At 50.3% G+C, this 246,427-nt stretch overlaps 2 protein-coding genes, 1 non-coding gene and 2 pseudogenes across 4 annotated transcripts; 3 read left to right on the forward strand and 2 right to left on the reverse strand.

The window, feature by feature from the left end:
* Positions 1–27,907: 27,907 nt before the first annotated feature.
* On the reverse strand, positions 27,908–29,074 carry LOC143274510 (small ribosomal subunit protein uS5 pseudogene; annotated as a pseudogene).
* A 17,614-nt stretch (positions 29,075–46,688) lies between these two features.
* LOC102924870 (cytochrome c oxidase subunit 6C-2 pseudogene) lies at positions 46,689–47,130 on the forward strand (annotated as a pseudogene).
* Positions 47,131–62,905: 15,775 nt separating this feature from the next.
* Positions 62,906–99,092, forward strand: Litaf (lipopolysaccharide induced TNF factor). 2 transcript variants are annotated; one of them, XM_006983901.4, is made up of 4 exons: positions 62,906–63,031; positions 90,171–90,395; positions 93,919–94,075; positions 97,321–99,092. In XM_006983901.4, exons 2-4 carry the CDS (start codon positions 90,176–90,178, stop codon positions 97,427–97,429), a joined length of 486 nt encoding a protein of 161 aa, XP_006983963.1. In that variant the 5' UTR covers positions 62,906–63,031; positions 90,171–90,175; the 3' UTR covers positions 97,430–99,092. The 2 variants fall into 2 exon arrangements, with proteins under 2 accessions (XP_006983963.1, XP_076433967.1); XM_076577852.1 differs by lacking the exon at positions 62,906–63,031 and adding an exon at positions 65,568–65,590.
* A 13,056-nt stretch (positions 99,093–112,148) lies between these two features.
* On the forward strand, positions 112,149–242,352 carry LOC107402064 (uncharacterized). Its single transcript, XM_076577794.1, has 66 exons — positions 112,149–112,236; positions 117,218–117,271; positions 118,667–118,827; positions 121,842–121,912; positions 125,646–125,811; positions 125,889–126,020; positions 126,578–126,758; positions 129,975–130,105; positions 133,718–133,821; positions 135,643–135,808; positions 138,379–138,564; positions 138,689–138,841; positions 140,406–140,550; positions 143,178–143,336; positions 143,758–143,882; positions 146,958–147,140; positions 150,972–151,127; positions 152,212–152,396; positions 152,958–153,140; positions 153,333–153,421; positions 153,734–153,820; positions 157,754–157,917; positions 159,185–159,344; positions 159,522–159,601; positions 162,333–162,519; positions 163,463–163,618; positions 164,106–164,239; positions 171,290–171,448; positions 171,800–171,980; positions 174,624–174,835; positions 178,653–178,841; positions 179,240–179,379; positions 181,020–181,182; positions 181,258–181,344; positions 183,981–184,118; positions 184,613–184,717; positions 187,390–187,482; positions 192,377–192,594; positions 203,444–203,637; positions 207,536–207,841; positions 208,365–208,549; positions 209,789–209,854; positions 212,363–212,570; positions 215,756–215,922; positions 217,167–217,279; positions 218,275–218,356; positions 223,972–224,109; positions 224,794–224,956; positions 226,093–226,214; positions 227,443–227,556; positions 227,639–227,767; positions 228,313–228,474; positions 231,423–231,587; positions 232,512–232,677; positions 233,024–233,208; positions 233,314–233,406; positions 233,543–233,747; positions 234,660–234,844; positions 234,924–235,021; positions 237,108–237,289; positions 237,937–238,142; positions 238,246–238,420; positions 239,022–239,131; positions 239,312–239,428; positions 239,616–239,760; positions 240,502–242,352. The coding sequence occupies exons 1-66, from the start codon at positions 112,164–112,166 to the stop codon at positions 240,585–240,587; spliced, it is 9,723 nt and encodes a 3,240-aa protein (XP_076433909.1). The 5' UTR covers positions 112,149–112,163; the 3' UTR covers positions 240,588–242,352.
* Positions 191,356–191,487, reverse strand: LOC121831929 (small nucleolar RNA SNORA76). Its single transcript, XR_006075524.2, has one exon. It is a non-coding gene; the product is annotated as a small nucleolar RNA SNORA76 (small nucleolar RNA).
* Positions 242,353–246,427: the final 4,075 nt, after the last annotated feature.

Here is a 246,427-nt window from a genome sequence, read left to right on the forward strand (position 1 = left end):
TCATGTGACATAAAAATGTCACCCAGTTTTGCACCTCTGTCCTCAGGCAGACTCATGTAGAACCTGCGGAGCTAACTGATAACAGACATTGTCAAGGCTTCCACACGGGGTGATTGACTGTGTGTTGCGGACATGGTGACTCCATCGAGGAGAAGATTGCCAAACAATTCACCTTGCTCAGCTAGGTGACCGAGCTCAGCAGCCTCAGTGATGAGTCTTTGAAACTCAGTATCACAGGACAACGAGGACGCTTCCCTCTGGCGTCTTCCTCCCACAGCCTACCCCATCCACCACCAGTCTGCCCTTGACGCAAGCAGGAGGCAAACCCGCAGTGAGGAACACTTAGAGAGTGTTCTGGAGGCAGTCATCAGAACTGTGAAGAGAGTGAGGACAAGAAGAATCCGAGGACTGTCAGCCTAGAGGAGCCGGAGAGACAGGGCAGACAAATGTAGGAGAACACATGCAGAGCATACATGCCTTTGGGTTTGATCCCCAGTACCTCAAAAATAAACAGATAAACCAAAAATGTCTTCAGCGGGGTTGGAGATGGCTCAGCACTTGTCACACAAGCCTGACCACCTGAGTCTGATCCCTGAACCCACGTAAAAACACAATCAGTGGTTGGCATCGTTCATCCCCACACTGCTGAAGTGGGATGTGAGGTGGAGACAGGAGAAAGAGTCAGAGCGTCCTGGCAGCCACCTGTAACTCCAGCACCAAGGGATGTGACACCCTCTTCTGGAATCTGTAGGTACCAGTACTCACACAGACACACACACACACACACACACACACACACACACACACACACACACTCACATAGACACACACACACTCTCACACACACACTCACTCACACACACACACACTCACACACACTCACTCACACACACACACTCACACAGACACACACAGACACACACACACACACACACACACACACACACACACACACTCACAGAGGGAGAGGGAGAGAAAAAGAGGGAGGTAGAGATGCCATCCATCCTCCCTCTAGTCATAAACACCAAGGCAGACACTCTCCTAACAAAGACAGGCTTCCTTAAGGAAAACAGGCTCCACAAAGCAGGACAACGGTAGAAGCAGGAGGGGGCCAAAGTGGGTGGCCCGACAGGGATGCAGCAAGCCTGTGGATTCCCTCCCCTGGCAGGTGGTGCAGGGTCCCTGTGGTAGACAGGTCGTATCACTTGTGACCAGACAAGGAACGTGGAGGAGTTCCTCACAGCTGCTACAGGGTTCTCCAGAGCCTTGGGGGAAGAGTTCGAGTTCTTCCGGCCTTGGTGGGGGAAGGGAAGCAGGAGGTCCAGGGGCTGGCCAGAGGGACACTGCTTCTGAGGCCCAGCCCAGGGTCCCCTGCAGAGGCCCTAGCAGGCCCAGCACTATTTGGGATATTGTTTCTACATCCCAACATTGTTGATGTTGTAGAAGACAGTGATAAGCTGGGACACTGCACACAACTCTGCTAATTCTGCTACCTCCACAATGGGATGTGACCTTAAGGCTATAGTGAAAGTTCATTTAAAGCATTGAGGGAGGACACGGGCTGGCTAACTTGTGAAGAGCACACACCTCAGCAAGCTACTCCTCCAAGGCCCAATAAAGAGCTGTTGGGAATCACGGCTGCCTCTCCGGGAATAGAAGGCAGGAAGCAGGCCCGATCTAGCCAACGAGTCCCCGAGACTCCTCATATGTCTCGCCTAACAGAAATCAGGAGATGCTGGAGTTGGTGTGGGGAACCATGAACCCTGGAGAATGTGGGCCTGGGGAGAGATGGTTAAGGATGGAATGTGGCCCTCTAGATGGTCGAGAGATCTGGAGTGCCAGGTGTTGGGGGAGGTGGGGCTAATGGCAGGTGGGGACGCTGGAGACAAGAGGGTGACCAGTTTTTCTGGTGTGATTTTCAGTTTTGAAACTCAGCAGACCTGGACAGGCTAACCAAGCTGGGGGGCTCTGCTTAGCTTTTTGGTCATCTTGACATAAGCTGGAGTCATCTGGGAAGAGGGATCCCACAGCTGAGAAGATACTTTCTCAAGATGGCACATAGGCAAGAATGTGGGGTCATTTTCCTGATTAATGACTGATAAGTGCCCAGCCCACTGATGGTGGTGCCACCTTGGACAGGTGGTCCTGGGTTGTGTCAAAAAGCAGGCTGAGCAAGCTGTGAGGAGCAAGCCAGTAAACAGTGTTCATCCATGACCACCTGTAGAAAAAGCCATGTGCAGTAGCATACATCTGTGATCCTAATGCCGGAAAGGCAGAGACAGGAGGATCCCCAGGTTTTCTGTGAGCTCTAGGTTCAGTGAGAGACCCTGTCTCAAAACTATAGTGGAGAGAGTTATTACAGCCAATTATTATGTGGTTATTCTAGCAAGACACAAGATGTCAGCCTCTGGTCTCTGTGTGCACACATACAAGGAGAAAAACCACAAAGTCCCCCAAACAACTGCAAAATTCTTCTCAAGCCAAATCAAACCCGATAATTGCCATCTTGGCACCAGGCTGCCAGTTTGAGACGTTTGGAAGTAGGACTACATAATCCCTTTTCCATGACTGTGAAATGGAACCAGTCTTGCTTATTTTGTGGGCCATGTGGTCTGCCAGCATGTCAAGCCTATGTATAGGAAGCTGTCATTCAAAAGAAAATGGACCATTGGACCATGGAGCAGTGGATAAACTTGAATATTACTCAGCCATAAAAAAGAAAGAAGAGCCAGGTGGTGGCGGCGCAAACCTGTAATCCCAGCACTTGGGAGGCAGAGGCAGGCGGATCTCTGGGAGTTTGAGGCCAGTCTGGTCCACAGAGCGAGTTCCAGGACAATCAGGACTGTTATATAGAGAAACCATGTCTTAGAAAACCAAAAAAACAAACAAAAGGAGGAGAAGAGTTGTCCTGTTCTATTGCACTGTTCCCAGAGGAGGGTGGCTGACACGACAGACTGCACACCCTTCTGTTCCTCTCCTGAGAAATCCCAGGGACCATAAAGATAGCTCAGCAGGCGAGGGAGCCTGCTGCCTGCCAAGCCTACACACAACCTGAGTTTGATTCCCAGGTCCCCCATGTAGGAGAGAACCAGCTCCCACAAGTTGTCCTCTGAGCTCTACATACATATACACTATGCCATGTACATGTGTGTACATGTGCACGTGCACACACAATAAATAAATGTAGTAAGAAAAAAGATGTAAAGAAACCTTCAGAAAAGGTGATCCAAGGAGGAAGCAGTGACTTCAAAGCTGCTGGGAACTGGGAGGTTGGGGGAGTGGCGGCATGGAGATCCAGCTTTTGGGAGTGCTGGGTTTGTTTGTTTGTTTGTTCGAGGCAGGGTTTTTTTTTTTTTTTTTTTTTTTTTTTTTTTTTTTTTTTTTTTTTTTTTTTTTGTGTAGCCCTGGCTGCCCTGGAATTAGCTCTGTAGACCAGGCTGGCCTTGAGTTCAGCTCCCTGTGAAGCCAGGGTGAAGGACTGTACCTCTGTGGGCCTCAGTTTCCCATCTGGTGCCATAGAGGTTGACTCAGGAGTATCCAAGGGTATTCCAGCTTTAGTCTTGCTTGACGGATGTCTACATTGTTTGACCATGCCACCTGCTCAATGAGACCCAGAGAAATTCAGGCTAAGGTGCCCATCAGGTCCAAGCCCACTGTCTGCAAAACTGTGAGGGGTCAGGGCAGGGATAGGAGGGAACTCGTGGAATCCAGCAAGGCCACGTGATGTTTGCATGCAATTATAGACCTGTGGGTGGGAGCAGTTCGCTGCCTGCTTATTGTAATGCCTCCAGGGAAATCCAACTCAGCTCACAGAGAGGGTGGTTTGGAGTCAGGTGGCCTGGGTGGCCTGCCTATCGCATGTCTCTCGGGGAGATGGAGCCACTGCTTGCATGGTAGTGGTTAGGACTTGAAACTATACTGAGGAGCCCAAGATTTGGTCCTAGCTCAAGGCAGGCTCATAAGGATGCTGCACTGCTCCTCAGCAGTGCCTCCTGCTGGGGTTCGGGCAGGACTGCAGCCTGGGGCCATTTTACTCCCAGATCACGTTTACAATGTCTGTGGGCATTTTTAGTGGTCTGGCATTTTGGGTACTACCAGCGTTCAGTGTTGCAGGGAGAGGGGTCAGGATTACACATCCTACTGCGCACCGGCCAGCCAGACATCAACAAGAGCAATGCTGAGAGACAACGCTAGGAACATTGCTGAAGGTTCATCACACTGTCCCAGAGATGCGAGTTTATCGTGACCTTGGTTTAATAAGTTTCCCAAGACAGTTCCAGAAAGTTCTGTCCAGCAACTGCAGTTTCCCAGGGAGTAGCCCTCTGCAAACCTCTGCATGGCTCTCTGTTCCCACTCCATCACTCTGTTGTGTAACATTTCCTCCAAGATTGACATGTTCCATCCTTTAGGGAAGCTCAACAACTCGAGAAGCAGAAAGGTAAACAACTCAAAAGAGCTTCAGGAAGTCCCTGAAACCCACCAGATCCACTGGGCCCCTCCCTGCCAGAGTAACCAATAAAAGCTGAGAGTCCCTCTCAAGAGTAGAGCCAAGCTGCAAAGAAGATTCTCAGACAAAACCAGCTGCCTAGGGAAGCAGAAACCAACCCGGCTGCTCGAAGAGGTTTAGACCAACCGAGGCACCTGGAAAGGACATCTCCAGCCTGTGAGCTGCCTGCAGGCTGTGCCGTGTGTTAAGGTCCCCGGCCTTGTGGGCTGTCACCCACGCTGGGGTGGGCTTTGGTGATGCAGCTGTCTTTGAGTCATTCCTGCTCCTGTAAGTAACCCCTCACCCACATTCCTGTAAGTAATATGAATACAATTCATGGGTATACAATCTGTGAGTGTCCATCCACCTGCCCCTCGGTGTGCACTTTGGTGGGGAACAGGGCAGAAACCACTGTGACCCCATAGTTGCTTTCCTCTTTGGGTTATCTGCAGTCAGATGGACTGTATGTACTGGCATGTTATAGCCTGTGAGGTGATATGGCCCGTGGAAGGACTGGGGAGGCCACTGTCCAGATGGCAAGGAACAAGCAGGGTTGGCTGTGGCCTGGAGGGTTGAAAGGAGATGGCTTCCCATGTTCATGTATGTGTGTGTGTGTGAATGAGTGTGCAGTACCTCTGTTCTGTATCCTAAATAAGTGTTTGTGTACCTGTGTACATGTGTGATGATAAGGGTATGTTGTATTTTCTTTTTTTAATATTTATTTATTATGAATACAGTGTTCTGCCTACACACTAGAAGAGGGCACCAGATCTCATTATAGATGGTTGTGAGCCACCATGTGGGTGCTAGGAATTGAACTCAGGACCTCTGGAAGAGCAGCCAGTGTTCCTAACCTCTGAGTTATCTTTCCAGCCCTGGTATGTTGTATTTTCACGTGTGTAGCCATGTATCTGTTTATATGTGTGTGGGTGTGTTGTGTTTACATGTGTGTGTCTCTGCCTCGCCATAAGCATGCACCACTGTGCAGCTTTTTACATGAGTTCTAGGGATTGAACTCGGTCCTCTTGCTTCTGTGACAAGCATTTTACTGAGCCTGCTTTTGCTTATTTTTTGAGACAGGATCTCATGTAGCCCATGCTGGCCCCAAAACTCCCAAGGATGATCTTCAGCTCCTGATCTTTTGCCCCTACTTCCTGAGTGCTGGGATGACAGACATGTCACCATGCCCAGCTCTGCATGTCAGCCTTCTCCCCCCACCCCCATCCCCCACCCCACGTGTGTGTGTGTGTGTGTGTGTGTGTGTGTGTGTGTGTGTGTGTTACACATGTGTGCAGTTAGTTACTCCCATAGACCAGAAGAGGACGTCAGATTCCCCGGAGCTTGAGTTCTAGGCAGTCTTGGGAACGAAACTGTAGGTGCTCTTCACTGCTGAGCTTTCCAGGCCTGCACATGAGCCTTCACTGGAGTTTACACACATGCTGTTGGTAAGCAGCCTCACACAGGCCTGGTGTTCACACCACTATTCACAGCAGATGCCAGTGCTTCCTGTGTGTCAGCCCAGTGCTTTCCAAGGATCAGCTCGGTCTTCAGAGCAACACTGGCACCCAAGGCAAAGACAAAGCCTGCTCCTGTACAAGAAGCCCTGATTGCCTGGAGCCACGCCCAACTATATAAAATGTAGCGCCTATCTCCCAGTTACCCAGGGAGCCTCCCGCAAGTGACCAGTGTCGAGAGAGGCAGCTGGTGCTGTAAGATTCACTTCCTAATGGATGGTGAGAAGTCAGCCTGACCCCATGAATGGCCTGTACGACCGAGTAACCCCTCCACTGTTACAAAAGATTTCCACAGTCTCGAGGTCCCGCCTCCTGGAGCCACTGGTGGCTGCTGTTGCACCAAAATGTGTTTAATCAACGCTTTATTTCCACCTTTTTGGGTCTTTTTGATAATTTATTTGTATCACTGGCCTGCTGCCATCTTCCAATCCTTGCAGGTAAAGCTTGCAGATGAAGAAACTGAGGCACAGAGAGGCTGAGTAACTATCCTAAGGCTGCAGAGTGTGGATTTGAATTGACTTGCTGCTTTTCTATGCGGAGGCTCTGTGTGCCTTGTGTCCACTCTGGGAGCGTGACCCATATCACCCTCTGGAGTGATGTGTGCATGGGGCAGGAGTTTCCATGCTTACATGGTCAGAAATGTTGGGGCTTGACCATTGGCTCCTAGGTCTGTGTCTGTGTGTGTGTCCGTGTGTGTGTCCGTGTGTGTCCATGTGTGTCCGTGTGTCTGTGTGTGTGTGTCCCTGTGCGAGGAGTACACTTAGGATAGGGTCAGGACTTTCTCTTTCCTCTGGTCAATGGCAGAGGGCTGCAGAGGGATCATGGAACGCAGCCTGGGTGGCTCCTGGCGGCTCAGCCCAGCCCTCCTACGGCCCTGAGGGTGGCCTTTGTTTCCGTTACTAGGGGTCTAGAGTGGGCAGGCCTGTGGAATCCCAGGCATTCATCCTTTCAAGGAGGAGGAGAGGGCCATGCAGTCATGAAGACAGGGTCTGCTTTTCATTCTCAGAGCAAGTCGGGCTGGTGGTGTTTTTGGAACTCATGGACCTGCGGAGCTTGCATCTGCCTTGGGCCTGGAGCCTGACCCAGTGGGGCTTTCTTCAGACCAAGCCAAGGGTCCCACATGCTGGGGCTCCCAGTACGCAGGGCTACAGCTGGCTACAGGCAGCAAAGGGGTATCAGGCAGCGCTGTCTGTCTTCAGCTGGTGCTGAGGGGGGGGGCAGCTTCCTTCTCTGTGAGGTGGGGGACATCCTGCCTCTGCTCTCTCCAGCCTCTCACACTCTCCCTGGTGAAGAGTCCACCTGGAGCCAGCTACTCAGCAGCCCTGCTCCCAACTGCCCTGCTGCCCGGTGCCCTCAATCCTGTTACCTCGAAATGAGACTTGAATTTGAACAGGGCCTCGTCTGGTGGATGAAATGCCTCTCTAGCATGTAGTAAGCCCTGGTTTGACCCCTAAGCCACATAAATCAGTGCTCTGGAGGAGATCAGAAGTTCACGGTCAAATCTGAGCATGGTCTGAGGAGACCACGTTGAAACAAAACAAAAAATGGCCTTTGCCGAGGTAATCAAGCCGGGGGTCAGCTTCCCTTTTTTCACATCCCACTGTGTAGGCCACACTGGCTTCACACCTGGGGTCTCCTGTCTCTGCTTCCTGAGTGCTGGGATTGCGGGCATACACCTCCACACCCTGCTACATCATGGTTGCTCTAGGCCAGTGGTTCTCAACCTGTGGGTCGAGACCCCTTTGGGGAGGTCCAATGACCCTTTCACAGGGTCACCTAAGACCATAGGAAAACACAGATGTTTACATTATGATTCATAACAGTAGAAAAATTACAGTTAAGAAATAGCAAAGAAAATAATTTTATGGCTGGGGGCGGTCAGTCACCACACCATGAAGAACTGTATTAAAGGGTCACAGCATTGGGAAGGTTGAGAACCACTGCTCTAAAGCATTCTGCATTGGTCATTTATCATAGCAGCCTTAGGACCATAACATTACTGTCGCTGCCCCCGTCCCCCTTCATGAAACAGGGTTTCACTGTGTGACCCTGGCTGGCCTGAGGCACCTCCACTGGGCCCCCAAGGTCATGTTCTAGAGCAAGCGATTCCTGCTGTATAGGGAGATCACTTTGTCCTCCACACAAACCAGCCTGTATCGTAGTTTGTCAAATAGACCACATTACCCTGTACCCGGGCCTGCCAGAGCATAATCATCAGCCAGGCTATTTGTTTTCTGCAACCGTCCACTCAAATTCTGATTCTATCGTGTGCTATGGACTAGAGCCCTGACCATGTCCAAGTCCAGTTCCCAGAATGCAAAGCAGGGACAGGTCTTATTTAGGGTCTCTGCTGCTGTGATAAACGCCCTGACCAAAAGCACCTTGGGGAGGAAAGGGTTATCTCATCTCACGCCTCCACATTGCAGCCGTCACTGAAGGAAGTCAGGGTAGGAACTCAAGGCAGGAACCTGGAGGCGGGAGCCCACGGAAGCAGAGGCCATCGATGAACACTGTTTATTGACTTGCTCTTTGCGGCTGGCTTAGCTTGCTTTCTTATACAACCCAGGACCATCTGACCCGGGGGCACCCCCACCCCACTCCATGGGATCAACCCACCCACATCAGTCATCACTCAGCAAATGCTCCCCAGGCTTGCCCACAGGCCATTCCGGTGAGAGTGCTTTCTCAACTGATGGTCCCTCCTCCCGAATGACCCGTTTGTGTCATGTTGACGAAGAACTAACCAGCACAGATAGAAACATCACAAATTACTTGGACAGTACCCTGCCGAGCTGGGCTTTAGGAGAAATGGCTGTCAGGAGCCCAACTGTTGCTCCTCTGAGCCGGTGCCAGATCTGTGTACACCCAGCCCAAGGACTTCCTGGAAGAGTGTGCCATCTCAGTGAGGGTGTGTGGGTGGGGTCAGATAAACAGCAAAGAGTGCAGGGGGTGGGGAGATGTGCAGGGAATAGGAAGAGCCACCTAGAGGTGCTTGGGTCCGGAAGGCTTTCTCAGGTCAGAGGAGGCCTGAGGTCAAAAGAGAAGGGACAGGAGAGTCGGGCAGGCATTCTGGGCAGGAAAACAGTGTGCAAGGGCCGGGGACAGGGTAATGTGGTCTATTTGACAAGCTAGGATCCGGGGTGGTTTGTGCTGAGGACCGAGAGATCTCTTCACAGCAGGGATCCCTTGCTCTAGAACATGACCTTGGGTCTCAGGGCATCACTGGGTAATGAGGTGTTGGTAATGCTGTTGTCTTTTGAGACAGAATTTCATGTAGCCCAGGCTGTCATTGAACTCCCAGAGTGACTGGGGATATCCTTGAATTCAGATCCTCTGCCTTTACTTCCCAAGTGCTGGGGTCACAAGTGTGTGCCACCATGACCTCTGGGTGCTTTGAGCAAATTCATATTAGCACCCCCAATTAATGAGTTGCTCCTTAGACAGTGTCCCATTTTGTATTTTAGACCAGTAGACTCTTTATGCCACTTGGGGTGGGAGGAGAAGTAGAGGGCCAGGATTCTCCAGCTGGGAGCGTCTGGCATCCAGAGGCTTGTGTCTGGATGACACTTGCCTGACGCTGACCTCCCTGCTTCTGGAGTCCCATAGCCCTGGAAAGCAGAGCCAAGACTTGGCTTACATGGGAGCCTGTCAGACTCTGTGGATGCTGGTATGGACCAAGAAGACACCTTACTCTCCTCCAGAACTACTAATTGATATCAGAATTTCCCCTGGGGCTCAGGCCTTCGACACCTGAAGACAGGCAAAGCTGAAACATGCAGGTGCTTCCTGCATGAGCTCCGGCTAAAAAGCATTCACCCCATATTCCTCACCTTGATCCAGACGCTCCACACCGTCCCCCCAGCTCCAGAAGCAGGCAGCCCAGACATAGGATTAGAACCTACCTCCGTGCGCCCCAAAGCCTGGGCACACAGGCACTAGCTCCTCAGCCACACGTGCACCCTTCTTGACCAGCAAATTTCAAGGGTTTTGTCTGGAAGCAGGTGAGCAGGCTGAGAAGAGGGGGAACAGTCTGTGTGTTCGACTTTCCTCGGCTCCCTCACTCCTCATATTTCTGGCCCTGAACCCTTCCTCCAGTAGAGGGCTTGATGAAGTCTCTTGCAGAACCAACTGGGATCCGATCAAGTGAGACCCTGCTGGGCCTGGCCCCTGATGAGTTTCTGGCTCCCACCCTCATGCTCCTCTGAGACCCAGCCTAAAATGACATCATGTCTGATGTCCCTAGCCATGTGACTTCCTAAGAGTCTTCAGAGGCTTCCAGAAAGTGTCCCTTCTTGTCTGGCTCCTGCTGACTCTAGTGTTTCTGGGGTTTTGATGGGAGCCCAGTGCTTGGAAGGAAGAGCAAAGCCACCATGTGCCTGTTCTTTGGTACCAGAACCTCCAGTGGAAGCCAGGGCGGTCCTTCTGTACAGTGAAGGATGGTATGGGCCCCTTTGCCTTGCTAAACTCCTGAACACCGTGATGAGTCCCCTTCCACATGACGTGTTCTTGTGCTCATCTACCCCGCAGGCAGCCTTGAGCCCCGAGTCTCCACTCTTCTGTCCAGGTCCTAACAGCCAATTATCTCAGCAGTTATTCTATCAACCCTAACCCTTCCCCATAAAAGAGACCCCAAAAGCCAGTGAGGGGCTGCTCTCGGGAACCCCGACTCAGGGAGGCAGTCATCTGGCCGGTCCCTTGTGCACTCCTAAATACAGCTTGCTTTAATCTGACAGCTGTGGAAATCCCACGCCCCCAGGTCTAACATTCCCTCCTTGAATCTCTACTTCCCTCACTGATGAACTGTGATGTGGAAGTGTAACCCACATAATCCCTTTCCTTCCAAGGTTTGCTTTTGGTCGTGGTGTTTCATTACAGCAATGGAAACTTAACTAAGACAACACACAAGATGTTTTCTGGAAGCTTTAAACCTGCTACTGGGCTGGAGATGTAGCTGTCAGGAGAACACTCGCTTAGCATACACGAAGCACCAGACCTACGTTCCATCCCTAGTACCATGTAAACCAGGCATGATGGCACACATGTAACTCCAGTAAAGGAGAGATGGAGACAGGAGGGTCGGAAGTTCAAGGTCATCCTTGACTACATAGAGAGTTTGAAGTCAATCTGAGCTACATAAGGCCTTGTCTCAAAAACAAAGTAAAACACAAACAGAGAAACTAAAACATAACTCAGCTCCTGAGGCTGGGAGCTGAGTCCGGGGGAGCGGGGAGATGACACAGGCAGACCGTGGAAGCCCTGGGAAGGCTCTGAGTGTGCCGGCCTCTCAGCTCCTCCCCACTGCTGGGTGCTGATGTGAGTCACGGTTCTCAGGCAGGATGACCTGCTTGGGAAACCAGCAGGCTCTACTTTTATCTGCTGATTCATCCCAGAAGAACGGGAAACGTTTCCCCTCCCTCATCTCCTTTGAAAAGTACTATGTCTATTCTAAGCAGCTGTGTTTGCTTTGGGCCAGTGAAGCCTGTGTGTGTGTGTGTGTGTGTGTGTGTGTGTGTGTGTGTGTGTGTGTGTGTGTGTGTGTGTGTTAACTGTAGTACATTATTCAGGACTGGTAAATGTTGCAAAGGACAGAATCAGAACTAAATTGTCTTATATGAAAACAATGTATCTTGTATGTCATGGGAAGTTGGCGAGGGGTATCTTGAGGCATGGCTGGATCCAGGGTTCTGGCAGCAACGCTAAGATCTGTACTTCCTCCAGGGCCCTGTCTCCACCTGCTGGGCGAGTGAGTCCTTTGAGCTCCCAGACTGATTGCCTCCTACCAGCCTAAGAGAGAATGCCCTTGCTCAGAAGCTCAGGTAAGAGTCTCAGGGAACAGTTTACTAGCTGAATTTGGACTAGGTGATCCAGAAAGCCATGCCATCATCGGCCAGCTGTGGCTGCATGCAGGATGTGGCAGGAGAGCCTGGGTTGGGCCCAGGAAGGAGGAACACTTCACAACTAAGGTCAGTGACTCAGGGATCCCCAGGTTTCCAGAAGGGTAGAGGTGGGCTGGAAGGGGCTCATGGGAGGTATTGGGGGTGGAAAAAAAAGCTGGCCGAGGCCTGTCCCCTAGAAGAAGGTCTCAAATCCTAATTTCATCAGACTGGAAAAGTCATCTCTCTCCCAAATGCCAAGAAGCTAGCTCACACCATTTGTGGGGAAGAGTTCTACATCTGAGACTGTCCTCCATTGCCCTTGTCTCGGAAACCACTGGGGACTTGATTAGGAACCTGGCAGCTGATGGCAGCTCCTGAGTTTAAATCCCATCCTCTGCCCTGATGACCTGTGTCACTGAGGGCTTGTTTCTCAAACTCTCTGTGCCTGTGTTCTTTTATCTGGACGGACGGACGGACGGGGACACACACACACACACACACACACACACACACACACACACACACACACACGGATCCTGAGATTTCCTGCCTCCTATGTCCACAGCAAGGATTCAATGAGGCTCCCAGAGCTGGGTGACCTGTGTGTGTGGAGGCTGAGATCCAGCTCTGTGGGCTGACTCCCGGTTCTGGGCTTTGTTGTGGAATATTATTTTAAGATGTGTTACATTCATTTATGCTGTGGAACATTTGTTTAATGATGCAAAGTGTGTCGCATTCTTTTATGTTACATTTGTTTTACTCTGTGAAGCTGTGTTACTTTGCCTAACACCTGATTGGTCTAATAAAGAACTGAATGGCCAATAGCAAGGCAGGAAAGAGAAATAGGCAGGGCTGGAAGGCAGAGAGGATATAGAGAAGAAAAAAAACAAGAGCCATCAAGGAGCAAGAGAAAGAGGAGGACCCCAGGAGCCAGCCACCCAGTTACACAGCCAGCCACGGAGTAAGAAGTAAAGAAAAGGTATACAGAAACAGATAAAGATAAGAACCTAGAGGCAAAAGGTAGATGGGATAATTTAAGAAAAGCTGGCTAGAAATAATCCAAGCTAAGGCCAGGCATTTGTAAGTAAGACGAAGCCTCCATGTGTGATTTATTTGAGAGCTTGGTGGTGACCCCCAAAAGAGCTAGGAGCCATAAGAGTAAAGAGTAAAGAAAACAGCAGCGACAGGGCCCCTATTGGGGTGGCAGGGGCTTGCCGAGTGGATGCGGGAATGGTCAGAAGGGAGCCCACGCTGACTCTGAACCACTGAGGGGTCCCATCTACTCCCACATGGGGGAGCTCAGGCCTTCTGTCCTGGACTCAGTTCCCCAGGAGCAGATCTGGGTGACATTAGGCTGTGACACACCATTGTGACGCCCGGCCACTGTGACCTTCAAAGACTTGCACTGTTCCTGCTTCTCCTCTGTGCCCCAGGCTCCTTTCTCTTCTGGCCAGCTCTAGCTGGGAGCCACACAAGGACAATTTGGGAATACGATCTGCTCAGTTTATATGAAGCAGCACGGCACAGTTCACCCAGTTGTCTGCCCACTTCTGGGTCCTTTTGTCCACAGCTGGGCTGCTGTGCACCTTGGCTTCCGCTCCATGACTCTCATCCGCTACAGCTCTGTCCTCTGCATGCTGCTCTGAGCGTGCAGAGGGTCATGATGGGACTCAGGCTCCTGGTTTATTCGGAGCTGGGTTTTGAGCAAGGTCTTCCTATTAGTCCAGGCTGGCCCTAGATTCATGATTCTCCTGCTTCTTGTTCTGAGGGCTGGGATTACAGGCCTGTGGGGTCCTGCCTGGCTGAACCCAGCTGCTGCCTCCACCACTGTGCCTCTTTGACACCCCTTCCCTCCCCTCCTCCTCCCCCTCTCATTCCTCATCTCCCCTTCTTCTCTTCCCCCTCCCCACTCTTCCTCCCCTTCTACTCTCTCCCCTCCTTCTCTTTCCCACTCTCCTGCTTCTTCCTCTTCCTTCTTCTGAGGCAAGGGTCTCCTGTGGCCCAGGCTACTTTAGAACTCACTATGTAGCCATGAAAGACCTTGAGCTCTTGATCTTCCTGTCTCTACCTCCCAAGTACTGAATTACAGATGTGCACCACCATGCCTGATCTATATAGTGCTGGGATTACAGATGTGCACCACCATGCCTGGTCTATACAGTGTTGGGATTACAGATGTGCACCACCATGCGTGGTCTATACAGTGCTGGGATTACAGATGTGCACCACCATGCCTGGTCTATACAGTGCTGGGATTACAGATGTGCACTGCCATGCCTTGTCTATACAGTGTTGGGATTACAGATGTGCACCACCATGCCTTGACTATACAGTGCTGGGATTACAGATGTGCACCACCATGCCTTGACTATACAGTGTTGGGATTACAGATGTGCACCACCATGCCTTGACTATACAGTGTTGGGATTACAGATGTGCACTGCCATGCCTTGTCTATACAGTGTTGGGATTACAGATGTGCACCACCATGCCTTGACTATACAGTGCTGGGATTACAGATGTGCACCACCATGCCTGGTCTATAAGATGATGGGACTAAACCTAGGGTATTACTCATGCCTGACAAGCACTCTACCCATGGCCACACCCGTCTCTCTTTTGGCTTTCTGAGACAGCCTCACTGTTACTTAAACTAGTTTTGAACTCACACCAATCCTCCTGCTTCAGCTTTCTGAGTGCTCAGATGACCAGTGTCTGCCACCACTGGCTGCTTCAGGCTAATCTGCAGTGCCACAAGCACAGGTTTGCATGTGGGTCACTAGGCCAGCCCAGGTGAGGTGTGAGGAAATTGGCACTGGCCTTGATGGGAAGGGTTGCCAAATACTGTGGTTATGTTTTTCAATCTGTCATGTTTCCCTCCTTAAGAAAGATCCTGTCATATGAGGAACAGTTGTGATAAAGATGTAAGTGTTCAGTGGTAGTGAGAGAAAAAAAAAAGCCCTGGGTAAGTGCTATTTCCACCCGCTGTGGTGAATCCATCTGCTCTCAAATGCCCCACTGTAGCAGCCATCTATTATTATTATTATTATTATTATTATTAGTTTTTCAAGACAGGGTCTCACTACGTAGCTCTGGCTGTCCTGGAACTCACTCTGTAGACCAGGCTGGCCTTGAACTCAGAGATCCACCTGCCTCTGCCTCCTGGGTGCTGGGATTAAAGGCATAGGCCACTACCACTCTGTTGCAACCTCTTATTTTTGAATGTCCAGCATCCTTTCTGGGACAGTAGCTACCTGTGTCCCCTTGCATTATAGTGGGCTGCCCTTTCAAACTCAGGGGTGGCATGTGATCAGGAATCTGGTCCCTGTCTCTATAGCGACTGAGCAGGGATATAGGCACATGGCCACATAGGACCAATAAAACCTTTGCTGGGACAGTTGGGAAACAAAGGTTCTTCCCATGAGAATGCCCAGCTCAAGGGGCATACCTGGGGTTGCTGGGGACAGTCTTGGCAGTCACAGGGGAAAGGCGTGCCCAAGGATGAGACAGCCAAGAGATGGAGAGAGCTGGGAGTGCTGGTGTGTGCCGCCATAGAGGGTCCAACTTCTCCTTTGGATTAGGCATTCTGAAAAGCCCACAGGAAAGTGATGGTTTTAAGTAACCAATCCTGAAAGATGATCCTATTTTATTGTCTTTGGGAGAAGAGAGAAGGGAGGGGAGGGAAGGAGAGAGAGGAGAAGACAGGGATGGGAGTGGAGGAGGAGTGGGAGGGGAGGGGAGGGGAGAGAGGAGAAGACAGGGATGGGAGTAGAGGAGGAGTGGGGGAGGGGAGGAGAGAAGGGAGGGGAGGGGAGGGAGGAGAAGACAGGGATGGGAGTAGAGGAGGAGTGGGAGGGAAAAGGAGGGGAGAGAGGAGAAGACAGGGATGGGAGGGGAGGAGGAATGGGAGGGGAGGAGAGAAGGGAGGGGAGAGAGGAGAAGACAGGGATGGGAGGGGAAGAGGAATGGGAGGGGAGGAGAGAAGGGAGGGGAGAGAGGAGAAGACAGGGATGGGAGTGGAGGAGGAATGGGAGGGGAGGAGAGAAGGGAGGGGAGAGGAGAAGACAGGGATGGGAGGGGAGGAGGAATGGGAGGGGAGGAGAGAAGGGAGGGGAGAGGAGAAGACAGGGATGGGAGGGGAGGAGGAATGGGAGGGGAGGGGAGGGGAGTGGAAGGGAGGGGAGGAAGGGTTCAGTTTGAGCTAGGAGGATCAGACCACACTTCCCTGCAATCTTACAGCTACTAGAACATTCATTACTATGTGGCTAATAGATAATACAATCCAGAAATGTCTTCCTTAGTGGCTTTAGGTAACTATTTCTCTCTCCTGTGGGTCTACCTTCCTGATAGCTCAGCCTTTTTAGATTCAAGGATAAACTCCTAGTCACAGGGCACATTGGCCACCACAAAGCTCAGGCTTTGAATAAGAAGCCACATCTGTGCTGGACCTTCAGCAAGCTGTGCCTGCTTTGTTTGTTTCTGGGATGGATAGCATCAAGTGTGGAGAGTTAGAATGTTGCCAGTTCAAAGTGAAATTATAGTGGGCTATTATAGCTTTTCGAATACCATCCTCTGGGTACTGCACAACATGATTGTAACTAGTACTCAAAACAATGGAGTTACTTTAAAAAGATCTATCTAGGCAACCCAACTAAGATACATCTTTATTCTCTGCCTTCCCCATAAACCTCGAAAGTCAAAAACTTTAATCTTCCAGGGCATCCCTCCTCCAGTGGGTACTAGTACCTGTAGTACTGCAGGGAGGGGCGTCTGATTGGTCTCTAGGTCAAATTTAACAGGAGAGGAGATGGTGTGCTAAAGAAGTGGGGGGGGGGGGGCGCGGCGGCGGCGGCGGCGGCGGCGGCGCACACCTTTAATCCCAGCACTCGGGAGGCAGAGGCAGGAGGATCTCTGTGAGTTCAAGGCCAGCCTGGTCTACAGAGCGAGAGCTAGGACAGGCACCAAAACAACACAGAGAAACCCTGTCTCGAAAAACAAACAAACAAACAGAAACCCCAAACAACAACAACAACGAAAAGAAGTGGGGACAGTCATGTCCATCCTCACAGGAGGCGGGACAGCGCGGCAGTGACTCTCATGCCTTGTACTCCCCTGGAGCCCTGGCTGTCCAAGTTTGTTTTTCCTGGGCTTAAGCTTGGAAGTCAGATGAACCAGGGCCTCCCACCCAGGAAGCAGGCTTGGCATCCCAGCCTGGAGTGTGCGTGTGTGGAAAGCTTTGCAGCTGACTGTTTATTGTAGGTCTCCAGGGGCCAGTGAGCAGGCAGTGGTCTGCCCAGTGTCTCCTGTGGCTGAAAGTGCTTGCTGCCAAGCCCGTGCTTCCTGCTGATTTTGGGGTGAAGTGAGGGGGGGAGTTGGGAGTCGGAGTCACGCATGTCAGGAGGTGTGAGTGAAGAAGCATTATCACGGAGACCTCAGACATCTGTTCCCTGAGGGGGCTGAGGAGACAGGTTTCAGCAGTGGTGTTCCAGGAGCTTGGGGAACAGCACACCAAATCAGGAGTACAGGAGCCATCTCATCTGCTGTTCCTCTGGAGGTGGAAATGCCTCTATTCACCCTGTAAAAGTGTCAATGAATTAGGAGATAACAGGTTTTATGAGTGGGCATGTGGGTGAAGTTAACCTGTCAGTATTCACCTGGTTGGCATCCTTGGCTGGTGGTTAGGATCCTCAGAGCTGGTGCAGGGGCTGGTGGTGTATCTGAAGAGCCCCTGAGGGTTGGTCTTGGCACAAGTCTGGCGGGAGGGGTGGACCTGTGCAGGAACCTGTAAGTGTGTAAAACAGAAACAGACCTACATCTTGGTGACACAGCAAAAGGCTATGGCTTTGGGTTAAAAGGCATGAAATTGTTTTAGAGCCTGGCTTCAGCCCAGCGAAACATGTCTTTAAATCTGTAACCAGAGGAAATTTACTGAATGAAAGTGGTTGAGTGAGTGAAGGAGGAGGAAGACTTCCCTAAACATCATCAGATCTGAGGAGGATATGTAAGTGACAGAAGTGAGACAGCTTTTTCTATACTCATATAAACAAACCTTAAAACTGTTTCTTTTATCTAATTCTCCAGGAGATACTGAGAGCAGTCAATAGTAAAAAGTTACATTGAATTCTGTTCTGTGAGTTTATCCGATCTGGTAACAAGGTAAGTTGTGTCTAGTAGTAGCCCTAGGAGAGGGAGGCATGTGAGTTTTACATAGAGAACTGAGAAGGCAACTGAAGCAAAGCCTGGTCATCAAATGGAATCAGAGATTGAGAAGGATAAATTATATCTGAGTGCAGACCAAGCAGCTTTAGAATCTGTTAAAAATGACAGGGACCAGTTCATACCCAGTTAGCCATACCCAGGTTTCCATATTGTTGGAGGCAGAAGTATCAGAACAGCATCAATCTTTTGCCACCAGGCCCATAAGGTGGGAGTTTTTTCTGTGGAAGAGGGACATAGAGAAGACTGATCTTACTTTGTCTAGGCAAAAGGGGTGCAATCAGTTCTCTGATGTCCTGCTGTTTGTCCAGTCTGCCCTGGGTGTTGGTGGCAGGTGTCACATTGGGGCATCTTGCCCAGAGGTCAGCATTGCCATCATCCAGGTGGAAACAGCGTGGTGCCTTACAATCTTCTTCAGAGACCTTGAGTCACTGCTAGGATCTGGGAGTCTCTGTCTGATATAATAAGCTTTTTGATCAACATTTTAAATGCCATATTCTGCAGCTCTCTGAGCATCTGAGGACTGTCTGTCTATTAGGTAGGAATGGCTGACTATCAGCTTGTGGTCTCCAATATTTCAGCAGCTTCCATAAGACTTGCTGTCTCCTGAGAAGGCAAAGAAGAGTGACAGGGGAAAGATCCCAGGGCCGAATGGGAACAGGAGAAAAGGAGCTTATGAGTCAGGGTGTGGCCCAATTCTGAGAAAGGGACTCTCTCTGGGTGGAGGGGGCAGAAACTCCATCATAGGATATATATCTTGTTTATCAAATATCTTATCAAGCACATGCCATCATTTATTTAAATTCTCTAGAGGTATAAATCTCTAAGTTAGCTTTTGTTAATCTAAACAGATAAATTTGGCAAGGACAAGAAAGCTTACATTCTTATGCCTGAATAGACCTTGAGTAAGGAGAGACACTTTTAAGCCATTGGCAGAGATATCTGCATCTATTACCATTTTTAAGGCCCTGAGTTCTGATCTTTGAGTATAGCCAGATTATAATCCTGAATGATTTATATAGAAATAATAATTTCTTAAGGTCATATAATACCTTTTTGGTTCTGCATAGAGAAGGTCAAGTGTCTTATTCTATTGCAGAACCATTTTAGTTAATAAATCTATTAATTGACAATATTGGGTCCAGTTTCCTGGTATATCAATCAGTGGGCATTGGGTAGCCAATTAGTCCCCTATGCCAGGTTTTTTTGTATCTTTAACTTGGCCTTCAGCCTATTTGAGGCAGGGGCAGGGGGCGGCGATATACTCTCTTCTGTAGCTACTTCAAGCTAAAATGGGGTGCAGGTGGTCAGAGCCCAGGGAGGCTAAAAGGCCAGTCAAAGGCATGGAGGGAACCCAGGCAACAGGGTATTTATCAGAAACATATGGTCATCTGTCCTGGTTGTAGAGAGAGGGAACAATTACATTTGGCTGGACTGGTCCACATCATATCATCCTTCAGCACATCTAGAGCTTGTGGTCCTTTGGAGCAGGTTGCAGCCATTGATGTTTGGATGTGCCTGCCAGCAAGTGGAAACCTGCTGAAGCAGGTAGACTAGAGACAGAAGTTAAAATTTATGAACCTGTTTGGAGCCTTTAGTCCCATGGTCTTAAGTAACTGGAAAAGGGAGACAAGGAGAGAGAGAAATACCATCCTCAGGAATAGAGAGCCAAGGAAAACTCCTTTATCTGGAGCAGGGGTGGGTCATCTGAAAAACAACAGTAGACTCATACCTACATGTTTATATTTGGAAGACAACCAAAGAAAGTCCAAAATCCTGAGTTTGTGATCCAAACTGCATCAGAACTCTATTAAAGGAGCCACTGTGGGGGTCACTGGGCCCCACACATAGGAGCTCGAGAGCAGTAGCAGAGGAAAGCAGGCCTTGACTGGAGGCTCGAGTCAATTCGTGGCCTCAAGGTGGAGCTTTCCTGACCTCCTCTGTACAGATGACCTGAGCACTGGGTGCCCCAGCCATGCCTGAGCCATTGACAGGAAGTGACCTTTTGCCACACTTAGTAAAGATGGCCTCTGACCACGTGATTGCCCTTATCAAATATGGCAACTGATCACATGGTCATGTGGGTTTTTTTTTTTTCCCAAGACAAAATGAACAGATAAGGAATAGAGAACCTCAATCATTTAAAAATCACGTAGAAATACAGCCAAATACATTTCTGTGGCTCATCCACCACCCCTTCTGCTCAGCAGCTGGAGGGGCCTGGGACCCCCAATTCACCGGCTCCCAGCTCACTTGCTGGCCTGGGGCTGGGCTCAGGGCCGTGTGCCATCATGCCATCATTCACCAAGGAGAGCTCGAGTGCTCCAAGGTGGGACATTCCTGGCCCCCACACTGGTCCGGCAAGAGGGACAGGCAGCTGCAGGAGAGATTTTTTCTCAGTTTCCCCACTGTCTGACCTAAGAAATACTGAGGCCAGTTTCACATCCAGGGGGACGGTCAGAGGCTGGTATCTCCACCAGAGACCCGAGTGGTGGTGTTGAATGGAAGGTGAAGCAGCCAGTGACCAAGAAAGCAGGCTTGTTACAGGCAGGAGGGAGCAGATCTGCCGCAGGTGGAGGCAAGTAAGTGGGTATCTTCTGGCAGGCCCTGCCAAGGTATGCCACCAAACAGACATGCCACATGCAGCAGTTAGTGGAAGAGGTTTGAGGGAGGAAAGGGAGAGTGAAAGACCCGGGTCAGAGTGAGGGCTTGGGAGGGGCAAGCCCTGATCACTTACCTTAGCCGTAAATGTAAAAATACAGTACGGTTCCCATGGATGGTGGGGGGGGGGAGTCACTACAGCCATGGGCGTCCCCAGGGCTGGCGGGGAACAGACCGAGGACCAAGCCTTCGAAGAGGGCCATCGCCACACTCAAAGGCGGTCGGCTTAGCCTGGCTAAGCAGGAGTCTCAGCACCTAGTACTAGGATTTTTGAGCAGGCGAGAACAAGAATCGAGCTCCGAGAGAGAATCTCAACCACAGGAAAAGGTCAGCAAAAGCTGAAAAGCCTAAAGGAGCTGTGGGCAGCTCCAGAGGAGGTGTGACAACCCACCTGAAACTTGCGCGATTGCCACCAGTGAATGGGGTAGTGAGCGATCGGGTGAGCCGGAGCCTGTTGTGAGTAGACTGGTCCCGGATCCTGGCATGCCAGGGGCTGCCGGGAGGGCCTATCCAAGTCACGGAACCAATGTAATGATACAGCGCTGGAGGCCTAGGTGGGTTTTGGAGCCAAGGTGCCCCATGGCGGGTGAGACTCACTATACTGCACGGATGGTGGAAAGTTACTCACAGGGTAAGTTCATCTGGGGGGAGGGTAGAGGGAATGGAAGGAAGGGAAAAGGGGGGAGAGAGAGAGAAGAAAGAGAAGAAGGAGAAGGAGGAGGAGGAGGAGGAGGAGGAGAAGGAGAAGGAGAAGGAGAAGGAGAAGGAGAAGGAGAAGGAGAAGGAGAAGGAGAAGGAGAAGGAGAAGGAGAAGGAGAAGGAGAAGGAGAAGGAGAAGGAGAAGGAGAAGGAGAAGAAGAAGAAGAAGAAGAAGAAGAAGAAGAAGAAGAAGAAGAAGAAGAAGAAGAAGAAGAAGAAGAGAAACAGAGAGGTTCGTGCTACCTCTGGCGAGAGGGGAGAAGGGAGGGGGGAGGGGTTTCCTCTTAAGGGGGCTTTAACGTAAGATGATGCTGGGCGGGTCTCCAAGGGGCGAGTCAGAATACTAACGGGAAAGAGGGAACTGACTCCTACAAGTTGTCCTCTGATCTCCTGATCGCCGCATGTACGCCATCAGAGAGAGAGAGAGAGACAGAAAGAGAGAGAGAGACAGAGAGGTGACCTACAAACATGCTAAAGGAATAAAATACTTTTGGGTCTGTTTGCTTGTTTTTTCTTTTTCTTTTATTTTTGTTTCTGTCTTTTTTTTTTTTTTTTGAGATAAGATCTCCCTTGGCTAGCCTGGAACTTACAGAGATCTACCTGCCTCTGCCGGTATTAAAAGTGGATACCACCACACCTAGTTCATAAAGATTTTAAAAATTAGAGGAAACCTCTCTCCACCTTTTGGTCTCTCTTGGAAAAAAAAATCAGAGGGACTCACCAACTTTCCTACCCAGAATAAATAGGCTATATCTGAAGCCACTGACTCTTCAGTTCCGCTTCTAAACCTGAGAGGAGGACATATCAGGATCTGGAACAGTTGGTTTATAGGGCTAGGGTCCTAGGAATCTCCAGGGAGGGCTGGGGAGAGACGCAGGGGAGGCAAGAGCGAGCCAGGCCTGGTGGCACACACCTGTCACCCCAGCACTCAAGGAGTGGGGGCAGGAGAATCGGGAGTCTACCTGCCTCTGCCTCCCATGTGCTGGGATTGCAGATGTGCACCACCACCTCTGCCTTTGACGGCTTTGGTTGTTTTCATTACTTTAAATCATGTGCAGGTGCTTGCTGGGCCTAGAGGCACCAAGTCCTGTGGAGCTGAAGTCACAAGGTGGCTATGAACTGCCTGACATGGTCCTCTGGAAGAGCACCAGCCTTTGGTTGCTGCATCCATGCACTGCTCCAGAGACTTGGCCTGCCTGGGCTCCATGAGAATATGAAGAAATGAAAAACACAGGCAGACACAAAGGAAAGCTGGGGATGGGTGAAGGGAGGCAGGGCTATCACACACAGGGAAACAGGAGGCAGGGCTATCACACACAGGGAAACAGGAGGCAGGGCTATCACACACAGGGAAACAGGAGGCAGGACTATCACACACAGGGAAACAGGAGGCAGGCTTTTTGCTATACAGCTGAATCAAGGAGAGGAGGAGCAGTCTCCAGGCTGTAAACATCTGGGGTGGTGCTATGGTGGTCATTTTCTTCACATAGTATCAACATTTGTATGTGGACTAGGAAGGAAAGCTTTGCCATTTTCCCATGAGTCAGTGTCATTTACTCAGGACTTCCTCTGCTCCGTCACTTCTCTGGATGGGCTTTTTCTGTCCTGCCTGCCAGCTCCTAAATAACCACATGAAGACTTCTTATTAATTATGAAAGCTTGGCCAATAGCTTAGGCTTGTTCCTAACTAGCTCTTATAACTTAAATTAAGCCATTTCTATTAATTTATTTTCTGCCACATGGCTTGTGGTCATCTTCTACATGTCCTGCTTCCTCTGCATCTAGCTATGACTCCTCCCTTCTTCCCAGCAACCTCTCTGCCCCGAAAATCTTGCCTAGCTATTGGCCGTTCAGCTTTTTATTAAACAAATCCAAGAGACACATCTTCACTGTGTACAAAAAGGATATTCCACAACATACTTTGTTTGTTTTGTTTTGAGAAAGGGCTTCATGTAGCACATGCTGGGCTTGAACTCTTGATCCTCTTGCCTCTTCCTCTGAAGTGGCACATCCGGCTTTTATTTTTTCAGTTATGGTTTTTGGTGTGTGTTTGTGTGGTGTATGCACATATGTGTGCAAGCGTGTGTGCCTGTGTATTCGTGGAGGTCAGGGGAGAGTGTCTGGGGTTCTCCTTGCCACCCTCCCTGCCCTGTTCCTTTGAGGCAGGGTCTCTGCCTGAATACCCAGCTCACCTCTTGGTTCTCCCTGGCTAGAATGGTAAGCAGCGAGCCCTAGCGATGCTCTCGTCTCTGCCTTCACAGCCCCGGGTTGCACGTGAGCAGGAGACACACCTGGCTTGTTAAGTGGCTGCTGGGATCCGAACCTGAGCTCTCATAGTTATGCAGCAAGCCCTAAGCCCTCCCTTCAGCCCTGGCCTGTGACTTTTGAGATAGGGTCTGTCTTAGTTAGAGTTTCTATTGCCGTGAAGAGACACCATGACCACAGCAACTCTTATAAAGGAAAACATTTAATTGAGGTTTAGTCCATTATCATCATGGCGGGACATGGTGGCGTGCAGGCACACTTGGTGCTGGAGGAGTTGAGAGCAGAGAAGAAGCTACATCTTGATCCCACAGGCAACAGGAAGTGAACTCAGATATTGGGTGTGGCTTGAGCATATATAAGACCTCAAAGCCCGCCCCCACAGTGACACACTTCCTCCAACAAGGCCATGCCTCCTAATAGTGCCACTCCCTATGGGGGCCATTTTCTTTCAAACCACCACAGGGTCTCACTTTGCAGCCCAGGCTGGCCCACACCTCACAGCCTCCAAGTGCTGGATGATGGGAGTGTCCCACCTCACACAGCCTGCCAGCAAGCTGACAGCCAGCGCTCAGCCCACTTGTCCCTGCAGCTGGGCCCGTGGGCGGTCCAGGGAGCAGCTGCTTGTCTCCTGGACAGGTGGGCAGCTGGCACCTTCACCAGGCAGGTTTCTGAACCTCTGCCCTTCTCATCAGTCTGTCCAATCAATCATCCCATCCACTTGCTAGTGGTGACAGTGAAGAAGATGAGGAGCTGAAGGTCAGGAAGTGGCTGCCTGTCGGGGCCAGCATGGGCAGGGCCAGCTCTGTTGGCAGATCTTGGCTTCTGAGAGCCTGTTCTGTCCCGTGGCCACCACTCTGTGACGGACCTCATAGACTGCTGCAGGGAATGTCACCTCAGATGCCGTGTCCCCAGTGGCAGCAACCTTGCTGTTCCTCAGCTGCTCACAAAGGTTGAAACTTCAACAGTAGCCTCCTCCAGACACGCTGACAGCCAGCCCCCAGGAGCTTCCGGAGCTCCACCTCAGGAGAGTGTGCCGGGGCCCACCCTACAGCTAGACTGCTCCTTCCCCAGGACTTGCTCTCTGCAGGGCTGATGCCTGGCCTGGAGAAGGCCCTGGGTTCCATCCCCTTAGCTGCAAAACCCCAAACAGCTAAGCCCTTGATCGGCTGCTGTAGGTATTGGGGTTGTCAGGGTCAGAGCCTGGGCCAGGGCATCCCTGACTGCTGGGCTACCCATCCTCAATTAAACAGACAAGTGACATTGAGGAGACAGGAGGAGATTTATCCAATGAGACCATGCCAGGAAGAGGGACAGAGAGGTCCGGTGACAATTTGGGGTCCTCAGTCCCCAAGTCCATCTTCAGGATCCTGATATAAAGTTCAGGTTTAAATACAGGGCCAGAGGCCTGCATGGCTGAGCGGCCTAATCAAGGTCCGGTCCCACCCATTTTCGTTGTCTGGGCCCCAGACCCTCCTGAAGGTGGCCTGACAAGTTCAGGACCATGTAAAATCTCTTCCTGCGAACAATTTCCTCTGGCTGCCCTTCCTTCCTCCAGCATGAGATCCTGGGGAACTGCAGTTTCTTGGGGACCACTGTTTCAACAGTCTGACAGCGAGAGGGAGGCTGGAGGGACACAGTGTCCTGCGAGGCTCCTGTGGGGACAGCACAGCATCTCCTGGAGGGAGCACCTTAGGCTTTGACAGTCGCTTTTGTTGCTACAAAGTGCCCCAGTGTGTCTCCAGAGATCAGAACTCTGGGGTGATAGGAAGCCACTAGGTCAGAGGTATCAGCTAAGTGCTCACTTGGGTCCAGCCTGGCCTCCAGTGGAATCCTGGAGCAGCTGACTCATGCCCTAAGCAGTCCTCTGTCCCTCTGTCCTCTCAGGGTCAAGCTCGGAGAGATGTGGGAGTGGTGCATAGGGAAGCCAGTCTGTGCTGGAGCTGGAGCAGGTGGGTGTTCCCCGGAGGCTGTGGGTGGGGGAGGGCAGGGCGGGGGTTATTTCCATCCAGGAAATAACCCTGTGTGTGGGTGCTGGGCTGGGCTACCTGGCCACAAGTATGCAGTGTCCTCTGAGCACTGGTGTCCCCACCTAAGTCAGCAGCCGTTGCCATGGAAACAGCCCCAGAGTTACCTGGGTGCTTTCCTCCTTTTCTATCCCACAAGTCCAGAGAGGGAGGAGCCTGCCCTCCCCAGTGGATCCTCATCGCCCTGTCACAGAGGCCCCAGAATGCTCCTGTCACTGTCCTGGAAGGTCACCTGACCTGACTTTCAGAAACAGCCCTGGGTGGAAGTCTGGGCAGGACTTACAGATTGGTTTGGGAACACAGTAGTCCCCATGAACCTGTTGGTGCCAGGCATCAACAACCTTTTGTGATACCAGGTGGTGATTCCACAGCTACCAGGGAGAGAAAGAGCCCACAGAGGTGTGTGTGTGTGTGTGTGTGTGTGTGTGAGAGAGAGAGAGAGAGAGAGAGAGAGAGTTGCTGTTCCCGAGGTAGGGGAGGTTTTGCTCTTAAGTAGTTGCAGGTTTACTGGTATTTCCCGGCAATGATAGGTGGTAGACTCCTCACAGGCCTGGCCCTGGTGGGTGCTGGATTAATAAAAACAGAGGACCTCCAGCTATGCCTGAATGTCTGATGAGCAGCAACTGGCATATATATATATATATATATGTGTGTGTGTGTGTGTGTGTGTGTGTGTGTGTGTAATTTATTTATTTATATTTTATATACATTGGTGTTTTATATGCATGTATGTCTGTGTGAGGGTGTCGGATCCCCCTGAAACAGGAATTACAGACAGTTGTGAGCTGCCATGTGGGTGCTGGGAATTGAACCTGGGTCCTCTGGGAGAGCAGCCAAGTGCTCCTAACTGCTGAGCCATCTCTTCAGCCCCATAAATGGCTTTTTAAGTGTATCATATGTCACAGTGAGGCAACCGTGGTACTAGAAATTGATCATTGTTTACCTGGCATTCAAATTGAGCTAGGTATCATATGTGAGACCCTGTTACATCCTGTAATCCAAGCACTTGGGAGGTCAAAGCAGGATTGTCATGAGTTCAAAGCCAGCCTTGGCTATATAGTGAGTTCCAGGCCAGTCTGGGCTATATAGCAGGGGGGCTTTGGGGTGCCTAGTCTCATTAATGAGAGAATTTAAGAATGGACTCAAAAGGAAGCTTGAGGAAGATTTTATTAGAGTATGAAGAAAAGCCTCCAGGGCACGCTCCGCAAACCTCAGCAGCTGCCAGAAGGGCGGAGGGGGGGGGGGCCTTCCTGTTTGAGTTACACTGGCAGGGGTCAGCCACAGACTCACATCGGGGAGGGAGCTTTCGAGAAAGACTGTATATTCCCGGTTAGCTTCCTGTTGCTGTGGTAAAGCACCGGCCTAAAGCAGCTCTGAAGGAACAGGTTTAGTTCTTCTTACAGCTCTCAGGTCACATCCCACCACCGAGGGCAGTCAGGGCAGGAAGCCCGGCAGGAACCTGGGGCCGGGAACTGACGCAGAGGCCACAGGACTTGCTCCCATGGCTCACTCCATCTGCTGCCCTGTAGTGGCTCACTCACATTGGGCTGGCCCTGCCCACATCTGTCATTATGAAAACGCCCCCAGACTCACTCGGCCACAGGCCAATCTAAGGGAGGCATTGCCTCAGTTGAGGTTCCTTTTCCCAGATCATCTGAACTTGTGTCAAGTTGACAAAACATGAGGAAGCCTGGAGTGCTAGGGAAGGCGTGCTTAGAGAGCAGACCGGAGAAGGAAATTACACTTTCCTGAATAATTCAGAAAAGCAAGTCGTTCCACAAAGCTGCATGGCTGTGCTGTGTAAGAGTGCTGGGAGGCAGGGGTTCTGGGAAGGGAAATTACCTTATCTCATTGAACTGATGATATTAAAGGGACAAAATAAAATTACCTTATCCCATTGAAGGATAATATTTCACCCCTTCTCTCTTTTTAGACTTAATTCACTTTGTTTTTCTAGTATAAAAACCCTACGCTGGGCGGTGGTGGCACACACGCACGCCTTTAATCCCAGCACTCGGGAGGCAGAGCCAGGCGGATCTCAGTGAGTTCGAGGCCAGCCTGGGCTACCAAGTGAGTCCCAGGAAAGGCACAAAGCTACACAGAGAAACCCTGTCTCAAAAAAACAAAAACAAAAACAAACAAACAACAACAACAACAACAAAACCCTTATGTGGTAGCCACAGCTGGAGCCTGGGTCTGTGAATAGAGATTCTGGTGTGGGTTTTCACAAAATGGTCACTGAATTCCTGATGGGGAGACTTTGTGAACACAGTCTCTTTCCAGAGGTCAGGGGTCAGGTAGCTGTAGGTTTTGGAGATGGCATCAAAGGTGGCCTTGGCAAAGGTGCCCAGGGTGGCAGTGCAGCCCCTGGCTGATAAGTAGCGGTCATCAATACCGGCCATCAGCAGCAGCTTCTTGGGAACAGGAGCAGAGACGATGCCAGTGCCCCTGGGGGCAGCGATGAGACCACCAACACAGAGCCACAGCGGCCTGTCACTTTGCACGGGACAGTGTGGGGCTGGCCAATCTTGTTTCCCCAGTAGCCTCTCCAGGGGGGTGATGGAAAACTTGGCCAAGATGATGGCCTCTTGGATGGTAGTGGCTACCTCCTTGGAGCACCTAACATGAAGACCAATGTGACCACTGTAGTCCCCAATAGTGACAAAAGCTTGAACCTGGTCCGCTGGCCAGCCCTGCTTCTGTACTGGCATGATCTTTAGAACTTCATCCTTCAGGGATGCACACAGGAAAAAAATCAATAATCTCTGATTCCTTAATGGGCAGGGAGAACAGGTAGGTCTCCTCCAGGGGTTGATCCTTGTGTCCTCAACCAGGTGGCCCAGCGTGGTGACAAGCTTCCACTCCTTGTCTTTGACTTTACCTCCATGAGCCCCATGGCCTTAACCATGGTCTCAGCCTCAACCATGCTGTGGAACAATCCTTTTCTATACTATGAATATGTCTTACTCTCATTGGTTAATAAAAAGCTAGCAGGCTGGTAGCTAGGCAGGAAGTTAGACGGGAAAACCAAACTGAGGATGATGGGAAGAAGGAGGGTGGAGTCAGGAGAGACACCAGCCAGCCACTGAGCTAGCAGGACATGTAAAAATGAAGTAGCAACCTATGAGCTAAGTAAGTGGCAAAACATAAATAGAAATATGGGTTAATTTAAGTGTAATTCATATTCAGCCTCTGAGTTGGTTATTTGGGACCAGGCAGTTGAGACAGGAAACACCCATCTACACAACCACAACCAAACTGCTGCCAACCTCCACAGAAGCCCAGGTCCCCAGGTCCTCTGGGCTCTCCCACTGCACTGGTATCATCTGCCATTTGGTGTTCTTCCAAAGAAGAAGAAAGCACACCTGTCTCTTCAGCATGGCTAAGGTGAGGAGTGAGTCCACCTTCCTGAGGGGTGGTTGTGAGAGCCAAAGTTACTTTTTAAGTTTTAGTTACTGTGCCTTAGAGACCCATGAAGCAAAAATGCCCCTGATCTGCAAGTCCCTTGCCCAAGGACAGTTAGTTCCTGAAATGCTGGAGGCTACTGTTTATGGGAGAGAACAAGCCACATGTTTTCACTCCCCTAAACAAGTGTGTTTGACCCACCTGCACCGATGTGCTTGATCACATGTGGGTGGGAGGTACATAAGCAGGAAATACGTCAGGATATACACTTGCCCCTGATTGGAACTGATGGGAAATGCAATGAATTATGGGTTTTCCTTCTTAAGCCCTTGCCATATTTGATTCTGGGCCATTTCCCAGGAACCTGGGTATGAATCTGGCCAGAGCCCATCCACCTGGCCAGTATTTAATTAGAGCTTGTATGGTGATATTTTATTTGTACTGAAATGTGATTTTATTTGTATGTTAATAAATAAAGTTGCCTAGGGCTTAGAGCTAATAGCAAGCCATAGCAGAAGCCGGGTGATGGTGGTGGTGGTGGTGGTGGTGGCGCACACCTTTAATCCTGATCACATGACAGACATATCTCTGTGTGTTCAAGGATACAGCCAGTATGGAGACACACGCCTTTAATCTCAATACCAACCATAGAAGACCTGGAGGTCTGTATAGACAGGCAGTGTTGAGGAGGTCATGTGGTTGGGTTTACAACCAATGAGAAGGCAGAACAGAAAGTCAATAAAAAGACAGATACACAGGAAGTAGTTCTCTTTCTGAGGGGAAGAATGACTGCAGCAGCAAAGGGTAAGAAAGGGTTTTTAGTATCAGCTCTTAGCTACTGCTCTGACCTCTTGAGCTTTTAACTCTGTATTTGGTTCCGTGTTTCTTATTTAATAAGACTTACATCTACAAGCTTGCTTCAAATTTGACTCTAAACTGTGGTAGTGGTCTTATTCAGTGGGATTAACATGGTCTCTTAGCCAAATGATTGACATGGCCCTGTTGGAATTTCTCCACTCAGGCCAGAGATTCTATTCTCTGACCAGAGCAGTTATTGGCCTTTATTGCTGCTCTAACAGGACTCTGTCTACACACACACACACACACACACACACACACACACACACACACACTCACACACCAGTGGGGGGTGGTACACAACCTCATGGCCTGCTGTACTTCTCCTGGGTGGATTCTGGAAGGACTGTACCAAAGAGATGCCCTCTTATCAATGTTTATGGCTACTCTATCCACAACTGTTAGGAGACAGAAGCAGCTAAGATACCCATCAACACAGGAATAAACAAACAACATGTGGCACATGCACACAATGGAATTTCGTGTTTCTGCAAAGAGAAATGAAATTACGGTATGTGCAGAAGGATGGATGGAGTTGGAAATCATAAGCCAGACTCAGAGTGACAAATACTCCTTGTTTTCTCTTATATACTGAACCTAAATTTTAAATTATATATGTATGCATGTATGCCTCTATTTGTATTTAGGTGTGTATATGCCTCTATTTATATATGTGTGCATATACATCTATCTATATATGAACATGCATATTTTTATATGTGTGCATGTATATCTATATATGTGTGTGTGTGCAAATTATACATGTATGTCTCTATTTGTATATGTGTGTATGTATATATCTATATATGTATGCATATATTTATCTATATATGAGTGTACATATGCCTATCTGTATATGTGCACGTATGTCTCTACATGTGTATTTGCTGACTGAGAAGTGGAAAAGAGGGTCTTGAGGGAGGAGGCGATCTCAGGAAGGAGGTGGCAGGGTAGCGGAACTCATTTTGCGGGAGGGTAGAGAAGGCACTAAGTGGGAGAAAGAAGGGCCTCGGCTGGGCAGTGAAGGAAGGGAACAAATGAGAGGAAACTGTGAAGACACTCAGACGTGAGCCATGATGGTGCAGCCCCTTGTTCCGAATGCACCCTAAAAATGAACTGAAGGAAAGAATGGTTGCATACACAGCAGCACCACCAGACAAACTGAATTGGGCAACATGCCCAAAGAGCAGGACTGCCCTGCATTTTGAGGACTCCCCTGAACTCACCCACCCCCACCTTAGATGCAGAGGGTCAGGGTACTTGATGAGGGCTCTTGTTTGTGATTAGGCTTTGTTCTGTCTTCCACATGCCTGTTGGCCACTGCTCACAGACCCATGGAAGAGTGAGGACCCAGCCACACAGGGCACCTGGTACCTTCTGGGATATTATGGGCCACCTTGAACAGGTCTGTAGGTTTTTACCCCATGGGACTCTATTTCAGAAGAGTGTCCCCACAGTGGTACAATATACAACCTGTACAAGCTAACACAGTGACCCTGGTTCCACTTGCTGGTTTGGACACTGAGTTTTCTCTTACAAATATTTCTTAAACAGAGCAGCCAAAGGTCACCATTCCATTCCTCTTTCATTCTATGGAAAGCCTAGTAACCTGAGACGACACAGTGGCAATGTCTGAACAGAGTTCAGCACCCAGGCAGCCATGCACAGAAGGGCTTTTGATTCTCTGTGCCTATGTGACATCTGCAGCCGGGTGCTCCCTGCCCACTACCCAGCTAACGCAGAGGGACTGGGCTGCAAACTTCCTGCCTGCCCACCCGTCCACTACATCCTCTTCCAACCCTCACCCGTGTCCACCCCCAGCCTAGGCATAATTTTAGAAACTTAATAGATGTTGGCTGCATTCTTGGCCCTGTGCCTGTGGGGGTGGGTCCCAAAAGGAGACAGACATTTCTTTCTTCAGCCTTGTTGATTGAGATCCTCTGTCTTCCCCAGGGACCGGCTTCTGAAGGGCCATTGTATGAGGACAGCTTTTTACACACTCGCCTCTTTGTGGGTCCCCACCACACTGCCCTGTCAGCCTGGATGACCATGCAGGATTAGTGGCAGTTGTTAGCGGTCCTCTCCCCAAAGCCAACAGTAGCAATGGAAATAGACTTGGAGGACCAAGATGTTGATGGCCATGGGACCACTTGCCACCATTCATTCATTCATTCATTCATTCATTCATTCAATTTATCTAGTCAGTTAATTAGGTAGTTTGTTAGAGACAAGGTCTGGCTTGGTAGCCCTGGCTGGCTTAGAACTCAGTTTGTAGCTCAAGCTACCCTCAAACTCACAGCAATCCTTCTGTCTCAGTTTCCTGAGTGCTGGATTTACAGGCATGCCTCACAATTCCTGAACACTTTGTTGTCTTAATACCAGAAATGGGAGGTCACACTCATATTTGGGGAGGGCAGATTGGGCATGGATCAGAGCATGGCACTTGGACAGGAAAGGCTTTAGTGTCCTTTCTAGTGGGGTCTGCTGATTTCAGGGGCTCGCCCCCTTCCTGGAGCCAATCTTGGCAGACTTCTGGCAAAGCGTGTAGTGGAAAGGAGACAAACTCAGAAGCTGGGTCTTAGTTCTAGCAACAGCATCTCAGGCTGGCTCTGGCAGGACATCTTTCTCTTTCCTCATTTCCTACCCCAGCCAGTGGGACCACTTCATGCCCATTTACAGACAGGAAAGTCAAGGCTCCATTAAAGTAACTCACCTATGACCACTCAGCCAGTGCTTTGAATGAATCTTTGCCCTCCCTACCTTATTTTAAAAATCTATAGCTTTATTGAGATACATTCATCCATTTAAAATGACAGCCAGCCTTTGAGTGTCCTCATTCAAATGGTCTGCTGTCAATCTTTCTTTAATCTGTACCATTATTGCTTTGCTCTAAATACAAATTGTCTTGCTTCTTTTGCAAAGATAAATAGGCAGCCAATAGTTTTTCTTATACTGAGGATAGCACAGCTAGCCCCCTGGTCCATTCCAAAAATTCCATCTCTCTAAAGACCCTTGATTCTCTTAGCTGACCCCCTCTGGCCCCTGTGGTCCTCCGTGGGTACTCTGCCCTAAGCCTTCTGGGTCTGTTCTTCCTTCCAAGGTGTGTGGTGTTCTAGGGTTTCAGAGATACATCAGTACTTCACGTCATGTGTCTCTGTGGCGACTGAAGCCGGGGCGTTTGGCGGTCAGGCTGCTGTGGGGAATGCACTCAGGAGCTCTGAGCACAGGTTCTCCAGTGAATGGCAGTGTCTTCACTATCTCTGGACTCTCCACTCCAGTGGGCTGCTCAGCTTCCTGTTCATGCTGCGCCATCCTATGCAGGATGCTCTAGGTAAATCTGGCTGCTGCTGGATGGGATCACACACGCCTACCATCCTAGGTAGCACTTGGAAGGTTGAAGCAGGACAAATCTGGCTTAGGTTACTGCCCTGAATCAACGTTTTCTTCCTTCCTTTGTGTTCTCTTCTTGCAGAGTGATGTTAGCCATCGGTTTGACCCCTGTGAACTCTACTGAAGAACAGTTAAGAAGCAAGGACCTGTTCTGTCCCCCGGAGTTGTAGTGAGAGTCATGACGGCAAGAGCTCTGCGACTGAGAAACCTGGAGGGGATGTGGCTTCAGCGGGAGGTCCCCTGCTCAGGATCCACCCGTGCTGGGCCCCACCGGTACAGTGGTTAAGTCCCTTAGCTCCAAGGAGCCTAGGCTTTTGCCTCCAGAGGTCCCTTGGCATCACCCAGAAACATCTCGGGTCACCATGGCAGTGTGTGCTGTGTATATTCATGGCAACTATTAGGTAGAGTTTTGTATAATATTATAGGTCCAGCCTTAATATTATACTGTCCCAGGGGCCCGGAAGTGACACCACCAGCGGCGTGGGAATGAATCTAGATACACGGAGCTCTTTCGTCCAGCTCGTTTATTCGTCCGCCGCCATCATTCTGCCATCATAACTCCTCCCGCTTCTCTCCAGACTGGTCCATATCTTTCCCAAGACAGCAACACCTTCATGTTTACAATGCAACATATGAATTGCAAGGTCCCCACCAGAAGCTTCCTGGCAACTTCTTTTGCAACCCCAGAAGGGGAAGAGAATAAAGGTGGAGTTAGGAGCTGGAATAAATCAGAGAAGGAATCTATCCTTACTGTGGTTAGGTGAAAACGTTATGGGTCTATCATAAATGTGCTCAAACTATAAACTCACAGGTGACAGGGTAAAGAAATCTGTAAGTCACTAAAAATAAAGCCGCCACTGTTGTTCTCTGCACCAGCTTTCTGACAGGGCGGGAGGAGGACTGAGAGCCAGTCAGTCTGCATCCCAGCTGGAAGCACCTGGGGAGAGGAAACCCCTTTGACCTAAGAAGTTGCTCTGGGGCAGTGGAAGATCTGAACTTGATTTTCACAAGAAACAAAGCTATGCACCTAGTGGCCTGTTAGTCTCCTCAGCTCAGCGGGGGAGTTAGTACCTAGTGGAACAGTTTCTGAGAAGCTTAGGTGTTTACCAAAATGGTTGGGAAGTATTTGGGCACACAAGAATTTTGTAGCAGAAGACGGCTGAAATATTAAAAACTAAATAACACCAAATATTCATACTAAATGGCTTGCCTTTTGACAGACCCTTGGCCGGTCAAAGTATAGCTTTAATACACAGCTGAATCTCTATAACATATTCTTGTGACCCGCAAGATTAGAGGCCAGGGCAAACACTCCACGTCACACAGGCCACCTGACAATGAGGAAGAACCTGACCCCAACCCGGAAGTGTGCCCGTGTGCAAGTGGAGAGCTTGCAATGTGTCCGTTACAAGGCATGTGCGTCTATACTCCTGCCACTTCCTGGCATGGATTTGAGGTACCAACAAAATCAATGGGAAATAGGAAATTGTGGTTAAAACACAAGGCAAGGACATTAAACCGAACACAGATGATACCCTGGTTAAGACACACTGGGATGTGCAGAAGTGAGATGTGCTGTGAGCGTCCTAGCAGCCAGAGCAAAAAGAACAGTGCAATCAATTTTGAGATTTGTTTTCATCAGCTTAATGTTAGAAACAGTCAGAGCTCTCAAGGGCTAAAGGACTCGGGCCTGAATTCTCCTGCGGGTCAGAATAACAGGCTGGAGCCGACGTCACCGTCCTCGTCAGCCGCTATGCAGGGGACATAGCAGGACGTGACAAGCTGAGCCTGCGGTGGCTAAGGGGGTTGTCCATGGATCACCTGCTCTAGGCAGGCCACTGTCCCAGCTGATTACAGGAAGCAGGTCACACTATGGGCAGCTCAGAAGAGTGACTGAGCAGGGGCTCTGGAGCCAGATGCCCAGGCCAAGACCTGGGCTTACTCTCTAGTAGCTGTGTGTTTGGGACTGTCCCAGAAACTTCTCTGAGCTCAGTTCCTTCATCCATATAATGTAACTGATCATGGTGCCCACCCATTGTGTATGTAAAGATTAACGGAGAGTCTAAGTGCTCAGCTGGTCGAGTGCTTGCCTAGCATGCACAAAGCTCTGGGTTCGGTCCTGAGCGCCACAGAGCTGTCACACCAGCACTAGGGAAGTAGAGGCTGGGGGATCAAGATCTTATCTCAAATGATGGGCTGACATCCCAAGTTCAGTCCCCGGATCTCACAATAGTAGGGAGAACTGACTCCTGAAAGCTGTCTCTAGCCTCTCCACATGCAGTGTGGCACCAGGGGACTGGGTTAGGATTCTCTGCTCTTCCAGCTGCATGACCACACATGCGCAGTTCAGTAGCCAAGTAAGGGGTCTTACGTCTTACGTCATCAGTGTGCTGCATGATTGGCAAATGCACAGGGTGGTCATGCAATCAGAGCATGTGTGGTGCAGCTCCGTAGGCCCACCTGCGCATGTACAGGGGAATCCTTAAAAAGCCGGACGCAGACTCCTCCTCTCTCCCCTCTGTTCGCTCCTCCCCCACTGTCTCTGCTCTCTGCTCGTGCTTCTTCCCTAGGCCTGGTTCCCCCCTTCCTCCCAATAAAGCTCTGATACTGGGTTTTCTCGTGTCTCATGACCTTTCCACCCAGTAACAGTAACACTTATCATTCTTTTTTTTTTTTTTTTTTTTTTTTGGTTTTTCCGAGACAGGGTTTCTCTGCGTAGCTTTGCGCCTTTCCTGGAGCTCACTTGGTAGCCCAGGCTGGCCTCGAACTCACAGAGATCCGCCTGGCTCTGCCTCCCGAGTGCTGGGATTAAAGGCGTGCGCCACCAACGCCCGGCATCACACTTATCATTCTTAAAAACAACACACACACACTCTCTCTCTCACACACACACTAATAATAATAATAATAATAGTAAATCAAGAGAAATTTAAAAACAGGGCTGGTGTGGTGGCACATCCCTGTAATTCCAGCACTTGCAGGCAGAGGCAGGTGGCTCTGTCTGTGAGTTAAAAGCCTGCCTGGTTTACATAGAAAGTTCCAAGCTAGTCAGGGCTAAATAGTGAGACCATGTCTCAAAAACAAAACAAATAAAAATAAACAAAACAAAACCAAGATCCATCCAGTGGCTGGGAGGTCCCTTGGCGTTAGGAACCAGGCGCCCTCCCGCCCCAGCCACCCTCTGCCCTGCCGGCACACCTTCACCAGCTGCACAGTGTGACACTCCTACCCTTTAAAAGCTCCCTGCCATCATGGCCACCCTCTCTCCCCCTCCCTCCCCTCCCTTTCTTTCCCTCTCTCCCTCTGTCCCTCCCCTCCTCTCATCCTTGCCCCCCCCAGTACCCCCAATAAATCTCTGGCGTGAGATCTGTTTTGGGGTGTGATTTCTGCTGCATTCCTTGGCTCTGATCCTCCAAAGTACTCTGCTCCCGACCACTTACTATGGCGCTGTGTGACCTGGATCAGACACCCTGGTGCCTGTGCTCCCCACTGGGGGTCTAAGCCACACTAGGACCCTATCCTTATCTCCAGTTCACCCACAAAAGATCCACCTGCCCATGGATCGCTTGGCCCTCCCTCCATCACCAGCAATCTGTGAGCGATCCCTCTCAGTGACGCGTAAATGCTTCCTTGAGTCTCTGGTACTCTTGGAGGAGAGGTAGCCACCTCTGACCTTTTCCCTTGAGTGAGGCTTTGTTTTTGAGCTTGGTTTTTGTCTTTTGGTTTCTTTCGAAAGTCCTGGTACCAGGTACCATGTCTCCTTGGGCTTTTAGCCCTGACCCCTGTCTAGTGAGGTGTTCACCCACTGAATGGCTTGTGTCTTCCTCTTTCCATCCCCTGAGTCCTGGGGATGCCTTGGACTTCAGGCCTTGGACTTTCCCCTCTTCCTCAACCATGGGAAATGGTTGCGGAAAACCTCCAGCCTCTCCTGACACCTGACCTGAAGGGCTCCAGATTTATTGGCTTAAGTTACTGATGATGGGTCTGTAAGTGTATTGCAAAGTGGGAGCCCAGAGCTAGCAGGAAGGGAAAAAGCAAGGAAGCAGGCCAGCTGCAACGCGCACACACCCAGCACACACCTGTTCTCCTCTGCAGTGTCGGCTCTGAAGCAAGCTGCTGGTCTAACTCTCCTAAGGTATGTACGGATCGTTTGCTTCTGAATTTGATTCCAAATTCTACAGTCTGGTTCTTCAGCTGATGCTTCCCTCTGGCCTGCTGCGCCCTCCATGTGGGCACCCATGTGCTCCTCTGGCTCCTGCAGCCTGCCGCACCTCTGGCCTGCAGCACCCACGTGGACATCTCCCTCCTCTCCTGCTCTCTCCCCTCCCCCAAGAGCTGCAGCCCACCTGTGGCAGCCTAGGACTCTTTCTTTCGCTTCTTCCCACTCAGAGCTACCTACTCTGTCTCTTTATGTGCTTTCCCGGGCCTTCATTCACAAATTTCCTAGCTCCCCTAGGAGCTGCCTGCTAAGTCCTGCAACTTCTCTGCACTCTCATGGCTTTTTACAATATTGGGAAGAAGTTCAATAAAAATTTAAGGTTATATTTGCTGTAACATATATATGTGATTCAACTCTGGTTTAGAATATACTGTATATGATGATAAAAATCTTAAGGTTATAGAGGTCTACTCAGATTAAGAAAAACTGATACACTTAATAGGTAGAAGGTCCCCAAACTCTTCAGAGATCTGCTGAATATGGCATTTAAAATGTTTAATAAAAAGGCTTTTGTGAATCTGTGATAGAGAGAAGTGCCAGCTCCTAGCAGCAGCTCTAAGATCTCCTCCAAAGATGATGGGGCACAGACGAACCCCACCTAGAGCCTGCCGTAAATGTGGCAAATCTGGCCACTAGGTGGAAAACTGCCCTTCATCTTGTCTGCTGTCAGAACCCTGTCCAGATTGTGGACAAGCAGGACACTAGGGAATGGATTGCCCCACTTTGCCTACACAAGGTAGGCTGGTCTCCCCAAATTCCTCCTCCACAGGAAAGTCTCTTGGATCTTCCGACCTGGCAGCCAAAGACTGATGCTGCCCTAGGACCTCTGCCCCCAACGGCCACAGGGGAGGCTAGGGTGATTGTCCAGGTAGGCGGTAAGTCTCTCATTTTTAATAGATTTGGAAGCTGCTTGGTCTGTGCTTCCCGCTCACTCAGGTGAAATTTAATCTTCTCGGGTCTCTGGTGGTGTGACGACAACTAGGTTAGTGACAGCTTTGTCAGGTTAACAGCAGCAACCAAGGCTCAGCTGCCTTCTTAGCTCTCTTCATATGTAAAAATCAGGCCACAGGCCCCACTCTCCTACAGCTACTGCTAGGTCTAGACACAGTTTACCTTGCTGTCAGACTCTAAAAAGAGATAAACACCCAAAACAGATTTCAATATAACTTTTTACTATTCCGTTATTTAAAGGAACTTGCTTTACAATGATTTTTCTCAGTAACCAGTCTTCTGTGTCTCATGGTAAATGATTGGATTAAAAAAAAAAAAGTGGCCGGGCGGTGGTGGCACATGCCTTTAATCCCAGCACTCGGGAGGCAGAGCCAGGCGGATCTCTGTGGGTTCGAGGCCAGCCTGGGCTACCAAGTGAGTTCCAGGAAAAGGCGCAAAGCTACACAGAGAAACCCTGTCTCGAAAAAAAAATAAATAAAAAATAAAAATAAAAAAAAGTGTAAAGTTTAAGGTGTGTAATGCTATTTCTAAAGACATAAGAAAGCGATTTAAGAACTATTGATCTAACTCTGGTTAAGTGCTGACTACTGCTATCATAGTCACAAGCTTAAGATTTTAAATTTCCTTTGGTCATCTTCTAAGTGCAGGCTTAAAAGTGCTTCTCATTATGCTAAAAACATCTGTCCAATCTGTATATACCCAGTCTTCTAGATAGAGGAAAGGGTGTTCATGTTTTTTAACCCCAAATCATTTGGGTCCCCAAGCTTCTCCCATGACTCAAAGGCATGAGTCTACTGCCTTTCTACAATGTGGATTTCAGTACAGATTACAAACAATGGCAGTGTTGACATATGTAAAACTTACCTCTTTTTGTAAACTTAAAAAAAATCTCACAAGCTTCAGGAAATTGGCTTGAATCCACCTCTTGTGGGTCAAACAAACTCCAGATAAGTATTGTCAATAAACAACCTGTTTCCCTAGTCTTGGGACCCCTTCCCCCAACTTTTAGGACTATGGGCCTGAAAGTTTCAAATGTACACCTAAGGAAAAAAAATTGCTAAACTCCTTCACTTTATCTTCTGTCCCTAGTCTGTCTGTCCCAGATTCAAATCAACTACAGACAGCTCCAGCACTAGCTCCAGGTAGTCCCTCAAAGTCTGCATCCCAGACAGCTCAATTCGACTAGCCCCAGGTGGTCCAGCTTCACACACTGTTCCAGCTGCTGCCTGTACATCCCTAGCCCTAGATGGTCCCACAGAGCCTGGACAGCAAGTTCAACAGCCTGCTCTTCCATGACTTGGCAAGTATCCCAGTTTTCTTGAGTCCCCACAGATGTCAATGCCCCCAGCAGTCTAAAGAGCATGATGCCCCCATTACCTCCTCCCCCTCACCCCTTCCTATTTCCTCACTTTTTATAATAAACAAAAGGGAGGAATGTTAGGAACCAGGCACCTGCTCCTAGCCCACCTTCAGCCACTCAGCACCTTCAGCCACTCAGCACCAGCAGCCGAATGCTCTCTCTCTCTCTCATCCTTGCCCAGAGGTGGCCTTTCACCCCACCCCCCATCACTGTTCTGTTGCATGGTATGATTTCTGCAGCATCCTTGGACCCATCAGCCAAGGTACCCTTCTGCCACTAAACCCTAATACTTGGGGTTTGTAACTGCATGGGATAAACTATGAGATGTTTGGGAAATGGACAGTGAGTAGAGGGCAGGTGCACTGTCCTCTATGTATCTGTGACACTCCACAGCAAACAAAACACAAGATTATCAACTAGGTGGATCCCATGTGATCAATGCCCTGGAAAGCTGGTGCCTGGGAAGGAGTGGGGCCACAGTCTATGACTTTATCCTTAAGGAGTGGCTGCTGGTGGCTTGCTGTGGGGACAAGGGCATCTGCTCGGTGAGCTGAGATGTGTTGGAAGCCCTCAGATCTGGGCATTCCACTGCCTACCCTCTGGGGTGCTCAGTGACGCCTGCAATGGCTTTCCTCTCTCTCAGCCTCCCCCTCTATCACGTCTGGCCCTCCTTGGTTCCCCTTTGTTCTGTCTGTCTGTCTGTCTCATCTCCCCTTCCTTCCTCAGCTGTCTCTCTCACTCTCTTTTAACTCCTGGACCTGCTTCCTGGCCCGCTGAACTGTAGGGACCCAGGGCTGAGAAGAAGTCAGGACACACTTTGGGCCGGGGACACAGGAAGTTGACGACTTCCCTCTCTTGCCCTCCTCCAGGAAATGGGCAAGGTCCTGCCTGCCAGTGGGAAGCAGTGCAATTGCCCAGGAACCTGGCCTGGGGTGGGGAGTGGGGTGGGGAGGGTGTCCCTAAGATCTCAGAGAGAAGAAAGACACCAGCCCAGCCCCACCCACCTTTAGAGCACATTCCAGAAGCTGTGGCTACGTTATTAAGGGAACATGGGCAGCCAGTGACGTTAACAGAATTCCTCCGAAGTTCACGGACCAGTCAGTACAGGAAGGAACACGGATCTTCCCACAAGCTGGGTGGCTGTGGAGGGCCAAGGTCAGGATCCGTGGCGCGCACGGTGGGGGTGGGGTGGGGTGGGGGTGGGGTGGGGGTGGGGTTCCTCCTCTCTAGGGGCCTTTGGCCAGCTCCAGCTGAGGTCCCACTGCAGTCCTTCATGTCTGGAGGCCAGTTCCTGGAGAGGGAGGGAAAGTCTCTCGGGTTTCCTGCTCCACTCCGGTTCCTGACACAGAGAACAGATGTCTTAGATCCCTGGACAGAGATCTTGTCCCTGCTGTGAGGGCGTGGCAGTCCCTTGGAAAGGCAAATGCCTGGCCCCTTTCCCAGCAGTCTGCCTGAGTTTCAGCTAGGAAACAAAGGCTTCTCAGCAGTTACATTTCTGGGAATTTGCCTAAATTTAGAAAGGGTCCTGAAAACAGTAAGTCAGGTATGAGGCACACTGCAGTCCTGGAAGCTGGGAGGCTGAGGCAGAGGATTGATATGAACTCTAGGCCAGCCTGGGATACAATCTGAATTTTGCACCATCTTGAGTTGCAGAATGAGACCTTGTCTGAACAAAACAAAAAACAAACACTACAAATGTAGAAAGAAAAGAAGAGAGGGAAGAAAAGGTGTGTGTGTGTGTGTGTGTGTGTGTGTGTGTGTGTGTGCGTGCGCGCACATGTGTGTGTGAGTGTGTGTTTGTGGTGGCACACACTTGTGAACCCAGCAGTTGGGAAGTTGAAGCAGGAGGATCTCAAATTCAAGGCCAGCCTGGGCTATACAATGAGATTTTCTCAAAAAAACAAAAAACAAAACAAAAACAAAAACAAAAAAACAAAAAACCCAAAACAACAACACACTTCTTTAAAAGTGGGGCTGAGGCTGGAGCTTGGTTAGGAGATCACTTGTCTCGTGTGCACAAAGCTCAGTGGAATCCCTAGTACCTCATAAAGCAGGTGTGGTATGGCATGCTACACCAACACTCATGAGGTGAAAGCAGGGGGATTAGGAGGTCACCTTTGCTATCCTCAGCTACATATGCAGTTTGAGGGTAGCCTGGGCTTCATGAGACCAAGTCTCAAAACCAACAAACCAAAGCAAAATAAGCAGAGAGAACAAAACCCAGCAGCCCACATGTGACTGCAGGACGGTGATGTTCAGGGCAATGCTGTGTGGATAACAGTTGCTCTGGTGCTGAGCCGCCTGTGAGCTGGGAGGTCTGTCCTGGGTTCAATTCCCAATACCATGTGAACCAGGCATGGTAGCACACCCCTATAATCCCAGCATTCAGAAGGATTCTGTCACATTGCTCCAGATGGTGGGGAAGGCCGGCTGGGACCCTGGTGGCACTTCCAGACCTGGTCTGTTTTTGGAAATGAAGGAGGATTTTCTCAGAGTGATTCCTGGAGAAGGAGCAGAGGATGTAGAGGAGAAGCCAGGAGACTGTGCAGCCCTTGGGGGCAGTGCTGGCTAGGGGTGCAGTCAGCCTTTCTCACAGCCCAGCACACAGTCCTTTCCAGAAATGAGGCGAGGAGGTTCATTTGTCCTAAAATCCTTAAAAACAGGCTTTCTCCCCTGCGCAAGCAATGCACGCTCATGGCTTGAAAACAAAGCTGTACACAATTCTGTGAAGTCCATGGGCCTGACACCTTCTTCCCATCCCAGGGAGCCAACCCTGGGCTATTTGTGTTTTCTCTTTTAGATATTTTGCATTCAAATTTTCCAAACTAAATTTGTTTTCTTTAGCTACACGCCACACAATAAAGAACAAATTTTACATTGTAATCCAGTACGCACACTTTGCATATAACTAAAGCAGAAGTTTTAGTCAGTGGTGATAGTCGGGGCGTCAGTGCCCAGCTCCCATTCTGTTGTTTTTTTTCCGTTTACAAAGAAGGGCGCTGCACCGGGCAGTGGTGGCACAGGCCCTTAATCACAAGGTGGCAGAGGCAGAAGGGTCTGTGAGTTCAAGGCTATCCTGGTCTATAGAGTGAGTTCCAGGGCGCTGACCTGGTGATGTCACGGCTCATCACTGTGTGCCTTGCAGAGATAGCTGCTGGATGCTGAGTCACCAGGTTGGCTCTGTTCCCTTTTCTGCAACTAGGCTTTGCATGTGGGACTTAGCAGGCAGCCACTTTTCCTAGCATTTCCATGGACGGCCTGGGCAGGCCCTTTCCTCCTCCCAAGGTGGTAGAGCATCTCATGGGGAGCAGGGCAGCAGGGGTGGGGGTGGGGAACTGAGGGTGGGGAGCAGCCTCCTTTCTCCACCTGTCTCTTCTCCCTCCACAAATTGTCTACGGACTTCCCCTTGATTTGACCTGTAACACACATACATACAAATATCCACATCGCACACAGGGCGATGGATGTGGCTCAGCTGGTAGAACAGTTGCCTAGCATGCACAAGGCCCTGGGTTCAATTCCCAATACCATGTGAACCAGGCATGGTAGCACACTCCTATAATCCCAGCATTCAGAAGAAGGAAGCTTGAGAGAAGGACAGAAGTTCAAGGTCATCCTTAGTTACACACCAAACTCAGGTCTTCAACCCACACACGCATAGCTCAAGGGAGCTCTGGCCCATCTCCAGTCAGCTGGGCCTCTTTAGCTCACAGATCCCAGGGCCTCCAGGCTGGCCCCAGGACCCTGCTATGGCGCCGAGACTCACCTACGCTGGTTTTGGACTGACAGAGGTCATTCCTCCCTTCCTCCTCTCATTTCCTCTTTTGTCCTTTAGGGCTTCGGGGAAGCGACCCTTGGTAATAGAACCTCCCCATCAGGGAGCGGAAGTGGCTTCTGATCCTCATGCACCACACCGGCAGGAGCCCAGAGGCTACAGGAAATGAGTGGACACCTCCCCTGGGGTCCTCAGCTCCAAAGCCTGTCCTTATATGTGAGCAGAATGTTTGTTTCCTGCTCAGGGAAGCCCATCTGGGCTCTGGCCTTGCCTTTGAACTACCAGCTGTGTGACTGTGGGCAAGCGCCTGACTTCTCTGAGTTTTCGTTGCCTCGGACAGGTAATGATAGCTGATGCCGCATGCTCTCTCCCAGGGACTAAGCAAGTTGGTAGGGCACGAGGATGACCATTGGCTTGTGTTTGTAGCCATTGTTATTTTAAACGTTTAATTTCTTTTTATTTATGTATATGAGTGTTTGCCTGCATGTGTGCATGTGCACCAAGGTGGGTCAGAAGATGCTATCAGATCCTCAGGAACTGGAGTTATAGATGGTTATTAGCCACCCTGTGAGTGTTGGGAGTCAAACCTAGGTCCTCTGCATGATCTGCTCTTAACTGCTCTTAACTGTCAAGCCCTCTCTCTAGCCCATAGCATTATTTTTAAAATAAGCATTTGGAGCAATATACAGCCCAAGGACCATTTATAAATAAAATTTTATTTATTAAAAATTTTTAACTTCTTCCTTCCTCTCCTCTCCTCTCCTCTCCTCTCCTCTCCTCTCCTCTCCTCTCCTCTCCTCTCCTCTCCTCTCCTCTCCTCTCCTCTCTCTCTCTCTCTCTCTCTCTCTCTCTCTCTCTCTCTCTCTCTCTCTCTCTCTCTGTCTCTCTTTCTTTCTTTCTTTCGGTTTATTTGAAACAGGGTTTCTCCGTGTAACAGCTCTGGCTGTCCTGGAACCCATTCTGCAGAGCAGGCTGGCCTTAAACTCACAGAGATCCACCTGCTTATGCCTCCCAAGTGCTGGGATTAAAGATGTGAGCCATCACCACCCAGCTACATTTTTTTAATGTGTATGAGTGTTTTGCCTGCATGCACATCTGTGTACCAGGTGTGTGCAGTGCCTATGCGGCCAGAAGAGGGCGTTAGATCCCCTGAGACTGGAGTTACAGATGGTATGAGCCACCATGTGCACCCTGGGAATTGAACCCTGGTCCTCTGGAAGACAGCCAGTGCTCTTAACCGCTGAGCCATCTCTCTGCCCCTTGTGTAATTATTTTTTTATTTTTTTCAGTGCTGAGGATGGAAATCAGGGCTCTGTGCATGTGGCAATCTCTCTGCCACTGTACTACACCTCAGCCCAAAGAGACCTCCCAAAGAGCCCACCCCATCAGGTTGAAGCACCTGCGAATGAGGCAGTGGAAGCCAGATGTGATGTGCACCTGTAATCCCAGCACTTGAGAGGCGGAGGCAGGGAGCCTGAGCTACATAGTGATACTTGCTTCAATAAAAACAAGGGGATACTGGGTGGTGATGGTGCATACCTTTAATCTCAGCACTTGGGAGACAGAGGCAGGTGGATCTCTGAATTTGAGGCTAGCCTGGTCTACACAGTGAGTTCCAGGACTGCCAGGATTACACAGAGAAATCCTGTCTCAAAAAACCAAACCAAACAAACGAAGCAAACCCCAAGGGGGTTAGAAGTTGCTTAGTGGGTAGATGCTCACCCAGCATGAACAAAACCAAATGTGGTGACACACATCTGTAGTCGGACTTTCCTTTGGGGGACCGCCAGCTCCCCAAGAAGGGCACAGAGCTTATTATTAATTATGAAAGCTTGGCCTTCAGCTTAGGCTTGTCCTACTTGCTCTGATAACTTAAATTAACCTGTTTCTATTCATCTATGTTCTGCCATGTGGCTTTTACTTCTCTCCAATTCTGTATATCTGGCATGTTCTGCATCTCACTGGTGTCCTTCCACTTCACTTCTTCCCAGAGTTCCTCTCTCTCCCCAGAAGTCCTACCTATTCTCTCCCATCTAGCTATTGGCCATTCAGCCTTTCATTAAACCAATCAAAATGACACATTTACATACAGTGTAAACAAATATCCTGTAACATGTAATCCTAGCAGTGAGAGGTAAAGCAGAGAATCAAATGTTCAAAATCACCCTCTGCTGTAAGCTTTACGCTAGCGTAGGCTACATAAGACCTTTTCTTAAATGAAGGAGGGAGGGGGAACAGCAAGAGTTTTGGAGAAAGGAGTGAGGTTTCACGCCCCTTACATTAATGCTCAGGCTGCTCTCCATCCACTCATGTGTGTGCCAGGCAAATGCCCGTCCTTGGGACTTATCAGTGAACCCATGTAGCCAGGGCTGCCGCTCTGGCTTACAATCAGCTGCAGGCAGGAATGAGAATTATGATGTGGTCTGTGAGCAGGTCGTTAGAGCAACAGAAAAAGGGGCAGCTCTCAGGAGGCCAAGAGTGGGCTGTAACTTCGGGTGAGATGCTTAGGGAGGGTCTGGGTGAGAAGGTGATGCTGAACCAATGCTTGAGGGAAGAACAAAGAGTGTGGCACCTGGATGCCAGCAGGCCGGGAAGCAGGAGCAAGGCGCAAAGGTCCTGTGGTAAGCCAAACTAGCACAAGGACTCTATGTGGCTGGAGTAGTGAAGCATTTATCTAATTATTCTTTATTGATAAAAACGCAGGAGTCACTGTGCGGTTGTGGTGCACGCCTTTAATCTCAGCATTTGGGAGGCAAAGCCAGGTGGATCTCTGTGAGTTTGAGGCCAGCCTGGTCTACAGAGAGAGATCCAAAACAGGCACCAAAACTACACAGAGAAGTCCAGTCTCAAAACAAAAACAAAAACAAAAAATAATAATAAATAAATAAAATAAAATACCGCCGCCCACCGCTCTGCGCCGTCGGGGCCTTGGAGGGGCTTTGCGGAGCCCCACAGCTTCCCTGGTGGCCGCTGGGCCTGTTTTCCATTGTATTTTGCCGAGGCCAGGGTGACCTTGACTGGGTCGTTTGACCTGTGCGGCCTGGTGCTGCACCTGGGACATCCGCCACCATGAGTTCCGGTACTTTGCCGAAACCTCAGATGCGTGGTCTTCTGGCCAAGCGCCTGCGGGTTCACATTGTTGGCGCGTTCGTTATGGCCCTGGGAGTTGCCGCTTCCTATAAGTTTGGCGTGGCTGAACCCAGAAAGAAGGCATATGCAGATTTCTACAGGCATTATGACTCCATGAAGGACTTTGATGAGGAGGGCTGGTATCTTCCAGAGTGCGAAGTGACTTCAGAATGTACAGAATATTTGGATTGCACTCGATAGAAGTTCACTGCTGACTGTGTTCCTGAACTATGAAACATGAATATGTGGGCTAAGGAGTGGGTTACCTCAATAAACAATTAACAATTTAAAAAAATAAAATAAAATAAATAAACTCAGGAGTCAGATATCTCCTTTGCTCAGTGTTTTCTGTGACCATGACCAGTAACAAGTTGCAATCAACCACCCTAAAATGATGACAAACATCCATTATCCAGTGAATGACCAAAAAACACCCACCCCATCTTTTGGGAATGTGGGCGTTTTGTTCTTAAAATTACTTCCTTTTGTGTGGGGCAACAGCATCTCTAGGGGACCCTGAGAAAACTGAGATCATGGTCAAGTCCCTGGAAAACTAGCTGTAACACTTGCTGTCCAGTCTCTGTGTAATGGGAAAGTGCAGGGCTTTTCTGAAGTCCTTGGCTGGAGTAGTCTGTGAGGCTGGACCCTCTCAGCGGGCAACTTTGAAGTTGTCCTGAGCAGTTGGTAGTCCAAAACTGATCTTTGGGTGGTGTTAGTCAGCTTAATGACATTACCACAATCAAGGTCACTGTTAGGAATGGTTACAGTTCACTGTAGAAAACTTAAACATTGTAAATATTATATGCAGCAGATCTCGGAGTGGTTAAAGGACCACAATTTGTTAAATACATCCGGGATACACAAACTTAATTCCTAGTTATCTGCTTCAGACTCAAGCCAGAAATCATGTACAGGAAGCTAGATGAAGCCTTTTTCTAGAAATAGTGCTCTATATGACCATTAATATAATGACAGAAAATGTATGTATATATACATTTATTAATCTTATACATTTTGAGATAATATTTATACCTTAAGAAAAGATTTAAGGAGTCAAAATAAAACCAAAGGATTATGAGATTAGTGGCAATAAAATAGTCCCTTAATTTTGGTTATTATTCTGTCCCATACTGAGTGGCTCTTCTGACATGAGACAGAGATTTTGGAAATATGCTGGAGCATTGTCAGTCTTAATTTGTACAGGTATTCCTATAATGGCCATAAGTTCTAATAAATGTGTAATTACAGAATCAGCCTTTTCAGAACTCAAAGCAGTTGCTCATTGAAATGCTGAATATGTATCTATGGTGTGATGCACATACTTTAATTTTCCAAACTCCACAAAATGAAACACATCCATTTGCCTAATTTTATTTCTTTGAGTACCTATTGGGTTATTTCCTGCAGGTGGTAGAGTCTGGTTACACAAAGAACAAGTAGGACAGTTCTGTATAATATCCTTGGCTTGTTGCCAAGTGATAGAAAAATCTTTCTTCAAAGCTTTTCTATTAATAAGGTGTTTCTTATGAAATTCTGAGGCTTCTAGCACATTTCCTACCCATAGCTGATCAATTTCATCCTAACCTTGTGCTAGAGGGCCTGGTAGACCTGTAAGGGATCTGATGTGTTATATACAAGGGATGATTTCTATTTCTGATTATTTCTTGTAATTGAATAAATAACAATGTTAATTCTGAATCATCTGGAATAACTTCAGTAGTTTCAATGTGTAAAACAAGTCTGCATATTGAAAGTTAGTTACTATATTAAGAGGTTCTGGAAAATGTAATACCATGAGAGTAGCATACAATCCTGATTTATGAACAGAATCATAAGGGTTTTGAGCCACTTTACTTAAATTTCCTGACTTACAACTTGCCTTTCTTAATTTATTTGCATCAATATAGAATGTAGGGTCTCCATTGTGCGTGCCCTGTACAATGTGAAGGAGGACCCAGTCAGTTCTCTTTATAAACTGAAATCTCTTGCTTTTGTAACACTTGTCACTAATCTCTCCAAATGAGAGATGTTCATTTCCTGTCCATAATGAAGCAATTTCCACATTAGTAAAAGGCACCATAATTTCTTCTGGGTCTTTTCCTGCTAATTGATGAAGTCTTAATTTTCCTTTCAGAATCAATTCAGAAACCTTTTCTACATAGGTCTTTACTTTTTTACTCTGTTTGTGTGGCAAAAATATCCATTCCAGATCATTATCTTCTCTCTACATAAGAATTACTGTGGGAGAATGCATAGAAGGTAAAATAACCAGAATACAGTCAGGCTCTGGATCCAAGTGATCCACATGTGCATCTTATAATTTCTTTTTTACCAAAGCCAATTCTCTCTCATCCTCAGCTGATAATTTTCTTGTACTATTTAAGTTCTTATCACTTTGTAAACTTTGAAATAAATTACTTAATTCTTGAGTAGCCAATCCAGTTGTGGACCATAACCAGTTAATATCTCCAAGCAATTTTTTAAAATCATTAAGAGTTCGTAATTGATCTCTCCTGATTTGTACTTTCTGTGGTTGAACTTTTTATAAGCCTATCTTACACCCTAGGTAATTAATAAAATCTCCTCTTTGTATCTTTTCAAAAGCAATTTGTAATCCCCAAACAAGGCAAAATTTTCCTTACCTCTTAAAACATCTTTTTCTAAGGTATCTGAGTCTGAATCAGCTAGTAAGATATCATCCATATAATGATAAATTATAGATTGAGGACATTATTTACAAATTATTTCCAATGGTGGTTGTACAAAATATTGACATAAGATGGGGCTGTTTAACTTTCCTTGTGAAAGAACTTTCCATTGATATTCTTTAACAGGCTGAGAATTATTATAAATGGGCACTGTGAAGGCAAATTTTTCTCTATACTATTCTTGTAAAGGTATAGTATAAAGCAGTCTTTTAAGTCAATCAGTATAACAGACCATTCTTTAGGTAACAGAGAAGGCAAGGGAATTCTAGGCTGTAAAGAGCCCATTGGCTGAATCACCTTATTAACAGCTCTTAAATCCGTTAACAGTCTCCATTTTCCTGACTTCTTTTTAATGATAAACATAGGAGAATTCCAAGGACTGGTTGATTCTTCAATATGTTGAGCATTTAGCTGCTTCTGTTCCAGCTGTTCTAATACCTGTAATTTTTCTGATGTCAAAGGCCATTGTTCCACCCAGACAGGTTTGTCAGTTAACAATTTTAAAGGTAGGGCAGTTGGTACCTCTGAAAGATCAGCAGCTGTTGTGCCCTGCTTATGTACAACCTGAATTGTTGTTGACTGTTCTTGACAATATCTTTTAATATTTCTCCCAGAGCATTCTTTATTTTACAATTTGTTTCTGAGATTGGAGGAATGTTAATCTGGGTTTTCCATCGTTGTAACTAATCATATCCCTATAAATTCATTGCTATGTTAGCCACATATGGCTTTAATTTTCCTCTCTGTCCTTCTGGTCCTATATACTCAACCCACCTTGTACTTTGTTTTACCTGAGATAAAAGTCCAATCCTTAGATGTTGAATATTTACCTCCTGAAGAGGCCAATTTGGATGACAAGATTCTGGTGAAATTATTGTTAATCTGCACTTGTGTCTACCAAGCCCTCAATTTCAATGCTATTTATTTTTATTTTTAGCCTTGATCTCTGATCATTCATAGCAGTTTGCCAAAATATTTGTTTTATGGTCTCTCCTGAAAATTTTGTTTTATGTAATGAAGCTGTTCTGTCATCCAGAACAGTATGGCTTTTAACAATAGGCATTAAGTCTTTCAATTGCTCTGTGGAGGAGTTAACTCAATGCTGACAGGGAATGATTGAACCAAATTTGACATGGAGGCCTACAAGAGACCCTATAAGGTGTTTTCCAATGGTAAAGGGTTACCTTGCTGTCTCACATTGATCTGCATGCATTGGTCCAATGCCGGCCTTTGCCACACCTTCAGCATATGCCAGAAGGCTGGGGTCTTCTGTTTGGATTATCTCTAGAAAAACATTATTCCTAGGAATGCCTTGCCTACAATCCCTTTTTAGACGACCTGGTTTATAACAATTAAAACATCTAACCTTTGATTTTTTTTCCTAAAATTTCTAGAAATCACTTCTTCTATCCAAGTATCATCATAAGTGTGAGATCCATTGTCAGCTATATTCTAATCCATTCATCTATGGGTACTTATCTTGTCTTTAAAGGCCTAATCACCCTTTTACATTCTGATTTAGCATTTTCAAAAGCCCAAGATTCAGTTAATATTTGTCTAACTTCTGAATCTGATAGCACTCTATTTACAGCTGAAGTCAATCTTGTAAAAAAAAAATCAGTGAAGGCTTCTTTTGGGTCTTGCATAATTTTAGTAAATGACTCAGTCCTCTTTCCTGATTCTTCTACCCTATCCCAGGCGTTCAAAGCTGCTATATGGCATAGGGCCAAGGTGTGCTCATCAAACCTAAACTGTCTTTACAAATCAGCATACTGGCTTTCATTGAGAAGCTGGTCTTGGGAACTTTCCATACCTATAGCCCTACTTCATTGTTCTATGGCCCTAGCTTCCTCTCTCCACCATGTCTTCCCTTGTAACTGAGGACCAGCTTCCAACACTTCTATATCTAAACCTTTCCAGTCCTATGAAATAATTGTGTTATGAATGGCCCATGAATTTAACAAGTGCTTTACAAAAGGTGAATGCAAACCATATAAAACTATTGCTTCCTTAAATCTCTTCAAATCTAATATTTCTGTAGGATCCCAGTCAACTTTCTGAATAGCCTATCATTTGGTGATCATTCTTGAATGGTAACTGGATAAATTAAGGCTGGTTTTTCTAATAACCTTGAGCCACTCCTCTTTAGTTTTGTAATGGTGTGGTAGGTTCTGCTCTAAATTTCTCTCTCTGTGTGTGAATATTTTTCTTAGTTTCATTAGTAGGTCTTTGATACTGGTATCAAACAACTTTATTGGTTTGTTTGCTTGTTTTTTTTTTTTTTTTTTTTTTTTTTTTCTTGAGACAGGGTTTCTCTGTGTTGTTTTGGTACCTGTCCTGGATCTTGCTCTATAGACCAGGTTGGCCTCAAACTCACAGACATCCACCTGCCTCTTCTTCCCAAGGGCTGGGATTAAAGGGGCATATCACCACCGCCTGGCTCAAACCACTTTTTAAAGGATAAAACATGAATTACCATATTGATAATGATATAATTGACATTATGTCAATCTCAACTAAATTGATTATCCCTTCATATAATTTTTCCAATTTTAAATCATCCATTGTGGAACCATACAAAGACCCAACTCTCTGCATTGTAATATTGTTCTCAATTCTTAACATGGGAAAAACTTTTTTTTTTTTTTAACTAATTCCCCTTAAGAATTCCCGGGTGTCTCATCAGATCTGCTGACAATGACAGTGAAGTGTGAGGCTGGCTGCCACTGTGCCTCACAAGTGGGCAGAGAACTCAGGTGGTGCATGGCCTGGCCGAGAGCTGTTGCAGCTGCTTGAGTGCAGCTGGGGGCTGAAAGTGCATGGCATGGCAGCAGCAGTGAAAGCCTGAGCCAGGGTCATGGCTGTAGATGTAACTGTCCTGTTAAATAAGAAACACAGAACCAATGCAGAGATGAAAGCCCAAGAGGCCAGAGGAATAGCTTAGTGCTAAAAACCTTATCCTTCACTGCTGCTGCTGTCCTCCTCAGCAAGAGACCTACTTCCTGTGTGTTTGTCCTTTTTATTGACTTTCTATTCTGCCTTCTCATTGGTTGTAAACCCAACCACATGACCTCCTCCTCACTGCCCATTTATACAGACCTCCAGGTCTTCTATGGTTGGCATTGAGATTAAAGGCTTGTGTCTCCATGTTGGTGGTGTTCTTGAACACACAGAGATCTGCTGTCATGTGATTGGGGTTAAAGGTGTGCTACCACTGCCAGACTTCTGCTATGGCTTGCTATTAGCTCTAACCCCCAGGTAACTTTATTTATTAACATACAAATAAAATCACATTTCAGTACAAGTAAAATATCACCATCCATGGCAGCCGACCTGGTGTGGCAGTGGTCTGAAGAGGGGTCCAGAGGAAGCCCACAACCCACAGGGAGAGGCAGCGAGCCACCTGAAAAACAGCCACAGGGGACATGCAGAAGCCCACATGGCAGGAAGCAAGGGCCCAGGGGCACCTGAATGACAAGCCCACCAGCAGTGAGCAGCTAACTCCAGTGACATTTGGGGCTGTAAAGCAGGCAGTGATTGATTAGGGAAGTGGCAGAGAAGCGACCAGTGACCTCTTTCTCTCTGTCCTCTATCCAAAAGGGCTGAGAATCTTTCTAAGCCCTTCCCTAAAACTTCCTATGTCTCTCTATATGTCCTTGGTCCTCCAAAACCTCTATGGCTAATTTGGGTCAGCTAGTAGCTAGCTCCACCCTCTGAGTCAAAGTAGACTTTATTGGTAGTCTTGGGAGTGTCAGAGTGCAATCACAATATCCCACAACAGAGTAGAGTGACTATGTCTAGGGTGATGACGGGAGTGAGGAAACAGGATACTGGTTCATAGCTCTCCCACTGTGGAAAAACTAGTGGGTGGGTGGGGTGGGTGGGTGGGTGGGTGAGTGGGTGAGTGGGTGGGTGACTTCCTTGCCTGGGATCATTTTCTTCTTTGAGGTGGGATTATAAAAGTCATTTAATAAGAAAATGTCCCTGGGGCCAAGGCTGTGCTTAGCTGGTAGATTCCTTCCTAAATCTGCATGAAGCCCTGGGATCTATCAGTACAGCTGGACATGGTGGCACATGCTTGTAATCCGAGGCTTTTGTTGTAGAAGGACATCTTCAAAGAGAAAGTCACAGAAGTGCCTTGGAGTGCAAGCTTTGTGCTGCCAGGACCCCCTGTCCCTTCACAGCAGAGATTCCAGGACCACTGAGAAACTGGCCTGCGGGGAGACTGGCCTGAGCAACAGCTAGGGACCATCTTCAGTGGCCCCCCACTGTTTCTTCTAGGCCACTTCCTAACTCCCCAGGACCCTGGCCTTGCCCTAGGAGACGGGACAACCTGAGGCTTCCCACTGCCTGTCCCCACCTGAGCTTCTCCTGGCCTCTGAAATAGAACCTGGTCTTGAACCTCCAGCTGCAGGTGCCCCAGGGTTAAAGGACATTCACTGACATTTAGGGTCAAATTCCAAGAAGCATGGCAGTGACATGGCCCAGCCAGTTATATCCCAGAGACAGCCCTAGAATGGATGTCCCTCTGTAAGCCTGGCTTGGGGATGCCAAGGCTGTGGAGAGACTGTGGGCCCATGAAGCCCCAAGGGTGCTGAGGTGTGCTCTCAACTCCTGCACTGGCCGTGGGGCACAAGACCTGCCATTTTCTGGGCCCCAGCTGTAAAGCAATGAAGCTGGGTTAGCTGGTTCTTATATGCCAAACTGCTCCCTTCTGCTCTGTAGGTTGGAACCATGGATGAGATGGTATTGCGGGGAAAGGTCCTAAGGTCACATGCCCCAACAGCCACAGGTCTGGACCACCCATAAGCTCTGATAAGCAAGCCCTCCACAAGCTGGTATCGGTGTGGAGACAGATAGCCTGGGTTCAAATCCCACTGCTAGCATGCAGTAGCTGTGTGGCCCTTGACAATTTGCCAGAACTCTCTGGGCTTCAACTGCTAACCCTGTAAAAGAGACCTATTTCCCTTGTAGGGCTGTTGAGACAGCAGTGTGTGGTGGAACATGTGACTGTTTATGAAATAAACATGGTTCCATGAGTCATGCTTCAGCCACCCCCACCCCCTCAAACTTGCTCCCCTCTAGATTGGAACTCAGAGGATGAAGTTCAGCTGGACCATGTGATGCATGGTTCCTGGAAGCTACAGGGGGAGCCAGCTGATGACCTCAAAGTCACACAGTACTCATTTACTTATTTGCTCATGTTTTGCTGTGTTGGAGGTGCAAGCCAGGGCCTCATACATGCAAGGCAAGTGGTCCCTGCTGAACTGCACCCCAGCCCTCCTTTGGGATTGTTGGGATTGTCCCCCCTCATGCAAACCAGAATATAAACTCGTTAGGTCAGTTGGACATTGTGTTGATTTTCAGTCAACTTGACACATTCCAGAGTCATCTGAAAAAGAGGGAATCTCCACTGAGAAAATGTTCCCATCAGATTGTCCCTATGGGGAAGCCTGTGGGGGCATTTTCTGGACTGATGTGGGACCCAGGCCACTGAGGGCAATGCTGTCCCTGGGCAGGTGGTCCTGGGCTGTATAGGAAAGCAGGCTGAGTCAACCATGAGAGCAAGTCAGTCTGCAGCAATTCTCCGCGGCCTTTGCTCCTGCCTCCAGGTTCCTGCCTCGAGTTCCTGCCTTGAGTTCCTGCCCTGACTCAAGCTGTAACAACCCTTTCCTCCCCAAGCTGCCTTTGGTCACGGTGCCTGTGACAGGTGTAGAAAGCTAACGGGGACAGAGGGATTTGTAGTGTGTGTGTGTGTGTGTGTCCCGCCAGTCCCTGACATAGAGCCCAGGGCCCGAGACACATAAGCAGTTGGGGGCGGGGTCAGGAGAGAGAGAGAGAGAGAGAGAGAGAGAGAGAGAGAATGAGAATCTGAAGAAGCAGCCCACCCAACCTGGCTCAAGCCTGATCTCCAGCCACCTCCTTGTTGTGAGTCCCAGGTATGGCACTTAACTTCCCTGGGCCTCCTTCTCCCTCCTCACTTGGATAAAGGGGGCTGTTGCCAGGAGAGCTCACACCTCCTTCCTCTTGTGCCCTCCCCACATTGCTTTTCCTCTTGTTTGGGGCTCACACTGTATCCTGTGCCATGGTGTGTGTGTGTGTGTGTGTGTGTGTGTGTGTGTGTGTGTGTGTTTTAAATACAAACAGAGGCACTCCCATAACCTCTGTGGCCAGGGAAGGACCCCTGGGTGCCGCTGCCTTCCTCTGGCCCTCCTACCTAGCTTCAGCCCTGTCTGCATTAGGGGCAGAGGCTGCCCAGGGCCTACGGCCAGAGGGTCCTTCTGCTCTCCTATGAAACCATAGATGGCTTCCCTAACCTCTAAGTGTCACAGGCTTCTCCATGGGCTTTCAAACACAGCGGCTTATAGCTCTAGGCCCTAAGGACGGACTGGAGCCTGTCTTTCAGAGCCAGGGTTCTGTGTGCATACAGTGGAGGAAGTGCTGCTCTTCCAGCCTGAGGCGTCTGCGTCTAGGCTCTGGGAAGGGAGGCTGCTCCAGGCTTGTGCCACAGCTCCAGGCGCTGGGTCTTGGTTCTCAGGGACTCTTGCCACTGAAATGCTGTGGCTCTAGGCCTCAGGGCCCTCCTTCCACTCCCCAGCCCCTCGGAACTCTTCAGCTGGCCTCTGCTTAGAGAAAGTTGCAGTTCACAGAAAGGAGCTGTCGTGGGATCACGCACCCTTCAGGATGACATATAGACGCGGGACCTGGAAGGGGCAGAGCAGGCTTCATTAGGACAGACCCAGCTTCCAGAATCGGCAGCCACAGTGGGTTCCCAGAGGAGAGAGGGCGCAGTCCCCTCAAATCTAGAGAACGAAGGGGGTTTCTGACTCTTGCATGTTTCAGAGGACTTGGCAAGCTTCATACCATTGGACCTAGCCTGGCCTACATGCCAAGGGCAGTGAGGCAAACAATGGGTAGGACCATAAACCTGTGAGTACAAGGCCACAGCATCTTCTGTTGTTGCTCTTAATCAATTCTCTGTCCCAGAGAGATGGACAGGGCTTCAGGGGCTTGGTCTGGCTTAGGTTGGAGGGAGAGAGAGAGGGAGAGGAGGAGAGAGAGAGGGGGAGGAGGAGAGGGAGGGAGAGGAATTTATGGTTTAATGTCTTGCTGATGCCGGGTGGGTCCGGGGCTAAAAGCCTCAAGAACTTTTCTGGGTTTTGTGCAACCAGCTCAGCCTCTTTGCCTGTGATAAAGGCCATGTGCAGTGGGGAGATGAGAATCTACTCACCTTTCACACCAGAGAGGTACAGGGCAGGGTTCAAAACGTCAGATGCACACCGGCTGCCCCTCCCCCGCTTCCAAAAATCAGGCCCACAAACCCCTGAAGTGCTCCCCCCCTCCGAGTCTCTCCCCCCCATGCTGTACTGTGGCCCTCAGCCCTCCCCCTTGAAGGTCCTATCCAGTGTCTGGCTTCTTGTCAGGCAGGTTTTGTTGGACTAAATCACATGGTACGGAATTTCCCACCAACCCCAGGAAACTTATAAAACTCAGAGATCCCTTTATTTGAGAGGTTTCTCTGGTCTGCTTTCCTCCCAGGTCCCCTGTGAGGCCGCCCATGATTGCTGTCTGTTTTCTCTTCCGCTTTAAGCTGTCACTCCTAATGCTCTTTAGACCCAACAGCTCTATTGTTTTGAATGTTTTAAGCAGGCGCTCATGTAGCCCAGGCTAGCCTCATACTTCTATGTAGTGGAGACTGAAGTGTGCAACATTATGCCAAGCTATTTTTAATTTAATTTATTTTTATCTATGTATGTGTTTGTGTACCCACATGTGGGTACCTGCAGGGTCAGAAGAGGGTGTCAGATCCCCTGCACCTGCCTGACACTGGTGCAGGGAACTGAACTTGGATTCTCTGGCAGAGTAAGTGCTTTTTACAACGGGGCCACCTTCCCAGCCCCCAGGCTATTACAAAACATTTCTCTTCATTACCATTCTTTCTCTTTCTCTCTCCAGAGCTGCACCCCCCATACACACACACACACACACACACACACACACACACACACACGCACGCACGCACGCACGCACGCACGCACGCACGCACGCGCACACACACACACATGCATTCATACACAGGGAAGTGAGAGGAGAACTTTCAGGAGCTGGTTCTCTTCCGGCTGGTGTGAGTCCCGGGCACTGAATTCAGGTTGTCAGGGTGGGGTAAGTGCCCTCTGGCTAGTCCTGCATGCTGTCCTCTGATGTGTTTTTGTCTTTCTTTCTGGCTCTTGAGGCCGGTGCTTAGAGATGGAAAGGTGTTATGGAAACATTGGTGCCCAGGCTTTGGTGGTGACACAGACCCCTTTGCAGATTGTTTCCGGAAGTTGTGTCCTCCCACGCCACCCTCACCCTGAGACAGAGTTTCTCTCTGTAGTCCTGGCTGTCCTGGAACCCACTCTGTGGACCAGGCTGGCTTCAAATCACAGAGACCCTCCTGCCTCTTGGGCCTGGGACTGAACTCACATCGTCAGGCTTGGCACAAGTCCTTTATCAATGAGTCATCTCATCAACCCTGCTTTTGTTATTTTTAGACAAACAATTTGGGTTTTCGTATAAAACATCCGAAAATAAAAAAAATTCTTTGATTCTATTACACAGATATCACTATTTGTAGTCTCCGTTATCCTTGGAAAGTTTGAGAACTTTCCAGATGTGTCTGTGTACTTCCCCCTCGCAGACACGTATACATGTAATTTTTATTTAGGCCACGAAAGGCAAGGCAGGATTGTTCCGCATTCTGTCAGTCGCCATGTTTCTCTCCCGACTGCCGCCATTTCTGCAGGCCCAGAGGAGACAGACGTGCCTCTTCCTCAGCCACGTGGATCTTGAGGCTCCGGCACCTGCTGTGTCTTGGCCTCTCCGGCTCTACCATGTGGGATCATGGGCCTGCTCTGTTAAGAGACTGGTCACTTGGCCGGGCAGCAGTGGTGCACGTCTTTAATTCCAGCACTTGGGAGGCAGAGGCAGGTAGATCTCTGTGTTCAAGGCCAGCCTGGTCTACAGAGCAAGTTCCAGGAAATCCAGGGCTACACAGAGAAATCCTGTCTCTCCACAGGCCAGGACAGAGTTAAGACATGCTCTGTGGCTTCACAGCCCCTAGTTTACGATCCTACCCAGGACCTGGTTTCTCTGTCTTTTTGTCACATGGCCTCTGCTATGTTGAAATAAACCATGTGGTGTGGGACTTCCTACCACCCCCTGAAAAGACGTAAGGGTCAGATGTTTCTTTGGTTTCCGCCCTCAGGAGGCTGAGGCCAGAGGATTGTCTTTGGTTTAGGGGATGTCTCAGTCACTGTTCTATTGCTGTGGAGAGAGACACCATGACCAAGGTAGCTCTTACAGTTCAGAGGTTTAGTCCGTCGTCATCACGGCAGGGAGCATGGCAGCATGCGGCAGGCATTGGAGCAGTAGCTGAGAGATTCATCGTGATCCATAGGTAGAGACAGAGACTGGGTCGGCCGTGGACTTTTGAAACTTTAAAGCCCACCCTCAGTGGCACACTTCCGCCAACAAGGCCACACCTCCTAATTCTTTTAATCCTTTCAAATAATGGCACTCCCTGGTGACTAAGCATTCAGATGTATGAGTTTCTGGGGGCCATTCTCAGTCACACCATGGCAGAGGATTTCTCTCTGAAGGCTCTCCTGTGTTCCCCTACCTTTTTCTCATCATCCTCTTCATCGACAGCTCCCTATGGCATGCCTTTCCGGGTTCTAAAGAGAAGCCTGTCTTCCTTTTACAGTTGGCGGGCTGTCACTGATAAGATGTGCTGTCCCTTTCCAGTGCTTGTCCACCCACACCAAGGTCTGACACGCTGTCATGACTTCTAGTCCCCGTCTCTTAATAAAACTCACTTCTGAAGGGCGTGGTTTGTGTCTTTCCCACATCAGCCAACTGCTCTGTTCTCTTGTCTAATCCCAGTTGGGGCCTGTCCAGAGGACCTGCTGTGTTTTTGTTTTCTTTTTTGGTTTTTCAAGACAGGGTTTCTCTGTGTAGTTTTGGTGCCTGTCCTGGATCTCAATCTGTAGACCAGGCTGGCCTCGAACTCACAGAGATCTGCCTGCCTCTGCCTCCTGAGTGCTGGGATTAAAGGCACTCGCTTGGCCTGATTGTGTTTTTTAAAGAATTGAGAGGCTGGGGACGAGGCCTAGTGGTAAAAGTGCCTGCTACTCAAGCTTGAGGACCTCTGTTTGGATGCCCAGCCCACATAAAAGCCAAATGCAGGGCTGGGAGAGGCAGAGATAGGTAGGTCCCTGACACTCATGGACCAGCCACCCTGGATGAGTCAGCGAGCTCCTGATCCAGTGAGAGAGCCTGCTAAAAACATCAGGTGTCTTCCTTGACTGTCCCCCACCTTAAGTCAGCCTCTGGCTTCTACACACACACACACACACACACACACACACACACACACACGCACGCACTTACTTTCATACACAGCCATACAGACAAATAAACACACGTATACACTCCACCAACACACAGTGAGATAAAGCCAGATGTGGTAGCAGATGCTCTGGGCATCTAAGGCAGAGGATTGCTGTGAGGTAGAAGCCAGCCTGGGCTACAAACCAATACCCTGTCTGGAGAAGAGAGGAAAGAAAGAAATAAGGAAGTTATTTCGCCTAACATAGAGTTTAACACTTGAACCACTTTTGAACTGTACACCGGTGTCACCTAAAGTATTCAGTACTGTGCGCCCATCACCACTACTTCCAGAACAATTTTATTATCATCCTGTCAGTGGTCTCATCCTCCCCGTCCTGATCTTTCCGGTCTGAGCAGCCACTAATCAGCTTTGTCCACCGATTTACCTGTTCTGGGCATATTTTATATAATGAGACCATAGGCTAGGTGATGATTTGTGTCTGCTTTCTTTCAGGTTACACAGTGTTTCGAGGTCTCTCTGGCTGTGGTGGGAACCCGTGCTTCATTCCCTTGTGAGGCCTGAGTAGTACTTCCTGGTGTGGCTACGCCACATTTGTTTATCCATTGATCGGTTGGCTGTTTTGGTTTTACCCACTTTGGCTTTGCACAGTGCTGCTCTCAACAATGTACAAGTTGTTTTCGGTTCTGTGTGCTACCTAGAAACAGGGCAGCAGCTGCACTCTCTCACCGTTCTGGACTGGCTGTTCTGGATCTCACTCTGTAGACCAGGCTGGCCTCAAACTCACAGAGATCCGTCTGCTTCTGCCTCCTGAGTGCTGGGATTAAAGGCATTCACCACTACTGCCTGACTTCAGCACACATTTATTTATTTACTGTGTGTGAGCACACATATGTACACATGCACAGATGCATGTAGATGCATTGGCCAGGAGCCAGTGTCACATGATTTCCTCAGTTGCCCTCCATCTTATTTTAAGGGAGAGCTTGAATATAGTCTGTATCCTCCCCACTAGCCCCACACCATAAATTAAACAGTTGCGGTCTCCATATTTGGGGAAATCCTATGATCAGCACATGGGGACTACAATGGACGAGCCTCCCCTTGGGAAAGCAGTCACATGACCATGGTATGCTATCTCCCCTTCCAGGAAAGTACACCCTACTTTTTTTTTTTTTGTAGAATGTCTCACTGAACCTGATGCTCTCTAGGTCTGCTAGGCTGGCTGCCAATGAACCCAGGCATCCTCCTGCCTCTGCAGTCCTAGCACTGAGGTTACAGACTCACTCTGCCTCACCCAGTTTTTAAGTGTGCTAAGGACTGAACTCAGGTCCTCATGCTCACACTCCCCGCCCCCCATTTATTTTCTCTTATCAGAACATTCTACAGCTCTCACAGGGTGATGTGGCTTCTCACTGTGGCTTCCATCACATTTCCTGATGACTGAGGAGCCTGTAGGCTTTTGCACACACACCTCGGTTTGCTTGTCTCTAGCTTATGATAAAACACTCTCCAAAATCGACTCGGGAGGAAAGGGTTTGTCTGTTTGTTTTTGTTTTCTGAGACAGGATTTCTCTGTGTAGCTTTGGAGCCTGTTCTGGAACTCACTCTGTAGACTACAACGCTGCCCTCAAACTCACAGAGATCCGCCTGCCCCCGCCTCCCTAGTACTGGGATTAAAGGTGTGCGTCACCACTGCCTGGTTTAAACTTATTTTTAAATATAATTTAAAATATGTATGTATTTGTGCGTGTGAGTTTGGGCATGTGAGAGTCATGGTATAGGTGAGTGTCACGGGAAAGGCACATGTGGAGGTCAGGGGACAGCTTTGGGTCCTTTTCTCACTGTCTGCCTTGTTGAGCAGAATCTCTCCTGGCTCTTCTGCTGCCTACTGTAAGGGGTGGCCTGAGAGCTCCCTGGCCGGGCTGTTCTGCCTCTCTCCTCTCATAGCATGAGTCCTAGGATACAGATGCATGCCCTGAATCCAGCCTATTTTTAAAAATATGAGTTGTGAGGATCTGAACTTTCACCCACTGAGACATCTCCTTGGTTCTAGGCCCCTACCCCAGCCCCTTTGGTTTCCTGAGATAGGGTCTTACTAGGCAGAACAGGCTGGCCTTGAACTCCAGGGCCCGCCTCATTTTCTCCATTGCTGAGATTACAAATGTCCACCAGTACACCAGATCCCACTGCCCATTTTAAAACTGAATTGTCTCTTGGGCTGGGTGGCGGTGGTGCATGCCTTTAAATCCAGCACTCTGGCAGATTCTAACACACACACACACACACACACACACACACACACACACACACACACACACACGAATTCAGACATGTATGTTGTAAGAGTAGTTTTCTTTGTGTGTGTGTGTGTCTCACTGTGTATCCTAGGCTGGCTTCAAACTTCCTGTCTCCCTGCTTAGCCTCAACTTCTGGATAAACTGTGTCTCAGCCTTCCCGAGTGTTGGGGTCACAGTATGTGTCACGATACTTTATGAGGCACTGGAGACGAACCGAGATTTTCACGCACGACATACCAGCCCCTTAACAGCTGGGCTGCAGCTCTGGCTGGTTTTTGGTGTCTTGAGACACTATGGAGCCTTAGCTTGCCTGGAACTCACTGTTGTAGATCAGGCTGACCTCAAACATATGCCTCTATCTCCTCTACAGTTTTTTATATAACTTGAATACTAGACCTTCATCAGCTACATGACCTACAAATATTGTCTCCCGTTCTGTAGTTGTCTTTATGCCTTTTTGAGGGCGGATGTGTAGTTGGGGTGTTAGAAACAAAGAGTAACCTCTTCGCTCCGCCCTCTCCCAGGCCTCGGCGGCTCCTCTAGTCCGCCTCGCGCCGGCCCCTCTGGGCCCCGCCTCCCCGCGCCCCGCCTTTTGTGAGCCCCTCTGGTCGCAGTTTTCTTCCCACCCCGCCTGCAACCAGGCTGCCGCCCCGCCCCTCCCAGGCCCCGCCCCAGGTGGCCTCCCGCCCCCTCCAAGCCACGCCCCGAAACATCCCCGCCCCGGGCTCGCCCTGCCTCCCTGGATCCCTCCCGGCCCGCGCGCGCGGCTAGTGCAGACCTCCCGGCTCGACAGGCGGCGCGGGCGGCGGTGAGTGTGGCGCTGCTGGGTGCTGCATGGGGAACGCCGGGCGCGGGGCGCGGGGCGGCTTCGGAGGCGGGGGCCGCGCTCTGGCACCTGCCTAGAGCCCCGGGACACCGCGCTCTCCGCGGGTGGCGATGTCGCGGGACCCGGGTGGCGCGCTCTGGGCGGGATTCAGGGTTAGGGGTTCCAGCCGTGCTCTGGTAGTCTTTGGTCCGCAGGCCCGGAGTGCTCAGCTCCCATCTGAATCTCTCCGGATGATGCCCCTGGAGGGCTTATAGGAAACGGCGCGGTTTTCTCTAGTAGCCTCTAGACTAGTTGCGATTTGGAGAACGATCGCTTGCGGAGTCTGAAACCAAAAGTGAACAGACAAAAAGTAGGACAACTTTCCAGATGCTCCGTAGCTGCTCCGGGTCCACGCGTCGGCATTTTTGCTCTTATCCCTGTGGGTTTCACGCGGGTTCCCCGCAGGGTGCGGGCGTGCCGGTGCGCAGGGGATCCGGTGTGATCGCGGGGCTCCTAGCCCAACGTCCACCGGTAATGACGGTGGACGTGGCCCTGACTGCCCAGCCGGCCCAGTTCTTGCTTCCCGAGGGGTTTCCAGTCAGCGTGGGTCAGGACGGTGCGCTCAATCGTCATTTGGTGTTGTGCCCATACCTTGCGTTCAAGCTTAAGAGGAAGGGGTTAGAGGGGCATGGGTGTGTTCTAGAAAGGCGGAGCTACAGTCATCAGGCCGCTTGGACCTTCCCTAATATTGTCGAGTTTTGTGCTTCCGGATAGTGGAGCTGATGTCATTCACTGTTGATTGAGCGGTAGTTGTTGGGAAATAATTTGTGGGAGTCACAGGCGTTCTGAACTCCCATCAGCTTTTTGTTGTTTTGAGTGAGACAGGGTCTTATGTAGTCCAGGCTGGAATCCCAACTCCATATGTAGCCGAGGTTGGTCTTGAACTCCTGGACTTTCTGCCTTCAGTGTGAGAGTACAGCGTTGTGCGATCCTGCCGGCTCCTCCAGCCTTTTCAAAATCTAACCGCCCTCCCCTTGGCATGGTGAGCGGGAGCTGGTTCAGGGACTCCTGGACTCCATATTGGAGTCCTTTGAAGGAAAATGATTTCCACCAGTAGGTGCTGGCCTGCCGTTCTGCTCTCCACTCCAGCCTTCCCAGATTGGCTCTTTAAAACCACTAATGTAGGTGGCTGTAAAGAAAGGCACTGGGTGGTGTCAGGAGTTCCTCCTGTGTTTGGCCTTGTCAGCCGGATCAGGATCCAGAGGATGTATCGCTTGCTCTGCCTGGCCTAGAGTGCACCCATACTTCACCTGGCTCTGGTCTCAGCCAGTCCTTGCTTTATACAAGTGTACAGGCCATCTAAGAAACATTTGCTGTTAGGTTTACTGTGGGAGAGGCCCATTGTTCTCTCTTTCCTGTTGCACTAAAAGCATTAATAATGAATAGTTTTATTCCTGCCTGGAAAAAAAAAAAAACAAAACAAACCCTGTGTGATGTTTTTCTGGATTAAGTGACCCAGTGATTGCTCTAAAATCTCTCATCAGTTTCTTGAGTCTCTAAAATACTAGATTGAAGTAGCTCTCATGTCTTTGGCACATACGTTCCCTTTGTCCTTCCTTATGGACTGGCCACGGGAGGGTGGAGGACTACACCTTGTCCTGTAAAGGTGCTGAAAAAAATGGCTCCTGGTCCTGAGTGGCTTATGCTATGGGTGGAAATCAGGCATGCTGTTGAAAGTGCAGAGCTCAGCTCCGAATCCACTAAAGTCGGGAGGCATTCCTAGACAGGGAAGGTTGTATGGAAAAGCTGAGGTCTGAGCACACTGCGCACAAGCAGAATCCCAGCTAAGCTGTGGTAGAGGTGCAGGTAAGTCCAGGGTCAGAGACGGAAGGAGTCGGCAGGCATTCCCAGCCTAAACTGAGAGGATAAGCTGTTCCTGCTTTTCTACCTTAATCTAATCCCGTCGTCCCCGCTGATGGGGCATGGCCCAGTGCCACTGTGAGAATGGGCAGGACCCCTTCCTTCCTCCACCTCTCTCCCGGATTTCCCTGAAGGGAACTGGGAAGAGGAAGCCCTGGAGTGCTGGCACCAGTCTCTCCTGTTCTGTTTGTTTTGGCTTTCTGCTGCCATGAAAATAGCCCGCGGAGCCAGGTGGCCTGTGTCCACAGGTAAACAGACTCTGCTCTCTGCTTCTGTCTTGCAGCCCATTGGCCACCGCGGCTGACTCTGAACATGACTGGTGTTTACTTACCGTGGAACTGGTGTGTGAGGTCAAGTGCTGCTTTCCAGGGGTCCTCATAACTTCATTTTATTGTTGAGCATTCATTGACATTCTGGATAGACACAGTAATGACAACGTTAGACCCGCTGAAGTTGTCACTTGGCTACAGGTCTTTGGAGATTTATGTGTCATTTCATTAGGTTTGCAGACACAGAAAGGTATGGCCCCTGTCTCAACAGTCTAAGAGTCACGTCCAAAATGCCTTCAACCAAAGAGAAATTAACTACAGAAAAGTATAACAAGTCCAAGAGTTTTCATGTATGAAGACCAAAGACCCTGAGGTAGATGTTTATTGCTACAGGGATGGTAGATGATGGGCTGAAGCAAGTCTGCTCAGTCCTTTCCGGTACTCTGTGGATTTCTTTCTCCTGGGGTAGGGTAGGACCTCACATTTTTAACAACTATCATCAGGCAAGAGAGGAGTTTTTTCTTCTTCCTTTTCCTCTTCTCTTTCTTTAAATTCATGTGCATGGGGTCTGGAGCAATAGCTTGCTGCTATTCCAGAAGACCTGAGTTCAGTTTCCACCATCCATGTTAGGCAGGTCACAACTGCCTGAAACTCTAGCTCCAGAGGATCTTGTGCCCTCTTCTGGCCTCTGCGGACACTGCACTCATATACACATACCCACATCTGGACACATAATATATACATAATTGAAAATAAAAAAAAAACCTTAAATACGTCTTTAAGTGCAGGTAGGTTCATGTAACCATGTGTACAGAGACTAGAGGACAACTTGGGGACTTTGAGTCATCTTCTGGAATACTGCCTGCCTCCTTTGAAACAGGATGTTTCATGGGCCTGGAGCTTACCATGTAGATTAGCTGAACTCACTGCCTGGTTAGTGAGTATCAGAGACTGTGAAGGCTGTCTCCCCAGTGCCTGTTTTTTTCTGTAGGTCCTGGATATTGAACCACATCTCCAGTCCAGCACAGCAGCATTGTAGCCAGGTGGCTCCTGCAGAGTTAGATTAATAGCCCCAGGTTCTATGACAGCCTCGGAGAGAAACCCTGGTTCCTTGCCCTGCCGGTGGGGAGGGAAGGCAGGTAGCACTCAGAGGGAGGCTGTGCTTCCAAGGCCCAGCCAGTTCCCTTTCTGGTCAGTCACCAACATGCTGTGTGTTATTCTTGACAACTTTGTTGTCTGCGCGTTGGCACATAGTGGGCAACAGCTCTCCACTCAGCCCTACGCCATGTAGAGCGCTAACTCCCCAGGGTCCAAAGCCTAGCAAGCGTGTCTGGCATCATTACAGATACCATCTACAGAGCTCACATGGGAGAACCCTGCAGTCAGGTTACAAAAGAGAATTATGTCAGGTCTTATTCTCCCTGGGGTGCAAATGGCCTACAGGACACAGGTTGGACACACCTGGAAGACTTGAGAAAAATGTAAGCCATTTGACCTATGGAGCCTCTTGAGTGTGTGATCTTGGAGTTTAAGATTTTAGTGTTAGTGGACACGAGGCTACACAGCGCTCATTCGCCCTCAGGAGGCTGAGGCCAGAGGATTGTTGCATGGCAAGTCTGGACTGCTGCACAGGGAGACCCTGTCTCCGGAAACCAAACTGGCAAAAATAAAAACAAAAGACAGAGCCAGGCGGATCTCTGTGAGTTTGAGGCCAGCCTGGTCTACAGAGTGAGCTCCAGGAAAGGCGCAAAGCTACGCAGAGAAACCCTGTCTTGAAAAACCAAAAAAAAAAAAAAAAAAAAAAAAAAAACCAGCAGTAGGACTGGCAAGATGTCCCAGCAGGTAAAGACACTTGCCACCCAGTCCTGTCCTCTGAGTCCCAGCCTCGCAGTCCGTGTAGTGGAAGGACAGAACTGACTTGCATAAGCTGTTTTTTGACCTCCACACTTGCACTGTGGCGCACATACGCACAAGCACGCATACACACAAACTAAAGAAATGCAATTTAAGAATTAAATAAATAACAAAACCCAGCAGGATTTCAGGAAATGTGGAAGATGAAATCAGACATAATTTGAGCGGCAGTTTGAGGCTGGTACCCGCTTTCTGTGTCGGTGGCCCCATCTTTTGTCATTGAGCCGTCCCCACCCCCCGCCCCGTCACTAATCAGGACACACAGGATCTGATAGCCTGGCGCAGGCTGATTGGTGCTTTTGGTACCATTTCATCAAAAGCTGGCATTCATGGGGGAGCCTGGGGTGCGGTTTCACCCGGGGTCCCCAGGGAAGTGGTCCACACTGATTGTAGGGTGCAGCTCTGCTTGCCGTGGAACATTCTTCCATTCCACAAATCAATGTAATTTGTAGTTATGCCGTATTTGAACCTGACTTTAAGCTTGTGGTAACTTTATCTTTGACTTGTGGGACATATGACCCTGTAGAAACCACTGAAATTCAGAAGATGGAATTTGAAAACATTTCTCTGAAATATTTTACTAAGAGCTTCTGAGTTCCTCTCCAAGGTGTATGGAATCAAGTTTGTCAGGGCGGTTAGACACCACCCTACAAAAGCTGTTTCTTCTTCCTTCCCCAAAGAGGCTTAGCCCTCTAAACCACAGAGGGTCCTGGGTCGCACCGCTGTCTCAGTCTGCTCCCCCTCATTCTGTGGCATGTGAGAAGCCCCGTTCATCCTCCTTGAATGGCCGGTGCTCTGCACGTGAGAATTGTTAAGCAATGTTTGCTCTCATGGACATACAGTCCCAGGTTTAGTTCAGTCCTGCTCTGTTACACACACACTGCCCTAAGGAATACTTTGTTCCTTCTTCCAAGATCTCGAAGACCAGACCGGTTGGCCCTCTCAGCTGGTTTCTGTCTTGTTTACAAACTATGCCCTTTTCTAAGGCTCACATACATCTGCGTGCCAGCTCCTTTCCCTTAATGCGGTCATTTCTGTGATCTCCATATTAATACCACCCAGCCTTGTGCATCCTTTCTAGGGCTGGGGCGGTGGGCAGTGGGCACGGCGTGGAGAGAAGAATTGTTTTTCTTTCTGGAAGAATTGGTTGTAGGGGATTACATTGGTAGTTGAAAGCCGATTCATCTCTGTGAAGGCCTTGCCCTTTGTGTGTTGATCTGATACCTAAATCTAGGAAGCCATTCTCTACCCGGGAGCCTGTATTTCCCACAGCATGTGCTACCCAAGCCTGGCTGAAAATGGAGAGCAGGAGGTTCAGGAGGCTGTTCAGCTTGGCAGGCCTTCCTTCTGCTAAATCCCTAGTCTCGTCTCTTTTAAATTTGTTTTAAACTTTTTTCCCCTCTCTCTCTTTGAGATGGTCTCATATAGCTCAGGTTGGCCACTAACTCCCCAGGTCTGGCTAAGTTTGAACTCCTGATCCTCCTGCCCCCATTTCCTAAGTTCTGAAATTACAGGGATATACCACTAGACATGGCTACTTTTCTTCTTTTAAGTGTGTGTATGTGTGGTGTATATTATACATACAAATATATATATATATATATACATATATATACATACATATATATTTATAATATGCATGTGCATATTTGTGTGTGTGTGTGTGTGTGGTGTGTGTGGTATGTGTGTGGTGTGTGTGGTGTGTATGTGTGTGTGGTGTGTGTGTGTGTGTGTGTGTGTGTGTGTGTGTGTACATCTGTGTGGGTGAGTGTGGACACCAAAAGTTGATGTCAGACTTCTTCCTCACTTGACTTCTACTTTAACTGTTTAGGCAGGGTCTTGTGCTGAACCTAGAGCTCCCCATTGACTAGCTAGCCAGCTGCTCCACCCCCACCCTCAACCCCTGTGTCTGACTCTGGAATGCTGGAATTACAGGCAGCTGCAATGCCTGCCTTTTTTACATGGGTTCCAGGATCTGAACTCTGGTCCTCACACTTGTAGGGCAAGTCTCTTTCCACTGAGACATCCCTCCAGTCCTTCTCTTCCTTTCCTTCTTTCTTCCTTTCTTTCTTTTGAAACAAGGTCTCTGTTATGTAGCTCTGTCTGTTCTAGAACTTACTCTGTAGCCCAGCCTGGCCTCAGCTCACAGAGATCCACCTGCCTCTGCCTCAGAAGTGCTGGGATTAAAGACATGCATTCATCAGTACACCTAGATTAAAAAAAAAAAGATGCATACAGTTTTAAAAATTTATATCTATTTGTTTGAGACAGGGTCTCTGTCTTAGTTAGAGTTTCTATTTCTGTGAAGAGACTCCATGACCACAGAAACTCTTATGAAGGAAAACATTTAACTGGGGTGGCTTACAGTTCAGAGGTTCAGTCCATTACCATCATGGACATGGCAGTGTGCAGGCAGACATGGTGCTGGAGAAGTAGCTGAGGGTCCTACATCTTGATCTGCAGTCAACAGGAAGTGAACTGAGTACCCTGAGTGTTTTGATTAAAGAAGACCTCAAAACCCACCCCCTATGACACACTTCCTTCAATAAGGCCACACCCACTCCAAAAAAGCCACAACTTCTAATAGTACCACTCCCTATGAACTATGGGGGCCAATTATATTCAGACTACTCCAGTCTCCCTGAATATCCCAGGTCAGATTTAAATTCATTAACCTCCTGCCTCAGTCTCCTAAGAGCTGTGATTATAGATCTTGGCCCTCCTGCTTGGCCTAAAGAAAATGGCTTTAAAAAATTAACTTAATTTTTATTTATTTATTTATTTATTTATTTATTTATTTATTTATTTATTTATTTATTTATTTTGAGACAGGGTTTCTCTGTGTAACAACAGCCCTGGCTATTCTGGAACTCACAGGGATACCCCTGCCTCTGCCTCTGAGTGCTGGGATTAAAGGTGTGCGCCGCCATGCCTGGCTTAATTTTATTTTTTGTGTATGAGTGATATGCTTGCGTGTTTGTCTCTGTGTTGCTTGCATGCCTGGTGCCCACACAAGTCAGAAGATGGGATCAGATCCCCTGGAAATGGAGTTACAGACTGTTGTGAGCGGCCATGTTGGTGCTGGGAATCCAATTCAAGTGGGCTCTTGCCCCAGAGGAGCATAGTATAGTCCAGTTACAGAAACAGAGCCTGCCTAGAGTAAGAAGCAGTTAGGGCCCAGGAGGCAGTCATGTGCCATCAGGACTGGTTGTGTGTGGGTGGCCCTGGGAAGCAGGGTGGGCCTGAAGAGAATGCTGGATGCATAGGTGTTTTCACATGATCCTAAGTCTTACTAAAGGCATCCTTCCCAAAGCCACCTAAGCTGGTCGCCTGCAGCCATTGGAGTCTGTCAACACTGGGCTAGGAAGTAGACGTCAGACTCCACAGCACCTCAAATATTAGGGAGCTGTTAGACGTTTACAGGCTTGTGGGACATTGTAGCTGGACCCCTCCCTCCCGGTGGAAGAATGGGCCTGAGTCCTATCTCTGGCCCTGGAAGGCCGTACTAGATAACTACCTAAACCCGGTCCCAGGACTCCAAACCCCTTGGATCACTAGCTGGCTTTCCTTCCTTCCTTTCTTTATTTCTTCCCCTCCCTCCCTTCCTCCCTCCCTCCCTCCCTCCCTCCCTCCCTCCCTCCCTCCCTCCCTCCCTCCCTCCTTCCCTCCCTCCTCCTTTCTTGACAAGGTCTAATGTATTCCAAGATGGCCTGATGCCTCCATCTACTGAGGTCTGGGGTTGAAGACTAGCTAGGGGGCTGAGAACTGAGCACTACATGATACTCCAAATGCGCCTGTCAGTCACCTGGACAGGACAGTGCCTCAGGAAAAGCCGCTGGTTCTCGGTCAGGTGAGGTGGCCCATCAGGTCAGTGTGTTTGTGTGCAAGCCTGTCGACCTGAATTCAATCCCTGACACCCACCTAAGGTGGAAGGAGAGAACTGACTCCAGAAAGTAGTCCTCTGACTTCCACACCAGCTCCTCCCCACCCCCATAATAATAAAAGATACATTTTAAAAACTGTTCTAGAGAGTTCAGAATAAGCTAGGTGTGGTGGTGCATACCTGTAATCCCAGTATTGGGAAGCAGAGGCAGGAGGATCACTGCAAGTTCAAGCCAGGCCTACTTAGCAAGACCATTTCAAAATAAAATATTTTTAAACAAGGAAAAAGTAAGGCCTGCAGAGGTGGGCGCGGATTCCCCTGGGCCGCTGTCAGCTCGTGCTTGTCCAGTTTACGCTGTCCGAGAGCTTCCGCTTGTCTGGGCTCCTTTTCATTTTTAAGGTATTTATCTCTCATGTATGTATGTGTGTGAGCACGCATGTGCCTCAGCCTTGAGTCATTGTGTAGCCCTTGATGGTCAGATTACCTGTGTGCGCCATCATGTTGGGCTCGCAGCTGAATGAGGTCAAGGGAGATCTTGGGACCCTGGGGGACTAGAGATCCCAGTGACAGAGCAGATGGCCATCTGGCTTCGTCACTCCCAGGAAGTACTACAGCGCAGGAACAGCTCTTCTCTGGCAGGAGGAAATGTTTACAGATAACTTACACTGTTGGGATATGCATCACAAGAAAGAGAAGCAGGCAACATCTAGCCACGCCCTCCAGACGTGACTGTGGGACAGTCTGTGTAACAGGTGACAGCTAGCCTGTGACAAAGTCCAGCCACACGTGGTATTGACTTTTGGTCATCTTTCCTAAGCTGTACGTATGAGCCTGTCTGGTGAGGAGCCTTCCTGGCAGAGGGCCAGATTGATGGAGTCTGTCAGATGATGGAGTTGGTCAGAACACTCCTGTTTTCATGGAAAAGGCTGAGTCCTGAAACTCCTGTAGGTCAAACAAAGAGCTGGGCTTTGGGGGTAATTTTTTCTGTAAGTGTGTGTGTGTGTGTGTGTGTGTGTGTGTGTGTGTGTGTGTGTGTGTGTGTGTGTTGCATACAGTGCTCTTAAGGGCTTCAAGAGGACTTGGAGTCCCCTGGAACTGGAATTACAGGGGTTTTGAGCTGCCAGATGTGTGCGGGGAACAGCAGTCAGGGTCTTTTCACAGGGGCAGCTGGTGTTCTAACAGCAGTCTTCTCTCCTGCCCCTTTGCCTTTGAGACAGGATCTATGTAGCCCAGAATGGACTCAAACCCTTTGTGTAGCTGAGAGTGACCTTGAACTTCTGATTCTCCTGGTTCCACCTCCTGAGTATTGGGATTGCAGACCTGCACCACTAGGGTTTGTGGGGATTGAACCCAGGGATTCATGCATGCAGGGCAATCACCCTACCAACCAAGTCACACCCTAGCCCCGACCCACCAGTGTTTTGAGTCACAACACTGGTAACTGTTTGTATGGAGTTCTTACACACTTGGTTCTGATGGGGTCCAAGTCCTCAAAACTTCACAGCAGCATGTTGAAGGTGGTGGTGGTGGTGTACTGCCATGGCCCCTGATGTAGCCAGGGATGAATCAGAACCAAAAAGTGTAGACAGACCCTCTCTCTCCCTTCTCCCCATCTTTTCATTTCCCATCTTCTCCCAGACTTAAAGAAAGCAGAGAGAAATATGGGGTCAATTTTAGAAGAAAAGTTAAGATACTGTTTCGGGGAGGGAGAGATGGCTCAGAGATTAAGAGCGCTGGCTACTCTTGCAGATGACCCACGTTTGATGTCTGTCTCTGTAGCCCCAGATCTAGGGTACCCAGTGCCGCCTTCTGGTCTCTGCAGGCACCAGGCGTACATCTGGTGTACATACATTACATGCGGGCAAAACATCCACACATAAAATAAAAATAAATGAGTGTTTTGAAAAGATACTGTTTCACTGGGCGGTGGTGGCACATGCCTTTAATCCCAGCACTCGGCGGGCAGAGGCAGGCAGATCTCTGTGAATTTGAGGCCAGCCTGGTCTACAGAGCGAGTTCCAGGATAGGCTCCAAAAGCTACACAGAGAAACCTTGTCTCAACACCGCCCCCCCCCCCCCCCCAAAGAAAAGATCCTGGTTCATGGAAACATTTGAAGAGCTTGAGGGCAGGACTGAAAGGGTGGTACAGAGTTCTGGAGCCTGGGACTCTTGCATTTGTGAGTGGCGCCCTTAGCTTTTGATATGTTTTGTGTTGTCGTGAGTTGCTGGGGGGCTCCTGACATTCTGGGGTTGGAGGGTTATTTTGAGGATCTGAACTCCCTTCTTGATAAGGGTTAAGTGACTTGGGGAACTGCTGGATCCTCCAGAGGCCCAGACTGGTACCTCCCTGATGCGAAGGCCCTGGAAACTGGCCTGTACCTGCCTGACGCACCTCCCTGCTGCCCCTCACCCCAGGACACAGATGTGCTGCCTCTGGGCAGATGTCACCCCTGCTTCTTGCCTTTGCCATCCCTGCCCCCTCCTCCTGTGTCTCCTGGGGCCTGCTGGTTGTCAGCGTTTGCCTCCCTGCAGACTCCGTAGGCCGGCAAGGAAGGGTCTCAGCTTCCCGTGCCTCACTCACCCTCGACCCTCTGAAGTCTCGGCATGAGAACGGGCCATAGCACAAAATACAGCAGAGGCAGTGGCGGAGCACACCTGTAATCCCAGCACTCGGGCGGCAGAGGCAGGCGGATCTCTGTGAGTTCGAGGCCAGCCTGGGCTACAGAGTGAGTTCTAGGACATGCTGGGCTACACAGAGAAACCCTGTCTCGAAAACAAACACAACAACAACAACAACAACAAAACCAGCAAAGAAACTACAAAGTAGGAGAATGATAGGATAAGAGTCCTCTTGCTGAATGATAAAACTGCTCTTTAATTGTACAACTCCTTGGACATCACAATTTATGGGTGCTCTGGCCTCTAACCAAAAAAAAAAAAAAAAAAAAAAAAGGTATGGTATTTGTGTTGAACCTACAGATTCTCACTACACACTGCTAATCACCCCAGAAACCTCTCTAATAACTACTTACAAGACCTAAAACAAAACCAGATGTGGTGTCACCTGCCCATAATCCCAGCACTTGGGGAGGCTGAGGCAAAAGGACCAGGTTCAAGGCTGTCTCAATCCAAAAGAAGGAGTTTGGAGAGGTGGCTCAGTGGTTAAGAGGCCTTACCACCTTGCCAAGGATCAAGGTTCAGTTCTCAGAAACCACATTAGGTGACTCATAAGTGTCTGTAACTCCAGCCTCCAGGGATCAATGGCCTTTTTCTGCCTTCTGTGGGCAACTATTCTCATGTGTGAATATATATGTATTTGTGTGTGTGTAAAAAATCCTTTTTTTTAAATCCAAAAGAAAAAATGCTAAAACAGTGTAACAGTAGGTAAATAATTACTCTACTGTATTGTCTCGGGAATAATAAGAAGTGTGTGCATACTTTTAGTGCAGCTGGTTTGGTTTTTTCCAAATGTCTTTAGTCCATGGTCGGTTGGCTGCGGATGTGGTCACCACAGATAGGTTCTTTCCTCAGCCTGTAATTAGAGCCTACGGCACTCTGCAAACAGGAGGGACCTGAGACACAGTTCACAGGACAAAGGGCTGTGGTCATGTTACTTTAGCCTAAGAGAGATGCCTGGGAGTGGGGGCAGGTAGAGACAGGTTGGCCGAGGACATTGTATTCGCCTAAGAAAAGGATTTATTTGTTGGATGTGATTCTGGCTGTGACAAAGGTTGGTCCCTCCCTCCTCTGCCCTCCTCTGCTTCATTCAGAATGACCCCGCAACATTCCTTGTGTCCCAGGTGTGTTATGCGTGTGCGAGAAGGACCTGTGGATGATGGAGGTGTTGGCACCTTGTTGCCGTTCTGGCTTGTTCACAACACAGCCTTTCTCAGAGATGTGTTTCTGCACACCAAATGTCCTGCTTCTTCTTTGAAGGCTGTATCCACGTCCTTGTGTGGCAGGGTGACTGGGCGGTCCACAGAGAGAGCTCTAGGTTCTGGTGGTCAGAGCCATGCCAGGTTCACCACACAGGTGGGGAAATCCATGGCCACAGACTCATGTACGTTCACTCTCAGCCATGAGCCTCAGTTTGCTGTCAGTGGAGGCCTGTGTATCTGCACCCCAGCCAGCTCCACATGAGATTTAACCAGCTGGGGTTTTTCCCTCCCAGATAAGCTTTTTATTTGTGTGTGTGTGTGTGTGTGTGTGTGTGTGTGTGTGTGTGTGTGTGTGTTCATGTTTGTGTATGCACAAGTGTGTGCATGTGAAGGCCAGAGGACAACCTGGATGTTATTCCTCAGGCACTGCTGACATCTTTCTTTTGCAATAGCGTCTTTCACTAGCCGGGGCTCACCAAATGGGTACCGCAGCTTGCCAGAGAGTCCAGTGCTGGGCTTACATGTGTGCGTTTGAGGCAGGGTCTCTCAGTGATCCGGGTTAACAGAACTACCCAGCAGCTCCAGGGACCCACCCGCTTCTGTCCCCCCAGCTCCGGAATTACAAGTGAATGTTGCCACACTTTATCTGTGCTTGTCTGCCCCCCCCTCCCCCCTCCCTTCCCCTCCCACCCTCCACCTCCACCCCCCACACCCGTTAAACTCAAGTCCCTACAGTTACAAGGCCATCGCTTTACCTGTTCAGCTGTCTCTCCAGCCCTAAATAAACATTTTACTTATAGTAGCTTCAGATTTACAGAAAAGCTGTCAAATTAGCCCAGAAAGTTCCTGTGCACCTCTAGTGCACTTCACTACAGTAAGAGGCTGAGTGAATTGGAACAATAGAAACATGTCTGCTTGGGTCAAGAGGCTGAACTACAAGATTCTGATTGGTACCCAGTGAGGGAGGGTTTTCTTTGCTGTGCCCTCTCAGGGTCCCTGTGGGGACTGGGGGGTTATAAAATACATTCAGAACACAGTGTTCTGCTCCTGGCCTCTCACATGTCCCTGTCACATGTGAAGTCCCATCGTGTCAAAGGCTTGTTCAGCCCAGCTCTAGTCCACGGTCCATATCTCCCTGAAGTCAGATATGGATGAGACTTCGGACACAAACTCGGCAATTTTCTCTCAGCTAAAAGCCTGTGAAAAAAGTTGTGGGTGGAGGACATTCCCTTAGAGAGGACCGGGTAAGAAGAAAGGAGCCAGCTCTGATAGGACAGAGTGTTAAACCTGCGGGTGTGCATTTGAGAAAGTGCCTCTCGCTTGAGCCTGCTCCTCATGATCCGAGGTAACTGAACTGTCCGCCGGCTCCACCACCCATCCCACTCCACCCTCCAGTTCTGACGTCACAGGGACTCGGGTCCCTGTGCTTGCAAGTTGAGCTCTGACGAACCTTCTCCCAAGCCAGAAGTTGTGGGTTTGTTTGTTTGTTTTTGCTTTTTTAAATGATTTATTTATTTTTAAATTTTGGGCACGTATGAGAATCCTAGTGCCAGAGCCTGTGGAAGCTAGAGGTGTTGGATCATCCAGAGCTAGTTACAGGCACCTGTGAGCTACTTAACGTGGGTGCTGGGACTTGAACTTGGGTCCTCTGCAAGAGCAGTAAGTGCTCGTAACCACTCTGCCGTCTTTCTAGCCCCCAACCCCCTTTTAGAGACAGGGTCTTGCTGTGTATCAAGATGACTTTGAACTTGTGATTTTTCTGCCTCTGCTCCTTGAAAATTAAGATATGAGCATAGGATCATACCCCCAGGTTTTTTTTTTTAAATATACATTTCTTTCTCTTTTTGAGACATGGTCTTATGTACCCCAGAATGGCCTTGGACTCCTGGTCCCCCAGCATTCATTCATTCATTCATTCATTCATTCATTCATTCATTCATTCATTCATTCGTCTGTTTGTTTATTGTTGTTGTTTTTGAGACTGGCTTTCTCTGTGTAACAGCTCTAGCTGTCCTGGAACTCGATTTGTAGACCAGGTCTTGAACTCACTCACAGAGATGCCCCCTACCTCTGCCTCCCAAAGGCATGCACCGCCACACCTGTTTTTGTTTTTGTTTTCTATAGGCAAGCCCTGCCACACCTGGCAGAACATTCTTTCCTTCCCTGTGCCAGCGCCTCAAGTCCTGGGCAGCCACGTCCCCTGCTTCTCCCACTGAGCAGCTCTCACAGGCTCACTGTCTGGTGGCTTCACCCTGTGGTTCCACCAGTTGTCAGCCTGATGGGGACTCACAGTGGTGTCTCCTGTGACACCTGGGAGCACCCAGCTTGCCTGTGTATCCTTGAGGTATAGGTAGGTGGAAGAAGCTGTGTGCCGACCCTACCCCTTATCTGCTTCAGCACCTGCTGGATTGAGGGTTCCTCACTAGAGTTGGGGTGAGGTTGTCTTGAGGTCTTCTAGGCTCTTCTGGAAAGCTGGCCTTGAGGTCCCAGCTTGCCTGGATCTCCAACATGCCTGCCTGCGGGCGGTCATTGTCCACAGACTCCCTCTAAGCTCTTCTCTTCAGAGGATGGTTCCCGGCCACACCCTCGTTCCTCTGGGGATGCCATGTGTTTATCTAGCCAGGCTGAGATTCCCAGGCTCCTCTCTGCCTGCGCTCCCCTTCCGCGAAGTCATTTCTTTCTTCATTTAGCTAGATGTGTTTAAAAGCAGTCCCATAGCGCTTCAACATCTTCTGCCGAATGTGGCTTTTCCACTCTGCCTCCCGTAGCTCCTCAGGGTATGCCCATGGTCCTGCCCAGCGTTTACTGCTTTAGGACAGGCGGGGCCTGCTCTCTAGTCTTCCTCTGAGGCCTCCTGGCTGTGACTGCTCTGGTGACTTAGGATGGTCTCACCCCCTGCAGTCTCCGCCTGAGGTCTCCGTCTGAGGTCTCACTCAGAAGTCCCCTTAAAGCCACTTTCCTCTCCCTGTTCCTGGCTGCTGGCCTCCCACCTCTGCCTGTCACTCAGTTCCAAAGATGTGTACATTGCAGCCATCCACTAGGGCAGCACCCACCCGCTCAGTCCTCATCCGGTGTTTACTACAGTAGGAGGATACCTGGAACTCCTGTCTTTGAAACGCTCCATCTCAGGGCTTTGTGCATGCCGGCCAAGCGTTCTACCAGCTGAGCTCTAGCCTACTTGATTTACTAATTGTTTTTGAGACAGGGTCCCTCTATATGTAGCTTTGGCTGGCCTGGAACTTGATGTGTAGACCAGGCTGGCCTTGAGCTCACAGAGATCCACCTGCCTCTGAGGACTGGTGTTAAAGGCGTGCGTCACCACCTGGCTTCTTCTATTCCTAGATTTAAAAAAAAGCTTTTTCTTCTCTCTATCTCTCTCTCCTTTCTTTTTCCCTTCTCTTTCCTCCTTCCATTCCTCTTCCCTCTTTCTCCGTCTTTCTCTTCGAGAAACCGTCTCACCATGACTCTCTGGCTGGCCTTGAGCTCCCTGTATAACTGAAAATGACCTTGAACTTCCCATTCTCCTGCCTCTTGTTTAGGTGCTGGGGATCAGACTCAAGGCTTACATGTACGCTAGGCAAGCACTACCCATTGAGCCCTGTCCTTCTCCTGGGACAGGGTACACTTATAACGAACAGACACTGGTTCACAGTTGTCCATTAGCAAATGGTATCTGGTGGGGGCCTTCTGCCTATCACGTGCCAGAGGCCTGAGGTAGGGGAAAGGGCACTAACCTAACTTGCCTTTTTAATGATCCCGCACACTAGAGTACATTGATCTGTTCGTTAGACCCAGATTCCCAGAACTGAAGTGTTGGGAGCAGGTTTTGAACACACTGTTTTGAGGACAGGTTGGACCCAGTGCTCAGCGTTGTCTGTTGTTCGGCCTTACCTCACCAGGGGACATCTCCTGACGGAGGAGCTCACATGGGCATTCCGTCCTTCAGCTGAACCCCATATTTCGTTTGAATGTCTCCAGTTCTGCTGTTCCGAGTCCTGTCCAGGACTCCACATTGTCTTCAGCTGTCATGTCTCGCTTCACAGCCACAGTGGTTGTTCTGGCTCATTGGCTGTGATCTGGACTGTTCTGAGGTGTGCTGACTGTGTTCCCCATGACGGGTTTTCTTATGATCCAAATGTGCCAGGAGTGTGGAGAATGGAGCTGTGGCATTCTCTCCCACTGTGATGACAGGTTCATGGAGCCCACCTGGCTTCTCCTGCCTGTGAACTCTGGTCTTCTGGAATCTCTCTGTTTTGAGAGGGATGGAGCCTGCTTAGAAGGTTGGAGAGGGATGCATGGGCCCAGAGAAGGACTGTGCTCCATTGGTGGGGTTTGAGGTTGAGCAGTGAAGGAACCCCAAGTCCTTGGAGACCCACTTTGAAAGGTCTGGGTCAGTGTGGCATTAAACTGGCATGCCACTGTGGCATTATCTTGCTAGGAGGATGTGGTCTCCAAGCCTGTGCTCAGAGCCTGAGGCAAACAGAAACCAGGAAGAGGATGTGGCCAGGGAAAGAAGAAGCCTTGTGGAAGGTGGACCTGTGAGAGAGGCAGGTGGCAGAGCCAAAGACTGGACTTTTCACTGTGACAGAGAAGAGGTGGGCCCCTGTGAGGCCTGAAGACCACAGCTCAAAATGGAGCTGGAGGGGCTAAGAACATAGCTCAGTTGGCAGCGTGCTTGCCTAGCATGTATGAAGACCTGAGTTCAAGCCCCAGTTGTGGTGGTGCAGGCCTGTTATTCCAGTACTAGAGAGGTAGAAGCAAGGAGGGCCAGAAGTTCAAGGTCATCCTCAGCTTCATAGTCAGTTTGATGCTAGCCTGGGATACATGAGACCCTGCCTAAAAACAACAATAAAAATAACTGACAGTTAGGGAATGGCCAGGGACAAGACACATCCTCGGGTGTGTCCTTGGGCCAAAGTTAGGTGCTCACTTGGCTCTAATCCGGTGGGAGTGTCTTTTGGGCTTCCCTGGCTTCTGGGGTGGGGGCTGGGAGCTCTCCCTTTGCCTATAACCTCTGACATACCTTCCCTTTATAAGGGCATTTGTGATGAGCTGCAGCCCTCCACACACTGCCTGCCGGAGTCTTTGGCGTGTAGCATCCTGGGGTACACCAAGCTAAAATTTCAGGATTTACTTACGTCCCAGGAAAAGGCAGGGTTGGTTCAGAATGGCAGGTACTTCTGAGCCAAGTAGGGAACTACCAGGAGGAGCCCACTCTTGAGTCTAGCTTTGAAGAGATCTCATTGTGGGGCTCAGAACAGGCTGCTTGTGGGGGTGACACTGCGGTGTGTTGAAAGGCTTTAGCCTAGGACATTGGGAGGCTCAGAAGCCCCTGTCTGCTCTCTGGTACCTTTGGACCGGTTTTGGCCCCTTGGACCCTCATGTAGAGAGGAAGGGTCAGGCCTTTCCACCCCTCCCTACATTCTTCCCATTCTTCCTAGAACCGAGGGTGGGTGGAGACAAAACCTAGGGAGAAGCCCCTTCCACAGAGCCGGAGACTTGTGTCGCTGCAACCTTTCATGAGGGATGACCAAGCCTGGAGGCTGGTAGACTGGCATTTTCCTTTTTCTTCCTCTGGTTTCAACTTGCTCCACCGCCTCCACACTTCCCTGTTCCACGTCTGTCCACCCACATCGTGACTTGACCTCCTACCTGGACATTCCAGGGCACCCTGTTGAGGCGAATTCCACCCTCCGGAATCTGGAGGATGCAAAGGGCTGGCTCAGTTCTGAAGGCTGCCAGCCTCACTGCGTGCTTGTAACTGGACCCTCGTGTCTGAACGGAAGTGTGAGGGTGCCTGTGTGAATGCACCCTCCCTCTTCTTAGATCCTAATGGCTTATGTGTCCAGATCATCCATGTGTCTGTGTGTGCTCGCATGTGGAGGCCAGATGTCAGCCTTGGCTGTAGTCCCCCGGGAGTCATCCACCTTGTTTCTTGAAACAGGGTCCCTCACTGACCTAGAAGTCACCAAGTAGGTTAGGCTGGCTGGCCAGTGACCCGGAGGGAGATCTGCCTGTCTCCACCTCCCCAGGGCTTTATCACAACTGTGCCTAGCTGTTTTGAAACATGGCTTCTGGGGATCAAACTCAAGACAGACATATCACCAACTGACCTATCTCCCCAATGTATGCCACCCCCTTTTTTGAAGAGAGTCTGTGTAACCCAGAATGGCCTTGATTCTCTTGCCCAGCCTCCTCAGGAATTACAGGCCTGTGCCACCACACCTTGCTCTCTGCTCCCAAATCTTGATGTTGATGGAGCTGGGTGATATTTAAACATGGCCACTGTTCTCTGCAAGTGTTAACTACCTACTGCCGGGAGACCCTCTTGTCCTGCATTGCTTGAGACTTTCCTGGATTTTGTACCCCAAATGTTCCCTCTTCAGGGAAGCCCTCTGCCCCAGGGAAGCTGGGGTATGGCTCACCTGTGCGTCACCGTGATGTTTGGCTGTGGTTCTAGCCAAACGTTTCTGTTGTTGCTCTTACAGAACCCACGGGGTAGTCAGGAAGACAGATGAAGAAAAAGTGCCCTGGACAGCTACAGAAGAAATGGGGACAGCGGCAGCTTAGGCAGGACGCCTGTCCCGTGTGCTGGGGTGCTTTCCTCAAATGGGCTCCTTCTGAGAGGAGAGGAAGCACCTCCATATGCCTCTTTTACGGCACCCTGCACTAACGTCCCGCACAGGGCACGGGAGCTGGGGTGGGAACTCTGCCCTTGCTGCGCTCTGAGGCGGCCAGAGCGGCTTCTCAGAAGGCACACAGTGCCGGCCTGGGCACAGGGAACGAGGAGGGGCTGGCCCAGCTATCCAGGGCGTCTGTGGAGGCGAAGTGAGAAAGCCTGCGTGGGGACATGGAAGCAAGGGTGCCAGTGCAGACATCTGCAGTGATGACCGATGGAACAAGAGGTCCAGTGGGCAGGAAGGGAAACCCTCTTGGTCTTTAAAAGCCAGGACATTGATCACCTAGTCAGGGCATGGTGGGGGTGGTCACTGGCTTGGTTTCAGATCTTCAGTCCTTGGAAGGCCTGAGGACCGATATGCAGGCTTGAATATTAAGCTGTGCCTGGAACATTCTGGCAATGTCTTCATGCTCCCGCTACCCCCAGGGGTGGAGATTTTAGTAAAGACATTTTAATATATGCTTAAGCACAAGGGCTAGGGGAAAACAGGAGTGCTCAGAAGAAAGGAAAACACACCCAAAAGACAGAGTCACAGCAAGTAAGACAGACACTGGGTACTGGCTCCTCAGGGGAGAGTCGCCTGATTTTTCCAAGACAAGACCTCTTTGTGTGTGTGGGGTGATGTTGGGAGTCCTCCTTCACCTCTCTCCACTTTATCTTTTGAGATAGGGTCTCACTGAATTCAGAGCTGCCCGCTGTCTAGACTGGCTGGCTGTGGTTCTCTGGGGCTCCGGTCTCCACCTCTGTGGTGACTCCCTGCAGGCTTTACAGCAGGCAGGGACAAAATGATCCTCGAAGAGACAAGAATGAAATTCAGCTTAGCCTGATTTTATTGTGACCAGTGCTGGACCAGGACTTCTAGCTGTGAAGGTGGCCAGCCTCACTGCCCGGTTGTAACTGGATCCTCCAGTTGGCAAAAAAAGATCATTTTGCTTAAGTCGTATTAAGCACAGCACAATTTTTGAAAAAAGTATTCAGATAACAATTAACTCAGTCCCGAGTGCACAACAATTTAAGACATGTTTACATTGAGATTCCTTACAAGGACATCTGGCTTCTTTCACAAGAATGGGCACTGTTGACTCAGATAGTGCCCAGGATTTAGGGTCTAGGGAGTTTGACTGAGGTAACACAATGCCTGTGGGTGTCAGGATTGGCCTGGCCCTCAGATGACACAGAAGTCACTTAGGCTGCTGTAAAGCACAAGTGACCTCACTCATAGGAGTGGGTTTATGGTCTAAAAGCATTTTAGATCTCAAGATTTAGGGGAAAGGTCTTGGATAAGTAAAAACCTAAATTCTGGGAGATACGGTCAGGGCCTGCCTCACTGGACTGCAGAGGATCACCAGGTTGTAAAAGGACATCATTCCCAGCCTTCCAGGAAGAGCAGGTGTGCGCCTCATTCTGTTGAGGAGGTGAGCTGTGTGTTAAACGGTGCAGGGCTTCTCCAGGGCACAAGGCTCTTTGTCCTCTCCACACCTCCTCAGTGCTGGGGTTGCAGATGTATGGGTGCTGGCGATCAGAACTCAGGTACTTACAGACAGCCATGGGTCCTGCTCCTAGCTAGTGCTTTTGCTACAGGGTCTCACTGTGTAGCCCAATCTGGCCTTGGAGTTAAGGTTCTCTTGTCTCTACCACCTGAATTTGAGGTTATAGGCATGTACTAGCACGCCTGGCAGAATTAACCATTTAAAGGCAACAGCGGCTTTTTATACCTCACCATGCTGTGTAACTATCACCTCCATCTATCACATCTCATCACCTCCAGAAGTGCCCCATTTCCCTCCCGTGCCACCCCCAGTCCCTGGCCCAGCCAACTTGCTTCCCGTGTCTGCGGACTTCCCTGTTCTGGGCGTTTGGCATCAATAGGACTGCGGGGTCAGAGCCTTTTGTGTCTGGACTCTTAACAGAATGATTTCGAGGGTCATTAGCAGCCAGGGCTGGGAACCCGAACCACTAGTGAGGAGCCTGGCAGCTTCTCAGCCTTTGGCAGCCTCATCTTTAGCTTTAAATTGGGGGCTCGGCTGACCTGTGTGGGGACAGCCAGTCTGGCTCAATCAACACGGAAGACATGTCTGCCGTGGGCACGGGCCCAGAAGGTCTGGGTTTACAGGCAGCGCCGGGAGTAACTGAGTCAGTTTCCTGAGCTGTTGAGGACAAATTCCTTAGAAACAAATCCGCGTGAACACGGGGTGTCTCTCCACACCCTGACGTTTGCTGAGCATAGTTGAGAACACTAACGATCACGGGGGCCGATAATGCAGCGTCTGCCCAGGATTTGGGGGTGTTTTCCTCTTCAGCAGCATTACCAGCTTGCTCTTGGGGAGGGTCCCCAGAGCCTTTGGCTTTTTGTCTCTGAAGCAGATGGAGAGGGACCAGCCCTGTGAATTTTGCATCTCCCCACCCCCAACCAATCCAGACCCCTGATTCGGAAGAAGCAGATAATTTTCAATTAAAAGTGCTTGGTGATAAAATAGTTGAAATTTATGCTTGGTGTATGGGTGTGTGGAAATCTTACTTTACCATACAAAAAAACTTTCTTTACTAAAAATATGTTGTGTGTTAGAATGGCGGAAAAAGCGGTGCCCTTGCTAGCCAGATTTGGGGCTGTCACCTAGGTGTGTGGTCAACTTGTACAAAGTAAGGCTGCCGTTTCTGATGTTCTCCCGGGCTGGGAGGGGCTTCGGTAAGGTGTAAAGAGCTCTGGAGTCTAATGGATGTGTGTCAAGCCCCAGCTTCTCACCTTCCTCCCTGTGTGACTTCCAATGAGCAGTTTAACCTTTCTGAGCCTGTTTGTTTAGGTACAAATTGGGATGATCGTAATCATGATAATATTCTGTCTCACCGACTCATGTAAAGGGCCAAATTAGTCTATTAGGTAACGCAAGAGGGAGGCGAGGTTCATCTTGGTGTTTTGTCTTGTTTTATGGTGTTAGAGGTGGAACCCAGGGCCTGCACACATGCATACTCTACCACTAAGTCACATCCCAAGCCCCCATCCTGGTGTGAATCCAGGAGAAGAATGGGTACCGAAAGAGATGAGTACTGTAATCGATTTGTCCAAGCCAGAATCTCAGCACACAAAGGAAATGCCTAGTAGGGCTCAGTTGGCAAAGTGCCTGCTGCGCAGAGAGTGAGGGCCTGAGTTCAGATCCCCAGTCCATATAAAAGCCAGGCACGCCTGTAGTCCACAGCACCAGGGAGGCGGCGACCGGAAGATCCAGGGCTCACCGGCCAGCCAGTTAGCCAACCTCACTGAGCATCGGCTTTGCTGAGAGTGACAAGGAAGAGACCCCTGACGTCTGATCTCCGTGGGCACAAGCACACACGTGTGTGTGCACACACATGCACACACAAAATCAATAGCAATGTTGGGAGCCACCTGGCACTGCCTTCCTCCTCCTGGCGCCAAGCACAGAGTGTTTTCAGTGATGAAGACTGGATGGTGACGCTGAGTGGTGACGTGGAGGTGGACACCAGCCAGCTCAGCTGTGCTTGGCCCCAGAGCAGTGGAGGGGCGTTCCCAGGTCCGTGTGTCTGTCACCACAAGTGTGCTGCGACTGTCCTGGAGGGCCCGGACTGGGCAGATGGAAGGAGAGCCAGGTTCAGTCAGTGGCGGAAGGCTTACATCCGTGACAGCTCTGTGACATCTCTCACCAGCTGAGGGACAGGCTGACCTTCTCAAGAGTGCACTCACTAGGGAGTGACAAAGGGTGAAGACAAAGTCATAATAAATATGACGGTGGTGTGAGGCCCTCAACTCTCCCCAACAAAATCTTATTTCCTAATTTTAGTTTCTCTTGTTAGGCAGAAATTAAATTATATCTAATTAATTAATTGAGTTAACCATAACTTAATTATTCTGCCTGGGATGGAGTGGCACTAAAGAAAACAGGCCTGAGTGAGAAGCCCTTCTCTGTAACAGGTTCACTTGAGTCTCCTAGACCCAGCCCTGCAGGCCAGAGATGACTGTCACCTGTGTGTCCCCGTCCTCCCCGGTGTCATTTAGGATGCCATCTGCCCCAAAGCGGATCACCGAGGCCCGGATACGAGGGATTTTAAGTGGTGGGTTTGGATAGGACAGGGGCATTCTCAAAACCGGCCCAGTCTCCAGTTCTCCTTGCTGCTGCAGGAGGTGGGGGTTGGTTTCCCGATTCTCGGGCCCTCTACAGCGTGTTAACACAGAGCCTGGCCGCAAAAGTGGCAAGAATTTTATTTAGGGTGGCCACACAGGGACATTGTGCCAAGCATGACTCTGGGCCACTGTTTCTCAGCCTTCCTAATGCTGCTGCTCTTGAATACAGTTCCTCATGTTGTGGTGACCCCCAATCTTAAAATTATTTTCATTGTTACCTCATAACTGTAATTTTGTTACTGTTATGAATTGTGAATATCTGTGTTTTCTGATGGTTTTAGGCGACCCCTGTGAAAGTGTCCTTAGATCCCACAGGTTGAGAACTGTTGCTCTGGGCCCTTCTAAAGCAGAACCTGGAATGTCTAGGCATCTGGCCTTGTCATCCCCCACGCCCCACATGCCACCCCTGAAGCCGGCCTCTCTATTCCACCTCTTGCCTTTACGAAGTAGATGTGGAGTTAGGCATAGTGGTATCCCCCCTTAACCTCAGCATTTGGGAGGTGGAGACAGGTGGATCTCTGAGTTTCAGGCCAGCCAGGGCTACAGAGTGAGACTGTCTTCAAAACAAAAAACAACCAAACAAGCAAGATTTGGACTTGACAGGTTTGTACAGGAATGCCTCCGTCCAAGTTTGGGACTTGGTAAGGACAGACGAGTCCTTCTGGACTTGGTGGGACAGCCGCTCCAGCTCCCTGTGATTTCTTGGTGAATGCTGGGAGAAGGTGAGTCTGAAAGATCTTAGTGACAGTTAAACAATGGGGAGGAAGGAAAGGTACAGCCGGATTTCCTCCACACAGCTCCCAGTAACTATGGCAACCAGATTCTGCCAGGATCACCTGACTTTACTAGTGTGGCCACTCGATGGCCCAGGGCCACCAAAGAGATGTTACAAGGCTGGACTCTCTTCAGACAAACAAAGTTAATTTATTTTGCGGGTGACGAGGCACACTTACGTCATGGCTAGCTTTGGTGTGGCGGTCAGAGGCCACTTGCAGGAATCGGCTCTTTTTCCCCACATGTGGGTGGAGGAACCAGCCTTGGGGCAAGTGCCCTTTCTGTCTCAGCCCTTTGCTGGCCTTTGCTTTTCTTTCTTTTGGTAGAATTATAAATGTGTTTATGCATCTGTTGGATCCAAAAGCAGTGCCCTGGAGAGACTGTTTGTCTGCATTTTCTGGAAGGTTCAGTCTGAGCACGTGAATGTGACTCAGTTCATGAGAGTGTGTGAGGGGTCGGGGAGGTCAAGGCCTTACTCTCCAGGCCAAGAAGTCCATCCCCTTTCTTCCTTTGAAGGTGATGGTGAGACCCCCACCCTCCTCATCCCAAACCTGGAGGTCAGTTCTTTTACAATGCAGTATAAAGCCAGGCATGGTGATCCAGGGCTGTAATCCCACCCCGGGGAGCTGAGGAAGTGGCAAGTCACGGTTCTAGACCAGCCTGGTCAACATACAAGTCTTGTCTCAGGATAATCAAAATCAAATGTGGGTACCAGGATGGCTCTCCAGCTGCGTGGAGTCAGCTCAGCTGGTGGTCCCAGGCCAGCTTCATAGCTGTATGCCCTTTCTTCCCCTCCTGGGGAAGCACATTGACCCCCATGCCTCACGCCCCTGCCAGGGGCAATTTTAGGATTTCTGAACACACCATCTTGTAATTTTTTACGTGTCCTAATTTTCATAGTGAGTCTGTGAAGCGGGTTTGCAGCTGGCTGTTCTTGAACCAGGGAAGGACAGCGCGTCCCTCACATCCGTCCCTCCCATGGCAGGATCATGTCTGCTGCTGCCAAGCAGGAACTGCATTGCCTCTCTGTCAGGAGTTTCTGCAGGCTGCGGCGTCAGTGCTAGAAGCAGATGGGGTGGGGTAGGTCATCTTCCAGATGATCAGCCTGTCGCCTTGCCTCTCTGCATTTCTTTTCCTGTCAGAGGAAACCCACAGAGCACCTCAAACTGCTTGTGGGCCCTGTCTCATTCTTTGTCTTTTTATTTCTAGCTCTGAAGTGGTTTTCACAGCATGCTGCTGTGATCTTCTGAATCCCCCTTCCTTCCCTCGTGGAGAACTTGGTGCCTCCGTCTCCCTGCCACCTACACGCGGGGCTTCTGGTTTGCTTCGTGTAAGACGTCATCTTGAACCATGTAGCTCACTTCAAGTTCTTCCAGAGCTTTGCTCTTGAAAAGACACCGATGGAGCTGAAATTAACTTAATCCCATATGTAACCAGCATTGAACATGTCACCAGTGTTTAAGTTCTGATGGGCTGTCTTGCATTAGTCTTGTGTAGTAAGTTTTTAAAATCTAGGCTGTACTTTACTTCGACATCCTACCTGATATTGGATGTTAATTTTTTTTTTTTTATTTTGTTTTTTGAGACAGGGTTTCTCTGTGTAACCTAGGCTGTCCTGGATCTCACTCTGTAGACCAGGCTGGCTTTGAACTCAGAGATCTTCCTGTCTCTGCCTCCCAAGTGCTGAGATTAAAGGCGTGTGCCACCACTGCCCAGCAGATGTTAATTTTTAAATGCATATTTATTTATTTATTGGGAGTGGACACACATCTATGTATGTATGTATGTATGTATGTATGTATGTATGTATGTATGTATGTACGTACGTACGTATCTATCTGTCTGTCCGGCACACGTGGCAGGACATGTCTGTGGAGGGAGGCAGGAGAGCACAGTTTGCAGGAACTGGGTCTTTTTCTTCACCGTGTGGGTCTTGAGGACTGAACTTGGATCGTCATGCTCAGCGTGAAGCACCTTTACCCACTGGGCCACCTTACTGCTGGCTGTTTTACCAAGCACCCCACCCCCAGTCCTTGCTTCTTGCCCACTTTGAAATGCCCTTTAGAACTTCTTCCTGTAGCATGGCTCATCTCTTTGCTTCCCACACATTCTGCAACAGGAACTGGTTTCTGTGGATGGAGGTGTCAGGACTGCCCAGCCCTGATGCCGCAGCACACCGCCCTCAGTCCCGGCTGCCCATGTCTCCTGAGACAGGCTTGAATAACAAAGCTGTAGAGCCTGTCCTGCCTGGTTGGGAAACAGCCACACAAAGGACGGCCCTGTGTCCCACCAAAGCTGCTCCATGATTGCCGAGCATCAGCAGGCCGGGGCACAGCCTGGGTCCCGGAATATGATTCTGGGCAGGCAGCAGTCCAGGCAGGTAACAGTTCTTCTGCCAGGGGCAGAAACCTTCTCCCTCACTGAAGGCACTGTATCCCTAGCTGCCCTGGGGTTCCACTTTCCAAACAAGAAGTAGTGATGGCGGTTACTCTGGGGCTGTTTTGAGACAGGATCTTGCTATGTATCCCAGGTTGCTATGTATACAGCCAATGATGGCCTTAAACTTCTGATCCTCCTGCCTGTCTCTCTGCCTCTCAAGTACCGAGATTACAAATATTTGCTGCCCTATCAGGTTTTTGAAATGTTGGGGGATCAAGCCCTGGCCTCATGCATGCCAGGCAAGTGCTTTACCAACAGAGCCCCAGCTAATATGCTAAATTTTAAGATAAAAAAATGATGTGTTTGTTTGTTTTGCCAGTACACATGTCTATGCATCACATATGTGCCCTGTCTGCAGAGGCCAGGAAGAAAACACCAGTCCCCTAGAACTGGAGTTTCCGGTGATTGTGAGCCTCATGTGGCTCCTGAAAGAGCAGTCCTCCTTTACAAGGAGGCAGCCTAGGACTGGAGTGATGGCTCAGTGGTTTGAAGAGCATACATTGCTCTCCCAGAGGACCTGAGTTCAGGCCCCAGCATCCATGGCAAGTGGCTGAAAACTGTCTGTCACTCCAGCTCCAGGGCGTCTGATGGCCTTTTCTGGTACTGCACTCACACATGTACAGAAACACGCACAATTAAAAAGAAAGATTTTTAAGAGTGAATAAAAAAGACACAGATTCATTGGGCACTTTGTTATGTCGCTGAGGCTGTCCTTGAACTTGCCTCTTCCTCCCCAATGCTGAGGTTACAGTGTGGACCTGCACACATTCACTTTGAAAACAAACACAACGACACAACATAAACGGTCAAGTCTCGGCTGCTGTCACTTCCGTCACTCATGACACGTTGGTTTAACAGAAGAAATACTGGTTTGGAGTGTGTGGCCTGAGGGAGCTCCTCAGAGGTGGCTTGTGAGGGTCCAGTCGTCCGGGCCAATAACTTACTTTTTGTCTATGCTTGAAAGGCCCTTGTGAAGGTGATAGCCTCCTTGGTTGTTCTGTTTGCCAGATCAGAGATTGAAAACTTGTTCTGTGGGGGATGGGCAGGGGGCACGGGAACACCTTCTTTCTCCCTGCTCCCTTTAGAGTTGGTTTTGAGACAGTCTTAAGTAGCCCAGGCTGGTCGCCAACACTTGTTGACAGTGGGGGATGATCTTGAATGTCTGCTGCACCTCCCCAGCACTGGGGTCTCGGGCATGCGCCACCCCCAGGTCAGGTGACCTCCTTACGGTGTCTTCTGCCTTTGCTTTAGGTAAAATGTCGGCTCCAGGACCTTACCAGGCGGCTGCAGGCCCTTCTGCAATGCCCACTGCACCCCCAACCTATGAAGAGACAGTGGGTGTCAACAGCTACTACCCAGTGCCCCCAGCACCTGTTCCGGGGCCAGCCACAGGGCTCATCACAGGCCCAGATGGGAAGGGCATGAATCCACCTTCGTACTACACCCAGCCCGTGCCTGTTCCCAATGCCAACGCAAGTACGTATGTCCCCCGTCCTCTTTGCAACTCCTTAGTCACCAAGCCTGTGGACCCTGAGAGGTAGAGGACCACAGTAAGGTGCCAAAGTGTCAAAGCCAAGTGACAAGCACTGTGACGTCCACCCCACCCTGGTTTCTCATGGATATTTCAGGCGTTCCGTTGTTGAGGCCTGAAATTCCCCTATCATAGAACACATTCAGTGGCCAGCAAGGTGGCTCAGTGGGTTAAAGGTGCTGGCTGCTAAGCCTGAGTTTGCTCCCCAGGACTCGAATGGTGGAAAGAATGGCTCCCCAAAGTTGCCCTTTGATCTCCACATTCACATGCACAGACATTAACAATAAATGTAATAAAAATAAACAACGATAACAAAAATCCCCAGCAAAATATGTGGGATCCTCCACATGCCGGCTGGGCTCCCAGCACCTCACCACCCAGAGAACTTGGGAGTGGGAGTTTATGAGTTCAGAGCCAGGGTGGACAGAGAACTCCTGTCCTGAGGCCAGCTGCGGTGGGGACAGGAGCAGGAAACAGTGCTGAGTGAGAAAAGGAGCCAAAGCTGCTGCCCCTCTGTTGGGCCAGGGTCTCACCCGGACCCTTGGAAGGTTTCCCCAGAGCTCTTGTCGGGAGAGTCCTCGAAGGCCAGGTGTGCGAGTGTGCACTCCTCAGCATCGTGAGCTGATGACAGCCACCTGAGAGAGCAAGCCTGTGTGTGACGCAGACCCGCAGAGCTGGTGCCCTGCCCTTCTGTTTTCAGTTTTGTTTGTGTGTGTACCTGTGGAGGCCAGAGGTCAACCCCAAGAGCTGTCCACCTTGTTCCGTAAAAATGCGCACACATGTATGTGCACAGTGTTGCGTGCCTTACACACAAGAGGGCCCGAAGGAGCCTTGTATCCGCTGGGAATGGACTTGCAGGTGCTTGTGAGCCATCATGTGGGTGTGGGAACAGAGCCCGAGCTCTGGAAGAGCAGCCAGTGCTCTTAATGGCTGACACATCTCTCCAGCCCCCTGACTCACCTTTCTAATGGCTCGGTTTCCTCATCAGCACGTCCCTGAGTTAGTGGGTCATTCTGTTAAAATTAACTTCCTGGGTCATCACCTGATAAGAAGAAACTGGTCATTGTGTCCAGTTCTGACTTCTTGGGGTGGAGAGTGAGCTAATAGCTTTTTTGAGACGGGGTATTACTATGTAGCCCTGGTTGGTCTGGAATTCAGTATGTAGACCAGGGTAGCCTCAGACTTCTGGTTTTATTATCTCTAACTCCTGAGTGTGTCACCATGCCCAGTTTTTGAAATCCTGGGGGTTGCACATCCTAGACAACCACTCAACCAACTGCCCATGTCAGTAGCCTGCTACTTTAGTCTCTTAGACCATCCTGTGGTCAAGAAATTACTTATTCTTGAACCAAAACAAAACTTCTGTATAACTGAGCCGGGCAGTGGTGGCGCACGCCTTTAATCCCAGCACTCGGGAGGCAGAGTCAGGCGGATCTCTGTGAGTTCGAGGCCAGCCTGGGCTACCAAGTGAGTCCCAGGAAAGGCGCAAAGCTGCACAGAGAAACCCTGTTTCGAAAAACCAAAAAAAAAAAAACTTCTGTATAACTGAAGTATGCTTCTTCCTGCTTCCTGGAAGCAGTCTTGGTGCTGGCGAGTGAATTCCCGGTAGGTAGTCTCTGGTCCCCCAGCTCCAGGTTGTGTAAATGACATCCCAAGGACCTAGCAGTGGAGGGGGGTCACTGACGGGGATACAGCTGAAGCGGCCTCAGCACCTCTGTCATGGAGATTGTCTCCTGACCTCCATGAGTGTCTTCTCCTTGGCTCATGGCTCTCTTAGCAGTGTTTGCTGGCTGTGGGCTTGTGTTTCCCAGTTGGCAAACTTCATACCTTTATCATCAGGTGTCCGAGGCCAACCAGGAGTCGTGGTGCGTGTCCCTCCCTCCTCTTAGCTTCTGGCAGCCGCGCTTGGCTCACACCCATCGTGTCCCTGCTTCTCTAACCCCTTCTGCCAACCACCTCAGCAGAGCCATCTGCAGAGCTCAAGAAGTAGTTTGGGGACCCTGCTGCTCACGCTTGAGTCCGACCCCGAGGCCCAGAGCCTGGGAACTGGTGTCTTCAGTAAGAACCCCACAGGACAGGTGCTGCAGGAGAGCCAGGGTCCGCCAGCAGGACACAAAGTCTTTCTATAGACTTTAAAAACTCTGAAAATCTGCCACTGTTTTCTATCTCCTTTTTTATTCTTTCTTTTCTCTGAGTGGGTGTTTTAAATGTGCATGATACTTAGGAGGCAGAGGCAGGAGAATTGCCACAGATTCAAGGTCAGCCTGGTCCATGTAGTAAGTTCCAGGCTAGCCAGGACTACATAGGGAGGCCATGTTCCACCCCACCCCTTCCTAAACAGTGTGTACACACAGATTCAACACGGCATAAAATCTACCGTTTGACTACATGGTAAGTCCAGAACTGAGGAGGCTGCTGAGGCAGGAGGATCACAAACTGAAAGATAGTATGGGCTATATGATGAGAGTCTTATGATCACAAAAAAATGGGAAAAAAAAATCAACCATTTTAAATATTTCATTTAAAAAATAATACTTGTGTTTAGAACATTTCATGCATATGTATGTATGTTTATAGTATATATATGTATATATTACACACATATATACTTATAGTCTTGATCATATCCACATCCATTCCTCTCTGCCTCCCTCCACCCTCCCCTCGCTGTCCTCTTCCCAACTTCAAGTCCTTCCTACCTCTTGAAACACCTGAGAGTGCAGCTCAGTGGTGTCAGGTAAACACACTGTCCACCTCCGCTCTTAGTCTCTGAACCTTCTGTCCGTCTTCCCACCCCCTCACCCCCTTCACCCCGCCCCCACCCCCTCACCCCCTTCACCCCGCCCCCACCCCCTCACCCCTTCACCCCGTCCCCACCCCCTTCACCCCGCCCCCCTCACCCCCTTCACCCCTCCCCCACCCCCTCACCCCCTTCACCCCTCCCCACCCCCTCACCCCCTTCACCCCTCCCCCACCCCCTTCACCCCGCCCCCACCCCCTTCACCCCGCCCCCACCCCCTCACCCCCTTCACCCCGCCCCCACGCCCCCACCCCCCTTCACCCCGCCCCCACCCCCTCACCCCTTCACCCCGTCCCCACCCCCTTCACCCCGCCCCCCTCACCCCCTCACCCCCTTCACCCCTCCCCCACCCCCTTCACCCCGCCCCCACCCCCTCACCCCCTTCACCCCGCCCCCACCCCCTCACCCCCAGGCGCTGACTGCAATGGGCTCCTGTAGGCATCTCTGGAGTAACCGGTGCTTGTCCTTTGGTGACTGGCTTATTTCACTCAGCACAGTGTCCCTTTAAGGCTGAGCTGTGGTTGTCCAGGCAACTACAGTTTACTTATCCTTTCATCCTTGGGAGCCACAGGTGATTTAGTGACAGCGTTATGAGCTTGGGTTCTGGTGTGTGGACAAGCGAGCGCTCCTGTCCCTGTTCACTGACCAGTCTTGTCTTCCACCGACAGTTGCCGTACAGACTGTGTATGTGCAGCAGCCCGTCTCCTTTTATGACCGCCCTGTCCAGATGTGCTGCCCGTCCTGCAGCAAGATGATCGTGACCCAGCTGTCCTACAACGCCGGCGCCCTCACCTGGCTGTCCTGTGGCAGTCTGTGTCTGCTGGGGTGAGTGTACCCCCTTAGCCTCTGGAGGGTTCCCACTATGCGGTGATTGATATTCAGTGTGTGTGTCTGAGCCTGGAGGCCGAGGTTAGCTCTTTGTCTTTTCTCTTGAGACAAGCGCTCACTGCTCTTAGTCCTGCCAAGTGGGTTAGGGTGGCTGAACAGTGAGCCCTGGAGAGCCCTCTGACTTCCAACCCCAGGATTACAAGCTGGTTCCATCATGTCTGGTTCCTTACTCTCTCACAGACAGTTTTAAAATGACTTCCCTTGTCCTTCTTTCTTGTGTGTTCATGGACATGTACCATGGTGCACATGTCAAGTCAGAGGACAACGTTCAGTGGTCAGTTCGCTTCCACCGTGTGGTTCAGGGGACTTGAACTCAGGTCCTCATGCCTGCAAGGCAAGCTCCTTACTGGCTGTGCTATGCCCCAGATTCCTGTAGGAATTGTTTTTCTTCTGTTTTATGCTACTGGGCCCAGCGGCACTCAGGACCTGCATGCTAGGCTAGCTCCCTGTCTATACACCCTCAGCCTGTGGAGGATGCTGACGGCTGAGCATGGTGGCATGCTCCTGTAATTTCAGCACTAACAGGAGGTGAAGGCAGGGGAGTGAAAATCGGAGGGCAGCCTGGGTTACAGAGTGAGACCTTGTCTCAATAAAACACAAAACAGCACTAGCAAGATGGCCCAGCAGCTAAGGGCGCTTGTCACCAAGCCTCACAATCTGGGTTTGATCCCCAGAACCCACACAGAGAGACCTGACTCCCAAAAGTTGTCCCCCAACTTCCACATTTGTGCTGTGACACATAGGTATTCACATCTACACAATGAATGAATGAATGAATGAATGAATGAATATGAAAATTAAAAATGAAAGTCTGGAGCAACACCCCTGGTCTTGGCTTTCTAGACGTTCATACGGCCCCCTCCCCACAGGGCAGCCACCAAAAACCACCCTGGATCTGCAGGGTGCCTCCAGGTGGGAACTCCGCTCAAACACATGTGGAAATCACTGGGCATGTTCATGTAGAGGCCCACGGAGCAGCTGTTCACATCTGCAGAGGGTGGGATCCTCGGGCTTCTTTTCCTTCTAGAATTTCATGACCTAAATAATAATTTTTGCATGACCCCGAGGGAAACTTCAAACACTCTGTACACTAACACACGTTATAGGCCTTTCCTCAGCCATGCTTCTCCCTTAAAACCCTGCTATTTTCCCGTTGCCTGTGCAGGGGATTACATAAATATTTATGTCTGCCCTGAAAGAGATGCTGTCTCCGCTCCGGGAGAGAAAGCTGAGCAAAAGCAATGGCATGTTTTTCCTAAAGCAGGTAATAGCAGGAGCCTCACCCTTTCTGGCCTGTGTCCACTTAGGAAGCCACTGCTGCGTGCATTTTCCTGGAAGAGCAGGTACCTCAGCTGCTAGGTGACTGGCCCACCTCACTGTCTGCTTGTGACTTTAGGTGGAGAAGAAAGCGTTGTTCTTTATTTCAAAGGGAGCCCTCAAGCGTACGCAGGCCTGTCCACCCATCCTTCTCTGTCTTGATTGTGCGGCTCCATTGTGGACTCTAACATCCACCCTCTGGGCAGACTAGGCTTAAATAAAAGTTCATCGATAACCAGCTCTGCCATCCCAGCACTTAGGTGTGAGGCAGGAGGATCACAAGCTCAGACTCTGCCTGGGCACCCGAGTGAGACTGTCCACAAAACAAAAAGAAAGCCGTGCATCGTGGCGCACACCTGCGCTCCCAGCATGCCGAGGCTGAGGCAGGAGGATCAGTAGTTTGAGGCCAGCCCCCAGCACATAGGGAGTTTGAGCCTAATGTGGGCTATATGAGACCCTGTTTTCACTGCTTTGAGATATTTGTATTAAAACTAACTTTTGTCTTTGAAACTGGGATGGGGCACAAGGTCAGCCTCACCTGAGCCAACTGCTGAAGTGGAAGCTGGCTCTCTGCCTCTTTTATTTCCCAACTTTTTAATTATTTGGAGACGTGGTCTCACTATGAATCAGATCCCCTCAAGACAGATGACTTCCCTTCTCTGTGTTTGAGTGCCCACATCTGTCTCCTGGGGGTGTGGTGAGGATGAGGTCAGTGTATCTGGGGTCACAGGGAGCTCACAGTGAGAGGAGTGAGCGGGCGGCAGCAGTCAGTGTCCCCACCATGGGTCGGGGCTGTAGGAAGTCCCATCTGCGTGCAGAAGGTGGCTCTTAGGAGGGGTCGTGTGGGGAAATAGATTCCCTGGTCACTGGGACCCTGAAGACAACTTTGTCCCCAGGCAAAACTCAGCCCACCCCTGTTTGGATGCTGCCAGCCTCGTTTGTTGGTTCTTCACGGTCATGCTACCAGGAGGGCTGCCGAGCAGGCGAAACACAGGCCATGTGGCCGTCTAACGTGTCCAATACGTGGACTGCGGCCCTTTACAAAGCAGTTTGCCAACCCTCCTCTCCCTCCTCCCCCTCTTCCTCTCCATCCTTCTCCTCCCTCTTTTATATAGGGTCTAGTGTACCTCAGGCTGGCCTTGAAGTCACAGTGTACCCAAGGATGTCCTTGAACTCCTGATCCTCCTGTTGGGATCACAGCCCTACACCACCACATCCGGTGTGATGCGGTGCGTGGGGTGGGACCCAGGGCTTTGTGCATGGCGGGCAAGCCCTCTACCCATTGAGCTACAGCCTTTTTTTAGTGCTGAGGCTAGAGCCCAGCCCTCCCACATGGTGGGCAAGTGTTCCACCACTGAGCTACCTTCTGAGTGCTGGTGCTCCGTTGCTTTTTGAGTCTCACTGTATAGCCCAGGCTGGCTTTGAACTCAAAATCTTCCTGCTTCTGTCTTTCTAGTGATAGGATGTACCACCATGCCTGGCTCTACCACATGTCATCTTTACTCTGTGTGGCATATCTTTTTGAGTTTCCAGCATGGTCCTGTGTCAAGATACTTAATTACTTTTGCAAAGACCCTCCCCCTTCCTTTTTAAGTCAGGGTCTCATGTACCCAACTCACCAGGGAGTCAACAATGACCTTGAACTCCTGCTTCTCCTCCTCTCTCCTGAGTGCTGGGGTTATAGGCTCACACACTTGATATTGGGGATCAGATGCTGGGCTTCGTTCATACAGGGACAAATTCTACCAGCTCAGGTGTTCAGCTCCACGCCAGCCCATCAAAGACCCTTCAGGAGGTTCCCGCACAAGGATGTGAACCCATGTTGTGGTGTTGGTGACGAGTTCCTTATGTCTCTGTTCTCCCAGGTGCATCGCTGGCTGCTGCTTCATCCCATTCTGTGTAGACGCCCTGCAAGACGTGGACCATTACTGTCCCAACTGCAAAGCGCTCCTGGGCACCTACAAGCGCTTGTAGGACTTGGCCAGCCAGCCATAGGGGAAATGGTAGATCCATGCTACCGGAAGTCACCTGACCCTTGCCCAGCTCACCCAGAAGAGGCTCCTTCCTTGATTTCATCTCTTCATGGGCTCCATCTTCGTGTCTTTTGGGGGATGGAAAAGGTCAAAAAAGTAACCAGCCTCCAAACCCCAGAAACTGCCGCTTGGAGTTGTGCCCTGCAAAGACATGGACCTTGATGTTTCAAGGGCTTACAGCCTGCCCAAGTCACCCCCACTAACTGTGATTGTTACCCCATTTACCTCACCACTGATTTGCCATTGGCTGGCTCCTCTTCCTCCTCAGCGGGCCTTCCTGGTGACAGTCTCAAACCCGGAAGCCAGTTTGCCTTATTCACTGTTGGCCTGATCTTGTCTGTCTCCCCATCCCTGATGGCAGAGACCCCGCCTTAAAGACTCTGTGGTTCTGTAATTGTAGACTTCTCTGGCACTCAGAATCACTTTAATTTCATAGGTTTTTGTTTTGTTTTCCAAGTGCACAGAAGGTCTGCCGACACCCCCCAGACACATACAGAGAAGGTCACAAAATAAAAACAGCAGTCAGGCTGGGTTTAATCACACCCGGCCTGTCTTAGCCTTGCTCCTGTGGGGAGGGGGGGGTCTTCTTCCTCACAGTTTCTGTGAGCGCCTTTTGTTCTTAAAGCACACGTGGAAGTCACTTGGCAGGGAGACATTTCTACAATAACTTTTGTGATCGTAATACAGCCTTCATTTTTTCATTTGCTGGTGTGATTTTAGTTGGTTTTGTTTTAGTTTTTGATATGCACTCTGGCTTTGTTGCCCTGCCCAGCCTTGAACTCCTGGGTTTAAGTCCATCCTTCAGTCTTCGCCTCTCAAGTGCCCAGGGCTCTGGGCTTGTGCCGCTGCACCTACTGGGCTTTTTTTTTTTTTCAACAAATAGGTAATTTTGTCTACTGCCTACATGGATTTGTGTGGTTTTGAAAACCTTGTTGCCGGGCGGTGGTGGCTCACGCCTTTAATCCCAGCACTTGGGAGGCAGAGCCAGGCGGATCTCTGTGAGTTCAAGGCCAGCCTGGGCTACCAAGTGAGTTCCAGGAAAAGGTGCAAAGCTACACAAAGAAACCCTGTCTCTCAAAAAACCAAAAAAAAAAAAAAAAAGAAAAAAAAAAAGAAAAGAAAACCTTGTCTGTGTGGGGTCTCTTTGAGGGATGAGGGGATCTCTATCTGAGCCCGTGTTACAGTGCTGAGAGCTTGGCCAGAGAACCTGAAGCATGACTTTGTTTTTTAGAGATGAGCTTGTTGTGTGGCACCAGCATGGTCTTCAATATCAGCGGACCAGGGGGGCGGATGCCAAAGACAAGTCAGGGCTCTTTCTAGGGTGACCACTCTGTCATCTTTAGCATTGACATAGCGCAGCCAGCTTTTCAGGAGACCCTGTCTCCATCTCAAACCCACACAGAACTCTGCAAACAATAGTGTATGGAGTCAGCCCGACCCTGAACTGCCTGTTGGTTAAGATACAGTCCTAACCATTGTCTGAGCTGTTCATGCAGTGATCCAGAGAAACTAGCCATCTTGTTTGCAGTGAATTATGGGTACCATATACGACTTTGATGTTATGTGCTTTTAAACAAATAAAATCTTTGGTCACTCTTGGTAAACGATTCACTTCACCTGCTGTGAAGAAAGGCCTTGTGTTGTGTTTCCAGGCGCTGCCCAAAGAATCTTAAGTTGCTCTGTTACACTAGAAAATCCTTCGTGACCCACACCTCAGGCTTGCTGAACATTCGGCCCCAGCAAGATGACGGTTGCTAACAGTGGCATTCGAAGGTTTGGCTGTTGGCATCCCACAGGCGTCATCGATGGCAGGAAGCCACAGCTTTCAAGTTTTAATAAAACGCCGAGGAGAAAGCTGTCCTCATTCATTCTCTGGACAAAACCCCCCTTGTTCATTGACTGGGGCGGTTGTGGGATGCTGGGAGAGGGGGTACCAAGCCAGGAGTGGGGGTGCCAGTTCTCCCTCTCTCCCACCTGTGGTGACAGCTTCATATTGGAAGGTGTGAGGAGAGTCGAGTCATTTAGTCGCGGCTTGCATTGCCACTGAAACCCTATTTACGTTCTTGTGAAATCACTGCTCATGGGAGCTCAGTGGGCTTTGCTTTTCCTTGGTCAAGTTCAAGGCTGTGCAGTTAGAAGTTTGGCTGTCACTGTGATGTGTAGCTGATCTCAGCTGGTACTAATTACACACGCAGAGTTTTCCAAACAAGGACCCTGTGTCAAGGACTGTAAAATATGTATTGTACGGAGTTCGATGCCAGATGGCCACATACTTTTGTGAATTTAGACCCTCCTGTCACTGTTTCTTGGGGGCTGGACAAGTAGTCTAGGCTAGCTGGCCCCCGAGATCCAGAGGTCCGCATAGGCAGCCTCTGCCTCTCAGCTGACAGTCACCATACATCCTAGGCTTCCTCTTACCACACCCCCAAACAGGATGGAAGCTGAATGAAAAGAAGGACACTGCTCCCGAGTGTGCCGGAGGAGGTTTACTACAGATCTGTGGGAGAGCATAGCCCGAGGCAGGGGCATCCGCGAGGGGGAAGGATGAGGGGGACCAGGTAACCTAAATGTCTGGACTATATAGGGAAGGACAGCCCAGCCCCTGGGTGGAGACTTCTGGGGTAGAGAGTGAGGTATCCCAGCATACCCTGTAACAGGTGGGGACCGTGGGATGCAGGGAGAAGCTGGCTGCTGGGCCTGGACCTGCTTTTATATGTTAAGTAGGCACCTCAGCTGTTTGTCCAGTTTGAGACCTAAGGGGCCCTGTGTGGGGATTCTGCACAGACTGTCCAAGAAGGGGCTTTGAACTTGGTTGTCCTCAGTGTTCACTGCCTTGCCTGCTTACACGGAGAGGTGGATGTTTCCTGGTAAGCCTATTGGAGAAGAGAGACCAAGTGAAGCCAGGGCCACAACCAGGTCGATGCAGGAAGTGTTGACCATGGCTTTCAGACATTTTCTGCTCTTAGGCCACCACCTTTGACATGCAAGGCTGGGTAGGTGTGACAGCATCTCTCTGAGGGTGCCATCATCTGATCTCCGCCATTTCCCCCTTGTTCATTATTGCCTATCACTCCCTTACTATTAGGGATTGAACCCAGGGCCTCGCTCACCCTAGGTAAGCGCTTTGTTGACTGTCTATCCCACACCCCATGGAGGGGTAGGGAGGGTCATAGACCTTCACCTGACCTCCAGCCACTCCTTGCCTCCCTCCCGTTGTTTGTGTGTAGCCTCAGAAGGTCTGGAGACCCCAAAAGACTAGGGGCGGGGTCTGTCATGTGCCTGTGGGGAAAGCCTGACTCTGGTGTGGTGTGGGAAAACCTGACTCTGGTTCCCTTTGCAACTTGATGGGGAGGAGAGTGCACACCTTGTCAGAGCCCCTCACCTGTGCTCAGAAGGAGCTCCGGAAGCTCATTATGTCCTCAGTGGACTTTGTTGGAATCCTGCCTTGATTTGTCATCTTGGGAGGAGAGGTAGACCTTGCTTTTGTCCTCACTGGAAGGAATTTCAGTAACGCTGTGATGTCTCGACACTTCGGTTTGGCTATTTATTCGTTTTTCTGTTTTGTTTTGTTTTGTTTTTGAACTGGATTGTGGCACGCAATTCAGGCAAGCAGGGAAGCTCTGGGAAGAGCTTTTCACCTCACCCCCTCCCACAACCCAGTGCTGGGATCTAAGATCCCCCCCACCTCACCCCACCCAGAGCATGCAACCACAACCCCAGTGCTGGGACCTCACCCCCTCCCACAACCCAGTGCTGGGATGAGACGCATCACCCACCACTCCTGGCTTCTTTGAAAGGTTCTAGAATGCAGAAGAGGGCACAGAGCAAGACTGTGGGGGTGGGGGAACTTGAGAATGCTTTCCTAAGCTGTAATTTGCATTTTGTGTTCGTGCCTGAAATTAAAGCAGTAGGAAGAATGCTGATCCCAGGCCAAATGGGAGGGGACTCAGCCTTCCATAGGCCTCGACCTAAGACAGCCATGGATGTGTGTCTGGCTGAGTGTCTCCATGTGTGCCTCGCTGGGTGAGTGAATGTGGGTATAGCGGGTGGGGTCTGTTATGTAAGCTTTTCTAAAATGGACAGTGTAGGCCTGTGCTGGGGAGCTTTGGGGGCGGCCGTGTATGTAGCAGTGGAGTTGTCTCTGATGACGGTAACATGGCCAGCTCACCAGCTGCACCCTAGGATCAGCTGCTGTGACCACTGGCGCGTAATGACAGGGTCCTTCCTGTGTCGCCGAGAGCCATCATGTGGTTGATTTGGCTTAGCATTCTCTGCTCTGCTGATGTTCTAACTTCATGTTCTTTTTTTTTTTTTTTTTTTTTTTTTTTTTACTTTTTCGAGACAGGGTATCTCTGAACTCACAGAGCTCCCTCCGCCTGGCTCTGCCTCCCAAGAGCTGGGATTAAAGGTGTGCCCCACCGCTGCCCGGCATGTTCTCTTGTTTTAAGTGCAGCTTGCCATGTGCCTGATAGTCATGAGTCGGTGCAGGCCTCAGACAGTTGGGAGTGTGTTTGTGTGTCTGTCTGTCTGTAGAGGGAGGGACAGAGCTGTTTGCTCTAGATCTGAAGACCAGTCCCCACGAGAGAAGTTGACAGGATGCCTTGCTGATGTGGGGACTAAAGTGTGCTTGTGCGTGCTCCTGGCTTTCCCTGCTTTCAACCACCCGGTGTAGCCCAGCTTCCCACCCAAGCCTGACATCGTTGCGGGATATTTGATCTTACTGTGACACCCTGAGACTGTGTTCATACAGTTCCTTGAATCAGGGGCAGAGCCAGAGACTAACTGACAAGGATTAGTCATAGAAACCATGGAGGACCCACATAGGAATAGAAAGACCCAAGAAGGAGTAGGGAAGGACTTGGAGATTCAAAGACATTTTGTTGGCCCCTTTTCGTCTGGGAAGTGTGGAGAGAAGGTCAGCTGGTCGATCCTCTGCCACTTCTGTGATCTATCAGGTTTTCATCCCAATATCTGACTCCTGAGTCTTTACTGGTAACAGAACAACTAACAACACAGCATGGCATAGTGGGAAAGACTTGCTGGGCCAGGTCAGTGCTCGTGGCCTCAGCTGGACACAGAGCCTGGGGGACCCCCACACTCCTCTAGTGGTATGACTGTTAGACCTGGTACCACAACCCAGTTCAAAAACAAAAGCCATTTCCACAGCTGTCAGATTAAAGCAAGCTGTATTTAGATGTGCACAAGGGACCGGCCAGATGACTGCCTCCCTGAGTCGGGGTTCCCGAGAGCAGCCCCTCACTGGCTTTTGGGGTCTCTTTTATGGGGAAGGGTTAGGGTTGATAGAATAACTGCTGAGATAATTGGCTGTTAGGACCTGGACAGAGAGTGGAGACTCGGGGCTCAAGGCTGCCTGCGGGGTAGATGAGCACAAGAAGACGTCATGTGGAAGGGGACTCATCACGGTGCTCAGGAGTTCAGCAAGGCTAGAAGGAGGGCATACATCATGGGGTCACCAGTTCAGCATAGGTTGAAAAACATTGCCAGATACATTAGGCTCAGGAAACAGAAACTCATTCTTGTAAGGTATGGAGACTTAGTAACAATGTATAACAATGTGGCTCCTTAACAACACCCGGGCTCCTGTCTTGGCTTCACATGGCCAGTGTGGGCTAGCTGCCACAGAAATTGCTTTCATTGTATTCTTTCTGTAATTGGAAGGGAAAATGCCTAAATGTGACCACAACAAGCCTTCCTGCCGGCTGAGGAGCTGAGCTATCTCCAGCCCTGTGTGGTGAAAACGAGTCCTGCTTGGGCTCGCTCACTTTACAGCAAACAGTCCTGAAGAATTAGCAATAATGCCCTGGTCAGTTTTGGTCACTTGTGCCCGCCCCTTCTTGTTTTCTTTGTCTTTCTTTTCTTTTTGAAACAGTCCTGTAGCCCATGCTGGCCACGAACTTCCCTGTGGCTATGTAACCAAGAACGGCCTTGAACTTCTCATCTTCCTGCCTCTGAGTTTCCCCAGCCTGGGATACAGGTGAGCACCCTTTGCCAGCTTTATGGGTGCTGGAGGTGGAACTAGAGCCTGGAACATGCTAGGCAAGCACTCAACTAGCAAACTGATGTGCAGCCCTTCATGGTTGACTTCTGTTTGGGACCGGACAGTGTTCACAGAGCATGGATCTTTCTGTGAGCACTGACTGGGTATATGCCATGTTGCAGGACGCAGCACTGAGCAGGAGGGAAGGCTCTTGTGCCGTCAAAACGATGCCATGGGCCTAAGAGATGCTCAGGGTTGCTGAGCTCGGCAACCTCAGTTCAGTCCCTGGACTCACAGGGTGGAAGGAGAGAATCGACTCCAGCTAGTTGTCCTTTGGCCTCTACACGTGCACCGTGGCACACACTCACAAATACAATAAATAGATGTAAGAAGAAGGTGTTTAAAAAAAGAATGCCATCACTTCCACCTCACTTTATGATGACAACAATCTCGATTGTAAATGCATACTGAGATGCCGTCAATCCTGCCAAGAACTCAGCTTCCAAAAAGAAAGGCAGTCTTCAGTGGCACTTATGAACAAAACAAGGGGACTTGAAGTAGCTGTGCATGCTGGGCATGTCGGAGCTGTTCACAGCAGAGAGACTGCAGACTCGAGAATTCACCCAGGGCTACTTAGAATACAGGTCGGCACCATGGCTGCATCATTCTGTGTTGTTGGGGTGACTGTGAGCTGTAGGATGGATGTTCAGCAGCCTCCTGAGTCTCTACCCAATAGTCTCCCATCAGCTGTGGTTAAAAAATATCTACCTTCAGACATTGCTCAGTGCCCCCGTATGGGACAAAATCACTCTGGAGCCCCAGCAAAGTACAGGACCCACAGCCAGCCCTTCCACATTTAGGACTGGGTATCCCTGCCTGGCGTGAGCTTGTGGTTAAACACATGGGAAGTCCCAAAAAAGGAAACAAGTGTCCACACCCCATGGTGTGGGTGAACCTCAAAAGGCCAGATGTAAGAGGCCGTGTACCTAAGACAACTTGAAATGCACAGAGCAGCGCTGGAGATGCATGTATGCTTACCCCGCATGCACAAAGCCCCGGGTTTCATTCTTAGCCCCACACAGTGCACACCTGTAACCTGCGCCCTCAGGAGCTGGAGGAAGGAAGATCATAAGTTCAAGGCTACCCGTGACTATATAGAAAACTTGGGGTCAGGCTGGGCTACATGGGACCGTGTCAAGAGAAAAAAGGAAGGAAGGCGCACACATAAGACAGGCAGTGCAGAGGCCATCACTGGGGAGGCGAGCAGGGCAACACTCCCTGGATAGGGGTATCCCTTGGCAGTGATAGCAATGTCTTGAGTTAGATGAGAGCGTGTGACTGACTGCATCCTGAGACCTCGGGTCCAACCCCCTGTGCTGAACACACCAAGTCCTATAATTTACTGTAACAATTAATACTAGGGGTAGAGTGAAGTGTGAATGCAGCAGAAATAAAAATAGGTATTTAAGCCAAACAACAGCCATTGACAAGTGTAAAGAGACTTCAACCTACACTTAAATAATGTGTGCAAGGAGTCCATGGCAGGAAGTTCAGCCCGGATCTCAGTACCCATTTTTTTTTTAAGTCATCCTGGTGGTGTGTGTTTATAACCTCAGGACTGACGAGGCAGAAGCAGGTGGATCCTGGGGATTGCTCATCAGCCAGCCTAGCCCACTCTAGGCTCCTGAGAGGCCCCGCCTCAAAAAAAAAAAAAAAGGTAGACAAAGCATGGGGAACAACACCGAAGGCTGTCTTTTGCCACCCTTTACACACACACACACACACACACACACACACACACACACACACACGCACACACGCACGCACGCACGCACACACACACACACACACACACACACACACACACAAATGCACAAACTGTATTCTCGTGCTCAGCAAGGAGAAGCAGGTGTGTCAGCTCACACCTGTAATCCCAGCATTTGGGGAGCTGAGGCAGGAGCATTACCACAAATTTGAAGCCAACATAGGGTACACATAAGTTCCAGGCCAGCCTGGGCTATGGAAGAAAATAAAAGTGGGATTTGGGAGTACCATTGTCACCTTTTGGGAACCTGGCATGTGGCTGGTTAGAGCAAGTGATGCTGGTTAAATTAAGAAGGGACCAGAGGGAGCTCATTAAGAGCAGTGACTGAGGGCTGGACATGGTGGCGCACGCCTTTAATCTCAGCACTTGGGAGGCAGAGGCAGGAGGATCTCTGTGAGTTTGAGGCCAGCCTGGTCTATAGTGAGTTCCAGGCTAGCCAGAACTATATATTGAGATCCTGTCTCAAAAAGAAGAAAGGAAGAAAGGAAGGGAGGGAGGGAGGAGGAAGGGAGGGAGGGAGGGAAGACTGTCAACAGCCACCTACTGGAGCTTTGAGGTAAGAATTCTTTTTTTGTGTGTGGGGGAGTAGGGTTCATCTTACAAAGACTGTGGAGTGTGATTCACCTGCAGCATTGATGCATTTTGTTTTTGAGTCTCATGTAGTTCAGGCTGCCCCCAAATTCCTGAATCTTCCGCCTCTACCTCCTAAGTGCTGGAATGGTGGGTACAAGGCACCAAGCCCTCAATGCAATGCATGGTTTTGAGTATATTCACAGTGTTGTTAACATTTTATCACCCCAGGAAGGAACTTTGAACCCTCAAGTCATGTGTGCCTCCACCCACAGTCAGTCTGTTTCCTGTCTCTGTAGATTTGCTTATTCAGGATAGTTCACGTAAACAATCACATGATACCTGGGCTTTTCTGTGTGTCTGGATTTCTTAACATTTTTGAGGTTCATGAGTGTTGTAGCTTGAACATTGTTCCCTTCCTTTTCACTGCTGTATAATATTCCACAGTCTAGGTGGACCTTATCTATTCACCTGTTGGTAGTTACCTCTTTATCTTTAACAAGCTTGTGCTTCTAGAACCTGCTGCTCTTTGTATCGGCTGCTCAAAAATAAATGAAATGCACATTTCAAATTTTATAGTAAATGATGGTTTCACAGTGTTTTGTTGGTTTTGAGAAGGTCTCATGTAGTTCCAGTCGTCCTCAGATTTCCTACATAGCAGATGATAACCCAAACCTTCTCCTCCCTGGTGCTGCAATTACAGGTATGTATTACCATGCTGTCTTTACTCAGTGCTGGGGAAAGAACCCAGAGCTTCATGCGTGCTAGGCAAGCATGCTATCTACTGAGCACTCTATCTCCTGAGCCACAGCCTGGCCCTACATAGTTTGGCAACCTCCTAATATTCTTCGGAAAGTCTGTGTGGGTGCGATTGCAGATGGAAAGTTATAATTAGCAGGCTAGGGAAGTGGGGCACACCTATGATTCTCGAACTTCAGAGGCAGAGACAGAAACATCAGGATTTCCAGGCTAGCCTGGGCTACAATGCAACCCTGTCTCAAAACGAAAACCAAAAGAGAGCCCGCCAAAAAATGAGCTCGCCAGACTGCTGTGTGGGGCTGTGCTGGCACACCTGCTGCTCACATGCTCTTCCCGGGCCGGGTGGCAGCCCTGGGTGGCAGCCTCACCCCGAGGAGCACAGCTGAAGAGTCCACTTCTGGGGAATGAGGGCCAGGCTTCGATAAAGACCGTGTGCTGCTTTCCTGAGCACACAGGGGTGCAGGTGGCCTCTTGCAGTCAGGGCGCACAGCCTGGGACAGTGAAAGGGATGGGGTCAAGGGTCAGCCCAGCAGCGTATGCTCTTACGAAAAACTACACCACTAGTCTGGTGCCTCCACCTCTGGGGTGTTTTCTCTGAGGTCTTGGGCAGCCCATTCTCTTCACATGTCCCTTCCTACTGAGACCTTCTTATTGGAGGAAGGAGGAGGGGTGTTTCTAGACCTTTCTCCTGGCTGGGACTCTGCACTTGGTGCTTGTCTGCGCCTAGGACCCTCCCCATATAACTGCTGAGAGCCCTCAACCTCCGGATGACTGGGCACCTAGGAGTGTCCTCCGGGAACCCCAGCCGGCTCTGGGTGCCCTCCCCCAGCCTGGCTGAGGTCCTGGTGGCAGCAGGACCAGGAACTTGGCCTCTGATTGGGAAATTGTATCAGCTGGCAATGAGTAAGGGTTCATTATCATGTTTGTGGGTGTCAGACTGTCATTAAGGGTCATTCCAACACCCCCACATCAGCAGTGAAGACAGTGTGAACAGGCTGCACTCTGCTGCTGTTTAGTGAGTGTCTCCTTCCCTAGTAGAGAAAAATACTGCAATGCTCAGAGTGAAGTTATTGATCCAGGTTCCAAGCGAGCCCTTCCTGAGATTGTGGACTATCATGTCAACCCTTAGACTCTGCACCTTTTTATCCTTGCATGGTGTTTCACTTCACGGACATACTCCAGCTGGTTCATCCGGTTACCTTTGGAGGGGTGTGTGTTTGTTTGCGCCGTTTCCAATTCCACGCAAAAGAAGCAGCTGTGAACATTGATGAAGAGTGAACCTGTGCATCCCCCATGTATTTATTGGGTGTGTGAACACGTAGGCACACGTGCACCACAGTGTACTTGTAGAGGTCAGAGCACATCTTTCAAGAGTCACTCCTCTCCCTCCACCGTGGGTCCTGGGGATTAACTCATCGCCAGGCTTGGCGGCTGGCGCCTTTACCAGCAGAGTCTTCTGACTGGCCCCCTGTGTGCTTCTCTTTTTGTGGGGAAATACTTGGGAGTGACCGGGCTGGGGCCCAAGGTAGATGTATGCTTGTGGAAAAACACACAGCCGCTAGCTTTGATCTGTATCGCTTTTGTGCCCCAGCGTGAGCAACTTCAGTCACACAAATCTCGGCCGCCTGCACCATCACACCATCTGTCTCCCGAGTCTGCCCTGCTGAGTTCATCACGTGACAGCTCTTGTGCATCTCTCTCTGCTCTGGCCTTCACTCTCCACCTAAACACAGGCGGAAACACTTTGTGAACGGTTTCCAGTCCTTTGATTTTCACCAGTGAGTTAATGAGTCCAGAGAGATGAAGAAACTGATTTTCAAAGGTCACACAGCTCATTGAACAATTCAACAGAAACGAGTCTCTTCCCCTTCCTCATCCCGGTCTTCTCAGCTCACTGTTGATGAACAGGGGACAGATTCCCCCTGGCCCCTTTCATTGCAAAGGTAACAGATGTGGCAACATTTCCACCGACAGCCCCATCAGGCTCCAGCAGCTTGAGGGCCCCCTACTGGTGAGTTTTTCTCTCCCATGGGGCATCCATGTCTGTCTCTGCAAAGGAATGCTAGGGATGCATGTAGTTCAGTGGGTAGAGCGCTTGCCTAGCAAGACGGGAGCCCTGAGTTCAATTCTCAGCTCCGTAAAGCAGTACATTGTGATACACAACTATAATCCTAGCACTTGGGAGCTGGAGGGCAGGAGGATCAGACCTTCTGGGTTAGCCTAGGCTACATAAGACCATGTCTTAATAAACACATACACACAACAACCCATCTCTTCTTTTGCTTGATTTTGCTTTTCTGAGACACAGTATCACCCAGGCAGGCACTGAACTTTTGATCCTCCTGCCTCAGCCTCTTGAGTTGCTGAGATAATAGGCCTGCACCATCACGCCCAGTTCAGAAGCAGCCCCCTTGTAAGTCACATGTTTTGGTGGAAGGTGTGCTGCGTGTCCATGGCTCTTAGCACCTGGGGCTCTGTGGTGTGGACTGTAGAGTGTGGAGATGCTAGAGACCTGAGGCAGGGTGGGTGAGAAACCCTGGTTTTTCGTGAACCTAAAATTGTGATAATATTGTCTTGGAAAAAATGAAAAGCAAACAACAAACCTGGGGTCTGGAGAGATGGTTCAGCAGTCTAGGGCAGTCTCACGGAGAGCCAGAGTTTGGACCAACTTTGGATGGCTCACAACTGCCCATAGCTGTAGCTCTGGGGGATTTGGCACTCTGGGGGATTCTGTGCTCTGTGGGTACCCACACATGGGCTGCACATACGGATACTCAGGAACACACACACACCCATAAAATAATAAACGCTCTTTAAAAAGAAACACAAAAGTTAAAAACAAGCCAAATAGTGTCAGCCTGGGGCTGCAGATGTGCAGGGGCACTTGCCTCACGTGGCCAAGGCCCTGGATTCTGTTCCCAGAACCAAGAAACTAAATCTCAGAAAGATGAGGGCTCCCGACCTCCAATAGTCCTGGCCCGTGTACAGGAGGCCTGTCAACCTCTGGTCATGTGCAGCAAGTGGAGGCAACATCACATCATCTCTAGTGTAGAGGAGGGAACATGGGGAGGCACTTGTCAGGGAGACCCGTGTGAATGCTGTCCCACACCCTGAGCCCCATGGGGTTTGGCCTGCAATCCTATAGACATGAAGAGGTGAGGCTGGGGGTGTAGAGCCCTGCCTGGCAGACCACAGTGGCCTGGGGTGACAGCAGACCCAGTGAGGCACCAGATGTCTGGGAGGAGGAAGGCAGGGCCACCGGGTGGTTCTGTGTCTGGTGTGGGGCCTGGGCATCAGTTGTTGGCTGCCCATTCTGTCAGCATTTCCGTGTGGCCTGGAGACCACACAACAGAGATGGCAAAGATTGGCTCAGTCTCCTGACCAAATGGGGGATCCAGGCCCCAAGCTGAGAAGCAGAATCCCAGGGAAGAAGGCAGGAAAGGGCTCAGAAATGCCACAGAGTTAAAAGAGCCAGACCACTGCAGCCAGAGTGGGTCAAAACCTCAGAGGCTGTGGGACGTTGGGGGAGTGACTTACCCTCTCTGAGACTTGCTCCACCTCAGAGTGGGGAACTGCTGGGGAGCTGATGGCATTAATCCATGTGAGGGCTTCGTTGATTCTAGACACAGCTTCCTGAAGGCAGTGCTATCATTTTTATTACTGTTGTGATCTGATCTTAGAGGTCACAAGAAACTCCTCATAAGTTGCCCCTAGAGAATTCGTTGCCCAGCATTGCTTCAGTGTGTGAATGTCATCTGCAGATGCATTCCATGCCCACATTGGGGCTGTCACCCCTCAGGCCAGTCTTCTGGGACTCAGCTTCCCACTCCTCCCTGAAGTCACCCTGGAAAGTACCACAGGTCCGCCAGAAGCTGTATCTTCAGCTCTGGACAGTAAGATGTTTGAGATGGGGACATCACCTGATTGAAAAAGAAGCCAAATGCCAAGACTATGTGCCAGGCTCTTCTGTGTGTGTGAACTCTCCGGGAGACACACCCACAAAAATAGAAAGTAGAGGTGAGGGCCAGAGACCAGCGGAGTGATGGATTAATGGCTGCAGGGTTTCCTTTCAAGGCAATGAGAATAGTTCACAATGTGATGGATGCACAGCTCTGTGAACACGCTAACGTGCAGCAGATTGTCCACTGAGTGTGCATATCCATGTATGCCTGCACACGTGTGAACATAGAGTGGGGGGGGGCATCAGATAAGCCTTTAGTCGCCTATTTTCTTTTTAAGATTTTATTTGGCTCGTGTGCCACATGTGTGTGGGTGACCACAGTGGCCAGAAGATCTCCTGATGCTGCAGGAGTTACAGGCAGTTGTGAGCTGCTCAAGATGGGTACAGGGATCTGGACTCTTTCCAGACCCCCACCTTAGTTTTTGAGGCTGAGTTTCTTATTAAATCTGGAACTCACTAATTTGGGCTAGAACAGCTGGCCAGCCAGATCCGGGACCCTCCTGTCTGGACCTCCCCAGGGGTTGTAGGTGTGACCCATGCGCCTGGCTTTTACAGGGGGCTGGGGCTGGAATGAAGTTCCTCAAGCTTATGCAGCAAACACTTTCCCCTCCAGGGCCTGGCCAGCCTTGGCTGCCAACTTTGAGTGGTGGGGCTCGACTGTAGATGTCCTACCTCAGCCAAGCAGCTCATGAAGACTGTCCTTGCCACAGGCTTGCCCTGAAGGCTGGACTTTGACACCTGGAGCTCAGCAAAAAAGCTGCAGTGGAGGGAACTCCGGGGTGAGGGAAACTGAGGCCAGCTTGGGGAGCACAAGGTAGATGTGAGCGGGCCTGCCTCCGCCTGTTCTCTGGAACTGAGCGCAAAGCTTGACAAACATTCTTCCCAGCACCAAGACAAGGCCCTGTAGATCTGCCTCACAGCCACCTGCCTCCTCAGCAGAGGAGACAGCAGCCAAGCTAACCAGCTGATCACAAGCCTATCCAGTGGTGACGGTGGTTCAGTAGTTTATATTTATGTCCCCAAGCCACTGAATTATATGCATTAAGAAAGTCAATTTTGTGTCTTATATATTAGGTTACAACAAAACAAACAAACAAACAAACAAACAAACAAACAAGAGCCACACAGGGCAGCGAGATGGCTCAGCAGGTAAAGGAGCTTGCCGCCAAGCTGGAGCTCAAACTCCTCATGGCAGAACTGACTCCTGCAAGTTGTCCTAGGACCTCCACATGCATGCTGTGACACACGTGTATACAGACACACGCGTATATGCAAATAAGTGTTAAAAACAGCAGCAAAGCCACACCGCTACATGGTACCACCTGCCCCGAGACCTCAAGGCTCCTAGTGCTTCCTCCAAGGCAAACAGGGCTTTCCCCTTAGTGATCACAAGCTCCCTCCTCCCTCTTCCCCCAGGGAGCTAATAGTGTCCCCACAGGCTTCTGATTGGCCAGCCTGTGCCCCACCACCTCACTCCCTCTCCCCTGGTCTGAAGGGAGCTCAGCCGGCTCCTCTAGGGATTGAGCTGAGGTTCTGGGCTCCCCTGTCCCTGTCCCTGGAGGATGCTGATGCTGGTGCCCATCGGGCTCCGAGCGCTGGTCCTGCTCTGGGCGCAGACAGGAGTGACCACAGGGAGTAAGTACACACGCAGCTTTCTGAGTCTGAGTGGCATGGAGAGGGCAGCCACCCTGATCTGCAGGAGTCAGGTTTGCCCCAAATGTCCTTTTGTGTGACCACCCCTCTTTGCTTTGCTGGGAGAGAGGAGCTAAATTTACAGGCAGATTCTTTCTCTCCTCTGCCTTTCTTTCCTTCCTGGAGCAGGTAAGGTAGGGTTTACAGAAGCTGCTGGGGGCTGGACCTGAGCCCCGAGGGAGGGGCATGGAGGCTGGTGTGCAGGGGTGTATAGTCGCTCTCCCCTGCTGGGGTGAAGGTCTGGAGGAGGCTGAGACAGACTTGCTTGTGTTACTTGACTGCTGGGGCACACAGAATGGTAGGAGAGTAGGAGACGAGGGGACCAAATGGGAGGCAACTTTCCCAGTTTAACGTTTTAAAATATGAACTTTAATAAGTTTTTTAAACTCAAGATGGGCAAAAATAAACATTGGAAAGCATCAAATGTCTGTATAGTTCCATCTTTTGAAATCTAATATACATTTTCTATTTGGTGCTTTTCCAACTTTTGGTTTTTGAGACAAGGTATCAGGTAGTCCAGGCTGACCTCAAACCCATCCCGTAGTCAGGTTCTGTGGCCTTGAACTCTTTTTTATTGTTGTTGTGTTTGCTTGTTTTGTTTTTTTGAAACAGGGTTTCTCTGTGTAGCCCTGGCTGTCCTGGAACTCTCTGTATACCAGGCTGTCCTGGAACTTACAGAGATCCACCTGCCTCTGTCTACAGAGTGCTGGGATTAAAGGTGTGTGCCACCATACCCGGATTTTCTTTCTTTTTTCTTTTTTTTCCCCTGGCGGTGTGTGTGTGTGTATGTGTGTGTGTGTATGTGTGTGTGTGTGGGGTGTGTGTGTGTGTGGTGTGTGGGGGTGTATGTGTGTGTGGTGGGGTGTGGGTGTGTGGGGATATATGTGGCTGTGGGGGGGAGTGTGGGGTGGGGTGGGGGCTTGAACTCTTGATTCTTCTGCCTCCACCTTCCAAGTGCTGGGATTACAGGTGTGCACCACCACACCTTCCTAGTTTTTTCAATTGGGACCCTAAAGTTTCATTGAAAATTTTTTATTTGTCTTTAGATTTAGGGAGGAGGCAGGCACTATTGTTTCCAACGTGCTCCACAATGTTCTAGTACCCGAATTGAATATCAGATTTTTGTTTCAATTAATTAGAAGTTTCTCATACACTAGTGAGGGGTCAAGTGCCCAGGAGCCAGAGATGACCCATCAGTGGGACACAGGATGCTGGCACTCTCCTCTGTCTTCATGGGGATTTAGTACGTCCTTGCTAAGTGAGTGAAGAGAGGTGGATCCACACAGACCCTGGAAGTGAGAAGCCATTCAGGCCGTAGTGCACACGTGGATTTCAGTCCATTTCAGACCTCTTCTCAGAGGTTAGTGAATGTGAACCAGGCATGCTGGAGCACACCAGTTGAGGCTGGAGGACCACAAGTTCTAGGCCAGCCTGGGCTACATAGCAAGACCTTGTTTCTAAATAAGTAAATGGGCTCAGTGAGATAGCTCAGAGGGTCAAGGCACTTGCCACCAAGCCAGAAGATCTGAGTTTGATCCCAGGACACACACACGGCAGATGGAGAGCTGGTTCTGAGTAGTTGTCCTCTGACCTCTGCATGTGTTGTAGAACCCGATGAAGACTTTGCCTTGTGTGTGCCTTTACTTCTTGATTACTTCTCATGGATTTGTTACCAATGAACTTCATTCGCAGAAACTCTTTTGTGAAGTAGCAGTGTGTTTTGCTTTTTAAGTGCTTGAGAGATGGGAAGGTTCTTGAAACATGCGCCCCTTCGGGAAGGTCAAGGCGTTCCTGTGCTGACTGCAGTGTAGGGAAGCAAATGGAGACAGTCGTCATGGCTCCCAGCAGGAGGCCGGGGCTGTGCGCAGGAGGGGTTGGATGTTTGTGCACAAGTGTGTTAGATGTTGTGCCACTGAAACCACGTCTTTAAAAGGGAGTTGGGGGTGTCCCTACAAACCCACTCCCCTGGCATCCAACGAAACCAACCAAAAACCAACCAAACAAAAACCAATCACTGGGTGTGGTGATGGACTCCTGCAATCTCAAAGCTTAGAAGGCTGAAGCAGGAGGACCAGCCTGGGCTACGTACTAGGCTGTGCCTCAAAACAGCAAAAACGAATTCTTATAACATGGTTGTTGATTGGGTGTGGTGACACACATCTGTGATCCCAGCCCTTGGGAGGTGGAGGCGGGAGGGTCCCTGTGGCTTCCCATGTTAGTTAGACCAGGCAGTTCAGACAGACCCCATCTCAAAAATAACATGGAGAGAATTGAGGAAGAAATCTGATGTTGACCTCTGACCTCCACATGTGTGTGTATACACAGCACACACATGCAAGAAGATACATACATGCACACACACACACACACACACACACACACACACACACAGCTTTCCCCTACTCCCTAAACAATTTCTCAGCTCCATATATCCAAGCTACCATTAACAAATACAATCAATACTGAGAAGTATTAAGATTTATTTTCATTCTGTAAAATCTGGGGTGAATTTTACACATGATTTAACATGGATGGGTCCTAGTTGTCAAAGACTTGAAGCAAGCAGGGAGGAAATCAGTTGGGCTAAATGTCTTTCAGGTGTGGGTTTTCCCCACCGATATTCTGCTTTGTTGGAAAGAGGGTTCTGGTAAATGAACTGAAATATCAGGGTGGGGCAACCCTTCCAGATAGTCTGTGATGTCGGGGTCTTTGTAAAGGTCTAAGTGATACGGTGAGAAATACACTTCCCATTGTGGGGATGTGGGGTATGTCCTGAGGGATCACACGGACTGGAACATGTGATGGCCAACAGTTGAGGTGCTGGGGCTGAGGATGGAAGTGGCATTCTGGAAAAGTCGCTGTGGTTTCGAAAGCTGCAGATGTGTTCTGACCACAGGGGACATGGATGGGGCCTGGAGGAGGTGGGACTGTGGGGGATAAGAAGGCTTGGGCCTTTCCTGGGGTCTTCAGCAGCTTGCAGGGCGGCTGCAGCTCGCTTGTGCTGTGTCTGATCACACTCAGCATGCCCTGTGTCATGGCATCGATTGTCTGACACAGATCCTTGGCTTTTCTTGGTTTGTCTGTCTACCCATTCATCCACCTACCCACCCAGTATCCATCCACCTGTCCACCTGTCCTTCAGTCCTTCCTTACTTCCTCCTTTCCATCCACCTACCCACCCATGTATCCATCCACCTGTCCATCTGTCCTTCAGTCCTTCCTTACTTCCTCCTTTCCATCCATCTGTCCACCACTTTCATGCGGCCACTCTTTCCTAAATTTAGCGTAACTGTTTAAAGAATTTTAAATGTCATTTATCTTGTGTGTGTATATATGTGTTAGCCTTGCATGCCCTGGGACACAAGTGAAGGTCAGATCACAACTTGCAAGAGTTGGGTTTTTTTCACCGTATCAGTCCTGGGTATCGAACTCAGGCCATAGGGCCTTGGGGGCAAGTATTCTCACTGAGCCATCTCGCTGGCCCCTACTTATCCTTATTTGTAGTAGAGAGGTGACAAGATTGTGGAATGGGCCCAGCTGTGTAGGAACTTGGTTCTTTTGCTAACAAGCCATGAGTTAGCAAAGGTCCCTGAAGTCTCAGCCTCTGTCTATAAATGATGGCAACCTTTGCTGGTTGTCAGGAAATATATAATTTAATTGGAGCTCATTTGTTCACTCAACCTTTTCATTCTCTACTGGGTGCTGAATTCTTCTTCTCCAGAAGCTGAAGGCTACAAAGTTAACTGAGTCAGGATAATTAAAACAGATTTTACAAGAGTTATGGATAAAGTGCTAAAGTAGAGAAGGACAAGCAAAGACCTTCTCTAGGCAGAAGGGGGCTGGGGAGAGGCATTTATTTCTTCTGGGATGGAAAGCCTCCTGAAGTTCAGAGAGCAGAAGGAACAGTGTTCAGACAGAACAGCTTGTGCAAAGGCCAGAGCAGCCCAGGGTGGCTAGAGGGTGAGAGCCAGTGGGCGTGGCCAGAGCAGCCCCAGGATGGCTAGAGGGTGAGAGCCAGTGGGCGTGGCCAGAGCAGCCCAGGGTGGCTAGAGGGTGAGAGCCAGTGGGCGTGGCCAGAGCAGCCCCAGGGTGGCTAGAGGGTGAGAGCCAGTGGGCGTGGCCAGAGGGGGCAGGTGGAGGCTGGCTTTGTGGTTGAGATTTTATAATGAGAAGGAGACCCCCCCCACACACACCCTATGTGAGTGTGTGTGTGTGTGTGTGTGTGTGAGAGAGAGAGAGAGAGAGAGAGAGAGAGAGAGAGAGAGAGAGAGAGAGAGAAAGAAAGAGAGAGAGAGAGAGACATGTATACCAGTATAAGTAGGGGGCAGAAGTCAACCTAGGGTGTCATCCTTCATCATCCATATTGTTTTTTCAGTTAGCTTTTTGCATTTGGCCTGCAGTTCACAAAGAAGGCTACACTGGCTGGCCACAGCCCAGGACTCTCTTTCCTCTGTCTGGGATTGTTGCAAGTGTGCACCACCGTACCTGACTTTGTGTGTGGTTCTGGGATCCAGACTCCAGTCTTCACACTTGTGCTTTACTGACTGCGCCGTCTCCCTGTGGCCGTGGGCTCTCCTGGTGTCTAGGCAAGAGAAGGTGTAGCTTGGCTGGAGCCACAGCCCTGTGGATGGGTGGGCAGGGGGGTAGAGAGAAGGGTGTAGGGGGGAGGGAACAGAGGAGGAAAGACTAGTGCAGCTGGTGGAGTTGACAGAACTCACGGTGCGGATGCCTCAGAGTCGGGATTACGGCAGAAAAAAGAAGCAGAGACGCACAGGACCTCCAGGCCACCTGCTTGAGCCATCGGGGGCATTGGTACTGGTGTCCGAACTGGGGAAGGGCGGGCTCCCCTGCGCTCCCCCCCCCCCCCCCCCGCCCTGAGCAGGTGGGTGGCCTCACCTTGTCCTTGTTCTGATTGTGCTTTCAGAAATTGCAGACTCGCAGACTGGACAGGAGGTGGCCTGCATGGTGGCCTGCGAAGGTGAGTGCGTCTCCCAGGGACACTGAGTCACGCCTCTAACCAGGAGTCTTAGGCCATTGAGGCAGAGCCAGAACAAGGGTGATGTAGAGCATGGCAGAGCTACAAGGTGGGGTGAAGGACAGTCCCATGGGGCCTTTGGCTGTGCTCCCAGAAACCAGCTGAGGAGAGCCACGCCACCCCAGCCCCAAGCCACGCTGTCCTTCTGCCTTAGAGTCCCCAAGTGGATCACTGTCTTTGGTCCTGCGTCCCTGTGTGTTTCGGGGTGGAATAGACTGGAAAACTCTGGGAGCAAATTGGTAAGAAAGAGAGACGCATCCTGGGGACCTGAGGCTGACAGAGTGACACTGGACAATGAAATGTTCATGTTTTTCCATCAGGTGGGCTTAAAAAATTCCAGTCACCTCGATTCCTTACACCACTCTTCCCGCTAGCAATTCCTCCTCATCCCCAGCAAGACGTCCCGGTCCAGGCTGGCCACCTGGATTGCTACTAAAATGGAGCTGACAGCCCATTCTTACTTTATATTCATCAAGGTAGCAGAGGAGGAGCCAGGCTGCCAGGGTTGTTCTGTTTGTTTATTTATACTACTTTAAATTGTGTGTGTGTGCGTGTGTGTGTGTGTGTGTGTGTGTGTGTGTGTGTGTGTGTGTGTGTTGGGGGTGGTGCATGCATGCTTATATATAGAGGTCAGAGGACAATTTCAGAGTCAGTTCTTCCCTTCTACCTTTGGGTCCCAAGGATCCAACTCAGGCTTGTTGGCAAGGACCTTTGCCCTCTAAGCCATCTCATTGGCGGGAGACGCCGAGGCTTGAATGTAGCATTTGCCAAACTGGTTAACCACATAAGTTTGAGTCTCACATCCACTTTCTGTAAAGTGGTGAAGGTAAGGAACACCCTCTTGAGGGGTGGGTGGCAGGGAGAAGTCTCAGTCAGTAAAATGCTTACCGACAAGTGTGAGGATCCAAGTCCAACCGCCAGAATCCACACAAAACCACCCAGGTATAGTGGTTCACACGGGAAGCCCATTGCCTGGGTCCTGGGGCTTCGATCTGCCAGCCCAGCTGAGTCAGGGAGCTCCAGGCCTGTGAGGGAGCCTGTCTAAAGACAAGATTAGGTGCCTGAGGAACAACAGCTAAGGTGTGCTCTGGCCTCCACACACATGTGCACATACACACACGCATGCACATGTGTGCACATCCTGAAAGAAGAGAGCCTAGCCAAGGCTAAGCACATTCTGTGAGTGTCTTTGTTTTCTTCTGAGCCCTTCAGGGGGTCTGCTGCTCCCTGGCTTCTCCAAGCCAGGCTAGCATCTTGGGGTCCACATGGAAAGAGGAGGTGGGAACAATGCTGGGTGGCATTTGCTAAGGTGACATTTTTCCTTCCATCTGGTTCCAGAGACAGCAGAGCCACACCTCCCTGTGGGCACCAGATACACCTACCTATTCTCCAGCAACACCAGCACCAGCCTGAAGGGGGAGCCACTGGAGGCGAGTGGCCTGGGCCTCCAAGGTTTGGCTGTCCTTGAAGTGCTAGGCCCATGCCAGATGACCTTATGGGTGAGTGTCTGCGTAGCTGAGAGGCTGTGATGGTACTAGGGAGTGGACACTGTCCCTGAATTTCCACTGTAGACTCAGGAGGTGAGGTTCCCAGGGAGGGGTGTATGGAAGGGACACCATTTTGGTTGCAGGTGATACCTCAGTGGCCTAGCAGGAAGAAACAGGTACACGGGATATGGAGACAGCTTGACTGAGGGTCAAGTGTGAAGGTCCAAGGTGTGGGTGAGTCAAACCAAGCCAAATCCTTTAGTCAGAGTTGGACCTGAGTTGGGGATTGACTCAGTCGGTAAAGTGCTTGCTACATCCCCAGCAACCATGACACAAGTCAGGTGTGGCTGTAACCTGTAACCGGGCCATGGGAAAGCAGAGACGGGAGGCTCACGAGCCAAATTCACAAGCTGCAGATTCAGTGACAGACGCAGTCTCAAAAAAAGTGTGTGTGTGTGTGTGTGTGTGTGTGTGTGTGTGTGTGTTAGGAAAACATTCAAAGTTGACCTCTGACTTACACACACACACACACACACACACACACACACACACACACACACACACACACACACACACGAACAGGCTGGTGGAAGCATGTCAGACAAGCCTCTAGGCCTGCCCTGTTATTCTTTCTGCTGGACGCTGGCCTTGCACTTCCTGGGCCCCAGGCTTCAGATAAGGTGAGTAGTCAGATGCAGTGTGGCCAGCCCTGGCAGAACAGTGAGTTCAGTTCACTGGGTGGCCAATGTTTGTTTTCCTTGTACCAAAAGCCGCTGTATCCGTGTAAGGGGAACTGCCCGCCCACTCCAGTATGTCCTTCTACGATGACTGTCCCGCTTCTTAGACAGACCTTCCCATGCGTGCACCTGACTGGGTTTCCTCTGAGGTCTTGACTGGACTTGTGCAGCATTCTTGAGCTGGCTGGAGCACTTGCTGATGAGAGTGTCTCAAAAACTGTCCTGGATGTGTTCATGAGGACCTCAGGATGGTGTGTTTTGTGATGGTTCTAAGTCAACTCCAAATTCTTTGTGGTGTTGTTGTTTTGTTTGTGTCTGAGATGGGGTGTCACATCCTGAGAGGTCCCTGGGCCCCTGCAGCCTGTGGTGCACCATCCCAACCCCCTGTTGCTCCTTGCACGACCTACCAGAAGGGCTCCTTTGACTCTCTCTTGCAGGCCTGTCCAGCATGTGCCCACGGGTAGCTGTGAGTGTGGCCCAACATAAAACTGCAAACTTACTTCAAACATTCTGAGATTGTTTTTGCATTTTTTTTTTGTGTATAACTTGACTCTGCTGTTTAAAAGTCTGAACTTCGTAAATAACAAATAACAAAATGTTGGACACATGTATAAGTTTAATGGTATTATGCATGCTTTTATATTTTATGTCTAGTTATTTTACTGTGGTAAAATATACACAATATGAAATCGTCTATATTAATGAGTTCCATGGCACTGATTACTTTTACACGTCCATTTCTAGAATGTTCTCAGACCCTTAAACAAGAACATCAGTCCTAGCTCCCTGAATCCTCCCTGGCCCCACCCATCTTCTCCTGAGTCTAGGGATTTTCCTACTTCTGGTGCTCCACTTAAGTGTAATCTGGTTGGCAAATCCTTTTCTGGCTTCTTTCACTGATTATGATGTGTTCAAAGCTAATTCTAAGATGTAATTCTAAGATGTACCAGAACTTCATTCCATTAGACAATGTCTTCTGGGGATCTTGTAAAATGTCTCAGTTGGTAAAACACTTGCTGCACAAACTTGAGGACCTGAGTTCAAATTCCCAGCACTGCAGGGGAAATCTGGGCTGGGCTCACCCCGTGATTCTAGCCCTGCAAACGTGGAGAACAGAGGATTCCTCAGGGCTCTCCAATAGCTTGTCTTGCCCATTTGGTAAGTCCCAGATTCAGTGAGATATTCTGTCTCAAAAAATAAGGTGGGAAAGATAGAAGAAAACACCTGATGTCAACCTCTGGCCCAGACACACACATGAACACTCCCCTCCCCCATAGACACACCTCTTCTGGGATTAAAGGTGTGTGGCACACCTGAAGAATAAATACTTTTTAAAAATTCCTTTTTATTTTCTCCCAGGGTTGGGGGTAGAGCTCATGACTTCATGCATTCTAAGCAGTCAACCACTGAGCTACATCCCCAGCCCAACTTTTAAAATTATTTCTCCCTGCTCCCCCAGGTACTATGTAGCCTAGGCTGGCCTGGAATTCAAATGTGGCCCAGTGTGGCCCTTGAACCCACATCTTCCTGCCTTAGTCATCCCCTGCCCCACCCACCCCAGGGCTAAGATTACAGGCATGAGCCATGCTTCCCAGCTTCACATGGGCGCTGGGATCTCAGGGGACACCTGATTCTCAAAAGCCAATTTTTTGTTAGAATAAACACACATATCACCCCCCCTCCGGGTGATGCCCAGCCACCCAGTGGCACACCACCACCCCCGGCGATGCCCGGCCACTCAGTGGCACACCGCCCCCCTCCCCCGTGATGCCCGGCCACCCAGTGGCACACCACCATGTTTGTCTTTGGTGAATGTTTGTGTATATTTATAACTGGTTATTTTCTGGGTTCGCCATTAGCCCTCTGCAGTAGCAGTTGACACTGTTGGTCACTTAAACTCGGGTCCTCGGCAGAATCTTTGTGAATTGTTCTCTGCGTGGCGCACATGTGGAGGTAGGGGCCAGTTCTCCCCTTCTACGTTGTGGGTCCCAGGGACCGAGCTCAGGTCGTCAGGCTTGGCTGGGACACCATTCCCTTCAACCACTCGGTCCCTGCTTACCTTAGGTTGTAGGTCCTCTTCCAGGAATCCTTCCGCCAGACTTAAGATCTTTCGGGGTAAAAGGAGAACAAACGTAGAGCAGGGAGCATCTGGCTGTTTCTATTACTTACAACTTGAGTCTCTGGGTCTCCAGCACCAGGATCCAGAACCTTCTCTCTGGGGAAGAAACCTTGGCCTCTAACCTCAGGGAGTGTCGCGAGGCCATCAACTCACAGTGTTTTGTGCTTCAGTTTCAAGACTTCCAGGTGACGTCTGTTCTGGGGCCCCAGGTGAAGGTTCTGAAGGAATCAGAGAGTTTGAGGTAAGACCCTGGCCTGGGAGTTCGTGTATGAGCCCATTACCCCTTCTCAGGACTAGGGCTTTGGAGACACTAAGCAAGCCAGAAAACCCAAGAAAGGGGACCTCGTGCTGAAGAGATGTCACTTGGGAGTGATGGTCAAATAAAGGTTTATCTTTTTTATCAGGTTTTGTTTGAAAACAGGGTTTTATTGTAGCCCAGGTTGGCCCCAAATTTGTTACATGGCTATGGTTGGCCTTGAACTCCTGACGGTCCCACCTCTGCCTTCTGAGTGCTGGGATCAGAACTGTGCACCACCACACTGGGCTATGCTCATGTTTAGACTCTGTCAAGAGATGGGGCTAGACTGCCAATGACACAGCAAGCGTTTTCATGATGCAGGGCCCTCAAGTGACTCCAGATAACATCATCAGATGGCTTCTTTTCTGATGGAGGGCCTGCCTCGCGTGCAGTAGAGAGTTCACGACTGCTAGTGATCCAATGGGCACAGCCCCTGTGTAGGGGTTGGATGGTTCTGATCTCTGTTCCCCGAGGCCAGCTGCTCTCCCTTCCCCATTGTCTGAGGAGGTAAAAGGCAATGTCCTGCCTGCCCCAAGCTAAGCTGCCCTTTTGTGACCCAGCGGAGCTGGATCTCCGCCTTGTGCTGCTTTCCCAGGGCTCCCTGATGCCGACTGAAAGCTGTAAGGGCAGCCAGCCTGAAGACAGCCCGCCTGACAGATTCCTCTTCCTTTTTATTGCAAATTCATTTGTTAAAAAAATAAAGCCTTTGTCCAGGAATACAGGGACAGGGGCTGGGAGATACTGGCCAGGGGCAGATGGGTGCCCTGAAAGGCTTAGGCTGTCTCCTCTAAGGGGCTATTGTCCCCCACTCCTCATCAGAAATGCTAAGTCAGGGGCCCTGGGGGTTGTCACTTTCCTGGGACCAGACTGACACTTGTATTCTGAGACAGGCAGCACCATTAGCATTTCTGAAAGCCCAGGGTCTGAGATCCCAGGCGCTGCCTTAGGACCCCCACCCCTGACACCAACCAGAGAAGGGGACAAGGGCCTCCCTGGGAGGTGGAAATGGGGACAATTTTGTTTGCTCAACGGCCTGCATTACTTACTGACTTGTGGGCTTGGAGTGTGGTCATTCCCCTTCGTCCTGGACCATCTTGGTCTCTTGTATCCACACGGGGATGCAGACCTCAGCATCCCTCCCCTCCTCTCCCCACTTCCTTCCAAGGACCAGCAGGCGAGAGCAGGGCCCAGAGGCACGGGCTCAGTCCCGCTCCCGGTGCCTCCCTGGTGCCTCCCTGGCTGCTGTGTGCAGCTGCATTCCTTCTTGCCTAGGCTGAATGATTGTTCGAGGGTAAAAGCCATAGCTCCGGCAGCCCACACAAGCTGGGCTAGGCCACCCGTCCTGATACACCGATTTGAGAACTGAGTAATTGTGGAACGCAGAGAGGCAGCCTGATCAATGCAGCATGCTGGGAAGAACAGATGCAGGGCCAGAGGACCCACATCCATCTTTTGGGTATTGACATGAGCTTTAGAGGAAGAATTGGGGTACAGAAGAGGTCTGTGTGACCAAGCTGTCCCAGGCAAGGTGTGGCCTCATCTCACTTCTGGTTCTGTGAGGTGGTCTGAAGAAGTCTTCACCGCGGTCAGCGCTTGAGGGGAATGCTTGGTCCCCACAAGACGACCATCCCTGCTCTGTCATGGCTAGTTGCCCTCTGCTGGGAGTGATGTGCCCTACTTGACGAGCTTATTGTTTTGTTCTTCTTGGAATCCAAGGTGAGCACAGGCTTGGCACTGACCTACTGCTGTGCCTCCAGACTGACAGGGACGACATGGGTTGTACAGTGTAGTATGCTCTTCCAGTCTGTGCCCTGTAGCTATGATCAGCACTGTGACCGTAGCCACTGGGGGAAGGAAAGATGGCACTCCTCAGGTCCATCACTGAGGGAAGTCAGAGCAGAAGCTCTGGAGGAACACTGCTTACTGGCTCACTCGGTAGCTCCCTGTAAGACGCTGTATAAGGTTCAGGCCCATCTGACTGGGGATGCAGCCATCTACGGGGGGCTGGGCCCTCCCGTATCAATCCTCAGTCAAGACAGTCTTTCAGGCCAGTCTGATCTGGGCAATCACTCAATTGCCCCCACTTCTAAGTTGTGTCAAGTTGACAGCAGAAACTGACCAGCTCACATGCTGCCCGGTAGAGCTAAGCGGGTGGTCCACGGCGAAGGAAACCGATAGGACAATCGTGCTTTGATACCACGCCTAGTTTCCTTTGGGCGCAAGTCTGGAGTCAACACTGATTTTCCAAGGCCTGTTACACAGTGACAGAATCTCAAGGCAATTCCCATGGTTCTGAGGCCCCTGACCTTGGAACCAGCTGTCTGGGTCCAGATCTTAGCCTCCACTCTGGCTCCATGCTGTTTTGTCTGTACTGAAGTGTATGTTTGGGGGTGAGTGACCCCCTGTGTATGACAGGAGACTTTGTCTCTGCTCTAGCCAACTTTATAGCTGAAATAATGTACGTAGGCAGATAACAGAAGAAACAGCCTATGCATTCAGAAGCCACATGAGCCCCAGGCACTGGAGTCTGGGAACAGGAGAGGGAGAGTTTGTAGGTTTTCAGGAAATGCAAATGGGCCTGCAGAAGAAGATGGGGACCAGGCAGTACAAGCCTGTCATCCTAGCTACCAGAGATGCTGGGGCAGGAAGGTTGCTAGTTCAAGGTCAGCCTGTGCTGTAGTAAAACTCTGTCTAAAAAAAGAAAGCTGGAGAGATGGTTCACTGGTTAAGAGCACTTGTTGCTCTTCCAGAGGACCCAGGTTCAGCTCCTAGCAAACACGAGTGCCTTACAACTGCCCTTGGTTCCAGCTGCAGGAGATCTGAAGTCCTCTTGTGGCCTCTGTGGGCACCAAGCGCGTACACAGGGCACAAACATGCAGGCAGGCGGAACGCTCAGACACATCCAAGTAAAAAGTAAATCTCTACAAAAAATAAAAATAAACATAAAAAGGAAGAAGGGAGGGAGAGGGTGCTGTTGTGGCTCAGTGGCAGGGCGCTTGCCCAGCAGGAGCGGCCCGGGCTCAGTCCTCAGCAAATCCACCCTGCTCCCCAGCCACAGTAACGTGGGTAGCTCAGCTGGTGGAGTGTTTGCCTAGCATGCGTCAAGTTCAGTCCCCAGCGCCGATAAGGCAGGTGTAGTGACACTTGGAAGTAGAGTCTGGAAGATTAGGAGTTCAAGGTCATTCTTGGCTACAGAGCAAGTTCAAGACCAGCTTGGTGTATGAAGCTCTGTCTAAACAAACAAACAAAAAAGAAAGAAAATAAAGGAGATTGGGGAGATACGGTTTAGGACAAAGTCTGTCTTTCTCCCCTGCTGGAGATGCTGTTCTCTGGTAGGTGATGCTGTAGTGGGGACTGGTAATAATCGGGCTCCTAGACACCTCGTGGGCTCAGGGAAAGCTTGTCTGACATGAGCGGATTTCTATGCTGGTCTGGGTGCCCTCGGGGTGTTGGTTGGGGCAACAGATTCTGAATTCAGTGGGAAGTTTCAGAGCTCAGACCGCTCTCGAGAACCTCTTTTATATGAACTCACCTACCTGTGGGTTTTCCCCCTCGCTGACAAGCCCAGGAGTCACCCTGGAGCAGAGATGTGGGAAGCAGTACCCAGGTATTCCGTATGGGGAAATCTGCAGGACAGAGTCACTGTGGCCCATGTGACCCATCCCTCCTTCCACAGTGCTGCTCTGGGCCGCAATCCTCTTGGCTTCATCTTCAGTGCCGGGCAAGTGGTCCACTTGTGTCCCCACCACTCTGAGCCACGCTGGGCCTTGAACGTGAAGCGATCAGTTCTGAGCCTTGTGCAGAGCTGTCCGGGGGTCCACGAGTCTAAGACCTTTGAGGAGGTGAGGCCAGAGCCAGAAGGGAAGGGCCGTGGAATGGAGGTTGTGCAGGGGGCTGACTGCTCTATTGGACATCCCAGGAAGACATCCTGGGCCGGTGTCCCACCACTTACCAGAGCCAAGGGGATCAGCTGCTCAAGACGAAGGACTTGGCTCTGTGCTCCCTGCCCACAGCCTACTCCTCCCTGTACAGTCAGCCCCTGCCTGGGATGGTGAGTCAGCCCCACAGTCCTTCCCTCGGTCCCTCCTCCCTTCCCTTCTCTCCCTCCTCTCCCCCTTCTTCCTCCTTCAATCACCTCTGCCTCCCAAGTGCTGGGACTAAAGGCTTGTGACTCAGTGCCTGCCTCCCCCTCCTCCCTCCTCCCCTCACCCAATCATATCCTCTTCCCTCCCCCTCTCCACATCTTTCTGTGATGATGGACATGTGCTCTGGACAATGACCACCTGAATAAGGAAGAAGGGGTTGTGTTCACACCAACCTTTGTTCCAGAGAGCCCTGGCCCCTCGGGGGTCGAGAGGCCAGGAGCCTTGTCCACCCTGCACCCGCCATTCCTAGCCCTTCGGATGCCACATCTTTCCTGTCCCTGAGCTCCTGTATGCTGGGCTTTCCCATTCTAACCTCCCTCTCGCCCCGCCTCTGCCGGGTCTACTGTGTCACAGTGAGGGTGGGGTCTCGAAGCGCCGCTGTGGCCCTTCGCCCTTCCGATTACTGCGGTTCCTGCCTGGGTGCCCAGGACATGGTCTGAGTATGTGTCTTGCCCTGGTCCAGTCCAGTCTAGCTTCCAGCTTCAACTGCCGGCAGAGCTTCCAGGCTGGTGTACTGCGCGAGGCTGCCTGTGAGGAGCGGCACGTGGCCGGACCCCTGTTCCAGAAGGCCAGCGCTGTGCACACACTGGTGTTCTCCTCCCTCACACTGCTGCGCGTGGTAGCCCAGGACCCAGCCACCACAGGTGACTCCACCCTTTCCAGACGGCTGTCACCCTGGCCACGGTGGGAAGGGGGATGTGAAGACTGGCGGAGTGCCCACATGGGCCTTCCCTGCCTGTATACCCCTGAGCTGCCCCACAAGTGGCCACTGTCAAGAGCTAGCCTCTTCCAGATGTTTCTCTGGGCTCTCTGCTGGCTCAGGGCACTGGCTCGTTCTTATCCCTTCTCTGAATTGTCTTCAGATGGAATCTCCTGGTGTGAGCTTTTGCAGGACAATTTGCTTTAAATTCAGCAACTCTTTTAGTCTGTCTATTTTTTTGGGCAAATTGACTCAAGATTCCTGATTTTCCAGAAAGCTCTTGCTAATATGAAACTTCCCGTGATGTGCCTTTCTGTGACAGCAGTACATGGAAAGAATTGATAAGACCTATGTCTGGGGCAAAGAGAAATGTTTTTGTTCTTGTTTGTTTTTTGTCTTTTTTAGGACCAATTATTCCTCTGAATAAGGAAATATGGATAGTATATTTTAAAGTTTTTACAATTGATTATTATTTTTTACCCTTTATTTTTATTTTATGTGTATGGGTGTTTTGCCTGCTTGTCTGTGCACCACGTGTGTGTGGTGCCCATGAAGATCAGAAGAAGGCATTGGCTCTCCTGGGATTGGAGTTACAGATGTCTGTGAACCACCAAGTGGTTGCTGGGAATTGAACCTGGGTCCTCTGGAAGAGCAGCCAGTGTCTTAACCACGGGGCCATCTCTCCAGCCCCAATAACAATATTTTTATTATCACTTTTTTGTTGTTTTTGATTTTTTGAGATAAAGTCTCATGTAATGAGCCCAGGCTATCCTTGAACTCACTGTGTAGCAGGAGATGGCCTTGAACTCCCTGGGATTGCAGGCATGTGCCACCATGCTTGGCTGTTGTCTTTGTTCTCCGGACAGGGTCTTGTTACAAGGCCTCGGTTGGCCCCAAACTCTCCATCTTTCTGTGAATTCTATCCCCTTATTTTTCCTTTTCCCTATGCTGAGGATTGAGAGCTAAGCAAGTGCTCTACCATTGAACCACATCCCCACCTCTGCTACAATTAATCCTTTTTGAAAAACACCTTAACCGAGGGTCTGGAGAGATGGCTTGTTAGGTAAGATGCTGCCATGAAGGCGTGAGCAAGGGAGTTCAGATCCCCAGAAACTGCATGAAAAGCTGGTGGGGCCGGAGAGATGCTCAGTGATTAAGATGCACCGTTCTGGCCGAGGATCTGAGTCTGGGTCCCAGCACCCATGTTGGGTGGCACACAGCCACCTGTAACTCCAGCTCCAGGGGATCTGACGCCCTCTTCTGCCCCCTGACGGTACTGCTTACACACCCCAGCACTCGGGAGGCAAAGGCAAGAGGATCTCTGAGTTCAAGTTCACTATAGCGTGAGTCCAGGACAGCCAAGGCCACACAGAGAAAACCTGTCCTGGAAAAAAAAAAATGCACATACCCACACATAGGCAAATACAGGTTATTAAGGATAAAAATAAATCTAAAAAAAAAAAAGCTGGGTGGGCATAGTAGCTCACCTGTAACTCAGTGCATAGGATTACAGCCAAGGGGGGTAAAATGTTTGGCTAGACTAGCCAAATTGGCAAGTTTTGGGTTCAAATGAGTGTTCCTGCTTCAATATATGTTAGAGAGCAATAAAAAAAAATCCGAATCTTGGATTCACATGAGCATATATGCATGCATACCAACACACATATGTACCTACATATATGTGAACATGCATGCACATACCACATACACACATACACATATAAAAACCACCTTTCTTGAGATGCTAGCCACCTGTTTGTTTGTTTGTTTGTTTGTTTATTTTGACATGGTTTCTTTGTGAGGTTTTAGAGCCTGTCCTGGATCTTGCTTTGTAGACCAGGCTGGCCTCAAATTCACAGAGATCCAACTGGCTCTGCCTCCCGAGTGCTGGGATTAAAAGCGTGAGCCACCACTGCCTGGCACTAGCCAGCTATTTAAAGTGTCCAGTCGAGCTGGGTGTGGTGGATCCCACTAGCTCTGAAGAGGCTGAGGCAGGAAGATTGGTGAGAATCTGATCCAGTATTGGTTCTGGCTTATCCAGAGGTGCACGCCCATCATGGTGATCACTTTCGAGTGCAGCACCCCCCAAGGCAACCCTACTTGTTACCTGTCAGCCCACTGTGCAGCATGGATCTGGCCTCCATTCCTTGTCTGTGCTGAATAGGACCTCATTGTCAGAGACATGTGACCTCAGCCATGGGCTTCTCTGCCCCGGTTCCTCAGCTGTGAATGTTTGTCTGTACTGATTCTTTCCTACAAGGGGTTAAGGAAATGTCAGCATCCTTTAGCTAAGGACCTGTGAATGGTATTTATGAATGATATCCATGCTTCTCCTCCCCTCTCCCACTCCCTTCGAGTCTGAATTCCCAAGAACACAAGTCAGAAGCCAGGCTTTAACCCTTCTTCAGATTCAGAGCCTGGCTTGGCCTCTCTGGCCGCCTTCACCATCTTTCCCTAGTGGTTGTCATGGAGATGAAATGGTCTGGACTCCAGCTTTGACATAGGGTCCTCCTAAGGTACAAGTGTGACTCTGTTCTTGCACCAGGCACCTGGTTCTGGGGATAGAGTTATGACATGGCCAGCTTGTTCCTGTCACCCTAAAGTTAACACTTCCCACAGAGAGGGGCATCATGGACAAAAACACATACAGACAAGGTAGCTTTGTTTTGTTTTTGGAAAGAGTCTCATGTAGTCCAGGTTGACCTCAAACTTGCTATGTAGCTGAAGATGACTTTGAACTTTTGTTCTGATGCTTTTCCCTCCTAAGTGCTGGGATTACAGATGTGTGCCACCATGTCTGGTTTATTCTGTGTCAGGGTATTGAACCCAGGACTTGGTGCATACTAGGCAAGCAGTTTCCAAACTGAGCCACATCCTCAGGCCTCTCAGAGAACTCACTTTCGCTGTGCGTTGTTGGGAATAGAACCCAGTGTTCTCCATCTGACAGATGGGTGCCTAGGTTACTTCCTGTCTTTGCTGTTAACGTTGCACGTCCCCCGACCTGCTGACCTGCCCATGCCCTGGGAACAGACACCTAGGTCTTTGCTATGACTTCATTCTTGCCTCTCTAACCTCTTGCCCGGAGCATGCGGAAGGACTCGTTTGCAGAATCTGAGGGACAGCTCTAGGCCCTCTGACTCTAACAGCCTTGCCATCTCAGATACAGACTACAAAGACGTGAGTCCCAGCAGCCTGCAGTACGAATGGGAGGAGACACCGTCCCCAGCCACAGTGGCCACGGCAGCTGCATTAGTGAGGAGGCTGTGTGTGGCTCAGCCTACCAGCTTTGAGGTAAGTGTTTTCCAGCCCCAGGCCAGACTCTGCCCTAAGCCTGAGTACCTCCCCATACTCTCCCCTTCTTGCCCAGCTTCACCAACACACCCAAGCATTTGCTCTGTGCTTAGGCCAGAAGCTCCGGACCTCATCCACGCTACCTACTTCCACCTTCAGGGAAATTCTTATCTGTGCCCATTTTGCAGGTGGGGAAACTGGGTTTGCAGAACTTAGGGACTATACTCCAAGCTGCCTAGCCAGGAAGTAGCAGAGCTGGGCATTTCACCCAGGCGGTCTGTTCCCACAGCAAGGCTTCTCATCCTGAGTGTTATTTGCTGTGGGGGAAGGGTGCCCTGTTCATTGTGGTGTACAGAAGAAGCACTCCTGGTCTCCACCAGCTGGATGCCAACATCTTCCCTGCCTGTCGTCATGACAACCAGATTGCTGTCTCTTGGGCACACAGTTGTCCAAGCTGAGAACTACTACACTTTTCTCATCATCTCACTGCCCAGCTCCAGGATGGGAACCGTGGGAAGCCATGGGGCAGACCTGCTTCTCCTCTCCAGCCCCAGGGCACTTCTGAACCCCAGACTGCCCATTTCCCTTGGTCCCATGACTCAGGGCAAGGTGCTCTATGGGGCCTGGGTCTCCCTGAGGCAGCAAGCCGTGCCTGTATCAGAGGGCCCCCATCTTCCCTAGGAGGTCCCTTGGGCCAAAAGATAAATTGTTAGGCCTTCAGGGACACACTAGCCCACATCCACCAGATCCCCAGCTCCCCCCCAACCCCCCGCACCCTGGGGAGGACCAAGCCCGGCCTGGGTTGCCAGGAGACCACAGTGTCTCACCTCCTTCCTAAGGCCACTGGCCCCAGACAAGGTTTGTTTTCAGCCCTGAAACAAAGCCAGGACTTGGTGCCCCATAGAGAGCAAACTCCCAGCGTGGCCCTCTCTGGGGGGCGGGTGTTGGTGATGTGGGGGGCAACGGTGGGAACGGGCTAGCCAAAGCTTTCACCCAGGAGCCAGGGGAGGGGAATGTGCCTGCCGGAGTGGCTGAGAGAGGAGCAGGGTGCACGTGTTCTGAAAGAAAACTCAAGCTGTGCACATTTATTAAATGCTGGCTGTAGAGCCAAGTGGGTTTTTTGTTTGTTTGTTTGTTTGTTTGTTTTTCTTTTCTTTCTCCTTTTTGATGGGGCTAGGAACAGAACCCAGGATCTCACATATGCTAGGTAAGCACTCCAACACAGATTTACATCTCAGCCAAATGCCCCAGAGACTGGGTTACATAGTATGGGCTTATTTATATGTTAGTGGTGGCTGTGGATAGTTAGGTGTCCCTAAGTCCTGCAGCCAGGCGTCAGAGAGGGAGAAGCAGGCCCAGGATTCCGAGGTCTCCAGATGGCATGGTGGGGTGACAGAGAGGCCTCTTGGTTGCTGGAGTTGGGGCCAGCTTCAGGGGCAGCGGTCAGTCTGCTGCCCGGGTGATGAGAAGGCCCATCCCAGGAAGGCTCCCTGCATTCTGGGGGGGACATGTTGGCCTCAAGGAGGCTGCTTTACACTCTGCAACTTTCTTTCTCTGTGTTTTTGAGACAGGGCCTCGTTCTGTAGCCCAGGATGTCTGGAGCTTGTGATGACCCCTGTTTGTGCTTCCCTATGAAATACAGCATGTGCCACCATGCTGGGTACATCCTGCGTTGTTCTGAGACCAAGCTGGTCTCGGCCATGCACAGGGGGTGGCATGTCCCTGCCTTGGGCAGGCTCGGTCCTGAACAGGCAGCAGGAGTGGGTCTAGTGCGGCTCCTCTGGGCTTAGGGTGCAGCAGGGACCTGGGACTAAAGGGAGGCGGAGATGGGAGGAGCGAAGTCAGTTTCCCCAAACCAAGCAGCCTAGGCATCAGGCTGTGCTTCAAAGGCAGCCCTCTGTCTGGTGGAGTGTTTGGACGCTCCCTGACTGGCCCTCGGGGAGGACTGGAAACTCGGACCTCGCTTTCTTTCCTGCCATCCCTGCTGACGGTCACTTTCCGACAGGAAAGGCTCAAGGGCTGCAGACATAGCAGGTAGATGGCTTGTCTTGTATGCACAAGGCCCGTGTTCCATCCTCAGCACCACAGACCAAAGTCCACAAACCACAGCAGGCAACAAAAACCAGTGTGCCGGGAAGGTGGCGTGGAGGTGCGCCTGAGAGGCTGAGGGTTGTTTGAGGCCAGCCAGGGCTAAAGAGTGAGGCCGAATCCAAGCAAACAAAGAAAGTAACAGCAGGGCATGATGGCGGCACTGGGCCTTCTATTCTAATGCAGAGGCAGGTGGATCTCTGAATTCAAGGTCAGCCTTGTCTATCTGTATAGGAATTCCAGGCCAGATGATGCTACATAGTGAGACCTTGTCTCAAAAAAACTAAAAACTAAAAACAAACAAATAATATAATAACATCTACAAATTGGAGATTATTCCTTAGTAAATATTCAAACTCTCTTTTTTTTTTTTTTTTTTTTTTTTGTGGCCATCGCTGGATCACAGCTGCGATCGGTGACTTCCGACTGCGGCAGGAACCACAAATGGCATTTCAATGCCCCTTCTCACATTTGGAGGAAGATCATGTCTTCCCCTCTTTCTGCAGGGTGGAGACAGAAGTATAATGATTGATCTATGCCCATTCGAAAGGATGACAAAGTTCAGGTTGTCTGAGGACACCCCAAAGGCTAGCAGATTAGCAAAGTGGTCCAGGTGTACAGAAGGAAATACGTCATTCACATTGAATGAGAGCAGCGAGAAAAGGATAATGACGGAACTGTCCGTGTGGGCATCCACCCCAGCAATGGGGTTATCACCAGGCTAAAGCTGGATAAAGTCTGGAAAACAGTCCTGGAAAGGAGATGGGCGAATACAGGGTGGAAGATTGAATCTCACACACACAACTTTTATTCAGAACTGCTTAGGTCAAAAAGAAAAAAAGTTCAAGCTAAGATTCACCAGGGAGCTAAGGATGTAAATACGTCTTTCCTGGCTTGCACGGAACTCCAGCACTAGATAGATGGGACATGGTGGTGGGTGCCTGCTGTCTCAGCACTCAGGAGACAGAGTCAGGACTATTGAGGTCATCCTCGGCTACTTAAGACTTGGTCTCAAAAAAAACCAAAAAACCCAAACAAACCAAACCAAAACAACCACCACAAAAACAAGGACCGCAAACGCTCAGTGCTGACCACGCAGGCCTGGGACCTACATACAATCCGTGGAGCCCGTGTGAAGTAGGAGAGAACCAGCTCCACACAGCTGCTCTTTGGCCTCCACGGGTGCACTGTGTCCCATGTGCAGATTCCACGGCACATTTTTCTTTCGGTTCTGACACTGAGTCTGTGGTCCAGGCTGGCCTTAACCTCGTGGCAGTCTTCCCTCCTCAGCCTCCCGAGCTCTGGGATGGCAGTGTGCACTGTCTTCCACCATCACATCCTAGTGTGGGATGCAGATCTGATTTGTTGATGGAGTACATGCAGCCACTGTGTGTTTTCCGGATGGGAAGCTGGATGTGTGGCCTCACCGTCCAGCTGTCTCTGCCTGGGAGTGGAGGCTGGGCTCCTGGCTGGACCAGGTGACCATGGGGTTCCCTTTGACATCCCGCACCCTCTGCACCCCAGGCCACAGAGACATTCCTGATGCTGGTGTCTGAGCTCCAAGGCCTTTCTGTGGATGAGCTGATTGCAGTCTGGCGCCATTCATCTTTTAAATGCCATGATGATCGGTAAGGGCGTCACTCTGGGTGTAGGCTGAACCACAGGTAGGCTGCCTTTGGGGATTCCTTGGTGGGGTGGGTGGCCCTGGTGCTCTCTGGGGTCCTCAGATAGGGTGTGACTCCAGCCTGCCTGTGTGGGGTCTGGAAATTCCCCCGAGACTCGAGCTTTTGTGGGGCTGAGATTGAAGGCTGCGGCTGGCAGATGAAGATGGAGTTCTTCCCCCTGGTACAGTATCTGTACGAACTCAGGGATTAGCAAGGGAAACCCCTTGGGTCCCCTCTTGTGGAGGCTTCCCAGGTGTCCAGTATGGGTGCTGCAGGCTGGAATCCCACCTCAACATCATTTCTACCCTCAGAGCTGGGGTCAGCAAAGGGTGTCGGGGACCCAGGGGTCTCTCTGAGGACCTCACTCCAGGGACTCCAGGCTGGGTCACCTCAGGGAAGCTCCCCACCCTTCATCAAATGACCACACAACATGAGAAGGAGCACATGACTTTTATGGCCGCTGTTGATACCCATTCACTGAGCCCTCAAAGTACTCCATGGCAAATGCTGCTGTATTTCTATTCTTTGGATTTGTAAATTGAGGCACAGAACATTTAGGACACTTGCCTGAAGTCACACAGCAGAGGAGGGTTATTTGTTTTACTGTTTAGCTCAGCCGGCCTGGAACTTACAGCAATCCTCCTGTCTCGTTCTCCTAAATGCTGAGATTACAGGCCTGTGCCACCATGCCAGCCTTAGGATGGAGACTTGAACCTAGGCGCTGTACTTCTTCCCATCACTATCCTCACGGGCATTGTTCATATGTCTACCTGAATCTCTGGGTCACGATGGTGGGGAGGCCTCTCTCAGGTATATATGTTTCAAGAGGGCAGATACTCTTTTGAGTATTTGTTGCCCTTGCCCCTACCCCAGGCTAGCCCCACAGATGAACAAGGAAAATGGTTTGGAGGATGGCCCTCAGCCCACAGCATGTCTCCCTGGGGAATTACTGCAGCCCTGGAGCAAGTCTTTGTCACCACATTCCCATCTCCCAGTTGAGCAAGCTGAGACTCACCCACAGAGTGGATGGTGTGGAGAATGTTGGGGGCACTGCTGTCTCCACCTGTGCACCCTACAGTCTCCTGCAGCTCCGAGCCCATGGGTGATGGCTATGACCTGAGAAACCCTCCATCCAGTCATTGTTCCCACTCCAGACACTGCCACCCCCATACAAGAGGACACCTCAACATCTTTCTGGAGACTTCTAACCTTTTTTCAGTCTTAATACAAGTAGATAAGGAAAATAAATCCTTTGCTTATAATAAATAAATAAACTCCTTATCCAGGCTTATAATCTCAGCTACATAGGAGGCTGAGGCAGGAGGATCATGAATCTAAGGCTGGCCTGGGTACAGAGTGAGTTCAAGGTCAGCCTAAACAACTTAGTGAGATTCTGTCTCAAAATGAAAAATCAAAACAATGCAGGGCAGTAGCCCAGGAGAGCGCTTATCTAGTGTGTGAGGCCCTGGGCTCCGTTCCCAGCTCTATGAAATAAGAGAATAAAATCAGTCAAGCCACCCATTGCTTGGTGTTGGGCTGAATACATTAGATGCTTAAATTGGAAAGCACTGGCCACCCAGGGCCTCATCATCCCCTTGGTGGGTCCTGGCAGAGGCTGAACAAGGCTTTACATTTGCCAGCTGGGCATAGCAAAAAGAACACAGGCCCAGCATGGCTCCTTCCTCAGAGAGTCTGGGTCTGTCCCTCCCTTGTCCCCAGCCTTGGCTTGTCCCCATGTGACCAAAGGCTGCAGTAAGATCAGTGACAGAGCACTGCTCTCCGCAGGCATCCACTGGTAGACGCTCTGCCTTCCTGTGGCACCCAGAACTGTGTGGGCCTCATGAAACAGCTCATCTTGGCGAGGGAGGTGGAGGCAGACCAGGCTGAGGCATGGCTGTGGTCGCTGGCCTTCATCCCAAAGCCCACAGATGCCATGGTGCTCACACTGTTGGTGAGTCCCCCATCACCCCACCACCCAGCCCCGACGTCCCTCCTTGGCTGGGTTGCTGGACACATGAGGGTGATCTGCTCTCACCCTGGAATTATGTTTTCCCTTCGTGGCCCAGGGATGCAGCTGAAACATGGTGCTATATTCAAGGCAGGATTTACTATCACAGCTCTGGTTTTCATATGAAGGGAGCAGAGTTTGATTTATATCCCAGGCTGGCCTGCAACTTGTTATGGAGCCCAGGCTACTGGCAAACTATGCATCATCCTGCCTCTGCCTCTGCCTCTGGTGTGCCACCATACCAGTGAGACCTGGATTTGAATTCCAACAATGGGTATCCCTGTTGTGTGATGTGGAGCAGAGACTCAACCCCTCTGGACCTTTCTTAAAAAATGTGCACATGGATGCATGTTGTTGGCATGCGTGCAGGTGTGGGTTTGCATGTGTGCGGGTGCATGTTCACAGAGGCAGCCCAGAACTCACTGGTGCAGGCTAGTCTCGATAGCCAGCTTGCTCTGAGTGTTCTCTGTTTCTTCCTTCCGAGTGCCACAATGATAGGAGGATCGCCATTCCATCATTGTTCATGTGGGGCTGTCTCTGAGCCGTCCCCTTAGCCTGCTGAGACTGGCTTTGGTATGGGAACTGAAGAGGGACCTAGTTCTTTTGATTTAGGTTTGTGGTGAGAAATGACATGATGTATGTAAAGCAATTCTAAGGGCCCCTGTAGAGCTGGAGAGATAGCTTAGTTATTAGGAGCACACTCATGTACATATACCTTTATACACACTAATACACATTCACATACACACATTACACAATTCACACATAGATATACATATACCAATATTCACACATACATTTACACATACAAGTTTCATATACACATCCTCTCTCTTTTACATGTACACACACACACACACACACACACACACACACACACACACACACACATGCATAAATATAAATGCTGAAATTCCGAAAACTCCTGCTGGTAGAGAGGTTGGTGGGCCCTCCCTGTGAACACCTCGTACCTTGCATGCTCTGTGGACCAGCGGGCAGTCTTGCATCCACAGCAGGACGGTGCCCACTACACTCTCTCCACTCTGCCAGCACTGGGTGTCTCAGGCTAATATTTACACCCAGGGCCCCAGGACCTGTTCCTTTTTTTCCAGGACTGAGCCCAGAGCTGTTTTGAAAAGCAGCAAGAGCTGAGCGTGGCAGCCCAACTCCAGGGTTAAGGCAGGGCTCCATCGCCTACAGGCTGGGCAGTGTGAGGCAGGTCCTTGGCCTCTCTGAGAGGCTTCCCCAGCGGCAAACAGAATTGATAAGAGAGTGTGTGGGAGACAGGTATGGCAGAAGAGGCTGGTGTGCAGTGAGCGCAGGGCGTGAGCTGGAGACTGGCCGTGTGTGCTGGAAGGCACACTCGGTGTGTGCTGGAAGGCACACTCGGTGTGGGAGCCTCTTACTAAACTCACAGGCAGCTTCCAAGCTGGTGATTAGACCAAGGTAGTCCACGAATCAAGAGACTCAAACTTGCTCTTAGAGAAATTACATCAGAACAAAGGTAGAGGGGTGGTCCATACTTCCAGAAGCCTTCTGAGAGAGCTAGTGGGCTGGTTGTCTTCATGACACACCTGAGCTGATTCCAGGCCCCAGCCTAGGCCTCTCAGTGTCCCAGGGGTGCCTCCCTGGGTACACAGAGGGACTCTGGCCTGCCCTTGGGGACCCCTGGTCTCTGGAAGAGGGCTTCTCTCTTGTGCAGCTCCCCAGGTCACTGGCTCATGTCTCCACTTGTGCAGAGAGAACTTTGGCTTGTTCTTGCTCAGGGGCTGTTCTGCCATGTGTGAGGTGGCCTGACCCTGTGAGCCACCTGAGAGATTCTCTACTCAGCTTCTGCTCAGGGCCCTTCACCCTGCTCATTCAAGCTGGCAGCTTGGACCACAGTCATTCAACTCAGGGCTGCGGGCGCAGGGTGGGACTGGGTAACTGTTGTGGGTTGTCTTGGCCATGAGAGGCATCCAGCAGGACCCCTGGCCTTGGATCAGGACAACAGCTCCTGCCTACCTTCTCCAGCTGCTGCTGTTCTTGGCTGTTGCTTTGCTTCATGTCTTTTGAAAGAGCGTCTGACTTGGTTTCAGCTGGTTTTGAACCCCTGCTTCTCCTGCCTCAGCTTCCCTACTGCTACAACTACAGGCCTACACCACCACATCCAGCAGTGACTTTCTCACTAATTTTTTTTTCTGATGCTGGGCATCGAATCGAGGACCTTGCACATGCTAGACAGGTGCTATGCCACTGAGCTACACCCCTAGCCCTCTTAACTATTGTGAGGCCCCAAATGCCCCTAGAATTACATGAACATAGCCTGAGAGTATAGATCTCTATCCTGGGCACACACCCGGGACCCCTGGGGTCTCTCTAGAAACTAGTTACTGCGGAGTCCCTCATCCACAGCAGGAGGTAGGGACCAGGCTGCTGTGAGCTTAGGGAGTGCCAGGTTGACTCAGGGTTGTGAGGACCTTCACACATCACTTACCAGCCTTCTGGGGGCGGGCGCTGTTGTGCATCCCTAGCCACTGTTGCAGTCTCCAGGGGCCAGCCCAGGGGCCTTCCTTGGCATCTCAGCTCTGGTACACAACCTCTGTGCTGCTCTGGATGGGCACTGCCAACAGCTACCTGGAGTTGGCTCCCTTGTGAAGATTCTGGGAGAGGCTTTGGGTGTGAACTGCAGCTTCCCGGAGCCTGTGGATGCTGGTCAGGTGAGCATGGCTGGTGTCCCAACACCAGGTTCAGGTCTTGCCTGGCAGGTCATCCTTGGACAAGTGGGTGGGGCGGGGGACCCTTCCAGGCCTCACGGTCCACCCCACGGCCACGATCTTGCAGCTTCAGCTTGTACTGAAGGCCATTGGCAATGCTGGTCTGGCAGCAGCAGATCTCGCCCCTGTGCTGAGCGCCTGCGCATCCCTGAGGGGCGTCTCTCCGGAGATCCGGCTGGCGGCTCTCCAGGCCTTCCGGAGGATCCCTTGCTCTGCAGACGTGAGTCCTGGTGTTTCTCCCTCTTGCTGCAGTTGGGCTGTCAATTCACCTCTTCCTTTGAAATCATTACATGTGTGCTGAGCCGGTCCTGTGTGCTGGGTGCCTGCCTAGGTACCTGTGTGAGGACATACTTTGCCTCTGTCCTCTAGAACCTGTGTTTAGTGTGGGAAGCAGATTATTCACCAAATAAATCCACAAATAAGTATTTGATTTCTGATACTGCCATGTGGTCCAAACCCACAGGTACCGGCACTGGAAGACTCTGTGGGCCACCTCCTGGCCTGCTATCTTCTCTTGTAAATAAGACTTTATCGGTATACAGATAGCTATGGGCTATCTGTGACTACTTTGTTGCTACAACTGCTGAGCGGAATCTTGGCAAGAGAAGCTGCAAGGGCCAAGACAATTATTGTCTGTGTCATTATGGGAAAAGCTGGCCCACCTGTGTGTCACTCAGTCAATGTTAGGTCCTCCTTCCCCACGAACTGCTGAGCTCTCTGTGGTCTGGTATCTGATCTGCTAGCACATTAGCCGCATCTACGACATTCTCTCCCAGATGTCCTCAGGCCTCACGCTGTGACTGTCCCTAGAGCACTGGTGGGGAGATAGGCTGGCTGGGGTGATGGCTCAGCTAGTGAGGTGCCTGTTGCACAGGCATGGGGACCTGGCTTTCATCCCTAGCACCCACATAAGAGCTGGGCATGGTGGGCCATGCCTGTCACCCCAGCTCTGGGCAGGGGACAAAGATGGGAGAATCCATGGGGTTTGCTGGCCAGCCAGTCCAGCTGAACTGCTGACTCCAAGCTTAGTGAGAGTCCTTAAGTAAACTTATGTAAATCTTAAAGATAAGCTGAGGACTTCTGGAGAAATGACTCTGCTGCCTTCACGGGGACCTGGGTTCAGGTCCCGGCACCCACATGGTGGTTCACAGCCACCTGTAACGCTAGTTCCGGGGAATCTGGCCTCCAGGGGCTCCTGCACACACATGCTGCACATAAACTCATGCAAGGAAACACACACAAATAAAATAATAAATCAGGCAGAGAGGGGCTGGAGAGACGTCTCAGAAGTTAAGAGCACTTGTTGCTCTTGCAGAAGACCTGGGTTCAGGTCCCGGCACCCACAAGGCAGCTCACAACCATCTGTAACTCCAGTTCTAGGGGATCCAATGCCCTCCTCTGGCCGTCACAGGCACCCAACACGTATTCGGTGTACAAGCATACAAGCAGGCAAAGCACTCATACAGATACAATTAAAAAACGAGAAGGAAAGTGACCGAGACAAGGTCTTCAGTGTTGACCTGTGGCATTTAAACATGCATGCATGTGTGTACACACGATGCACATAAATTCATATAAGCAAGCACACATAAATAACATAAAAGATCTTAAAAGATAAGGTGGAGAGGAGCTGTGCAGTTAACCCGGAACTTAAGAGCATTTGCTGTTCTTGCAGAAGCCCGGGTTGTGGCCCCACTACCTCTCACAGTAGGGTGCAGGGTCAACTGTAGGGACAAAGGCACTATGGGTGTGGGTGCTTAACGATGGGTATCTTCCCAAGCCAGAGGTCAGTGCTCTCTCACCTGTACCAAGCTCCCGAGGAGGACGCAGAGCTCCGAATCAATGCCTACCTGGCTCTGATGAGGTGCCCCAGTGAGGAGGTGTTTGCCCAGGTGCGGCACACACAGGCAACCGAGCGATCTACCCAGGGTGAGTAGGGCAGTATGGGGTGTTATGGAGGGGCTGTACCACGTGTCTCTTGGGGTGGGGCAGTGTGGTTAGGAGTCCCCTCACCCTCTATGTCTTTAGTTGAACTGGACAACTGACCAGTGTGTTCCCCCTGCCACGACAACTCCAGCCCATGGATAACAGGGAAAAGTCCTTTCTCTCAGGTCCTCAGCTCCCTTGAGCCTCACCAGGGTCTGCTCACTCTGACCGGATCACAGCAGTTCTGTACAGTCACCCAAGGCCAGCCTGGTCTACGGGAGACCCTGATATGAGAAAGAGAGATTTAAAGTTCCCTTTAAATGAGGGAACTCTGAACTTGGGGTGTGAATATAAAAGATAAATTTTGCTGACTAAACAAAAACACAAACCCAGCAACAACTGGCCAGATACGATGGTGCACATCTGTAATTCTTGCACTAGAGGTAATGAGGTAGAAGAATCATGAGTTCCAGGCCCTGTCTCCAAAGAACAAAGGCTGGTCTGGGGCTGGTCTGGGGCTGGGGTGAAGATGGGGGGCGGTCTGGGTCTGGGGTAGGGTGGGGTGGGCTGGGGCGGGGCTGGGGCAGGGCTGGGGTGGGGTGGGCTGAGGCTGGGGTGGGCTGGGGTTCAGTGGTAGACCACTTGCCTAACATATGAAAGGCCTGGCCTTCATCCTGCACTGAAATTAAAATTTAAAAACAATTTAAAAATGTATGCATTGCATAGCATGTTAACATCTGGGGTCCAACCCCAGCACAACTCTTCCTTGCCTGTGTGTCCCAGGAGAGGGACACATTGCTGTGAGCCTTTGATTCTGTCTGTGAAATGGGGAGAGCATGTGCCTCAGGGTATGCTGAGGGGGACGTGAGGATGTGGGTGGTGTGAGAGGACAGCCCTTCTTCCATTCTCTCTGCAGCTGCATTTGAAAGGGCAGGGCAGGAAGATGAATGAGTGGGTGGACAGTGAAGGCCTTCTCCCCAACCCAGGACCGTATTCCCTGAGAGCAGCTTTCTGGGGTGGCATCAAAACCTCAACACAGCACTAGAGAGTTTGCCTGGGAGATGTGAGGCCTTGGGTTCTGTCCCCAGCACTTCAGTCAAATAACCCGCCAGCCAATCACAAACATCTTTGTAACACAGGGACAAGCCCACGCAAATAGCACGGATGTGCACCCTCATCTGTTTTACCTGTCTCCACCGAGGGGTGGAGGCCGTTTCCAGTTTTGAGCCGTTAGCACCAATAACCCAGTGACCTGCCCGCACATCTGCCTAAGGTGATTTGACGTTTTCCTGAGACTAAACCACCTATGCAAGTGGTGTGTTCATTTCAAGTAAATGCAGGGCCAGGGATACAGTTCAGTGACAGGGCTCTCGCCTTCACATAGAATGCGGCCTTTGGCTCCGTCTTCCACACCGCAAAACTAAACGAAACAACAACCCAGTCCCATGTTCCAATGACCTTCTGTGGAAGTAGGGTCACTGGAAGATGTAGCCTAGTCTCAGGCTTGGGGATGAGGAAGGGGGTGATGTAGGGGCTTTGTCTTGAGTCATAGTAATCAGCCTGCTAAGCTTCCAAGGGATCAGCCAGGGGCTGTAGATACCAGGCTGTATGCTGGCCAGTGAGATAAATGGGTGCCCTGCCCCCCAAAGTCAGCCCTATCCCAAGGCCAGATGTTTGAGAAGCTTCCAGCTGTGCCTTCTGGGACATTATCTTATGCTAGGGTCCCCATTGGGCGATATCCCATACTGACACACCCATTTCATCCTGCCTCTGCAGGACCCTGGTGGGGTCTCCATCATGGACCACACATCACCTCTTTGTCTGCTCTGAGATAATTAGACTCTCAGGTTCTGGCTCTGGCCTTGACTGACCTTTGCCAACAGCCCCTTGAGAAATGTTACTTCATTTCACAGATGAGGAAGCTGAGGCTCAGAGAGCTAGTGTGAGCATCTCCAATGCACTTTAGAGTAATAGAAGTAAGGCCTGGGGGTGGCTCAGCCAGTCAAGTGCCTGCTGAGTAAGTGTGAGGACCTGGCTTCATTCTCCAGAGCCCATGCATCCAGGGCACGTGGGCACACTCTGTACCCCAGTGCTGTGGAGGGGCACAGGTGGATCTCTCAAGCGCACTGGCTGGCTAGCCCAGCAGAATCAGCAAGCTCCCGAGAAAAGTAAGAAACCTTGTCCCCAAACAAATGGATAGCGCCCAAGAAACATCTGCAGCTGTACCCTGGCCTCTACACACATGCACATACATGTATACCTACGTACACATAAGGCTTTAAAAGGCTCTGGGTTGAACGAGAATTTGAAATGCAGCCCAGAATCCCCACTTCACAGATGAGGTACAGAGAGGTGGTGGCACTATCTTGAGGTAACACAGCTTGTATCTGTGGAGCTGAACTGGGGTTCAGATGTGGGTCTGACTTCCAAGCCAAGGCGTCCCACTTCATACTTTTCCTTTACCTTCAGGAAAACTTGTTAGAATTTCGTACACAGGCCGGGTCCTACTCCTGTTAGCTTCAGGCTGCAGGGTCCTGAGCAGGCCTGGCATGGGGGTGTGGCAGGCCGGGGCTGAGTCCGAGAGTCTTGGCCAGTGGCTAACTGTGTCTGTTGCTGCCGCTCTGCCCCAGTGGGCTCCTTTGTGTGGAGCCACATCCTGCAGCTGCTGGAGACGGATGATCCCCTGAAACGTGACCTTCGGGACTCCCTCCCTGAGGACATCCTCAGTCAGCCGTTCCAGACGGAGACCTGGAAACACTCCACCTATTCTGATGTCACCTTCCGCTCAAGTACGGCTCACCTGGGGCCACAAGGCCTGGGGACCCAGAGCTCCAATCTCCAAGAACACAGGGCCTAAGGGCACTCTTTCCCTCACCTGGGTGACATAGAGCGCGTCCAGGGCCAGCCTGGACAGCTTAGTGAGACCCCGACTCAAAAAGTAGAGGCTTGAGCGTCGTGGGAGCGCAAACCCTGCTGCACAGGGCGGGGTTAGGTCTCCATACGGGCAGTCGGGGAGGCCACAGAAGTCTTTCCAGCTGAGGTCCCTGCACCACCTCAGCCATCCTGGGAAGTGGAGGGTGTGGAGGGGTGCTCTGGCTTCCCCATCAGCCTTCACTGGGTGGAGAAGGCGATGGAGAACCCTCTCCTGGGGCAGGACACACTGTGGGTGTAGCCTCTCTTTCTAGCTCCCAGGATCCTCTTTTCCCTTAGCATCTGGCAGCCTGGGAGGCAACCTGGAGAGGACCCTCCTCTTCTCCTCCGGCTCTTTCCTCCCTTGTTCTGCCGTGGTAAACCTCACTGTCCATGCTGCTGGCCGGGCCTTCAACCTGCTGGAGGTAAGAGTGTTACGCTTGCCATCTCCCTAGGGCCTGTCCTGGAGGCAGAGTAAGGAGTGATCCCATCTGTCCATCCGTCTGTCCACCTGTCCCTCACTTCTGTTGTTCTATATTCCATCTATCATTTTGTCCATCTAACCTGCCCATGGATAACAGCCATACATCTGTCCACACTGTTATCTAAGCATCTTTCCATCCAGCTCACCCCTTTCATTATCCACCCTCTCACTCATCCCTCTTCATCCATCATCCACCCACCCATCCATCCATCCATCCATCCATCCATCCATCCATCCATCCACCCACCCACCCACCCATCCACCCACCCACCCACCCACCCACCCACCCACCCATCCATCCACCCATCCATCCATCCATCCATCCATCCATCCATCCATCCATCTATCCCTCACCCATCTACCCATCCACCCATCTCTCTGATCCATCTGTCTATCCTTCTAATCCACCCACTCATCCATTCTTTTCTCCACCTATCACTCATATCCACTCATCCACAATTTGTATTCCCACCTTCCATCTGTCTCCATCAATTCATCGGTCCACATTCTACTCACCTACCCATCCACCTACATTTATCCATCTATCTACCTGCTGTCTGTCCATCGCAGAAATATTCCTCCTCTAGCTGACATGTACCAAGCAATGTGTCGGCTCTGGATACATGGTGATGAACAATTAAGGCGTGGTCCCTGCTCTCCTGGTACTTTGCATTCTGAGAGGCAATTATGGGTGTTTTCTCCCTGGGTGGGAGAGTACTAAACAACTTCTGCCTCCTCCATCGAAAGTCCTAAAGACAAACCAAAGTTTGAGTTCACCAGAGTTCACTCTGAGGAACCAACGAATTCATTAAGCTTACTTACAGAGCAGCCATGCTGGAAAGTCTGCACCTGGTGTGGATGATGGCTCCTCCATGACCGCATAGATGTCCTGTCCCCAGCCTTCCTTAGCCTGCACACTCTAGCCCCTCTCTAAGGCCAAGAGGCCACATGCGGTTGGGACAGAATTACATATAACTGACTGGGAGGAACAATGACTCTCCTCACCCCTTCCGTGAGGGGTCAACTGTCAACAAGCCCAGGAGTGAGCATTTGTGAGCAGACATAGCTGGTCTCATGAAGATGGCGGGCAGTGTTGTTCTGAAAATGTCTTACAAGAGAGGGAGATGGCTGAAAGTGACCACGGCAACTTTAAACTGTTCATCTGGGGACATGAGGTTTGAGCTGAGACCTGAAGGATGGACATTGTATTAAATTTCTTGTTGCTATGACGACGAGATCCATGGCAAGATGAAGTGAAGGAAAGGCTCGATTTGATAGTACAGTCCGTTATGGTGGGAAGTCGTGGTGGCGGCAGAAGTGTGGCTGGCTGGCCACATTGCACCCACAGTTGGGAAGCACATAATGTGTGTGCATGTGTACGGATGTGGGCACACACATATAAATGCGCACATATGCTGGCGCACAGCTTGCTTTCTCTTTTGTATCTTAAAATATTGATTTATTGTCAGGGGTAGAGCATATGGGCACCGCTTCATGCATGTGGAGGGTGGGAGTCCAGTATCTCCTTCCAATGGGTTTGAGGGATAGAACTCACGCCATCAGCCAAGGCTGCAAGCCCCTTTACCTGCTGGACCGTATCACTGGCTCGGACTGTCTCCCTTTTATTCAGACCAGATTTCAGCCCGTAGATCGGAGCTACTTTAGAGTGGGTCTTCCTTTCTCTCTTTAGCTCTTTGGAAACACCTGATGGAGGGTCCCGAGGTGTGTTTCCATGGATGGTGACTCTAGGCTTAGTCAAGGTGACCTGTGCAGAGCTGAGGTCAGAGAGTGCCTGCTGAGCAGGGTGCTAGTGAGTGCAAAGGTCCCAGGAGAGAAGGGAGAGTGGTGTTCTCAAGGACGGGGGGGGGGGGGGGGGGGGGGGGCGGCAGAGTGGAGGGGTGGGGGACAGGGGGGAGCAGAGTGGAGGGGTGGGGGACGGGGGGAGCAGAGTGGAGGGGTGGGGGACGGGGGGAGCAGAGTGGAGGGGTGGGTGGGGCACAGAGGGGAGCAGCATGTGTGAAACAGCCCTTACTTGTCACCATGAGGGATGCACGAATGTGCGGCAACAGTGGAAGACAGACAATTTCTTTCTTCTATCCATTCATCTGTTCATCCCTCCCTCCCTCCCTCCCTCCCTCCCTCCCTCCCTCCCTCCCTCCCTCCCTCTCTCCTTCCCTCCCTCCCCTCTTATGGTGCTGGAGCAGGAACCCTAGTGCATGCTAGGCAAGCTCTCCAACTTAGTGGGAGAGGAGAGGGAAGACCTCTGAGGTTGGTGTCCTGGGGGTTGTTGTGATGTCCTGACATTTGGCCCCAAGGCCCTGGAGTCTGTGTGCAGGTCGAGTCCTCTGTGCTCTCTCAGCCCTTCCTGGTTGAGAGAGACCAGAGCCTGTCACCCAGACACTGCTGGCTGGGGTAGCACCCCTGTGATTTTTCTCCAACACTATCAAGAGAGCTGGATGGCAGGAGAGAGGGAGAGGAGGTGAAAAGAAGGGAAACCAGGTGTCTGGGTGGGGGGCGGGAGGAAAGAAGATGGACAGGTGGGTGGACGGCTCATAAATGTGCAGAAGGAGGAGAGGTGAGGGAACAGGCATGAAGGATGCTCTATGGGAGGAGACCCAGAGGAAGGGCTCATCGTTCATCCACCAGCTTCTGAGAATCATCCGGACTAGTGGATGCCTCATGGATAATTCCTGAGTCCCCAGACCCCTCAAGGGCATTCCCATGACTGGGTCAGGGTGTTATCTTATTGTTGTGTGCTGGAAACCCAGGTGGGGGTGTGTGGCGTGGGATGGGGATATGAGGAGGGCTTCCCAGAGGAGGTGGTATTTGAAACCCCCAAAGAATCCATAAGAAATTTTGCCTGAAAATTTCAAGGTTGTGTCCTGTTTCCTGAGTCCCTAGGGAGCCCTGAGTGCTCCAGGCTAGCCTCCTGGGTCCCTGTTCCCAGTCTGTAGGAGTACCCTTGATTACCTGTATGACTGGGTTACTCATTCATGAACCTGGTTTCTCTCTCTAGCTGGGACTCCAGCTGGAAAATGCTGAAGACATCATCCACAGTCTACTGGGCCCCAAATCCTTCTGGAGGCAGGAAGAGAAGAGAGAGGCTGAGCCAGAGAATTCTTGGGGGCCAGAGCCAGACCTGGACAGCTCTGACTGTCCGGGAGAAAGATCCAGAAAGATGAAGGACCTCCAGGAGAAGGTAATAAGTCTGGTGTGCTCTGACCACACTGTCCCCCACCCAGTGACCCAGATGCCAGCATGGGCTCCTGGGAAGACTGTAGGTGTCCATGCATCCCTTGTGGACATCTGCTGCCCAGGTCTACCTGGTGCCAAAAGGTGTTTGTCTGAGTGTAACCTCTACACAGGAAAGTCCCAAAGCCCCACCAGGATGTGTCTCCACCTCTGTGCACCAGTGAGGCCAGTACCCCAGAGAACCTTCTCTTCTAGTCAGTACCCATCCCTAACCAAGGTGACCCCTGGTCTAACTTCTGATGGCACCAATCACTCCTGGTTTTTAAAATTAGTGTTTTAAAGCTGGTGCAGAGGCAGGCACCTGTAACCCCAGTGCTGGGGTGGTGAGACCAGCACTGAGTGGCTAGACGGCCTCGCCCAGTCAGGAAGCTCCAGCTTCAGTGAGAGGCTCTGCCTCAAAGAATAAAGTGGAGAGCAGTTGAAGAAGACATCTGATGTTGACCCCTGGCTTACAAGTGCATGTATGCATGCGCGCGCGCGCGCACACACACACACACACACACACACACACACACACACACACACACACTGACCTGAGAGTACTGGTGTCACCCTCACCAGAAAGCTGATGACTGTCATGCTCACAGGAGCCTTTTTGATTTTTTTCTTTGAGATAGTTTTTCTCTGTAGCCCAGGCTGGCCTCCAACTTGGAATCCTCCTGCCTCAGCCTCTTTGTTGATGGGCTCACAGTGGAGGCCTACCATGCCCATCTTACACACATCTTCATCTTCTACAATACTCTTCCCCCTGTCCTGCTCCCGCTCTGGGAGCTATTGAGCAGCTGTGTGCTGCTGTAGACTGTTGGCGTTTCCTCAGATGTCACATAAATTTCAACATGTATTTAAAGCTTGCACTCACTCTAGCTTGGTTTCATTCATCCAGGGCTGTGTGGCGCCCCCTGCCCCTGCCCAGGGCTGGGGGTAGAACCCAGGGCTGTGTGGTGCCCCCTGCCCCTGCCCAGGGCTGGGGGTAGAACCCAGGGCTGTGTGGTGCCCCCTGCCCCTGCACAGGGCTGGGGGTAGAACCCAGGGCCTTTCCCATGCTAGGAAAGCACTCTACCGCTGAACTACTCCAGCCTCCCCCCTTTCCTCCCTCCCTTCCTCCCTCCCTCCCTCCCTCCCTCCCTCCCTCCCTTCCTTCCTTCTTCCTTCCTTCTTCTCTTTTCCTTTTTTAAAGACAGGTCTGACTATGCAGCTTAGGTTGACTCCAAACCCTCTTGGGCTTGAGCTGGCCTGGAACTTACTTTTTAGCCCATGTGTGTGTATGTGTGCATGCTCACAAGCACATGGCACAAAATGTGTGTGGAGGTCAGAGGACCACTTGTAATTGTTGGTCCTCTCCTTCCACCACGTGGATGGGGTCATCAGCATGGCTGCAAGTGCCTGAGCCATCGGGCCAGCCTTGAGGACAGTTCTGCTAGCCAGGTGTCTTCTTTGGTGAAATGTATATACAGATATTAGATATATTTTATTTTATTGGCTTATTTTCTCCCCTTCCTTCCTTCCTTCCTTCCTTCCTTCCTTCCTTCCTTCCTTCCTTCCTTCCTTCCTTCCTTCCTTCTTTTTTTTGACAAGGTTTCTTTGTGTAGCCCTGGCTGTCCTGGAACTCACTCTGTAGACCAGGCTGGACTTGAACTCACAGAGATCTGCCTGCCTCTGCGTCCTGAGTGCTGGTGTGTGCCACCGCTGTCTGGTTGGGTTATTTTTTTTTTTACAGGGTTTTGGGAATTTTTTATTTTAGAAATAACTCCTGTTATCAGATATGTGACTTGGAAACACTATCTCACAGTTTATGGTGTGTCTTTTTATTCTCTTCTAGTGGGAATGGTTTTGTTGTTTAATTTGGGGTTTTCTTTCACTTTTCTGTATATGTGTGTGTGTGCATGCATGGGTATGTAGATGTATGTGCTTGCATGTGTGTGCATGTGTATTTGTGCATATGTGTGTGTGCATGTGGATGTGCATGTGTTTGTGTGTGCATGTGTTGACCCTGAGCATCTTCTTCCATCACGTGTCTACCTTATTTTTTAAATTAAGTTCATATTGGAGTGTTCACCTGTATGTATGTGTGTGCACCATATGTGCAGTAGCCATAAAGGTCAGAAGAAGGCATCAAATCCCCTGGAACTGGACTTCCAGAGAGTTCTTGGCCTCCATGTGGATGCTGGAACTAAACCTAGTGCTCTTAGCTGCCTAGCCATCTCTCCAGCCCTCTACCTTATTTTTGGGGACACAGCTTCTCTCTGACCCTGGAGCTCACCTGCTCCCCTAGGGCGGCTGGCCCAGGTGTTCTCCGGACTCTGCCTCCCCAGCACAGGGATTAAGGGGCACAACTGAATGCTGGGGACCCAGACTCAGGTCTTTCTTTTCGGCTCTGACAAGCACTTTCTTGACCGAGTCATCTCCCAGCCCCTGTGGTATTTTAAAATTTTTGTTTTATTTTATTTGAAATAAAATGTAACCCAGGCTGGCCTCACACTGACAACCCCTGCCCTCCACCTCTCCAGTGCATGCTGGACCCCTAGCACCACGTAAAGACAGACGTGGAGGTGATGCTAGCACTCGGTAGATGGAGGCAGGAGGATCAGAAGTTCAAGTTTGAGGGCAGCCTGGGTTACATGAGACCATATCAAAAGATAAAATGAAATGAAAAGTTGTGCTGTGAGGGACCTGGGTGTGCTTTTGTGGTATGTGTGTGCATGTCTGAGGGCATGTGCCTTGTAGTTGGAAGCCTGTCTTCAGTTGAGTGATCAGGTCCATTGCTAATTATTGTCCCAGCAGAGACTCTGGGCACAGGTTCTCATGTGTATTCTGGAGGGTGGGGACCATGGTGGGCATGCACTCTGCCTGCAGCATTTGCTCTTGTAAAATGCCATGTCTGTGTACATCTGAGAGCCAGCAGCGTGGGTGGCTTGGGTGTGTACTGACATGTTTATACATAGACCAGATATTAGCCCAAAGCCCAGGTGGGCTAGGAATAAACACTTCTTTCTAGCTGGGCATGGTGGCATATGCCTGTAACCCTAGCACTGAGAAGTCGGAGGAGTTTTCAAGCAAACCTCAGCCCACGATGGGTTGGAGCCTGTCTGGGCTACTTGGGACCCTCTTCAACAAAAACAAAACAAACATTTTTGTCTTCGAATGCACTCTCTGTAGTCTGTTTTCATTTCCTCATGTTTCATACTCACATGCCAAGATGTATTTTGCTAAGACAAAGAGAGTAACAACAGATACCTGATCTCCATGTTGGCAAGACCACAGGGCGGGCAGGGACGGTGGTGAACAGAAGAACAGCCACCCACACACCGGCAGCTGCCTCTTGGCTCTGGTCAGCCCTTACTGAGGGGTGGTAGACAAACCAATATTTCTGTTCTAAGAAGCCATGGGTTTGGATTCTATATAAAACCTCCTAACTTTCAGTGTTAGGAATAAAGTCTACATCATAGCCTGAGGAATGATGAGGGACTAGGCGACCATGTGGACCCGAGTGCCACTCAGGTGGCTGGGCTGGATCCTACAGGGGCTGAAGGGAAGCAGGGAAAAGCAGCTGCAGTTCCGAGCCGGCTCATCACAGCTCATTCATGCTGGCTTCATGTTCACACCTGCACTGGGCCATGGACACTACTGTGCATGTCGGAGAACATGCGTGGGAGAGAGTGTCTGGTGGGCTGGGCCCCACACACCCTTGGCCTTTCTAGCAGCCCACCCTTCCTCCTACTCCAGAAGCTTTGCCTGGCTCACCCTAAGTTTCTCCATCTTCATTCCGGTTCTTTCTCAGGTAGCCCGGTGGTACGGGGCAAGACCAGCACCAAGCTGCCGGCTGAGTGTCAAAGTGTTCGGGCACGAGCTGAGCTCCCTGGACTGTGGGCCTCTGGGGGACCACAGGAGACGCTGGTCTCTGCACCTGGCTGAACTTGCCATGACGTTCCTCAAGGTACTCCCTGTCCAACCCCTGTCCCTGACCCCTCTCCCGTGACTCCTGCCGCTACTCCCTGTCCTCAGCCCTGCACTGTAGTTGTTTTTTTATTTTTTATTTACTCTTTAGTTCTTTGGGGACCCACCACCCAGCTCCCAAATAAATCAGAGTCTTATTCTTTCTTATGTACGCTCGGCCTTAGCTTGGCTTGTTTCTAGGCAGCTTTTCTTAACTTAAATTATCCTGTCTACCCTTCGCCTCTGGGCTTTTACCTTTCTCTATTTCTGTAAGTCTTCTCTTTCTTTCTTATTCCGTGTCTGGCTGTGTAGCTGGGTGGCTGGCCCCTGGAGTCCTCCTCCTTCTCTCACTCCCAGATCTTCCCTCTCCCCAGATTTCTACTTCTATTTATCATAAAAGTATTCTACAGCACCGTGCCCTGCCTCGTGTCTCTGTCTCCATCCCCTTCCCTCTGCCTCTGCTTACAGTTCTCTGATCTGAGTCCTACCCCTGTTCCCCTACCCTTTGACCCTGGGACATGAAATTTAGGGTCATACCTGAGCACAAGGCCTTCCCCACACCACCTCCCACTTTGGGCCTGTTGTGGGTCTTGCCATGGTCTTGACAACTGATTCAGACATAGAGATATTCAGCTCTTTTTATCTTTTTAGTGCTGGGGGTGGGGTGCAGGGCTCATGCAGGCTAGCCAAGCTCTCTGCACAGAGCCATCCATACCCCAGTCTTGAGACAGAGATATTAAATAAAGCAGCATGTTTCCTTCAGAGGGCCCACGCTGACTAAGTTAGTGCCCAGGTCTGCTTAGGACACACTGAGTGCTGTGTCACTGGTTGTCCGAGACACCTGCTGTGCCCACCTTCCTTTCTGGCCTTTGATCAATAAGCAGACCTTTGCATTCCCAGGGTGGCTCTACTCCTGCGGGCTATGTGGCCTTGGGCCAACCATTCATGTCCATGGCCTCATTCCCCTCACCTGTATCTCTGGAATGACTTGTATTTGGAGGAAAAGTGGGTATCCTGTGCCCCATGCTAAGATCACCTGTCCCTAGCCATGGCTGTGGGTTGTCACTATGGTTCTCTGACCACAGGGGCAGGAGATGCAGGTGACCCGGAGGCTGAATCTGGCTGTGGGGGAGCTCTTCTTTCCCACAATGTCTGGCATTCCAGCCAGGCTCACCATACACGCCTTGGCCACTGTCAGCATCCATGTCCAAGGGGTGGCTGACTTTCAGCAACTCTCAGATTTCTCCCTGAGGGGTTACATCAAGCCCAGGTAACAGACTTCTCCAAGTTGGGGTGAGTAGGGGATTGAGGATGTGGGGTACTGGGCATCCATCATCCGGGCTGTGGGAAGTATCCATTCCACAGCCATCCTGTCAGCCTGGGGCTGCACAGGGGGTCGGGCCACACCGTCTCTAGTCACATCACCACATTCTGCCTCCCAAGGGAGGTGAGAGGAGCCAAACCCCAGTGACCACGGAGCAAGGAGGGCAGGTCCTTCTTTAACCCACTGTTAGTGAGGAAACAGATTCAAATGAGGTTGCCACAGGACCAGGCCGTGTGGTCTGGAAGCGGGTAACGGAATGCATGTAAGTCATGGTCTCATTTCTGGGCGGTCTGCCCCACCACCCAGCCAAGCAGTCTGTGGGTTCTGAGTATAACTGAGAACACGGACAACACATCCTCTACTGGGCGGGGGTGGCTGAAGCGTCCTGGCTGTGTCCTGAGCCCCTCGGAGGCTCAGCATCTCCATCTGTACAATGGGCTGGTGACAGCGAGGACTGGATGGTGGCCCAGAGGGTGCAGGCACCAGACCTTGTCCCTCCTCCCTCAGTGTCCTCCTTCAGGTCTCGGCTCAGATGGGCACCGCAGGGACCCTGGGGCAGGCCGGGCTCAGGTGGTTGACCCGTGTCCGTGGCACCGCCAGCCTAGACGGTGGGATCCAAGCGAGGAAGGGTCAGAACCTCAGAGTGCATCTGAATGCCCCAGAGGACTCAGTGGAGCTACTCAGCTTCAGGTGGGGGCCTTCACCACCGGGAGACCGGGAAGTGGGCGGAGTCTGCAAAGGGGGTGGGGGATGGGGGTAAGCTGCTTATGGGAAGAGATGAGGTAGGGGGCCTTCATGGAGGAGGGGCTGGGTGGGGCAGGTTGCCGGGGAGTGGCCTGCATGTGACAAGGACAATTTGTCAAACTCATCCTCTTCCACTAGCTCCAGGCTGTATCTTGTCACCGGGGACAGTGTGAAGAACCTAAGTGAAGGTCACGGCTTCTCTGAGTCCCGGTCCTGTTCCCATGAAGGTAGGCAGCGGGCCTCTGGTTCTCGGCCTGAGATGGGTGTCCTGGGTGTGGTGGACGACCTCCAAACTCCTCCCCAAAAGTATCTGTGTCACCGACATTTAGTCCCCTAACAACCTGGCCTCTAGTCTTGCACCCTGGGAAAAACCAAAGTCACTATGAAATGTACAGAGGTGTCTGATGAACTTTTGTTTATTTGTGATGAGGGCTTATGTAGCCCAGGCTGGTCTCAAAGTCATGAGCAGCAGAACTGAGCCTCCTGCCTCCAAAACTCGGCTTAAGGGGAAAATGGCCTATTCTGGCTCACATCTTCAGGGGATCACTTCACCATGGCGGGCAAGGCGCGGCCACAGGAGCGGGAGGCCACTGGCAGCGACACACCTGCAGTCAGGACACAGAGGGGTGAATGCTGCTGCTCGGTTCTCACTCTCCTTCTATTCAGTCCTGGGCCCACAATGAGGGTGGGGGTTCCTTCCTTCATTAACCTAATCTGGAAGACCCCTCACAGACTCGCCCAGAGGCTAACCTAATCTACACAGAGGCTAACCTAATCTACACAATACCTTATAGACCAGACTTGCCTCCCAAATGATCCTGATCCTGTCAAGTTGAAGCATTGACTATTACACAACTGAGCTACATCCCCAGTCACATTATAGATATATGTATACACACACACACACACACACACACACACATATGTATATATATTTTTTGAGACAGCCTGGGCTGGTCTCTAACTCTTTATGTAGCCAAGGATGACCTTGAACTCCTGGTCCAGATTTTGTTTTTGAGTAGCGTGGAGGAGGACTAAGAGATTAGAGACAGGATTAGCGACTAGAGACAGAGCATGTTTCTAGGCACTTTCTTTTCTTTTCTTTTTATCCTTTTAATTTTTTCCTTGGGTGCTTTTTTTTCCTTTGTTTAAAAAATTGTTACCTGTTTATTTATTTGTATGTGTGTGTGGCTACGACTTAGGGGAGTCTCTTCTCTCCTCCCATGTGAGTTCTGGGGACAGAACTGAGGTTGATGGGCTTGGCAGCAAGCACCTTTACCTACTGAGCTGTCCTGCCTGCTCTCCCTCCTCCCCTCCCTCCTCCTCTCCCGCCTCCCTTCCTTCCTCCCCTGCCTTCTTTTTAAAGCTAGTTATTTGAAGTGACATTATTGCTTGAATGTACAAGACAAATTTACGGCACTAGTGGAGACTCATTTTCCTGGGGGTGGAGAGGATGCACCTGACTCCAGTAACGAGCCAATCGGTTCCTCAGAGGCCGGGATCGGATGGGAGTCAGCTCCTCCTTCCTCTAAGAGGATCGGATGGGAATTAGCTCCTCCTTCCTCTAAGAGGATCGGATGGGAGTCAGCTCCTCCTTCCTCTAAGAGGATCGGATGGGAGTTAGCTCCTCCTTCCTCTAAGAGGATCGGATGAGAGTCAGCTCCTCCTTCCTCTAAGAGGCATGGGAGGAGCAGCTGCTTTTTGTTGTTGTTGTTTTGTTTTTCGAGACAAATTTTCTCTGTGTAGCCCTGGTTGTCCTGGAACTTGCTTTGTAGACCACTCTGGCCCCGAACTCACAGAGATCCATCTGCCTCTGCCTCCCAAGTGCTGGGGTTAAAGGCGTGCGCCACTCCATCCAGCTGTAGCTGCTTTCTTTATGACAGGAACCACCAGTCCAGGAGGGGGTCCGTCCTTTCTTGGCCAGTTTGTTAACCTCTGCTTCAGCCAAGTGGGGATGCTACCAGGACCACGGGCCAAGCAGACTGGGCTAGACCATTCTTAGGAGTGTGCATGGTTTAAAGGTCCTGGGGAGACTGAAGCCTTCAGAGCAGAGCCTCTCTTTAGATCCTTAGAAGAAGGGAAAGAAAAAGACATTTCTTTAAAATGGCAGTGACATCAGAATTCCTCTGGCAGGCCTAGTTTATTGGCCATCAAGAACAAGAATATATTCTGTGGTGGTTTAATGAGAATTGGCCCCCAGAGGCTCACACATTTGAGTGCATATTCCAGGTTAGCATAATTGTTTAGGAAGAATTAGGAGGTGTGGTCTTGTTAGAGGTGGTGTGTCACCAGGGGCTGACTTTGAGGTTTCAAAAGCCCCCCCCTCATTCTCACTTAGTGTTTTCCCTCCTCTCTCTCTCTCTCTCTCTCTCTCTCTCTCTCTCTCTCTCTCTCTCTCTCTCTCTCTCTCTCTCTCTCTCCTCTCTGCCCTCAACTTGTGGATCAGGATGGAAGCTCTTGGCTGCTGCTTTAGCACCATGCCTGTCCCCCTGCTATCATGATGATTGTGAACACTAACACTTGGACTCATGAAACCCCAAATTAAATGCTTTTTTAAATCAGTTGCCTTGGTAATGGTGTCTCTTCACAGTAATAGAAAAGTAACTAAGAGTCACTAAACCATGAACCATCCAGAGGTTCCCAAGTCAGCAGTGACTCCTGCCCTAGCTTTCATCCACCCTTGGATGTTGCTGTCTTGCACAAAGCTGTAACAGTTAAAGGTGTGGATGAAGTAATAATCATCACTGACCTTGGCACCAAGAGAACCAAAGTTCAGCAATGCAGGTCAAGACAGCACACCTCTGGGAACACACCCAGAGGAAGCTCAGAGGGAAGCCCTCACAGGTCACCTGGAGGAGGAGGCTCTCAGTGTGCTAAAACTCCAGCCCAGCTTGACACAAATGACCTGTGGGCTGTGAAGGGACTTGGAACAGGTGAAAACTCTCATTGTAAAAGAAACCAGAGAAATGAAGAGTCTACAGAGAAGGTCTGGAAAAAGATCTGGCCAAAGATACTGCCTCAGAGACATCTAGACTTGCAGAAAAAATAAAAAATGGCATTGTTTTCTCTTGCTCAGGGTGACCGTTGTGAGGATTTGAGTGGGAATCAAGATTTGGCTGATGCGGATGCCAGGGCTTCGCATGACGCTGGAGAAAGGAGGGGGATTGGTGTGCATTTGTTAGTGCAAGCCTGGGCTAGAGGCTATGCCGGTCTTTGCAGAGTATTTCAGAATTATGCTGACTCAGTGAGCACAGCATGAAGAGTTCTGGGTCTGGAATAGGGGCGCCTCACAGCCATCATGAAGTACGCCACAGCATCCTAGCTTTCTTTACCACGGAACCTCATTAACTCACCGTTGATCAAAATTATGAATCCTATTCTGAAATCAACACAAATTGTATCAAAGCGTTTTGCCAGAAGATGTATTGAATCTTTCTTTGCAAGCCATTCTGAGAGGAGACTGAGCAGATCCCCGTGGCTGTGTGTGGAGGAAGCTTGGCGTCCTCCAGAGCACAGAGGCATTCCAGTCAGAGCATCCATTCCATCACACAGGCTTCAACAGGAGAGTTCCTTCCACATATTACTGTCGAGTTACCTGCTTTCTGAAAAATACAGCCTATAAGTCATTTTTACATTACAGCTCTGTGCAATAGAGATGAAATTTTGTTTATTATGTTTATCCCAAGCTATAAACCCCATAAGCAAGTCATTTTGGTACATTCCAGAGAAAGATATTTATGTAGCTTAAAATAAAAAATAATTTTATAAGAAAAAAATGGTTCAGGGGCTGGATGTGGTGGCGAATGCCTTTAATCCCAGCACTCGGGAGGCAGAGGAAGGCAGAAATCTCTGAGTTTGAGGCCAGCCTGGTGTATAAAGTGAGTGAGTTCCAGGACAGTCAGGGCCACACAGTGAGATCCTATCTCACACAAAAGGAATCATCCTGGGGCTGGAGAGAGAGCTCTGTGGTTAAGAGCACTTGCTGTTGTTGCAGAGAACTGGAGTTTGGCTCCCAGCACCCACAGTGGGAAACTCACAACTGCCTGTAATTCCACCTCAAGGGGAACAGACGCCCTCTTCTGGCCTCTTTGGGTACCTGCACTCACATGTTCATACACACAGACAAAAAATTACACACACACACACACACACACACACACACACACACACACACATCATTAAAAATAATTAAAAGCTGCATTAGTGGTTCTAGTGTGCTTGTTTTTGCCTTCTACAGCACCCCTGAATTGAGGGGGAGGCATTAGGGAATGGCTAGTGAAACTTCAGGTTGCTATAACTGGCATTGGTGGTAGTTCCTGGCATTGGTAAAGGTCAGGAATGCTATAGAACATTGTGTAATATATATGATACTCTCAAGAGATTACTGGGCTTCATGTGTCAACAGTGTGCTGAGGCCGAGGAGCCCTGGCCTATGCAGTCCTGTCTCTCGGGATTAATGTCTATACAGCACTGGTCCTCAGAAGGATGCTAACATGGGTGGCTGGGACCACACCCTGCCCTCTCTGCTAACCACAGCTGTCACTCAACTGTCTTTGCAGCGTCCCAAGCCTGGGGTTTGCAGCTGTGTACTAATGTGGCCTGGCCAGGGCCCGGTCAGCCCTCCCTGCTCTCCGTACCTGTGTTCGCGAATTTGATTCTGAAGAAGCAGGACCCAGGACTTCAGCTGTACCTGCTGGAAGCTGCCTACACCCTCCATTTCCAGGTGGGCAGTGTGGAGTGGCCCCTTCCCTCCCATCTGGCTTGTGGATCCCCCATGCATATCAGCACCAAGAATTTGGCCACAAAGACCCAGGTTTGGACTCTGAGGCTTTGAGCTGGCTCCCTGCTGCTGCTGCAGGACCTTTGCACACACTGACTCTCTGCCTAGCACCATTTAACTCTGACTCGATGTGTCAAGCACATTCCTGTGCCCAGACCTTTGCACTGGCTCTCTCCTGTGCCTGAGACACTCTTTCTTCCAATGCCAGGTAACCTCATATTCTGTATTCTCTCAGGCATCCTCACAGGCCATTAAAGATAGTCCATCTCCACCACCTGACCTAAAACACATGTTCCTCCCAGGACCACTCAGGTACCCACATGACCAAGATTTCTGGCTGCTCTCTTACCTGGTTCTGTGTCTGGTTGTTGTGTGCCCCCAACTCTGGGGTGTCAGGCCCCAGGGGCAGGAGCTTTGCACACTTAGGGCTCTCCATGCTTCAGGCTAGCCTCACAAGAAGTGCCAAATGAGTGGACAGGGATGTGGTATTTTATTTGACTTGTTTGCAGTGTAGGGGGAGGAGCTGGGGCCTTGTACATGCACGCAAGGCCTGCAGGGTCCCTCTGAGCCTCACCCTGACCCTGGCTCTGGGTTCTAGAAGCAACTTAAGTCAAAGCTGCTTTTCTCAGAGCTTCATATGCAGTAGCTTGGGGTAGAGGAAGTTTGTTAAACAAAGGCCCTTGGGCCAAGAGAAGGCCAGGAAAGATAGATGCTGAACTTGGCTTCACCAACCCTCGCCCTCAGATTCTGGAGCAGAGTTGGTAGCAGCAAGCAAAAGATGGTAGAGTTTTGACTCCAGAACACAGGGTTGTGTCCTGGGGATTGCAGATGTCCCCTGTGCATAGCAAAGTGTGAGAAAGAGGAGGGACCCGAACAGGACTAGTCTAGGATGAGACAGCATTGATAGGATGCTGGAGTTGTGTACTGCAGAAGCCTCATCCTTGGTCATTTGCCCTGTCAATCAAGACCTGGAGAAGCTTGGGTGTAGCTCAGTGGGAGAGCATTTGCCTAGCATGCAACAAAGCCTTGGACTCCAACACTGAGGGAAAATCAAAAGTCCTGCGCCAGGCTGTCCTAAAACCCGCCCCTCCCGCGCTGCCGTTCAGAGCCCGGGAAACGCCTGCTGGGCTTGTTCCTGCAAGGGTAAGAGGCCCTGTTTCAGAAGAGGAGCGGTGGGCTTCTCTCCTCAGGACCCTCATTGTGTTTGCAGAAGGACAGTTGGCTCCCTGAAGAAGCCACAGCCCACCTCTTCATGGGTACACCCCAGTCAGGTGTGGCCAGGGACGTGGGCGTGGACATCAGCTACAGTGTGCCGCAGAGGACGTGTCGGCTCAAGCTGCTGCACCCCAAAAAGAAAATTCAGCTGGATGGTGAGGACAGCATTCTCCCTGGTCACCTGACCCCTTGGCGGCAGCAGCGTGGGCAATGTGCCTGCCACCCATTCACTCCTGGGTTCCAGAGCAAGAGCCGGTCCCTTTGATGGCTCAGGGGATAGAAGATGGGCTGGAAGGTGGAGCCCCAGCCCCTGAACTTGGCCTTGTCCCCAGGTAAGATGGAGGTTCTCAAGAGTACACGCATGGGCCATCTGGAGCTGGTACTCGACGACAAGGATGTCTATTACGTCAAGGTTTGCTCTGTGTTCTTGGCACACCTGCATCAGCCCCATTCCCGGGTCTCCCTGCCCCAGCCAGTGACCTGGTCCAACAAAGCCCCCATCCCACACTGATGTGAAAAAAATGAGTGGAATCAATAATAGAAAGTGTGGGGGCTGGGGATTGCTCAACAATTCAGAGGACCAGCACCCACATCCAGTGACTCACAGCTGCCCATAACTCCAGTTTCAGAGGATCTGACACCCTCTTTTGACTTCTTGGGAACCTACATACATGTGCACATACACGTAATAGATCCATGCACATAAACAGATAATAAATCTTTAAAAGAAGACTAATAGAAGTTTTCACAAGTTCAGAGTAGAGAAAGATATTAAAACAAGTTAAACAGCCCACACCCAGGTTTCCTGATGTCAGGCTGAGGTCCCCAGAACTGGGTGACTTAACACAGTGTATCGGCCATTAGCTCTGAAGGCCAGTTGGGAACGTGAGCAGGGCTTTTCTGGGGAGGCTGTGAAGGAAGGAGTCTGCGTTCCCAGACCTGTGGGTTCTACCTGTAGAATTCCTCAGCCCAGAGATGGCTTCCTCCCTTTTTGGTCAAACTGTCTCCCCTCTACAGGTCATTTCAAATTGCCTCTTTTTAGGGGACACCTGTCATACTGGATTCAGGCTAATAACCTCTTTTCATGCCACCAGATACAAAGACCCTGTTGCCAGATGAGGTACCCCTCACCTCTGACCTGCACCCTCATCACCACCTCTGACCTGCACCCTCATCACCAGCTCTGACCTGCACCCTCATCTCCACCTCTGACCCACACCCTCATCATCACCTCTGACCCGCACCCTCATCATCACCTCTGACCCACACCCTCATCACCTCTGATCTGTACCCTCTCCACCACCTCTGACCCGCACCCTCTCCACCACCTACCTCTATCTCCTGAGTGCCCAGGAAGATGACTTCAGGTGCCTAGGCTAAGACTCCTCATTCTCAGTCCTGGGGTCTCAGCCTTCCGTGCCAGTGTGGGAAAGCCCCATGTGCTCCCAGGGTGCCCTCTGCAGCTCTCACACCTCTGACCCACTGCAGTAACGCCAGCAGCTAGAGTTATGGAACTCATTAGAGCCTGTTCTCATAGCTCCTAGGTCCCCACTTCACTGATTTCAGGAAGCCCCAGAGCAGAGGAGGAAACCGAGGCAGGCAAGCTCCTGAATTCAGGCAGCTGTGCTGGGTTCAGCGAGTTGATGGGGTGTGACATGTTGGGGATCATACATAGTGACTGGACTGGAGAGACCCAGCTGCCTGTCCCTTGATGCAGGAACTATGACTGGAGTCTCCTTCTGTGGGTGCCAGGTCTGGGATGTGCTGCCTCCCACAGCCCCTGATATAGAGTTGAGATTGCCACCACTGGGACACACAGTGCATGGATTGCGTGTATTATTGTAAAATGGGAGTGTATGTATGCCTGAGTGAACACATGCACACACATGTATTCACATGCATGTACACATACTCACACATGTATAGACCTTGTTGTCTCTTATCTGTTTGTCTTGTGAAACAGGTCTCATTGTGTAGCCCAGGCTAACCTAGAACTTGTGATCCTCCTGTCTCTGCTTCTGGGACTACAGGCCTGTATCACTATGCCTGTCTGCTGCTACTTCCTCCTCTCCTTCATCTTCCTCCTCCTCCCCTCTCCATCCTCCTTCCCCCCTCCTCTTCTTTTTCAAAAAAAAAAAAATGCTTGAGTGTATGTATATGTAGAATGTTCATGTCTGGTGCCCTTGGCGACCAGAAGAAGGTATCGGATCCCCTGGAGCTGGAGTGACAGGCAGTTGTTAGCCACTCATGTGGGTGCTGGCACCAAACCCAGGTTCTCTGGAAGGGCAACAAGTCCTCTAACCACTGAGCAATCTCTCCTCAAACTCACTCTGTAGCCCAGGATGTTATCACGTTTACAATCCTGTTATCCACTGAGTTCCAGGACTGCAGTGCGCACCAGCACACCTGTCTCTGCTTTCCCAGCTCCTGTGGCCACTGACTACGAGTGGCCCCAGAGAGGCCCGTGGGACTACCCTTCAGCTGGGCACCTGCCATTGAGAGTGCTGGCCACCTCAAGGGTGGCCTCTGCTCCTGCCACGTTGTCCTTGTGCAGAGTCCTGATTCCTGTCCCTGATCTTAACATCTTAAAGAGGCCAGAATGGAGTCAGGAGGAGGACACTATAGGGACCCAGACTTCAAGACTGGGACAGAGGCCAGGGTGGCCAGAGGTCACAGAGGTACAAGATTCTAGGCACTGCCAGGGCAGCTGCTCTGTCCTCTAATGAGGTAAGGTGGGGCAGGGCAGGCGAGTCCCTCCTGCTTCCCCCTGACTATGGACTAGGGAACCTACTTCAAACAATTCAGGGTTTTAAAACCTAGGCCGAGGTCTGGGGATGTGGCTCAGGTGTAGCGTGCTTGCCTGCTGTGGGACAAGCTCTGGGCTTGATCCCCAGACCACATACACTGGCATGGTGGCACACACCTGTAATCCCGGCACTCAGAGGTTCAAGGCCATCCTCAGCTGCATAGGGAATTTGAGGCCAGCCTGGGCTACCTGAGACCCTGTATTAAAAAATGAGGCCAAAGTCAAAGCAGAAGGTCTTCAGTTAAGCTCCCTCCCACCCCCATCTGGTCAGAGCTCACAGGATCAGAGCCAGGACTGCTGGGCATGCTATCCCCAGGTGATGCTGGGACTTTTTCAGGGCCAGAGTGACCTGCAGCCAGAGTCAGGCAACAAGACCCAGCGGTTTGAGGCCCAGGTGGAGGCAAAGTTGGTGACAGCAGGCCGACCTATAGTCCTTGATGGGAGCATCACGTGGCAGGCAGGCAGCAGGCTGTCCATCTCTGCATCTCTGAGGCGCATGCTGAATGACCAGGCTCACTTAACAGGTAGTAGCCAGTACCCTTGTTCTGTGGTCAGGTTGGGGATGGACAGCCCAGTGTCCCTGTGTGACCCCCACCAGCTAAGCCTCCTTCACACTGATGTCCATCCAGGGGTACTGGCTCCTGTATGCTCCCGCCTACTTGCCTACTGACCTCCTTCTCCTTAGCCCACCCCAGGTACCCTAAAAAAGCAGCTTTCTAAGGCAACAGCTTTGGGACTGTTTTGACTCTAACCCACTGTGGGAAGCACATTTAGCTTCTGGACTTAGAACACGCATCATGTAGGTTTTGTTTTGTGATAGTCTGTTATGGCCCAGGCCGACTGCAGATCGCTGGGTAGCTGAGGAGGACCTTGAACTTCTGAGCCTCCTGTCTCTGTCTCCCAAGTGCTGGGATCACAGATGTGCACCACCACACTCAGGTTTCAGTGTGGAGAATCACACCCAGGGCTGAGTGCCACCTGAGCTAAGTCCCCAGGGTTCTGTCTGAGCACGTCCAGCCAGGTCTGATGAGAGTGTGGCCCTGGTGCTACTGTCAGCCTAGCCCTTGACGAGGCTCCTCGTGCTGTTCTGGAAGATTCCTGGGCTGGAGGAACTTGGGGCAGTGGCTGCAGGTTGCCTAGTGTAAGCATTTTGGGGTCCCATAGTATGGCTTAGCTCTGTGCACTTGGGCTGGTGGCAGACGTGCAGAGCTGAAAGTTCTAGAAAGTAGACATGCCCAGTCACCTGGACTGCACCGCTCTCTCCTCTCCTGGCCCGCTTAATGTCCACTTAGCAGGCTGCGACCTGCGGAGGAGGCACCGCGGCCCCGGATGGTGGAGATCACACTGTCTGGGCCTTACTGTCAATGCTCCGGAGGACAGGAGAGGCAGGGGTGGGGTCTCTGAGCCCCCAAGGTAGGGAGTGTGCTGGGGGACAGCCACCCATGCCTGTGGCCTACTGTCCCACAGTGTTGCTGGAGAAGAAGGCAGAGGCTGGGCTGCAGTCGGCCACCTTGGACATCCAGCTGCAGGTTCCAGGTGTGGCAGAACTCCACATGCAGGGCCTGCTGGAGCAGCATGGCCCTGTGGGAAGCAGCACCCTGAGGATCAAGTACGGCCTCCTGGGTACGGTACTGGGTGAGGTGGGAATGTGCCCTGCACTGTGACCTAAGATGCCACCTTCACCATGCTGCTGCCATTCTGCTGACCCTGCCCCAACCAGACACAGCTGTTAAACACAGACAACACAGTGTGCATTGGAGGGCTGCTCCCCTGTCCCTTTGAAAGCTGCATTAACAGGCTAGGGATCTAACTGGTAGAGTGCTTGCCCAGCTGCGTGGACCTCGGTTCCATCCCTAGCATTTAATAAACCATGTGTGGGGTCACAGGCCTGTAATCTGAGCACTTAGGAGGTGGAGACAGGAGAATCAGGAGTCCGAGGTCATCCTCAGTCACGTAGCCAGTCAGTGACCAGCTTAGTGCTTTTGTCTCCAAAAGCAGAATGGGGGTGGAGGCGGTGGTGTACTGCTTAGTCAGGCTGGAACTCACTCTCCTTGGAGCTTGGCAGAAATGCTGGGCAGAAGGAGGCAGGGCTCTGGGCTGACCCACACAGGTCAGACGAGGCGTGTTGCCCATGAGTGCAGTACCCACCAGAGGCTGAGGCTGGAGAATGGCCCCAAGGACACCCGTGAGTTGGAGCTGGCCCATGAGTTCCACTGCACACAGCTCCCGGTCATCAGTCACAAGGTTGGTGCCTGCGATTAAGGATTTCAAAGCCTGCCTTCATTCCTGGAGGGATGGGACAGCTCTAGGCTCTTTTCTGGGTTGCTTTTATTAAATACCTACTGTATACCCAGCCTGGAGCAGAGAGTCCTGGGGAGATAGCGTCGATCTTTGCATCTTGTCGATTGGCATAGGTAAAGTACCAGAGAAAACTAAAATCAAGGAAAGCATAATTGTTTGAATGGGGTGGGAGAGCTGAACACAGGCAAGCTTGCTTGTGATGGAGCTGGTGGGAAGGCTTCTCTGGTCAAGCAATGCTTCCACTGAAAATTAAAATATAAGGTCATTTTATCCCCACAGAAGTGTGTTCTGGGCAGAGGGGATGGTAAGTTCCAAGGTCCTGGGCAGGAGAGAGGGGAGAGGGGTCACGAAAGGTTGGCAGAGTAGCTAGATGGGAAACAGAAGGGGCATGGGGTGTTGCCTTTATTGTCTGGTGGTGGATATTTGTTTGTCTGGGGATTGAACCCAGGCCTCATACATGCTGGGTAAGTGCTTTTCCACTGAGCCACATTGCCAGATTGTCTTTATTAATTCACTTTCTTCTTCTTTATTTTTTATTTTTTAAGAGATTTTTTTTTCCTCTTCAATACAGGGTTTCTCTATGTAGCCCTGGCTGTCCTGGAACTCACTCTGTAGACCAGGCTGGTCTCAAATTCAAAGAGATCCTCCTGCCTCTGCCTCCCAAGTACAAGGCTTGCACCACCACCTGGATACTTTTATTAAAATTTTTAACCTTTATTTTTTATATGTATGAGTATTTTGCCTACATGTATGTCTGTGTACCACATGCATGCAGTGCCCATGGAAGCCAGAATCAAACATGGGTCCTGTGGAAGGGAAGCCAGTGCTTTTAACCAATAAGCCAGTTCTTCAGCCCCTATTTTTAATTATGTGTGCCCTTGTGTGGGTTTGTGCATGTGAGTGTAGTACCTGCATGGGCCAGAAGGGGGCGTTGGATCCTCTGGAGCTACGGTTGGTATGAGCTTCCAGATTTGGGTGCTGGGAACTGAACTAGGGTCCACTGGAGGGCAGCAAGTGCTCGCTCTTAACTGCTGAGCTGTCCCTGGACTACTACTTTCTATTTTGTTAAAATGTGACTGTGTATGTACACGTGTTTGCAGATGCTCAAGGGCCCCAGCAGAGGGTGTCAGGTCCCTCGGAGCTGGAATTACAGGTTTTAGGGAGCCACCTGATGAGGGTGCTAGGATTCTGGTCCTTGTAATCGAGCAGCAAGCACACTCATGGCCACCAAGCCATCTCTCCAGCCCCTGCCTGTAGACATTTTCCTGTGTCCTGTAGCCATTCCATCCCAAATAAACACACAGAGGCTTATATTAATTACAAGCGGCTTGGTCTATGGCCCAGACTTATTACTAACCATCTCACTCATCTTAAATTAACCCATTTCTGTTAATCTATGTATCATCATGTGTGGCTTTACCTGAGCTCCATTACATCTTGCTTCTCAGGTGGCAGCTTGTAGCGGCTCCTCTGACCCCACCTTCTTCTCCCTATATCTCTTGGATTTCCCACCTGGCTACCTCCTGTCTTGCCATAGATCAAAGCAGCTTCTTTATTAACCAATGGTAGCAACATATATTCACAGCGTACAGAAAGACCATCCCACAGAACTTCCCCTTTTCTATCTAATCAAAAAGGAAGGTTTTCATTTTAACATAGTAAAATTATATATAACAAAACAGCAATCAAGCAAGAATTATAGTTACAATAGCTAGTCCATTCGTATTTGGCAAAATTAAAGAAAATATTCTATCATCTATCCTATTTTTGTGAGTCTAAAGTTTTATATCTAATTTATCTTTTATCGTGACTAAGGAAAACTGTAATTATAACTATCTAGTCTTCAACTCCATCAAAGATCCCAGAAGGATATAAAATTCTGAGAAAAAAGGAAGTGCAGTGCAAGCAAATTCCATAACTCTAGAAATGACAGAGACATCTGGCTGTCTGGACAGTCACCCAAAGTTCCTCTGTAACATTGGGGCATCCATCTTCAGCCTACAGGCCTAGAGTATCTGGCAGACTTTTCAGCGAAGCAGGAAATTTGAAGGACTGTTCCACCTATTTTGGCAAAATTCATCAGTCGCTTTTCTCTGTGTCCTGCAGAATGTCTAGCAGTTTCTTCCATGAAGCAGGAACCTGAAGGACTATCCTGCCTTGTTTTGGAAAAGTTTAGTGGTCATTTTCTGATAGGTCCTGCATGTCCAGTTTACACAACATACTGCCAAGCAGTCTAGGCAAGAGCAATTTCTTGCTCAAATGGCTAGCTTTTTCCATATTGTAAGCAAACTCCATAACGAGTTTCTTCGATGCCCATTATCTTCTTTGAAGTAATTGGTGCTGCCAGGAGCAGATGTATCTCATTGTTCAGAAAAGTCTAAGTTCTTAAAACATTTTAAATGCCATATTCTGTATGTCTTTGAAATGTTTGAAGATTATCTACCTAATTAAACTATATCTTTTTATACCTAGAAAACAACTAACATGACTATAAGTTTGAATATCATAGATGACTAATTATTAATCTATATTTTTTAATTGTACATTGCAATTTTAAATGAGTTGCATAAACACAATACCTTAAACAAGAGTAGAAATATACAGACAGTATGACAAAATTGACCTTAAATTTGTATCAATAAACCAAATCCATATCAATGTAAAGTATTTTGAGATTAATAGTTGTTTTTTGATCAAAGTAGATTCAATAATCTATCTTTTTTATTAATTCTATATCATACCCCCTTTTTTCCTTAGAAAGAGATTGAATTTATAATCAATCCCCTTTAAATAAAAATGAACATTTATAAACAATATTTTGGGAATTTGGGTATAGCTTTTTATACTACTTCCTGCTGATTGAGAGCACTGGCAATCTTATGGGGGTCCTGAGAAAATTCAAAATTATGGTCAGGTCTTGACTGTAGCAGTCTGTGAAGCTGTTCTGGGTGTTGGATCATCTGGGCCATTGCTCCCATTGGAAACCTCTCAGGGGGTCTTCTTTGATAGAACCATATTAACCTGAAAGGAATCCACAGCTTCTCATCTTCTGTGGAAACAAAAGCAGAACTTCTTTTCCAAAGCAACATATCCTTAGACCCAAATTTTGAAGTCAAGATACCTTTAAAATATATATGTTGGAGGCCGGGTGGTGGTGGCGCATGCCTTTAATCCCAGCACTCGGGAGGCAGAGGCAGGCGGATCTCTGTGAGTTCGAGGCCAGCCTGATCTACAAAGCGAGTTCTAGGAAAGGCGCAAAGCTACACAGAGAAACTCTGTCTTGAAAAACATATATATATATATATATATATATATATATATATATATATATATACATATATATATGTTGGTTTAATTTAGCAGCCCCCACAATCAAATGTCTCTCTGTAGCTAAAAAAATTAAAAAATCCCAAAGACAGCACAATAATATACAGTATCCAGACTCTCTATGTATTTCCATCTTATGTGGCTATTTTATTACTCTATTTTTTTAAGGACTTTCTCTGCCCCTTTTTTTCCTCTCTCAAGCCTACATATATTTTTAAACACAGTGTAACCCTTTTAGAGATTTTTTTTCCCATCTGAATCTGTTTTATTGTGTATCTATAATCCTTTTTTGACCAGGAGAGTTTTTAAACTGCTAAGCTGAGCGGCTAGAACCAAGCAGCTTACAGCATGTTGACCACAAACGTTTACGTGCTCTGCAGCAGGATCTCTCAAAAGAGCCCTCCATGCAGCCAGCACAAACCAGGAATTCACCTCTCAAAGGAGCCTCTCATCTTTTAGCCACCAGCAAAGGAGCCTGTCTGAAAAATGCAGCTACCAAGAAGCTGCATTTGACTCATTTTTGTGGGTCTGTAATCCCTTTTTAAGCTTTTGTCGAGTTTTATGTCGAAATTCCGGCCCCACATTGGAACACCAGATGTAACTGGAAGTTTTCCTGTGTCCTACCCAGCTACAGCAGCTTATAAAATAATCACTCAGAGGCTTTAGTATTAATTACAAACTGTTTGGTTTATGACTCAGGCTTCTTGCTAGCTAGCTATTACATCTTAAATTAACCCATTTCTACTAATCCATGTTTTGCCACATGGCCATGGTGTTACCAGTCTGCTAGCATGTTGCTCCTCGGGCAGCAGGCTGGCAACTACCTAATTCCACCTTCTTCTCCCTGTATCTCTCTTGTATTGCCCACCTGGCTGTCTCCTGTCTTGTCACAGATCAAGCTCCTTTATTAACCAATGGTAGCAACATATATTCACAGTGTACAGAAAGACCATCCCACAGCACCTGCCTCACCTTCTTTTTTGTTTTTATTTTATTATTAAGAAATTTTCTATTCACTTTATGTACCAACCACAGATCCCCCTCTTCCATCCTCCCACCCCCTAGCCTTCCCCCAACCCACCCCCCATTTCCAGCTCCCCCAAGACAAGGTCTCCCATGGGGAGTCAGCAGAGTCTGGCACACTCAGCTGAGGCAGGTCCATACCCCTCTCCCCTGTATCAAGGCTGCACAAGGTGTCTCACCCTAGGCACTGGGCTCCAAAGTACCCATCTATGCACCAGGAATGGATCCTGATCCCCCTGCCTGGGGGCCCCCCAAACAGTTCAAGCTAAACAACTGTCTCGAGTATACAGAGAGCTTAGTCCAGTCCTATGGGGGCTCCACAGCTATTGGTCCACAGTTTATGCATTTCCACTAGTTTGGCTGGCCGTCTCTGCACATTTTCCCATGATGATCTCAACGGCCCCTGACCACAGAATCCCTCCTCTCTCTCATTGGTTGGATTCCTGGAGCTCAGCCTGGTGCTCAGCTGTGCATCTCTGCATCCGCTTCCATCAGTAACTGGATGAAGGCTCTATGATGACAGTTAGGGTATTCACTAATCCGATGTACTCACTCATAAGTGGATACTAGAAGTAAGGCAAAGGATAGCCAGACTGCAATCCACAGCTCCAGGGAGGCTAGCCAGCAGGGAGGACCCTAAGGGACACATGGATAGCCTAGCGAAGGAGAAAACAGATGAGATCTGCCTTACCTTTTTTTTTTTAATGTCAAATGCTGTTTATTGAAGGAGGGAAGAGGTCTTAAACACAGACTTACAGCACAATGGGAGAACCCCAGAGGGCAGAAGTTCGCTACTGATGTTTTACAATCTTGCATCTAAGCTGTTGACACCCATTATGCAGGATACACAGACAAGGAACTTCCCTTAAGCATTCAGGAGGGTGGAACCCGGGAGGGAATTAGCATAGGGAGGATATCAAGGTCAAGGTCAGCAAGCAAGGCAACAGTTACCCAAAACGGGGGCCAGGGCCCTACAGGTCCCCCTTTTACTAAAAAATGAGCTTCTGACTTAGGTTGCATGGGAAGTCAGCAGGTCACCTTACCCATCATGGAGACACCTGCCCAGGCCACACAGGCGCTCTGCCTTAGGTTGGTGAGCGCACCCTAGACACTGCCTTACCTTCTTAAAGCTGTCTTCTCCCACTGACGGTTGCCCCGCTGCTCTGATGAAGGTGTGGGGCTCATAACTCAGGCTTGTTTATTCCTAGGGTCCTGGTGTCTAGCAGCACACCCAGCCTCACGGGCCCCTCGGCAGCACTGCCCTGTGTGAGATGACTTGGTTAGTAAAGTGCTCATCACAGAGGCATAAGAACTCTGTCTCCAAAAAAAAGAAGTGTAAGAACCTGAGTTTGATTCCAAGAATTCACATTAAAAAAGGCAGGCATTAGGGCTGGAGAGATGGCTCAGCACTTAAGAACACTCACTGCTCTTTCTTTTCCTTCCTTCCTTCCTTCCTTCCTTCCTTCCTTCCTTCCTTCCTTCCTTCCTTCCTTCCTTCCTTCCTTCTTTCCTTCCTTCTTTTTGAGACATGTAGTCCTGGCTGTCCTGGAACTCACTCTATACCAGGCTGGCCTTGAACTCACCAAGATCTGCCTGCCTCTGCCTCTGGAATGCTGGAATTAAAGGCGTGCGCCACCACTGCCTGGGTGTAATTCCTTCCTTCCTTCCTTCCTTCCTTCCTTCCTTCCTTCCTTCCTTCCTTCCTTCCTTCCTTCCTCCCTTTCTTCCTTCCTTCTTTTCTTCCTTTCGAGACATGGTCTCTCTGTATAGCCCTGGCTGTTCTGGAACTCTCTATGTAGACCAGGCTGGCCTCAGACTTATGGAGATCTTCCTACTGTTACCTCCAGAGTGCTGAGACTAAAGGTATACACACCCAACAACTCACCATTTTTGAAGAAGACCCTGATTTGGTTCCCAGCACCCTCATGGTAGCTCACAACCATCTGTAACTCTAGTTATACCCTCTTCTGGGCTGCAAGGGCACCAGGCACATGAATGGTGCATGTGCATACATGTAGGCAAGACATTCATACACATAAAATATTAATTTTTAAAATAATAAAAAATTGTAAAGTTATATCCCAGTCCCAGGGAGATAAGCCAGTCAAATGTACTTGGTAAATTCCAGGTTCGGTGGGAGACCCTGTGTCAAAACAAGGTGAGGCTGGGTGTGGAATTTTGTATCTTTAATCCCAGCACTCAGTGGGCAGAAGCAGGTGCATCTCTGAGTTTCGGGCCAGCCTCGTCTACATAGTGAGTTTCAGGACAGCCGGGGCTATATAGTAAGACCCTATCTCAAAAAACAAACAAACAAAAGCAAAAAACAAACAAACAAACAAAAAAGGCAGATAGCACCTGAGGAATGGCAGTCTGAGAATGCCTTCTGACCCCTACATTGGAACAAACATATGTGCGTGCACGCGTGTGTGTGCGCGCGCACACACACACACACACACACACACACACACACACACACACATGTCTTGGGCATATCCCTAGCATCAAGAAACAATCCTGTGTGCAATGCCCCCTCTGCTTCCTGTGTCTTGGCAGAAAAGCAAGCTGGAATCCTGGGGAGGGTCAGGAGGGCTCTGGGCTGCGTGGCAAGCCTCCTCAGGGATCTCACTGTTGGTGTGTCCCCAGGTCCAGCTACAGTACACACAAGGCCTGGACCACCTCCGCTGGCTGCTGGAGGCCAGCTACGGGGAGCGGTGGGCTGAGAGCAGCAACAAGAGATTCTTGCGCATCAGCCAGACCTTCAAGAACGATTCCGGACCAGCACTCCGCAATTACTTCCTGGAGGTGGGCCTGCCACCAGAGCAGGGCCATGGCCTTGCCAACGAGCCTAGAAGGGTGCAGGACATGCCCCAGTGCCCCTTTGGGCTCTGGCTGCAGAGATGTTTGCAGACACCAGGCTTGGTGATGTCCCTCACCCATCTCCTCATCCATGTCCTCGGTGTGAGGCTTTGGCAGGGATGGCATGTGCCACCACACTGTGCTTAGCCCAGGCTTGCTCTAAATTTCCTCAGCTGCCTGAGGTGAAGCTCAGGGGGTAGTGGGCGAGAGCAGATCTGAGGCCTGTGAACCCTGGCTGGAGGGGAGAGTGGGGGTGCTCTGGGCTTGGCGTGGTGACTGATGGGGTGCATTCTCCAGTTTGCACTGCAGGTCCCGGAGAGGCGGGTGGCCTGCCTCACACAGCTGTTCCACTTGAGCCTCCGGCAGCCCCATGTTAAGAGCAGCACATACCTGAAGGTGCTGCTCAACGGGCAACTGCCCTTGGCCGGAGGCTTGCACTGGAAGGACACATCCAGGGCCGCTCTGTGGAGATGGGAAGGTGAGCACCCTGTGGAGATGGGAAGGTGAGGGCCCTGTGGAGATGGGAAGGTGAGGGCCCTGTGGAGATGGGAAGGTGAGCGCCCTGTGGAGATGGGAAGGTGAGGGCCCTGTGGAGATGGGAAGGTGAGGGCCCTGTGGAGACGGGAAGGTGAGCGCCCTGTGGAGACGGGAAGGTGAGCGCCCTGTGGAGACGGGAAGGTGAGCGCCCTGTGGAGATGGGAAGGTGAGCGCCCTGTGGAGATGGGAAGGTGAGCGCCCTGTGGAGACGGGAAGGTGAGCGCCCTGTGGAGATGGGAAGGTGAGCATTCTGTGGAGATGGGAAGGTGAGCGCCCTGTGGAGATGGGAAGGTGAGCACCCTGTGGAGATGGGAAGGTGAGCGCCCTGTGGAGATGGGAAGGTGAGCACCCTGTGGAGACGGGAAGGTGAGCGCCACCTCGGGAGCCTCCCGGGTTTTGACTCCCAGGCTTCTAGCTGCACCTTCTACCTGGAACACCCTCTCATTTATGTGCTGGCCTCACTCAAGGCAAACCTTTCTCGTGTCCTGTGGCACAAAGCTCCCCTAACAAGTTCCCTTGTTGTCTCCCCTCGTCACCTCCCTCATCTCTAAAGCCTGTTGGTTTGCAGCCCTCAGACCTCTTTTCTGTTCCCTAAACACACCCCAGGACCTGCACTCGTCCCTCTGCCTCACAAAGTACCCTTCCCCGGTTTTGAAACATGTTTTTGCTGTAGTTTGTTTCTAAACTAACCTTTTAGGATTAGCTTTTTTTTTTTTTTTTAATTAAAGCAATACAAAGTTTAACCAGAATTTAGACTATTCATTGGACATTTCTGAGTCTGGGTTAGTATTCCTGGGCTCACATTATGACCACAGAGGTAATTAAAGTGCTTCTCTTTTATGTATGTATGTATGTATGTATGTATGTATGTTTTGGCTCCCGGGAGTCAAAACCCGGGAGCCGTCAGCTCCATCCATCCATCCATCCATCCATCCATCCATCTATCTATCTTGAAATGAGGTCCTACACAGGCCAGTCAATCTGGCCTCAAACTTCCCATATAGCTGAGGATGACCTTGAACTTCTGATCCCCCTGCCTCTGCTTCCCAAGGGCCTGGATTACAGGTGTGCATAACCATGCCCCAGTTTTATACAGTGCTGGGGATGGAATGCGGAACCCATACTTTACATGTCAAGCATGCTGCCAGCTGAGCCCCAGCCCCAGCCCCTTCAGCATTTTCAACAGTAAAGCTTGTAGAAGGAACCCTCTGCCTGTCTGCCGACCCCAAGCCTTGCTCCCAACAGTAATTAGTATGAATCGTCTCAGCTATTTCTTTATATACACCTTTAAAAACAACACGGCTTCACTGCCATTACATTTCAGTAGGCATTCTTGGTAGACGTCTTACTTAAGAAGATGAGAATCCAATTCTCACAAGGGCCTTTTCCAAATAGCCACTACTCGTCCTCTAAAAAGAGCTATGTCTTGCTACCATTTTGTGTTTAAATAATGGGACTGTGTATACATATTCCTGGCAGAGATGTGTAGGTACGATGATTGCAATCACCTCTTCATGTTTGATAAGTTTTCTATTTTCTTCCTATTAATTATTCCCAGGGCTATTAGCAACTTTCCCAGACTGCTCTCCGATGCTCAGGCATGTCTGAGTGCTTGTGGGCTTTAGTTATTTCAGAGTTTCCTTGAAGAATCTTCCTGGCGCCATTGCCTTGGCCCCCTCCGCTGTCCCATTAGGATCTCCTGCCACTTGTGTGGGTCACGGTCCCCGTGGTTTGTGCCTTTGTAATCTTTTTACATGCTCCTTTGTTCAGATGGAATGCACCTTCCAGTAGCTTCCAGGCAGGTGCACTGTTTTCCAAAGGGTGCTATAACAAATGGTCACTCACAGAGGGGCTTCAAAAGCAGAAAGCCTTCTGTAGTCCTGAAGGTTGTGCATCTCAAGGGTCGTCAGAGCCCTGTTCTGCCCGGACCCCGAGAGCATTTCCTTGCCTCTTTACCACTTCTGGAGGAGGGCTGCCAATGCCCGTCCCTGGGCTTGAGGCTGTTTCAGGCCGGTCTCTCTGTCACCGTCCCTTGTCACTCTCTGTGTGTCTCTGGGCCCACGTCCCTGCTTTTTATAAGTACCCCAGTTATACTGCTTTAAGGGCCAGCCTCCAGGATGGCCTCATCTTAACTACAGCTGCCATGACCCCTTCTCAACCCTTTCTCATCCGACCTCTACGGGCCATAGCACCTCATAAACATTCCATATTAAGTGTTTGGTTTGTTTTTAACACACTCACAGCTCTCAGACATGAACTTTGTAGATGACAGTGTCATACTGCAATGTAAACGTCGGTCCCTCAGCCAAGCGTTGTGACCTGTGTTTCATTAACTAGAAGGGAACACAGCAGTCCCCAGGGTGCCACCAGGTGAGTTTTGACAGGTGTGAATGCACTAGTGTCCAAGTTCCTGCCAACATTCACATTCCTTTCATTCGGTAAAGGAATTCTTGTGCCCAGTTCTGGTACCCCCAGGTGCGCATGGCTGTGACGAGACCGTGAAGCGTGGCCTCTCGGTACCTGGCGATCACTCCTTTGTTGCCCCCCTCCACACACACACCAGCTTCTCTCTGTGCTCTTGCAGGAGCCTTGACCTTGGACAGTCCATGGCTCACAGTGTCTGCAGCTCACAGGCTCTACTGGCCACACTGGACCGAGTTCCAGGCTGTCTCAGAGCTGACGCTGGCCAAGGCCTGGACCCTCAAGGATCTGGTGGTCAGCATGACCTGCAGGAGCCAGGGCAATGACAGGGAAGTCAAGATCCAGGTGTACACTGAAGCCACCACCTATCTCTGGGTAAGCAGGACAGGTTGCAGCCCTGTCATCTCATGTACATGTCTGTATGCATGTCTGCATGTCTGCTCGTGCATATACATGTATGTACAGAGCTTGGTGTATTTGTCCTTTTTTTTTTTTAAAAATCAGCTTTACACAAATTAAACTTAATTGAGAAAATGCCTCCATCAAATTGCCAGTAGGTGAATCTGTGTGGTGCATTTTGTAATTAGTGATTGATGGGGGAGGTCCCAGCCCATTGTGAGTGATGCCACCCTTGGGCAGGTGGTCCTGAGTGATGTAAGAAAGCAGGCTGAGCAAGCCACAAGGAGCAAGCCAGCAAGAGCTCCCCTCTACAGCCCCTGTTCCAGTTCCTGTCTCCAGGTTCCTGCCTTGAGTTCCTGCCCTGACTTCCCTCGGTGATGGGGTGTGGCCTGAGACTCCTAAGATGAAACAAGCTCCTCCCCAAGTTACTTTGGGTCATGACACTTTATCACAGCAAGAGAAACCCTTTTGAGGCTCCAAGGATTCATAATTTTGCTCTGACAAAATTTACCACTGTTATATGGCTAACATGTCTAAGACTTTTGTCCATTAAGAAGTTTCTTATCAGCTTCAGGAGATCAAAATTTGCCAACGCTCACAAACCAAGAAGGACTGGGAGGAATGCAACCTAACTACAGTTCTTATCTCCCACTTACAAAATTTCTTTTTCTCCTCTGGGTAGGGGAGGGGCCTTCCCTCTCCCTGGCCTGGTATCCCCTTCTCTTATCTGCTAACCATGAATTTAATATCCCATAGGTACGCCTAAGAGAAAGAGTTTCCTCTTTAAAACTCCTCATCTTTAAAACTCCTCGGCTGCATGTTCTACCATTAATACACATATTTGTTCCCAGCAGAAATTCTAACCATTTAAAGAGTTACAGGTTGTCATTCTCTGGACCATGGACATGCTGTCTAGCTGCAGGTCTGCACCCCACCCTCCAGCCCACACCGATGTGCTGTCCAGGCCAGCCCTGCGTCACGCCCTCCAGCCCATGAGACAGAAAATTCTGCTACACTGCCTGTCTCACAGAGCCTGAAACAGCCTGCGCTTCCTGGGTTTCCACTGCATCCCAGGCCTCAAGACCCCCAGCTTCGCCCCCATATCCGCAGGAAGTAACCATGAGAGATTTCTACAGCCCCCTTTGTCATGTACCCCTTTTTCTGAACTGAACTCTCCAGCCCAGGGGCTGGACTGCCCTTAAAAATGCTCTATTGTTAATTGTATAAGTTTTGCCCATGATCCTGAATTGTATGTATGTAAGTCTTGCTATGTATACCCTGACACAGGTTATCACTGTTCTCTCATAGCTAATAGTTTAATATTGCATTGATTACAAATTTAAATTAGGTAAGCCTCAGCTGCAGCCTTGGTCCCACAGGTGTTCAGGACTAGCTCAGGTAACTCTTTAACTATGCCTCATTAAATTACAGGTTAACCAAATTAATACCACTAACCAAAGATTAATAGATAGAGTTAATGTTCCAAACTAACCATTTCTTTTTGATAAGTCACAATCATAGTATTCAGACACTTTTGACCATATTATGCCATACTAGGTAAGGATAGATTTTTATGATTAATCATCTGCTCCCTTTTGGAGACAGAGATATTCTAACTATATACAGATATACCTATTAGATGGTTAAACTAATCCTCAGCCTGCCATCTATATAGAGTATTGATTATAAATATATATCATAGGTACAATATTGATTAAATATCAGTGTTAATTAATCATTACTTATAATTTTTCAGAAATCTCCAAACTTAAGTTTATCTACATATTCAATGTCCTACAAAAATTTTTTTTTAACTAAATGAAAAAAGGGGAGCTGTTGCGGGCCGCAGGAATATATCATAAGAACTCAGCTGGTTATGGCAAAGTCACTACCTGGAGGGATCAGGGAATTCCTCCGGAGGAAGCCAAATCCCAAGGAGTTTTTGGTGTTACTTGGCTTGTTATATTTCAGCTGTATTCTGTTATGAAAATCATGTGTGCCTTCATAGCTTTCCCAATTGACTTTTCCCTAAGAAGGACTAACAGTGTAGACTGAGCAATCTCTGGACATACACATTCCAGGTAATTTGGAGAACAGCCTCAGGGAAAGGCTTTCTCTGGAATCAGATTATCTCCCTTGGCCACTTTCAAGGACGACAGGAAACACCACCCAGGTGGGCGCCCATTGTTAGTCCCAGGTGGACTAACAATGATAACAGCCCACATGCTAGTCTCCTGACTTACGGTAAATTCCACAAGGGGACACCGCCTAGGTCAGGTAGACATTAAGTAATAGCTTTACACAATTTAGCTCAGACCCCTCCTTTCTTACAGCCTTACTAACTTTATAGACCTCTAACTACTTACCTAACCACCTCTAGGAATATTTAGATAACCTTCTGTGCTAACAGCTGTGCTCAGCCAGAACTCCCAGTTCAAGCCTCCCTGTAATTATCATTATTGGTAGCATCCGGCCAGGTCCATCACTGGATGGAGGAAAGTACCTTATCAGAGATACCTTTGTACTCTCTAAGAACAGACTTAAGCATCCAGGCTACCTGTTTGAGAAGGCCTGGTGGATGTGCTAATTAAGCTTAGTTTCCTCCTTTCCCAAACCTTACCTCCAGTTCCAGATCTCCCTTTAACTATCACCAGAGGCATCTAGCTGTGCACAGGTTGCCTAGAGACTGAGCACACTTTCCCCCACCCTGCAGAAAAACGGCAGACAGCTTGGACAGATAGGAGCCACAGGAAAAAAGAAGACAGTTTTATTTTCTCTCATTGACCTAGCAACTTATAGATTTTTAACATCCTTTACCAAACACATTTAAGGTTATAGTTGTGCACATAAGATCCCTCTTCTTAGATATTACCCATATTTAGCCTTTAGTTAATTTATTAGTCACTTCCCCTTTGGGTCACAAATGGTAATTAACAACTAGTGCCCCTCTTTGTAATTCTTATCAACCCTCCATTTGATCCTGATAGCGGACAATCACTGCCTGAGGAAGTTCAGGCTGAGTGTCCAGGGTGGAGGGGAGGATTGTGATTTTGGGGAGATATATAACTGTAAAGCAGAGGACGGGAAGAGAGAAGAGAATGGAAGAACGAGATGGGTAAGAACTTGAGAGGAACAAGCTGAGATGGGGAAGAACTAGATTGAAGAGCTAAAAGAGAGGACTAGAGGAACGAGATGGAAGATGAGGAAGAGCCAGATGGGGAAGAACAAGATGAGGAAGAGCCAGATGAGAGAGAAGGAGACAGGAGAGGAGCTGATAGGGGAAAGAACTAGATAGATGAGAACCTAGAAGGGACAGAACTAGATGAAGGAATTAAGATAGAACATAGAGGGGACAGTAGATAAATATAGAGAGAAATCAGGCAAGAAAGGAGCTAGACATGAGAACAGAACTGAAGCTGTGTATAAAGGATGTTATGCCAGAGGAATTAAAGCGAATGGATCAAAGAACTCTGAGTGCGTAGACTGATTTACCGACCCTAAAGATTCTCTGCTGGTTGATAGAGCCTTCCGCGGACCCTGGGAGGGGACTATCGAGGGGCTGGACCCCCATAGTCCTCGTTAGACAGTGTTTGTGCATATTTGTGTGTGTGTGTGTGTATGCATATGTGCCTATGTGCGCACGCCCTCCTCCCACAGGGGCCTTGCACAGTCTTGACTGGAGGAGCTTTGAAGGATGAATAGGAGTTCACCAAGTAGAAAATACAATAAAGAGCACCTGTAGGAGGGGGTAAATGGCTCAAAGGCTCTGCTGATTCACCTGGCTTCCTTGCAGGTTTCCATGGTGACAACCTTGATGCCAGGCCTGTTCCACAGCAGGAGTGAGCTCCAGTCAGCCTGGAGTGCAACTGTGCAGAGTGAGGTCCGTGCAGAGAGCAGCCAGCACAGGAAGGTCCTGCACTGCTGGCTGAAGAGTCTCCAGCGGGAGCTGAACCTCACAGCAGCCTACAAGCACACAAGGAAGGTGAGTGCTAGGTGGTCCTTGCACTCGGGAGACCCTGGGTCCCTTTGCCCTCTCTGTTTGGCCTGTGACCTTGGGCCTCCTTGAGCATCGATTTCTTCAAGACACCAGGCATGTTAGGGCAGACCACAGATAGGGTCAAGGGTGGGGACTCAGCTTCCTCAGCCCGGAAGTTCCACATGCTGGTGGCGGGAGGGATCCCTGGGAGGTAGAGGTTTGGTGACTGGTCCTGAGGACCTGGTGGGCTGGACAGAGGCTGCAACCAGGCTCAGTAGCCATTCTGGCGGTCAATCCCAGGGCGGCGGTGGGAGGCAGCCTTTGTCTCCCTGTGGCTGAGGCTCAGCAGCTGACTTTCCCCCAGCAGTGGGTCCTTACTCCCCTTAGCCCTGTCCCCGTTACAGCCCCAAAAGACCTATGTGCTGCTGACAGTCCTGGGGACTGGTGTCCTGGGCCAGCCGGGAGGCCTGCAGCTGGAGGGAGAGCTGGAGCAGCTGCAGAGAGGCAAGACATTGTACCAGAAGCGGGGAACATTGCTCCTCAGGTATGTGCTTCCTCCTGAGGCCATCACCCCTAGGGAGCCCCCACAATCCCATCCCTCCTATACAGAGGATTTCTGGAGGCTTCTAAAGGGATTGTACTACAATTCAAAAAGATCACATGGTTCCAGCTGCTCCATCAGTGGGCGGAGGTCTGCAGCCCATGGCCTGACGCCGCTCCCAGAAATCTTGGTGCTTCACTGAAGAAAGGCTGGTTGAAAGCTGTTCAGGCTTGGGGTATGGCTCAGCTGATAGTGTTTGGCTGGCATGCAGGGGGTTCTCTGTTCAGTCCCCAACACTTTAAACCAGGTCTGTGGCACAGGCCTGTAATCCCAGCTCTCAGAGGCAGAAGAATCCAAAGTTCAAGGCTATTCAGGAAACAGGAAGTGTTAGAAGAAGCAGGCCCCTTCTAGAACCTAAGTTCTGCCACTCTGTGACCTTGGGAGAGCTGCCTCCCCTTCAGAACTGTGGTCATGAAAAAGCAGTGATGCTAAGCGTTGGCAGAGAGCACGTCCGTCCGTCCGTCCGTCCGTGTCAGCCGGTGTTCGCTGGCATGCGCTGTGTGCCAAGCCCTAATCCAGACTCAAGGGAAGTGGAAGAGGCCAAAAAGAAGAGAAGGGGAATGCTTGACTTAGTGCACAGAGGTCATCTCAAGTGACCAAGCCCTGCAGAGACAAGAATGGCTACCATTTTGCCCCATTTCAAAGGCAAGGAAACTGAGGCACAGGATATTTGGTCCTTTACCCAAGGTTATTCATCTAGCTGAAGACTGAGCCTGGATTCCAGATGTGGTCCTGGGCTTCCGTTCCAACTGCTGATCTCATTGGTGTGGTGTAGTGAGATGGCAGATGGCGTTGGTGGGCAAACTGTGTGTGTGTGTGTGTATGCTGAGACAAAGTTACAGTGTGTAGCCCAGGTTAGATGATGTATGATCGCCTGTCTCTGCCTTTCAGGTGCCAGGATTACAGGCATGTGCCACCATGGTAGGCTTTTTATCTCCATGTCTTTTTCTGTGTGTGTGTGTGTGTGTGTGTGTGTGTGTGTGTGTGTGTGTGTGGTGTGTGTTCACATGTGTTTGGGGGCACATGAGTGCATGTGCATACGGAAGCCCCAGGTTGATCTCAGGAATCATCCTCAACCCTTTTCCACCTTGTTCCGTGAGGCAGTCTCTCAATCAAAGCCAGAGCTCGCCATGTCTATTGCTCTTGGTGCCGCGCGGGACCCTTCCCAGGCTGGATTAGAAATGAGTCACCAGATGCCGGGCGGTAGTGACACACGCCTTTAATCCTAGCACTCGGGAGGCAGAGGCAGGCGGATCTCTGTGAGTTTGAGGCCAGCCTGGTCTCCAAAGCGAGTTCCAGAAAAGGCACAAAGCAACACAGAGAAACCCTGTCTCGAAAAACCAAAAAAAAAGAAAGAAAGAAAAGAAAAAGAAATGAGTCACCAGGCCCAGCTGGGATTTATGTGGGTTTGGGAATCTGAACTCTGGTCTTCTTGCTGGTGCCAGGTTTTGATGGGCTGCTGCATGCCCAGTGTCACTCACTCTCTGTGAGTTTAGGACAAGTCCCATCTGACTGGAGGACGCAGCTGTCCCCCGATCTTACCAGCTGTCTTAATGTCTGGGCCTGTCTCTTCTCCACACCAGGCACCCCTGGCACCTCCTGGTCCCTCGAAGCCTCCTCTTGCAGGGGACCTTCACGGTGGACAAACAGCGCCAGCGTCACTTCCTGGAGACCAAGGCTGTCCTGAATGGCCAGGAGGAGATCCTACACACTGTGGTGCTGGGCTGCCAGGCTGGACACCCCTATGTGAGTGGGCGGTAGGGAAAGCGGCCTCTGGAAGCGGGGCACCCACTTACTTCTGCACATGCATGTCTCTCCCAGATCTGCACAGGCCTGACCCACCCCTTCGATGATAAGGTTGTCCCCAGGAGCCTCGAGGGGTGCCTGGAGGCTTGGAATCTGAGCAATGTAAGTGACCTTTCCAACCCAATTGTCCCTGTTCAGTTTTATCACCTCTGACCCAGACCAGTGCGATGTTTCCCTGCCTGGATTCTCTGTCTCGCCCCGAGGCCCCACTACAGACTCTGGGCAGCCACAGAGGTCTTTACCAGATGCTCACAGAGTTTGTCTCACCCCTGCTCCTCACAGCTTATCTTAGGCTGGCCAGATGTCCCCTCACCTGCATTCGCAGTTCGGCTTTGAGCATCTACATGACAGACATGTCCACTTAGGTTTGCACGGCCATTCTGCCAGCCTTGGACGCTCTGCGGGTCTGTAATGTTCCCATGAGGTGTCACCCCCCCCCCCCCCCCCCGCCCCAGTCACCACTTCTCCACACCACAGGGGGTGGTGCTTGAGGAGTCACTGTATGTCAGTTAGCTTGATGCTATTTATAGTCTGTTAGCCAGCAAAGCTAACAATGTCTCCTTTAGGCTGTGGGTTCATGACTCTGGAACAGTGACTTCATGCTCCTGTTCAGTGTGAAAGCACAGTGAGATTGTTTAGTGAGTACATGTGACCGTGTCCCAATGCCACTCTGTGGGACTGGAGGGATGGCTCAGCAGTTGAGAACATTTGCTGCTCATTCAGAGGACCCTAGTTCAGTTCCCAGTACCCACAACCACCCTTAACTCCAGGCATGTGATGGCGCCTCTGCCTCCATAGACACCTGAACTTGTACATACAGCACACGATTAAAAACACAAATAGCACAAGGTAGAGGCAGGAGGACCTCTGGGAGTTTGAGGCCCACCTGGTCAAATTCCAGACCAGCCAGGACGATATGGTGAGACCCTGTGTCAAAATAAAATTAAAAAAAAAATTTAAAACCCTTTTTAAAACCCCTTGTGACTCACATACACTCTAGACTCACATTGCCGGTATATCATTACAAGTTCGTGTCCCTGGGCCCCAGTTCCCTTTCCTGTGAGGTGGGCAGCCTGTCCCTTTTCACACAGTGGGCACATCTTTGAATATAATTGATAACCTCCCAATTACATACGACATGTTTACCAGGTCTCCTTAGACTCTTCTTCCTGACCCTCTTGGGGGAGGGGGATCACCACAATCTCCAACGAGCATTTACTGAACACCTACTGTGTGCACAAGGAATAAAACAGTGCTTCTCTCCTCTAGGAAGGAAGAAGGAGCCAAGCAGGCAGTGGGGGCTGAGTGGATTCTAGGCTTGAGTTCCCATAAGTCAGCGGGGCTGTCAGTGGTTCCTCCGATGCTGGCCAGTGACATCCGAGGGGAAACAGTACAGAATGCCAAGTCAGACACTTTCAGGGGTGGCTCCCAGTGGCTTTTATGGGTTCCTCAGCCGGAGATGCTGAGTGACCTCCAGGCCAAACATAGCCACACATGTGTTTTTGTGGCCTGCCTGCCTTGAGAACTGGGAGATTTTAGACAAAGCCTGGATTTCTGCTGTTTATAAGAAAAGAAAAATAAGAAGGTCTGGCCCTGCTTAGACTCAAATCCCAGCTGACAACATCTGGCCAGGAGCAGAGGCTGGAGAGGCCTCTATTTACTGTCCTGCTGCTGTCTGCTCTGCTCAGAGCTGTGCCTTGGCTGGGAGGCAGCTCCACGGGAGAGTGATTGCCTAGGCTCTGGGTTCTAGCCCTGCACTCAAAAAAGAACAGAAAGGTTTTGTCGCATATGCTTTCCCCTGGCTGTTTCCTTTCCTGCCATCTTGGTTCCAAGATAAACCATGTGTGCTTATATAGAGTGAACAATCACACATGAGTCCTGGGCAGGCAGTCGGAGTTCTCCATCAGTACAGACAAGAAGAAATGACACCAACCAGCAATGGCATCACTGGCTTCTGGCACCTGCTGAACGGTTGTTGAGTGAATAATTGATAACTATGTGTTTCCCCTTGTTGGGTTACATATTGCCCCTAATATAGCAACTTAAAACGTCTTTCAGTCCCTGAGCTCAGACCTGCAAAAGAATCTTAAAACCGTGAGCCAGCACCACCGATTCCTTGCAGAGATGCTCTGGAAGAAGCCCCTGCCCCATTCTGCTTCAGAAGCTGCCTGCACTCCTTGGCCCTTCCAAAGACAGCAGAGGAGTTCACACTCTCTGTGTCTGACTGTGACTCTCCTGCTGTCCCTCATAAGGTCCTCATTTAGACAAAGATGGAAACTTGTCCCCATCTCCAGATCCCTGACTCACCTTTGTCCAGAGGCCATGTTGCCTCTGGCTCCAGGGTTAGGATGTGGGTCTTGCTGCTCCCTTCTCCCACTCCAGTTCAGCTTTGACCTTGACACCTCAGGTCAACTATCTAATTTGTGTGCTGATATCTAAGCTGTAGGAAGCTGGCAGTGAAGAAAACAGACTGACTGAGCCCCACTTTATGGGGAGGTTTTAACATTGCTTCATCAAGCCCACCCACCACCTCTAGCTAAGAGCACTGGTGTTGCCCTGCAGGAAGGTCCAGCATGCACCTGGCTCCACTTCCTTTTAAATGAATGCAGGAGACTAGAGTACACTTTGGACATCAATCTCTGGGCCGCTTGCTTTGTTCTCTGGCTTCTGACATGGCTTCTTTTGCATGTGGACATGATGGTGACCTCTCTCCATGCCTCTGGTTCTCACACACTCAGGCTAAGAACAGTGAGGTCAAGGCTACATTAAAAGTCAACCAGAAAGTCATTCTGCATCTGAAGGGTTTACACCAGGGCAGCTCTCAGCACAGAGGGATCCGGCACAGCGTGGCTTTGGATGCCACCCATTCCTCCCAGGTGAGTGTCCCCAGGCTGGGCAAATGTTAGCTAGTGTCTGCCAAGGGGAGCCTGAGAACCTGCTATGGGGTGCACGCCTGTAATCCCAGCACTCAGGAGGTGAATCGGGATGATCAGGGTTCGAGGTCATCCTTAGCTGAAGCCTGAGACTGTTTAACCTGGCTATGTAAATGCTTTTCTTTTAAACTTTTAATTTTTAAATTTTCATATATATGAATATGCCCATGCAGCCCTGTGAATGTGTAGCAGTCAGAGAACAACTTGAAGGAGTCAGTTTTCCGTCCACTATGTGGACCCTTGGACAGAGCTCAGGTCATCAGGTTTGGAGGGGGTGCCTTTACCTGCTGAGCCATCTTGCCAGCCTGAGACCTAAAACAAACAAAAAAACTAAATAAAGTAAAACAAGACAAAACAAAAAATGGAGTATGCGGGGGGAGCTGAGCAGGACCACTTGCAGGAGCGAAGGGCATGATTCCTCTTGGCTGTCTCCCTAGACCCTCCGCTTGAACGGTGGCTTTGACCTCACATGGCCTCGACAAGGAGCATTTGACTTCAGCGTACGTGTACAAGCTGCTACCAACCACAGTGCCACATCCCAGGTCAGAGGCGGGACTCTGCCCCCGTGGAAGGGAAAGGGTCTTAATGATCCACTGAAGGGAACTAGGGCTGTGGCTCAGTTGGTAGAACACTTGCCTGGTGTACACGAAGCCCTGGGATCTATCCCCAGCACAGCATAACCAAGGCATGATGGTTCATAACTGCAATTCCACAGGAAGGTCAGGGGTTCAAGTCCATCCTCAACTGCATAGAGTTTGGAGTCAGGCTGAGCTACATGAGACCTTTCTCCAAAAAATAAAAACAGCCAGTCTCTTTGTTAGGGTTTCTAATGCAGTGACAAAGCACCATAGCCAAGGAAACTTATAAAAGAAAGCATTTAATTTGGCTTACAGGTTCAGAGGTTAGAGTCCATGAAGGTGAAGCACAGGCATGGCACGGGAACACCTTGATCCTCAAGCAGGAAGCAGAGAGTGCATATCAGGGAGGCTTTAAAAAGTAATCACCCCACCCCTGCCACATGACAGACACGCCTCACCCCTGCCACATGGCAGACACACCTCACCCCTGCCACATGGCAGACACACCCCACCGCTGCCACATGGCAGACACACCCCACCCCTGCCACATGACAGACACACCCCACCCCTGCCACATGGCAGACACACCTCCTATTGCTTCCCAAACAGCCGCCTACAGGGAATCAAGCATTCCAAACACCACGTCCAGAGAAGGGGCCCTGTATGAGGTGATGGGAGATAAGAGGGTGGCAAGGTGGCCTGGGAAGCCAGCAGCCTGGTCCTTGTTTAGGTGGGAAGCATGGATGGGTCTCCTGAGTAGATGTTTGCCTTATCAGGACCACTCATTCTCTGACCACACCACGGCCCAGAGCATCTCAGCCCCACACACCCACACCGCAGCCCAGAGCAGCCCTGCCCCACACACCCACACTGCAGCCCAGAGCGGCCCTGCCCCACACACCCACACTGCAGCCCAGAGCGGCCCTGCCCCACACACCCACACTGCAGCCCAGAGCGGCCCTGCTTCACACACCCACACTGCAGCCCAGAGCGGGCCTGCTTCACACACCCACACTGCAGCCCAGAGTGGGCCTGCCCCACACACCCACACTGCAGCCCAGAGCGGCCCTGCCCCACACACCCACACTGCAGCCCAGAGCGGTCCTGCCCCCCCCACACACACTGCAGCCCAGAGCGGCCTTACCCCACACACCCACACTGCAGCCCAGAGCGGTCCTGCCCCACACACCCACACTGCAGCCCAGAGCAGCCTGCTTCACACACCCACACTGCAGCCCAGAGCGGGCCTGCCCCCCCCCACACACACTGCAGCCCAGAGCGGCCCTGCTTCACACACCCACACTGCAGCCCAGAGCAGCCTCCCCCCCCGCCCCGCCCCCCGCCCACTGCAGCCCAGAGCGGCCCTGCCCCACACACCCACACTGCAGCCCAGAGCGGCCCTGCCCCACACACCCACACTGCAGCCCAGAGTGGCCCTGCCCCCCACACACACTGCAGCCCAGAGCGGGCCTGCCCCACACACCCACACTGCAGCCCAGAGTGGCCCTGCCCCCCCCCCCACACTGCAGCCCAGAGCGGGCCTGCCCCACACACCCACACTGCAACCCAGAGCGGCCCTGCCCCACACACCCACACTGCAGCCCAGAGCGGGCCTGCCCCACACACCCACACTGCAGCCCAGAGCGGCCTTACCCCATGTACCTACTCAAGGATCCAAGCAGGTGCCAGTGAGAGGGCGGAGAATTCGTGGTGTCTCTGAGGGCCGGGCCTTTCAGTAGGACCATCACTCCAGCCAGAACTCAGGAAAACCCACCTGGCTGTGGGGAAGGCTGGGAAATGTAGTTTAGCTGTGCATCTAGGAGGAAACCCATGATTCAGTCCCCTAGAGAAGCTGCTGTGGGTGGATTTCTGCGTTCATTCATCCCATGTGCACACCATGTGTCTGCCTTATGCCAGCCTCCGCTGGGTGATGGGTGGTGTCTTAGGGTTTTATTGCTGACAAGAGACACCATGACCACAGAAAGTATTATAAAGAAAACATTTAATTGCGGTGGGCTTACAACTTCAGAGGTTCAGTCCATTATCATCATAGCGGGAAGCAGGGCAGCATGCTGGCAGACACGGTGCTGGAGAAGGAGCTGAGAGTTCTGGATCCACAGGCAGCAGAAGAGAAGACTCTGTACCACACTGGGCACAGCTTGAGCATGAGACCCGAAAGCCAACCCCACAGCGACACTTCCTCCAACAAGGCCACACCTCCTAATGGTGCCACTCACTATGGCCAAACATTCAAATATGAGAGTCTGTGGGGGCCATTCCTATTCTAACCACCACAGGTGGCTTAGACTTGTCTCCATCTCCAAGGAGTTCTGAAGCCAGTGAGTGCCCAGCTCATTCAAGTTCAGTTCCTAGCCCTATGCTCACTAGCTGTGTGACCTTAGGTAAGTCACTTAGTGCCTGTGGACTCAGTTTTGCCAGCTATAAAATGGGGTGGTAGAGCAGTGTGAGGTTCAACAAGGTGATGGTCAGGGAGCTAGGAGCACAGTGTGGGATTCATGGTCAGGGTCCAACAGGAGGCGGGGGCAACATGAAAGGAGCACCCCAACACCAGCTCTCCAGTGCCTTACTAAGGACAATGGAATCTCACCCCTATACCCTTTCCTATACCCCAATAGGTCTTGGTCCAGCTGAACAAATCAAGCTCCCACTTGGCATTTTTCTTGCAGCTCCATCCTCCAGACGGCCTTGCCTTCCCACCCAGCTTACAGGTATGGATATTGCTCGTGAGATGACCTTGAATTGCCTCCCAGGTGTCTCCTCATTGCTCACAGGAAGAGTGGGTAGGAGGAGGGGATGGAGACCTCTGAGCTCCAGCAGAATCAAGGCCAGATGGCAGGGGACCTTCAGTCATTGCCTAGGCCAAGCGGTCTTTAACTCTGGGGCATGAAGGCTTGGGCTTAGACATGGAGAGAACTCTAATTTTCCTCCTAACCCTGTCCTGTGTTGTTGTCTAGGCAAAGCCATGGTGTCTAAGTTAGGGTTTCTATTGCTGTGAATAGACATCATGACCATGGTAACTCTTATAGAGGAAACCCTTTAATTGGGGCTGGCTTACAGTTTCAAAGGTTTATTCCATTATCATTGTGGTGGGACATGGCGGCATGCAGGCAGACATGGTGCTGGAGGAGCTGAGAGTTCTACATCTGGATCCACAGACAACAGGAAGTGAACTCTGTACCACACTGAGCATAGCTTGAACATAGGAGACCGCAAAGGCCACTCCCACAGTGACACATTTCCTCCAATAAGGCCACACCTACTCCAACAAAGCCATACCTCCTAATAGTGCCACACCCTATGGGGGCCATTTTCTTTCAAACTACCATGAAGCATTAATCTAATTAATCTTTATCAATAAAAAAATTGGGAGTCAAATATTGGGGTAAGAACCTGAAGGGATTGGAGAACCAGGAGAAGCAGTGGTTGCTTTATACCTCTTCTGTTCCTCAGTCCACAGGGCAGAGATCCTCTCTGAGTGCTGCCTTACCACTTCCTGTCTCCTCTATAGCCCTACACAATCTATGGTCAGCTACTGACTAACTCCACCCTCTGACTCCAAGCAAGCTTTATTTGTCAGAACACAATCAATATCTCACAACATTTCCCCCTTTTTGTCTAAATAAAAAGCTAAGGTTTTAGCTAGCATACTAAAACTATATACAATAAATATAATAACTATATACAAATATATACAGGCAATAATTACATTAACAATGTCTAGTCCATTTGCATTTAACAGATTCAGAGAAAATACTCCATTATCTATCCTATCTTGGTGAATCCAAAGTGTTGTATCTAATTCACTATTTTAACTTGCATTGCCAACCACAAACTATTTCTTTCTGTCTCTCAACCTTATATACTTTACACCTCTTTTATGAGTGTCTTTTTCTGAATTTGTTAAAAAGGAAAACTATATCTATCTAGTCTTCAACTCCATCAGAGACCTGAGAAGGATATAATATTACCTAAGTAAATAGGAAGTGCAGAGCAAACAACTTCCAAAACTAAGAAATGATAGAGACAGCTGGCTGCCTGGACAGTCACCCAAAGTCCCTCTGCAATATTGGGGCATCCATCTTTGACCTATAGGCCTAGAATATCTGACAGACTTTTCTGTGAAGCAGGATTTTTGAAGGACTGTCCTATCTAGTCTTTGCAAGGTTCGGCAGTCACTTTCTTTTGTGTCCTGCTTGTCCATTTTGGACAGCATACTGTCAGCAGTTTCTTGCCCAGTAGCTAACTTTTGCCACAAAGAAAGTAAACTCCACATGGAGTTTCTTCAATGCTCATCATCTTCTCCGAAGTAGATTGGTGCTACCAGGAGCAGACATGTCTCACTGTCATAAAAAACAACAACAAAAAAACCCCCTTATATTATTAAAACACCTTAAATGCCATATTCTGTAGATCTCTGAATTGTTTAAAGACATCTGTCTATCTAAAATATATTTATTTGACCTTGAAAACATACCTAACATGACTACAAGTTTGATTGTAATAGGTGACTGACTATTACAAGTTTGACTGTAATAGGTGACTGACCTGCATTTTATTATTATCCTAAATAGTTTGTAATAATAATTTTCAAGGACTATAAATTTACATTACATTGTTAAATGAGTTGTATAAGTACAATACCTTGAACAAGAATAGAAATGTATGTATAATATGTTCTAACAAAAATAATCTTATAATTTGTATCAATATACAAAAATATCTTAAACAAGAGTAGAAACATATTCATGGTATTATAAAAATAACCTCAAATTTGTATTAATATACAAAAATCCATACCAATGTAAAATATTTAAGAGTAGTAGTTTTTTTGTTTAAAAGTAGATTCAATAATCTACTCTTTCATCCTATCATTTCTATATCCTCCCTTTTTTCTTTTCAGAACAAGATCCCTGAATCTAATCTCCTTTGTTCAGCTTTTTTCCTGACTGCTACCAATAACAACTTGTAACCAACCCCCCTAAACAATGACAATTATCCTTAACCCAATGAATGACCAAAATCCACCCACACCACCTCTTGGGAATGTGGGCATCGTGTTCTTAAAATTACTTTCTGCTGTCTGAGGGTGATGGCATCTTTAGGGGACCCTGAAAAATTGGGATAATTGTCCTGGGAGAGATAGCTGTATCATTTGCTGTCCAGTCTCTGTGTAATGGGAAAATGCAGCGCTTATCTCAAGTCCTGGATAGAGTAGTCTGTGAGGCTGGACCATCTCAGCTAACCACCTAGAAACTGTTCTGAGCAGTTTGTAGTCCAAAGTTGATCTTTGGGTGGTGTTTGTCAGCTTAGTGGTGTTATCATAGTCCAGGTGAATCGTTGTTGTGGAGCCCCATCCTCATTTTGGAGACTGCAAAGGTTGCTGTTAGGAATGGTCATAGTTCACTTCAGACTTAAACATTTTAATTATCATATGGCAGATTTCGAAGAGGTTAAAGGACCATAATTTGTTATGTACATCCAGAGTACCAAAACTTAATTCCTAGTTGCCTGATAGAAACTCAAACCTGAAATCATCCAGTATAGGGAACTAGATGAAACACTTTTCTAGAATTAGTTAGTACTCTATATGACCATTAATATCATGGCAAAAAGTTTAATATATATATATATATATATATATATATATATATATATATATATAAATCTTATAAATTTTGAGATGATATTTATATGTCTGTAGAGAACAGTAGAGACAAACATTTGAAAAGACTTATGAAATTTTATTTTGTTGGAAATGTGATATACTAATAGGCCAATTTACTCTTTTTCATTTTCTCTGGATGATTTGTCCTTTTTCTTTAGATGTCTCATTTGTTCAGTGGTCTTCAGATTCCTTAGCTGAATGTCTTCATTCTCCTGGAAAGACAAAAACAAAACCCTGCCCCAACCCTAACTTTGGGGAGGTTCTCTTTTGGCAAGTTATATCTAATCAAATGAAAAGCATTTGTTAGTCTTATAAGTTAGTTTAGATTGAATGGTCACACTGTTTGATGAACTATCACCTCTTCTAATAAAGAGGTCTCTCTTCGAATCTAATCTTTATCACCTTTGATGGTATCTTTAGCTTTTCTTCTTCTATGGAAAAAAAGCAAAACCTCTTCCCCAATGTAACACATATCTTGGTTTCCATTCTGAGGTCAACACATCTTTAAAGTATATAGGCTGATTTACTTTGGTAGTTTTTTCTATTATCCAATGTCTCTCTGCAGCTGTCCATCCTTTCTCATTAGCATTCAAAAAATTTAATAAATAATTATTAATAAATAATTCAAAAAAGTTAATAAAGCATTGTGCAATCTATCTCTGGAGGGTCTTTATTACCCCTTTCTGTTTCTTTTTTTCTTTTCTCTTTTTTCTTTCTTTTTTCTTCTTTTTCTTTCTTTTTTCTTTTTTTTCTTTTTTCTTTTTTTTCATTTTTTTCTTTTTTCTTTTTTTCCTTTTTTCTTTTCTTTTTCTTTTTTCTTTTTTTCATTTTTTCTTTTTTCTTTTTCTTTTTTTCTTTTTTCTTTTTTTCCTTTTCTTTTTCTTTTTTCTTTTTTTCTTCTTTTCTTTTTTTTTCAGCCTGTACCTAGCAGTTAAAAGGGCCGCCCATGATGGGCAGGCGGCCCCAGTTATGCGCTAGCAATTGCTATGGCGCCGCAGCTTAACCCCCGGCACCACGAGGAAGGACGCCGGGGGCTCAAAGGCAGCGCGTCGGGGACAGTGACACACGGACACCAGCCTTAGAGTCAAACACACTTTATTCAGAGGCTTGTGGGAAGGGTGGAGAGGTCCACGCTGTCTGTTGTCCTCCACTGGGCAGATCTTCGCCATCGGCCGGTCGCTAAGAGCCCCTTTCTGTTTCTTAAGCATATCTTTTTAGAGTTTGATTAGCAAGCTTTGAGCGTAGTGCAAGATAACCTTGAATTCTGGATCCTCCTGTGTCTACCTCCAGAGTGCTGGGATTACAGGCATGCACCACCAAACCCACCTTATGCATCTTCCCCACTTCTAAGGGCCTTGGTAGATAGCCCAGGCTGACTTGAAATAATAACTCCTATCTCAAGCCCCAGGTGCTGGGATGATAGGCGTGTACCATTTGGCTTAAGAACCAAATTTTGCCCATGTAGAGCCACACTGACTGGTCTGGGACTGTACAGCCTACTGGGCCCCTGAGGAGCAGGAGGCAGTCAGGGGACAATGGCATGTTCTAGAAGCTCTTGGCCACAGCTACACATGGGAGTTTAAGTCATCCTCCTTTCTCTCTACTTGTCTCTCTTTTTGAGGCAAGGTCTCCCTTTGTAGCCCTCAAACTCATGATCCTCCTGCCTCAGTGTCTTAAGTGCTGGGATGACAGGCATGTGCCAGCTTAGGTGTCCTCTGCTGCGTCAAATATTGATGTGAGCTCTGGAGCTAAGGATCAGTTAGGACCCAGACTCAGGGGCTGGGGTTGGGACGTTAGCCTGGTTTCTCCTATTTGTTATCAGGGAGCCCTTGGAGTTGCCCCGGGCTTGAGTGTCTCTTGGAGGGAGGCCATGCTCACCCAGGCCTCTGCCGACCCTTCATCCCTTCCAGCTTCCTGCCCTCTCTGCCTTCCTACAGGTGCAGGCTGCCACAGTACGTCACAAGGGACGCAGAGTGGACATGTCCCTGTCTGTGCATGTGTCCGGCCGTGAGCTGCTTCTGTTAGAGGTGGACACCAGCAAGCAACACATCAGGAGCCGCTGGGGCTGGGACTTGAGGGTCTCTCTCCACCAGGCTGTCTTCAGCACCCCCAGAACCCTTCAGCTACAGCTGGCCTTCATGGTCACCCCAGCAAGGTAGCGGCCCCTGGGTGCCCCAAAGCCTTAGGACCTCCAGGGACCGAGGCTAGTGTCCTGCTTGGGAGAAGCCATCCCCGCAGGCCCCTGATCCTTGAGACTGCCTGGATCAGCTCTGATGTAACGTTCTTGGCAGGAAGGCTCTGAGGGCAGGAGGCAGCATTAGTTTTTCACACACTCCTCTACTCATATACTCTGAAACCGAGGCAGGATTGTGAGTTTGAGTCCAGGCAGAGCCACAGAGGAGGACCTTATCTCAAATGGTTTCTTTCCCAGAAGAAGAAAACAAGTCACCACAGTCGCAGGGACTCCCCAGTTCCCGCCTTTCTGCTCTCTGACCTTTCAGTGGAGCACCCAGGATGCCACGTAGTTGAGAACCTGGGGCTGCGGGCTGGGTCGGACCCAGGACTGCTATTCCTTCCTCTGGATCCCAGGACTTCCATACCCTAGTTGCTCAGCCATCTGCCTGATTGTATCCTTATCCCCATCTATCAAGGCTTGAGGCAGATTATTATTATTATTATTATTATTAATTTGAAACAGGGTCTCACGGTGTAGCCCTGGCTGTCCAGGAACTCACTCTGTAGACCAGGCTGGCCTCAAACTCACAGAGATCTGCCTGCCTCTGCCTCCCGAGTGCTGGGACTAAAGGTGTGGTCGCCACGCTGATTTGAGGCAGATTATTAAACATGAGTACTCTTCTGTCGTCTGTCAGCATGACAGAGCCTAGGTCTGGTCTGGAAGGATCTCAGTAGAGGGCTGGAAGGTGAGTTCTCAAGCTCTGAGGCCATATGGTGAGGCGCTGAGAACAGGGCAGTGTGAGCTGCTCAGAAACTGAGCAGGACCATGCTCTAGTAAAACTTGGCTGTAAAAGTGGTTCTGGGAAGACTGATTACCAGCCTTGCTCTGGGTTAACCAATAAAGCGCATGAGGCAACTGGCAACTGGCAAATGAAAAGTAGGAAGAAGTGGGCGGTGCTTGAGGTGCTGCTGGCAGGACAGCGCGTGCCAAACCTGTTGGGGGCCACGACCCAGCTCAGCAGTCCCCAGTTCATCCAGCTGTAAACCACCTCACAGAGCAGACCTTAAACATGAGCGTAAACACAAACGTGAGCATCCGAGCTCCAATTACTGCCACATGTCTGTCTCCTCATCGGGATGGTGGGGATTGCGGCATGGTTAGCCCTCCCAGGGCTCCTGTGAGGAGTCTCATAAGGCACTTGGCAGTGACCGTGCGTGGGGCAGTGGTCATCAAGACTGATCTGTCACGGCACTGGGCAGTGGGGCAAAGGACAGAACCACTGGATTGTTTACCTGTAGCCTTCACACAATCAGCTCCCGTCTAACCTGTCACTCAGCCAGACGTGTGCCAGGCTGGGGGCCGGGGAGGGCAGGGGACCATCAAGCGGCAGCCTGTCCTCCAGTCAGTTTATCAATCAAAACCCACATCCCAAGGCCTGCCTTCTTTGTCTCTTAGTGGGGAAAGTGGTAAGACCCTTGAAAAGGAGGAGCATAGGGAGATGGCCTTCCGTGTGAAGCAGGGTCCCACAAGGGCTAGTCCCTGCCTGGGTTAGTATTTCCACCTGACTCCCTAGTGGACAGACAGAAGTCTCTGTGTCGAGGGCACACGGCTAGAGAATGGCACCACTGGTGTTTGAACCCAGGCTTGCCCGACTCCAAAGCCTGTGGTCTGGGTGCCCAACTTCCCTGCCTCCCTTTGCACGGAGCCCTGGTAGAGCTCCCTGCAATGGTTCTCAAGTGTTTACCATCTCTGTGTTTGTTGCTTTCCTGGTCTGGAAGAAAATAGCTGCAAGAAGCAGCTTGGGAGGCAGTTACTCTGGCTCACAGTTTGAGGGCTGTGGTGGTAATCTAATTGTATTGAAATATTATTTTGATTTGTACTGAAATATTAATTTGATTGTATGTTAATAAATAAAGTTGTCTGGGGGTCAGAGCTATTAGAGCCATAGCAAGAGTGTGGCGGTGGTGGCACACGCCTTTAATCCCATAGATATCTGTGTGTTCAGGGTCAGAGCTATTAGAGCCATAGCAAGAGTGTGGCGGTGGTGGCACACGCCTTTAATCCCATAAGATCTCTGTGTGTTCAGGGATACAGCCAGCATTGGAGACATATGCCTTTAAGACCTAGGGGGCTGTACATTCAGACAGTGACGAGGCAGTCATGTGTTTGGGTTTACAACCAATGAGAAGGCAGAACAACATACTTTAAAAATACGAACCGACAGGAGGTAGGTCTCTTTTCGCGAAGCTGGGACAGCAGGAGGAAGGGTGAGATTTTAGCTCTGAGCTCTGACCTCTCGGCTTTCTCTTTTACATTGTTTCTGTGTTTCTTATTTAATAAGACGGTTGGTTACATCTACATCTGGCGCCCAACGTGACAAGAATCCATTAAAAACTGCTTGGCTTGGCGGCAGGTCCGCTTTCCCGCAAGGGCGGCAGGCGGCCCGCGGCGGCGGCGGCAGCGGCGGCACACGGCGGCCGGCGGCGATCGGCTTGTTAGTCCGAGCTGCTGGCGTCCTAGTCCGGGTAGCAACTTCTAGCCCGGGCCTAGGTCTGTGAGCAGCTTGCCTAAAGCCGGTGCTACAAACAACTCAGACCTGCCCTGCCTGTAAAGCCAACGCACGTGGTCGGAGCTTAAGGAAGCCAGACCCAAGCCTTGACTCGGCACAAGAGGGAACACGTGGCTGCATTTAAGCTTTAGCCGGCTACGCTTTCTTGTGCGTTCTCTCTTCTCTCTCTCTCTCTCTCTCTCTCTCTCTCTCTCTCTCTCTCTCTCTCTGGATTTACACCTGGGACACTAGGTGGCTGCTTTGAAAATCCCCTCGGATTTCTACTGTTCTACGCAGATTTGGTAAGTCATAATATATCAGATATTTTAAAGGAAACTATCTAAAAGAGAATTTTTTTTCCACATTAAAAAACAAATGGGTTTTATGTGTGCATTGGAAGAAAATTGGTTTTTGTTCGAAATTTTAGGCAGTCTGGCAATGGAACAACTATATAATATTAGTATTGGTGGAATTATGCACCTCATCACTATAATAATCCACATTTTAATATTTAAAAAGATAGTCCATTTAAGTGCCAGGATAACAGCGTTAGAAGAACTTGTTAAACCTGTAAAAATTCAGACAGAAGAAATTAACAGTGAAGTTGTTTCAAGTCGGGATCATAAGGTTGCAGAAAGAAAGCCTGTTTTCACACAGTCACCCTTAATTTATCCTGTAACAGTACAGCAGATGCCTGATCAAATAGCTACACAAAATACTTGGGCTCCAATTGAAATGTTGGATTTAAAAAGGTTTAAGGAGGCAATAGTATCTTATGGCATGCATTCCCCATATGTAAAGCAAATGTTAAACACTTGGTCAACATATAATAGGATAGTACCACAGGACTGGCGGGACCTCGCACAAGGTGTTCTGGAACCCAGCCAGAGACTTCAATTTCTGACTTGGTTTAAGGAGGAGGCTAAAAACATAGAAAAACAGTGGAGGGATAAAGGAGTACAAGTTTGCCAGGATCAGCTTATGGGCGAAGGCCAATATGCTTCAGCACAAGCACAATGTTTATATGATGTCCAAACCCTAATTTTATGTCGAACGGCAGCCTTGAATGCATGGGACAAAGTTGAGGAACCAGGAAAAAAATCTGAGTCATTTACAAAGGTGAAGCAAGGCCCAAAAGAGTCTTTTACAGATTTTTTACAAAGACTGGCTTCAGCAGTAAAGAGAACGGTCTCGGATTCAGAAGCTGGTAAGGCAATAATTGAATCTTTGGCCTTTGAGAATTCGAATGCAGCATGCAAAAGAATAATCAGGCCATTAAGGGCAAGATCTGCACCTATGGAAGATTGGATTAGAGAAACAATTAATGTTGAAGCTGATGAGCATGATGATACATGGGTAGGAGAAGTAATTTCAAAAGGTTTGAGGAGTGTTAGATGTTTTGGATGTGGAAAGCAAGGACATTTGAAAAGGGACTGTAGACAGGTCATTTCCAGAAACAATGTTTCTTCAAGGAACAATGGCAACAGAATGCCCCTTCCTTCTGGAGTATGCAGAAGGTGTGGTAAGGGAAAACACTGGACCAACGAATGTAGATCAACAAAGGACAGACAGGGTAATCCTTTGCCTCAGTCTTCGGGAAACTCCCAGAGGGGCCTCAGGCAGGCCCCCAGTGCAAATCCAGTTCAAACCTTTCCGGCAGCCATAGAGGAAATGCCTGCTCTGGAGAGCGATTAAATAACCAAATGCCTATTGGAATAAATCATGCTGGTCAGAATGATGAAACAGAGAGAATAGAAAATTCAGGAGAAAACATAAAGAAAATTTTTTGGCAAACTTCTATTAATGAACAAAGACCAAAATTAACGATAAAAATAAATGGTGTTTTGTTGTCTGGTCTGGTAGACACAGGTGCGGACGTTACCATAATTGCACCAGAATTTTGGCATCCAACTTGGCCTCTTCAGGAGGTAAACGTTCAACTGTTAGGAATTGGGACATTATCTCAGGTGAAACAGAGTGCAAGATGGCTCGAATGTATAGGTCCAGAAGGACAGAGAGGAAAATTAAAACCATATGTGGCTAACATAACTATGAACCTGTGGGGTCGAGACTTGTTGCAACAATGGAATACTCAGATTAACATCCCTCCAATCTCAGAAACAAATCATAAACTAGCACATGTTACTGAGAGAAATATTAGAAGATATTGTTCTAATGAGTGGTCACCAGCCATCCATATTATACAAGAACAGGGCACAATAACTGATGATCTTCCAAAGACACCAACAGCTCTACCTTTAAAATGGTTAACAGACAAGCCTGTATGGGTCCAGCAATGGCCTTTAACAACAGAGAAACTCCAGGCTTTAGAAGAGCTGGTAGAAGAACAGTTAAATGCTCAGCATATTGAAGAATCAACCAGCCCTTGGAATTCTCCTGTATTTGTTATTAAAAAGAAATCTGGTAAATGGAGAATGGTAACAGACCTTAGGGCAATTAACAAAGTAATTCAGCCAATGGGTTCTCTACAATCTGGGATGCCTTTGCCTACTCTGTTACCAAAAGGATGGCCTCTCATAGTTATTGATTTAAAAGACTGTTTCTTTTCAATACCCTTACAAGAAAAAGACAGAGAAAGATTTGCTTTTACAGTGCCTACTTATAATAATTCTCAACCAGTTAAAAGATTTCAATGGAGGGTCCTCCCACAGGGAATGTTGAATAGCCCAACTCTGTGCCAATATTTTGTACAACAGCCATTGGAAGTGATACGTAAAAAATTTCCTAAATCTATAATTTATCATTATATGGACGATATTTTACTAGCTGACTCAAATGCAGATACTTTAGAAATAATGTTTGAAGAAGTAAAGAAAATTTTGCCTCGCTGGGGATTACAAATTGCTCCTGAAAAGATACAAAGAGGAGATTCTATTAATTATTTAGGATATAAAATAGAGCTACAAAAAATTAGACCCCAAAAGGTGCAAATTCGGAGAGATAGACTACAGACTCTTAATGACTTTCAAAGATTATTTGGAGATATTTCTCATCTACGAACTATTGTTGGGGTAAAAAATGATGAACTGACTAATTTGTTCAAAACCTTAGAAGGTGACAAGGACTTAAATAGTCCAAGAGAATTATCACCTGAAGCTGAGAAAGAATTAGCCTTGGTAGAAAAGAAAGTGCATGAAGGACACGTGAATCGTATTGATCCAAAGCTGGATTGCATTTTGGTTATCTTACCTTCTAGGCGTTCTCCTACTGGAATATTAATGCAGAGGGAAGATATTATATTGGAATGGATATTTTTACCAAATAAACCAAATAAAAAATTAAAAACTTATGTGGAAAAAATCTCTGACTTGATTTACAAAGGAAAAATGAGACTTCGTCAATTAGCAGGCATAGACCCAGCAGAAATTGTCGTACCATTAACTAAGGAGGACATTGAAAAATTATGGACAGAAAGTGAACCTTGGCAAAGAGCTTGCAGTAATTTTTTGGGAGAAATTAACAGCAAATATCCCAAAAGCAATAGAATTGATCTTATAAAGAGAGCTGAATGGATCTTGCCTCGAATTGTACGGCAAAAACCCATATCTGGAGTTCGTACATTTTATACAGATGCCAACAAAGAAGGAAAGGCAGGTTACAAATCAGAAAATTTAAGTAAAGTGGTTCAAAGTCCGTATAATTCAGTGCAAAAATCAGAATTGTATGCTATTCTGTTGGTATTAATGGATTTTTCAGAACCTCTCAACATAGTAACTGACTCTCAGTATGCTGAAAGAGTGGTGTTACATATTGAGACTGCAGAATTTATCCCTGATGCTTCAGAATTAACTTCACTATTTATTCAATTACAAGATACAATCAGGAAAAGGAATCATCCTTTATATATAACTCACATTCGATCCCATACTGGTCTGCCAGGCCCTCTAGCACAAGGCAATGAAGAGATTGATAAATTATTGATAGGAAATGTGCTGGAGGCCTCAGAATTTCATAAAAAACATCACGTTAATAGTAAAGGTTTAAAAAAGGATTTTTCCATAACCTGGCAACAAGCCAAAGAAATAATAAAGAAATGTCCTACTTGTTCCTTCTACAATCAGACGCCATTACCAGCAGGATGTAACCCAAAGGGTACTCAGAGAAATGAAATCTGGCAGATGGACGTGTTTCACTTTGCAGAATTTGGAAAATTGAAATATGTACACCACACTATCGATACTTATTCAGGATTTCAATGGGCAACTGCTTTGAGTTCTGAAAAAGCTGATTCTGTAATCACTCATTTGCTAGAAGTTATGGCCATCATGGGTATACCTGCACAAATCAAAACTGACAATGCTCCATCATATGTCTCTGTTAAAATGAAACAGTTTTTTGCTTATTACAATATAAAGCATATTACAGGCATACCACATAATCCTACAGGTCAAGCAGTTATAGAAAGATCAAACAGAACTCTAAAGGATATGCTAAATAAACAGAAATGGGTAACAAAAACCCCCAGAAATAGACTGCATAATGCTCTTCTAACTTTGAATTTTCTGAATGCCAATGAGAAAGGAACAACAGCTGCAGAGAGACATTGGATAATAGAAAAAACTACAGAATTAAATCAGCCTATATACTTTAAGGATGTGCTGACCTCAGAATGGAAACCAGGGTATGTATTACATTGGGGACGTGGTTTTGCTTTTATTTCTACAGGAGAAGATAAGCTGTGGGTACCATCAAAATTGATAAAGGTTCGATTTGAACAAGAGAGACCTCTTAATTAGAGGAGGTGATAGTTCATCAACCAGCATGAACATCCAATTTAAACTAACTTGTATCAATAACACATGCCTTTTCATTTAATCTGATAATAACTTGTCAAAAGGAAACATCCCCAAAATTAGTCTTGGGGAAAGGTTTTTGTTTTTGTCTTTTAGGAGAATGAAGGTTAAGGAATCTGAAGAACACTGGACAAATGAGACAACTGAAGAAAAGGGACAAATCATCTATCCCAAGAAACAGAGTGAAACGGTGTATGGGTATATATTATCTAAAAAAAATTTTATGTCTTCCTAAATGTTTGTTTCTGCTTTTCTCTAAAGATTTAACACTATTGGTCTTCTAACAGTCCCAGTTCAATTAAAATTTAAAGCTGACTTTGGAGTTGGAGAATGGCTCTCTCCTTCTTTAAAATCAAGCATGTTGTTAAAAGGAAAATGCAAACTCCCTGTATCATGCCAGAATAAGAGCCATTTTCTGCTATGGTACAGGACAAAAGCAAAATTAATTAAGGGACTATTCTATTACTAATCTCAACTCTTTGATTCTATTCTGATTCTTTAAACTGTTCTCAAAGTATAAATTTTATATCAAAATTTACAAGATTAATATATATTATATTAATATATATATACATTTTAAACTTTGTTAAGATATGAATGGTCACATAGAGTACTAACTAATTCTAGAAAAAAGGCTAGCTGCATATATATGTTTTTGTGTTCGAGTCTCTTATCAGTTTTCTGCAGGAAATCACGGCCTGGCCTAACATCAACTGAAGTCTCCAGAAAGAAGATGGGGCCCCACAACAACAACAATTCCACGTGGACAATAATAATATTAAGCTGACAAACATCATCCACAGATCAGCTATGAACTACAAGATGCTCAGAGCAATTTTGAGATGACTAGCTGAGATGATTCAGTCTCAAAGACTACTTGAATAAGGACTTGAGATAAACCCTAAACTTTGGCATTATACACAGACTGGATAATGAAGGATATAGTTACCTCTCCTAGAATTTGACAATTAACCTAAAATTTTTCTTTCAGGATAAAGAAAACTTCGCCCATACCCAGCAGGAAGCAATTTTAAGAATACGACGCCCACATTCCCAAAGAGGTGGTGTGGGGCGGGTGGTTTTTTGGTCTTTTTAATGGGTTTTGGGTCTGGGATAATTTTCAGTATTTAGGGGGGTTGGTTACAAGTTATTGTCAAGGGTTAGGAAAAAGGCTAAGCAAAGGAGATTAGATTTAAGGTTCTTGTTTAAAAAAAAAAAAAAAAGAAAGAAAGAAAGAAAGAAGGAAAAAAAAAAAAGAAAGAAAAGAGAAAGACAATTACTAGTTTTAAATACTTTACATTGGATTGAATTGTTTTATATTGTACACAAATTTGAAACTGATATTGTTAGAAAATGCTATATGTATATTTCTAATTGTATTTATTCCATCCATTTAACAATGTAATGCAAATTTCTGATCCTTGAATGTTATTATTATCAACTATCAGGATATAAAGAAATGAAAGCTAGTAGTTAGACATTATCATAGAACTTGTAGTCATATTAGATATGTTTTAAAAATTGAGCAGAGATGTTTTAGACAGGTCATCTTCAAACCCTTCAGAGATCTACAGAATATGGCATTTAAAATGTTTTAATAACTTAGAAAATTTTTCTTTTTTGAGACATGTCGGCTCCTGGCAGTACCAATCTACTTTAGAGAAAATATGGGCATTGAAGAAACTGCATATGGAGTCAACTTTCATTCTGGCAAAAGTTAGCCACTGGACAACAAAGTATCCTCGAATCAACAGGACAAAATGGACAGACAGATCACGAAACAAGGGACTACTGATTCTTGCCAAAACAAGTGTGGTTATGGCTTTATCAAAAGGCATCTTCTGAGGCCAGGACAATATGGCCCCATCCCTGAAGTGGCCTTCGCATCCGGAAAAGGTACGGTGCCCTTTTCTTCGAAGGCAGCTTAACAGGCAGAGGGCCGATGGATTCTGTTGTACAATGGAACAGCAGCTGAAAGCTCATGCCTCTCAAAAGTAGACTGGCATTTAATAGAGGGATGTGGAGAAGAAGGGGATGCTGAGATGAAGCCATATATACACAGCCAAGAAGAATGGACAGCTGAATTAAAAAACTGTCAACAATTTCCAGAATTTAAAATCCTGAATCATGACAGGACACTAGTGGAATTCAGGTGTTTCTGGTACGTGGACTGCTCTCACCCAATGTGAGGTTGAACTGTTGACCTTGTGTACATCCTACTTCACAAATGAGTCTGTCAGATACACTAAGCCTATAGGCTGAAGATGATGCCCCAACACTGCGGAGAAACCTCAGGTGACTGCCCAGGCAGCTGGCTGTTTCTGTCAACTCACAAAATTTTTTGGAAGTTGCTTGCATGCACTTCCTGTTTTTATTTTTGTTAGCTAATATTATTCCCTTCTTGGGTCTCTGAGGGAGTTGAAGATTAGTTAGTTATGGTTGAAGATTAGTTAGTTATAGTTGAAAATTAATTAGGATAGAAAGTACATTAGATACATCTTGGAATTATCAAAATAGGATAGATAATGGAATTATTTTCTCTGATTCGTCAAATACCTGTTTAGGTATTTATTACTTGTATATATTGTATATAGTTATTGTACTTTTGTATATAGTTTTTCTTTTGTTAGTCATAACCTTTTGCTTTTTTTCTTTTTATTAAAATAGAAAAGGGGAAATGTGGTGGTAATCTAATTGTATTGAAATATTATTTTGATTTGTACTGAAATATTAATTTGATTGTATGTTAATAAATAAAGTTGTCTGGGGGTCAGAGCTATTAGAGCCATAGCAAGAGTGTGGCGGTGGTGGCACACGCCTTTAATCCCATAGATATCTGTGTGTTCAGGGTCAGAGCTATTAGAGCCATAGCAAGAGTGTGGCGGTGGTGGCACACGCCTTTAATCCCATAAGATCTCTGTGTGTTCAGGGATACAGCCAGCATTGGAGACATATGCCTTTAAGACCTAGGGGGCTGTACATTCAGACAGTGACGAGGCAGTCATGTGTTTGGGTTTACAACCAATGAGAAGGCAGAACAACATACTTTAAAAATACGAACCGACAGGAGGTAGGTCTCTTTTCGCGAAGCTGGGACAGCAGGAGGAAGGGTGAGATTTTAGCTCTGAGCTCTGACCTCTCGGCTTTCTCTTTTACATTGTTTCTGTGTTTCTTATTTAATAAGACGGTTGGTTACATCTACAGAGGGCCAGTTACTCTGGCCCACCACAGAGGGAGCAGCCCAGAGCCGGGGCAGGAGTAGGAAGCTGCTTGCTAACATCTTGGTGGATGAGGCAGCAGGGAGGACAGGAAGTGGGGTAAGGCTATAAACTTCAAGGCCCACCCCTCAATGATCCAGTTCCCTACCAAGATTCCATCTCCCAAAGTCTCCACAGCTCTCCCGGAACAGCGCCTCCTGCTGGGGACCTGCAGAAGACCGTAACAGTCCCCATCACATTCCTCCTAGGGCACAGCTGTTTTCCAAGGTGCTGCTGGACCAGGACTCCGTACAGCTGCTCCTAAGGATATCTGAGGGGAGACGAGAAGGCTGGGTCCTCAGCCTGCGGAGCCTTGCCCAGCACTCAGTGGCTGGCTGGACAAAAGTGCCCTCTGTCCTGAGCCTCAGGGGTGTGCTAAAGCAGAAGATGACATTCAGAGAAGGTGAGAGCTGAGCGACACTATATCATCAGGGTTCTCTAGAGGGACAGAGCTGATAGAGTGAATATATATGGGATTTATTAGGGTGGCTTGCCGGCTGTGGTCCAGTTAGCCCAATAATGGCTGTCTACCAGCAGAAGGGCCAAGAATCCAGTAGTTGTTCAGTCCACGAGGCTATCTTGAAGAAGCATGCACTAATGCCAGTAAAGGAGGGGACTTGCCGCCTAGAGTGAGAACGAGCAGGCAGAGAGCAAGCTTCCCTCTTCCATGTCCTTATATCGGCTGCCAGCAGAAGGTGTGGCCCAGATCAAAGGTGGATCTTCCCACCTCAAAAGATCTGAATTAAAGGTGGATCGTTCCACCTCAGAATATCCAGATTAAAGGTGGGTCTTCCCACTGCAAATGTCTAATTAAGAAAACTCCCTCACACGTATATCCAGCCACTGGGGTTTTAGTTCATTCCAGATGTAGTCAATTGACAACCAAGAGCAGCCACCACAGATGCCTTAGGCATCTTGGGGGACTGCTTCTTGTGAACTCCTGGGTAGATTGACTTCACCACCAAGAGAACTTGGCAAAGAGAATCTTCTACTAACAAAACTGCAAAGGCTTCCTTATGCAGAACTTGTCAGAGCCTCTAATATTCAAATGAACATTGTCTTCCTCTAGAAGGGGTACCTGGGCACAGAGCCTCTCAGGTGTACTGTCTAGAACAGACGAGAACCACTTACCTGGGCCAGAGACATGGCCCAGCTGGTCAAGATGTGTTTGCTGCCAAGCCCAACAGAACCGAGTTTGATCCCCAGGACCCACATGGTGCAAATTGTCCTCTGATCCCCACATCTGCACTGTGGTTTGCGCCCCACTCCCAATTTTATTTTGAAAGAACCTCCTTACCTGAAATGCTTGGGATGGAAGTTTTGGATTTTAGAACATTTTGGGTTTTCAGATTGAGGCTCTGTCATGTTTGTTTGTTTGTTTTCTGAGACAGGGTCTTGTGTAAACCAGGCTGGCCTCCAACGCTCTATGTAGCCAAAGATGGACTTAAACTCCTAAATTCTAGGATTACAGGAGTGCACCACCATGTCTGGTTTCCATGGTGCTGGGCTTGCACTCAGGGCTCTGGGCATGCTCAGTAAGCACTCACCCATGGGACCCTATCTCCAGCCATCCACGGTGCTTTTTACTTTATTAATTATTTGGTTTTTCGAGACAGGGTTTCTTTGGTAGCTTTTGCTGTCCTAGAACTTGCTCTGTAAACCAGGCTGGCCTCGAACTCACAGAGTTCTGGGATTAAAGGCGTGTGCCACCACTGCCCAGCAGTGCTTTTTATTTTGACCCAGTTTCGATCTTCTGAAGTCAGATGTGTGACTGTTAGGCCATATGACTGGCTGTTCTGACATCATTGTAGACTTAGGGAAATTTTGGGAACAGCACCAAGAATCTGACCTTCCCTTTGCTAGTGAGAGACATTTTCTTCTGCTTTTTTATTCTCACGTGAATGTGTGAGCAGTGTTTTACCTGCCCAGCTGTCTCCACCACCCGTACACCACCCGCTTTAAATGTTCACCCGTGTCACACCGGGGACCAAGCTTCTGGCCCATGAGCCTTGGGAAGGGGGACACCTGCATTCTACACTCAAGCCAAAGCACCATCCCACCACCAGCACGCTTCTTCTGTCTAGGTCCAATACTCAGGAGCCTGAGGTGATCTTGAGGCTAGCCTGGACTACATAGTGACGCCCTGTCTCAGAAACAAACTAAACCAATAAAAGCTTCCCTTTTCTTTTTTGAAGACATTTTTTAAAGGATGTAGAGATTTGTTTTTATTTTGTATGGGTGTTTTCCCTGCATGTCAGCACCACCTGCATATGGTGTCTACAGAGGCCAGAAACTGGGGTCCTCTGGAAGAGTGGCCAGTGCTCTTAACCACTGATCCGTCTGTCCAGCCCCCTCCTTCCCCTCTCTATTTCCTTCTCAGATGTCAATGACCTGACATAGATGGGCATTTGTGTTCAGCCCTAGAATCCATGGTTTCAGAATTCTCCATACATCTCTGAGGAAGTTAAGCTTAGTGACCGGAAGTCAGGGTCTGTTTCTCTTCTACCTGTGGCTGCAGGCACACACACGAACAAAGGCTGACCAGTCAGCTGGGGTTACTCCCCCTCCCTCATCCTTGCAAGATTCTAACTTTATTTGAGATTTGGCTCCAGGCTGTCTGCACTCTGCCTGTAGGTCTCAGCCTTCCTTGTTTGTCTTGGTGTTTTTGATGGTGTGCAGCATTAACAGGATCCAGAGGTCAGGGTTGCACATTAAGACCCAACCCAGGTACATTCAAACACAGCGCCCTTCCTGCAGTCAAAGTATATATGACCACAGCATCTTCCTGCAGGGCGCTGGGGCCCAGGTTTCAAGACCCAAACTCCCTGCCCTTCTATCAGCCCCGCCGGTCCGGTGCTTTGGTAAGGGCAGGGAATGAAAGGTATGTGCCACCATACCAGGGAGGAAAGCCATGGCTTCGTGGACGCAAGGCAAGCACTCTACCAAATGAACCACATCCCCAGCCTGTCTTTATTTAACTTAGTAACAGCAAAAACAATTTTATTTAAATATCTAATTACTCCCGCACTGTTTGTAGAAAAGTCTTTCTGGTCTCTACCTTTGATCCTTTGTCAAACATCTCAGTTACCGCACATGGGTTGTTCCCAGGCTGCAACCTTATTGGCTGGCGTTTTATTTTCAAGATTCTCGTGGCGCCTGACCCTTGCTCTCCACATTTGGAGGATGGAGATGAAGGGTCACACTTTGTGGTACATATGTCTTAGTTACCGATCTCATTGCTGCAAAAACAATTGAAGGAAGGAAGGGTGTATTGACCCACAGTTTGAGGTTACAGCGTCATGGCAGACAAGGTGTGGCAGCAAGCTTGGATATTGGTTAAAATATCAAGACAACTCCACGTAGTTAAAAGGGAGGTTTATTTTGTAGGGTAACTTACAAGTGAAGAGATAGGTTACAGGGTCTGGGAAAGGTGCAGCGCAGTCCAGCAGTGTTCTCTGGAGAATTCTACTCGGTCTACCTCCAGTGTCCAGGGTCCAGGAACCAAGAGAGCTCCCCCATCCGGATCTCGGTCTTCAGGGTCCTCTCTCAGCTCCACCTTGTAGGCGTGACAGTTACCGAAGCCTCAAAGGGGGTGGTATTTCCAGGTCAAAGCTGGAACGGCTACCCACTACACTTGGGGCAGCTGGTCTCATTGCATCCAAAGTCAGAAACCTCCTTTTCACTTGGTCAGCCCACGGCAGTGATGCCTCATTTAGGGTGGGTCTTCTCAGTCAGTTTACCCAGCCTAGAGGACCCCTCACAGCCATGCGCAGAGGTGGGTCTTCTAGGCTGTTCTAGAGCCTGTCAGGTAGACAGTCAAGATGAACTGTCACAGTGTGGCAGCATGGATTCCCTCGGGGCACGTAAGTTTGTGATCAGGCGTTGCAGGAGTCTGTGAGAAAGTTGTTTCGGGAGATGTGTGGAGCCTGCAGTAGAGCTGAGCTGGAAACATGGATGAAGTTGTCCCGACAGCCCTGGCATGCCTCCAGGTGCACATCTTCCCTGCACAGGAGGCCATCAGAGCCACTTCCCTGGCCTGTAACTCCAGGCTGGGTCTCTCAGAGCTTCCTCGGTGCCATGTTGCTGACTGTACATTGGGCTGTCGCAGTGGGCCTGTGGTGGAATGGAGCACAGGAGTTAGCAGATATCCCTTCCCCGGGCTAGCTGACTTTAGTCATGTGGGCCTAGAGCATCCTGATGGAGCTGTGGACCACAGTCCCTTCCACAAGTGTTGGCCTCACAGTACCACAGATCTAACAACTTCCCACCCAATATTCTGTTCCTTCCTCTCCTCCCCACAGGTTCTGTTAAGGTGGCCACCGACTCAGCCATGCTGAGCCTCCTCCTGCGGGATAAGCATGAGGAGACAGGGAACAGTAGTTTGCACAGCATGACCTGCACCCTCATCCAGAACTGCAGCCAGGCCTTGCCAGCAGAGCTCCAGCTGAGAGGGCGGTGGCAGACCTCCTCCGGAGCCCTCAGGGACCAGGCCAGTGCCCGTGGTGACTTGATCAGCCTGGCCCTGGATGGGACCTGCACCTGGGATCCTGGGCATTGTCAGCTTTCAGGCATCCTGACTGACAGCTTCAGCCGGTTGAGGGTCGCAGGTAGGAGAGTTCTCAGCTGTGTGCTTTCTCCAGGACTCTGAAACCCTAGAGCCAAGGGCAGGGGCAAAAGAGACCGCTGGAGCCCAAAGCTGTGGCTCCAGGCCTTTCTGTGACTCATGCTTGTTGGACAGCTCTGCCCTCCTGCCCTAGTTCCTAGGGGCTGTTCTTTAGACACCTGGAGAGGCCCAAGATGTCTCAGCAATGGGTAGACACACTGTCACCCTGGTCCCTTGTTCTAAGACTTGGGCCTTTTTCTTGGTAACGGGGAGCCCCCAGGGATAGAGGTCTGACCCTAAATATGAATGGGACTTGCAGTGGATCAGATGAACTTACCACTGCTGGGGACAGGAAAGTTGTATGTGACACTCCTGGAGTCTCTGGGGACAGTGGGACTCTACGAGTCTGTTTTGGGGCTCAGGAGTCCTGCAGAATTCTAGCTCCATTCTGACCCATTCTGGATTGGGCCCTTTTGATCTCTCTTTGCTTCTACCCACTGCCACCTGTTCTGGTGTCTCACCTGTAGGAACAGCCTCCAAGGCTGGGGTGCAAGTAACTGATGCCCAGGATTCTTCCAACCACCCAGCACAGATGGAATGGTGGAGTGCAAACTGTCACCTCCGTGGCCACCTTAACTCCTCAGGCCCCACCATGCCCAGCCACAGGCCCTGGGCCCTCCCCTTCTCCATATATGGCCATGGGCACATCCAGGTGGGTAAGGGGGGGCTGGGTTTGGTTCACCCAGTGTGGCAGAAATCGAGGGACCTCGTAGGCTAGACAAGTGAAACAGTTGCTTTTCTTGTTTCTGGGGTGCAATACCTGGCAAAGGGTTGGTCTTGGCTCACGGTTTGGGGGCACAGTCCGTGGTGGGAGGAGAGGAAGGGAGGGGTGTGAGGCAGGGGCTCATGTGTCTTCAGTCAGGAAGCAGGAGAGATGGGTGGTGGTGCTCAGCTCCCTCCCTCCATGTTATTCAGTCTGGGAGTGTAGCCTAGGGAATGCCGCTGCCCACATTCAGGCGGGTCCTCCCACCTCAGCCTAATCTGGAAAATCCCTCAGCAACATGCCCAGAGGCTTAGCTCTCCCCTGATTCTACATCCCGTGAGGTTGAGAATTGCTAGCAGCCATCACAAGGGAGCTGCCACAGCAATGCACTGTCGCTCATATGGTCACTGTCACTGATATGGTTGTAAAGGGTGGAGCCAGGCTTGGAGAGGCAGGCTTATCATCCTATACTTGGGAGGCTGAGGCAGGAGGACTATAAATTCAAAGCCAGCTTGGGCAATTTTGTGACACCCTTTTTCAAGAAGAAAAAAATTTTTTTTGAGGCAGGATTGCTCTGGGTAGCCTCTGCTGCCCTGGAACTCACTCTGTAGACCAGGCTGGCTGTGAACTCACAGAGATCCACCTGCCTCTGCCTGGCACGCCCCCACCCCCCACCCCTGCCTCTGAGTGCTGGGATTATAAAGGCATGAGCCACCACCACCTAGCTCAAGAAGAAAATTGAAAAGAGCATTACAGTTGTGACCCCAGAGATAGAGTGCTTGCCTAGCTTGCTAGCTAGTCCTGGACTCAATCCCTAGACACACATACACACTCTCACACACACATACACACACACACACACACACACACACACACACACACACACATACACTCACATATACACACACACTCACACACCACACACACACACATATACACACATATACCACACACACACACACACACACACACACACACACACACACACACACAGTCACCTTTGTTCCTGTCACGGGCTTGTCAAACCATCATGGAGAACATGTGGACTTCTATGTCTGTTTCCTCATCTGAAAGGTGAGCTGCTGACAGTCACTGCCTCCTGTAGAGGCTCAGATGAGGAACCTTCTAGAACAGTGCCTAGTGTCAGAACGCACAGACATATCCACTTCCCACCTGCTGTCTCCACAGGTCTGCTGCAGTGGAGACACCTCACCTGCTCAGCTGTTGGGTCCGCGCCAGGGGAACACTGACCTGGTAGGGTAGTGAGTCATAGAGGCCTGCCCCCCGGGGTTAACACGGCCTTAGCCCTGGGGACTGCTGGCAGTACAGGCTAGGACTGAAGCCCTGGCCGAACCTTTGTGGTCCTTGTCCCCAATCCCCTTTACCCTCTGTGATGTGCACTGTTCTCCAGCTCCACAAGGCCTTGGTTCTTCCTGGTGGTCCATGAACTATCCCTTCTGCAATCAGACATCAGCCCAGAGCCTAAGGGTTTCTCGCCAGCCTCTGCCATGGCAGCCAGGGTAGTGGGTACTCTAAGCATCATGGGTCAGGCAGACTCCAGGCCTCTGCTAATTCTGAGCTACCCCTGACTGGGTGTAGATGAGGAATTATTTCCTACAGATCAGTGTGCTGAATGTAGGGCAGTGTCTGTGCCCTGTCCCAGGTCCCAGCTCCAGCACCCAGGCTGAGGGTGAACTGCACACAGGACCCACCGTTGGGACCACCTGCCAACGTTGTAAGGCTCTCTAGGGAAACTGGTTACAGGCCTACCCAGGCTTCAGTGGCTGTAGCGGCTTACCCCAGTAGATGTGGCTCTGGGGGACATCTGAGGGGTGGGAAACAGAGGTGCCGGTCCCTGCACATGCCATTCCACCTGACGACAAGGTCCACCGAAGGAGCATGCAGAGCCTGGCAAGCAGCCCAGGGTGCGGCAGTCCAGCAGAGCTGATCACACCTGGGGCCTCAGAAGCTGGGGGCAGCACTGTGGGGTCGGGTGCATGGTAGAACCTGGTGGAGGGGGGCTTCCTGTGACCCCCAGTGGAGAGGCTTCCTGTGTCTCCCCCCCCCCAGTGGAGAGGGCTTCCTGTGTCTCCCCCCCCCAGTGGAGATGGCTTCCTGTGGCCCCCAGTGGAGAGGGCTTCCTGTGGCCCCCAGTGGAGAGAGCTTCCTGTGGCCCCCAGTGGAGAGGGGCTTCCTGTGCCTCCCCTCCCACCCACCCCCAGTGGAGAGGGGCTTCCTGTGACCCCTGGTGGAGAGGGGCTTCCTGTGGTCCCCAGTGGAGAGAGCTTCCTGTGGCCCCCAGTGGAGAGAGCTTCCTGTGGCCCCCAGTGGAGAGAGCTTCCTGTGGCCCCCAGTGGAGAGGGCTTCCTGTGGCCCCCAGTGGAGAGAGCTTCCTGTGGCCCCCAGTGGAGAGAGCTTCCTGTGGCCCCCAGTGGAGAGAGCTTCCTGTGGTCCCCAGTGGAGAGAGGCTTCCTGTGCCCCCCCCCCAGTGGAGAGGGCTTCCTGTGGTCCCCAGTGGAGGGAGCTTCCTGCAGACCTCAGTGGAGAGAGCTTCCTGTGGTCCCCAGTGGAGAGAGGCTTCCTGTGCCCCCCCCCCCAGTGGAGAGGGCTTCCTGTGGCACTCTCATATGAGTACTACTCTTCAAGCTTGCCATGTGCCCACAGGCTAACCATCTTCTGAGATTGGGTTTTAGAAGTGTGGATCTGAGGCAGGGAAATTGGTTCAGTGGTAAAGAATACTTGCTCTTGTGGAGGACTCAGGGTTAACTCCAAGCACTCATGTGGTGTTTCAGAGCCATCTGTAACCCCAGGGATTCAGCACCTTCTAACCGCAGGCACTGCATGTGTGTGGTGCTCAGGTATACATGCAAACAAAACATCCACATACATGAAATAACAGTACTTTAAATGTGAATCTGGTCTGGCAGGTTTGGGGCAGCCTGAAACTGTGTGCCTGGGTGACACCAACAATCCAGGTCCACAGCCAACACTGCAGATGGTTATGGGCAGGGATGCCCACCTTAACTCTAGTCCTCATCTTTCTCAGTAATTAGGGTGGAGATTTGACCTGAGGCCTGAGACAGCTGAAGGGGGAGCAAGGGGAGCCATGTGCAAAGGCCAGCAGGCTAGGCATGGTGGCTGTGCCTTTGATCCCAGCACTTGGAGGCAGAGGCAGGTGGATATCTGTGAGTTCGAGGCCAGCCTGGTCTACAGAGTGAGTTCCAGGGCTACATAAAGAGACCTTGCCTCAAAAAATAAAAAAAAAATAAAGAAGGAGGAGGAGAAGATGATGATGATAGAGGATAGCAACCATTGGCAGTAGCTGATGAAGGAGCAGAGCCATATTCTAATAAAACTTTATTAATAAGAACAAGTGCAATGCTGGGCAGTGGTGGCACATGCCTTTAATCCCAGCACTCGGGAGGCAGAGGCAGGCAGATCTCTGTGAGTTCGAGGCCAGCCTGGTCTACAGAGCGAGTTCCAGGAAAGGTGCAAAGCTACACAGAGAAACCCTGTCTCGAAAAACCAAACAAACAAAAGAACAAGTGCTCGAGCTGAGCACTGTCCAGCTGTTTCCCACCATTAGGACATCTCTGCCTTCCCAGGCTTGCTCTGTTGTCCCTAGGCCACTCTCCGTACCCCATGTCACTCAAGGGAAGCTGTATGACTTCAGGGCTGCTCTTTCCATGCCTTGGTCCTGAAACCCTGGAGCGCTGGGGTGCGGCCAGCTTGGGATGGTCCATCCTTACCATGTCCCCACAGGTCTCCATGGACGTTTGTGATGGTGCCGCCAGCTTTGAGCACTCCACACATATCTCAACAGGCCCTATATCCATCAACTGCTCTGTCAACTACTGGGCCCACGACAGCCGTCTGGAGCTCTGGGGCCACAGCCGACATGACAGTGAGGCCCTGCTGCAGGCTGGGGTCCCAGAGGAGCTGGACCTGCAAGCTGAACTACAGATGCAGGGTGAGCCTAGGTCCAGAGTGCAACATCCCCTGGGCCCAGATCTAGTCCCAGCCTTGACCCAGGCAGGCTTAGCTGGCTCTGGGCTCTGGGAATGGCCATGATAGCCTGGTCCTCCAAGGGCTGCCCCTTAGAGATACACGATTTCCCAAAGTAGGGGGCTAGAAACAGCAAGAGGTTTACTCTGAATTCTGGCCAGGCATCTGAAATTACAGTACAGGTGGCCTGGTCTCCCTCTGGTAGTCCCAAGGGACTTCTGCTGCTGGCAGGATGTCCCCTAGCTAACAGATCATTCCAGCCCATCCTCTCTCCACATGGGACCACCTCCCTTCTGTCTGTCTGTTCTCCTACAAGGTCACCAGCATTGGGTTCGGATCCCAACACCTCCATTGTCACCTTGTTTTTATTTAGCCACACCTGTAAAGCCCATTTTCTAAGATGGCCACACTCACGGGTATAAGAGGTAAGAGTTTAGAGTGCATAGTTCAGCCCGTCATTAAGGGGAGGAGGGAAGAGCCACCAGGGATGGAGCACTCACTGCATACCTGCCAGGCGAGCTTTGGGCCACCGGAGTACTGTGACTGCACAGCTCTCTCATTCACTGCAGTCAGCTCCGGAAGGGCCACTGTGAGAGTGACTAACAGCAACTTGAAGGAGGAAGGCTGACTTCCAGCTTACAGTTCACTGTGATGGGGAAGCTGAGGCAGCGGGAGCCGGAGGCAGCGGGAGCTGGAGGCAGCTGCTCACATCACACCCACAGTGCCGAAGCAGAGTGAGATGAACCTTGATGTTCAGCTCAATGTCTCCTTTTTATTTGGCGGGACTCCAGCCCACGGGATGGTGCTGCCCACATTCCCACCTCAGTTACCAGTTCTAGAAAGTTTCTCAGAGGCATGTGCAGAGACTGAGCTCTTTGGTGATGCTAAAACCTGTGAACTGACAGCCAGTCTTGATCATCAGAGCCTCAGAGCCCCGTCCCTCTGCGCTTCATACTCTTCCCTCTCTTCCTTCCATTCCTTCTGCAGCTCAGAGAGGCGGAGTCCCCTGCTTCAGGCCACACAGCTGGCTTATAATGAAGCCAGGCCTTGAACTCAGTCAGTCTGATTCCCGAGTCTGGCTTCACATTCTGCCTCCCTCTGTCCTCCAGACAGATGCAGGGTTCTGGCTCTAGACCACTCTGGACCCTGGGTGGCTTCCCTGTCCTCTGGATCATTTTCCTCTGACCTCAAATGTTTCCATCTTTGTTATTCAGCCTCCTGGGGGTAAATGGAGGCTTTGCTCATGCTGGGGCCTGAGCTCACTCATGAGCCGGCATTGGGCTTGCTGGGACTAGACTAGTTCCTAGCCCTAGAGAGTCCCCTCTCCTCCTCCATTGCTGTCTCTGTCTATCTGTCCCAGCCAACAATGACACTTCCTGTTTAGTGTTGGCTTTCATGGTGTCTCTGATAGTCAGGAATCCCCAAGCATGAGATCCCTGTCCCTTCCCTCCCTTCTCCTACACATAGCAGATGTGTGTGTTTGAATGTGGGATAATGCAAGAAGAAAATGAATATTTTCTGACCCCCATGCACTCCCACCTCTGGATCCTCTGGGTGTGACGTCACCTGGGTGCTGTCTTGAGGTGGGTGGTGTTATTAAGTGGCGCTGTTTACCGTTCGAGAAAAGCCACAAGGTACAACAAAGCCCACTATAAGAGTTTATTAAGGGGAGGAAATAGAAGGGGGTGCTTAGGCCTATGGAAAGATCATGCAGGAAGAGAAGGAGGGATATGTGGAACCCACTTTTATAGATTTCCCCCCACACACATGCGCATACGGGCTTATGTAGCTACACCATGCATGTGCATAGATTATGTGATCATGCTGCGCACAAGTGACCTGATCACACAGTGCACGGACTAGGTAGGATGTAAGGCCCTGGAATGACTAAGCATCTTGCCAGCAAACATGCAGCCATGGGGGAGTGGCTAGGAATTCTAACAGGTGGGCTGCAACCATTTTACAGATGAGGAAATCAAGGCTTGGGCCTCGAGGCACTGGCCGTCCCCCTGGGCTCAGACCTAAGCTATGAGTATCACCTAGCATGACCCCAACTTCTGCCACACAGTGGGAACCACCTACTCCTAGGCTCCTTGATCTGTCAGTCATTTTCCATACACAGCAGAGGACATGGGGGGTGAGAGCTCTTGGACCTGCCTGCTCTGGAGGGACTGTGCGTGACACCCATACTGTGCGTGACACCCATACTGTGTGTGACATCCATGGGGAAGTGGTCCCTCTGGAGGGCAGAAGCTGCCAGTGCCATCCACATGGCAGGAGGGATGGGATGCTACAGCCCAGGCCAGGTCCTTGGTGACCTCTGAGCCTGTCACTCAAGGAGAGCTGCTGCTATCCGGCCCATGAACTGTCGGGATAAATCATTCAGTGTAGCTAGAGTTTTCCTGCCTTGCCCACAGTCAGGACAAATCTTTGTCACCCGCCTGTCCCACAGCTGCTCAGACCCAACCAAGTAAACACAGAGACTTATATTGCTTACAAACTGTATGGCCATGGCAGGCTTCTTGCTAACTGTTCTTATAGCTTAAATTAATCCATTTCTATAAATCTATACCTTGCCATGTGGCTTGTCCTGGCAGTGGCTGGCAGTGACTCCTTCTGCCTTCCTGTTGTTTCTTTTCTCCTGTTAGTCCTGCCTATACTTCCTGCCTACCCACTGGCCAATCAGTGTTTTATTTATTGACGAGTCAGAGCAATTTGACATACAGACCATCCCCCAGCAATTCAGTCTTGGCACATTCACTCAGCAGGTACTTCTGAGTGCCTGCTGGCCAACGACTGTGCTCGCAGGCACTGCAGAGTGCAGGTAACGCCTACCTAGGCTGGTGTCCCCATGAGGCACAGGCTGCTGTGCCCTGTGATGTGGTGATGCCCAGCACTGAAGGGCGGCAGGCGGGAGTGGGGTGGGGCTTCTCAGAGGAGGGTCTAGGGGATGTCTTGTGATAGATGATATCACAGGGACTTGAGACGGTGACAGCTAGCCTAAGGTCAGTGGATCCCTCCAGGCCTACCTGGTAGCCTTTCTGCCAGTGTCCATGGACTTTTGAAGCACATCTCCATTACAGTCTGCTGCATTCCTCTCCAGGGACGGAGGGGAGTTCAAGTTCTTAGTTCTTTTTGTTTTGCCTTTAGAGACCAAGACCTGGGCCCACGTGGTCCTCCGTGGCAGGGACAGCAAAGTGAGTGTGGATGCGGCAGCCTTGCTGGCCCGGCTGCCAAACGGCACACTGGAGGTGACAGTGAACACCAGCCACACCGTGCAGGCTTTCCAGAGACGAGGCCTGCCCTCCAACAGCCAGGTGAGGGCCCCAGGCCAGCAGGCCATTCTCCAAATGTGTTATCCCTCATCCCGTTTCCCATGTGCAGAGCAGAGGATTGCCATGTGGTCACGACACTTTACAGTTTGCAGAGACTCTTTAAACAAAAAGAGTTGTAGCCTGGGTGTGGCGGGGCACACCTTTATTCCCCGAACTGGAGAGGCAGAAGGATCTCAAATTCAAGGCCAGCCTGGTCTACTGAGAGAGTTCTAGAACAGCCAAGGCTACACCGGGTTCCTGAAACCCTGTCTCAGGAAAACAGACAGTTGTAGCCAATGCCTACGAAGTAAACTCCTTACACTGCAGGCCTGGGGTCCTGCAACCGTTCTAGGTCCTGGCCAGGGTCCTTTTGGCCGGTCCAGCAATGAACCAGAGCTGAAGTCCAGCTCACCTTTGCCAAGGAGATATGGCCTAGTGCTGTGAGCATTGCTTAGTACTCTGGCCTCAGGACTCAGTGCTGAGAGCAGTACTCAGGCTGTACTCTGCTTTTCATCCTTTTGACACCTGCTGATGGGCAGAACAGGACATCCTGTGAACACCACCTCGAGCTCAGAGCCCAGCTCTGTCATCCCCAGCTGTGTGACCTTGAGCAGATGGCCTGCCCTCTCTGTGCTCCAGTCTCCTCATGTGTGAAGCAGAGATAGTAATACTCCTGTCACATGGAGCTGTGAAGATGCAGGTTGTTAGCTGAGGATGCTGGGACACCATTGGCTGTGACAATGTTGGTGGTGACAGGGCCATCGCTGTCCCTGGGTCACACAGGAGGTTTAGGTGACTCGCTCAAGCTCATGTAGCGAGCGGACAGTGGAATGAGGACTCCACCCATGTTTCTGAGGTCCCCACTGCATGGAGCTGCACCCTGGCCACGTGTCTGTGAGCCCCTGTGCCTTGTTCCCACAGGCCTGTGTCAGCGCCCACAGCCCACCTCCAGCCACTGCCTTCTGTCCCACAATTCTGCTGAGAAGGGAGAGGCAGCGCCTGGTGGTCCTCCTTGTGTAGAGTCCAGACCCCACAACTAAGAACACCAGACTCCCCCTTCCCCCAGTTCATCTGGTTCTGAGCCCTGCCCATGGCTCCAAGGGAGCCAGGAGCCAGGGCCTGCATGCTTGCAGGCTGGGGAGGGTCTTGCTCTGGGAATGTGAATCTCACAGGTGTCTCTACTGACCTCTGGGGTCCTCAGCACCCCCAACAGTGTGTCTTGTTCTCTCCCCCTCCCCTAACCTCAGTTACTATTCCGAGAACTCTGGACCTTGGAAGACGTGAGTTCCTTCCTGCAAATCACTTGTGACACCCAAGATATTCTGTTCCTCCATGTCCATGGCCAGAACCATGCCAACAGGTGGGAGCTCTTGACAGTTCTGGGGGATGCCCAGGAGGAGGGGAACTGGAGGCAGCTGGCAGCTGGACACAGCTGGACACAGCTGGACACCAATGAGACATGATGGCTCCCCAACTCATCACAAGCCACTCTGGGAGGCTCAGAGAGGCAGAGTGGCTTTTCCACCTTTTCCAAGGTCACCAAGCTCTTAAAAAATTTCCTGGCCCCTGGGAGGCAGAGGCAGGCGGATCTCTGTGAGTTCGAGGCCAGCCTGGTCTCCGAAGCAAGTTCCAGAAAAGGTGCAAAGCTTCACAGAAACCCTGTCTCGAAAAAAAAAAAAAAAATCCTGGCCTTTGGGACAGCATGCAAAAGTACACACCCACACCCACACCCACACCCACACACACTCTCTCACATTTTCTCTATTATCAGCCACTGGTCTTAGTGGAACTGCCTTGGGGTTGGGGACTCTTTCCTGTTAAGGGGGTGTGGGTTACCAGCTCCCCTTCTTGAACTCAGTCCCCACTTGTTAAAGGTGTAGCCTATGATTCTCACCGGGCTGAGGTTGTGCAGTGCCTGGGAGATTTCTGGTTGCTAAGCCAGGAGAGGAAGGCTGCTAAACACCTCTGGGTGCACAGAACAGCCCCAGCTGCAGACCGTGGTCCCACGGATAAGCAGCTGGTGGAAGGGCTGGTGGAAGGTCCCTGGGAGGAAGCTGGGATGATGCCTAAGTGGTCCTGTTGCCCGCATCCCAGCGGGTTTGGTATGCAAACCCAGGAGTTTGGGCTCTGGGAAGACACAGTCCAGAGTCAATTTCAGCCCTTCATAGGGAAACCGAGATTAAAGGGAATGGTGCAGAACTGGGTGGAAGCTGGCCTGGGACCCGTGACCCCGTACCCTGGTGACTGGCCACACTTGAATAGACTGCTCATATTTGGGGCTTCCGACCCTCTCACCCGGGTAGTGCTGAACGGGATCCGCTCATGCCAGCCCATGCTCTCCTTCCTTGCTTCCAGTCAAGAGCTGCTGCTGCGGACCAGGCACCACCTCCCCTCCCTCCTGGGCTGCTGTCCCCGCTCAGCTTCCGTCACAGCCAAGGTAACTGCCCCAGCACCCCAGCTCCTAAGTAGCTCCAGACACTGCCCAGGGCAGTCCTGTGCGGCATGGGCTGCTGGGGTGTGTCTGTACATCTTTGTCTGTCAGAGGCCTGCATTGGGCCCCAGTGGGCCACTCCCAAAACTCAGGCTCTGACTTTCCCAAACATCTTGACGTTTACATTCCAGAGGGGCCCAGGGGACCCTCGAGAGCTGGGAGGTCTGCCCGCCCTGGCGCCTGATGCCTGACACTGTCCCCCGCCTCCCCCCCAGCCTGGAGTGCCCCCAGCAGCTCCAGCAGATTCCACGGCCCCTTGAACAGAGCCAGCTCCACACCCTGACTGCATTACAGGGGCTGGGGGATAGGATGGCTTGTGAGACCGTGGCTGAAGGCCTCTGCACTGTCACTGTGTCCTTGTCTGTCTCTAGTACCCAAATAAGGAGCTTCTACAGGGGATGCCCGCCCTTGGCACAGGGACCAACATAGAGCAACTGCTTGGTAAAGAGTGAGTGGCTGGGCCTGCCAGCTAGCGGTACCTCCCCTCCCTCCCCCTCAGGCTCCTGCTGCCTTCCCCTTTGTCCTGCCTGTAACTTCCTGGGCTGGGCCTGGCCCAGGGCCTCCTGCACACTAGCCAAGCTCTCTACCACTGAGCTGCACACCCCTCCCACCCCAATCCCAGGCCTCTGCATTTTCCTACCAGCCACAGGCTTCGTCCAGAGCCCCCTGATCAGGTCCCAGCCTGCCTCTGTTTACAGAGCAAGGTCTGTATGTAGCCTTCCCTCAGTGAGTGTTTCCTCAGCACTGCAGTCAGAGGACATCTTGGTTTCTTTCTCAAGCTTTACTTAGACTAGCTTCAGACACAGGAAGGTAACTGTTAGACGCCCACATGTGGCTCAGTGGATGGACGCTAATTAATGCACAAAGCCCTCGGTTCCAGCCCCAGGCCCCCACAAGCCAAGCATGGTGGTACATACCTGTAACACCCACACTAGGGAGGTAGAAGAAAGAGGATCAGAAGTTCAAGGTCAGCCTCAGCAACATAGTTCATTGTAGGCCAGCCTGAGCTACATGAGACCTGTCTCAATCAACAACAAATCACCACTAGACAGGGCAGACCACACATTTCAGTGTAATTGAGTTAACAAGGCTCTGTCTTTACTCCTAAAGACCTTGTGTTTTGTAGAACAAGGATTTACATATAACACAGTATAATTACAAAAATTGGTATGTTTAGTTCCTTAGAGACCTGGTCTTATGTAGCCCAGGCTAGACTTTCCTTTTAGCTGAGTGATTTTTTGAATTTGAGGTGTTCAGATGGAATAAAGGTGTAAACCACCACACCTAGGTTATGCAGGGCTGGGCATGGAACCCAGGTGTCACTCTCTGTCCTGTTGATGTGAAGAGACACCATGACCACGGCAACTCTTATAAAGGAAAACATTTAATTAGGGACTGACTTACATTTTAGAGGTTTAGTCCATTATCGGCATGGCGGGAAGCATGGCAGCATGCAGGCAGACATGATGCTGGAGAGGGAGCTGAGGGTTCTGCATCTAGATCTGCAGGCAGCAGGAAGAGAGAGAGACACTGGGACTGGCTTGAGCATCTGAAACCTCAAAGCCCGGACACTTCTTCCAACAAGGCCACACCTCTTAATAGTGTCAGTCCCAATGAGCCTATGGGGGCCATTTTCATTCAGACACCACATTCCACTCTATGGCTCCTCCAACAAGGCTGGTAGCCATATTATAATGCAAAACAACATTCAGTCTAATTTCAAAAGTCCCCATAGTCTACCACAGTCTCAACAATGTTAGAAGTTCAAAGTTCAGAGACTCTTCTGAGATTCACGCAATCTCTTAACCGTAATGCCTGTAAAATCAAAATGAAAATTAGATCACATACTTCTAACACATAATGGTACTGGATATACATTACCATTCTAAAACATAGGGAAGGGAGAATAGTGAGGAAATACTGGACCAAAGCAGACTGAAAACCAGCTGGGCAAACTCCAAACTCTACATCTCCATGTCTGATGTCAACATGCTCTGCAGATCTCCAACTCCTTTCAGCTTTGTCCACTGGAGCACACTTCTTTCTCTTGCACCTGTTAGCATCTTCCCTTGGCAAGAATCCCGTGACTCTGGCATCTCCAACACCTTGGGGTCTCCAACACAGTCCGGGCTTCACTTTCACAGCTTCACACAATGGCCTCTCTAGGTCTCTCTTCAGGGACACCCCTGACACATGCCTGACCTCAGCAGCTTTCCTTAGCCATGGAGGGAGATTCCATAACCCCGTCCTTATATCCTTGACTCTAAAGCCGGAACCACATGGTCGAAGCTGCCAAGTTCTGCTTCTTGCTGGGGCTGGAACATGGCCCCCTTGTTCAAACACATTTTCACTAGCTTTCTGTTCTTGATGGTTTCCTTCACTGTCAAAGCTTGGCTGTCCTGGAACTGGCTGGGTCCACAGGCAACAGAATGAGAATGAGACATTAGGCCTGGTTTGAGCATCTGAAACCTGAAAGTCCACCCCCACAGTGACACTCTTCCTCCAACAAGGCCACGCATACTACAGTAAGGCCACATAGTCTCATAGTGCCACTACCTATGAGTCTATTGGGGCCATTTTTATTCACGCTATAACACTCACTATGTAGCCCATACTGACCTTGAACTCACCATCACCTGATTTTCCTGTCTCAGATTCCCCAAGTGCTGGAATTACAGGCTCATGTCTCCAGGCCTGGTACAAACTTGAATGCTGAAATAACACTTAGATAATAAAATTCCCCAACTGTTTTGTAAAGTCTTTTCAAATATTCAGTCCTGGGTTTAAACCAATGACAGGAACCAGAGCTGCATGGGATGCTTTGCACTATGCCACTTTTATTTTGTTATCCGCAAGCAGAAGTCTGAAAACTTGGCTTTAAAAAGCCAGAAAGTGAATGCAGGGGTGTGAAGTGCAAGCCACAGGCCACCTGTCCCTCGTGCAGCCACTCAGTCCTGTCACCGCAGGATAATAGCTACTATGGTCAATGTGTAAATACTCAAACAAGACTGATAACAATCAAATGAGGGGTGTGCAGAGGGCCTGAGTTTGGATTCCCAGCACACATACAAAAAGCCAGGCATTGAGGGGCGCTCACCAACCTAAGACAGAGCGCCTGTGTGGCCTGGGCAGGTGCCTCCATGCAACCTAAGTCAGAAGCTCATTTTTTAGTAAAAGGAGGACCTGTAGGGCCCTGGCCCCTGTTTTGGATAACTGTTGCCTTGCTTCCTGACCTTGACCTTGATATCCTCCCTATGCTAATTCTCTCCCAGGTTCCACCCTCCTGAATGCTTAAGGGAAGTTCCTTGTCTGTGTATCCTGCATAACAGGTGTTAACAGCTTAGATGCAAGATTGTAAAATGAACTTCTGCCCTCCGGGGTTCTCCCATTGTGCTGTAAGCCTGTATTTAAGACCTCCTCCCTCCTTCAATAAACAGCATTCAGCATTAAAAAAAAAAAATTTGCCGGGCGGTGGTGGCGCACGCCTTTAATCCCAGCACCCGGGAGGCAGAGGCAGGCGGATCTCTGTGAGTTCGAGGCCAGCCTGGGCTACCAAGTGAGTTCCAGGAAAGGCGCAAAGCTACACAGAGAAACCCTGTCTCGAAAAACCAAAAAAAAAAAAAAAAAAAATTTAATTCCTTTAATCCCAGCGCTCAGGAGGCAGGGGCAGGAGGATTTCTGTGAGTTCAAGGCCAGACTAGTCTACATAATGAGTTCCAGACTGGCCAGGGCTACATAGTGAGACCCTGTCTCAAATAGATAGATAGATAGATGGATGGATGGATACATGGATGGATGGATGGATAGATAGATAGATAGATAGATAGATAGATAGATAGATAGATGATAGATAGATGGATTGATAGATGGATAAATAGGTAGGTAGGTAGATAGATAGATAGATAGATAGATAGATAGATAGATAGATAGATAGATAGATAGACAGACAGGCATAGTATCACACACCTATAATACAAGGGTATGTGGGGGGAGACAGAGACTCCCTGGAACTCAACGGCCAGAATGTTGAGTCAGTCAACAAGTTCCAGGTTTAAGGTGGAGAATGACTGAGGAAAACATTTCACATCAGCCTTTGGCCTCCACACACACACATACACATGTGCACATACACCACCACCCCCAGTAAAGTTTTCTTTACCAAGTCAGATTGCAGGCCAAATTAATCTGAAGGTCAACTCGAGATCTAGAATCTTCTTCTACTTCTTCCCTTTGTAACCTGACATTTTTAATTGTTGTTTTAAATATATATATACATATATATATATATATGTATGTATATATATAAAATGTCTGTATGTATTGCCATGTGCATGTGGATGTGGGTGCCTGCAGAGGCCAAAAGTGGCCATCAGATCCTCTGGAGGCTAGAAGCTACTTGACAGGGTTTGGGAACCAACCTTGGGTCCTCTGCTCTGGAAGAGCATTATGCATTCTTAGCTGCTGATCCATTTCTCCAGCTCCCCAATATTTTTCTTTGAAACTTTGCAACTACGAAACTGAGATAAATTTTCATCAACCTCCTCTATGCCCACTGCCTAGATTTTTCCTTTCATCTTTTATCACTAAATTTCTTTGAAAATCCTCATGTTTGCTAGTCTGACATATCCAGGCAGTCAGTTTTCAGAACGTCCTTGTTTGTATCTCTGGATTGTTTGTACCGGGTGAGAATTCGCTTGAATATGCTGCCATGGCCTCTGGGCTTACTGAAAGCAACATTTGGAAAATTTGGCTCTTATTTTATCTTATTATTTTGTGTGTTGTGGGTGTTTTGCCTGCAATGTATGATGTATATCTTGGTATCATATGAGTGTTTGGTGCCTTCAGAGGCCGGAAGAGGTCATTGGTTCTCAGGGACTGGAGTTACTGACAGATGTGACCCGCTAAGCGGGTGCTTGGGACTTAAGCCTGGGTCTCTGGAAGGACTCAATACCCAGTGCTCTTAACCTGGTAATAACAGCTAGACTTGGAGGGGAATGAGGAAAATGTTGACCCCAAAGTATGAGTACCAATTCTTGTCCCTTTTCCCAAGCCTTGATGGCTCTTCCGTGAGAGACAGGTTACACTAGGTGACAGCTCAGAAGATGGCATATCATTTCATACAGTTTTCCTACCAGTCCATTAAAAAAGCAAGCATCCTTATCCTTAGCTATCAGATTAAAAGACCAAGGCTCAGGAAGCCAAGGGTCTGTCACTAATTCAACCCACACCTAGGAGAGCCACCCTGGAGTCTGGTCTACCATTCTGAGCATTGCCCTTGTGTAACACTGCCCTCTGTGGTCACAAGCGGTACCACAACTAGATCCCTGGCGGCCAGTCTTGAGCCAGTCAGTATCTGTATCACTGTTACAGGCCAAGATCATGAGGAGTGCTGCTAGCATCACGCCTCGGGGCCTGCCTAGACTCAAGACCCTTATTTCATCAGAGTTTGTTCATCTCAGGAAGCCATAGGTCCCTTTCTGGGGCTCTGGGAGCAGAGCCTGGAGCCAAGCGTCATCTGGCTGAGATCTGATGGTGTCTCCCTATGCTTTTCCCTTCACCAGCTCTGGTACTCCGAGGAGGAGACCAAAGGCACTTTTGTCCTAGAGGTGGAGGAGCGCTGTTTCCATGTCAACACCACCCTGCTGGCTGCTCAGGACAGCCTAGACAATGTCATCCAGCTGCAGCAGACCTTCCCCCAGGTGTGTAGCTTCCTAGAAAAGAGGAGTTGAGCTTGAGGCTTCTCTTCTGTGGGGACCAGCACGGTGCAGGCTCTGAAGGGGCAAACTAGCGGGAAGGGACTAGTGTGTCTCCTCTCCGCTCCTCTCTGACCATATAATCCTAGGCTTTGCTCCAGAAGGAAGCTGGGATATAGCACAGGACAGAACTGTGGGCCCCGACTGTCATTGAATATATGATTCAGTTGAGGCAAGTGACAAAAGTCATATAAATAAGCCATATATTTGATTAGGGGGTCAGGAAGTGTCACCAGAGGAGGTGACACTTGAGCTAATCCTATGACAAGCCTGCCTGGGGGAAGAGCGTTCTATGCTAAGGGCCTGGGGTGGGGACCAGTCTGAGAACTGGCTAGAAGCCCGGGCTGGGACAGACAGGCTAGACAGGACGGCAGAAGGAAGTGTGGTCTGCAGGTGCCAGGCCTCAGCCCACACAGGCTGGAGTCTGCTAGCTTCCTTCCAGGCTCTGGAAAAATGTCTCGCTCCTCCCTCTCCCTCTGTGCTGTCTGCTCGCACTTAGGACGGATTTAGCATTGTGGATCTGACCACAAGCGGCTTCTTCTCCTTTCGGGGTGTGTGCCCTTCCCAACCCCAGGCCAGTGAGTGGCTCAGCTCAGAGAGGCCATGCACTGACATCCCATTCTCTTCCAGCTCAGCACCCTTCCCACAGAGCTGTCCCTGAGGACCGTGATCCAGAGAGCACAAGGCACCCACATCCTGTACCAGGTGGTGCTATGGGATGGCAGGGAGGTGGCCCTCAATGGGAGCCTCTCCCGGCCCCTCTCAGAGTTCTTAGGGAATATCCGTCTTCAGGGTGAGTAGCTGAGGAGCCGGAGGCATGGGCGTGGGGGTGCTCCCACTTGCCATGGGTGAGTGCCTGCTTGTCCTGGGTGCTGTTCCAGGCCCCAGGGAATCCTCAGGACACAAGATGGCCAAGGCTCAGCCCTCAGAGGAGAGAGGCAGAGAGCTAGGAACTCCCGTGTCAGCAAAATCACAAAGAGGGTAGGGCGGCAGCCTAGGCGTTAGAGTGCTTGCCTAGGACATTTGATCCCCAGCACCTTAAAAAACAGTGTGCGGGGGGGGGGGGGGGGGGGGGACGACAGGCCTGCTGTCTCAACCCCCAGGAAGTAGAGGCGGGAAGGCTAGGAGTTCAAGGTCATTTTCAGCTACATAAAACCTTGTCTCAAATAAATCAAAATTAACAAAAGCAAATTGGGGCCAACGAGACAGCTCTGTGGGTAAAGCAGCCGGTCCTTAGTCCTGACAACCGGAGCTGGGACCCACGTGCTGAAGGGACAGCCAGCTCCTGCAAGCTGTTCTCTGATCTCACACACACATGCACTGTGGCACATGTGTGTTCATGTGCACGTACAAATAAAGGTAATAAAAGACCTTAAATTGTCCTTTAAGTGGTCGGGAGGTGCAGCAGCGAGGCCCTGGTAGGCTCATATGTCTCAAAGTCAGCAGCAGGCTAAGGGGAGGGAGTTCTGTGCATCTCTGGGATCTCCACTGATCTCCGCACCCTCTGGCTGTCACCTGAAGCCTGGTTTGAAGCCACCAACAGCCATCTAGGGTGTGCTTCACGGTGGCTGCTCAGGGGTCAGGAGAGGAGGAGGCAACAGACCTCTGACGGCCAAGGCTTGAATGAGATGACCTGTCAACCTCAAGAAACAATGGCATGTCCTGATTGAAGGCTGGGGCGCAGAGGTGGCTCTGGGCTGGCTGCTCAGTGTCATTGGGATAGGAGGAAAAGAGAACAGAGCCTCCCATAGGCACAGTTAGGCTGCTTTAAGAGTCATTTGATTGACTTCCAAGATCCGTAGAGTAGGTGAGTGTGATCACCTGCCTGAATGGCTTTGTGATCAGCTGTGTCCTGAACCAGTCTCCTGCTGTGACCTTGACTCACAGCCATGACCTCACTGCCACCCTCTCCACCCATCTCCCCCACAGTGGAGTTCTCCCACCAGCTGTCTCTGTCCCTGCCACGACACTGCAGACTCCATCTGTCCTCAGAGTACTCTAGAGGCAGCCACCATGGTGACCTGGCTGTGGCCTGGGACAATAAAGACCAGGTAGGCAGTGGGGCTGGCAGGAGCCCCTGGGGGACCTGCCTTGCTAAGGGAGCCTATGGCAGTCAGCCAGCTGTTCTAGGTGCCCAAAAGTGGGGTCAGGGCACCTGGGTTTCAGTCCCTCGTGACAAGCACAGCTGATGTGGCACTGTGCCACAAATCCATCCTCCCTCCAAACCCGCTTGATTCTGTTCTCTCCCCGTTTTCAGAACCTGACACTGAAGCCCAGGATCTCTGGGGTCACAGGGCCAGCGTGGCCCCAGCCACTCTCCCAGCATGCACCTGTTGCGCCTGCTCTCCATGAGCCGCTGGCTCCTTCCCTGTAAATGGGATGGCAAGGGCTTGGCTGGTGTTGCTTCCCTGCTCCCAGTGGCTAGGGAAGGGGGTACCAGCTCCCACAAACCCTGCCCACCATCTCCACCTCTCAGGTGGGGCAGAGGTCAGCAGCCTTCAGAAGGCAGGGAGGCCGCAGGTCTCAGGCCTGGGCCTGTAGATGGGGAGGGAGGAGGCCCTGCCCAGCAGAGAGCACTCTCCAGAGTCACAGATGCCCAGCTGGGGGCCTCAGGGGGCCTCCACTCAACTGCACTTTCAGCGATGAGGTGCCCAGCCCTGGGCCCGGGCTCTGCACCTGCAGACTCTGGGTTTTAATGAAGGAAATGGTTCTCAGGAAGCTCTGAGCTCATTTGTATGTTAATTTGCATACTTAGCCACCTCAGGGAGGGCTGAGAGCAGGGCAGCTGGACTCCCTAGCCTGCTGTGCATCCTTGAACTGGAGTGGCTTCTCTGGGCCTCTTCTTAGCACCAGTGAGCAGAAATACATTAGGCCAGCAGAATGCAAGCAGGCAAATGGGATTTAAAACTCAGAAATTGTGATAAGCATCTTGGAGCAAGCGTACAGGGAGCTGGATTTGAAAGGCCAAGGTGAGATCTTCATGGGAGAAGAGGCTACCAGCCAAGGACACCAGGAATGTGAGCTATTGGATAGTAAGCACAAAGGCCGAGGCCAGAGCTTCCCATGGAAGAGGCTGGATGACCAGGCAGGACACGCAGGACCCAGAAGGGGCTGTCTATCATCAAGGAATGGGCCTTTCTCAGTAGGGGGCTCTGGACTCCTACAAGGAGTCCCTGGAACCTCCACGTCCTCTCCAGGGAAGATGAAGGCAGCCACATCTCGCCAGCATCTCGCCCTCAGAGGCAGTAATGGCCTCACCTCTGTTCCTCCCTCATGCAGGTTCAGCAATCATGGGATAGAGGCTCACCTGTGACTCTGGAGGTCACCTGGGCTGACAGGTCCTCTCTGCACAGCGTGGCCTGGGATAGCTGCCTAGCTGCCTCCCTGGGTCAGGTACGTGAGCTCTTGCCTCGGATCCTCCTCGTTCTGGGCCTCCCAGCAGGCCTCTAGCTCATCTTTCCGTTGTTCTTGTCAGCTCCAGGGAACCTGGGGCCTGGGCCCGCTGCAGGCCTGCGCGGCCCTGACTCAGACCCCAGGCATGTTCAGTGAGCAGCTTGATCTCTCCTGGGGCCGACGCCGGCTGCAGCAGAACGTGACTTATGAGGTGAGGCCCAGCGAGCCAGACTCAGTGCAGGTCATCTACAGAGGGCCCTGCCAGCCATGGGAAGTACTGAGCTTAAGGCAGTGTGGTTCTGGGTTCAAGTGCTGGCCATGCCAGGGGAGCTAGGCCACTGATTCCTCTGGTTGAGCCTTCCTTCATCTGAAATGGGTGCGATAGTCGTGTCCTGCCAGGAAGTACATCAAACACTCTGATGTACTGGGCAGAGTGGAGGAGCTGGTAGTGTTAAAGGGTCTGCTAGACATGGGGCGGGAGACGCGGGATGGCTTACCTTCCCCGGAAACTACCCAGGGCTTCCAGTGGGGCTAAGTGAGCTCTCAGAGTGAGGGACAAAAGTCAGACTATTGAAACGAGGACAGCTGGCTCTGAGAGTGTACCCCTTGGCCCTTCTGTACCCCCTCAGCCCCTGAGACCCTGGGGTTCTGAGGCTGGGGTCACTGGCACCTGGCCTCTGTGGGTTAGTCACCCCTGTGGATGCCGTGGGCTTTCTCTCTTATGTGACAACCCCATGTCATGACCCACCATTCCAGAAGCACCAGATACCCCAGTGGGACAAGATCCATGCAGCGGCCACACTAGAGCACATCCTCCCGGCCTCCTGTGCCCAGCACAGCTTCCAGGGGACAGTGGAGACTGACTACACCCACAAGTTATGCCACACCCTCCGCCTGGGCCTTTGCAACTTGCCCAGGGTGAGTGTGCTGAGGCTGGGCTACAGGGGACCCAGGGGCCCTGAGGAGGGGGAGCACCTGGGACAGGCGGAGTAGGACCAACCCAGGTAGAGCTCTCCAGGTGGCTCTCTACACCCCAGCTGCCTGGCATCTGTCTTCTCTGTCTCTAGTGTGTGTGAGGGAGGGAAGGGTACACAGGGGAGACTGATATTCAGGAGGACGTGTAAACGAGAGCCGTCACCACCGCCATTGCTGAGGCACACACTGGGACCTGGGCCTGCCCTACCTGGGCTTGTTGTCCGATCCCTTCGCCATTCTCAGGTCCTCTATCTATCCGTCTCTTGCTCTTTCCTGTCCTTCACTCACCCACCCACACACATGCCTACCTGCCTTCCCACCCCACCCTCCTGTAGATCTGTCCATCCACTCACCCACCTTCTCTCTCATCTATCTGTCTACCCACCCACCACCCATCCACTCACCCACCCTCCAATCTATCTACCCTCCCCCCACCTACTCACCACCTCACCCCTACCTCCCAGGGGCCACAGACTCTTCTGCAAAGGGCAGTCAGAGTATTTAAGGTTTAAGTATTTGACCATCAAGTCTCATAGGTGCGTTTTCCTGCTCACTCCGCTGTGTTATGAAAGCAGTTTCTGCTGAGTGAGGTAAGGCAGAGTGGAGGAAACAGGACAGACCAAAGCCGTATGTTCGGGGCCTGGAGGACGGTGGGAAGGATGGGAACAGGGCTTACAAGTGGCCTTAGGGCACCTGCTGGCCCTGCAGAGGTCACACATAGGCATGCGTGCAGAGATAACACACAGGCACCTGTGCAGGCATGCTTCACTCACACACCTGTGTGGGCATGCTTCACTCACACACTGCACCTGTGTGGGCATGCTTCACTCACACACCTGTGTGGGCATGCTTCACTCACACACCTGTGCAGGCATGCTTCACTCACACACCTGTGTGGGCATGCTTCACTCACACACCTGTGTGGGCATGCTTCACTCACACACCTGTGTGGGCATGCTTCACTCACACACCTGTGTGGGCATGCTTCACTCACACACTGCACCTGTGCGGGCATGCTTCGCTCACACACCTGTGCGGGCATGCTTCACTCACACACCTGTGTGGGCATGCTTCCCTCACACACCTGTGCGGGCATGCTTCACTCACACACTGCACCTGTGTGGGCATGCTTCACTCACACACCTGTGTGGGCATGCTTCACACACACACCTGTGCAGGCATGCTTCCCTCACACACCTGTGCGGGCATGCTTCACTCACACACTGCACCTGTGTGGGCATGCTTCACTCACACACCTGTGCGGGCATGCTTCACTCACACACCTGTGTGGGCATGCTTCACTCACACACCTGTGTGGGCATGCTTCACTCACACACCTGTGCGGACATGCTTCACTCACACACTGCACCTGTGTGGGCATGCTTCACTCACACACCTGTGTGGGCATGCTTCACTCACACACCTGTGCGGGCATGCTTCACTCACACACCTGTGCGGGCATGCTTCACTCACACACCTGTGCGGGCATGCTTCACTCACACACCTGTGCGGGCATGCTTCACTCACACACCTGTGCGGGCATGCTTCACTCACACACCTGTGCGGGCATGCTTCACTCACACACCTGTGCGGGCATGCTTCACTCACACACCTGTGCGGGCATGCTTCACTCACACACCTGTGCGGGCATGCTTCACTCACACACTGCACCTGTGTGGGCATGCTTCACTCACACACCTGTGCGGGCATGCTTCACTCACACACTGCACCTGTGTGGGCATGCTTCACTCACACACCTGTGCGGGCATGCTTCACTCACACACTGCACCTGTGTGGGCATGCTTCACTCACACACCTGTGCGGGCATGCTTCACTCACACACCTGTGTGGGCATGCTTCACTCACACACCTGTGTGGGCATGCTTCACTCACACACCTGTGTGGGCATGCTTCACTCACACACCTGTGTGGGCATGCTTCACTCACACACCTGTGTGGGCATGCTTCACTCACACACCTGTGCGGACATGCTTCACTCACACACTGCACCTGTGTGGGCATGCTTCACTCACACACCTGTGCGGGCATGCTTCACTCACACACCTGTGCGGGCATGCTTCACTCACACACCTGTGTGGGCATGCTTCACTCACACACCTGTGTGGGCATGCTTCACTCACACACCTGTGCGGGCATGCTTCACTCACACACCTGTGTGGGCATGCTTCACTCACACACCTGTGTGGGCATGCTTCACTCACACACCTGTGCGGGCATGCTTCACTCACACACCTGTGTGGGCATGCTTCACTCACACACCTGTGCGGGCATGCGTCACTCACACACCTGTGCGGGCATGCTTCACTCACACACCTGTGCGGGCATGCTTCACTCACACACCTGTGTGGGCATGCTTCACTCACACACCTGTGCAGGCATGCTTCACTCACACACTGCACCTGTGTGGGCATGCTTCACTCACACACCTGTGTGGGCATGCTTCACTCACACACCTGTGTGGGCATGCTTCACTCACACACCTGTGCAGGCATGCTTCACTCACACACCTGTGTGGGCATGCTTCACTCACACACCTGTGCGGGCATGCTTCCCTCTCACACGGCACCTGTGCGGGCATGCTTCACTCACACACCTGTGCAGGCATGCTTCGCTCACACACCTGTGCAGGCATGCTTCACTCACACACCTGTGCAGGCATGCTTCGCTCACACACCTGTGCAGGCATGCTTCACTCACACACCTGTGCAGGCATGCTTCGCTCACACACGGCACCTGTGCAGGCATGCATCAGTGTTTGGGGGCTTTGCTGCTGAAGGTCATGGGTGGGGCAGTAGAGCTGGCCACCCCACAGCCTGGGCCAGGGTCCAGCGTGTCTCCTGACCTCTGGAACCTCTGCTGTCTTCCTTCAGGCCCTCTCCTTCTCCGGGGAGCACAGTCTGGACCAGGGTGCACTCCTGCTGCGTTCTCAGTACCAGCTGGGTCTTGCTCCAGACCCTGACCAGGGCCTGCACTTTAGCCTCACCCTCTACAACCACAGCCGACCTAATGCACCGGACTTCTCTGGGCAGCTGGAGGTAGAAGTCTAAGCCCTCCCAGTTTTCCATGCCGTCAGCCCCACTGCCTGGGCTGTCCCGCCATCTAGTGGCCATTGGTGGAACTTCAGGCCAACATCCTGCTGGTCCAGGACTTCCTTTCTAGGAAGTATTTACTGAACCCCAGGGTCTGTCCAGGCCCCACAGAGGGCCTCCTCCACTACCCCACAGCCTTTCCCTTCCTATAGCCAAGAAACAGATTCTATCCTTCTCAAATGGACAAGGACGGTGTATGAGTCAGGGTTCTCTAGAGGAACAGAACCACTGATCCATGTCAGTTTACAGCTAGAAGCTGAGGCTCAGAGACGGTGATACCCTTATTTGAGGTTGCACAGGTTTCAGTTGCAGGCTCTAGCAGCTAGGCTAGAACAGCTGTGGCTCCGGCTCTCCAAGGTTCTCTCCCGGTCTCTGTCATTTTCAATGGCCCCTTTCCCTGGGACCTTGGAGCATCTGACATTGTTCATTTGACAAACGTTAGTCCTGCACCTCCTCCCTCAAGGATGGTGCCTACAGGGATTTTGGTAAACACAATGATGCAGGCTTCCTTGTGCCCCTTGGACACTGAGACTGCCAAAGGAGAAGTGCTTGGGATCCCCAGACCAATCGCATCTGTCCAGAGTGTGCAAGGACGTGGGTTCTGAGCCTCCTTGACTGGGTTGGTGGGGAGACACCTACAAGGTGGGCTTTGCTATATATGAGCTACTGTATGTGGTGGGGTTCTGAGCCGTGCAGCATGGGTGGAGGGCAGGGAACCCAGTGCTCCTGGAAGAAGTGTGGACATCTTTCTGTCCCTTCTCTACTGATTCACTCCTACCCTTCCCCTGAGCCTGGGACAGGCAGAGAGGCCAGGGACCTGAGCAGCCCCAGCAGTCAGGCCCACTCAGGTCTCTATGGTCTGGTTCGTAGCTCCAAGGCCCCAGAGCTCAGCAGCTCCTCCTCCTGGGCCGCATCTCTACCTCGGCTTCCCACAGCTTGGTCCAGCTGGAGGGCAGCGTGGATAAGGATGAGAAACTAAGGCTGTTGGTATCCCGGGCCCTGAGCTGTCTTCAGGCTTCTGTCACCCATGTAGAAGGTAAGTGGAAGGTCCCCAGGTCAGCTAAGCCAGGCGCCACCTTTGTCCGAGAGAGGACAGGGAATCCCTATTAAAGTTTAGAAGCATAAGAAAACCTCAATTTTGGGGTGAGCTTCCTGTCCACATCTGTACTGACTTGTGCCGAGTTAAGTGAGGCTGTGGGGAGGTTGTGGGGTGGGGTGGTTGTGGGGTGGATCTGGCTGGTCTACCCAGAGGTGGGTGTGAAGTGGAGGCTTTGCGTATACCAGGAGAAGGGGTCACTTAGGTGATCTTGAGGTTTTGTGCAGGGCACTGGGGAGACAGGTAGGGAAGGCATGGATGTAACCTCAGTCCCTTCCTGGCTCAGGGAGCAGAGAAGAAAGCGTGACGCTACAGGCATGCGCCCACAGGAGAGCCGTGAAGGTGGAGACCCTGCTCCACAACGGTGGGCAGCGTGCCCAGCCACTGGGCCGCCTGACCCTGCAGGCGGCCAACCAGAGCCTCGTCCTCGTCGCACGTGGCTGTGAGGGGGCCCTGCTGAGCCACGTGGGGGTAAGAGGGCCTGGAAAATCCGAGTGGACAGCTGAGGGCAGTTACACCCTCTCTGGTCCCTAGAGGGCCTTTTCTCCAGTCCTCACCTGTCCCTCCGCCCCACAGGCCACCATGACAGCAATTGGCTCCCGGATGCGAGCCCAGCTGGAAGAGAAGATCCAACGCCTGGATGCCTATGGGAGAGGGTTCCAGAACCTGGTGGGTAGTCCTTTTAAGGAAGTATGTAGGGGGCCCTCTGGCCTGGCCTGGCCCCAGCTCTCCAGCCCAGGCACGATAGGCTGGCGAATGCTGTCTGCAGTTTTCCCATTGATCTTGCCTTGGTTTCCCTGCCCAGGTACAGCCGGTGGGCACCCTGGCCAGAGCAGCAGATTGCCTGGTGCAATTGACCCAGGTAGGGCTGGGTGCAGTTCAGGCAGGTGCCCAGGTGGTGGCCACCTTGTGGGGCCAAGGCCAGGCCAGGCTCAAGCTGACCGGTCACCTGCCTCTCTACCTGGAACAGCTGCAGGCAGAGATGGAGCAGTTGCAGAAGGAGCTGGAACGTGAGTACAGGAGAGCACACAACCCTGCCCCCCAGCCCCAGCCCCAAGGACCCCAGGTCTTCAGACTTGTCCTCACACCACTACCTCCATCAGAAAAGCAGTCTAATTTCTTTAGACCCCCATACCTTATTTCTCAGGCCCCTGCAACCTCTGCACCCTTTTGGCATGCTTTCTCCATCCTTGAAGGCTCCAAAGTAATGCCCGCTTAGGTCTGCTGCCCAGGCTTCATCCATCCTCTGCCTGGCTTCTCTCATGCACACAGCCTTGCTGTGAGGCTTCCAGGGCCGCTGGGGCCAAGCAAGCTGAGAACCTGGCCTCCCCACAATTAAGGACCATCCTGGTCCTTTCGGCCTGAGACCCCTGTCCAGGACTAAAGCAAGCAGTGGAGACGTGTCTCTGCCCCTAGCTCAGAATGGCTATGCCAGAGTCCCCAAGCCAGTGACTGGCCAGGAGCACACAGGTATCCTTATGGCTTTGATCACCACAACACGGTGCAGAGCAGAGTTGGTGATGGGGAAAGGTGCTGGACTGAAGTCCGGAAACACTACATGCAGCATCCAGAGCTCCACCATGGCGTACCGGATGCCACTAACTCCCCCTGGGTCGAACTGTGATGCCTGTAGGAAGCATTTTCCAGGGGAAGCCCCGTGTGGATCCACAGGGCTTCTACCAGAGTTGCCACACAGCTTTCTGGGAGGCAGGTTAGAACAATGGGGGAGCAGGCCCTTCCCACCAGTTCCAGGCAGCCAGGCCAGCAGTCTTGTGCACTCTGCACTCCACCCTCACTCCAGGGCGAAGGCCCCATGTCCTCTAGGCCTGGGGTGAGGCAAGGCTAGCTTTCCTGGCTTGCACTGTAGAGGTTCTCATCTGCAGCCAGGAGCTCTGGGGCCTCAAGGTGATGACCTGTTGCAGAGCCCCTGGCCACGCTGAAGGAGGCCTACTTGGAGGTGACGCTGCGGCCCCTGGATGAGGTGTGGCGAGAGCGGGCTGAGGAAGCCAGGCAGTGGCTGCAGGCCGGGCTGCTCAGGTTGCCAGAAAGTTGGAGGCTAAGGCCCATCCAGGTGGCCCTGGGAGCCATGATGGGTGCCCTGGAGCTGGTGAGGATGTGTGTGATAGGGTGGGGTGGAGCTGGGCTCACTGAGGGTGGTTCTGACAGCTGTGCCTGCCCCTCCCTAGGCCTCCCACCGTGCACTGTCCTGGGCTGAGGCTGAGGTCTCCTGGGCCTTGAGGAGGCTCTGCAAACCCTTATGGGGCATATACAGTTACTCAGCCAGGTAAGTGGGGACGGGACTTGTGGGTCCTGTGGTCCTGCCACATGACGGGACACATCAAATGCCGGAACCTGGTCCACCTCACTCTTAGGATGACACTGCCATACAGGCAGTCCTCATTTGACAGGGGAAACTGAGGCTCAAGCTCTGTTCACATTCTAGTTGGTTTTGCAAAAGCCTTAGCTATGGGAAAGCCATTCTTGGCAGCAGCCTGGATATGGTCTTCGGGGCAGGGTCCCAGTCCCTGACCTATGTGTTAGGGGGCACGCACTACCGAAAGCAGTGGTCAGTGGATTGAAGAGGAGGGGCATGCGTAATGGTGCAGTTTGGCTGAGAAAGGGATCCCCGTTTCTCGTGTGCATGGTATACACTTCGGTGGGCCTATGTATGTGTGCACATGTGTGTGAAGGCTTCAAGTTGACAGAGAATAACCTTCATTGTTTTCCATCTTACTCGTGGAGGCAGGCTCTTTCAATCAAACCCAGAGCTCACTGATATGACTAGCCTTGATAGCCAGGTTGCTTGGGGATCGCCTGTCTCCGCCTTCTGCGAATGGAATTACAAGTGCTATCATGCTCAGCCCGCATTCATGTGGGGTTCTGACCTCCAGTCTTTACGTTTTCGTGGCAAGTGCCTTAACCACTGAGCCATTGCCCAAGTCCAGAGGTGAGCTTTGAGCAGGGAGTTCTGGGTAGGGCACACTAATCATGTAGAGGCAGGGGCGAGGGTTGTAGCACCGTGGCGCCTGTCTGAAGAACAGTAAGGAAGCCAGCAAGACTCGAGCAGACTCCAGGTGGCCCAGGGCCTTGGCTCCTGCTTGGAGATGGGCACACACACCACACAAGGGTTTTGGCCCAAGGAAAAGTAGGTCATGTTGAGGATAGATTATGGAGATGGACAGAGTGTAGGAGATGGACATTTTGAACAATGTGGCTGGGTATATGATTGCTAGAACAACTGCAATATGGAAGGGCTGAGAGGCAGCCAGAATCCAGCTGTGTTTTTAAGGTCAGCCTGGAGAACCGAGACTCAACTGGATGTAGGTGGTAAAAAGAGTGAGAGGAGATTCCAAAGTATGTGGCCTGAACAGCTAGAAGGACGGAGGTCCCTTTCTAGACAAGTGACAAGGCGGCCTTCTGTACATATGTGAACCACGCTGCGGAACCAGACTGTGGTGGCTTGAACCAAAGGAATTATCCTCGTACGGTTCCGAGGGCTGAGGCAGTGTGCTGGCATCTTAGGGGCTGCTGGGTGAGATGGGGTTCGTGATGAAGAAGGGGTCTGTCTCACGGGTGGTCTCACAGGCCTCACAGGTGGGGGCCTCCAAGGATGCCTGCAGTTCCCTCCTACCCCAGCAGGTGGCAATATGGTGCCTCCTGGGTGTGGAAAGCTTGGACCTACTTGGTAGGACTCCTATTCTGCCTCAATTTTCCCACCTGAACTTCGGGCATACCTCCTAGGGAAATGATGGAGAGACAGCTGAGACCCTGGTGGGGTTTGTGTAGGAAGGATGCTTCAGCACACAGGACGGGCTGGGGTCTCTGACAGTGGAGTTCCTGTAGCTCTGTGGTGGCCGCGCCCAGTGCCCAGCCCCTTCCTACTGTAGCCTGGCATCAGCTGCCTCCTTGCTCCTTCAAACCCCAGGTCTGCTGGGCTTCTGATTCACAGCCTGAGAAAGTTCTAGAGTCTTTACCTTACCTGTAGAAGTCTCAGAGGCCACTTTCCCCTCCCCCAGCTTCCCCTTGGCTGGGATCCTAATCTAGCCCACTCAGCATCATCTTACTGTGCCTGTATACTTATGACACAGCACCCTGATGGAGATCCCCCTTCCTTGGGTCCACGCCCATCCCATCACCCCACTGCCCCCTGGAGCAGGGCACAAAATCAGACCGCTGTGTCCTTACTGCAGGACCTTGGTGCATATTTTGAAGACGCTTCCCCAGACAGAGGCAGGCCCTCTCTAAGGGGACAGCCTGCTAATGTGAAACCTTTCCTTCCTGTGACATCACCATCCTTCAGGAAAAGGAGGTGAGGCTTAGTGAGACATCCTAACTTCATAGGGGACCCAGCTCCTCTGTGTCCCTTCTAGGAACCGCTCCGTGATGGTAAGGCTACCACTCCTGCCGGGGGACCAGCCCCTGGATGCGGCCCAGGTGGTCAGTTACCTGGTGGAGGAGAAACTGCTGTGGCCAGTCCGCAAGCTGTATGAGGCCAACGTGCTGGCTGGGTTCTATGGGTTCCGGCGGCGTCTACTGGGGAGCTCCTTCAAGCGTAAGTCCTGCCTGGCCTGTCCACCTCCTGTTTTCCCTGGGAACCCCTCTGCCTGTGGAGCAAAGTCCTTTAGGGCTTGGTGACAAGCCCCCACAGGAAAGCCTGCCAAAGCCCTGACGTCACAGGCTGGCCCCACAAGTTCCTGGGCTTGGTGAGGTCATCTGGGGCTACAGACTCTGGATTTTGTCCAAACTATAACAGGGAGTGTGCAGCAGCTGGGGGCTCCTTCTGAGGCCAGCTTTCTCCCAGAGGGCTTTGATGGAGGAATAGGGCTGGGCCCCAGTTATAGTGGAAGGCCACTAATAGAGTGCAGGCTTGCTAGGGAGGCGGTGTCTGTAGCCTGAGGCCTCACTGTGCCTTTGGGAGGCCCTGGGAAACCTGCATCTGGCTCACACTGCTGTATAGCTTCTTTAGCCTCAGTTTCCTCCTGGGGGGAATAGGATGCCGTGGCTGGCTCGTGTGGGCTATGACACACCATCTGAGCCCGAGCCGTCTACAGAGGAGCACAGCACCAGGCTGGTGTGGAGCGGTTTCCTGTGTGAGAGCGCTCCTGAACTCAGGGTCCTAGGAGAGTCCCCAGACTTGGAGCACACTAGTTCCAGGGCAGCAGGTCTGCTCCGTGTTGAGCTGGACTGGCCTCTTCTCAGATTACGCGGTGGTGGCCGGTGCCAGGTACCTGGTGACTTTCGATGGACAGGTGTGGGGTCTGGGTCCCCGCTGTGGCAGCTTCCTGCTCTCCAAGGACTTCACTCACCAAACGTTCTCTCTGATGCTGAGCCGCACAAGCTCGGGGTTCGCGGTCCTTCACGTGGAGCTGAACCACACGGCCCTGGTGCTGTATCCGAGCCTAAAGGTGCGTTCACGGAAGTGGGCGGGGCTCCGCGGAGCCTCTGTCTGCATGTCCTCTAACGGTTTGGTGCTGGGAACGATTCCTGGCTTCCCCGTGTGGTCCACAGGCTTACAAGCTGTATGACGCTGCCGGGCCTTGGGAAGGCTGCTGGGATTTAGACCCGCCTCCTGCTACGCTGAACACTGGGCCCAAGGTTGAGCTGAGCAGCGAGGATGGTGTGTCTGTCTCCTGTGACGTGCCAGCAGGTCTCTGCGGCCTGACACTGGGCCTGTGGCACCACGGTGGGTCAGGGCTGGGTGCTGCCCACAAGGGCCTTTTCTAGCTACTCCATAGCCAGAGTCCAGGGCTGAGGGTGACGTGCCCCTTTCTCAGTAACATTGTTGTTAGTGTCCCTGGTGGGAAAGAAGAGCATAGACCAATGGGCAAGAGCTGGAAATAATCCCAAAGGTTGCCTTTGCTGACAGGCCACTTCCCTGGGGTGGCAGTGACTGCTGGCCTCCTTTCTAGTGTGACACAGCTGTCTACTTCTCAGTCCTGGTGGTTCCTGTTCTATTACAGATGACCCAGCAAAGGCTGAGTGACTCACTCCTGCTCCCAGGGCCAGCATCTGGCCCAGGGCTTCTGACTCAGCTTGGCTCTCTTCCCTGGGGACAGTCCATATAGAATGAAGTCGGCTCTCATGAGGTCCCTATCATGCAGCTAGACCCCCAAGAGGTGCCCATAAAGCTTGCTAACTGGCCCTGTGGGCTGGGACAGTGGGGGAAGCGCCACAAGGCACAGAGACCCTCTTTAGACCCTCTTTTCCCTCCCCACTTCTGAAAGCTCCTGTGCCCTGGGGAGGGGAGAGGGAGCCTTTCTCAGCGGGCCCCTCCTGCCCTACAGGTATATCGGCTGGCCTTCTGGGTACCAACAACAATGAGGCAGATGATGAGCTAATGCTGCCAGATGGCACGGAAGCTGCCAGCCTGGAGGAGCTCACCCAGGCCTGGCAGGTAAGCTTCGGGAAAACCCTTCCTGCCGCGCCTACCTCTGGGCTCGGTGGAGGACAACTGCACAGGTCTGGGATGAAGCAGGAACACCCACACTCCACTCAAGGATACAGGCATCTCAGGCAGCGTGCCCAGGAGAAAGTGGTGTTCACGGAGGCTCGAGTCTTGTGTGTTCCCATCCAGGTGGGTGAGGACTGTGATGCTGTAAAGAGGATGCAGCAGCCATGCTCAGGACACAGCACCATCTGCCAGGCCTTCTTCCAGGAGCCCCGCTCCAGTCTGGGGAACTGCTTCCAGGTGGTGAGTGTGAGGCAGCGCCTGGCCAGAGCCCACTCAGCAGACAAACCACAGGGTGAAAGAAGCCTGATCTAGCCTGTGCAGTGGGCAGGCCCAGTGATGGGCAGGCCCTGGGCAGGCCCGGTGATGGGCAGGCTCAGTGATGGGCAGGCCCTGGGCAGGCCCGGTGATGGACAGGCATTTGTTTCAGGTGGACCCTGCCCCATTCCTCAGACTGTGTGTCCAGGACACCTGTGACCCCATGGAGCTGCAAGCTGCCTGCCACCTGGCAGCTGCCTATATCTACCTGTGTGCCCAGGACTCTGTGCCCTTGGCCCTTCCTCTGCAGTGTGGTGGTAAGTTCTCATCTGGGTCCCATCCCAAATGGAAAACCAGTGCCATTCTCTGAGCTCCTACGGGGATGACAATGCTCAGTTCTGCAGGGAGCACAGAGCTAACAAAGCTGTGTGCACAGCAGTTCTCAGGAGGAAAGAGCTGACCTGCTTGCAGGGAAGGAGGCATGCCAGTGTGAGAGCGTCCTGGGCTACATAGCAAGACTCCGTCTTAAGACAGAGATGGAGAGATGGCTCAGTGGATAAGATCATTGGCTGCTCTTGCAGAGGACCTGGGTTCAATTCCCAGCACCCACATAATGGCTCACAGCTGGCTGTGAGTCCGGTCCCAGGGAAGTGATGCCCTGACCTTCACAGGCACCGGGTACACACATGGTGTACAGACAGACACGAAGGCAAACACTCATACATGCCAAGTAAATGTTAATACAGTTTCTTAGAAAGAAAAGAAAGCCGACAAAAGCAGCTGGGAGACGCAGCTTGGCTGCCAAAGTGCTTGTCCTGTAAGCATGAGCTGGATCCCCAGAACCAGGAGGGAAAGCTGGCTGTGAGGATGTGCTTGTCACACTAGGTGCTGGGGGGCAGAGACGGGGGTCCGCGTGTTCACTGGCCAGCCAGCCTAGGCCTGCCTACGTCTAACTAGGCTAGCTCTGGGCCATTGAGAGATCCTGTCTGGGAAAAAGTGAATATTGTCTGAGGGCTAACGGGTAACACCTGAGATTAACCTCTGACCCCCCCCCCCAGGAGCACACACAGGAAACCAGAGATGCAGAGGCCCAGAGACTATTGCCACCAAGCCAAGTGTCTCAGGTGCCCTAAGGACCCTCTGAGCCTTGTACACTCAGAACCTGTGCTGGCACTCTGAGGTGACACACCTGTGCCTGTGACCCTGACACAGAGTGGCAGCTGACAGCACATTTGTTTCTTGATCCAACCTAGAAGTCATAGCTGTGGTGAACGACAGGGGATATGCCTGAGACCTGAACTCCTGAACTCCTGGGAGTCTGTTTTGTTTTATTTCTCAAGACAGGGTTTCTCTGTGTAACCATGGCTGTCCTGGAACTCACTCTGTAGACCAGGCTAGCCTTGAACTCAGAGATTCACCTGCCTCTGCCTCCTGAGTGCTGGGATTAAAGGTGTATGCCACCACTGCCTGGAAGCCTGGGATTCTTAAAGGCATGAAAGAAGACATTCAAAGATGAATAGCATGTCAAAAGAAATTTCTAGAAGTAATGTAAGAGTCAGGTATGTGAAGCTCAGGTTAAAATGTAAACCAAGCCGGGCGGTGGTGGCGCACGCCTTTAATCCCAGCACTCGGGAGGCAGAGCCAGGCGGATCTTTGTGAGTTCGAGGCCAGCCTGGGCTACCAAGTGAGTTCCAGGAAAGGCGCAAAGCTACACAGAGAAACCCTGTCTCAAAAAAAAAAAACAAAAAAAAAAAAATGTAAACCAAAAGAGAAAGTCAGTGCGATGGAAAATGTGACCTGGGGTGTGTGCAACAGAGTGAGAAACTGAGAGCGAGCTTGGGCCAGATAGAGCCCTTGCCAGGAAGCGTATGACGTCCTAAATACTCTTACTAGGTTTATAGCAAGAACTGTCAGCGCACAGCTGCAGAACAAAGGGGACAGAGGACTCGGTCCGGCTGTAGCAAGACCCTGTCCCCACCAAAAGATGGGCAGTGCCCGAGGAGCCGTCTGGCAGCTGTCCTCTGGCCTCCGTGCATGCACTATACCCAAGTGGTGTTTTTGCTTGTGGTCGCCCTCGCCACCTTGTGCAGACTTCAGGGTGGCTGCCCAGCTTCCCCCAGGAGAGCTGGTTTGCATCGTGGTTCCACTCACCTGGACTGCTCTGGGGACCATTTTCCGTCTCATCTGACTCTGCTCTGAACGCTGGTGCAGTTTTGGTGTCTGCCTGGAGGCAGTGGTGAGGACTGCCGCAGAACAGTAGGTGGCAAGGGCAGCGGACCAGAGCACCGCCAGCTTCCCACAGCTGAGAACACAGAGGATTAGAGGAAGGTCTGCAGGGCCCAAGATGAGCCATGAAAGTCCTTCCTTATGCTTAGGACATGTGCAAAGACTCTGCAAACACACAGTATTCACGAAAGGACAGTGTGTGCTCAAAGGTGTGAACACGACAGCCCCAGAAACCCACCTTCGAGAACAAAGCCTCTAAATGTCTTACAAGGACTCTTCAGTGCTGTCCTTGTATACACAATAGCTGGGCATCACTGTTAAACATGTATACACAACCAGGAAAATGAAAAAACTAAAACTAAAAACCACAATATCTGGATGGAAAGATTCCATAGAAGAGTTGAGCAGCTGACCTGGGAACATCTGCAGGAAAATCTGAGGCACAAGGGGCAAAGACACATGACTAGAGGAGGTTCATGGGCAAAACACTCACCACACCAGCAAGAGGACCGATCCCCAGAACCAACCTAAACCAAGCCAAGGGCAGGCATGGGAGCCCAGGCTTGTGGTCTCAGCAGCGGGGAAGTAGACAGGCGGGCCCCTGGGGCTCCCTGGCTGGCCAGCAAACCTCAGCTAATCAGTGAGCTCGGTAATAGACCCTTCATTAAAGAAGAAAGAAAGAAGAGAGAGGGAGGGAGGGAGGGAGGGAGGAAGGGAGGGAGGGGAGAAGAGGTATGTGGCACCTGAGGAGGATACCTGAGGTTGACCTCAGACCTCCACACTCAACATATACACACACAAAGGACTTTAAGCCAACAACTAAATTTTATACCTTCAGTTATCAGAAAAAGAAGATCCAATCTATAGCTGGGAGAAGGAAATCCAGACCTGAGCAGAAGTAAGATGGGATATGAAGTGGAAAAGGAGTAAACTCCACACCAGACCAACTTCGTTATACTGACTAATAAGAGAAGACTTTATTTATAACCGGGATCTGAAATGATACAAAAATCTAAACAGACAGAACCACTAAGGAACTTGAACCAGTAATTTAAAAATAAAAACAGAGCCCGTGAGAGGGATCACTAGCGAAAGACCAGAAGCCCAGGTCACCCTTGGCTACACAGTTTAAGGAGAGCCTGGGCTAACGAGACCCTGTCTCACTCACTCAATCAAGAAAGGAATCCATATTTATTGGTGGAAGCTAAGTACAGAGGTTGTGTGGAGTCTTCCTGGGTCTGTGCCCATGAGCCCATGGGGACCACACTTGAGCAGCTTGACATCCTTGAGTTAGGGCTGGCTCCTCCTCAAAGCAGAGAGAAGTCATTCAGGTGTTCCAGAACCATTCAGATGTCAGCAGCTCGTTCACAGCCTGGATCCCTCAGTGTTCAGTTCCAGCATGACTTAAGTTCTCTCCCCCTGCACAGGCTCAGGTGTACTCTCCCCTGCACTGGCTCAGGTGTACTCTCCCCCTGCACAGGCTCAGGTGTACTCTCCCCCTGCACAGACTCAGGTGTACTCTCCCCTGCACCGGCTCAGGTGTACTCTCCCCTGCACAGGCTCAGGTGTACTCTCCCCCTGCACCGGCTCAGGTGTACTCTCCCCCTGCACAGACTCAGGTGTACTCTCCCCTGCACCGGCTCAGGCCCATTCCCTGCTCCCAGAGCCTCAGGTGCTGACCCTCAGCCCTTCCTTTGGTGGGGTTCTATATCATGGTCCTCCCCATTGCCAAGGAGCCCTTGGCAGACCCTTGCTTAGTTCTGGAGCCTCTGTGGAAGGCTGAGTTCTTGGGGCCCACACACTGTCCTATAGTATGTGGGAACCACAGCCCATGCCTGCTTTGCTTACAAAGAGGGAAGTGGTGATGGGCAGGTGACTTTCAATCAGGGCCAGGGGCTACCAGAGAGACCCCCGGCCCACTCCCAGGAAATGGTGGGGCCTTCCTTCTCTGCTTCACAACACAGCCTCACTTCTCTTTTCTTATAGTTTGAGAGCTTTTCCAAGTCAACACAGGCTGCCAAAGATGTCAAGCTCTTCGCCTTCGAGGCCAATCCTAGTTCCTGGGCGAGGTCCTTGGCTGGGAGAGGACCACCAGTGCAGACGGCCAGGAACCCGAGAGAAACAGCCTCACTCCCAGTGTCTCCAGTGACTCCCAGCTGGCCCGGGGCATCCATTCCGCAACTTCACTGGACGGCGGCCAGGCCGAGGCCCAGGCCGAGGCACACACCTCCGGCACCCACATCGAGAAACACCCAGAAGCTGTTTCTTCAACCTGAGCCTTGGGGTGGCAGTGACCGGGAGGATGCAAGGCTGGCTGGCCCAGGCTCCCCCGCCACAGGGGTTCTCAGAAGGTCTGAACTTCCTGGAGTGGAGCCATGGCCTCCAGACTCGTTAGGGAGTTTCCTTCTCTAGGGTGCACACACAGGATGCTTCCAGCCTGGGGAGAAGGCTCCTTTTCGAGGGACATGTGACATGAATATGTAGGGCCTGGGCCACTGGACAGCAGGGTTTCTTGTTGTTTGTTTCTCTTGAGAAATAGACTTTTTTCTTAAGTTTTCAACTGCAAAATAAAGCTGGAGGAGTTCAGGATTGTGTCTAAGGGATTGACTTCTGGGCTGACTGACCCTTGTGCCAGAGAAGCAGAGGCTTTGGTGGCTATGAGCCTGCCTACCAGGAGGGGGCACCTTTGAGCCCTTTCTACACAGTGTCTTCGGTTCGTCCCCAGGGCTTGGTGCAGGAATAAGGCAGAGTGACGGCCACCTGACGGCCTCCTCCAGCCTCCACACATGCACGGATGCATACAAGTGCATACAGCATGTACAACAGAAATGTGCCCTCAGAGGCGGGGCGATGGCCCTCAGAGGCGGGGCGATGGCCCGTTGGTAAAGTAACTGCCAGGGAAGCATGAGGCCCTGAGCTGATAATCTTAGTGGTGAGGACATGGAGACAAGAGGGTCCCTGGGGCTTGCAGGCCAGCTAGTCCTGACCAGTTGATGAGCTCCAGGTTCACTGAAGAGAGATTTTGTCTCAAAAATACGGTGGAGAGTGACTGAGGAGGACACTTGGTCAACCTCTGGCCTTGAGGTACACTTGTGCGCCGTACATACCAGCGGGGAGGGAGTCCCCTCATCAAGCACGTTCGATACCAATGCTGTGCAAACTGTAGTTGCATGAGTCCATGTTCAGAGTTTAACCCAGTCGGGAGGGGTGATTCCATCAAAAAGACCAACAGAGCCAGCTCTCCACAGTTCCAGCTACAGGGGCGTCAGGGACCTACCAGCAGGCTTGAAGGTCATTAAGGGTGGGCCTCTGCCTCACAATCAGCACCTTGTAAACCCAGGACTGGAAGCAGCAGGACTCTGATTCCTGGTCACAAGAATAGGATGTGAACATCTCTGTCCCTGAGTAGAGAAGATGTCTAAACTGCCCCAAAGACCCTAGGATGATGCTCCAGCTGGAGGCCTCTTGGCAAAGGAAGGAGATACACTGTTGTCCCTCCCTTCAGAGTAAATCGAAGCTGAGCACGGTGGTGCTGGCCTCAGTCCCAGGACTGCGAGGAGCTCAAGGTCTGCATGGTCTGCACAGAAAGTCCACCTCGCCCCGCCCCCAGGGTAGAGAGAGCTCAGCAGTTAAGAGTGCTTATCGCCTGCCAGAGGACCTGAGTTTGGCCCCCAGCACCTATGATGGGTGACTCACAACCACCTGTAACTCCAGCTCCAAGAGATCCAATGCCTTCTTCTGGGTTCCTTGAGCACTCACACATTTATACACAAAAATAAGCTGACTTTTATAAAGTCAACCCACATGAGCCTGTCAGTCAGGAAAATGCCCCCAGAAAGCTGTATGTTCCAGACTTTGGAGATAGTGCAGGGTTGGGGAGACTGCCCAGGAAGCAGGGGCGCTTGCGGCAGAGCGTGAGCACCCGGGTTCGATCCCCAGGACCCAGGTGGTGGAAGGAGAGAACTGCCCGTGGATAGCCACACATGCACATAAATAAAGAAATGTTTTAAAAGAATGTTTACACTTTTAGAAGATTATTTTTATTCTTAAATTTGTATTTGAGACAAGGTCTCACTATATAACCTGGCTGGCCTGGAACTCACTGTAGGCCAGCAGCACTTGAACTCACAGAGATCCACCTGCCTCTGCTTCGCAACTAGGATAAAAGGCACGTGCCACCATACCAAGCCTATTTTTTTTAAATTTTTAATTATGTACGTGTGTATGTATGTATGAATACAGGCCCAGGGATGCCAGAAGAAGGCATCAGATCCCCTGGAGCTACAGTTACAAGCAGTCAGGAGCACCCAGTGTGTGTGCTGGGAACCACACCCAAATCCTCTGCAAAAGCAGCAAATGCCTTTAACGACTGTGCCATTTCTCTAGCCCCACAGCAGCAGTTCTCAGCCTGTGGGTCACGACCCCTCAGGGCCTAAGACCATTGGAAAACACAGACATTTGCATAGGATTCAACTGTATGAAGGGCCGCAGCACTGGGAAGGTTGAGAACCACTGCCCTAGAGGGTCTTAGAATCGCTCCTTCCTCTGACCTAGCAGCCACTCTGGGATGGGATCCAAAACAAGAGAAAGGCGTTAGAAATTATTCCAAAAAAAAAAAATAGCAAAACAAATTTCCTCATTAAAAAGCTGAAAAAATTAAAACCAGTCCAACTGGAAAAAAAATTTTTAATTTTTGGGGTATGTTAATTTGATGCATTACCTAGAACTCATTTGTCGAAAAGTCCAAAATGTTTTAGC

This window comes from Peromyscus maniculatus, chromosome 8 (assembly GCF_049852395.1).
Source record: "Peromyscus maniculatus bairdii isolate BWxNUB_F1_BW_parent chromosome 8, HU_Pman_BW_mat_3.1, whole genome shotgun sequence".
In the NCBI taxonomy this organism is placed as follows: Eukaryota; Metazoa; Chordata; class Mammalia; order Rodentia; family Cricetidae; genus Peromyscus; species Peromyscus maniculatus.

Excerpts from the sequence above, each read along its gene's own strand:
- Litaf (XM_006983901.4), top strand. The coding sequence starts at position 90,176 with ATGTCGGCTCCAGGACCTTACCAGGCGGCTGCAGGCCCTTCTGCAATG. Across the intron at positions 90,396-93,918 it reads TGTTCCCAATGCCAACGCAA|TTGCCGTACAGACTGTGTAT; the intron begins GTACGTATGTCC and ends TTCCACCGACAG. Across the intron at positions 94,076-97,320 it reads GGCAGTCTGTGTCTGCTGGG|GTGCATCGCTGGCTGCTGCT; the intron begins GTGAGTGTACCC and ends CTGTTCTCCCAG.
- LOC107402064 (XM_076577794.1), top strand. The coding sequence starts at position 112,164 with ATGCTGATGCTGGTGCCCATCGGGCTCCGAGCGCTGGTCCTGCTCTGG. Across the intron at positions 234,845-234,923 it reads TGATGGGTGCCCTGGAGCTG|GCCTCCCACCGTGCACTGTC; the intron begins GTGAGGATGTGT and ends GCCCCTCCCTAG. Across the intron at positions 238,143-238,245 it reads TGCTGTATCCGAGCCTAAAG|GCTTACAAGCTGTATGACGC; the intron begins GTGCGTTCACGG and ends TGTGGTCCACAG.